Source organism: Leucopleurus acutus, assembly GCF_964270905.1.
Source record: "Leucopleurus acutus genome assembly, chromosome: 7".
Taxonomy (NCBI): Eukaryota; Metazoa; Chordata; class Mammalia; order Artiodactyla; family Delphinidae; genus Leucopleurus; species Leucopleurus acutus.
Window position 1 is genome coordinate 37,073,993 of NC_139150.1, and position 260,674 is coordinate 37,334,666.

General features: G+C 41.1%; 1 protein-coding gene across 5 annotated transcripts; it reads right to left on the reverse strand.

Moving 5' to 3' along the window:
* Positions 1-4,823: 4,823 nt before the first annotated feature.
* Positions 4,824-231,074, reverse strand: UNC13B (unc-13 homolog B; the record flags this gene model as incomplete). 5 transcript variants are annotated; one of them, XM_082842532.1, is made up of 40 exons in its annotated part: positions 4,824-6,371; positions 6,536-6,695; positions 6,876-6,968; positions 7,784-7,840; positions 9,322-9,469; positions 10,390-10,470; positions 10,653-10,709; positions 10,820-10,943; positions 11,069-11,221; positions 11,461-11,549; positions 11,791-11,868; positions 12,339-12,416; positions 12,739-12,882; positions 13,112-13,208; positions 13,342-13,468; positions 17,705-17,790; positions 18,433-18,560; positions 23,989-24,117; positions 24,460-24,549; positions 25,949-26,017; positions 27,453-27,603; positions 30,171-30,334; positions 30,680-30,795; positions 31,248-31,417; positions 33,374-33,515; positions 34,160-34,387; positions 36,834-37,053; positions 37,547-37,621; positions 39,817-39,895; positions 42,589-42,635; positions 96,780-96,870; positions 98,934-99,248; positions 112,336-112,570; positions 153,740-153,797; positions 159,322-159,395; positions 168,576-168,699; positions 169,803-169,920; positions 173,803-173,902; positions 176,675-176,704; positions 230,768-231,074. In XM_082842532.1, the coding sequence occupies 40 exons, from the start codon at positions 230,787-230,789 to the stop codon at positions 6,086-6,088; spliced, it is 4,833 nt and encodes a 1,610-aa protein (XP_082698658.1). In that variant the 3' UTR covers positions 4,824-6,085. The 5 variants fall into 5 exon arrangements, with proteins under 5 accessions (XP_082698658.1, XP_082698660.1, XP_082698657.1 ...); XM_082842534.1 differs by lacking the exon at positions 7,784-7,840 and adding an exon at positions 101,383-109,434; XM_082842531.1 differs by lacking the exon at positions 7,784-7,840 and adding an exon at positions 116,972-117,007.
* Positions 231,075-260,674: the final 29,600 nt, after the last annotated feature.

Consider the following 260,674-nt stretch of genomic DNA (forward strand, 5'->3'; position numbering starts at 1 on the left):
CATTCAGAGATTCTCACTCAAGTCCATAGGCCCCAAGTTGAGAATCCCTACTTGTATGCTAATGTTTCAAAAATATGTATCTTCAGCCTGAATTTTTATTCTGAGCTTCAGTAGTACATATCCAAATATCTACTTAACATCTGTATTTGAATGTCACACAATTGCCTTAAAATCTACATGTATTGAGGAGTGACTGTTTAATAGGGATGGGTTTTCCTTTTGGGGTGATGAAGAAGTTCTGGAACTGGATAGTAATGATGGTTGTGCAACACTGTGAACATACTTAATGTCACTGAATTGTACACTTTCAAATGGTAAATTTTACATAATGTGCATTTTACAATAAAAAATTTACATTTACAAAACTGAAATTATCTCTATTCTCCACCTCCCACACACCCAAAATTTGTGCTTTCTCTTATATTTCCTGTCTTTGAACATGTTACTAGTCTTACCATTTACCTAGTTGCCCAAGACAGAAACCTGAGAGTCATCTCTGAAAATGCTCTCTTTCATTCTCCCACTTACAATTAATCATGAAGTTCTGTACGTTCTTCCTCATTAATAAAAAGTTAACTTGGAATAGTCCTCTACGACTATCCCCAAAGCTTCTACTTAAGTTCAGGGCACCATCATTAGCCTCACAGTCTCCAGTTTCGTACCTTCCCACCCTCCACCTCAACCCCCATTCAACTGGCTATTCTTATCTTGCCAGAGTGTGTTATCTTTTTGCTTAAAAACCTACCATTGCCTTCAGGATAAAGTCTAAATTTCTCTTCATGACCTGGCCTCTGCTTACTTCTCTAGTCTTATCTCTCAACATCCTCCTACACAAAGCCAAATGTCCAGTGACATAAGCTACCTGCAATTCCCAGCTCATCACCAACTTTTTTTTTTTTAAGCCAAGTGCCAAGTGCACATACTACTCCAAATTCCTAGAACTTCATTTCTGTCTGTTTAGACCTGGCTAAGTTCTACAGTTAAGATTCAATTTACATCACCTTGCTCAGGAAGCCTTTCAGATGCCCCAAAGATGATGTCTTTACTATGAGCTCCCTTAATATGAGCTTCTATGTTCACTTGTATCTTAACATTTGTACTTTAAGTTGAAGTCATCTGTCTCCTTTAAAGACCACATTATCCTTGAGGGTAGGGACTATATATCAATGCACCTCCAGTACCTAAAACAGTATCCAGCATGTGGTATGTTCTAAATAAATATTTTTGAATGAAGAAGTGATGCCCTAGTGAATAATAGGAACCCTGATATCAGAAGTCACCCAACTTTCCAGTGACTTCCTACCTTACCAAAGTCATTACCATGGGCTCTGACTTCATCTCCTACTATTCTCCCCTTCATTCACTCAGTTCCAGCCACACTTTGAAACCATGACTGGAAAAATATTTCAGCCAAGGAGCCATTTAAGCATGTACAGGAAGGAAGGAACTGAAATATACTGAGCCTCCAGCATGTATCATGCCCCGTGCCAGGCAATTTCATGTGTCATATCATAGAATCCTCACAATCACTCCGGGAAAAGGCATTGCTCTATGGCCATTTCACAACTAAGGAGACTAAGTCTTACAGTAGATTTCTGAATTTGAACAGAGGGAAAACTTTATTGGAAAGAGTCCATAGTGGTAACTTTTCCTTCCCTAGATACCTTTTATGCTGGTTATTCTGTTTGCTCTGCCTCCTCCCAGCCAACTTCCTCTGCCCTGTTCTGGGAAGCTGACCTCTATGAACTACATTACCCAGACTACCTTGCCCCTGGGCTTCTTGAAGGTAGTAGCTGGAGACCAGAGGGCAAGAGGAGAAAGGTTAGGGCATTTATTTCTCTGCTTCCATGCTGCCTTGTCTAAGTTCTTGCTCTTGTCAGGCAGTCTGTCTTTCAGATTGTAGTTCTAACTGGGCGCTGGTAACAACACTTCCCTTTCTTTCCCTTGAGGCCTAGGAGTGCTACTGACTCACCACTTCCGGGTTTCACCATTTCTTTCTAGTTTCTGTTAACACTGACGATACCTCTGTAAATCATCCTTTGGTTAAACTCTCTTCAATTAAATTCTTTTGAATGCACAAACTTTTTCCGCAAGGACTCTGACTGGTACACTAGGAAAACAATAAATGGCATGTTATTCTTCTCCTTTGGTCTTACATTCATTCCATTTCCAGTATCTACAGTCAAGTCTCCTTCCTCTCCTCTAATCTGAATCTTCCCATACTTCCATGTCTACATGGCCTTCTAAGAAGTCTCTAAATACTCTATTACCTACAGAGCGACGCTGCTGTTACTGTTATTATGCTGAATCTAGTGTGACATTAGCACGCTGTTGTCCTTGTAGTTCTAAGACTGTTTAGCTTTGTTAGTCTGACCTTCCTGGCAGGGCAATAAGCTCATTAGGGGCAGGGAACTTTAGCAATTATAATCTCCAAACAAACATATTTTAGCTTGAAAGAACCTTAGAGTTTACCTTGTCTAACCACCTTATTTTACAGATGGCAAGGTTCAGGCTCACATACGGAAAGACTCTCTCGCAGCTGTACAGTGGCAGACTTAAGTGCATCATCTAGGTTCTCCTTATTACTTCACCATGCTGTGATGCTGTGCTGGGTACTTAGTAGGCACTCAACATGCTGATAACCCACTCTTAAATTCATACAAGGGTTTTTTTTTGTTCAGGGCTAGGCTCCATGCCTAGATGAGTACCTGGCACATATTATGTGTTCAGCAAATATTTATTGATTTTGAACCCAGGACACAGCAAGACAAGTTCCTTGGAAGTTATCAGAGCTCAGAGGATCATTTGTAATAATGACAATAATCCCTTATACATGTACAGTATAATTTTCAAAGTGTTTTCACATTTAAATAAGCCCATTTGACCCCTCTGAAGTAAACATGGCAGGAATTCATAGTCCATTTAACAGATGCAAGCAACAGCCTCTGAAAAGTTAAAAGTCAAGGTCCCCTGAGAAGTATGTAGCAGAGCTGAGACTACTGTTCATGTTTTCTGACTCCCACTTCAATACCATCTTCACTACTCCATGTTGCTTCTTCAGCTTAGCCATTCTGCTTCAAGATATGCAAGGTTCATTCACGGAGCTAGTCCAAATATTCACAATGACTAGGTGAGTTATATATTTATGCTGATAGAAATGATTTTGCTTTTTAAAAAATCCACTATTAAAGGTACTTCTATTCTACTTCTGATTAGATACAGCCTGCAGAATACCCCCAACTCTCGATACTACAAGGCCTGCTATTTCCCACAGAGAGGAGGGTTATGATCTATGCGTTCTGGAGTGAAGGAGACGGCACTTTCGAGACATCACTTCTGGTACAGACCAGAGCCAGGCCCTTTTAAAACCAGCTGCTCAAAGAGAAACAACGCCTTGTTCTTGGCCTGATCCCACCAGAGAGGAGTTGGCACACGATTTCTTCAAGATCAAATGCACCAGGAAGCTAACTGCAGATATTTTGATTGAATTCTTTTATAAAAAACACTTTAATACAGATTTCACCCTGGGTTTTAGCTACTAGTATGATCTCTGATCCTAATCAGGGCATCACAGAAACCAAAGATAACCTAAACATATATAACATATATCCAACCTCTATGGATTTCAGTTTCCATTAAGAGCTCAAAGTATTGGCACAGAAAATTATCAAAAGTCTTATATCAGGGATCTCAAACTCAAGTGTCTACCGCATACCAGGGAAATAATGTAAAGCCCAGAATGACAAAATAAGGAGTAATGGAGTCTATGATGAACTACAGAAAACTAATTTGCTAGTTGCTTCTCAGCTCCAACCACCTGTCACTTTGTGGGAATGTCAGCTAAGAGTTAATAGTTCTTCTGATTATTTCCTCAAAGGCTAGAAATACTCATTTTTAAAACATAAAATCTGGTTTTAAAAAGTTAGCTACTGATTCAAATCTGCAAGCCTTTTGTAAGCTAGTCAGCCAGAGTTTGACTTTTCCTTATGAAGTAGGTTTCTTGCTCCATATGACAGAGGAATGAGAGCAAATGTGCCACTTTCAAGTCAAATATGGTATAGGATTCATGGCTTCCCTCTCAGACAATCTGGATAGTGCTGGAAAAGTGGACAAAAGTCCCTGAGTTAATAGGAATGTACCTTAGCTGGAGGTTTTGGGGGTATCTGCTTTATGAAGTAACCAGATAAATGGATGCCCTCTGGGAGGTATTTGGGGCATAAAGATCCCCTTTGCTAGGTATCTGGGCAGGTAAGTCCTCTCTGGAGCATCTAGGAAACCCGTATACTCGAGTATGGGGATGGGGAGTACTGGGAGAACAGTTTACAAGAAAGTATGAAGACGGACAGCTGTTGGGAAGTACACAGAGTGCTAGGAATGCGAGATAGTATGGGGGTACAGTCTCTCTTCAGTGTTGGGAGGGAAAAGGCGATACCCTCTCCTCGGGCGCCACCTTCGGGCGCCTCTTGCTCACCATCGCTCCGCAGCCACCGACTCCAGCGACCGCCATCTTAACGCACCTTTGCGCACAGGTGCCCCGGAGCCACACGATCCGGGCAGAGTAGAGCCCCGCCTCCGGCCACGCCCCTCCTCCCCAAGCCCGCCTGCAACCACGTCCCCTTTCTCAGCAATCTGCCCCCTCTCCCCCAGCGGTTTGAGGCTCCACCACTTGGGGGTGGGCGGTGGCGGGTGGAGAGCAGGAAGGGACCACTTGTCTAAAACCTATCATTATATAAGGAAGTCATTTCTACAGCTTTCCACACTTTAACAGAATTATCAGACCCCAAAGGCTGCTATAAGATAATTTATTACAGACTAGCCAATAATCTCTTGTAACAATGGCACATACAATAATTTAAAACAGCAAAGATTCCTAGTTTCTTATTTCATGTAATAGCCAATGGACAATGCAGAGTCCTCAGGAAGTCCAAGAGGCTGCTACTGAGGTTATCGAAGGCCCTTCTCTGAGCAAGGGGCCTGGGAAGTCCACATGACCCTCTGGAAAAAGTTTGTCTCTGACCTCCCAGGGAGTGTTGAGGCCCCCCCCTTCATCCAGCTGGTACAGAGGGATCACAGTCCAAGTTCCTTCTGTAGGGTTGAAGGTCTATGAGGGGAACTGCAGCTGACCTAGATGAAGGGGAGTGAGGACAAAGGCTGGATTCTTTCTGCAAGGGGGAGGACCGTCAGAAGGCAGTGGCCATAGGTGAAGAGGACTCTTTCTAGATTGATTTCCACAACTTTTGGCTTTGTTCAGGGCTTTTTCACGAAGAAAATACAGTCCTCTCTCCTGGATCCTTCAACTAGCTCTCAGGTGCATACACTTAAGAAGAGCTCCTCATGTCCTGAAGCATCACTCCTCTTCCTAAAGGAGTGAGGTAGGGGGACTCATGGGCAGGTGGCCCCTGGTGCTTGGGTTCCAAAGAAATTCTGCTCAGGGCTCCGAAGCACCATGGGAACCTGGTTCTACTCATGACAGATAATCTGGGCAAGGGATTAGCAGAGCTCATTTCTGAAAGGTTTCTGGTTCAGTTTCAATGCCTTGTACTCACTTGAGCTACTCTACACCAGTAGATTCTGCTCAAGGGACAGGCTGAATTCTATTCTGTGTGCTCCTGCCCTGGCCATACTCCAATCCAGACCACAGGGCTCAGCAATACCTGTAGACTCAAATGATTACTTACCTAACTAGGCACAAGCTCCAGGCCCTCTAAACTTGTTCTTCTAATGATTGGTATGTACGGATTTAACTGGATAAGGTGTGGTATGGAGAGGGGTAGAGAAGGGTTGTGGGAGTGGAAGAACCTCTGCCAAGAATGGCTGACACTCTCAGAAACGTCTACCCCTCTGTGGAAAATCTCCCTGCCTGGTAACCCCCACAGCCCAGCTCCCAGCATCACAGACCTGCTGGTCAGGGACTCATGACCCTTTCTGTGCAAAGCCATACTCGCATCACCCCAAACTTTTCCTTCAACGTCCTTAACGGAATGAGTCAACCTCTTGACTACGAGGACCCTAAGATACACAGTAACTCCCACTAGCCCTGACTTGTGGAACTGGTGCCATCTGGTTGGCACAGGAGCCTAGGTGCTCAGCTCCCCTCCTCCACGGAACGAGACTCCGATTTGAGCTTCACAAACTCTCGGGCCACTTCGTCATTGCTCCTCTGAGACAGAATCCGGAGAATGGTCATGCCTGTCTCATCCATGTGGATCTTCCGGCCCAAGGGGCACCAACAGGCACAGCTGCCCTTGGCTGCCACGTCCCTCAGAGGCATCACAGCCAGCCCCAGAACACGATCCTCCCGGGCAAAGCAGTAATCCTTCACACATATTTGCAACTCATAGGCTTCTGGCCCCTCTTCATTTCCCAGGAGGCTGTGAGCACAGGGTAGATGGAAGGTGGGAGACCAGAGCTGAGGGCGTCCTCAAATGAATTCACCCCAGCTGCCATCCAGCCCATCCCTTCCCTCCCCTCTCAATTCTTACCCCCCAGATCAACCCCATCCCAGAGTCCTTCAGGCCCCCATCCCATAACTTACAAGTGAAATGTCTCATTGTACTTGGGGGCCCAGTTGTTGCTTTTTGACTTGGTTGTGAACTTCCTCTTCTTATCACTTTGGTGAGGGCCAACCATGGTTACTTCCACAAAGGGCCGGAACATACCGGCTGTCTGCCACTTGAGGTCATTGGCAGCCACCACTGCACAAACATGGGAAACCTGTGAGAGATCCCATCAAGCATTCCCAGTTCTTGAGCCTCGGGTGGCATTCCCCTTGGAGGAGGGCTAAGCTGAAAGGCTGGGATAAGCAGTCCCTGCCTTTGACTGATGAGGCCACTGGGCAAGAAAAGGTCTGGGGTCTGTAAGCCCATGCCACTCACCTTTCACTGTGACCTTGTGCTCCCCAGTTCCAGGATGTGTAAACAAGTCCACCTGAATAGAGACTTCTCCCACAGGATCATCCACACCGGACCCTGAGGGACAGACGGACAGATGATTCCCCCATTGGAGAACTTTAAGACTTTAGGCCTAATTATTCCGGGTAAAACCGTGGAGTTGGGAGGCTACTATCCTACATCCTAAAGCAAGAAGTAATCACCCACAGAAGCTATGGGGAAGTAAGTAATGGGAGAAGGAAAAGAACGGGGATAAAGAATGAGACTATGTATTAAAATACAAATCAGGGTGACAACATCTTAGGTGAAACCTCTTCCAGAACTGCACCTGGAATCTCTCAGATTCCCCAAACCTCTCCCAGCCTGCAGAATTTTTCATTGAAAGTTGCTGGGAAAGGACAGTGCTGCCACCCTGTATTTTTGTCTGAGAATTATGTCCACCCCATGGTGTCTCAGCAGAACAATGCGGGTCCCATCTAGCCAAAAGCAGCACCTTCCCACCTGTGGAGGCCCCTTCTTGGGAGGCTGCCCTGCACAGAATGACTTTTTCCTACTCAAACCTGGACCTCTCTGCAAACAGCTCCCCAGTCCCTCTGGCCAATTTTCAGCCTCCCCTCTGCAGAAGGCTCACTCTATTTTGGGAAAACACCAGTACCCTACACCCCAGATAAAACTTCTTTGTCCTTAGATGGAGGGGTGGGGGAATTCTGAGGACAGCTATTGTTAACCCTGTCTCAGACTCTATGAATACACTGCCCATCTCTGAAACTTGGGATAGAGCCTCTGAACTCTGATACCTGGTTCCCCCAGCCCCAACATAAGCAGCTCATTCTAGTTCACAGGTGACAGTGTTAGCCCATATTAGATTCACATCTGCATGGTATATAACGTACCCTTTTCCGGCTGAATGTCCTCATTAGCAGTAAACCTAATACCTTTCCCATCATGCACTGAGTGAGGACAGGCAAGTCAAGAGGTAGCAGCAGTAGGACAGAGAAAGAAGAATCAGTTAGAGGTCTAAGGAGTTAACAGCCATTCAGAGCAGCTCTGCACATATTCTGAGGGAGCACGGAGATGGGGTAGGGTGGAGAGAGGTCAAAGAACTGGGGTCAATGCTCGAATGCTCCAAATTATACTTAACAGTTTGAAGATCAACCAAATCATGGACAGAAGCAGTAGAACATACAGAGAGAAGGTTTCTGAGACCCACAGGGCACAAAAGAGAAAGTTGTAGGCTCTAATTTCCTAGGCCCTTAAATGATAAAGCAGTGGGTAGAAAACGTACACTCACAGTTGCATCCTCCCTGCAGTCACCACCCCTGCCTGCTGTTACTTCATGTGTGCCCATTCGAGCCTCTCCTCATCTTTATATCTAGCTTAAAGCTCAATGTTTCCAAAAGGCCTTTTGCATTAACTCCTATCCTCCCTGATGTTACAGGCCTTTACATGCACTCAGCTCTGTGAAAGATCCCCGTCTCCTTGAGCAAGGCTCATAACTTCTTTTGCTATGCCTTCTCACTCTGGACTTGAAATAAGAACATAGGTGGAAAACAGAGCAGTACTGCAGGTCCCTTGTATTTTTCACCTTCCATCAACTCTATTCTAACTGCTTAGATCCCTCTTCCCCTCTGCGTCAGCTCTGTGCTCCAGATCCACAGCTCAGTAAGGCCTAAGCCTTCCCACTCCCGCCTCCACCAGGTTCAGTCCTCCAGGTTTCCCTGGAAGGAGCAACAAGAACTGCGCCTTGAAGGTCCTTTCCAGGAGGACCTTCCCAGGGTGAGGGTCAGAATTTCAGTCTGAGCCATGTCTAGGCAGATGTGTTTTGTTATGAATGGGCCTGCCTGGAGGCAAGGAGGGGTTCTGAGAACTGGAAGTCACTGGGAGAAAATCAGCTGCCTGGGTTCCCTGTGCACTAGCATCACCCATGAGGCCAGAGTCTCAGCTCTGCAGAGCCCCATGATCCGAACCCTCCCTTCAACTGCTCCCGTGGTTTGCCTCTCTTAGTCTTCTCCTCACCCACACTGGAGAATCTGGAAAGTCTTTTGCTTTCTCTCCCCTGGACAGCTTCCAACTTAGGCTCCCAAAGCTATGAATCTTCATGAGTGTCTCAACCACTCATTCTCAAGGCTTCCTCACAGATTTTTCCTACCAAACAGGTATACTCCTTGAGCTCAACACACATGCACTGGCCAGATGATGTCTGGGAAAAGAAAGCTCAGGCACATTTCCCAGGTCTCTGTGATTCTCCCATCTGGTTTGAGTGTGGGCTGGGGGTGAGTACTGGGATCCATCAAGAAATCCTGGTGTCTGAGTTTGAAGGGCTTTCTGGAGAAGTACTTGGATCCTCCCTGAGGGCTACAGGATACTGACTCCCTAGGGACAGAGATGTATCAGGGAGGGGAGGTGGGGACCCAAAGCCCTTAGGCCTTACCCTGGGCAATCTGTGAGCGCACAAAGGTCTTGATGAGCGTGTCTGTGGTCTGTGTGTACAGAGACAGGGCATAGCGTAGGGACTGCAGATCTGGGCTCTTCTCCAGGAAGGTTTTCTTCAGCCCATTGCCTCCTGCATGAAAGTATTGCTGAAAGACAAGAATAACTGCTAACTGCTACTGCCTCATCCCCTTACAGAGAGGCAGCTCTCCAACAGTGTTACTCAGAGAAATGACATTTGAGCAGAGGCTCAGCGAAGATGCTGGAAGAGGATGGTGAGCCATTCAATAAACAGCAATATCAGGAATACCACACAGAGCCAGAGCCATAGTCTCTCAGGCGAAGAGTATTATTTGAATATCTGGCAGGAGTGGTAAGGGACGGCCACGTTTCTGGACGTGATTCTTGAAGGATGAATCTATCTGGACAAAGATATGTGACAGAAGCATTTCAGGAAGAGAGTAGTCAGAAGTGTTGCTTTACCCCTGGGAACGCTTAGAGCACTTTATACCTATGGCATACCTCTCCTAAGTGCCCTAAATCACAGCCCACACGTACTTGCCTTATTTATCACTTTACCAGGTTATAAGTATCTTGATGCTAGGAACTATATCTGATTCTCTCTGCATCCTTCATAGTGTATAGTGCCCAGAACACATGTTGCCTGGTGGAATAAATGAATGTGTAATAGGAAAAAAAATCCTTCGAAAACCCAAATGATTTTAAACATAAGTGAAGTGGTCAGCCAGATGTCGGGTATTAGGATCTGGAAGATTAATTCCCAGTGGAAAATATTCATGAATGACAATGAGGTACAAAGTGAACTAAACTGTCCGCAGAACCCAAGAATAATGTTCTAGGTCTGTGGCGATTCACCTGAGACCACACAGGAGGTACCTTTTTGGTTGGTCCCCAGCAGAAATATGGAATAGCAGAGAAAGATATGGACACAAAAATCACTCTCTTCTGGATGTGGGGTGGCAAGAGCCCAAGGGACACCTAATCTGGCAGAATGGAATGCCAGGACCAAGTGGTAGTAAGATTGTCTAGAGGAGGGGGAGGTCTCCACCTTGATGGTGTCCAGGGCGAGGTCAAGGACAGCACACTGCTTTGGAGTGAGACTCCGGGTTTCCTCTCGCGCCATGTGGTCCTAGAACCCCAGAGAAAGCAACAGCATCAGGACAGCTTATGGCTGTCATCAAAGTCTTTCCCCGACCTGTCAGCCACAGCTACATGTTCCTCTCCCTCCCCTCTGCTTCAGTCTTCAAAGCTCAAATTTCCTTCCTTCCAGGCAACCCCCAGCCTCAGAAGGACCCCACACATCCAGAGTACCTTGAGTTTGGAAAGGTGGCTCAGCTCCTTGGCAGCAGTGAAGATCAACTGGGTGCCCTGGGCAGAGAGCGAATCAGTCAAAAGCAGAGAACTCCAAACTCAGTCAGGAAGCATGGAGCAGGTTTAGGGAGACACAGCAGGACGAAGTGGAAGGGAGGTGTCCTTACCGTCTGGTCAGTAAGTGGGGGCAGAACAATCATCCTCTCCATTGTATTCATTACCACCCGCCAGAGTTCCTTCAGTACCCGCTTCAGGACCGTCTTCTCACACACAGTGGCAAAAAGTGTGAGGCTGCAGGACCAGGCAACAGGTAAGGATGGGGTAAGTGCTTGAGAGCTCCCCCTCCCTGAGAGGCTCCTCTGTGACTGCTTCTGCCCTGTTCGTCCCTAAAGGACAGTCCTCAGTGCTGTACTCACTTGCCATCCAGGAAGTCCATGAGGGGCCGGAGCACACTATCTGCATCTTGAGTCACTGAGGCCCGGGCGCTGGGGGATGCATTCCCTGGGCCCCGCACCTGGCCCAGGATGTCGGCCATTTGTTGAACACACTCATCAATCCGCACCTGGAAACTACACATGTGCCCACAGTGCAGCCCTCCCTGCCCCAAAGGCACACTGTCCCTAAAGCAGCACCAGCTATTTGGTCCCACTCCAGCATACTCATGGTGTAGCTCCAACAGGGACAGCCAGCAGGAAGAGGGGGAAGATCCACATATGTGCAGGTGGATGGATGAGTGTGGGGCAGGGGATCTGGGACTGGCCAGGCACCACACCTGGCTCTGAGGGCTGTGTGTTCTGGGGCCACCGACCTGTTTCCAAACACCATGCTGAGCTCATCCAGAACCGTATTCAGTTTCACCTGCAGCTCCTTCAGACTGTCTGCAGCTTCAGGGTCCAACTGTATCCACAGGAGGCAGGCTTCGCTAAGCTGGTTCTCTTATGCTTTCCTCCCTTCCTGTGCCCCCACTCCTCCCTCCTAGGGCCTCTACCCCAATGCCTACTCAAATCTCTCAGCTCAAACCACTCCAGACCCCAAGCTAAACTCCTGGTCTATACCCAGTCAGGAGAGGGTGGAGTTCTGTGGCCAGGGAGCTCAGGAACAAAGGGAAAGTACAGCAACCCCAAACCTTAAGACTTACCTCCTTGCCTCCCATGGCCTCAAACATTTTCTCCAGCTGGACCCTCAGTTGCTGCATGTTGTTCATCAGGATGCAAGGCTTTGGGGACAGAGGGAGGTGTTGAGTTTGGCTCCGTTCAGCACAGAACTCATCAGGCTAGAGTCCCTCCCTCTCTCACATTACTCCAAAAGCCACAGGGAATTTACAACACATATTACATGTGTCTCTCCCTAAGCACTGAGATCTGGAACCAATGCAGACAGCTCTCCTTGAATGAAGACTAGAAGCAAATGTTTCTGCTTTTAAGCTGGGTAGGGGGCCCCAGGTGTTCATGGGATTACCCTTTACAACTCTCTGAATGTATTAAAAAGAAAGAAAGAAAGACTAAGCCAAGGCCTGGCCCAGTAGAGAATAAACTACCAAATGGAGGCACAAAGGAACTCCTCATCAGGTTCTTATTATTTTGTGGCATAATCTCAAGCACAGCCCTGCTGGGAATCACAAGTCAGGAGAATCACCCCACCCTTAGCTCTGAGGAGAGCTTCAAAAGCAAAAAGCCTAACCCTCACCATTTTCTCCTTTGTGCAATAAGCTGGGAAGTTCTTTGATAAGATGTCTGCATATTCCATCAGCACCTTCCCGATGGTCTGAGAAAAGAGGAGAAAAGGAAAGGAGAGGGAACCCTTAGCTCTACCCACAGGGATCTTACCTGAGGTTGTACTTCTCATCCCAGAACAGTAACAACAGGTATGCAAAGGGGAATGTCAAAGTAAGGCACAAATCTCCCTCTCAACCCCAGAACAGCACTGAAACAAACCCACCTGTCTGCCCCGGACTCAAGTAAAGGAGAATGGGGGTAACGCCAGGCTTAACCCAAAGGCCATCACAAAGAGGGGTTGAGCTCAGGCCTGTGGCTAGGCTGTGATGTGATGGAGGTAAGAGGGGAGGGGTAGGGAAGGTCATGGTCACCTTAGCAAATCTCCTCATGTAGTGGGCAAGGATGTTGGGGTCTGGGCATTCCAACTTCCGGATGATCTCAAAGCTCTGATTGAGCTGTGTGAAGACGTCCACCACAGAGCAGGAAAAGAGTGCGTGCTCTGATGTCTGCTGGAACTAAGGAAGGCCACACACAGGGTCATCTTCAGCTGCTACCTTTTCCCAAGTCTGTAAGGTTCTAAAGGGCTCTCTGCCCAGCAGGGGTGGCTCAGCGGCCCTCGACAGCCCTCCTTACGGACTCCACAAGGCAGGGACAGCCATCCTGGTTGAGCCCAGGAACTTCTGCTGATAGCTAATTGCTGGGAGACCTGGCCTGACCCCTGTGAAGCCCAAGCCCCCGACTTACCCCATCCTTCTTATCTCGTTCCAAGGCCCCACGCAGAAATTCCAGGGACACATCCTCATTCTCATCCAGCCACTGTAGGACAAACTGCTCAAACCACCTGCAGCCAGGCAGGAAAATTGGGGGTTGGAGCTAGTGGTTGGCATATACCATGTACCTGACTGTAAGGATACTGGCCTTGTCCAACCCCTAAGCGCCCCTCTTCCCTCTGCAGCCCCCACATGATGACTCACGCTGGGTACTCAGGCACCTGCCCCTGGAGGGCAGGCAGATCCCGCATGTATTCATTGTGGAGCCACTTCACCTTGAAGTGCAGGTTCATGTAGTCAGCACTCTTACACAGCCGGTCTTTCTCATGCTCTAGTGGTGGGGAGGAAGGCTGGGTCAGGTCCTGGCAGTAGAGGCCATGGTTCCTGAGCTTTCCCAAGGTGGCAGATCTAGTCAGGTGGCTCTATCAAATGTCTGAGAACAAGGGTAACTCCCAAGCACCTCCTCACAGCCACCTCCCTCTAACAGTGGGTACTCTGCTAAAAGCCTGGCCCAAATCTTTTTTTAGAGACTAAGTGAGACACCCAGATAAGGTCCACAGTCTTCCTTTGCTGGCTTTGGGAAGTGCAAGTGAGGTACTGGCCTCTGGTGAAGAAGAGGAGAAAAGAATGTAGGTGCTAAGGCTGATTCGTGGGGAAACTGCCCAGGACTGGAGAGACATGACGGTTTTCCAGGGCTTTTCTAATCCTGGTACCTGAGCCATTTCCTCAGATGGATTTAAATGAGATGAGCAGTCGTATATGACATAAATGGGTCACTGACAACCACACAGACACAGGGAAAACCAAAATGGGCCTGAGCTGACAGAACGAGCAGTTGAGCAGCCATGGTGTAACAGAATCTTGAAGTAAACTGAAGGGTCCCAGAGCAGAGCTGGGACACTGTAAAATGAACTCTCAGAGAAGTATGCAAACAAGTCAGTTTGGAAACACAGCCAGATGAAAGGGCCATCCTGCTACAGAAAATGGGATGCTTATGGACTTGAAAGGTTATATAGCTGAATCTGCAGAGCCTTCTGGGAAGTCTAGGATAAAGATCACCCACAGCTTGCCCAGAGAGTCTGGCACTGGCCACATCCACAGGCTTTCTTCATTTACCCCCTTTAGAGATGAAGCATTAGTTTGAACAATAAAAGCCAACTGTGTGCTTACATATAACAATGGTGAAAGCAAGCAAACTGGGGAGAGTACTGAGCAACAGAGAAGGGAAGATCATTGTCCTTGGGAACTCTACTGCTCAACTCAGAGTTGCCATGGGTGACGCTCCTCCATGTCAAGGCAGAAGAGCCAGTCTGGGGCAGCCGGCCCTTGTGAATTAGTACAGCAGACACTCAAGGAGGAAACGGGAGCCCGGGATTCAGCCTCAAAAGGCTCCCTTGTTCCAGGAATTTCATCTCCTGGCATTGTAGGCAGCACCATCTCAACCCAAAGTTGCATTTGCAGTCTCTTCTATGAAGCAGTGAGCAAGAGAAGAGGAAACAGCAGTAAGACTAGAGGTGAAGGGACAACAACCAAAAGTTCTTACCACCCAGAAAGAGGACTTTTCGTATACGAATGACAGTGGATGCTTGTGAGAGAGCAGAGACACCAATGAGCAATAAAGAAAGTGAAAAAATCAGGGACATCAGAGAGACTCTCTCAGGGCTTGCCCCTTCTCTCCCACCCTGCTGTCCTTAAACCAGGCCAAGAACCCAGAAACGTGAAAAGGTACCAGCAGGAGGGCCCTTCCTCCTTCCTGTTCAACAACCCACTAGAAGGGAAGCAATGCTGCCCCATCACTCCAGAGCTCCCTAACTGCTTTCTTCTAGGGACCTTCAAGTTACTGTACTTACAGAGAATTCTCACTTTCTCTGTCAAGCCATCATCTGTACTCTGGTCCAAAACCCCAATTTCTAATTAACTTCTGTGGTACAAAAACACTGGGCACACTTTAAACTGTTCTAACAATAGTAAGACTCCCATGGAGTCATGCTCCAGTAGTCGCTTGAGGTTGCTGACGGTGGGGTGTGGTGATCAGGGCTTGGTTAACCTGTCAAAAGGGGCAGAAGGGTATCTAACCCTTCTCCTGCCCGTGACTGCCACAATCCTCCCTCCATTCATCTTTCATCCTTGGAGAGTTCTTTCAACCTCATGATTTCAACTTTCCAGCTTGCTGATATCTCCCTGGTTCTGGTAATGTCTATACGAGGATTTGATGGAACGTTTCACTTTGCCTGGGTTTAACTCCAGTCACCACCTTTTGCCATTTTAACATCTCCAGCTGAAGCTGGAGTGTACACACTAATCTTACCCTCTTGTTCAATGCTGAGCATCATCCTCCAGTCTTCCTTCTTCCTCTTTATTCACATCCAATTAACTCACTAATCGCTGTTGATTTCATCTCCAAAACTCCTCCGGAATTTACCCATTTCTTTCTAGTTACACTTTTACCTGTCTAGGTCTCATTACCACCTTCGCTAACATGCATTACCACAATAGTCTCCAAACTGGTCTTTCCTCCTCCAACCTATTCTCCATACTGTAGCCAGAGTGAGTGGCCTTTCTATATTAAAAATCTAGTCATGTTAATCCCTTTCTTAACATGGGATTGTTGTTCAATGCCTCTCAACTGCCTCAGGGTAGAGTCCAAAATCCTAAACATGGCTTAAAACCTCCTGTATGATCTAGCTCTGTCCTACTTCTCTATCTTCACCTCTCCTCTCTTCCCCTACATTCTAAAGTGCTAGTCACACTGAACTACTGCTTACAGTTCCCCAAGCATGCCAGCTCTGTCTAGACCCCAGGTCTCTGAACATACTGTATCCTCTGCCTAAAATGCCTGTCTCTCCCTTCCCTGTCACTAATGCTCTCCCTCCCCACCAGCTAAGTTTTATCATCCTTCACGTGTCAGTTTGTACATCACCTCCTCCAGAAAGCCTTCCCAGGTAGTCCTCCCAGGTCCAGGTTACATGGGTCTCCTCTCAGCACCCTATGCTTATTCCTTTAGTAGCACTTAAAAACTTTGAATTTTAACTGCCAGTTTATAGGTCTGTTGTCTTGACTGATCTGGGAGCTTCTCAAGGGCTGGGGCTATGCCTCATTCATCTCAACTAGCACAGTGCGTGGCCCAAAGAAAATACTCAATACGCCTGGTGAATGGGGTGGGGATTTACTGCAAAGGGGCATGAAGAAACTTTCTGTTTATATTTTAATTGGGACAGTAGTTACACAGGTGTACTTATTTGTCAAAACTCATCAAATTGTACTCTTAAAGTGTTTTCATTTTATTGTATGTATATTACACCTCAATAAAGTTGACTTTAAAAATACTGGGTGAATGATAGCATTTTCACAGTTGGAGTCAACACTATCCTTTTATTAAACAGGTCTCCCTTTCTCTTGCCCTCCACCATTCTGACAATCACTAAGCCCTGTTACAACTTCCTTCCAATGTCTATCAAATCGCATTCTTCCTCTAATTCCTCTGCTCTAATCCCAGCCCCATCCGCTCAGCTCTAAATGATTACACTATCTGCACTCTGCTTCCAGTCTCTCCCTGTTCCATCTGCCCCCGTTTTCCATTGAGGTAAAATCTTATAAAAATACTACTTTGTTAACATTGCATCTCTGCTCATCAGCCTTTAATAAATGCCAGGCAGTATGCTAAGTATGGCACATACACCTCAGTTACTTCATTAGCTCAATGAAATAGATGCTATCATCACGCCCATTTTATAGATGAGAAAATGGGAGCTCACAAAAGTTAAGTAGCTCAGTCTAAGAACACACTGTTGAGTAGGTGGTTAAACTGAGATTTGAAACCAGGTCAACATTAGTTCTTTCTCTCGAAGCAGTTCAAACCTTTTGTGTTTGTTTTAAACATATATATGTTTATTTATATACAAACATATACATGTTTTAACATATATAAACAGACAGGAAATGCAGCTAAATAAGTGAGCACAGATGGGTATAAATGGGAAGGTCTGATACAGGTAGGGAGTGATACCTTTGTGGACCAAAGTGGGAAATGAATAAAAGAATAAGCTGAATGAACAAGATGAGTAATAATTGGTCTGTGACCCTGTTCTATAGGTGAAGTGAGGGAAGAAGTATCTTTCTGGCTTTGTCACACCAATCCAGAACAACTTTCAAGGAAAGGCCAGGCAGTCTACAGCATGAGAAAATAATCCTTACCTATCTATGTATTTAAGGTTCTGAGAGTCTGTAAAACTGTAAAGATAAGTTTTGTAAGACCATATGAGCGGGCCACTTGAGAACACCCAGCATGGGAAGGGTTGATCTCTGGGCTGGGAGAGTTTTAAATAGGCACTTGCTCTAAAGCTGGAAGGAGGAACCTACATCCACACAGCAATTTCCATTATTCCTTTGGCTGAAGCTTTGCCTACCCAGCGCCTCCTGAGGCCTATCACCCACCATGCCTAAAATCACTCTAGTTTCTCACTGTATTATTCACCCAGAACTTGTAGTTGTCTGGGAGAAGAAAGGGACAGCAAACAAGGTGCTTGGACTAGGGGTCTGCAGCCCACTGCCTTGGGCACACCCTTACCCTCCAGTGCATATTTCATGTCTTGGGCAAAGAGTTGCCACATCACTTCTGCGCTGACTTTTCCCACATTCAACTCCTGAGGAAACCTGGATGATGGAAGAAGCCACAGTCAGAGAACATGGCAAGAGCCATTTGATTTGATTGCTTCCAAGGCTAACATGCCTAATTCTTGGAGGTCAGATCGAAGAGAGGAGAAGCCTAGGAAACAGGGCTACTAGGCTCAAACTGCAGAAAAGGGACCCAGGGGCCAGGGGTAGGACAAGTGGGCGCAGAGGATCCCCTCAGGCAAGGTGGCCCTAGGGGAGATGATGCCTAGAAGGCAGGGAATTGTGGCCAAGAGGAGAAGTGCTGAGGTTGGAAGACAGGCCCAGGCTAAATAAGCAGGAGGAGAAAGGGCAAGGAGGTGGGTATAAGAAGGCCCACTTTATTCATAGCAGACAGACACATACACACATGCTCTCTGGATCCCCTGGGACTCCTATGGCAGCCATTCCCAGAGGTCTCTCACTCAAGGGAGGCTGGCTCAGTCTGGGCAGGGCCCCCCATTATGTTTCCACACCTGTCTCCAGAAACAGTTACCCAGACAGATACAAGGGACAGAGGGACAGATGGACGAACAGGAGGAAGAGGTGGCACTGCAAACACATAGAGATAGGAAAGAAAGAGGCTGTTAGACAGATGGACAAACAAACCACTAAACAGATAGGGCCAAGTGAGGTGATACTTACTGGTTCAAAACGAGTGTGTAGGAATTCTTATCTTCCTCTATGATAGACACAACAAGCGTGATGAGTTTGGGCCAGAAATCCAGGTTCCTAATGCTGGGCCCTTGTTCCTCTGGAGGTAGCTCCTGATTCTTGTTCCCAAGGAGATGGTGATAGACAGTGAGAGTCAGAGTAGAACATGTAGAGTCTTCCTCTCTCTCTTCCCCACTCCATGCCCCTTCCTTGAGAATCAGGGACCCTTCCTCTCCTACAGCCTGTCTTCCACAAGACCACACCTGTTCTAGCAGAGGGGTGACCACGGGGAGGTCCTTGGACATGAAGAGTCTGTCCTTGAGAACTTCTCTCCCCAGCTCCAGGGCACTGTTCTGACAAGTTCGGTCAGGCATAAAGATGCCTGTACCCCTTCCTCCTTCTCCCAGTACGTATGGATATAGTGACTTCTTGGCTGAAGTACGCAGCCCTTCCAGTCTAAGTAGGTCTAGTTCCATGTGACCCCCACTGGAAGTCCTTCTCTTCTAGTGATGGCCCTCCTCTAATATCACCCCCTGCCCCACCACACACATGTACATCTCAACTCTGAAAAGCTCCTTCAAGTTCTGCAGGAGCTACGTAACAGACCTAGCATGCAGGTTGGCCCAGCCTTCAGTGAAGCAAAACTTCCCTTAACTTCCCTGAATGTTATTAGGGGGAAGAATTGCATCTAGAAAGTTATTTGTTTAGCTGGAAAAGAAAAGACCATGGAGAGCCAAGAATACTCAATGTGGAAAGGATAGTCTCTTCAATAAATGGTAATGGGAAAACTGGATATTCACAGGGAAAAGAATGAAATTGGACCCCTATCTCAAACCACCCACAAAAATTAACTCAAAATGGATTAAGGACTTAAATGTAAGACCTGAAACCATAAAACTCCTAGAAAAAAACATAGGGAAAAAGCTCATTGATATTGGTCTTGGCAATGATTTTTTGGATATGACAACAAAAGCAAAAATCAGTAAGTGGGACTACATCAAACTAAAAGGTTTCTACACAGCAAAAGAAACAATCAACAAAATAAAAAGACTACCTACAGAATGGTGGAAAATATTTGTAAACCATGTATCTGAAAAGGGGTTAATTTCCAAAATATTAATATATAAGGAACTCATACAACTCAATAGCAAAAAAAAAATCTGATTAAAAAATGGGCAGAGGACTTAGACATTTATCCAAAGGAAATATACAAATGCCCAACAAGTATATGGAGAGATGTTTAACATCACCAATCATCAGGGAAATGCAAATCAATACCCCAATGAGATAACATACCTGTTAGAATAGCTATTATCAAAAAGAGAAGAGAGGGACTTCTTTGGTGGCACAGTGGTTAAGAATCCTCCTGCCAATGCAGGGGACATGGATTTGAGCCCTGGTCCAGGAAGATCCCACGTGCCATGAAGCAACTAAGCCCGTGTGACACAACTACTGAGCCTGCACTCTAGAGCTCGTGAGCCACAACTACTGATCCCTCATAACACAACTACTGAAGCCTGCGCGCCTAGAGCCCATGCTCCACAACAAGAGAAGCCACTGCAATGAGAAGCCCACGCACCACAACGAAGAGCAGCCCCCACTTGCTGCAACTAGAGATAGCCCGCGTGCAGCAACGAAGACCCAACGCAGCCAAAGATAAATAAATAAATAAATAAATTTATTTTTTAAAAAAAGAAGAGATAAATGCTGGCGAGGATGTAGAGAAAAGGGATCCCTGGTGCACTGTTGGTGAGAATATAAGTTGGTATAGCTACTACCAAGAACACTATGGAGGTTCCTCAAAAACTTAAAAATATCACTACCATATGATCGAGCAATCCCACGTCTAGGTATATATCCAAAGGAAATGAAACCACTATCCTGAAGAGATGCCTGTACTCCCATGTTCATTGCTGCATTATTCACAATAGCCGAGACATGTAAATGACCTAAGTGTTCGTTGATAGAGGAATGGGTAAAGAAAATGTGGCACACAGATACAGTGAAATATTATTCAGTCATAAAAAAGAAGGAAATCCCGCCATTTGTGACAACACGGATGAACCTGAAGGGCATTATGCTAAGTGAAAAAGGTCAGACAGCAAAAGACATATACTATATGATCTCACTTATATGTGGAATCTGAAAACATCAGACTCATAGAAACAGAGAGGAGAAGGTTGTTGCCAGAGGCTGAGGGGGTGGAGGAAATGGGGAGATGTTGGTCAAAGGGTACAAACTTTCAATTACAAGATGAATTAAGTTCCAGGAATCACAGGTACAGCACGATGACTATAGATAACAATATATACTGTACTGTATACTTGAAAGATGCTATGAGAATAAAGTTTTAATGTTCTTACCATAACAGAAACAAAATGGTATTTATGTGAGTGAAGGATGTGTTAACTAACTTTATTGTGGTAGATGTTTCACAATATACACGTGTATCAAATCAACACATTGTATGCCTTAAACTTACACAATATTATATGACAATTATATCTCAATAAAGCTGGGAAAAAAGAAAGAAAAGGCCTTGGCTGGGAAGAAACAAAGGAATACAATGGTGGATGGCAAATCCCAGATAGGACAAGTAAAGGTCACCAGTGAAAGACTGGAATGGACATTATTTCCCACTGAGATAAGAGCAAAATTGGAATTGCCCAGGAGCACAGGAATAGGGCTTTTATGTAGGATGCCATATATCATCACAAATCTCCACAGTCCTTAATAAACCTGCATTACCAGGAAATTACTAGAAACCAGGACAGAATCCACATTTGGTTGATTCTGCCTCCTTAATATCACTGAAATACATCTTTTCCTTTTACTTGGCTCAGGCTCTTATCATTCAAGGATCTCCTAACTGGTCTTTGATCGTCAATCCAATCCTTCTACCACTCAGTTGTCAGTGATCTTTCTGGAAGGAATCTCATAGTGTTACTTGTCCACCCTTCAAAAAAGGTCCAGCTCCATAGCTTGAAATAAAGGTCCTTCTGAATACAGCCTCTCTCTCAACCTCACACCTAACCACTCCCTTCTGTTGCAGCCATCACCACACCACTACCACCAATTATTTGGTGCTTACTATATGCCAGGGACTCTGCTAAGAACTCTGCATGAATTATCTCATTTAATCCTCATAACAACTCCATTGGGTAGAAATTATTATCACCTTCATTTTACAGATGAGGAGACTGAAGGACAGTGAGGTTCCATGACTTGACCAAGGTCATGTAGCTATAAACAGCAGAACCAAGATTTGACCCCAGACAGCTGAACTCTAAAGCCTGACACTATAACTGGCATAATTAAATTGCTTATACTCCTTCGAATTAATAAACTCATTTACAATTCTGTGTCTCCAAACATTCCGTTTGCTCTATATGGTATCCCCCTCCTCCCCAGCCCCTTTCTTTAGCTAATTCATACTCATTGCTCAAAATTTATGTTGAGCTCTACCTTTTCTGAGAAGTATTCCCTGACACCCCTGGTCTGGTTAGATGCCTCTCTCTGGGCTCCCAGAGCACCCTCTGTGAACCTCTCATATAGATGTAACAAACAACTACAACTACAATAAAATATAGTAAAAATATAACAACAAAAACCAATAAATGTAGTAATTTGCCCCCACCTTCACCAAACAATGAGCTCCCCCAAAGCAGAAATGTGTCTTAATCATCTTTACATCCCTAGTGCTCGAACTGTTAAAAGAATGGATAGATGAATGAGCCAATGACTGAAGGTCAGTAGAGGGAAATAAAAGATACCAAGGGTTTACTTCAGTACAAAAAATGAATAATGAGAAAATGAGAGTGAGAGAAAGTAAAAAACAGTTAGCAAAATACAAAGGCTAAAGAAAGTCCCTGAATGGTTTGTAAGGTCTCTTTCAAAGTCTAGGTTCATCTCATGCTAGGGAATAGAGACCAAATATTCAGACAGACCGCTGCATACTTGAAAGATAAAAGCTGAGAACAGTGTCTTTCCCCTACCAGAGAGAATCCACAGATGGATGACAGAGCCTCAAGTGTGGCAAGCTAAACAAAGACCCCAGGAAAACCTCCCATGGACTTCAGAACCAGTGGGAGGTTTTACAGACCTAAAAAGGAGAAAGTTGTGGGACTTGCCTGGTAACGCAGTGGTTAAGAAGCCGCCTGCCAATGCAGAGGACACAGGTTCGAGCCCTGGTCTGGTAAGATCCCACATGCCACGGAGCAACAAAGCCCGTGTGCCACAACTACTGAGCCTGTGCTCTAGAGCCCGTGAGCCACAACTACTGAGCCTGAGCCACAACTACTGAGCCCGTGAGCCACAACTACTGAAGCCCGCATGCCTAGAGCCCATGCTCCACAACAAGAGAAGCCATCACAATGAGAAGCCCGCACACCACAACGAAGACCCAATGCAGCCAAAAACAAATAAAGGAGGAAGTTGTAAAGACAGTACCTGAACAAAAAGCAAATTTGACAATGCAAAGGGGGAGTATGAACAAGATTTTAGTCTTTACTAAGGTGCTCCTGAGAAGAATTACAAATTGGATGTCTTCACCAAAGGGTAAATGTCCCAGAGATTTAGGTTGTCCTCCCATCATTTGCTATCCAAATCCTACTGCCTTTCAAGGTCTATCTCAAATACCCTTGTTTTATGTAGCTTTTCCCAATATCTCATCAAGAGTGACTTCTTCCTCCTTCAAATTTATCTCTCTTTCAAGTCCCTTCTAACAGACTTCGGTTGGAGTTATACATATGCTTATGTGACTGTGAACTAACTGAAGGAGCACTATGCTTCCTCAGAGCTGGCCTAGAACAAACATTCAACACATATTTGTTGGACTGAAGGGAATCTACTCTACAAATGTGTGCTCAGCAAGACATTCCTAAAATATCAACTGTAACTGAGTAATTAGACCCAGAAGGAAGTCCTGGCTTTGAAATAAGACAAAAAAGGATACCACTGGAAGGATTTAGAAAAACATACAAAGTCACCAGGTACTGAGTTAAGATGCCAGCCTAAACCAGATGAAGTAGCTCAGCCTCCCAGAAGGGCAGGGTTAGCCTTGATAGTCAGCTAATGAGTATGTCTCAGAAGACCATGCAGTGCAGAGAAAAGTGGTCAGAGGGAAAAGTTAAACATCCACAAGCCAGTAGCTTAGATTTCAGGGGAAGGGAGCCTGGAACATAGAGGGGTTCACATGAGTCAGAATAAAATTAACCTTGGGGGAAACCAAAGACTCTGGGAAGGACTAAGAATTCACCTACTCACCCCCTGAACTGTGCTCAAATGTAGGTCACTTTTCTTCAATACCAAAGTAAAACTTATTGTTGCCACTTCTGTTCAACTCAGTTATGTCACATCTTGTCCAGTGATTCCTGTCCATCCACAAATGTCTCACGTGGTCTAGATGGTCCCCACTCCACAATTCACTCACTCTCTAGAATGTCAAGGACTTTATCCTGAGCTCCCTTCCACCATGACCACAGCAAAGGGAAGCTGAGGCTCCAAGAATGACTGACAGTTGGCCCCACCTGATCCCGAACCTCTTACCAGCTGGTACTGGCGGCTGTACAAGTCATGGCAGTTGTTGAAGATATACTCATATGTTGAATTCAAACAGGCTTTCACACAATCCTTTACCACCTGGCTGGCTCTTGGAGGGCTCTGCAGTTCTTGCACCTGCCAATTAATAAAAAACAATATGGGTCCAGGGTCCTGCTCACCTGAGTGGTCTCTCCTCCTAGAACTGCTCCCAAATTATTCCAGATTCCTTCATCCCTCTGTAGGTCCCTGGACCTTGCCCTGGGATGAAATTGTCAGGACAGCTGATGGGGAGAACTGCCTAGCCCAACCTCCTTGACCCATGGTCTTCTTAAAAGTAACTCAGGAACAGATACATGGAAATGTGGGCTTAAAGGTGATAAATCCTATAGCCTTTGACTATGCCCAGTGATTCTTATTCTCCATGTCCCTGTGGCCAGGTCCCCAGCCTAGCACTGCCCAGCCCAGTTCATCTCTTACCTTCATTCTGAAGAAAGTAATGCTGGTCAGCAAATCCACTGTGGACTTTAAGTCCTGAAGTCGCTCAGGGCTCCCAGCAGGGAAATTATTCTATTGCCAATCAAGCAAATGTAAGAAAGGAACAGAAGAATATGAAAGCCTTCCCTGCCAAAAGCAATGAAATCAGAAGCTTCCCTAAGTGCTACCCACTGGGATCTTCCCTAGTTGAGAGGAACAAAAAAGCTGTAAGACCACAGGTCTCCCTCTCTTTTCCACAGACACAGGCCCTTGCCAAAAGCAGGGGTTAATAATCCCCAGCCCAGAAAGCAACACATCCTACCCCCAACCCTACTTCTACTTCCCATGCAATGTGTGAGCATTTGCACAAATGAACATACACTCACACACACACACATTTTTCTTGGGTGAAGATTCTTACACCCAAACAGTGAGTTCTTCAAAAGTTACAATCTAACTGTATATCCTGGAATATAAGTGGAGCCATGCTACAGACCAGACTGGGATCCAAGACATGTACTTTCTGTAGAGTGGATCCCAGTTACTCCACCATTCTGGAGCCGGCAGATGGCAGAGCTCTGAGCAGAACTGCTTTTGGAGTGAGTTCCTTAGGATCTTTCCACCATGGCTCCCTTCATTCTCCTTGGCAGGAGTTTTAGGAGGAAGCTGCCAAAGAAAGCTTAGGGATGATGCTGTGCCACTCTCCATTTTAAGGTTGTTTTCTTAAACCTTCAAATGGCTACTTATATGCCAAATACAAGATATACAGTCAACTCTCCATTATTCGTGCAAATGGAGGGCACTGAAAGTGCAGATAATTAAAATCTCACTTCTTTTTGACTCTGAGATTGTTTTTATACTTACTTTTTAATGTGGATATATTGCCTGTTCTGGAAATTCACAACACTTTAAAGCAAGTAATGAAGTCATTCTAAGAAGGCCTAACTTAGAAAGAATGGAAAAACTGCCCATTTCCCCGTCCTGTCCTAGGCACCCACCCTCCTACTACATCTATTTCCTCCCTTCATTCTAGAAATGGACATGACATCTGCTACAAATTACTTGCCCAAGCCAAGATACTCTCTCTCCCCTTAGCCAGATTCTCACCCTCTCCTGGAAAATGAGGAGAATATAGAAAGATGCAATAAGGAAATATAATTATCTAATTTTTAAAGGGGTCTTTCTGGAAGAGATTATCCTTAGGAAACTCCTTGATGAATATGTCATCAGAGAGTTTGGTAGAGTGACATGAGTGGGGTTAGAAAGCCAACTATCTATAAAAAGCAGCCACACCTGCTACTATTTACACACTGCATGGTCCTTGGAGTTTGAAGAACCATAGGTGTCAGTGACGTTGGCCATATATGTGGATGTGATGACAAAGACCAATTTTCTTTGCCTTCCATCTTTATAGTCATGACTGGTCCACAGTCTCTCTAGACTGATCTTGATACTACCCTTTGTCCCACCCCACAGCCATGTCTTCACTCACCCTGTATGTAGAGAGGTCAATCCTCAGTGAGTTGTGCAGTTGGTCCAGTAGTTTTACAAATCTCTCTTTCTGAGGGTGATAAACAAATAATGAGGAACAGAAATAATCTATTTCCAAGCTCTCTAGAATGTAGCAAAAAGAGAACCATCTCTGGGTGAGAGGGAGACACTGAGCTGGGGACATACCCTGTCCCATATTTGCCCATGAGGAGAACAGCAAACCATGCAAAAGAGAAATGGGATAGGTATTTCCTGTTCCATCTCTTAGCACTTAAACTGGGGAATCTTCTCACACTGGCAAGAGGAAAGCAAGTCTCTGGGAGGGGAAACAGCTTTCTATACAAATCAAGAAGAGATGACCAGTGCATCTCCATCCCTTTGGGACTCTAGCTCATCTTAGTCAGATTAAAGGAAACTCTAAACACATTCTCCAACTTGTTCCTGTGTCTGTGGTGTCCTAACTTATCTTGGAATAGCTCTTAACAGTTAAACAGACACAGCCTAGCAGTGACGACGGGAGAGAGAAATAGTGATGCATCTGGAAGGTGATCAGGGAGACACAAGGGGATTTCTCTTTAAACCACATTCCATATCATTTCCCTTAGTTTATACTTTTGAAATGTTAAAATAAATAACAAATACTATTTAATAGCTTATTTTTATAGAAAAGGTATAATTAAACGTGGAATCATGTTCCTGTAAGCTGTTGGTGCAGCACTCCTAGAACTCACATATTGATAATATTATATATAGCATTAGATATTAGTTAAGTCAATACATAATGTGGAGAGACAGAATGGAACAGATATTTGACTGGCTTAATCAATGATACTAATTCATCTACAGAAAGACTATCAACAACATCAAAAAAGTGGTCAGTACCAAGAAAAAGGGCTCAGAGATCCAGTAGATTTGGGAGTATCAGTAATTTTATCCCTAAAGAGGTAATATTTGTGGTGAATCTGATATATACCATCCAGTTTACACTGAACTTATGTCAGGTGACATTATGAACAATGATTCAACTTCACAAGTACCTTAACAACAGGTAAGGGCATACCCTGGATCAGGAAAACTGTCCAGACACTAGAAAAGGGACAGGCTCAGGTATGCAACTGGTATTCTTGCTTAGACATCAGTCTCATATGAACTTAAGTGGTATGAATCCGTCACAGAGAGACTGAATAATATTAAGAAGGTTGCTTTGTGAACCTGCAGGACTGAGGAACATGGTGATTCAACCAAGCTGTTGGCCCAGAGAGGTTCTCCCTGAGCACAGGTAGTGCCACAGCCCACAAACCACAGTGGTGTTATTTCACCTTTTCTCACTTATCTACATCTGAGGAGAGTCTACTAGTATAGTCTAACTACCCATAAGGAAATAAGTTCATTATCCAGGTGGCAACTATCTGAATTTCAGGCATATCAGCTCTGCAGTACTGACTAAAAAATCAAACTTTGTTAACTGATAACAATCAGGTTACATGTTTTTACGTCACACTCACCCCAAAGTTGGAGGCTGCAAAACGATCAGACGCAGAGACATTGGTGGAGGCGGTTGTGTGGGCATAGTAGGCATTGATGTTGGCCAGTAAGGTGCTCATCACTGCTGGCACGCCAGGACACATGTACTTGGATGACAAACATGCAAAGTGCCTGAAAAACAGCACCTTCAGCCTCAAAGGCTCTTCAGGGTTTGCAGCAAAGGTCAAGTAATCAAAAGATCTCACTCATGTGTATGAAGCTTCCGATCACCTTGGCATACAAGGATTTTCATAATTTACTCACTCAAATATACATCAATGAACGTGTACTATGTGCCAGGCCTGGCACTAAGGGCCAGAATCCAAAGAGGTGACATTCTGGCAGAGAAAGCAGGTGTTAGAAAGTAAGTCAATAACCCAAGGCATGCTATGCAAAAATTCTGTGGACACACACAGGAAGATCATCTAAATTAGAATGGCTGGGGGCTAGAAGGGATTAGAAAAAGGCTTCCCAAAGAAGAGATGGTTGAAACAAGTCTTAAAGGATTAGTAAGAATCAATCAAATGCAGAAGCGTGCAGACAAAGGGAAACTGTATTGCAAAAACAAATATACTTATGGAGAGTCATTCATTTGGGAAACCTCACTCATGGCTACTGTTCAGGTGTTTGATAGAGGAATACTACGAAATGCAAGAGGAGAAGTAGACAGAGAACAGATAATAAAGGAGTTTATCCTAGATGCTATAGTAAGTTTTTAAACAAAGGCATACTGTGATCAGATTAGTCTTTCAGAAAGGTCACTTTGAAGGTAAAAATTAGAAACGAAAACTTGGAGAGAGATAAGACTAAGAGAGAAAGACCAATTGAAGAGTTACTGCAATCACTCAGAAAAGAAGCAATGAAGCACTAAATGGAACAGAGAAATGGTTAAGGGCACAGACTCTAGAGCCAGACTTTGGGTTTGAGTCTCAGCTCTAGCGCTCAGTGACCTTGGATAAATTACTTCAACTTCTTCATGCTTCAGTCTTTTTATCTATAAAATGGGAATGATAATGATATGGGGATTAAATGAGTTAACATTCATAAATTACTTAGACCAGTGCCTGGCACATAAGGAAATGGTACATAGGAGTTGTTGTTTTTGCTGTTATTATTATTATTACTGAGCTATAGCAATACTGATAGATTAAAAACATATTTAGGAGTAGAATCTAGAGGTTTTAGAGACTGATTGAATGGTGGTAGTATGAAAGAAATGTTTAGGCTGACTCCTAAATTTCTGTTTGGATAACTGTGTAATAAATTGTTCCATTTACTAAAATATGGAATATAGGAAGAACAGATTTGGTGGAGATAATGTTGACTTGGATTTTGGTCATGTTGAGTTTGCAGTGCCTATGAGAATAGCCAGAAAGCAAATGAAAATGGATCTGAAACACAGGAAAAGGTCTGGTCTGGAGAAAGAGATCTGGGAGTCCTAAGCTCAGAAGTAGTGACTAGGTCATAGGCTTGAATGAGCTCATCCAGGGAGAGTGAACAGAGTAAGAATGGCAGAGGGCCCATTCTCCAACCTCAATCCTTGACATGTTTCTTCCATCTAAACTAAACTTCTTGTAATTCTTTGAATAGTCTATGCTCTGTTGCATCTTAGCATCCCTGCACATGCCCTACCAGAAATACCCTTCCTCCTTTCCTGTATTTCAAGTGTCAACTCTTCAACAGCTTTCTTCAAAGCCCTCCCCTAAAATTTAGATGCTCTCATAATACATTGTGATTACTTCTACTATAGCACTTATTATATTATATTGTAATTGTTTGTTTACTGGTCTGTCTCTCCTGCTAGACTGAGTTCCCCAAGCACAGAGACCCCATCTTATTCATCTTTGTGTTCTCAGCATGTGGCACAACGTATGACACATAGAAGGAACTAAGTAGAAGTTTGTAGAATAAATGAAGCACAGCCAGGGCACTAGCTACCCTCTGCTTACCTAGTGCTGCTTCCTGTGCAGCTTCCTAGTGCTGCTTCTAATGGCAGCCTTTCCAATACACAGACTATACCTCTTCTCATAGTAGGTGGGAATTTCTTTTATAGGAGTCTTGGTCAACTGCAGGCACAGCTGCTTTCCCTACAGTTCAGTGCTTTTTCTGACTCCCAGGCCAGTTTATGAAAGCTTGTCTGTCACACACATATACCTGAGCACACATACCCTGTCTGCTCAGGCCTGTGATGTTTGGGCAAGTCTGTCCTTATATACCCTCCCATGCCCTTTTCTCTTTCTACCTGTGAACTCCGGGGTAGACAGACTAATACCTTCCCCCTGAGTTACTGACAAACACACTCCTTTTTTTTTTTTTTTTTTTTTTTGCGGTACGTGGGCCTCTCACTGTTGTGGCCTCTCCCGTTGCAGAGCACAGGCTCCGGACGTGCAGGCTCAGCGGCCATGGCTCACGGGCACAGCCGCTCCGCGGCATGTGGGATCTTCCCGGACCGGGGCACGAACCCACGTCCCCTGCATCGGCAGGCAGACTCTCAATCACTGTGCCACCAGGGAAACACAACACACTCCTTTTATACATATACCCTCTTTGCACAGATCCACCCTACCCAGCTCAGAGAGGAAAGCAATGAATCACTGCATACTACCCCACTGAAGACCTATCCACTCTGTCAGTGTACCTCCATTGTTAGCTACTCCAAAGGTTAGCAGCCATTTCCTAGAGCCCCAGGGGAGCCTTACGTCATAGCCTGATATATGGACTCGATGCCATAGCGCATGGCAAATTCATCCACAATTTCTTGGGCAGTCTCATCAAAGTACACCTTCCATGCATCGTCTCCTCGAGCCTCAGGGATGTGGACTCCTCCACTGCCCTGAATGTCTGTGAGGTAATGGAAGAGGTTCTGTAGAAGACAGAGTAAAATATATATTGATATTAAAGAGTTAAATATATGTTGGAGAAAAAAAAAACCTGCTGGTAAAGACCAGGGGAATGTGAATAGGATTCTATAGAAATTCTGTCCTTCAAGTCATTGCTCGTAACTCCTGTGGCCCCAGTAGGCTGTTCTCACATTAGTGAAAGAGAACTGAGGCTGGGACTGTTATATGGGCTGTCCAGGGTAGCACAGTGTGCCAAGAACAAAATAAAAATAGGCTGCAGATCTTCAACCATCTAGCAATCCTACTTATTGTCAAAGGCCCCTCCCAGCACTGCTTTCTGGCATTCCATCTACCAAGAGCTGGCTCACCTCATGGAGACACGTATACTGCACATGATACGGGGCTACCTTCTCCTCCCCCTTGATCTCCACATTGATTTGTAGTCGGATAGCCCCTGAGACGGCTGATTTGTCTGTCCTCTTCTCTAGGAAGGAAAGAAGACTGGAGATTGACACCAATGCAACTGCAGACAGCATAGACAGCCCCCAACCTGGCTTAACCCAAGGAAAAGGAGGCACTGACCCAAGTGTTCACCTAATAGGTGAATTAATTTCAGTGACCATATAGTCCACAAATACCCCAGAACTGGCTGGGTGGGAGAAAAGAAGTGCCCAAGGGACTAAAGGCATTAGCGCTGAGTATGAAGATAAAAAGACCTTCTGAAATCTGGAAACTGTCCAGCCAGAGTGAGTTCCAGACACCCCCACTCCTCTGTCCCCCATCTCTATGCACGGTCGGTTCTCTGCGGAGAAGGCAAGGCTCTGTATAGAGGTGTGCTTTGGGGACTGAGTGGTGGTTTTGGTAGATAGGAGTTTCCCCAGGTTCCCCATTCATGCTCTTCCTTTCCAGAAACTTTCTCTGGTCCTGCTTCCTCACCCAAGTTGTACCAGACGTCCATCTCGCCACTCAGTGTTCGAACCTCAATGATGGTTTGGCCAAGGAAATCATCAGACTCTCGCTTTAGCCGCTGCTTTACTCTTGACTTGATGTCATCATCCTCATCCCACACACGTACCTTAATGCGGTCAGAAGAATTGTGGCACTCACTGTGAAAGAATTAGGAAGGCTCTGTTACGAAGAGACCCAGAAGCCCCTACTCTTATTACTTCCAATTCCCTCCCAAAGCTCTATCAGCTGCACTTGAGGCCCTGCAGAGGAAGAGAAGGAGTCAAAGAACAGTGGTACTCAAGTCCCAAGTGAGTCAGGCTATCCCAGCAAATGGCTCTTCATTCCTTAGCTTGGGTAGCTTTCTACATACCATTATCCAGTCCTTATTGCCCTGGGACAAAAGCGAGGAGGGGAGGAGTAATTAGGGACAATTCTGATTTCCTATCAGCTAGCTGTACCAACAAAACCAACAGAAAACAGCCAGACAGATGCCGCAGAGCCCTAGGAAGCAGCTGCTAGTTGCCTCCCCAGAATCCTATATGAAGTCCATAAAGGTGTTAAATGTTCATGGTAAGTCCATCTGGTCATATATGCTTTAGCTTTCTACCTAACACCCCCATCTATCTAAGAATGTGCTTGGTGAATTTCTATCATTCTTTAATATCCACTTGAATTATCATTTCCTCCATGGTGTTTGCTTTGGAGGAGGTAGTTTGCCCAGGTTCCTCCCTCACTCTCTTCTTCCCCAGCAGTTGCTTTCTGGATCCCTGTTGCCTTATCCAAAAGTTGTACTTGGCAGAATCTGCTGCTCCTTACCCTATGTTCTCATAATAGCTTTGCACATTCCATTAAAATATTATGGTATAGCTACTGGTCTTCTGAAAAATAATAGACAAATCATCAATCAGCCTCTTGAAGCCAGGGATGTCTTATACATTTTTCGATACACAACATCATGTATAGTGTCTTATACAGAATACAAATTGCTTGCTAAATGATAAAAGTGGGCAAAATTGACTATAGAGCCAATTCATTTAGAATTAATCATAGGTAATATTCAAGCAGGAACCATTCAGTTTCTTGAAAAACAAGTGCTCCCCCCAGTAACTATTGTCTCTGGATTAGAGACTGATTTTATAGGCCCCAATCCCCTTCCCCAATCCCCTTCCAAGGAGCCAACGGAAAAAGGTCTCTACATAAGCTGCCTGCTTGGCTGATTCAAATTCCTGGTCCTGGGCTTCCCTGGTGGCGCAGTGGTTGAGAGTCCGCCTGCCGATGCAGGGGACACGGGTTTGTGCCCCGGTCCAGGAAGATCCCACATGCCGCTGAGCGGCTAGGCCAGTGAGCCATGGCCGCTAAGCCTGCGCGTCCGGAGCCTGTGCTCCGCAACGGGAGAGGCCACAACAGTGAGAGGCCCGTGTACCGCAACCCCCCCCCCCTCAAAACCCCACAAAGTCCTGGTCCTAGGCATTAGGGGGTGTGACAAAGCATCTGGATTCACCAGACCTTAGTCCAAGTCCTCGGCTAGAGCTTGCCATTTTTCAACAACCATCCCTCATTGTCATATGAAATAGTCTATAAAAAAGTGAGATAATGAATAAAGTAGTAGGAAGTGGAAGCTGAGGCAGAAAGAAAAGCAGGGCCCTTAAGGAAAATGGAAAATTCTCCAAATCCCAGGTTTCCATCTTCAAGCCAGAATTATCCAGTTGTAGGACAAAGATGTTCCCTTCCCACTTCCTAGAAGAGCCTAACCCTTCCTAGGCAGGATGGCAGGGTTGGAAGATACACAGTTGGGTGGGCAGTCCCTGGTTCTGTCACTCAGCAGTAGTGCAATAAAATCTTTCTAGCACTAGAAAAAGCAGTATGTGATGCCCAAAGCCCCCTTTAATAGCCCTAGTTAAGACAGGGCTTGGGTACAGTAACCCTGATACAATAGTCTATGAGAAGAAACCCAGAGAAAGAATAGCTGCTACCCAATTGAAGCATGTGAGAAATGGGTTTTCTCCACTGCCTCTGACCCATCTCTCTTAGAGCCCAAGCCCAGAACAATGAGATTTAATGCTGCTCCCAAAACATACACAGTCCCAGGTAAGACAAAGCCCACTATGACTTACAAATGGAACTTCTCCTCCCAGACAGGATTCAGGTTCCCAAAAATGGTCTTGGTACGCTTCTTGGTTTTGCCCACTTGCACAGTCACATAAGGGTCACTGGATCCTGTCTTGTCCTTGGCTTGTAGGCCCTGGGCACACACCACTGCAACCCAAATGCACATAGAAGGAGGCTTCAGAGTACACTCCAGAAGTCATAAGCCCTCCAAAGTACGACTCATATTTCCCATCTTAGAGCAGCCTCTATCTGCTCCTTGCACAGGAGCAGATTTTCTCACTCCTCCACATCTATCCTTAGCCCTAAGCCATGAGCCTTTCCCTCAAAGCCTAGCCCAAGAATCCTACCTCCCCACTGGAGCCCTAACTGACCACTTACCCCTACACTTACCCCAACAGGTCCTTATCTGTTCTGATACATGCTTGCTTCAGCCATATCCACCCAGTTAGTAAATCACTGGTTAACTATTCACTAATCTCCTGCCTGTCCCCTTACCCCCACCCTCCCTGCTCTTATAATATCAAACTGTTAACCAAGTCTATAACATCAGACTGTTACCAAATCCTGGTATTATCATTCGTATTGTTTGCAGGTGCCAGTCTTGCCTCTCCCAGCACCCCCTGGCATCAGAGTCTAGGAGAGGAGCAGTGATGAATAATGAGGCCCTCCCTCTTCCTTCATTCTGTGTTCCTTCTCCCCAGCCCCTACTCCCTCACACTCAGGATGCTTCTTCCCCAGGCTCCTCCCCATAGCCAAGGCCCTCCTGTCCTCTCAAACTCTGGCCTGCTCACCAGTTATGGTAATCTTGGCCGACCATTTGGAGGTGCCATCCAGCACACTCTGCTTCACTGTTTTCATCTGTTGCACATGGGCAACTTTGCTCACATTGAAGACATCCCGGATAACTTCAAAGATCTCCGGCTTATTCCGCTCTCGGATCTTCATGCGGTCCTTCATGGCCATGATAATGTTCTGTGTCCTGTCCTCCGCTCCATGTTTAGAGCTCTTTTCTGCAGCCCCTGAAGAATGGCCAGAGACAGAAAGTAGGGTAACCAACAGGCCACCTACCAGACCAAGGATCAGGCTGAAGAATGGGGCCTGGGAGAGGTCACTGAGCCGTGGGAAAAGCTTAGGAAGACACTGGTATGGCTCTGGGAAAAGTTGATCTCTGTGGGGCCTGCTAGAGTTTAATGCCTAGCTAGTGGAGTTTAAAATGCAACTCAAAGAGTAGCAAAAAGTTGATCATCGTTATGGGGGTGTATTATTCTATTCTCTCTATTTAGATATATGTTGAGTTTTTCATCAAAAAAGAAAAACAAAATATGTAGCTCAGTCTGCACTTGGATTTGTCTTTCTTCCATCTGCATGCTTGTTGAGAGATACCCTCCAAGTCTAAGGCCAAAATATCAAAATGGGTATCCCAGTTATCAAGGAGGGGTTGTGGATGGGCACAACAACTCCACCAATCTCATCCGAATGCCAAGGCACGATACAGATCTCAGAATTCGTCACAGCACATAGCTGGGTTCTGCCCCATAGCTCCAGTGTCTTTAATCTCAGAAAATAGTGTGGTATGGTGAGAAAAGTATGGCCTTTGGTATCAGACAGACTTGAGTTCAAATCCTAACTCCACTACTCCCTGCTGGGTAAGTAGGTTTCTTCTAAGAGAAGAAAATGTCACTTATCTCTCAGGATTTGTAATAAGCATTATATTAGATAGCATATATAAAGCATCTAGCCCAGTGCCTGCCATCTAGCACTGGGCTAGATGCTTTATTTATTGAGTAATAAACAGTCCCTATTATTGTTACCATCATTATTATCCTGGCAAGGCCAAGGGTCTTTTTCACCAGCCATGACCCCAGCCAGCTCATCTCAAAGGTCAGTAAGCTTCCTCTGCTGTGCTAAGGATTATGGCAGAACAAAGACTCTTCCAGTGTATTTCACCAACCAGGCTTCTCAGGGCAGAGGACCCATCCTTCCTTTATTGATCCTGTAGACTGGCTCTTAACCTCTCTCCAGTCTCCAAAGTCTTAGGCCTTAACTACAAAACTTGGAGCAAAGGACAAAGGTCAACATCTGCATCCTAACCCTGGGAGAATGGAAAGCAGGTTTTCTGTCCAGTGAAGCCTACAGAAGGGCACTTAATTCCACTCTGTGCTTCACAGAAGCCTTAGTCAGAAGATATTTTCTGATAAATGAAAAATGACCTGGGCTGCATCCTACTCTTGCCATTTAGCATATCCCATGCAATGCTATTTACCTGGACTGGGACCTCTAAAAGGCTCTTAAAGGGAAGATGGACACCCTGGCTACAGAGCACCATTTCAGAGGCTTCCAGCAAGCAGCCTATGCAGCCAGTTGCTAGTTCTTGCAATTAAAGCAGGGGTCTGCTGGCACCTGTGCTTGTCGCCCCTCATGATGGATTTGGGCAAAGTCATCACCAGCACCCACTTGCACAGCCTGCTATGTTCTGCCTGTCTCTTCATGTCTACTATAGCCATGCCACTGGCACCAATCTAGTGTTCTTCAAAGAAAGACATTTTAAGTCAACAATTCCTTGAGGCTTCTTCCTGGGCCCCTTTTATGCCACATATCTTTCCTTGGGACAATGAACTGCTTGTGAGTCTAAAGGCAACCTTCCTGTCTCCTACCACAATCCTTGAAGTTTTCATTGCTATGGCTTGGCTCTGAGTAACACCTGAAGACCTGGAGGGGCAAGAAAATACTTTTCCACATCCCATATCCCCTACCCCTGCTCTTCCTGGGGTCTAGCTATAGCAGTGCAAGCCCAGCAGGAGTGGAGCAAGGAGATAAGAACTTAGAGTGCTACCACCTCCTGTGACAGAGAATTGTTGCTTTTCCTGCTCCTGTTTTCCCCATTCTATGATGGCAGCACAAGTCACATATTTAGCAAGGGCCATGGGAGTCTGGCACATTCTCCATCTGGATCTCTGCCTAATCCATTTGAATCTTCTGTTCTTGGCACTGTTGTCTAAATGCTCCAACTATAATCAAGGAATAAATTTCAGCTTCCCTGAGTCCTAGGGTCTAGACCTCAGGAGGTTCCTCTATGAGGCCTAGAACCTCACAGAACTCTCTCTTCTCATTAGTTTTAAACATGCTCTAGTCATTTGGGCAATACGGCCACCATAGTGTGTACAATACTCAAGCATAGCCTCTGGGATCATCTGAATCCTAGAAGGGATTTTTATCTCCATCAGGGACCACAGAAAGCTCAACGGATTTTTCCTAAAGGTGCTTAAGAGAGTGCTACAAGACCTGTTATTTGGAATGGCAATGTCTCTTGAATTAGGACCCTACTTTCTCTAAAAAGGAAAGAACTTCAGAATCAGGTAGAATAGAGGGATGATGTCCCGGCCACCCTAGCTCTTTGTTGCCAGACTATTTTGGTGAGGCCCTGCTGCCCATGTTTCCCACCCATCACCCCACAGGGAGACTCACGCTGCAGGCAGTCGGCATTGAGCAGGTCCTGGCACTTCTCGTGACACTTGACTCCACACTCGCTGCAGCGCATACCCTGCCGGGCAATGCCCCAGAGCAGGCCTTCACACTCATAGCAGTAGGTTGGGGTAGTGGCCGTCCAGACCTCAAAGTTGTGGGGTGTGGTGCACGAGATGGGATAGATTAAGGCCTGCAGGGTTTTCTTATACACATGGGATTTCTGAAAGACACATATCCCATCACCCACAAGCAACTTCAGTTCTCTGCTGGGAGATACCAGGACTAAGACCCTTGCAGGGCTCTCAAGACCCCGGTTTCTCCTCCTGCAATTGAGGAGATGCTTTAGCTTGGCCCAGCCCACAGCCCAGCCTGGCAGGAAGAAGCCCTCCACATCATGTGCTCCTGGTCGTCCAAGATAGGTCTGACCTGAATGCTGGGCCTGAGCCTTGTCCCAGTATTCAGGCTTTTTTAGAGAAACAAAGGGAACTAGGCTTACCATAAAACCCTGACATTGGTGGTCACATACTCCAACGTGAGATTAAGGTTTACTCCTGGTCTGGACCCTTGCCTCGGGGAGCAGTGTAGAAAACTTGATGCTATCTGTTTCATTAACAGAGTGTGCCCAACACTTCTGAATTCCCGGTAAGTTTGGCTACAGAGATGTTCACTGGACCATAGGCCAGTGGACTCTTGAAAGCCCGTGGGTCACTTACCAGCTCTTCATCCTTGAGAGAGGTGCGTGTAGCCATTGCAGAAGTAATTCCTGCCTTCCGGGACTGGACCAATGACTGTGAGAGAAGACTTGCTGTCAGCCCTGGCTACTACCAAGGGCTAGGCAAAGCCCTGGGGAGGGAGTTTCAGTGACCAAAGCTATTTGATGATAACTCACTATGTTCTCTCTATTTTTACTGTCATTCACAGGGGATTGCCATGGATAATAGGTAATAAGAACCTGAGGTTAATATCCAAATCCAAGGCCCTAAGGGACTGTTCTAACAATGACAGAACAGCACTTCTCTCAGGGTACCTATCATCCAAAGAGTTTTTAGGTATCTGACCCCACAGAAACTCCTTGTTTAAAGGAAGGCAAAGGAAAATGAAAAGATTAGAATTACAGTCCGAAACAGGTCATGAAGAATAGGATAGACACACAACTCTGACAGAGTCACAGTCAAGAACCATCACTAGGAACTATGATTCTATACTATATCCTCTATTCTCTGGTACCACCCGCTGCCCACACAACCCCAGGAAGCTGTGGAGGCCAAAAGCCCAAATGAGCAGGGCACTTGAGAGTGAAAGGGGCAATGTAGCCTCATTGAAATCAAGCAGGGTAGGGGGTTAAATGTGACAGCTATGATGTCCTGCTAGCCAGGCTCTTATACAGAGAGGCCCATGAATCTGCCAAGCCCAAGCTTCAGGGACAGCCCCTGGAGAGGCACATAGTTTCCCTAAAGCAGGGGACACTAGGCAGACAGAAGTCACTGTATCAGCCTAAGCGGGCAGAACAGTTGGGGTGTGCCCAGGTGCTTGGGATATGGACTCTTATAAAGCATGGAAAGGGGCTCTGGAGACACTTACCATAGCCTGTGCAGAGGAGAGCAGAGAAAGGAACAACATGATGTTAAAGCCCCACAAGGGCATGAAAGCTTTCAGAGACAACTGAGAGGTTTCTTCCCTATAGTCCAAAGTAGGAAACATGTCCCAACCCCCTCTGCCTCTATCAACTAAAAACTGTCTTCAACCCAGACAGCTGACCAGGGCCCAAGGCCTAGAAGGCGAGTTATGCCGTAATGCGAAATATGGGCAAGGTTAAAAGACAGAGGAGGGGAAACAAGAAGTGAATGAGATACTGCTATCCAATCAGTTAAACAAAAAACAGCTGGTGAGCAAGGCGGGCGAAGACGAGAAAAAGTAGGAAGAAAAGAAAGGAAGAAGAGAAAAAAGAGGAGATGAAAGACTATGAAAGATGTAATAAAGAAGAGATGACATCCGAATTTATCTTCATCCAACCAGCTTGATGAAGAGTTGGTGGGAAAAAAGGTGCATTAGAAAGGAAGAAAAAGGGAAAGATATACAAATAGCAGGGGGAAGAAGAAGGAAAGAAAGAAATGATGAAGAGAAAATGGCAGAGGATACTTCTACTCAGTCAGTTAAGTAGGGAGAAACTGGTGGAGAAAAAAGAGCACAGTATGGAGGAAAAATCAAAAAAGGAGTGGATAGAAAAACCAAGATAGACTGAATAGGGAGAAAAATAGAAGAAAATAGGAGTAGAAAACGGTAATAAGAGAAAGGGTTCAAGTCTTACTGAACATCTGGCTCTGGGACTCTGAGATGACCTGGGTACCACTCTACCCCCCACCACTCACTAAACTACAGAAAATTCCTTGAGCTGCTTCTGCCCTAGGAGGTATGAGCCCAGATAGGAGCTTCTGGTCATGCTGGAGGTCTGAGATCAGCTTTAACTCCTAAGCCTGTTTCAATTCAATTCCACAAATTGTTATCACTACCTCTGAATGCTAGACACAAGGGTACAGAGATAGTCTAGAAAACCTATGCCTTGGGAGACTTCACTTGACCTCCAAGAAGGAGTCACATTTGTCATGCCCATCACACACGAATCTCAATTATCTAGGTCAGGACCAGAGGAAGTTTCCATTACAGGTCATCAGAGAAGGCTATAGAGATACCTAGAGGAGATGGATAACTAGAAGATGACCCTGGAGCCCAGCTTTGAGGGTCCAAGCTATAAATGTTCTAGTAGGAGCTTCAGCTAATGAAGAACCTGGGGCTCTGACAAGGGAGTGAGGTAATGTAAGGTCCTACTGAAGCCATCACTAGGTCTCAGTAAAGCTTTAAATGATTGATCATCAGACTAATACTTGTCACTAAAGGCCCCACTTCCAGTCCTGAAAGCTGGCCAAGTCCCAGTGGGGGATATCCCAAGGCTACAGCCTAAGCCTTCACAAGAGTCCTTACTCACCAGATCGCTGACAAGTGGCAGTGGCTTCTTTCTGCGTAGATCTGGCATGCTGTCAATGCCATAGAGCCCTCCAGCTGGCCTGAGGAGAGAAGAAAAGATATCAGTACCTTTAGTCTTACCTTGAGTTACTGGCAGGTTCAATGTTCCATCCTCCTTGCTCATCTTCTCCTCAGAGGAAGATGAACTGACCTCCACCGTGTGCCTTTAAGAGGGGTAAGGAGGACAGAAAGTGAGTGAAATAAAGCCATGGGATGACAAACAATGGAACCTGCTCTCAGTGTCTCCTTCTGAGGTTTTAGCCAAGGATTGAGAGCTCTTTTATCCCACTGTGCCAGTCCAAGGCTCCTTTGTTTATGTGAAGGCCCTTGTGCTCCATAAAGCAAGGTGGGAATTGGTGGTTAATATAGCTCCTCCTTACACTCAGGCCAGACTAAAGATAAGTCTTTCCTGATCTGCGCTAGAACAGAGCCCACAGGAATAGCTCTACAGAAGAGCTGCTGCCTAGGTGAGCAAGACTGACAAACAATAACATGTAGAAGGAGACCTTCTCCAACCTGAGTGAAAGAGTCACCAGTTCTGTCTATCCAAGCCTCCTGAAGAAAAAGGGTCTCCACGGAAAGAGGAGCCTGCATGATCAAATGGAGGCAGGGGAAGCGGATGAGAGACTTACAAAAGATCATTTGGGGGAAAAAAGACCATTTAAGAAGGAAACAGCAAAGTGACTCAGAGTCTGGCCTAGCCCTATGGTCACATCAACAGGGACCAGGAAAAAATTACAGCTGGAGAAACCTGAGATTTCTAAAACTTTTATACCTTTTCTATACTTACTAATTTTGTTGTTGTTTGTCTGTTCCTCCATAACAATATGCAATAAAAATACAGAGAATTTCCCCAAAAGAACACCCTTCTCACCTTGAGATAACCTGGATTTCATCCCCAACTCTTCTACTAGTTCACTACATGTCCTCTGCCAAACTTCCTTCCTCTCTTTGGGTCCTGGTGTCACTTCCATAAAATGAGGGGGATGAACTATAAAACCTCTCTGACCTTTTGGAAGCTATTCTGAGCTTCAATTAAAATAACTCATGTACTTGGGGTTTTTTTATTTTTTTATTTTTAAATAAATGTATTTATTTATTTTTGGCTGCGTTGGGTCTTTGTTTCTGTGCGAGGGCTTTCTCCAGTTGTGGCGAGCGGAGGCCACTCTTCATCACGGTGCGCGGGCCTCTCACTGTCACGGCCTCTCCCGTTATGGAGCACAGGCTCCAGACGCGCAGGCTCAGTAGTTGTGGCTCACGGGCTTAGTTGCTCCGCGGCATGTGGGATCTTCCCAGACCAGGGCTCGAACCCGTGTCCCCTGCATTGGCAGGTGGATTCTTAACCACTGCGCCACCAGGGAAGCCCCATGTACTTGGTTTTAATGAAAGCAGCGAGGTGGGGAAAGCAGGGTGGCTGGGTTGCACACCACAGCTGGTCTGAGAAGAGAAATGTCACGGAAGAGTAAGTGTGTACTGCCAGATATATAGGCCAAAAATGGAGCCACAAATTGAGTCAAGGCCAGGAATTGGAACAGGCAACCCGACATGCTGATTTCTAATAATCTAGCTTCCTGAATACAGGCAGTGAACTTTGTTCTCAATGAGACTACCACACCAACGGTAGATCGAAAGTTGTGACAACTTCCAAGGACTAAGCTGAAGGAAGGGAAAGAAGACAACAGGGAGGCGTTTAGAAAATCACTGCATGGCTCCATTTAAAAATAGCCTGGATATGTTCCACTGGCATGTATGGATTTGAAAATCATTTGAAGAAAAAAGCTAAAGCCCTGAAGAAGGGCTGTTGAAGAAGCAACGGGCGCCACAAGTTTTTGGCTAATTCTGAAAACTATAAAATGCACTCCTTAAGCCGAGAAGTTTTTTTTTGCAACACAAGTGAGCTTTTGACAAAAGAAGGGTGGCTCTTTCACATGTTTAGCTCTTGCTATAAAAAAGACAAATCACAAGGAAAAGGAGCATTTAAAAATACAGTAGAGAACTTTATGATCTAATCTTTTCTCTTCCCTGGTGACAAGGAAGAGGAGGCAGCCACTGAGCATTTCTATGTCCGAAGGCCTGTGTGGGACAAGGAGGGAAGGCAGGTTCTCACGCTCCTGAGGAGTGTATGTGGCGGTGTGGGTGGCGCAGGCGCTTGAACGCTCTTCTCTCCCAAGCACAGTCAGTGAGTTACAGGCAGCAGTCGAGCAGTTTGAAACGCCTCTCTGGTGCAATCACATGGGTCTGAAACTCCCAGACAGACAGAACACACAGAGCTCCTACGGGACGCTACTTACATCTTCACTACAGTGGAATGGAATAAGTAGATGACTCACAACAGCTGAAGATAGATGGAGCCCAGGGAGTAATCTAATCAGCAACACTATCAACAGTGGGATAGAAGGAAACTGTCTCTAAACGCAGATGTGTTTCTAGTTTCCTCATTCCCATACATAAAGAGTATATCACCACTATGATGCAATATATCAGAAATTCCAGAGGTAAGGATAGGGGAGCCCCAAAGTTCCCTCCCCTGCAAAGCTCTCTCTTCTGTCTCTGAGGAATCAGTCTGCGGACTTCTGTCTTCTGCCCCAGAGAACCAAGCAATCTCTACAGTGGAATCTCTTCCTTCCCCAGAATCCAGCTGATGAAGCTGTTTCTCCTGCTTCCCAGGGGAAAAACTAGAAGCAGCATAACAGACTGCATAAGATCCACAGAAACCTTGTGGTACAACACTTACCCTTCTGGGAGCCACTGGGGCAAAGAGGTATCACCATCATCTGCAATCTTTGAAGAGAGAGAGAGGAAAAAAAGTTAGATCCTGGGAGAGATGGGAGATTGCCATATTTCTTTGGTCAAGCAGTGAGCAATAAAGTAGGAAGCTCAGAGCAGTGTAGGTCACATACACCACGTGGTGACATAACCAGCCTGATGTGTAAGCCAATTCCATGATCAGCCAGGGCAACAAGCAGGCTGCTGAAATGAGTGGTACTTCACCTCCCTTCTCCCCAGTGAATAGGGAGGATATAAGGCCAAGCTCACAGAGATCCCAGGACTAAGGTCCACTGGGAATGTGAGAGCTGCCAGAACTTTCAGCCCCTCACACAACCCACTGGTATATATAATAGTAAGTCAAAGCCAGGAGAAGGGTCCATGCAGGCTTCCACGCCTCACTAAAGCAAAAGGACAATTTCACATGGAGGCCAGTCTTCTTCCAGCTATATTCCTAAGTTCTGTTGGCTGCCCCAGCGTCAGACCTGGTCTTTCTGGATTCCTATCTCATCTTGTGATTTGACTTGGCCTAGGTTCCTTGAAGCTCTAACTCACTGACACTGAGTACAGTCTACATTTGATAAGCTCTATTTAACAAGAGAACCCAGGACAGATTAGATACTCGGATTATCACTCTGTTGAATTTTATGAGCTCTACAAGAAGTTGAAAATTGAGGCACCAAATAACTCAAGGAAGGAACAGTTAGAAAACACGTTTTAAAGGCTTCTGTAAAGAGACCCAAAGCAAATCCTTCAAGCAGTGTACAGAGAGAGTTCCAAAGTGCCAGGGCTCTCCAGAGAACCAATGGTCCATGCTGTTTAGGCTCAACAGACCTAGAGCTAGCGGGTCTGGGGCTTCCCACCCCTCCTTGTACCCCTCCACTCCCAACAACTTCCCTGCCTCCTGAGACCTGGGTCCAGCTAACTATCCTGAGCAAATGAGCTCCAGAACAAGGGAGGCAGAAGTAAGCTGTTAATCTCTGGACAGGGGCGAAGTTTTGGGAGGGCTAAAGATGGGAGAAGTTACAGACAAAATGAGGCGAGAGTACAAAAAGGAGAGGTAGGAAAGGTTAATGAGTGATGTACAAGTGGGTAAGAATGACGCTGGATCAGCATCAGGCTTCAGATGAACTTCGGATTTAAGACCCTTTTCAGTAAGACCCTTCTCAGGTCGCCTGTACTCTAATCAAGCCTATCTGTTTACTGCCTATAGCCCTTCATGACCACATTTCGCTGCTTCTGCCTGCTGCCCTGGTTCTATGAGTGGGATGATGTGGTAGAGGGAGGGCCAGGCCCAAAAGGCAGCCAGAAGTGGTTGAATCAAGTCTCCTAAGCTTCTTGTGAGGGGTAGCCCATCCCTAAATCCCCAGATCCTACCAACCAGAACTTATCCTCCCTTTGGAAACAGTCACCACACTGAGCAGATCTTTATTTCCTACCTAGAATTAGATGTTTGCCAGAAACCATTGGGCTTAAGGAAACAAAGTCACAAAAAGCCTTTGGCAGCCAGAGTTCACAGGCTCAGATCATACACATTTCCTGTGCTTAGAGGGGACAATGGGTCTGCAGAAGCCTGCAGACACAGCATAGAGCATGCACACGCAGGGCACAGAAGGAGGGCTGGGGGAATGAGAGGAGGTCTAGACAAAGTGCCTATAGGAGGTACATTCATAGACACCACTTGCACCTGAGGAAACATAGGTGAGCACAGATCCTGCACACAGAGCTACAGAACATGTGCACACACCCATCTGGGGGAGGATTCAGTATTCACTAGGGCCCGAATCACTGGCAAAAGAAACCCTTACTGTCTTCAGGAACCAGTGCTTGGAGGCACAGAGCGTTAGTATACCATGCATTCACATGGCATGGGGAAACCACATCACAGGTCTACAGAAGCTTGTGCTCACAGAGAGGCTAGGAAGCCTGCTCAGAAGCACACATTTCGGCCCCAGGCAAGAGGTACAAAAAGCCTACAGAAGCTCCTGCTCTCAAATACAAAATGTGAATGCATGCTGGGCTCAGCAAGGGTTTACAGCGTATGCCAATCTGCAGCAATAAGTAGAAAATGGACACACACTGTGCAAAGTAGGAAAAGAGGAAGGCAATCAGTATCTGGGGGAGTCAAACTGAGCACAAGTATAAGCACACACATGCTACATTGAATGTGCACCATGCCGGCACATACATTCTCACACTGCTCCAGGGATGTCTGCAGGAGCACACACAAGCATGGAGCATGCACACAAACTGCTTTCAGGAAAAACAGACTAGCTGCATGAGCCAAAGCTCACGAGGCACAGATCATAAGCACACATGCGTACACACACACACACACACACACACACACACACACACACTGTGCTCAGGAGAGAGAGGAGAGAATTGACAACAAAAAGGGCCCTCAAGGGCCAGAGCACAACCTGAAGGGCTCCTCGCTTTCCTTCTGCAAGGAGAGAAAGAGCAGAAAAAAAGGGCAGAGAGGTTAGTAGATTCAGTTGTAAGTCAGCTAAACCTCATGGGACATGGAGAAGAGGGAGATGTCCTCTGAACAACTGGGTAGTTCACAGAGTCCAGCTCCCAGAATCCTTACCTCCTGTATTTGCTGACCCCTGCTTTTCAGTTGAGAATCCAGATTTGGCTACAAAAACCAAAGGACAAAGTCTACCTGAGAATTTCAGTCACCCTTTCCCCCCTTTCCAAAGTGGTCTGCGTGCAGGGCCAGGGCCACAAGACCAGCTTTGTTTGTTACCAAGGGTCACTCCAACAGGCTCTCTGAACTGACTGAACACAGAGTGGGTTCCTTCCTCAGAAGCTCCATGAGTTCACTCTGAATCTGGGATAAGTCCGCAAACCCCAAAGGCCTGGTAGCTGAGCTCTTTCCACTTTGTAATACAGTCTTGGCCACGTGTTTGCCCAACAAGCCCTCGCTTTCCCAGAGCCTAAATTAAGTTAGGCCAAGTTAAGGCCTGGAATTAAGGCCAGGACCAGGATGCTCAATGGCCATAGATTTGGAGGCACCAACAGGCCACTGCCCTTTCACAAGTCACCATGATCTGGACAATAAAACCATGACTGCAATCCCAGGCTTGATTATCTACCAAATCCAGAACAATACACCAAAGGAAACTGACACTTCCAGAAGGACCCAAGCAAGCCACAGGAGAGGAAGAATAAAGACCAGAGATTACTCCTTTCCTATTCGTCAGAGACCACACTGCCTTCTAGGCCACACGTGCTTCACGAAGGCTTCCTTCTCTAAGGAAAGTCCACTTACCTGGGCCCATCAGCTCCCCTTTTCTTTTTTCCTCATCCTTTTTAAAGACCCACTGATATTACATAACAAGTAGAAGGGAGAATCATGGAAACTAACTCATAAGCTCCTGATTTTTCAAGCTACTTCTGATGACCTAATGGGTCACCTGACTTGACAGAAGAATGAATTCAGGAACAGGAATCCTCCAAAACAGTGCAGCTTCAGAAAAGTGGGTGAGATAAAAAAGACACTTCCTGGAAAGCGGACATGTCTCTTCTACATCTATTCCCTACTTCCTTAGAGCACTCTATTCCCTTTGAAAAAGAAAACTAGGCAAGGAACACTTTAACTGACCCTGTGATTCAAATTGGAAAGGATTCTCTCTTCCTCCACTATCTTAAATATCAATACATTGTACACATCATGTCAAAGTTACTTCGATTGTGTCCTTCTGTTCTTCCCAGAGTTCCCCATAATGTCTAAAGAAGAAAATTCAATCTATTGACAAGGCCGTCAAGGCTCTCCATGACCTGGCCTCTTGCATCTATTGGGTGAGCTCAGACTGATTCTTAAGACTTAGCTCAAAACAAAATTAATCTGCATATGGGCTCCTCAGTTACTGAGTTATTGTAATCCTGTCTCAGTCCGTGGGTGGGGAAATAGTCTCAAGAGGTGAACTACAGAAACACAAAGGCCTTTTTCTCTTTTCTCTTTTCCCTACAACTTCCTCCTTCATATGGTACATCTTTAACTTGTGCTCATCGTTTTACCCTAAGGACCAAAGCTGAGCTGGCTTGAGAGGAGACTGTGTCTGTGGTTAAGAGACCACAGATTAGTGTAGGGAAGTGCATTCTGTGGTTCATATGGAGTTTTAACTTGGAGGCTAGCTTATTGGGTGTGTGTTGTTTGAGGATTCCTTTCATTTTCAGGCACATAAAATGTCTTGGCACCTCTACCGTGGTGCAGGGTGCCCCTTTTGAGAGTGTTTTCCAAGAAGCTTTAGGTAAGGGTGACCAGGCAGGGCCAAATTGTGTTGACGGGCTCCATGCACAATTAAAAGACAACAAAACAGTTCACGTTGACATCAGATGGAGGACGTTTGGTAATCTTTGATCCCCATTTGAGACTTCTAAGTGTCTTCCTCCCTCTCCAACATGAAAATTCAGTAAACTTGAAAGAAAATCATCTGTGAGTTCCTTCAACTTGTAACTCATAGTCATGATAATCCAGAGGGAATATGCACTGGTGACTTTAAAGGCTACAATCTTTGACAGTCCCAAAGCAGTGCAGCTCTGTAGAAGGTAGTGGAAGGAAGTTTTCTTTCTACTTTGTTGAGGAAATTACTTAGGAATTTAGATGGGTAAAAGGTACCCTTGCCTTATTCCACTTTCTTATTTTCTTAGCCCCCTTTCCTTTTGAAATGTTTAACTGATTTCATGTCATAGTAGGGAATGCATTCTCCATCCCCATCCTTTGCCCTCCCAGGAAGTCAGTGTATTGATCCTCTTTTTGGGTTTCCCCTCCAAAGGACCTTTTTCTGCACTGGAAGCCTCCACACCTAGCTCTTTGTTTTGTTACTGCTGTGTTTAGATTAATTTGGACAGATCTTTGTGCCACACAGGAATTTTTTGTTTTTTTAAGAAAAATCTATAGGTGAAAAATTACTAATTAAACTGTGTGTGCGTCTATGTGCGTGCAACATAAAAGTACATTAGCACCTAAGGAACATGAATCTTGGTTCCTGTAAAACTGCAAATTGATATGGTATTAATAACAAAAAAAGACTTAGCTCAAATATTAATGCCTCTATGAAAATTTATCTGCCTTCCTCTCAAAAACAGAATTAGATGCTTCTCTACTATGTGTACATGGTACCCATGCTTTTGTGCTGCACACTTCTATGATAGTATGTTGTTAGTATGTTTCATTGTTAATTGTCTGTATAAACATCTCCCTTTATACACTGTGAATTTCTTGAGAGCAATAATTACACATACTATATTATCACACCTTTGTAGTCTGAGGGTTTAGCACATCTAGCATTTTTCTGTAGTAAAAGGAACTTGAACTTTCAGGACTTAGAGAACAAGAGACTTTCTAAGAACATGTGTCTTCCCTCCCATCAGGAAACGTGCACAAGCTTTTTAGATAGCCTCATCCACCAGAAGGCAGACAGCAGAAGCAAGAACTACAATCCTTTAGCCTGTGGAACAAAAACCACATTCACAGAAAGATAGACAAGATGAAAAGGCAGAGGGCTATGTACCAGATGAAGGAACAAGATAAAACCCCAGAAAAACAACTAAATGAAGTGGAGAGAGGTACCCTTCCAGAAAAAGAAATCAGAATAATGATAGTAAAGATGATCCAGGACCTTGGAAAAAGAATGGAGGCAAAGATCGAGAAGATGCAAGAAATGTTTAACAAAGACCTAGAAGAATTGAAGAACAAACAAACAGAGATGAACAATAAAATAACTGAAATGAAAAATACACTAGAAGGAATCAATAGCAGAATAACTGAGGCAGAAGAATGGATAAGTGACCTGGAAGACAGAAAGGTGGAATTCACTGCTGCAGAACAGAATAAAGAATGAAAAGAAATGAAGACAGCTTAAGAGACCTCTGGGACAACATTAAACACAACAACATTCGCATTATAGGGGTCCCAGAAGGAGAAGAGAGAGAGAAAGGACCAGAGAAAATATTTGAAAAGATTATAGTCGAAAACATCCCTAACATGGGAAAGGAAATAGCTGCCCAAGTCTAGGAAAAGCAGAGAGTCCCATACAGGATAAATCTAAGGAGAAACACACCAAGACACATAGTAATCAAATTGGCAAAAATTAAAGACAAAGAAAAATTATTGAAAGTGCCAAGGGAAAAACGACAAATAACATACAAGGGAACTCCCATAAGGTTAACAGCTGATTTCTCAGCAGAAACTCTACAAGCCAGAAGGGAGTGGTATGACATATTTAAAGTGATGAAAGGGAAGAACCTATAACCAAGATTACTTGACCCAGCAAGGACCTCATTCTGATTCGATGGAGGAATCCAAAGCTTTACAGACAAGCAAAAGGTAAGAGAATTCAGCACCACCAAACCAGCTCTACAACAAATGCTAAAGGAACTTCTCTAAGTGGGAAACACAAGAGAAAAAAAGGACCTACAAAAACAAACCAAAACAATTACGAAAATGGTCATAGGAACATACATATCGATAATTACCTTAAACGTGAATGGATTAAATGCTCCAACCAAAAGACACAGGCTTGCTGAATGGATACAAAAACAAGACCCATATATGTGCTGTCTACAAGAGACCCACTTCAGACCTAGGGACACATACAGACTGAAAGTGAGGGAATGGAAAAAGATATTCCATGCAAATGGAAATCAAAAGAAAGCTGGAGTAGCAATACTCATATCAGATAAAATAGACTTTAAAGAATGTGACAAGAGACAAGGAAGGACACTACATAATGATCAAGAGATTAATCCAAGAAGAAGATATAACAATTATAAATATATATGCACCCAACATAGGAGCACCTCAATACATAAGGCAACTGCTAACAGCTATAAATGAGGAAATCGACAGTAACACAATAATAGTGGGGGACTTTAACATCTCACTTACACCATTGGACAGATCATACAGACAGAAAATTAATAAGGAAACACAAGCTTTAAATGACACAGTACAACAGATAGATTTAATTGATATTTATAGGACATTTCATCCAAAAACAGCAGACTACACTTTCTTCTTGAGTGTGCACGGAACATTCTCCAGGATAGGTCACATCTTGGGTCACAAAGCAAGCCTCAGTAAATTTAAGAAAACTGAAATCATATCAAGCATCTTTTCTGACCACAGCGTTATGAGATTAGAAATCAGTTACAGGGAAAAAAAACTAAAAAACACAAACACAGGGAGGCTAAACAATACATTACTAAATAACCAAGAGATCACTGAAGAAATCAAAGAGGAAATCAAAAAATACCTAGAGACAAATGACAATGAAAACACGACGATCCAAAACCTATGGGATACAGCAAAAGCAGTTCTAAGAGGGAAGTTTATAGCAATACAAGCCTACCTCAAGAAACAAGAAACATCTCAAATAAAAAATCTAACCCTACATCTAAAGGAACTAGAGAATGCAGAACAAACAAAAACCAGTTAGCAGGAGGAAAGAAATCATAAAGATCAGAGCAGAAATAAATGAAACAGAAACAAAGAAAACAATAGCAAATATTAATAAAACTAAAAGCTGGTTATTTGAGAAGATAAACAAAATTGATAAACCTTTAGACAGACTCATTGAGAAAAAGAGGGAGAGGACTCAAATCAACAAAATTAGAAATGAAAAAGGAGAAGTTACAACAGACACCGCAGAAATATAAAGCATCCTAAGAGACTACTACAAGCAACTCTATGCCAATAAAATGGACAACCGGGAAGAAATGGACAAATTCTTAGAAAGGTATAACCTTCCAAGATTGAAGCAGGAAGAAATAGAAAATATGAACAGACCAATCACCAGTAATGAAATTGAAACTGTGATTAAAAATCTTCCAACAAACAAAAGTCCAGGACTAGATGGCTCCACAGGTGAATTCTATCACACATTTAGAGAAGAGCTAACACCCATCCTTCTCAAAGTCTTCCAAAAAATTGCACAGGAAGGAACACTCCCAAACGCATTCTATGAGGCCACCATCACCCTGATACCAAAACCAGACAAAGACACTACAAAAAAAGAAAATTACAGACCAATATCACTGATGAATATAGATGCAAAAATCCTCAACAAAATACTAGCAAATAGAATCCAACAACCCATTAAAAGGATCATACACCATGATCAAGTGGGATTTATCCCAGGGATGCAAGGATTCTTCAATATACACAAATCAATCAATGTGATACACCATATTAACAAATTGAAAAATAAAAACCATACGATCATCTCAAGAGATGCAGAAAGGGCTTTTGCCAAAATTCAACACCCACTTATGATAAAAACTCTCCAGAAAGTGGGCATAGAGGGAACCCACCTCAACACAATAAAGGCCATATATGACAAACCCACAGCAAACATCATTCTCAATGGTGAAAAACTGAAAGCATTTCCTCTAAGATCAGGAACAAGACAAGGATGTCCACTCCCACCACTATTATTCAACATAGTTTTGGAAGCCCTAGCCACGGCAATCAGAGAAGAAAAAGAAATAAAAGAAAACAAATTGGAAAAGAAGAAGTAAAACTGTCACTGTTTGCAGATGACATGATACTATACATAGAAAATCCTAAAGATGCTACCAGAAAACTACTAGAGCTAATCAGTGAATTTGGTAAAGTTGCAGGATTCAAAATTAATGCACAGAAATCTCTTGCATTCCTATATACTAATGATGGAAAATCTGAAAGAGAAATTAAGGAAACACTCCCATTTACCATTGCAACAAAAGGAATAAAATACCTAGGAATAAACCTACCTAGGGAGACAAAAAACCTGCATGCAGAAAACTATAAGACCCTGATGAAAGAAATTAAAGATGATACCAACAGATGGAGAGATATACCATGTTCTTGGATTGGAAGAATCAACATTGTGAAAATGACTATACTACCCAAAGCAATCTACAGATTCAATGCAATCCCTATCAAATTACCAATGGCATTTTTCACAGAACTAGAACAAAAAAATCTTAAAATTTGTATGAAGACACAAAAGACCCCAAATAGCCAAAGCAGTCTTGAAGGAAAACAATTGAGCTGGAGGAATCAGACTCCCTGACTTCAGACTATAGTACAAAGCTACAGTAATCAAGACAATATGGTACTGGCACAAAAACAGAAATGTAGATCAATGGAACAGGATAGAAAGCTCAGAGATAAACCCACGCACCTATGGTCAACTAATCTATGACAAAGGAGGCAAGGATATACAATGGAGAAAAGACAGCCTCTTCAATAAGTGGTGCTGGGAAAACTGGACAGCTACATGTAAAAGAATGAAATTAGAACACTCTCTAACACCATACACAAAAATAAACTCAAAATGGATTAGAGACCTAAATGTAAGACCAGACACTATAAAACTCTTAGAGGAAAACATAGGGGCTTCCCTGGTGGCGCAGTGGTTGGGAGTCCGCCTGCTGATGCAGGGGACATGGGTTCATGCCCCGGTCTGGGAGGATCCCACATGCCGCGGAGCGGGTGGGCCCGTGAGCCATGGCCGCTAAACCTGTTTGTCCGGAGCCTGTGCTCCGCAACGGGAGAGGCCACAACAGTGAGAGGCCCGCGTACCGCAAAAAAAAAAAACATAGGAAGAACACTCTTTTACATAAATCACAGCAAGATCTTTTTTGATCCACCTCCTAGAGTAATGGAAATAAAAACAAAAATAAACAAATGGGACCTAATGAAACTTAAAAGCTTTTGCCAAGCAAAGGAAACTACACACAGGATGAAAAGACAACCCTCAGAATGGGAGAAAATATTTGCAAATCAATCAACGGACAAAGGATTAATCTCCAAAATATATAAAAAGCTCATGCAGCTCAATATTAAAAAAACAAACAACCCAATCCAAAAATGGGCAGAAGACCTAAATAGACATTTCTCCAGAGAAGACATACAGATGGCCAAGAAGCAGATGAAAAGCTGCTCGACATCACTAATTATTAGAGAAATGCAAATCAAAACTACAATGAGGTATCACCTCACACTGGTTAGAATGGGCATCATCAGAAAATCTACAAACAACAAATGCTGGAGAGGGTGTGGAGAAAAGGGAACCCTCTTGCACTGTTGGTGGGAATGTAAATGTAAATTGATACAGCCACTATGGAGAACAGTATGGAGGTTCCTTGAAAAACTAAAAATAGAATTACCATATGACCCAGCAATCCCACTACTAGTCATATACCCAGAGAAAACCATAATTCAAAAAGACACATGCACCCCAATGTTCATTGCAGCACTATTTACAATAGGCAGCTCATGGAAGCAACCTAAATGCCCATCAACAGACGAATGGATAAAGAAGATGTGGTACATATATACAATGGAATATTACTCAGCCATAAAAAGGAACGAAATTGAGTCATTTGCAGAGATGTGGATGAATCTAGAGACTGTCATACAGAGTGAAGCAACTCAGAAAGAGAAAAACAAATATCGTATATTAACGCATATATGTGGAACCTAGAAAAATGGTACAGATGAACTGTTTTGCAGGGCAGAAATTGAGACACAGATGTGGAGAACAAACATATGGACACCAAGTGGGGAAAGCGTGGGGTGGGGCAGTGGTGGTGGCGATGGTGGGATGAATTGGGAGACTGGGATAGACATATATACACTAATATGTATAAAATGGATAACAAATAAGAACCTGCTTTATACAAAAATAAATAAAATTCAAAAAAAAATTGAAAAAAATAAAATAAAAAAAAGAACATGTGTCTTGCCTAAGAGAAAAGATAGGTCTCTTAGTCAATAGCCTGTACCATTTTCCAGACCCCAAAGAACTGCTGTACTAGTCCCTTCAGTTTGTCCCACCCACTGGACAAACATTTTCTTGTTTAAAAAAACTTTTTCTTGTTAGGAATCAAATTTTTTGTGCTTTGTAACCGCCTAAAATGCCTTAGGATTTTTCCACTGAGATTTAGTTTTCAATTTAAGTGACATATGTCTATATAACACCTTCTTTGCAGGAAAATTCCTGACCCCTAAGAATGATCTCACTGTTCCAGATAGTCTACCTTATAAGGAAGTGACATACTTCCTCATTGTTAAAACAATCTTAACTCCATTACTTGGGAGTCAAAAGACTTGAGGCACTCATCTTATCTGAGCCTGCATTTCCTTATCTATAAAAAGAGGATAAGACCAGCAATCTCCCAGGCTTATTGTGAGGATTCATCTCTTAAATACTTATTGAGAACCTACGGCACATTAGGTACTGTTCTCATGCTGATGCAGCAGTGAACCCTGATCTTGAGAAGCTTCTATTCTAGTAGGAGGAGCAGACAACTGATAATGATGATGAAGATGATGATAGTAGCTCACACCAAGTGAACACATTACACATCCGGCATTTTATTTGAGTAAGCTCATTTATTTCTCACAACAACCCTACTGGGTAAATACTATTATAATCTCCATTTTCTGTTGATTAAAATGAAGATCAGAGATGTTAAGAAACTTGCCTAAAGTCACAGCAAGTGGCAAAGCCAAAATTCAAAACAGGCATTCTTAGTTCCAGGCATCATAGTTCCAGAATCATAGTTCCAGAATCTGGAACTATGTGTACTGTATCATGTATGATGGGGACTCTGCTGAAAAATCCAGGCAAGGGGAAAAGATATTGCCCTCTGTGGTGATGTTACGCTATTAAAATTTTATAAAAGATTGTCAGGGAGTCCTCATTGATAAAGCGACATCTAAGCAGAGACCTGAAGGAAATGAGTAAAGAAGCTATTCAGAGTGGTAAGAGAAAAGTATTCCAGTCAGAACATACAGCAAGTGCAAAGCCTTAGGTGAGAGCATGACGGGTGTGAAGGAACAAATTTGCCACAGAGTACCATTTCAAATAGGGCTTTACAGGCCCTTATAAGCACTTTGGCTTTCATTCTGAGTAAGACAGAAAAATCACTGGGAGGTCCTGAACAGAGAAGTGATATGATCTGACTCACATTTTATGAGGATTACTCTGGCTTGGGAGAACAGACTGTAGAGGGACAAGGGTAGAAGCAGGGAGATCAGTTAGACTACCACAATCATCTAGACAAGAGAAAATGGTGACTTACATAAAGATGTTAGTGGTAAGATTCGGGATATTTTTTAAAGGCAAAGCAGGCAGAATTTACTAACTGATTGGATATGGGTTGTGAAAGAAAAGAAGTCAAGAATGACTCTATGGATTTGGGCCTGAGCAGCTAGCTGCAAGAATAGAGTTGTCATTTACTGTTAAGGAAGACTATAGGAAAAGCAGGTTTGGCAGGGCTTTGGGAGAAGGATCAGGAGTTTGGTTTTGGATTCGTCAAATCTGAGATGCCTATTCACAAGGAAATGTGGATGTTAAGTAGATGTGGAATCTGCTGTTCCTGGACAATATCTGGGCCAGATATAAATCTGGAAATGCTTATGAAAATCATGCGATTGAAACATATTACCTAGGAGGTGAGTATAAATAAAAAGTAGTAGTCGGGATTGAATCCTGGGATACTACAAGGTTGGGAAGATAAGGAGGGACTAGCAAAGATGACTTGAGAAGGAATGGTCAATAATGTTGGAGGAGAACGAAGACAGAGAGGTGTTCTGGAAGCCAGGTGAAGAAAGTATTTCAAAAAGAAGAAATTGGGCTTCCCTGGTGGCGCAGTGGTTGAGAGTCTGCCTGCCGATGCGGGGGACGCGGGTTCGTGCCCCAGTCCAGGAAGATCCCACATGCGGCGAAGCGGCTGGGCCCGTGAGCCATGGCCACTGAGCCTGTGCGTCCGGAGCCTGTGCTCCGTAACGGGAGGGGCCACAACAGTGAGAGGCCCGTGTACCGCAAAAAAAAAAAAAAAAGAAGAAGAAATCAAGGGACTTCCCTGGCAGTCCAGTGGTTAAGATTCCATGCTTCCAACACAGGGGGCACGGGTTTGAACCCTGGTCGGGGAACTAAGATCCCACATGTGGTGTGGCATGGCCAAAAAATTAAAAAAAAAAAAAAAGAAATTGAGGCATATGAATAGACTAAAGATCAATGGAATAGAATCGGGAGTCCAGAAATAAACTCTTACATTTATGGCCAGTTGATTTTTGACCATTCGATGGGTAAAGCATGTTCTTTTCAACAAATGATGCTGAGATAACTAGACACACACATGCTTAAGAAGGAAGTTGGACCCTATCTCACACCATATACAAAAATCAACTCAAAATGAATCATAGACCTAAATGTAATAGCTAAATAAAACCATAAAACATTTAGAAAAACACACAGGAGTTAATCTTTGTGACCTTGGATTAGACAGTGGTTTCTCAGCTATGAAACCAAAAGCAAAATTAACACAAGAATAGATAAATTGAACTTCATCAAAATTTAAAACTTTTGTACTCTACTCCATACCCATATTATGATGGCTATTACAAAACAAACAAACAAAACACCAACCAGGAAGTAACAAGTGTTATTTAGCAAGGATGTGGAGAAATTAGAACCTGTGTGCACTGTTGTTGGGAATGTAAAATGATGCAGCCACTGTGGAAAATAATATGGCAATTCCTCAAAAAAAAAGAGAATTACCATATGATCCATCAATGCCACTTCTGCGTATATATCTAAAAGAAATGAAAGCAAGAACTCCAACAGATATTTGTACACCCATGTTTATAGCAGCATTATTTGCAACAGCCAAAAGGTAGAAGAAACACAAGTGTCCACTGATGGATAAATGGACAAACAAATGTAGTATATATACATACAATGGAATATCATTCAGCCTTAAAAAGGAAGGAAATTCTGACATATGCTACAACATGGATGAACCTTGAAGAAATTATGCCAAGTGAAATAAGCCAGTCACAAAAGGACAGATATTGTGCAAATACACTTATATGACGTACTTAGAGCAGTCAAATTTATAGAGACAGAAAGTACAATGGTGATTGCCAGTGGCTGGGGGGAGGAGAGAATGGGGAGTTAGTTTAATGGGTACAGAGTTTCAGCTGGGAAAGATGAAAAAGATCTGGAGATTGGATGGTGGTGATGGTTGCACAATGTGAATAAACTTAAAATGATTAAAATAATAAATTTTATGTTTTGTATATTTTACCAAAATAAATTTTTTTTTTAAATTATGCTTCAAAGGACACCATCAAGAAAGTGAAAAGACAACCTACAGATTGGGGAAAAAATATATACAAAATATTTGTATAATTTGTATATAAGGGACCTATAGCCAGAACATATAAAGAACACTTACAACTCAACAGAAAAAGACAAAGAACTCAATTTAAAAACGGGTAAAGGATTTAAATAGACATTTCTCCAAAGAAAATATAAAAATGGCCAATAAGCACATGAAAAAATGTTCAACATCATTAGCCACTAGGGAAATGCAAATCAAAACTAGAAGATACCAGTCACACCCACTAGGATGGCTATAATAAAAATAGAATGGCAAGGATGTGGAGAAATTTGAACTCTCATACATTGCTGGTAGAAGTGTAAAATGGTGCAGTCACATTGGAAAACAGTCCAGAAGTTCCTCAAAAATGTTAAACACAGAGTTATCATATAACCCAGCATTCCATTCCTAGGTATATACCCGAGAATTGAAATATATGTCCATGCAAAAACTCGTACATAAATGTTCATAGCAACATTATCCATACTAGCCAAAAAGTGGTAACAAAACAAAAGTCCATCAACTGATGGATGGATGAACAAAATGTGCTATATCCATGTAATGGAATATTATTCATCCACAAAAAGAAATGAAGTACCCATACATGTAACAACATGGGTCAATTTTGAAAACACTGTGCTAAGTTGAAGAAGCCGGTCAGAAAATGTCACATATTATATAAATCCATTTACATGCAATGTCCAGAATCCATAGAAATGGAAAGTAGATTAGTGGTTGCCAGAGGCTGGGGACAAAGGGGATTGGAGAATGACTATTAATAGATAGGGAGTTCTTCTTGGGGGTGATGGAAATGTTCTAGAATTGATCGTTGCATAACTCTGAATATACTAAAACCACTCAGTTGTACATTTTTAAGGGATTTTTTTTTTTTTTTTTTTGCGGTACGCGGGCCTCTCACTGTTGTGGCCTCTCCCATTGCGGAGCACAGGCTCCGGACGCGCAGGCTCAGCGGCCATGGCTCACGGGCCCAGCCGCTCCGCGGCATGTGGGATCTTCCTAGACCGGGGCACGAACCCGTGTCCCCTGCATCGGCAGGCGGACTCTCAACCACTGCGCCACCAGGGAAGCCCTTTTTAAGGGATTTTAAGGATGAATTTTATGGTATATAAATACCTAAAAAGCTGTTATAATAAAAAGAAGTAATCAATTACATCAAGTTGCTGATTGACTAAGAGAACTAAAAATGGACCAGAAGTTTGGCAATATGATGGCCTTGACAAAAGCTATTTTGGTAGTGGCAGGAATGAAAAAATGGAATTTTAATGTAATGCATGTGAGAGTACTTCAAATAGTGCCTCGTACGTACACCGCCCCACCCCCCGAAAAAAGGAAGAAAAAGCATTAAAAAAAAAAAGAACTCAAACTAAAGGTAATATACTACTAATCAGCTTAGGTCCTAAAAGGTCTCAAGCACAGCAGTGAAGAAAGCTTTTTCAAATGTTTTGTTGTGGTAGCAATCACTGTTGTATTGAATCAGTTTACCAGGTTAGGGTGACTGCTCTTGTGGACTCTATAACCCGAGTGTATTGGTGGTGAGAGGCCAGCCTGTGTATTTATGTACCTTCCTCTATTCCTCCTGCTTTATGGCATGGTGCTGGAGTCAGGCTGGACCTAGCACTGAAGAGATGCTGCCACTGCCTGGCAGCCTCTCCACCACCCCTCTGTAGCCCACAGACCAGACTGGATCTTGGTAAGCACCCAGAACTCTGGCTTGATCTCTTACTGGTGTTTCAGAAAATCTCCTTCGTCTCATTATCTCTGCTGCTGTCACAAGTTCCTGCATCGTCCAGCAGGATGTCAGCCCAGAAGGGAAACTCTGCAACTTGAAGAATTGGGCCCCAGAGTTCTGGATGCTCATGCTAACATCAACTCTAGGCAAGGTTTAAAGAGTTAGTAAGGAAGTACTGTTTTGATATTTGTAGTTTCTACTGTTGCTGTAATATAATAATTTCTAAATGCCCAGGGAGAAAGAAAAGGGGCTACAAAGTTAAAAGGAGAGAGAAATCACTTGTAGTTGAGGAATTATAGAAAGCTTCCTGGAGGAGGTGATACTTTGGCTGTATGTTAAAGAATTGAGTAAATTTTGCTAGGTTGATGTGGTAAACACAGTACCTTAGGCTAGAAGGAAGGATGTACATGTCAATATGCCGAAGACAAAGTATAAGGCAAATTTGTGAGACAGCAGTTTCTTTCTAGGTGGAGTACAGTGGGAGAATGGGAGATAAGCCTGGAAATGTAAACTAGAGGCCAACTATAGTGGTCTTGAATGCCAAATGAAGGAATTTAGACTTTTTTTGATAAGCTATAAAGAGTAGCTCTAGGGATATTTGAAAGAAACATAATTTAATCTTTCAATTTAATTTTATGACTTGGTATTATATTCACATGATTCAAATTCTAAAAATTATAAAAGGGTATACAGTAAAAAATCTCCTTCTCATCCCACTAGTTTTTCACCTACTACCTTTCCCCATGGGCAATCCTGTATCAGTTTCCTATGTATCTTTGTGGTTTTTTGTTTGTTTGTTTGTTTGGGGTTTTTTTTTGGCCATGCCATGTGGCTTGCAAGATCTCAGTTCCCTGACCAGGGACTGAACCTAAGCCACAGCGGTGAAAGTCTGGAATCCTAACCACTAGGCCACCAGGGAACTCCCTCTTATGTACCTTTGTGAGATATTCTATACATATACAACAGACATTGTGGGTTTTTGTGTGTATTCTTACCCTCTCCTATTTATACAAATGTCAGCATCTTATACATACTGTTCTGCACCTTGTTTTCTTTAATATGTCAATATATCTTTCCATTTCAGTAAAGAGGTACCTCTTCCTTTTTATAGCTGCATGGTACTGTATTCCATAGTTTGGATGTGCCAATAAGTTATTTAAACAGCCTTTCTTAACGAACATTAGGTTGTTTTCAATCATTGCTATTAAAAACAATACTTCAAAAATAGCCTTGAACATATGTCAAGGTACCTGCAGGGTATATTCCTGGAAGTAGTGTTGGGGCTCAAAGGGTATACATAATTTTGTTAAATTTTACCAATTGCCTTCCATAGAGGTTATACCAATTTCCACTCCCATCCCACTGGCAATGTATGAGTGCCTGTTCTCTCACACCTTTGCCAACACAATATGTTTCATAATTTTATTTTGCCTTAGAAAGATTAATCAGGTTATATGCATAAGAGGACAACCCCATTTACATTTAAAATTAGATGAATAAAGCATATGCTCTTTGGATAAATTTAATTTTGATTGGGAGAAGTAATTTTAAAGCTACATATCATCTCCATGCTGCCTAGAAAAAAAGTTTTCTCATTTCTTGTAGCCAAAAACCATTCCATTCTCTAGTTCTTAGGTAAGCACCCTTCAACTGGAGATGGAAGAAAGGGAATATGACCTGTGGAGAGCACAGTCAGGCTGGACAGCTCCAAGTTAGAAATAAGGTTCTGTATTGTCAACTCCAGTACTAGGAAGAAGACAGGTCGGGATAAGGGAAATTGCCACAGTGGCCTATGAGGTGGAGCTGCTGGAGAAATGGTAATCTTATCTCAGCAAGAAGCGCATGGAGAATAATTCTAAAATGCCACATAGGATTGCATCAGCCCCCCCAGCTCCTGTGAGAAACATGCCTCTTTTCCCCAGTCCTGCCTCCTACCCCACGCCTACTTTACACCAGAATATCCTAAAAGTCCTGCAGCTGTAAACTATTTTTGCCCAGATGCCCCTCCTTCTTTCGAAAAGGTATTTCTAAAGCTCCTGCCAATAAACTGGAAGCTCCCTACGGACAAGAACTCCTTTCCTGTTGCTTTTCAACTCTGTCACTCCAATGCCCACATGATTCGCTTAACATCGATATTCCAGTAACTGAGACTGATTCAAGCTGCGGACCTCCCCCATCACCTTGTGAAACTCACCACCAAGCTGGGTCTCATGCTGGCCTGATGAAGGCCCTACCCAGCCAGGTGTAAACCCATTAAACAGAGACTTGAAATACCTGGGTGCATGTCTTCTACCGAGAGATGGTCTGTCTTCTGTACTAGCTCGTGCAAAAGTTTTTTCTGCCTCAGTCTTTTCTCTCTTAGAACATCTTTTAAATTGTTGATGCATTTGTTGAGGTAGACGGTCTCTACACACATTTGCTCTAGGCTTAGTCTGCCCTGTTTGGGAGATTCAGGCCTGGAACAAGTTTCACTTCCCAGACACGGAGCCAGAGCAAAACCTGGCGATGAATATGCAAGAGGCAAGTTATTGGAAGCCAGAGAGAAGTTGCTGGGATCCTGAGAGGTTTGGTCTCCCTGTGTAGAGATGCCCACTCCACCAGACACCACATTGAGCAAGCTTTCACTGCCCTGACTCCCAGGGCTCTCCACTGAGAAATCCTGGGCACCCCCTGAACTCACTGTCCCAAGAAGTCTATCACTGTTCTCTGACTGGGAACCACTCTCAATGCTTTCCAGGTCCTCAGGAGTGATGGACCCACTGTTCTCCAGCTTCTGAAATACTCCGTGCAAGGCTGAACGAAAGTGGTAAATTGCTCGGCCCAGTTTACTTGTGTAAAACTTGATTTCTACATCTTCATCCTCCTGTGAGCCACCCAGACAAGAGGACTTTTCAAAGACATCTTTAAGGACCTGCGCAGCACGTTCCTCCTCTTTATTCAAGTCAATATGAACCATGTCATTGAAAGTCTCAGGTCCTATGATGATTTCCTCTATCACGTTGTCACAGCTCAGAGTTGCAAACCTTCTGGACTTATCTGTCAAAAGGTCCTCTAGCTGCTTTGAGCTCAAAATATCAAGCCCAGCTTCACAGGCCAGGAGTTTGTCCTCTGTCTTCAGCAACCCAGACAATGATAGGCAGCTGCTGGCCTCGCTTTTATTACTGCAGTTGTTTTCTATTTTTGCTGCTTTATATGCTTCAAGTCCTTGGTTACACTGTTTGAAAACCTGGGGTTTCCCAGAATCCTCCTCCTTTGAGGTTAACTCTAGGGAAGGTTCCTCAAATTGATGAAGGTTGGACAGAGAAGCCTCTCTCCCTGTCAGTTTACCACAGGCGCCACTGATAATTTGGGGTGTTCCTGATGTTCCTTTTACTTCGTCCCTTGGCTTAGACTCATCACTTGGCTTTGCTAAATCGTTCTTGGGTGGGAAGCAAAGGCCTTGCTGTGCGGGAGTCTGGAGTTCTGTATGTTGATTCTGAGCCCTCATTTGATATACTCCTGTTATTGGTCCTCTGTCCCCTGTTTCCACCTGAAAAACTGGTTCATCCAGGTTTAAAGGATTCAAATTACAATCCTGAAGTTGTTGTTCCAAAAATGATAGAGACTCCTTTGGGGGATTCTTACAGCAGCACTGTGGCCGGCTTGGTTCGTCTCTGGTGGCAATCCGGATCCCTAAACTCTGCAAGAGGATGGATTTCTGCAATATAAGGTCTCTGTGCTCTAGATGGGCAAGCTTCACAACAGTAGGCCTGGGGGCTGGCGCTTTGCCTGCTCTGTAAGCCTCTTTAATGTACCTATTGCACTGCAGGCCATTAACACAGAGGTGTTTGGCCAGGAAGCTGTGCACCAGCTCCATGGTATTTTCCCCATCTTGCTCAGGAAGTCCATACAGATACAGAATGGCTTCCTCACTAGGTCGGTCCACATGGGGTTCCTGGGCCTTTCCCCCAACACTCACCTTGACCAGGGAGCTGCTGCCCACCTGCAAGCCTTCTATTTCACTCAGAACTGAGTCTACACAGCTAGAGACTTCTTCCACTGAACCCCGGACTTGGCTCAAGTGCTGCCGCAACTCAGCAATTTCAGTTTGGAGACGGCTGATGCCTTGCAGCTCTCTGATGATATAGTCCACTACATCCCCCAAAGGTTCTTGCTGTTCACGGCTACAGCCTTGGCCAGGGCCTCTGGACAAAAGGGGTTTGGCTTGATCCCTCTCTGACGGCTCTTGACAGCTTGTGGTCATGCTGGCAGATGAGAGGTCCTGAGAGCCAGACCCTGAAACACAGGCAGTGGAGCCCAGAGGAAGCTGGCTGCTGGCCTGCTGCCCAAAGCTGCAATGCTGGGCCAGGCACCCATCTCTATCCCCACCAATGGCTGAGGCTACTGACCCACAGTGAGGGGACATGAAGCTGTCCTCTGGTAAGGATCCAGCAGGGCCTGAGGACTTGCTCTTGAAGCCACACAGAGTCTCCATCTTAGCTTTATCTGGGGAAAGCCTGGAGGAGGATCCCAAGGTGACCATGATTTCTTCCTCTGACTCTTGCAACAATCGCTTCATTTTCTCCCTCAGGGTCTGAGTGGTTCTCAGCTTCTTCCTCTAGTTTCTGGTCAGGATGGTTAACAGAGATTGTGTTAGAAGGCAATACCCTGACCTGTTCTTTTCAGTCTATTTTTAGCAATTATTGCTGGCTGATGCCTTGGGCTTGGCCCACAGTGATGCCTAGAATGGTCCCATGTGTGGTCTCAAACCTGGCACATGTTCCTGGATCCTAGCTTGACTCTAATCCTGCAGCTGGTGAAAAAGGAAAATAGTGCACTTGGATCAGAAGGCAGCAGGATAATATGAATCAAGCTGTCAAGCGGGAATAAGAACACTACTTTCTAATACTGTAGGAGTCAACAGTGACCTGCCTCCCAACGCTAGACTTAAAGGTTATAAGCAATCAGTTCTCTCTCCTTGGCTTCCCATCAGAGTTTTGCTGTAAAATCAGATCAAGTCCTTGTGTTCTGAGCAAGTAGCCAAAGTCAACAGGATCGAAACAAACTCCTGGGAAACAGGTGGGGTGAAGTCAGCGAGTGACTGAACCTTTACAAATTCAACATGAGGCTCAGAAATGAACATATAGATGTTTAACCACCAAAGCTCAAATCACATACACGGTAAAAGACAAGACGTGGAATGTTTCTTTTTTTTTTCCCCTCCGGTTTGTTGCTCTGGTGAAGGCTCAACTACTTAAAGGTTTGCTCCTGCCTGTGCTTATAGCACAAAGTGTTTTCCCTTTGTTTAGTGATAGCAACCCTTCACTTGGAGAAAGGACCATGACAAGAAAGTGATTTCCTAGCACTGTCCACTGCTGGAGTAACAGAGGGTTGCTCTAGCCCCGCTGAATGGCCTGGAGAGAACAATGCACGTGGCAGGCGGGGAGCTGATTACATCAGAGAGAGCTCCAGGGTGCTCTACTGTTCTCCAAAAAGGTGAAAAAAGACCTGCCACCAGTCTTGCCCCTAAACTCTGAGCTACCAGTGACTGTAGCTTAGGCAGAGATGACTGTTACCTTATGTGGGGTGGGCATCCATTCCGTTTTTACTGGGAACATGTAGCCTGTAGGGAAGGAGCACAGTGGAAAGTACAAAGGATGAAGCAGAGAACCCAGGAATGCATGGGACTACCAATACTCTCTGGCTCTGCTGGGTCAGCCCGGGACAGGTAAAATGAGTTGGTGGGAGACATGCTACCCTTCATGTTCTTCAACTGGAGATGATTTCTCTATTTTCTAGATTTGACCTAGATTTCTAAATCTTCTAAAACCCCTGCCTCCTTTTCTTTTCCCAGTACTCAAGTTAACCCTAAAAAGTAAAAATTGTCTGTGAAGAACATAAGCTGACTGCTCCCACAGCAATTCATTTGCAGGAAAGGCCATCAACTATAGTCTTTGGGTCTGAAAATTAAAAGCACTGTGCTTCTTGAGTTACGTCTATTAAAAAAAAAAAAAAAAAAAGCACTGTGCTTCTGCAGACTAAGAAGAACCAGAAGAACAAGTCACAAGACTTGCGATAAAGATGAAGCTGACCCCTTTTACTGGAAATAACCAGGCCAAGAATCAAGAGACAGAAACTAGATTAATTCCCTTTTCATTTCTTCCCTTCTTCTCTCTAGCTCATGTAAAAACTCTATTTCATCTAGGAATTCTTCATCTGAGAACTCTATCCATCCTGTGAGGCATTGGAGAGGCCTAATTATTGCTTTTTAAGCATTATTGCTTTACTCTGATGTTTTAAGGAGCCAGGATCAGCCATTCCCCTAATGTGGTCAACTCAGTCTAGTCTGTGTGTGTGTGTGTGTGTGTGAGAGAGAGAGAGACAGAGACAGAGACAGAGAGAGACAGAGAATGCTCTGTGTGCACAGTCAGAACTACTGGGTCTCGGGCTTAGTGCCCAGCTGCCTAGATAGCAAAGCCCCCAATTCTAGGACTGACTCATCAAATTCTTCCCTCTCTCCTCCCAAAAGTACAAAATCTACATTTCCAAAGCCACCCATTTCTTTTCTCCCCAAGGTGCAAGGTCTGGGTACCCCGATTTGGTCTTGGCACCTGGTATTAGCTTTGAGCAATGTCCCTAGACTGATGGACTAGAGTTGGCAATTAGCCTTTCAAGTTTTTCTCAAAGAGAAAGACTGCTTACTAAACCAAGATGGAAGCTCTGCATATGACCACATGAAGCCATGAGCAAGTGCTATCAGACTGAGAATCCAGAGACATAAGTTTGAGTCTTGCTTTACCAGTGACCTTGGATTAAACACTTCTCTCTGTGCCTTAGTTTCCTCATCTGTAAAGTGGGGGAGATAGTCACAGGAATGTTATAAAGCTAAAATGAGAGACTGGTAATTAGTAAACTGTAAAGCATTGCAGTGTTATTATTACTGACATGGCAAGACCCTGGGACAAAGAAGCAGGAAAACCAATATCTAAGCCAAGTGTGCAATTGCCTAAGTGGTTTGACTTGAGTGAATCATGACTTCTATCCCAGCCCCAGCCCCTTACCTTTCCCAGTCTCTTCTAATGGTCTACAGCAATGCCTAGAACCCTACCATTACAGTGTCACTCTTTGTTAGTCTTTCTTTTTTCTAAAAGTTTTCTTTTTAAGGTAAGAAAAGGGAGGAGCAAAATATTCACTCCCCAACATTTCATTCAGGTGACAGGAGGCTTGCCCTCAGGCAGCCTGAAAGCATGAGGAAGGAGAAAACTGCTACAGGAGGCAAACTTTTCCTTTCTAATGCTAGCGAGGCCCAGAACTCATTGCCAGGTCCTCCAAGGCCAGCCCCACTTTGGTCTAGAGGAGACAGTTTTTCAGGAATGAAAATGAAGCTGACTCTCCTGCTATGGCTTCAGTGCAGGCCAGGTTAACTTTGGGCCTATCTGCTTCTGCCCCTCAGATTAATATTCCAGATAGGGTTGGACAGTCTCGCCAGTGCCTGCAACACTGGCTGGCCAGCCACACAGAGGACAAATGGCTCAGCCACTGTATTCAGAGGATCCTGACGGACTAAAGGCAGAGCTGCCTGGTTTCCTACATTAGTGACAAACAGGAAATTTCCAGCTAGAGCTGCCATAGCAACTCCTCCCAGCCTCAAACAAAGATGCTTGCTTTCATATTAAACAAACAAACAAAACCCTCTAAACCTTCTTCTGAATTGGTAGCTAGAGCCCGCAGATGAACTCTAAACTTAAGAATCACCTCCAAGGGATATGGGTTCCCTAAAGGCACCAAACCCACTCAGTCATCCACATATTTAGGCTTTGAAACAGGGGACAGAGCTCACTGTGATGCCACACAGTGAGAATCAACCAGTCACTTTGCTCAGAACCCAATAGGATACCAGAAGCCAGAATGGGCTGAAAGGGCAACCTGCAGAGCCAGGAGGTCCAATTCAAGGCCACCTCCTTCTTCAGCCTCTCTTCAGCTACTACTGTCCACAAGAATGAAATAACAGGGACCAAAGTGTGAGAAAAACAGTTTGACCTCTAAATCAGTTCAATCGATGTGCCAGGCACTAAGCTATGTGCCAGGGATATAAGGCACAGTTCCTGCTCTCTAATATATTAAAGCTTGGAAACAGAGTTAGGCATATAAACAATCACAAAATAAAGTGATACATGTTATAATAGAACTTGTAATAGAAAGCAAGCATTTAATTCCAGGGGTGGGGAATGGGAAGGTGATGAGAGGTCCAGAAAAACCACAACAGGAAAGGCCACGGAGAAGAAGTAATATTTGAGCTGAGATGGCATAAGGAGGCCTCGGGGCCCAACCAGCTCAAACCTAGCCCTCTAGTTTCCTTCAAGGTACCCAGTGCTGTCACTCTGCTCTATCCTGTTGGCCTATCCACTCAAGTCAACTCTCCATACTTCATATGTACATGCTCTAAAATGACCATACCTTTCTGCAATCTTTTCCTAAGGAATGCCTAAGGCTGGGAAAAATAAGGCAGCCCTTTCAAGGGTTATCTGCTTTTGAAAAGGGAACATAGCAAAACAAAATGAATTAATCAAAAGGAATAAAGCTTCAGTGATGGAAAACTGAGAACTATGTCAGGGAGTAGACCCCTTAAATCACACCGAATCAGCACCAGCCTACCAAAAAAATGTCAAGAGGAAAAAAATCCCTCAGCTTTCTGAAATGGCTGATTCTTTCCTCTCTCTCTGACTTATCAGTTAAATGTTATTAGGAATGTGGGTATTCCTCATAAAATTGCTTCTGACCCAAATCTTGGCTTGGAGGAAACAACTGGGAGACCTCTGGGAATAGGCCAGGGCTCTCTGTACATATATCAAGCAGCCTCTCATTTTGTATGAAGCAAGCCCAGAAGGCAAAAAGCCAAGAGCTCTGAGCCTTCTACCCCACACGTCACCCACAGCGGTCAGATCATTCCTGGGCCATTTACCAATTATGTTGTACGGCTAATATGGTGGGAAACGAATTTCTAGGGCCACAGCAGGTAGGGGTACTCTTCAGATATTAATCTTTGGGAAAGAATCAATGCTTACAGATAATCTTGTCAGAGAAAATGATCAGGGTCACCAGGTATAAAGAGTGAGATTAGCCAAAGGGAATAAAGAGTGCCCAAATTAAATGCATAGCAAAGTCCCTGTCCTGTAGTTCCTAGGACTTGCCATCCCTCCTCATCTGCATTAGGAGGAACCCCACTTATAGGCCAGAAGCTGGACACGGTAAAGGAAAGAAAACTTCATGCATTGTATCCAAGAGGGGAGATAGAACCTCAGGGAATGTACAGTAGCATGAAAGAGGATGCAGCCTTCAGAGGGCTGGTATATCAAGAACTCAGAATGAAAACTGAATGCCAGTCAGCAGAGCTGGGTACTCTGCGCCCTTCCTAGGGCTCCCTTTCAGCAGTACCAGGGTTTATTATACCAAGAGTATAACAAACCATAAAACAAAAACAGATGCACCTAGAATCTGATGCTCACGACAAAGACTCTCTTTGACTAAACTTGAGTCAGTCTCCTCTGAGTCCTCTTTCTGACCAGGCTCCTGTCCTTGGGCTCTGTTTAGTCCAATTTCAGCGAGAATCTTGCTGGGTCAGTTTAGTGAAAATTCCCCACCTTTGGTATCTGACCAAATTCCTTATCCCTCACCCTGGGCTGATTCCAGAAAAAATCCTGTCAAGTCAGTTTAGCCAGATGCCTCCCTTTCCCGGATGTTTCCTCTTAATTTTCCATCCAGTGACCCTCACCCTGTTCCTTGACTATAAATTCCCACTTATGCTTATATTCAGAGTTGGGCTCAGTTTCTCTCCCCTATTATAATACCCCAATATAATAGCCCCCCTGAATAAAGTCTGCCTTACCATTTCTAACAAGTATCAGAACAAATTTTTTCTTAAGCACTCATCATGCTCTTTTTTCCTTACTACCTATGACTCTTGTGAGTCGACCAAAAAAGCCATGTGAGCAGGAATCTAGCCCCTGAACACTCTCCTATCCATCCCCCCAAACCTCCATATTCTTTATCCCCTTACTCTGCTATAGTTTCTTCATAGAACTTACTACCACCTGATAGATCATATATTTGTTAGTTTATTATCTGTCTCTCTCCTCAACCTCTATCCTAGAATGTGAGCAGGGACTCTGTTTTGTTCATTGCTGTATCCCTAGCACCTAGTACAGTGCCTGGCATATACGGTGCTCAAACTAAAACAAAATAAATCTTGCCATTGAATAAAAGGATCCGGGACACAAGATAAGAAAATGCTAGAGTTGGAAGAGTTCTTTAGAAAATAGCAAGGCCTGGAATCTCATACTGCATTGTGATCTAGCCTATGGAGTAGTTTTTTTCGTCTATTATACGTTTTTCTAAATTTTAATTTTGGAAATCTTTAGGCAGGGCAGCTATTCTGGCTTCCCCAAAGCATTATTACCCAAGTTTATAACACCTGACCTAGAATGACACTCTTGTTGTTAATCTGTTTTACTTTGGGGGACACCTAAATGGGAGGTTCTTGCTTAAAGACACACAGTGGGTATGAACTCCATTACATTGAAAACTGTGCCTTATTTTTTAGTTCCCAATGCCTAGCACAGGGCATTACTATGCCAAGCATATGGCCTGGCGCACAGTGAGAACTCAGTGCCATGGAAAGAATAAATGAGTGATGGCAGAGCTGATTTAGAATCCAAGTTTTCTGCTTTCTAGTCCACTTCTGTTCCCATAACAACATACCGCCTTCAAGTTCTAGGTTTTCTTCTAGACTGATGGCTTACAATCCCCTTTCATTGTAAAACTAAGTTGGAAACCTCTCCCCAAATATACTTGCTCACAATTTTAGGGGACTCATTCAGGGTAAATAAACACAGTAGTGGCAGTACCAGCCTCTGCCAGACTGTCAGTTAGCTTGTATCTTTCTAGCATACGAGACTGGTAGAAAGAGACCTTGTGTGGCGCCTGTGATCCCCAGGGTTGCCATCATGGGGCTTCCACTTGCCCTCCAGCTGGAAGAGCTGCCCTGATCCCTGTGCTGATTATGGCTCTAGAACAGCACTGTTCAATAGAAATACAATGCGAGCCACATATGTAATTAAAAATTTCTAGTAGCCACATAAGAAGTAAAAAGAAACAGATGAATTTAATTTTAATACATTTTATTTAACCCATTATCTAAGATATTATTCTTTCAACATGTAATCAATATAAAAATTTTATCAGAGCTTCTCTGGTGGCGCAGTGGTTAAGAATCCGCCTGCCAATGCAGGGGACACGGGTTCGAGCCCTGGTCTGGGAAGACCTCACATGCCACGGAGCAACTAAGCCCGTGGGCCACAACTACTGAGCCTGCGAGCCACAACTACTGAGCTCGTGTGCCACAACTACTGAAGCCCACACACCACAACAAGAGAAGCCACCGCAATGAAAGCCCGCACACTGCAACGGAGACCCAATGCAGCCAAAAAATAAATAAAGTTAAAACAAAAACAAACTTCTAAAAAAATATTTTTTATCATATATTTGCATTCCGTTTTTCATACTGAGTCCTTGAACTCTGGTATGTATCTTACATTTACAGCACATCTCAATTTAGACTAGCCACTCTTAAAGTACTCAACAACCACATGTGGCTGGTGGCTACTATACTGAACATCACAGTTTTTAAAGGTTAGGGCGGGGGACACTCTAGAGAGCCTTCAAAACCTGGCAGCGGATGCAAAGGGCAGACTGTCATCTCAGGGGCAGTAGAATGTTCTATTCTTTCAGTCTTCCTTTAACCTGTTCACGTTGATCCTAGCTCGAAGCATCATATTTCCATTTTGTGGCAGGCTCAATCCTCCTCAAGGCTGCAAAGAACATAGTACTAAGGCACCAATCTGCAGAGGATTAGACCCTATCTCTCTCAGCCTGACCCTTTCTAGATACCCTGTAGCTCTGTGTAGCTTCTGTCCAGTACTCTGAGCAAAACCACAAGATAAACCTAGTTACTTCAACAGAAGCTACACCTTCACAGGGAAGACTTAGAGACCTCTCACAGACAAGAGCATAATCTCAATGCAGCTGGGTCAAAGGTGTGCAATCCCAGACAACTCACACTAGAGGGACACATTACAATAGTAAAATTACATTTGTTTAGAATTTTACAGTTTACAAGGTTTCTATTTTATCATCACAACAATCCTGTGAGGTAGGAGGGAAGGATTACTATTCTGATTTCATAAATGAGAAAAATAAAGCTCCGAGAGGCTAAATGACCTGGCCAAGGTCACTGGGTAGAGCTAGGATTTAAAAGGGGGTCTTCGATCTACAAAGATAGTGCTTTTTTCACCATACATGCAGGACACAAATGGACACATTATCTGTTATCCATGTGTGTGCACATTTAAAACTGAGAAAACTTAAGATGACTTTCCTGTTTATATGGAATATGCACACGAGAAGGATGAATTAATACTCACATTAGACAGAAGGACAATATACATACATAAACACACTCTCACACATTGGAAAAATGGAAAGGTTTCTGAATATACACAGGCCTATACAAGAATAGGAACGTTACCTGGGTACATGCATACGTGTATGAGATAAAGGGACCTATGTATCTATATACATATGCACATGGAAGGAAAGATGGCTTGTGTATATTTATATAAGATGAATGAATGAGTTGTCTATGTATATGTAACACACAGGAGAGGAATGGACAGGTTGTTTATAAACATATGGACATATCAAGAGGGAGAAACAGATTCTTCATATACAGGTATGCACATATCCAAAGGGCTGGATGGGTTATTTATATACATACAGGCGAGTACCAAGGAGGAATGGATGGTCAGATTATCAGCATATAAACACGTGCACGTGAAGATTCTACCCTTAGTGCTGAGTATGCTGTTTTTCACTCATTATAATGACCCCCCACCAGCAAGTTGGCTCAAGCAGTTATGTAATTAATGTAGCTGCTCCATATTCCACCCACAAATGCTTTGCTTCTGTCCCTGCTTCTCATTCAGAGTCAGTCATACACTCAATACCACTTACCTTGCTGCTGCAATCAAAACAAGAGTTAAGGAAATGAAAAGAAAAAAAACACATTAAAACCACATATTCTCAAGTTTTAGAAATGCAAGTGCTGTCTTTAAAAGGAAATCCATTCAGAAGCACTCCTTGGTTTGAGAGAGAAGCCACAGGATGAACTTTCTAAGCCACAGCACAGCTGCTTGCCCAACCAACAAACAGAGCCAAGGAGCTATTATTCTCAGCTGCACCCAGCTGGCTGGCTCCCTGGTGCAAAGTTGATGATAGGAAAAATGCCCGGCAGAGAGATTCCCCCAGGGCTGGGCAGGAGTCTTGTTGGCTGCAAATCTAGGAATCCAATCTGGTCCACACTTCTCTGCTGAGGGGGATTCTGATGACCAGCCTGCTGAAGGTAATAGCAGCCAAACTTCAACTGGACGTGGAATTCTAACTCAATCGATTCCGGGTTTTGAGACTGAGACAAAAAGCAGGGCAGCTACTGCTCCTGCTGCTGCTCCTCCTCCTCTCCAGCTGCTTCCTGCCTGCAACCTCCCATAGGGCATCAGCCCTCCTCACACATTCCTGGCGCACACACCCCCTTCCCAGCACACTCACGCACACAAAAATCTCGCCAGCAAGCTCACTCAAACACCCTTGGTGAGTGTCTCTCCCTCTCCCTAAATATAGATCTTCCTCTTTCCCCTCCCCTATTTCTTCCTCTCATGCTTCTCCCCCCTCCTTTCTTTTCCCCTGCCTATCCATCTCTCTCATGTCTGGGCTGTAGGATATAAAGAGACATAACACAGAGCCCTACACTCTGAGGAGCTCTCGGTCTCAGAGGGAAGACAGAACACAGCAAGAAACAGCCAGAGCATAATACAAAGGGAGGCGTCCCTTCTACTGAGACAAGCTCTAGGTTTTTTGGTTTGGTTGGTTTTTGGGTTTTCGTTTTGTTTTCGTATATATATAATGTACTGTCTGCATTTGGCAAAGCTAGAGAACAGGTAAAGTACCAAGGGCAGGTAACATCAAACAACACCATGTTCTCAAAGTACATACCTAGTCCAATTCTTCCTGAACAGCCACAGCAAGAGAACCAACTGGAAAACGAGAACTCCCTTAGGCCATGCCAAGGCAATGATTAGACAGAAGTAGAGGAAGCTGGGTGGGCTGAGGTAGACCCTCTACTGCAGAAGTCAGGACCACAGAATGTTTTGGAATCCAGAATTAGGAACTAAGTAACCTAAAGTAATATCATATTGAGCTAAAGCGACGTACGGTTCAAGACCCTGGTTTCATAGTCCCAAATTTCCCAGTCCTTTGCCAGTTGCAACCCCACCTCCCTGGAGACTGGTTGGTCAGGTGGTTCTCATGTGGCCCTAATTCCTAATAACTCAACAATTCTAGTTGAATTATCAGGAAATTCTAGTTGAATTTCATCAGGAAATTAAATATCCTTATCTTCAAAGAGCACTCAAGTTGTTCATTGCAACATAATGCCAAACATAAGCCAGGGACCCTTGAAGCCCTGGACCACTGACAAAAACATGAAATATATGATACCTCTTTCTACTCTGCAATCACCGGACAGGAAAAACACTGTTTGAGCCCAGAGAACCTCAGAATTCTTCTCAATATAGGGCTTCAATCAGCCAGCGACAATCCAGTGAAGCCATTCCTATTCTACCTCCTCTGAGCCTGATCTAATAAGATAAGCTCCCCTCCTCTTCCTCAGGCTAACATCAGGTGGGCAAGTTTGATTCACCCATCAGGCCCAAACCAGGCTCTCAAACCTTGCTACTTCTGCTGCCCTGCAACATTCCTCGTGACAATGCACAACAGAACAAGGCCCTGTTAGCCAGGAATCAAGCGGTCTATGAGGGCCACCCTGGAATCTGTCATTACAGTACAGGCAGCCCTATATGGTAGATAAAACAAGTTTTTAAATTAAGAATGCTTTCCTTGGCTTATCCAAGATCCTGAGGAGAAAGCGTTGAATCCAGAGCCAACATTTGCCTCCCTACTGCCTTCTTCCAATAACATTGCTTCCCCCTCAACCAAGGAAAAGAATTTAGATTCCAAGAGACACTACACAACCCATTTCTTAACCATCCACCTCATTACGCAGCCAACACTGACAGCAAAGCAAATACCTCCTAACCCAGTCGAGAGCTGGCTGGATGACAGAAGAGATAAGGGCTGACAGTGCAACCATAACCACATCTAAATACAGAAAGGAAAAAAATAAAACCTGAAAACTGTCAAATTTCAGTGGAAGTCACGGCAAATTTACTGTGAAGCTCCTCATATATTTCAGCCAGGAGAAAGAGGTAAAGGGTTTAAAACAAGAAATATAGGGAAGACTGATTAAATCAGAATTCCCTCCCCCAACTCTGCAGCCACTCATAAAGAGCTCAGAGCAGTGGCTGTCATGACCAGGTTTGGGTCTGAGCTTCCTAGACTCAAGAGAAGATCAAATTCTCAAGACTGGGAAAGATCCTCAGAGGTAGGACATTGCCCAAAGAACCTACTTCTTCCTGCCTCATCCACCAGTGGCTCCAGGACCTGGCTAGGACCTCCAGAGGCTATAACTGAGGCTAATGTGACTGTCTTGTCCATCTGCTTACTCAAACACATTCAGTTCATCTTCTAAGCAGTTTGGGTTTTCCAGGAAAACAAAGGCTCAAACAGAGAAAACGTGTTTAGGACGCGAGGCACAACAAATCAGCTATCTCTAGTTCCAGTCTTCAAACTTCACAAGAGCCCCCATATGGCTCTGACCATAAATTACCTTTGTATCTTTCCACCTTCCCACCTTTCAGCAAAAGAAAGAAGGGGCATAAGTGGGAAAGTGGTAAACAGCAGTCACTGTAAACTCAGTAAAAAAGCTCCTTCTGTCACTGTTCAACCGAGCCCAGAGAGTGCCAGACATCATATGACCAAAGGACAATCAGACCTCCCTAGTGGACTAGTCTTTTGGGATAGACGCAATTTCTGTTTCCTGAGCCATGTGAGCAAACTGCAGCTCCCTTGTCTCAGTGGATCTGTCTCTTGGGAATCCTGGGCAGGCCAAAAGGATGGGGGTGCATTACAGAGGTAAGAATTAGCACAAGCACCCACCTTAGCTGGGAAGCTTCCTCAAAGCAGGGCTGTTCAAGAGCTGGCTGGGCAGAATTAGAAAAACAGATTGGGTTAAGAAGGAAAAGGCATTTATCCAGAAGCTGTGAAATGCTCTGAACAGACATTCTCAAGGTCTGGTTCCCAATTTAAATCTTTGCAGGGATCTTCGCCTAGAGACAGATGAGTCAAGATGGAAATTCAACATGAGACACTGACACTCACGCAGAGTTGTGGGAAGGTTCAGAGCTGCAGGAGCTCTAAAGGGGAACCAAATGGGTGGGTTAGTCAGAAGACCACCTGGTGCACAAAATTCATCTTCAGCTAAAGCATCTGAGTGGTGTCACAAGGATACTGGAGGAAGGGCTCACCAATCACAATTCTCTCCTCTCATACAAACCAATCTAGGTCTTGTTGGGGCCAGATACAACTGGCTCTGAAGCAAAGAATGTGCCTGCTCCACACCTGGCCTGCCTTTCAGGTGTCACTGCCAGAGAGTGGCTGAGTCAGAACCAGCTGGTGCCTACCTTTTCTTCCAGTGTTAACAATCACATATGCAGGGTGCAAAGGATAGGTGGAACCCAAGTCTGACTTACGCAGGAGTAAGCTTGTGATGCTTCCTTCTCTACCACTAAGTAAAGCCAGAAGCACACGAACAGGCCAGTATATGGTCACACAGCTGGGATCTGTTTCATGAGGAAAACAGTTTGTTCTGGTGGCAGAGAAAAGTCTTTTTTTCCCCCTGTAGAATTATGTCCTCTATAAACTACTCAGAAATTACATGCAGCAGAGAATGATGGGCAACGGGAGGTGGTTTTCCTTCTTCCTTCAGGAACATGCCCCCCCGCCAGGGGAGTGAGGAACCTGGCAGAGATGGGCTCACTTTACTGATGTGCTAAGACATAGCTGCTACACAGCCTAAATCAGACTTGACAAGCTGCAAGGCAGGCCTAAGGAGTCACAAACTGCTGACAAACTTCAGTTCTATAATCAGGTCAAGCACCATCTCTGATAGCAAAATCCTGAACCTAAAGAGCTGATAAACTCCTCAGGACTGCCCAGCTAAACAGTTAGGTTTCTAGCCTACACCTCCAAAGCTTGTGGTCCCATTTCCATTCGAGGAGCAAATGATCAAAAAATCATATAAACCAAGCAGCTTACATGTCCACGGCCCTCTTACATAAACCTAGTCAAAGTCATAGCTCCCAGCCTTAGGACTAAGGCTGGTGCTGATCTAGTATCTGCTTCTATATGTCCCAGTGCAATCCACAAAGTGCACTGAGCCTGCCTCGATCTCTACACCACAAGGAAGCCAAGGGACCATAGGCTGAGGATTCTCTAACGGGAACCCAAAATTTGACTTTTCATGGGGAAGTGAACCTCTTGTACTAAAAAGAGACTGTGTTCTAACTGGCTTAATATTGATCAAATATCCCCTTCAGTTCTCTGTGGCTTGTTCTGAGATATACCTTAGAGTGAACCCAATTCTGGAAAATTCTCTTGCTGTAGGCCCCTATTTCTACAAGCTTTTCAGAATATGTCCCTAGTCACTTCCCTGGTAGTCCAGTGATAAAGAATCCGCCTTACAATGCAGGGGACGTGGGCTTGATACCTGGTCAGGGAACTAAGATCCCACATGCCGTGAGGCAACTAAGCCCGCGTGCCACAACTACTGAGCTCACACGCCTCAACTATAGCCCACATGCCACAAACTACAGAGCCCACACACCCTGGAGCCTGCACACCACAACTAGAGAGAAGCCCGCGCACCACAACAAAGAGCATGTGCGCTGTAATGAAAAATCCTGCATGCTGTAGGACATGCAATGAAAGACCCAACGCAGCCAAAAATAAAGTAAATAAATAAATAAAAAATAAATAAATCTTAAAAAAAAAATGTCCCTAGCCAACATACAAATCTCAAGTGTCTTGGGACTCAATGAAAGGACCCCAAAGAGGAGGGTTTTTCCCTGTAGTATTCTCCATATATTCAGAAATATCTGGTATAAGGCACTGAGTTATAGGAAACTAGTTCATGTGCAAAAGGGGAAGAAAAAACTTAAGGGAGACCTAATCTTAGTTGGGGATCTCTGACAGATTAACAGGGAAACATAGGGGAGAAAGGGAAGTACTCAACTGGGCAAGTCAGGAGAGAGAAAGAGCTAGATTCAGCCTGCAAGCAAGGGATGCCAAGGGAAAGCCTGTTGCTGGGGTTGGCATTGGAGTCCTAGGCCGCCAGCTCACCCACGCCAATTGCAAACAGAGATGACCTCTCTGCTCAGACACAAGATCCTTGGAACCCCTATATTCTAATTCTCCATCCAATGACAGAATCCCCTGCAAAACCCTTTGTCCCCCTATCTCATGTCACCAAGACTAATCTATGTTACCTTCCTACCTATAAAATCTGCCCCTTTCTCTACAACCCTTAGTCTATGCTTCATTATTTCTCACTCAAGTGGCTGTAAAATATTCATCCTCGTCTCTATTCCTCCAGAACCACCTCCCTCTCACCCCTCCCTATTCCCAATCCATTCTTGACAATTTGTTCGAGGGATATCTCTAAAATGTAGATAGATTTTTGTCACTCATTTTCTTAAAATCCTTCCGTGACTGCTCTCAGGAAAAAGCCCATGCTCACTCCTTGGCATATTATCAGTTGTTTCTTGACCTGTCCATGTCTAGAGGGATCCAAAGCACCCTGACTCCCTAAGTTTGGTCAAACCAAATTCCTTACACTCACTGAATGTGCCATCCCATTCTTTTTCTTTCCATATGACCCTGTTTAGAGTGATATCAGAGAGTAAAAACCAGTATGGTGAGGATGCTTAAAACCTCATCAAGGGCTTGTCAGAAAGCAAGACTTGGAACCAAAACAGTAAAAACTACTTTGGTGTCTGTTATGGGTTGAACTATGTTTTCCAAAATCCATGTGTTGAAGCTCTAATTCTCAATACATCAGAATGTGACCTTGTTTGGAGGCAGGGTCTTTACAGATGTAATCAAGTTAAAGTGAGGTCATTAAGGTGGGTCCTATCCAATATGACTTGTATCCTTATAAAAAAGGAAATTTGGATATGAAGATAGGCATAGAGGAAAAACAGTATGAAGAGACACAGGAAGAAGAAGACCATTCACAAACCAAGGAGACAGAACTGGAGTAGATTCTTCCCTCACGGTCCTCAGAAGAAACTAACCCTGCTAATACCTTGATTTTGGACTTCTAGCTTCCAGAACTGTGAGACGATAAATTTCTGTTGTGTAAGCCGTCTAGTTTGTGGTACGTTGTTATGGCAGCCCTAGCAAATTAATACAGTATTTTTGAACATTACTGATACAATTCTACCAAAAATTTTTAAAAATAAGTAATAGAATTAATACTTATTAAGTACCTAAGCGTAATACCAGGCAGGATGAAAAGATTTAATCCTTGCGTTAGGGAGTTCATAACCTAATGGAGGAAATGTTATGATATGAAGCGCTGTTATACCCATATTATGAGGAGTGTTAGAGCTTGTGCTTAGGTGACTGATAGTACCATTTACTGATAAAGGACATACATGAAAGGAGATGGAGGAGAAAGAAAAAACAATGAGCACAGTTTGAACATACTGCATCACGTGCCTGTGAAAATTCTGGTGACAATACCCATGGGCACCTTGTCATAAGTCTGGAGCTCAGGAAAGAGGACTGAGGTAGAGAAAGAAATTTGGGACTCAACAGTGTATGGATAAAAACATGGGTGAGATTATCTAGAGAAGAGAATGCGGTTGAAAACAGAACCCTGGGAATCACCAAGTTTTAAGGGGCAAGCAGAGGAAAAGAAATGCTGTAAGGGAAGCAAAGATGGAGCTATCTGAAATAAGAAAAGGACTTGGAGGGAGAGATATTGCAAAAGCCAAAAAGGAAGAGTATTTTGGGTAGAAACCAGTCAACAGCTTTTATCTCACTTGTCATAAGAAATGCTCCAGGATGTTGGTTTTCATCCAGAATGCCCTTCCTAACTTATCATCTTTGCCTTTTTATGTCTGAATGTCCTCAGGTGTGGACCAAATAAACACATTTCCCTAGCATGCTTGAAGATGACAACCAGCGAAGGGAAACAGAAGCCTACAGAAATGGGGAAGATTATTTGTTACAACTTACCTCTTCCTTCTGGCTTCAAGATGTCTTATTTTATACACTGTGACTGTACTTCAGGACGTGCCTGTTTTGGAATGGTGGTAAATCTCTGCTGCATTGTTTATGGAAAGAACACAACTTGCCACTTACAAGGAGTCATGGATCTCCTTAATGACATATGCTTGTAAACACAGGAAGCAAGTTACCCCTTGATTTCCATCTTTCTAAGCTATTACTTTATTTCTTGAACATTTCCTGATATTTAATAACAATTGTTGACTTAGCACCCTCTGGGAATTCCTCTGACAAGACTTCTCTGACTGCCTTAACTCAAAGGGCTTGCTCCTTACTTTAAAGTCTTATGACAACTATTTTGTTATAAGCATTTATCATTCCCTTTGCAACCAATTACTTACAGCCTTGTAATATCACTTCATACTTTTAAGCAATTTCCCCACAAAACTTTGCTTGACTGTCTAAGTATCAGAAGCTATGTTAGGGATTGTAATTAGTTCCTGACCTCAAGTGCAATCTAGGAAAGGAGTTAAAGCCTACATATATGCAAGGAAAATGCAAGTAGAAAGCAGAAGTAACAAGAAAATAAGTGGCCAGGAATAGGATCTCTGAATCCCTGAACTCTTTTTTTACGTAAATGTACCAGGCCCTCAAGGCATATTAAACAGAAGATACTCCAGGTGAATATTCACTCTTAATTCTTTTTTTTGGCGGGGGAGCACAGGCTCCTGACGCACAGGCTCAGCGGCCATGGCTCACGGGACCAGCCGCTCCACCGCATGTGGGATCTTCCCGGCCCGGGGCACAAACCCGCGTCCCCTGCATCGGCAGGTGGACTCTCAACCACTGCGCCACCAGGGAAGCCTCTTAATTCTTAAGGGTTCAGACTCAAACTCCTGCAAGGCCTCCTACCTTGATAAATCAGGCTGGGCCATAAAGACATCTTGAACAGAAGAACAATTCAAAAGACAAGTCAAGCAGTTTGCAACTTGACCCTTTGCTCCTAGGTCCACATCCTTTACTAGACATCTGAATTTCTCCCTGTGCAGGAGGAGGTACTAAAAAGAATATCAAAGGCCCAAATCAGTTTTCTCAACCTGCCTTTTCATGCCCCAGTTTATTCCAACTGCCAGTTTATTCCTCCAGCATTACAACTGGAGTGCCTATTCTTTGGGCCTGGAGTGAGAGGGCAGACTTTGCAACTCCTAAAGGTTAGCATGAGTGACTAATATGTATCATAAGAGACCCAGGCGAAATGTATGAGAATTTGTAAGTGAAAATATTTGCATCGTTCAAGGTGTTGGTTTGGAAGAGAATCAGGGAACGCTCTGTGAAAGAGGTGATAGCTGAGCTTGATCCTGAAGGATGAATAATATTTGGATATGTGGAAATGGAAGAGAAGAAAAGGCAGACGATACAGGATAAGCAAAGATATGAAAAGGAAAAAAAGGAAGGTGTGATGCTGGAAAGGAACGGAAACTAACATATACTGAATGTTAACAACATGCCAGGTCTTGCTCTATATGTGTTATCTTATTTAATCCATATCTATCCACTGAGGCAAATAATATCCAATTCAGAGATGAGAAAACTAAGTTTCTAAGATACTCAGTAACCTGCCTAAACCTAAGGTTACACAGCTAGTAAGTGGTGGAGCCACATTTCAAATTCAGGCTCTTTCTGATTCCAAGGCTCAACTTCTTTCAACTGTATAATGTGGCCTCTGGGTTAACAAAGGTTAGAAAAGTAGTTTAGAAAATCATGATTGGTCATGGATGCCAAGCTAAGAAGTTGAAACTATAATTTAACTACCAGTGTAAAGAAAAATTAATGTTTTTTGAGGGGGGAAAAGCCTTTCATTCATTCATTCAATCATTCACTTATTCACTCACTCACATATCTGTTAAGACTTGCTGGATGCCAGGCATCAGGGATATAAAGTTAAGTAGGCACAGTCCCTATTCTGTATTTCCATGCTCTTTTCATCTAGCTTTTATTTAAGTTATTTATTGAATTATAACATACATACAGAAAAGTACACAAATCAAGAGTACCTTAACGTAAACAGAATTCAGATCAAGGACAGAACATCATCAGAATTCCAGAAGCCCCACTGCACTTATATCTAGTTACTACCGACCCCCTCACCCCAAAATAATCACTATCCTGAAGTCTGACACCACAGATTACTTTTGCCTGTTTCTGAACTTAATATAAAAGGAATCATGTAGTAGATACTCTTTTAAGAAATACAAAATCTTGAGGGCAAATGCTTATACAATTCCAGGACAGTGTGATAAACACTAAAATTGACTGTATATGAAATGCTACAGAAAGATAGAAAAATGAGTATCTAACCCTATCTGGGGACTTTCCGGAAGGCTTCAAAGTATGTGACATCTAAGTTGAACCCTGAGCATAAGCGGTAGCCATGACTAGTGCTCTGTTTTAGGAAGATAAATCTGATAGTGGTATACACAATGGATTCCAAGAAAAATAAACAAAAGCAAGGAAACCATTGGAAGAGTAATACACTATAGTCTAAGCAGTAAAGAAGACCTGAATGCAGAGAGGAACAAAGAGGAGACTGATAAAAGAAATCACAGAGAGAAAAAGAGCAAGATCTGGCAAACGATCTAATGTGGGAGGCAAGAGAGGAGGAAGTGACTGAGTGGGTGACTGGCAGAACGATGGTGACTTTCATACAAACAGAGAACAAAGGAAGAGGAATAGGCCCAGGAAGGAAGTTTCAAACATTGGGAAATTGTGGTGACAATAACTAGTAAATAACTAGATATGAAGGGTAGAACCTAAGGAAAAAAGGGAGGGTCAGAAGTATATATTTGGGGGCTTCCCTGGTGGCGCAGTGGTTGAGAGTCCGCCTGCCGATGCAGGGGACACGGGTTCGTGCCCCGGTCCGGGAAGATCCCACATACCGCGGAGCGGCTGGGCCCGTGAGCCATGGCCTCTGAGCCTGCGCGTCCGGAGCCTGTGCTCCGCAACAGGAGAGGCCACAACAGTGAGAGGCCCGCGTACCGCAAAAAAAAAAAAGAAGTATATATTTGGGAATCATCTGCTTAGAAAGGCTAGTTGGAAGTCTACTGGCTGCCTAGCACAGAGGCCAAGATCAGGCACAGTACCGGCCACACGGTAGTTCAATTAATGTACATCAATTAATGACTCTGGGTTAGAGGCTGAGGAAATGCGGATTTGAGATTAAAAGAGATGCCTTCTGTACAAAGAAGAGACAGAGACAGACAGGAAAGGAGACAGGCAAGGTAAGAGAGGAAGGAAGAACTGGAAGAACCCAAGAAAAATAGGAAGCTACAAGTAGGGAGTTGCAAAAACACTGTGGAATGCTGCAGAGAAAAAATGAGCATAAAGACTGAAGAAAAGTGTCTGATGAAAAAAAGTGTTTAAATATTTAACTGGTAATTACTTCTATCTACTCTCTGGCCTACAAGCTCACAAATGATAAGAAAATGTCTTGCAAATGGCCCAACAGCACCCAGTGGTACCCACTTATTAGCTGGCTTGATTTAAAATGGAATAATTGGGCTTCCCTGGTGGTGCAGTGGTTGAGAATCCGCCTGCCGATGCAGGGGACACAGGTTTGTGCCCCGGTCTGGGAAGATCCCACATGCCGCGGAGCAGCTGGGCCTGCGCGTCCGGAGCCTGTGCTCCACAACGGGAGAGGCCACAACAGTGAGAGGCCCGCATACCGAAAAAAAAAAAAAAAAAAAAGCAGACAGGAGCTCAGTCTGTAAAATCCTCATCTAAGATGGAATAATTATATTAGCTGCTTCCTTTTGGATAACTTTGGCAAAAGAACTTTCTCTTACAGAGCAAGAATTCCTTCACAGCCAGGATCAAATGTTCCCAATCACTGTGTGGTCACATAAGCAGCAAGAGTCAGAGAAAGTAGGAGAAAGCAAGAAGGGCTGCTTTACTTGTTATTTGGAAGCAAGTAATTTTGTACAGAGGTATCAATCAGACTTATTCCATAAAAGTTTACGAAGTACCTCCCTTTACTGACACTATGTCCAGAAAACACCGCCAGCTGGAGCTAAGGCCTGATGCTCGTATCTGACACCCTCCTCGGACTCTAGGTAGGCTAATGATATCACGGCATTTCTCAGAAATGTGCTGATATGCTCCTCAGAAACCAGAGCCAAACTCCAACCTTCAAACAAGCTGCCCCAAATTCCAGTCCCAGATGTGATGTCTTATAATTCACAAAGTTCAGTCACAGCCTAGAGCGAGATCTAAGGTTTATAGAAGACCAATCACTGATAAATACCCAGATCCAGGCCATAAACGTGTTCAGAATATTTCAGAGGGGGTGGGGAACCTGAGAAACGTTAAGCATTTCTCCTGACAAGTACACAAAAGCAGCTCTTGAAAAATGTTCCCATAGTCCCCAGGGTAGCCTTTGGCCTGCTCCCCTAGACTCCTCAGGCAAGGCACTCCACTGACATTTTCCTCGCAGGTCCCAGAGAAGCACCAGTACATAGACAGCCTCATCTGAGTGATCCACATGGCAAGTTTTCCCACGAACCCCCATGCCACCTGGTAGTCTAGATCCCTGTAAAAGCCTGAAATCCTATGGTACTGGCTCCTTGCCACTTTAACCATCAGAAGCAGTTTCACTGGGTTCCCACTCAGCAGCAAAGGCTCCAGCTGTGATCAGAAACACCTTTGGCAGGTCGCTAAGGCCTAGGCTAAGAAGGTCATGAGAAAGCCCTGGAAACCAACACTTCTGTAATAAGAGGCCCACTGGTGACTTAAGCAATGGTTTATAGAGCTTTGCCCTCAAAAATGCATTTTTCTATGATCTCACCAAAACTCTGTGAGAGGAGACAGTCATTATCCCTAATTTATAACTAAGGACACTAAGAAATAGGAAGTGCTTTATTCAAGTTCTCTCAGATTTTGAGACTAAGCTACTGCAAGAACCCAGCTCTTTCTATTTCTAGTTGAGCCCTAAATTTTGTTAGTAATAGAGATAAGAGTAAACAAATACAAAAGACACTGGGCATCATGAATGGGTCTGCATGTACCAGCCTAGAGAACACATTTCCCACCAACTAGACCTCGGGAAATAGAGACTCACACGTGAGAAACACTGAAGCTTCCGTGCCATCTTCTTCCCCCTTCTGCCTTGTAAAGTATTCATTTGCTAGGGCTGCCATAACATAATAGTACAGACTGGTGGTTTAAGGAACAGAAATTTATTCGTACAATTCTGTTGGCTAGAAGTCCAAGACCAAGGTGTTAGCAAGGTTGGTTTCTTCTAAGGCCTCTCTCCTTGGCTTATATAGGTGGCCATCTTCTCTCTGTGTCTTCACATGACCTTTCTTCTGTGTATGTGTGTGTCCTAATCTCTTCTTACAAAGACACCAGTCAGATTTCAGTATGTAGCTTGGATTTTTCATCCAAATTACCTCAATATATCATACCTCTTTAAAGGCCCTATCTCTAAATACAATCACATTCTAAGATACTTGGTGTTACGACTTTTAACATAGGAGGCAGGGAGCGGGGGACAACTCAGCCCATAAAAGGCAAAAAAGGTAAAATCAGGGTTTTGGTGGCATAGGGAATTTAAAAGGCAGGGGAAGAAAGGAGATAATTCAGAACCAGAAGCCAGGCACCCTGATGTTTTCCTTTCCTTTGTAGAGAGCCTTTGGAATAGAGGAGAAGGAACATTCTATCCAGCTGGTGGCTTTAGAGAAAGAGAACTAAGCCAATCTCAGCTTTCATCCCTGCTCTGGCCTGTTGCCTAACAGACATGGAGTTCATGAGCAGAAGGATCATTTGAGTCCTTTCTGGGTATTTCTGCTCTGTTCACTGCCGATGGGGGTAGGAAAGGTAGAAGGTTTTTATTCATGTGTAAAAGAACACTTAAATCTTAATTTCTTAAGGATATCATTATTACTACCGACTCAGCTTCATCTCTGCAACTTCTTTCTGCCTAAGATTTTAGTTTTTACCAAAACAGTTAAGTTCCAAAGACTGAGCTAGATTGGCACATTAGAAGAACAGAAAAGGAGGGGCTGAGACTATCAGGCTATAGCAAGAACTGGCAGCTCAAGAGCATGCTTTTATTACTAACCAACCAGGCAAGCTTCTCCCACACCCTATAAAAACAAACAACTTCTTTTTGCTTCAGAGGCTCAGGTGATATTGTCAATTTCCCCACAGACATTTAAGAAGCAAGCAAAGAGAGAATTCAGAAAAGGGAAATTAAATAGACATCAGAGAAGATGAGCATTGGGGATGGTTTCTTAGATGTTAAAACAAGGAGTGTGCAGGAGTGTCGAATATTGCAGCAAGGTCCAATAAGATAAAGACTTAAAAACCACAGGATTAGGTAGCGATGAGCTCACTGACTGACCTTCACAAACATAGTTTTAATGAATTGACAATGAAATAATCTGAGACAGACTTTCCTAAAGCACATTCCTTGGAAAATGATTCCTACAGGATGCTTTTCCAAAACAGAGTTTCATAGTCAAAAAAGTTTAATGCTGTGCATTTTTTATTCCCCTCTTGAAGAAACAAAAGAAGCCTAAAAATTTTAAGTTTCTGAGAAGTCCTTTGATAAAGCAATCTATCGGTGTTGCACTCTACTGGAACTCAATGTTTTCCAAATTTCTTTCACCATGAAACTCTTTATCACATGATAAAGAATCTATTAACATTTCTAGAAACTGGAGTCCTGAGAAACACACTTTGAAAAACAGGGTTCTAAGATTATGGTGGTAGATAGTGTCAAGAACCTAGGCTCTGCAGTTAAATAGGTCTAGATTTGAATCTGGTTCTAACTCTTGCCAGCTAGGTGACCCTGGACAAGTTTCTATCTTTCTAAACCTCAGTTTCTTAATCTATAAAATGGGCCTAATAACATAAGCCTAATTCATAGAATTACTGTAGGAATTCAGTTGGGTAATACATGTAAAGCACTGACAATAATAGTATTCAATAATGTGATTACTGGGCTTCCCTGGTGGCGCAGTGGTTAAGAATCTGCCTGCCAATGCAGGGGACACTTGTTCAAGCCCTGGCCCAGAAAGATCTCACATGTCATGAAGCAACTAAGCCCGTGCGCCACAACTACTGAGCCTGCTCTCTAGGGCCCGTGAGCCACAACTACTGAGCCCCCGTGCCACAACTACTGAATCCCGCATGCCTAGAGCCTGTGCTCCACAACAGGAGAAGCCACTGCAATGAGAAGCCCGCGCACCACAGGAAGAGTAGCCCCCGCTCGCCGCAACTAGAGAAAGCCCGCACGCAGCAATGAAGACCCAACGCAGCCAAAAATAAAATAAATAAATAATAATTTAAAAAATAATGTGATTACTGTGATGATGATGATGATGAACACAAGGACTATGGAAAGTAATTGAGATTAGAAGGAAAACTGTGATGTACATACTAAAGTTTTCGACGAGTGAACAGGGAGTTATGCAAAAGTTGGGATCTAATTTCAACAAGGAAGGTGGGTGTGAGAACGGCTTATGCAAGGATCTAGTAATGGCCTCAAAGTGGCAGAGAGAGCCAGAGAAAACCAAGCCTCACTCCTGACCCAGAAATACATGGGGCATTAAAAAAAGGCACAGTCTTCATACAAAAGGGTTTTAGCGAACTGCCATGTTTCAGCCAGTAGAAAATGTATCTGTTCTGGTCTCAGATATCAGGTAAGGACTCCAAGGTTTGCCAAAGGACAGAAGGGGCCCAGAGGTCTCTTGTCCAAGAGAGGTCTGTCTGGTTTGTGAAACAGTAGTAGGGCCTTTTCTTAGGTAGGGCTTACCATAAAGTTTGAAGTGGGATGCTAAAAACTGTGGTTAAGAGAGGTCTGAAAGTATTGGGGCTTACTACAGGATTTGTATTGCGACACTGTCGTAGTAGCAAAATATTAGAAACAACTTAAAGATCCATCAACAGAGAACAGTGTGTACAAATTATAATACATCTACAGAAGGAAGTACCATGCAGCTATTAAAAGACTGCAGTAGCTCTATTTGTAATAAGGAAGAATCTCCAAGATGTAGCAGTAAATGAATAAAAGGTGAAGGACAATGTGTATAATATACACACGCACACATGTGCACACACACATGCTTATAAATGCACAGTTTACCTCTGGACTGATACATAAGACACAGGTAACAATGAGATGGAGGAGGTGGGGACTAGAGGCCTGGAGTCTGAAGTAGGAGGGAAACTTTGCATTATACATATCTTTTTAATATAATTTTATATTTTTACATTTCTTACTTATTCGAATCATTCTTTAGTGTTTTTTGTTTTTAAAATGTTACAGTAGCAATGGTTAGGGAGAAGGCTAAGAGACTGTAAGAAAAAGGAGGAATAACTGTGGTCTCCACAAGGGCAATGAGCTGAGGTAGTAGAAGTTAAGACAGGCAGCCATGATCAGAGCAAAATCCTGGAGTTTAAAATTATACAAAGAGGGCTTCCCTGGTGGCGCAGTGGTTGAGAGTCCGCCTGCCGATGCAGGGGATGCAGGTTCGTGCCCCGGTCCGGGAAGATCCCACATGCCGCGGAGCGGCTGGGCCCGCAAGCCATGGCCGCTGAGCCTGCGCGTCCGGAGCCTGTGCTCCGCAATGGGAGAGGCCACAACAGTGAGAGGTGCGCGTACCGCAAAAAAAGATTTTTAAAAATTATATAGAAAGAGTGCTTTCCTTGTGCAACTAAGCCTAAGACATGGGGTCCTCAAGGGCCCTCCCTTATTTTCCCAAGGGGAATCCATTTTTTAGGGCTTCAATAGTAGCACAAGATGGACATCTCTTTGCCTGGGAGAGAGTCACAAGTCAGAACAGAACTTGGACGAGACAGCTGATTTGTTCTATCTTAATGATCTTTCTTGAGAAAATGCTGATCCATCTCAAGGTGACTGGCTGCAATCTTGGCTCTCCTGGGACGGCTCCATTTAAACACGTACTTTTTTTCTTTTTTAAGATCTTTATTGGAGTATAATTGCTTTACAATGGTGTGTTAGTTTCTGCTGTATAACAAAGTGAATCAGCTATACATATACATACATCCCCATATCCCCTCCCTCTTGCGTCTCCCTCCCACCCTCCCTATCACCCCTCTAGGTGGTCACAAAGAACTGAGCTGATCTGTGTGCTATGCGGCTGCTTCCCACTAGCTATCTATTTTACATTTGGTAGTAAACATGTACTTCTAATCTATTTGCTCAGTTCCATCTCTTCTTACTGACTCTCCTCCGTCAGCTTTCTTTAGCAACCTAAGAGCTTCTGCCAAGGCTTCTTCATGGCCTACCTCCATGCCTTCTCCTTCACTGTCCCTTCCACCTGGAACACCCACCCACCTGCTGCCACTGCAGTCTCCGTTTCTAGAGCTAAAAAGTCTCACCTCCTCCCCCAGATTTTTCTGCAGCTAAGCCAAATAAGGTACAGAATCACATCCATTCCACCCACACTACCAACATTACTACCTCAACAGCATTAGCAATGTCAGACACTCATTAAGGACATATGGCCAGGTACTCAGCCAGTCCGTATACAGAGATGACCTATATGACCTCTTCCCTTAAGTTGCTGACAATCTTACAGGAATGGCATAAGGGTAGCTAGCTTTGTACGGCACTTACTCAAAGTCTGTTGAATGCACTATCAGCTAAAGAAGTATAAATGACCTATAAACTTATGGGAAATATTCAAATCACAAATAATCAAAGAAATGCAAATTAAAACAATGGGATACCATCCTTCTGCCAAATTGGCAAAAAATTTCTAAAATGATAATACTCAGTGTTGGTGCAAGACATCTAAATATTGAAAGTATAAATTGGAAAAACCTTTCTGAAGACACATGTAGAAGTTTATCACAAGGCTTTAAAAGGTATATACGTTTTTTTTTTTAACATCTTTATTGGAGTATAATTGCTTTACAATGGTGTGTTAGTTTCTGCTGTATAACAAAGTGAATCAGCTAAACATATATCCCCATATCTCCTTCCTCTTGCGTCTCCCTCCCACCCTCCCTATCCCACCCCTCTAGGTGGTCACAGAGCACCGAGCTGATCTCCCTGTGCTATGTGGCTGCTTCCCACTAGCTATCTATTTTACATTTGGTAGTATATATATGTCCATGCCACTCTCTCACTCCGTCCCAGCTTACCCTTCCCCCACCCTGTGTCAAGTCCATTCTCTACGTCTGCGCCTTTATTCCTGTCCCTAGGTTCTTCACAACCTTCTTCTTTTTTTTTAGATTCCATATATATGTGTTAGCATATGGTATTTGTTTTTCTCTTTCTGACTTACTTCACTCTGTATGACAGACTCTAGGTCCATCCATAAAAGGTATATACTTTTTTTTTTTTTTTTTTCGGTACGCGGGCCTCTCACTGCTGTGGCCTCTCCCATTGCGGAGCACAGGCTCCGGACGCGCAGGCTCAGCGGCCATGGCCCACGGGCCCAGCCACTCCGCGGCACGGGGGATCCTCCCGGACCGGGGCACAAACCCGCGTCCCCTGCAGCGGCAGGCGGACTCTCAACCACTGCGCCACCAGGGAAGTCCCATAAAAGGTATATACTTTTAAACTCAGCAACTTATTTGAATATACTTTGAGAAATCTAAGTTAAAGAAATAATCAGAAATGAAAAGAAACTTATGCATAATGATACTCATCATAATATTATTTACAACAGTAAAGAAATAAGAGGAATTGTTAACGAACATCTATCAATACATGATGGAATATTGTAATCTATTAATAATCATTAAATCATGCTTTCAAAATATATTTAATAGCCCAGAATAAAGCTCACAAAACAATGCCTAAGTGAGAAAAATTCTAAGTCCACACACAGTATTGTCCAAACTCAGTAACTTTATATTAATGTATATATAAATTATACAACATAGCTAATGTTAATAGTTAATATTTTGTTGTTATTGGCTTTAGGTGCTAGGCCTTGGGAAACTTTTTTTAAAGAAATAATTAAGAGAAGATAAAGAAGTACATGGAGACTTCTGTGGAAATGCTAATGGGCTTTTCTGACGTCTTAAGCATCCATAAAAGATTGGCTAAACACTCTGCCAGGTTCTATATTGGGCTCTAGAACACCAGCAATAAAAACCATAGCCCTGGCATTCAAGGATCTTACAAGTACACGGGAAAGATGTAACAGTAAACAAGTAACTCCATTAAATGCCAATTTAGCAAAAGTACAGTGTCTCCCCTTATCCTGGGACTGTGTTCCAAGACCCCCAGTGGATTCCTGTATATATATATATATACATATAAAGTTTATGTATAAAGTTTAGCTTATAAATTATGCAGAGTTAGAGATTAACAACAATAATTAATAAGATAGAACAATTGTAACACTAGAGTTGTCCCTCAGTATTCACAGAGGATTGGTTCTAGGACCCACCACGAATACCAAAATCCAGGGATGCTCAGGTCCCATAGTTGGCCTTCAGTATTCAAGGTTCTGCATCTGCAGATTCAACCAACCAGAGATTGCATAGGACTGTAGTGTTTATTTTTAAAAACCCACATATAAGTGGACCCGTGAAGTTCAAACCCATTTTCTTCAAGGGTCAATTGTATACTGTAATAAAAGCTATGTGAATGTGGTCTCTCTCTCTCACACAAAATACCTTATTGTAAAAACTTAACGCTTTTTCCATTTTAACTAAGCACTTATCACACACTGTGGCCATAACTCTTTCAGTTTGAGGTATGACAGCAAAATTAGCATGAATTTCTTTTTCCTTTTTTGCAATTTCATGGATAGAAGATTCATCCTTACTATAGATCTTAGCAACTTCAGCATGTGATTTTTTTCTTTCCTTATTAAATCAATAACTTTCACCATTTCACTTAAAGGAAGCACTTTACAGCTTTTCTTTCGTATATATGAATTGCCAGACATATACACACTACTATACATAAAAGATAACTAGTAAGAACCTACTGTATAGCACAGGGAACTCTATTCGGTGCTCTGTAATGACCTATATGGGAATGGAGTCTAGAGGAGAGTGCATATGTGTGTATGTATGGCTGATTCACTTTGCTGTACAGCAGAAACTAACACAACATTGTAAGTCAACTATACTCCAGGGGAAAAATTAAAAAAAAAAAAAAAAGGAAAGGTAAAAAAACCAAAATGAATTGCCAGCATCATCACTCTTGCACTTTGGGGCCATTATTAAGTAAAATAAGGGTTACTTGATCATAAGCACTGCCATCTTGTGACAGTCGATCTGAGAACTGAGATGGCTAATAAGTGTTTAATGGGCTAGACAAAGGGATGATTCACATCCAGGGTGACATGGAGTAGGACAGCACAAGATTTTATCACACTACTCAGAGCTGCATTCAACTTAAAACTTAAGAACTGTTTATTTCTGGGGACTTCCCTGGTGGTCCAGTGGGGTAAGACTCCATGCTCCCAATGCAGGAGGCCCAGGTTCAATCCCTGATTGGGGAACTGGATCCCGCATGCTGCAACTAAGAAGTCCGAATGCTGCAACTAAGATCCCATGTGCCACAACTAAGACCCAGTGCAGCCTAAATAAATAAATATTTTTTTAAAAAAAGAATTGTTTATTTCTGGAACTTTCCATTTAATATTTTTGGAGGGGGGTTGACCACAGGTAACCGAAACTGCACGAAGCGAAACCATGGATACAGCGAGGGACTACTGTATGCACAGAGTCTGGAAGCTTTACCCAAAATACTGACACCTGACTGGATTTAAAACATGTGAATGAAAAGTTAGCCATGTGGAGAAGGAAAAAGAGTATATTCTATGCATGGAAACAGCGAGTGCTTTGAACAAAAAATTTTACATGTTGGAATTGTTGACTAAACAGAGTAGCAGAAAGAAGTAAAACTGGAAAGGCATATAGGGTCTGTATCAGTGCCTTTCAAATTCTTTTTGCGAAGGATCTGGTTTCTTATTACTAATATGTCATGGACTGATATTTTTGGTCTATACCCCATTCAATGAGACAAGGCCAGTGATCATGTGCTTGATGTCATGGCAATCCAAATTGCCTCTAAATGCTCCCTTTCAACTTCAGCACTTATTTCATCAAAGATTGGAACCAAACAGTTCCTGGACTGGGCTTGTCCATGGACAACAATGTGAATCACACTGAGCTAGATCAAAAGATTTTATTATATCATGAAGACACTGTGCAGTAATTGAAGTATATATATATATTTTACTTTCCTCTTTTTAAATCACAGTTCTACTAGATAATTTACAATCCTAAGAGAAAGGTACTGTTTTCTCCCCATTTTCTGGACTAGGAAAATCTGGCTTATTAAGGTCAAAAAACTTTATTATAATGGTACACTGAGAAAAAAATATTAGCAACTCACACCACAGGCAAGAATTTCCCTAAAACAGTAAAAAGCTCCTAGGAATCAAAAGCTCAATAGAAAAATGGGCAAAGAATATAAATAGACTGTTCACAGAAAAGTAATAGTCTTTACTTATATGAAACATGCTTAACTTTACCAATAATAAGATATGCAAATTTAAACTCTACTGAGAAACCATTGCCTAGAAGACTAGCAAAAATCCAAAAGCTTAACAAGTCACTCTATTGGTGCGTCTGGGAAGAAAAAAGTACCCTCATGACATTACTAGTAAGAGTATACGTTGGTGATGGTACTGGCACAAAAACAGAAATATAGATCAATGGAACAGGATAGAAAGCCCAGAGATAAACCCACACACATATGGCCACCTTATCTTTGATAAAGGAGGCAAGAGTATACAATGGAGAAAAGACAGCCTCTTCAAAAAGTGGTGCTCGGAAAACTGGACAGCTACATGTAAAAGAATGAAATTAGAACAGTTCCTAACACCATACACAAAAATAAACTCAAAATGGATTAAAGACCTAAATGTAAGGCCAGACACTATAAAACTCTTAGAGGAAAACAAAGGCAGAACACTCTATGACATAAATCACAGCAAGATCCTTTTTGACCCACCTCCTAGAGAAATGGAAATAAAAACAAAAATAAACAAATGGGACCTAATGAAACTTAAAAGCTTTTGCACAGCAAAGGAAACCATAAACAAGACAAAAAGACAACCCTCAGAATGGGAGAAAATATTTGCAAATGAAGCAACTGACAAAGGATTAATCTCCAAAATATACAAGCAGCTCATGCAGCTCAATATCAAAAAAACAAACAACCCGATCCAAAAATGAGCAGAAGACCTAAATAGATATTTCTTCAAAGAAGATACACAGGTTGCCAACAAACACATGAAAGGATTCTCAACATCACTAATCATTAGAGAAATGCAAATCTAAACTACAATGAGGTATCACCTCACACCAGTCAGAATGGCCATCATCAAAAAATCTACAAACAATAAATGCTGGAGAGGGTGTGGAGAAAAGGGAACCCTCTTGCACTGTTGGTGGGAATGTAAATTGATACAGCCACTATGGAGAATAGTATACGGAGGTTCCTTAAATAACTAAAAATAGAACTACCATATGACCCAGCAATCCCACTACTGGGCATATACCCTGAGAAAACCATGTTCAAAAGAGTCATGCATTCCAATGTTCATTGCAGCTCTATTTACAACAGCCAGGACATGGAAGCAACCTAAGTGTCCGTCAACAATGAATGGATAAAGAAGATGTGGCACATATATATAATGGAATATTACTCAGCCATAAAAAGAAATGAAATTGAGTTATTTGTAGTGAGCTGGATGGATCTAGAGTCTGTCATAGAGAGTGAAGTAAGTCAGAAAGAGAAAAACAAATACTGAAGGCTAACATATTCACTTTGAATGCTAACTGATTCACCTTGTTATACAGCAGAAACTAACACAACATTGTAAAGCAATTATACTCCAATAAAGATGTTTAAAAAAAAAAAGAGTATATGTTGGTGGAAGGCAGATACCCTTTAGAATAATCATTAACGCTTTTCACAAATATCCTTCCCTATCTATTTCAAGGTATACTGTACCATTTGCTTGAAGTTAGACATGGTTATGTAATTTGCTTTAGCCAGGGAAATGTGAGCAAAAGTGACATACTGTGTCTTGGGGCAGAAGTTTTAAGAGCGAGAATGCAATCTCCTATGTTCTCTCTCATTTGTTATTTTTTCTTTCCCTCTACCACCAACATCGGCAATGTTCTAGAATCTGGCTGATCCCTTAGCCTGGGTTGCAGAGAAGATAACTTGAAGCAGAACTCTTCAACATACAGGATGATAAGCAGCATGAGCAAAATAAACCTTTGTTGTTTTAAGCCACTGATAAATGGTGAGCAGTATTTACTAAAATTACAAATGCATATCCCCTCAGATATACTTGCACACAGCAAAATGACATACATAAAAGGTAATCATTTGCAACATGGTTTATTACAGCAAATGACCAGAAACAACCAAATGAACATCAACAGAAGACTAGTTAAATACTTGCAGTACATTCATACAGTGAAATATTATGCACCTGTTTAAAAAGAAAAACATTCTCTTAGAGCTAATATGGAAGAATCCCCAAGTGAAAAAGCAAGATGTTCCCAGTGTGTATAGTATGCCATCTTTTTGTTTCTAAAAAAAGGGGGGGATTAGAAAATACATTCATATTTACGTACACCTATAAGGAAATTCTATAATAATAAGAAACTAACAAAAATTATCTTAGGGCAGATAGGTGGAACTTCCAATTACTCAGAAAAAAGAAAATTCTTGGTGCCACACTTAACTTCTTACGGTCTCGCAACCTCAATCAATCTGTCAGCAAATCTCATCTTAAGTATAAATGGTATGCTTCTGCCTCTATCTTAAAGTGCTATCAGATCCGTCTTTAAACTGGCTTATCTTCCTCCTCTTGGGCACATCTAATCAACTTCCAGTTACATGACCTGTGTTAAGAATATATTTGCTGTTGTTCTGGTATTCAATTAAGTTGCAATGGTTTTTGGTTACTCTTAAATAAACCATGCTTTTCTCTAAATGATCCCAAGCTTTGGCAACGGTTTTCAGCTATTCTTTTTGAGAGACTCTGAGCTGCCTCTTAAAAAGTCATAACAAACTGCTCCAATATATTCTTGTTTTTCTCACTCAGAACTTTTCTTCTACATGGAAGTTATTTTACTTTCATTTATTATAAGAATTATAAGACCCTTACGCTGAAAAATTAGAAATAAAAAATTGATGGGAAATCTCTTCCTTATAGTAGTATGCCAACTAATGAATGTAGAAAGGATCATGGAAATAGAAAGATACAATTTGGCAACCACTGTTATTGGTGGTAGATTCAGACAGGAGTCATACATGGATACTTAGCCTGTACATGGAGGTTTGATGAGGAACAAGATACTGGCATGGTCTCAGAGTATTGTACCACAGAACACTTACCAATTACAAAAGGAAAAATGGTGTCGCAACAGTAGAGAAACCTGGCTGATACAAACATAACTAGGTGATTTTTTTTTTGGCTATGCCATGTGGCATGCGGGATCTTAGTTCCCCGACCAGGGATCAAATCAGTGCCCCCTGCATTGGGAGCACAAAGTCTTAACCACTGGACTGCCAGGGAAGTTCCTTAACTAGGTGATTAAAGTTAACATTACAGGGGGTAGGACAGGTTGACAACATGTACTTTCTGATGCAGTTCACTAAAATGAGTTCAACATCATTTTTGTGTAATCCCTGCCAAGAAAGTATGGCCTGAGTCTGGACATGAGGAAACACTGGATGGACCCAAAATGAAGAATATGTTACCAAATGAAAGGCCTGTACTATCTACTGAAGATGCGAAAGACTGAGGAACTGTTCTAGATTAAGGGAGATTAAGAGACATGACTGCTAAATGCAACATGTCAGCCTGGATTGTATCCTGGACCAGAAAAGAGACATTGTTGAGACAGTTGGCAAAATTTGCATGGGGACTTGATGAAAGTATTGTCATTGTTGATTTCTTGATTTGGATAGTTATATTGTGGTTATACTGGAGAGTAGCCTTGTTCTTGGAAAATACAAACAGGAGAACATCATGCCTCCAACCTCCTCTCAAATGGTTCAGAAAAAAGATTAATCATAACGGATGGAGGGCAATGAAGCAAAAATGTTGTAAAATGTCAACAACGGAGGCATCTTGGTGAGGAGGATATGGGAGTTCTTTACTATTTTGGCAACTTTTTTCTAAGTTTGAAATTATTTCAAAATAAATTACTTTTTAAGTGTGTTTACACATGTGAACATGCTTGCATTTTTAGTATCTGCCAGGTATTATACTATGGACAGCCACCTGTCATCATTTAAAAATCTCCTTTCACTAACACAACATTGTAAAACAATTATCCTCCAATAAAGATGTTAAAATAAATAAATAAATAAAATAGAAACCTCCTTTCTGCCTGAAAAGTGACTACTGACACACAGATAAGGACACTTCAAACTTGCAATGCTGCAAATGAAAAATATTTCTATTTTTACTTTTTTACACTGTTTTAGATATTAATGTGTCGATGTTTGGGGCCTTAAATTAGGGGAGCCCGTAAAAACTTCTGAACACTAAATTTCTGGCCCTGTAAAGGTCAGCCAGTGGTACTTGAACTGGCTCGCCAAGGGAAACAACAACTAATCCTAAGAGGCCCTGAAATAGTCTTCTATCCCAAACTCAAAATAAAATGGCCTCACAGGTGATAATGGTACTGAAAATAGCATTTAATTTTACTTTCAGGCTCTTAACCCACTAGGTCTACTTGATTTCCATTAATCAGCATAGAGGGAAGCCAATGGCTACCTGCCCATCTCTTAAGGCTCTAGCTTACTTGTCATGCATTCCCAGAAGCACACTGTAAGATGACTAATCATTGACTGCTTCTTCAGCACCATATGTCTCCCAATTTCAAAGGAAAAACTGTCCCAACTAGAACCAGAACAACAGATTTCCTACCTCCTGCAGCTGGAGTCGAACCTTGGTAACTGCTCGGATCCAGTGCGCTCTGGCTTGGGTAAATGGCGAAGATGCACTCTCCTCGGGAACACTTGTAACAGAGAAAAGAATGTTCCTTAAAAATCAGCCCAGGCCACAAGATGACAGTGCTCAAGGCAAAACTGCCAAATACCTAAAATTAAAAGGTTTGTTGTATTCATGCCTATACTTATCTAGTGATTCAAGCCACTAAAACAGCATAGTCCTGAATATCCAATGTGAAAAAAATTCCTAAAATGACAAGTCCTTTTAGCTTTTCATCTGTTCCCTCTCTTCCTTCCCACTTTTCCACTCACCTGATGAGGCAGCTCATTGGGACAGTCAGGGATCAGGATACCAGAAGCATTGGCAAGGGCCCTAAGTCAATGACTAACATAGAAACCATACAGAGAGGTGTAGAGTAACTCTCTCCCCCTACCTCTCAAGACCACCAGTCTCCTTTGAGAGTTCTACATAGCATCCTTAGGGCAGAATTTTGTTCCTGCAAAGCATTCCTGCTCCACTAAGCATTTTGGAAGGCTTTCCAATTCCTAGACTACATCAAAGTGCTAAGTAAAAAGGCAGAGCCCTTGTCCTGCTGTGATCTTGTTCCTTGAGCTGCCTCAGGACCCCCCTCAGCAAAAGGAACAATAAATATAACAAAGTAGCTTTGAGACAGAAACAATACCCTGTATTTGAACAAATCATCATCATCTTAACTGTGGAATAGTGGTTAATTCTTGGTGATGATGCTTCTCCTCTCTCTCACTGGGGTCTACTGACAAGGCAGTAAACAAGGACCCACCATCTAGACACATAAAATATATGCTAGGCTCTGATGCCACCTAACTGGTTCAATTGTTTTAAAACACTTGTGGGCACTTCTGAAACGGGCCTGGACGTCACTTGCACAGCTAGGATCTGGGAGGACAGAGCCATTAGAGAAGGCCAGGCACCTTCTGCTGCTCGACCAAAAACTCTACCCAGACAACAGTATCTTTAAAGTCCAAGGTCGACAAAGAGCTATCTTTCAGTGGGTCGTCAATCCAGTAAAAAAGCTGGTCCAGAACTCAGTCTCCCTGATGTCTTGTCTACTAGATGAGCCACCAGAAATGATTAAAAATCAGGAAAACAAACAGAAAATAAGTTTCTACCTTCAAGTGGTGGAGTAGAGGCATCAACCATTCTCTAACTTTTACCGCATAATCAGCATTCACTGCTCTGATCTTCCCGTGACCTTGAAATTTGAGAATTTAAGTCACACCTAGCCCTTATCACTCTACCCCAGTGGTTTTCAACTAGGGACAGTTTTGCCCCTCAGGAGAAATCTGACAATATCTGGAGACATTTTTGGTTGTCACACTGAGAGTTGCTCCAGGCATCTGGTGTGCAGAGGCTAAGGATGCTACTAAAATCCTACAATGCATACAACAGCTCCCCGTAACAAAGCATTATCTTGCTAAAAATGTCAACAGTGCTAAGAATGAGAAACCCTGCTCTGCCCCAACCTATCAGCAGCTCACTGACCAATTTAGCTCAATAAGAACAATACTCAAACTCTGTACTAAGCCTCATTATGTGACTGTTAAAAGGACAAGTTTAAAATTTTTCTCCTTATGGGTACCAACTGCCAGACATACTGCTAGGCCCCAGGGAGACAGAAGGGTGGGTTAGATCTGGCTTCTAGACCAATTCTTTAACTCTTTCCCAGTTTTGTCAGCCAGGGAAAAAACAAAACAAAAGAAAAAAATAATGTTCACAGAAGAAATTTAAACATTAATCGGGTGGGAAGCCTATTTCATTCAAAGCAGCTCCTCTGAATGAAATGACCTGCAAGGCTCAGGTCAGTTCCAGACTCAAAGGCTGTCATATGTGGGGTCAACTAGTGAGCCAAGAACTGCAGACTCTAGAAGGCCTGGTACACTGCAGTTAAAATGTTCTTCAGAGATCCTCAAAATACATTGGAAATTACACCAAAAAGCAAAGGAAGCAGTGCAGAGCTAAGCCTCAGTATCCTGATCACAACCACACCCAGCTGCAGGGAAACAAACAAAAAGCAACGGCATTCTGTTCAACAATACCATAGGGCAGGTACTGAGGAAACCATGTGAGCTCCTCAAGGTAGCCATCACCTACCTCTCCTGGGGGCCTAGGATGTGGTCTCTGTGTAGCACCAGATCTGGGGGTGGAGGGGTTGTAGCATCTTCTTTCGTCTCCTTGGGTTCACATGCTCCTCCCTTCTCCTCTTCACGTGCCACCTCCAAGGCTTTCTCTTGTTCTCCAAAACCTACTTGGCTGTCTCTGGAGAAGCTGCCAGAGCTGTGGCAGGAATGAATCAAGTCCCTCTCCCGGCGGTCATCATCTTGTTCGTGACACTGGTCTAGTTCACTCAGCGGAGAGCTTCCTTGACTCACGTTACAGGAGGAGCCATACCTACTACTGCTGGTGGGGCTGTGAGAATGAGAGGAAGACACATCAGTAAATACATACAAACTAAGGATCAGAACAAAGTAATGGATAAATCCAGGAAATAATGATTCTATCAGTGGCAAGGATCACAAACAGGAGGTTCCTGGGAAGAGAGGACCAAAGTTCACAATCTAGAAGAACTAGTCTCTGTTCAGCAAAATCACAACAGGAAAAATAACACAACATGCTGGGTTCTCCAATAGCACTTAACCTCAACCCTGCAGTTGACTTTGAAGAATTCTTTATCTTAACATGCTATTCTGTAAGTAGGATTAAGAATTATTAAAATAGTCTGTTTATGCCTAAAATTCTCTACTCGGACTTCTTAAAAAACTTGTCCAGTGCCTGTGATTAAAGTTTTCTAATTTCCACAGAATAAAATGGATGGATGAACTCTACTCCCTTTTTCTACTACCTATTAAATTGAGATCCCCTTTTCTTCCTCTCCAATTGTAAATGTAAATGTGTGTTCCTCAGAATGAGCAAAGGAGAGTGAACATGTTCCTTCAATTATCTCTCAGCCATCTGTATGAGGTAATGGAAGCCGCTGGGAAATGGAGGCTAGGACCAAGAAATTCCTCAGGGGAATGGTCTCATCAACATGGATGTTACAGTGGTAACCCTGGCAGCACAGCGAGTGTCCCAAAGATGAACCTGCCCACCTATAACTGAGTTGCTCTCAGGACATGGCTCAGTTTTGGGCAAAGTGGACACAGTCCAACTCCAAGATCTGAGTCAGGGCCATATTAATGCATTTCTGTACCTGAAGAGAGGCCAGCCTAACCCTCTCTCAACCACCTGAATTCCCATACCCGGAAAGGAAATTTGTTCCCCTGGTATAAGAGGCAGCAGCTATAGCAAATGTGGCAGTGAATCGTGACCAGAAAGAATACTATTCAAAGTTACTCCCTTAAGCCGTATACTGAATTTGGGGGATTCAGTCCTATTCAAAATGGAGGGACTTGGGGATGATCTATCAATATAAGATCTACCCTAGCCCATTTGGATAGTTCCATCCCAAGTCAGAGGCCCTTTGTTTTACTTCTGGTATTCTGCTGGAAAGCCTCCGTGCAAAAGGACAAGGAATTTCCTTGCCAAAGAGTCAAGCTTTAACTAAAGGGCTTATGTTTACTCTTGGCCAAATGAAGATAAATCATTATTGTTTTCCAGTGATATTTTCCCTATGATTCCTCCCAATTATCTGGTATTTCCAGGCTGATTTCTGATTCTTCATCCCATGCAGGATAGGTACCAAGCCACTGTTCTGAGTAGTTCCCAGCACACATATACACATGAACATGTGTGCGCACATACTCACATAACCTCCAAAGTACTTGACCAGCCTCTTTGGACTGGTTTGGGCCAGCGTTCAAGGCAGCATTCTTAAAATGCCCTGTATGGTGCTTCTTCTTAGGGGAAATAATAGTATCCTTTGCAGGTGGACCCTGCACAATGATCCAGACTGAATAACTACAGCAAACGATAGCCCTGAGCTCCTGTGAGACTGTACTGAAAGCACTTATCAGACACCAGTCTCATGGGTAGTAAAATGCAGAGACTGGAAGAAGCTGTGCAAATCCATACGGAATATATATAGTATAGATTATTCCAAGCCATCCTTTGCATTTTGTATTTTACTTAATACCCTCATTGCCACTGGAGAAAGCATCTTAGAAGACTTGGAAAAGCAAAGCAAAGTAGGTCTCTCCTAGCTATTACAGATATAAGTGCCAAAGGCCCAAGGAAGCATTCTAGCCTATCATGTGCTTGTAATTAATATATGCCACTCAGTGACTTGCTGCCTCTTCTTGCCCTCCCTTCTCCATTCTGCATTATTCAAGGCAGAGCAAACCAGAGTGAGTAAATCTCATGACCTAGTCTTCCCTTTAAGCAGGAAGCTCCTTGTTCCAATAAATGAATTACATTTGGCAGAGAGAAGATGACAATATCCACCTATTATTTCTTCTTACTTAACCCCTAATTAACATGAAGCTCAGGCGCTGGGAAAGACACAGGAAGGATAAAAAGCAGGCTATGATTAAGCTACCACTAAGTCACTGCATCATAAATGGTCAATTCTTTAAAATCATTTATGATGCTTTAGTTGAGAACAGGCCTTTTGCTGGTCTTTGGTTCCTTGATGTCATGTAGAGCAACTGGCTGCTGTACATTTGAATCAGAGTCAATGCTAGCAGGCGCTGTCTCCTCTTCATGTGTTTCTGGCTGGTGAAGTAGCTCAGAGACAGTGCAGTGTTCTTCCTCATGACTCTCTGAAGGACAGGTGGGGTCAGAGAGGTTATCTTTGGTACCCCCGTGTTCTCCAGATGCTGGGATTTCCTGATGGTTTTCCACTTCTCCAGGCCCTGAAAGCTCACGAGCACATATACTTGGCCTGGTCTCCAGCTGCCCAGAGGTCCCAGAGGGCTGAGTCAAAACCTTAGCTGGCTCAGCACTGGCCCCAGGCACTTGAGAAGACTCCAAAGTTTTGTCAGCCTCACTGAATTTAAGGTCCTGATCACTGCTGATAACCAAAACTGGAGAGGAGGATTCTGCAGGCATTTGTTCAGGGTCCCATTTGTTCTGTTTCGGCCACGGGAATGAAAGATCCAGCTTCTTTCCAAACCTTAGTTTTGAATCACTTGCCACTGCACTACTCCCTTTCCCCTCATTACCTCCCTCAAATAGAGTTGACAACTTCTTAAAACTGGACATGAAACCAGTCTCTGCTGCCCTATTGCCAGAGGAGGAAGGCGAGGAAAAGAAAGAGCTCAGTGGTTTCCGATAGTCAGTAGCAGAGGATGGGAAATGGAGTTTTGGCCAATTGATCATGTTTGGGATTTCAAAATGAGGACTTGGCTGCTCCGTTTCCTTGGGGACTGCGGGTGGACCTTTCTGGGCATCAAGTATCCCATAGTTTTCTTTGGCACAAAGCACAGGTTCCTCCAACGGACAGTGAGAAAGGTACCCTTGGGTTTCCAGTGTGGCACTCTGGCCAACACTTGCCTCACTGAACACTGTAGTATTGGTTTCTAGTGAATTGGTTGCCTGTAGCTCTAAGAAGTCTTGGTTTGTGGAGGCAGATTGCATATCTGGCTCTGGCTCAAGAGGAAGAGGTAGGTGAATTGGAGGAGGAAGCTCTTTGGCAATCCAGGTAGGTTCTGGATGCAACTGTGCTGGCAATGAGATATGCTCTGCTTCCAATGATGCCTCTGTGTCTGTACCCTGCAACATCCCCATGTCTCCTTCATCACTCAGAGACAATACTCCTTGCCCAGTATCGTCCCCTGAGACAGAAGATGCAGCCTCAATTGTTTCAGAACGTTGGGGTTCTGGAATATTGTCAGGAATATTATTGTTTTCCATTTCAGTTGTTAGGTTAGGATCATCCGTCAAGGTCTCCGAGTCTGACTTTGCACTAACCACAGTCATTCTACAGTCACTGACTATAGCTTCTGAATTGAGTGCTCCAAAGGTAGCTTCTTTCCACAAATTTTCGGGAGGTACTGATTCTCCAGTATGTCTGGAACCACCATTTTGAAGCAACGTAGTAGCTGGAATAGATGATTCTTGTTTGTATGTCTCTGGTTTGGGACTTTTAAAAAGTCCAAATAACTCACCTTTGAGAGGCTGAGATGATGCACCAGAAGAAAAAGAGAAAAAGGAGTTTTTCTTTGGAGGTTTAGGAGAAGAGAAAAGCCCAGAGAAAGTTTTAGGAGGTTCAATTAAGGACCCAGAGAAGGATTTCACTTTGGTCACAAACCCTGAAAGCATTTCTACTGAAGAGTCCAACATTGATTTGTCTTCCACTTTATCTGCATCTTGACTCTGGAGGTGCCCTGTACATCCTGGCTCCACAGAGGAAGAAACTGGCTCCAGGATCTGTGTTAAGACCTCATCAGGGGCCTTTTCTAAGGGCAAGTTCAGTGGGTCACTGGTAAATCTTTCACTTTGGTGGTATGTAGTACATGTGTCAAAATGGTTGAGCTTTTCAACCAAATGGCTATCATGTGAAAAAGAGCTGGCTGGTGAGTCACTCAGAAAGGCTTCCTGTATGAAAGCCTCTTCTTCATGGGGAGATACCTCAAGGGTCTCTGGACCAATGAGCAGTGTTTCAGACTGTGCCTGAAATTGCGGTGAATGAGCAACAATGTCTTTTCGTGACTGACTTACCTGGAAATCTTTTAAAGATGCCCCTGGTCCATTACTGGAACCTAGTTTTCCTGGATAGTCGTTTTCTACATTGAGCTCATCTGCAAGGGAGGTAACCTTAGTGGTGTTGCTAATGGAAACACAAGGAGCCATTTGCTGTTCATGAACTACCTCCGGGACTATGCTACCTCTAATGTCATTAGAATCTTCTCTAGTCATTGTATTACTCATGTCTACAAAAACACTTGGCTTCTTACAGGGCTGGGAAGTCACTGGAGCAACAGCTGAAAGGCTGTGTTTTTCCCCAGGAGTCTGCTGCTTTTCATCCAAAAAGGACAAGTTGAAGAAACTGAAAGAGCTATTAAGAGAGGTATTCTTCTTGCTGCCTGAGTTAGCAGTGGAAAAAAAGGAAGGAAGTGTGAATAGCCCTCCTCCTTGAGATGTGGTTCTTGGTAGAGTAGTAAAGGCTCTGTTCTCAGATTTTTCGGATCCAGTCAGGAAAGAAAATATACTCTTTCTGGTTGGTAATTCTGGTTGGGATGGAGATGTTGTGGCAGTTGAAAAACTCTGGTCTTTGTCAGAAAAATGATCTTGTTCATTTGAATTTCTTCTGCTCAGAATGTCTAATGATATTTTATCACTTCTTGGAACTTCTGTCACTGTAGACACACCACTAGTCTCTACTGAAGAATCTCTGGAGGATTCTTTGAGACAACCTGTTGAGAAAGATGAATTTGGTGACTGGTAGAGTTGGTGGTCTCTGGAGGGTGCCTCTTCGTCAGTCAAATGATCACCCTGGATCTCCCTAATTGATGGTTCCTTTAGCTCACTGTCATCAATAGTAGTCTGCTTGTTCAGATTTCTAACTCGAACCTTCCCTTTAGAGGAAACTGGTGCAGCAGGAAAGTTCCCAACATCCTGTTTAGTTAGATGTGCAGGATTAGGACTTGACTTGACCTCATCTTTATTAGTCATTGAAGAAACAGACATATTTTCAGTTGTCTGTTTAGGAGATACATTGGTTTTAAAGAAATCCCCAAGGGAACCAAAAACACTTGAAACACCAGGAGATTCATTCTTTTCCTGAGATGATATCTTTCTATTTTTATCACCATTCTTTCCTAAATTTGGTGATCCTTCTTTAATCACCTGGGTTTTAAAGAAGTTCAAAAATCGAGATTCCTGTTTCTCGTTTGCTACTGCACTTACTGAAGAGTCTTCTCCCCGACCAAAGAGTTTCAGTGCACTTTTAAATAATGTTCTCTCAGACTCTTTGGAAGACTGGTCCTGAGGAGGCTCACAATTCTTGCATTCATCCCTACTAAACTGTGATACAAGAGGAACTGAAACAGAATCAGCTGTAATCATCTTGTCTTCTATATCTGATTGAGCCTGAGAAGTTGTTTGGTTTACCTGGAAAACAGATTTTAACAAATTTTGTTTTTTCATATGAACGCTTTTATTTAAAGGGAATTCTTTCTTCATATTTTTAGTAAATTCTGGTCGCTGAACATTGGATACCATTTGTCTCTCTGAATCCTTCTTGAGAAGACTTTCTTCCTCATTTTGGGAGTTACTCTCTAGTTGCTTACTCAAGATTAATGACTGAAGACCATCATTTGTGATCTCTGCTAAGTTTGACTGCTGATCTATTTTCTGCATGGCTGAAGATTCTAAGGATTCATTCTTATCAAAATTCAAAGTACTTCCAGTTGAAGCACCCAAAGCAGAAAATGACGAAGTCACTTTGTTCAATGATGACATCTCTTCTGTTTGCTGTGGGATGTTAGTCTTATTTTCAGGATGAACCAAAGAGGCAGCTTCTTCAGAAGAAGACTGGATCCACTGGAAACTGGAAAGGTTAACTGATGAATCCTTCGCTAGAGTCTGATTCTTATCTCCCTTTATAATTTGATTTTTATTTAAGACATGATTACCAATCGTTCGGGGCTGATTTCTGAGATCCAATGTACACTCAGAGTCTTCAGAACCACCCAGCCTTTCTTTAAAAGATGCAAAATCTCCCTTTGACTTTTGAGGAGTATAGCCTGAAAAATCTAATGGTTGATCCCTTTGGCCATAACTTGACTTTTCAAGTACTTGTGAAAACATTCCTAAATTTAGATACATTGGTCCCTCACTTCTTGGCAAAACTACAGATAAATCAAGAGGGTCATCAATTGGTTCCTCTTCAACATACCACAGTAATTCATCTTCCCTGTCAAGTACTTTAAAACTGTAAGCAGGAATAGTGCTATCATCTAATGTAATACTTGATAGATCATTTGTCTGTAAGTCACAATTCAAATACTCTTCATAAGAACAATCAGGTATAAATAAATATACATACTGCCCAGTAGAATCAGTAAGGAAAGAATAGATATACTGACCATCGTGGAACATAAAATATCCATAATCTCCATCCTCCGATGGCCACCACACTCCATTTTCAAGACATGACAACCATTCCTGGTATTCATAACAAACACTTGAATAAACAAAGTTTTCATCCATTCTTAATGAGTCTAGATCAACTACGGGGCATGTACTCTTCTCATAACCTGAAGAACAACTTAAGTCAATGGGCAATTCTTCTAGTGCCTTCTTAGTCTCATTAATTGGAAGATAACCAGAATTTCCATATAATGAGTTAGCTGCCCACATATCACCTCTCAATAAGTAATCTTCATTAAATGCTAACTGGTTGAATGATTCATGTGGTAAGTCACACCAAACGACACTGTTTAGATTTGTTCTCCACTCCAAGATATTTGCATTTTGATCTTTTTGGCAAAAATTTATTGCTGGATTTTCTGAGTCAGGCCACAAGAAAACATCGGTTGATGGAAATGTATTTTGATTCAACATATAATAAACTGGCTGAAGTTTTCTGGAATTTTTAGAGAAATCTTTTATATCAGAATCCCATTCATAAGAGAAAGGATTGTTCATCTCTTCAAAAGCCTGATAGTGGTTTGATTGACTAAGAATGTTAGTATTTAGCACAGGTGAATTTAACTTGTTAGAATTTTCATGTAGTTTTGCCTCAAGAGCATGGTGTGGTGTTTGCCTCTTAGCCAAAGATTTCTCTAATAGGTCCTGCTGAGCAGTTGGAGTGCAGTGAAGTACACTGTTCTCAGAAGAGGGGAAATTCTTTTCACTTCGTTGGTTTTTCCATGTAGGAGGGCAATAATGGCTATCAACCCAAGCATCAGATAATGGTATGTTTTCTTTAGGTAAAGATAAGCAGCTTTTTATGAAGCCAGAAGTTTCCTGTTTTTCATGGTTCCTCTGGTTCTCAAAAGTCACACATGAAGTAACAGGGATCTCATCCAAGGATAAATGTTTTTTTCCACTCAAACCCTTTAGGTCACCTAAAGACATGGACTTTGTTTCATCCGGCTTACAATCAGTCATACTGCTATTTGATTTCAAGTTAAATATTCCAGAGAATAAGCTCAGTGTATTATTCCTGTGAGGAGAGTCATCTTTCTTCAAATTTAATTCTTGTTGATTAGACAAGTTTTCAAGAGAAGAAAACCTGTTAAACAGTCCAGAAAGGAGGCCTCCTTGGGTTCTTTTCTTGGAAGCTTTATCTACAAGTTTGTCATCACTCATTTCATCAACCAAGGTGGGTTTCGAAATGGTAGAAGTAAACGCTAATGAAGAGTCTGGTACTGTTGAGGATGTCACTTGTGTAAAATTCTTACTTTCTCCTAAAGAATCTGAAGGTATATGCTCTTTGGACACAACTCCAGGAATGTTTAAGGTATCTCTTTCACAGTTCTCTATTGCTGTGTGGTCACTTGAGTGTAATTCCTCTATACTCCCAAATTTCCCAAGATCATTAATAATATTTGGAGCCGAATAAGACTTTATTTTATTAAGTGTGACATCTTCAGGAGTATTTATTTGGTCACTCTTATTAGACGTCTTTATATCACCAAATTTCCCTAGATTACTATGAATATTTGGAACTGAACTAGATTTTATTGAACTAAGTTTGGCATTTGCATGGCAATTTCTTTGGATCTCTTCATCAGTGGTTACTGCTGAGCCATGAAAACTCTGGTCATTGACAGTTTTATGGCTGTCAGTGAAAGAAAATTTAAACAAAGGGAGCATGCTTCCTTTCTCTCTTACATCCTGCTGCTTTTCAGAATGACTAAGAACTTTGAAAATTGGAATATCTAATTTTCCACTAAAGGAAAAGGAATGCCCACCTTTCTTAGGGCCCCTTTCCCATCCATCTTCCTCCAACTGGTGAATTTTCATAGAGTCTGACAAAGTTTCCTTTGAATAGGTCTCAGGGGAAGTGAGCAAAAACTGGCTAAAGGATTTTCTGAGTGGCTCAAGGAAATCATCATCACCAGTAATTTTGTCCCCCTCTAATGGCTTTGAAGATGGCTCTTTATTTGCAGTTCTGCTGTCAGCTTCACAATGATGTCCTAAAGTATCTTTGGCACATATTTTTCGTTGATCTGGTAACAGAGACAGATCTGTACAGGGTTCTCTTTCCAACGGACTCGCAACATCATCTTTCTCATTTGCAGAATGAGCTAAGTTAGAATGTTCAATAGCTGCTTGGGAAGACAACAAATCCTCACTTAGGGGCATTTGGTAGTGAGGAGTTTCTCTATCACTCCTATCCAAAGTGACAATGTTACTGTCATTGCCAAGGGTATCTTCCCTTTGATTTGACTCCGAACCACACGCAACAAAGTTTTCCTTTCTCGTTGGCTTGCTCCGGTCATCATCTTTTTTGGTTTCATCCTTTTCCAAAAAGATTTTTAATGGATTTAGCATGTTGCAAACAGACTTTATAACTGAACTCTGACTCTGTGAAGCAGAGTCCCTTCCAATAGTTTCTGTTGGATCCTGAAAGTTTAAACTTCCAGTTTTACTGTCCATGTGCTCATTTTCAGAGGTTTTGTCATGTTTGCCAACGTCCTTATTGTCAACTGTTTGAGAAGATAATGGAGATGGAGATTGTATGGAAAGACCCTTCTCTGATACTGACTTGGCTCTGGGTCTAGATGGCGAATTAATCGCTTCTGTCTGATTAAGAGTTTCTGTTTTCTCTGGAACTAAATAAACCAGCTTTTCCACAGAGGTTGTTAGATGCTTTGTGCCTAAACCCACCTTTTCTGTGAGTGAACTGAATAAAGAACCAACAGCACATTTTACTCCATTCAGCTCAGGGAAAGAGATGGCTTTGTCCTTGTCATTCTTGGCAATGTTTAAGGATGGTATTTGATCCCCTGGCATTTTCTGTTCTGCATTATTAACAGTACTATTGTGTTTAAGTGTTTCTTTAGTTTTTGAAAGGGAACCAAATCTATTAATCTCCTCTTCCTTCTCTGCTAAATATTCTGACACTGTTTCTACCAAACACTGAAGCTCATCCATTGTATCAATATAGTCCTCCTTGGGTTCCTCAATAGAGGAAGGGGTCATCTCTTCCATGGGGCACCCAGACAGATTTCCAAGTGTGTCTGTAGCACAATTCATCCTTTGTGATGCGAATGCAGGATTTGCTCTATAATATTCTTCTGGAAAACCTCCAATATGATGGACATTGGATGGATGACATGTTGGTGACAGTAAATCTTCCTGCTTATCAGAAACGGGGGAACCCAGAAGTTCATCAGAAGTACTGCTGGCAGAATCTTCAAGAATATCTAATGGAGTGAAATTAGTGACATGCTGGTTTAAGCCAGATGCCTTTTCACAGTCCTTAGAACAACCAGGAAGATCATAATCATGACTTTCCAAGTTAGTGGTCCACATGCCACTCTTAACCACAAATCCATTTTTGTAGGGACGCAAAACTGGGTAATTTTGTTCCTTCTTCTCAACGTGGCAAAGGTTACAATTTTCAGTGTTAGGATATGTACTTTTCAAGTTAGTCTTAGTTCCTGATTTATCATCATATTGGCTTTTTTCACTGTCTTCAAAATGACTATATAAGGGTGTCTTTTTCCTTCTCCTATCTATTGTATCATATTTCTGAGGATATCTAGAGAAAGTAGATGTTTCAAACTTAAGGTCATAATTAAAGGCAGTAGAGAATTCTGTCTCTTGGCTTTGAGATGGTATCTTTTTCCAATTCTTATACTTTGGTTGTATTTGTTGGCTGTAATATTTATCAGTTTTTGAAAGAGTTCTCACTTCTTTTACCCCTTCGTCCTTTAAGTTTATGTTACTGTTTTCTAGAGCTTCTTGTGACATCTTCCCCTCTATCTCCTCATATATACCTTCTTGCTCTTCACAGTCAACATCAGAGAAATATGAAATAATCCTAATTTTGTCATTTTGAACCTGTAAGCCTTGTCTGATGTAAAGAGATAAAAATGGAAGAATAGTAAGGCAAGAAAAAAAGGAAAAACAGGGAAAAGGAAGAAAAATTATAAGATTTAGTACATATTCAATGAGAAAACTAAAATTAATAAAATTATCAATTTGATAAAACCATTCAGACTGAAAAGACAAGATAAGGAAATCCACATGTTCTTAAATCAGTATTATAGCAATGTAGTCAAAAAGTTTTTCCACATTAGAAAAAGAATACCTATAACAACTTTAAAATACTTCACTTGCTACCATTAACTATTTAGGATCCTTTTGTTTTCTAAGAAAGAAAGAAACAAACAAAATGAACATATTCCATCAATATTTAGAATATATTTACAATGCCAAAGTTTAGAACTGTTAAATAATCCATAAAAATATATCAAGGGATTTCAAGAAATCTAAATTTGTTGATGAATTTGGATCTGAAAAGCCGCCAAGCTGTTAACTTGCTGAAGGTTGTATTTTAGGCAGTACAGCCAAGAATATAGTCAAACATACTACTTTTAAAACTATATATATGTATAAAAGATAATAAAAATAATCTTTGACTACCATAAGTCAAACCCTGTTATAGTACCACAAAGAGAAAATTATTTAAAGCATCATAATTTGTCATTTGTGAAATCTAAAGGCTATATGTATTGAGGATCACAGTGAAATGAAAACCTTTCCCTATACTGATTACAGAATCAGAAGCTACACGCTCAACTTAAGTCAGTGAATACAGAAGACAGCCAACCTTACTTTCACTGAAGTTAGAGACTGCCTATTTCCTGGGTACAGAGGTGGGGTTGGAGAGAAGGCCTGCAGACTCGGAGCTTGTCAGCTCAATGTGTTCTTTTATAGATCTAACAGCCATTAGCATTTATTTAGGAAACAGAAACAACATCAAAGTGGTCACTTAGTCACTAAAAATCGTCAAGAGTGAGAAACAGAATACTAACACAATCTCAGGTATCATCCCAGAGACCCTTAATTACAAAAAGAAAGGTAACTTTACATTGGAGAAATCTAGTATGTATACCAGATTAACCAAGAGATCAAACTAAACGTCAACAATAATGAGACAAGGTAAAATGTGACTGCTGAGGCATTGTGAAGGAAACATCTATGCAGTGTTTTTTGCCAAAAATGTTTAACCTGATTCTAAACATGAAAAAACAATCAGATCAAACCAAATTAAGAGGCATTCTCAAAACTGGTTGGGACTCTTCAAAAAATGTTAGTGCCTCAAAAGACAAAAAGAAAAAAAAAAAAAGTATGGGAATTTTGTTAGGTTATAGGAGACTACAGAAACAGGGAAATTACATGTAATGTACCATAATCCTTAATTGGATCCTGCATCAAAAAGGAAAAAATATATATTTTATATATATATATATATATATATGTCCCAATATATTATTGGGACAACTGGAAAATTTTAAATATGGTCTATATGTTAAATAATATCATTGTATTGTCAAATTTCTTGAGTGTGATCATAATATTAAGGTTATGTAAGAGAAAGTCCTCTTTCTTAGGAGTTACATGCTGAAGTACCTCCTGGTAAAGTAACATGGTATCTGCAACTTACTTTCAAATGGTTCAGGAAAAAAAAATGTATGTGTGGGACTTCCCTGGAGGTCCAGTGGTTAGGACTCTGTGCTTTCACTGCTGAGGGCCCAGGTTCAAGCCCTGGTTGGGGAACTAAGATCCCACAAGCTATGTGATGCAGCCAAAAAAAGAAAATGTGTGTGTATATAAACATATATTAGAGAGAATGAGATAAAGTAAATGTAACAGAATGTTAATACAACTGGCAAATCTAGGCAACATGAATATGTGTGTTCATTGTACTGTTTCTCTAAATTTTAAGTCTGATTTTTTTTAAAGTTGGGTGAAGAGTAGGGAGCATATATGTATGTATTTGCTTGTATACTCATAAATATATGATGATGGTCTACGGAAGGGTAATAAGAAACAAGGGTGGTAAGAGAACTAGGAGACAGGAAGGTGATGCAGTAGAGGAGGACAACAGGTGTGGGTGGAAAATTCTTTGCTGTATAGTATGTAGCACACCTTAATATATTTTTACATGTAAATGTTTTATGTATTTAAGAAATTAATAAAAAGGTTTTCTTTTTTTAAGTCCAGCAAAAGTACTGAATCTGCTATAGTGAGATCATATTGGTTTTCTTCTGAAGTTCCCAGGGAAATATTTAGGTAGGAAGAATTATCCAAGCATGTAACATCTGTGATTTCCTTTTTTTAATCTTGGTGAAAGGTGTATCAAAATCACTGGCTGGGCAGAGAGATGAGCAGGCTTTTTTCAGCCATCCACCCCAAGTGGGCCTGCCCTCACCTGATGATTATAAAGAAAGTTCTTACTGATGGATATGCATAAATGTGAACATATGGAAGAGGAAAAACAAAGACAGAATCTACATAAAATGGCTGCAGGTTGATCCACCATACTGCTATATTTCCTCTGTCACCTCAGGTTAAGGTACCCAAATCCTTGATGTCAGTTGCATCCTGGGACCTGCATACTAGGAAGAGAAAGTGCTTTGTTCCCAATACCCACCTGAGGGCCCGCCGCTCTGGATAATCGAGGTCATAACTTTGCACAGAGTCATTGCAAGAGTCCCGGGAACTGCCCTGAAGCAGCAGCTGCTGTGGCAATCGCGCAGGCACAGGGAATTGGTGCACAGAAGCATTGGGCTGGGAAGTCGTATGGTAAAGAGGTGGGATGCTATTGCTGGCCTCACTGCGATAGTCACTATCTCGGTCATCAACGGCACTATCAGGATCTTCAAAAGCTGTGGAATAAGCACAGTCAGTCAAAGCACCCCAGCTTTACTTAGTTCTTCAGAATTTTTTTCTGCTTCTAACTGTTGTAGCCACAAGCCTGGACCTTGAGAACAAGAGCAAGCTGAGCTGCACATGAGCCCAGTGACCTCAAGTCATGCAAAAAACTGTCTCAATATCCACAAGTCTCTCTCCTTATCGAATGAGATAAGACATTTGGTTTAATTTTAGTGCTGATTCTTAGAGGAGTTCCAAGTTGCATTTTCCCAATGCAGAATTCTCTGGAATTCTGCTTCTCTAAGCTATCATAACCCTAGTAAAAATCTGCTTTTAAATGTCTTAAATAGATTCTGCCCCTGTACTATTACCAAAATGGGGCAAAAGGGGGAGAAACAGTTTTTCCATCTCTTAGAAAAGAGAAATTTTTGTTTAAAGTTAGCATGGTATTTTCAGACTCTAAAAACACACGGTTGAATCAAATAAGCAGGTCCACCATCGGAAGCTGGTCCAAGAAATCAGGAAGGTCAAAGCCAAGACTTAGAAGTCAAGTTAAAAGTTCTAGATGCAGCTGAGAACAGCAGCAGTCTTACTGTCTTGCTGCAACATTGGGTTTTTCTAATAATTTCTGTCGAGCACCCACACCCTGGGCTCAGAATTCCCATCCCAAGCCTGGGCTGAAGAAGAGGAAAACATGTGCACTGTCAATGGGGTCTTACTGACAATGCAGCCTAGTTTATCTAACAGCAGTGACTACAATTTCATAGAATTATTTCTGCTTTTCAGGCCAGCACCTGACTAGCTACAGTTTTTTCTTGATGTTAGCTAAAATGACCACAGTTACAAATCCTGCTCCAAGCAAAAGTAAAAATATGCAATACTGTGCTTGGAAAAGGAGTTCAACCTAATAGTGTGTTGTAGTTTATTTTATATAGAAGCCATTTCTGATACCATATCCATATGTGTATAATTAATAAGGTCCCATATGTTCTTTCTTGCCAAGTTTCTATTAGGCTCACAATAAGGAAAAGGAACATTCACCATCCAAAATGGAGATACTTTTAGCAGATGATGGACTCCTCATATTAGGAATTTTAAAAAAATCTTGGTAGCAATGTGGACAGTGGAAGCCTCCTAATGACCATAAATTAGGCTTTTACAAGTAGGAGATAAGAACATATATTGACACAGTGGAAACAGAAAAGAGTTAATGAACTAGAGAAAAAAAATCCAGACAGAAATAATACAACCTGGGGACAAACGGAAGGTAATAGGGAAATGACCCCTTGGCTTCTACATCAGACAACTTGGTAGATAAGCCCACTAAAAGAGACAGGGAACACACAACATGTGGGGTCCAGGCAACACTTGGGGTTACAGCTGGGAGTAGGGGTAAGAAGATCTTACAAGCTTTTCCCACTTGAGTTTAAGGCAACATGTGAACATGAGAAAAGAAGAGAATGATCAGAACTCCAGGGGAAAAAGTCAGTATGAGAAAGAGGCTAAGCTTCAAATGGTCAGGAACAATACCAATCAAACATAGGGGATGCAAAGCATTCTAATTACAAAGCACTCTGATCACACATTAGGAAAGAGAGACTTTGGAGGTACTGATTTTAGACCTTGATGCATTTGCTGTTCTGAAGACTAGAAAGGATCAAGGGACAAAAACCAGTATGCCATTCAGACTTAATTCTTTCTGAACTCATAGAAGGAGTAAGTGTGAAGAAGTCAGCGCTGGATTATTCATGCATACAGATGAGGGGGCAGAGGCAACAAAAGAGACAAAGCCAAAAGTCTATTTAAACTCTGGTAGGAGAATATGCTATTAGTTTATAATCTAGAGAACCAAGATTTAGTCTCCAAAGAAGCAGCAGTGATAGAAAATCCTATTGCTTATGAGTCCAGAAGAGGGTAGCTCAGCCAGAGGTAGGAGTCCAGGATCCAGAACCAGAAACTACCTGGATAGACCCTCAGTTTCTCACTGCATCTGACCTACTACTCCTTAATAATGCTCTGCTTTATTCTGTTAAGCTAAGGGGAGGAATATTCCAAAAATTCCTAAAGGCTGACACATTTCCACACTGAAGGAATAAAGGGCAAATACTAAGAAATAAAGTGTCAGGACTTCCCTGGTGGTGCAGTGATTGAGAATACGCCTGCTAATGCAGCGGACATGGGTTTGAGCTCTGGTCCAGGAAGATCCCACATGCCTCAGAGCAACTAAGCCCGTGCACCACAACTACTGAGCCTGCGGTCTAGAGCCTGTGAGCCACAACTACTGAGCCTGTGTGCCACAACTGCTGAAGCCTGCACACCTAGAGCCCGTGCTCCACAACAAGAGAAGCCACCGCAATGAGGGGCCTGCGCACTGCAGCGAAGAAGCCCCCGCTTGCCGCAACTAGAGAAAGCCCACGTGCAGCAACGAAGACCCAACGCAGCCAAAAATAAATAAATAAAAATAAAATTTATTTTAAAAAAAAGAAACAAAGTGCCTGTGGAAAGAAGAGGCCAGCAGTAGAAGAAAAGAGAGTATGAAAAGTAGGAGGGGACAGGAAAAAGGAAATACGAGGAAGTGAGGTGAGACAAAGGACAGGAGCAGAAAAAGGGTAGGTCAAGGGCAACAGCCAGCTTTTCTCCCCCTATGCCATCCCTAGTTTCCTCATAAAGTAAATCTCCTAGCACCACCAAAGCTGATTAGAAACTAAAGAGGCAAATTAAGGAAAAGCCTTGAATGAAAGAATTGTACTTTCAGTGTAGCAGCGAGAGTCTGTTACTGGCTCTACACTCTACCCCACAGTAGTATTTCACCTAGAACAGAAAACTTCTGGCTTCACTGAGAAAGAGAGACTGAGTACAGGTTTGGTTACTCAGCTTAAGGTGGACTTGTGAGCTAGTTTGAGGGCAAAATTTGAAAAGTCCCTTGAAATTAAAAGGCTGGGAAAATTTACTCATTCAAATATTTATTGAGTACCTACCAGTGAAGGCTAAACAACACAGAAGACTCAGCGTATAGAGTCAGTCTAATAGCAGAGAGAAAATATGGATACAAATACAAGGATGTATCTATCATGAGAATAGTACTAACCAAATGCTGTATGAGTTGACGGTCAGGTCATTTCCTGTTAGGGTGAACAGGGAAATCATTATGGAAGATATGACTCTGAAAGACTGGAGGGTTTTCAATAGGTGAAGATGGGGGGCGGGGGAATACCTTCTGGAATCTGGACAAAAGCAATGGCATGAGTAAAGGCCTGATGGTGGAAAGGCTATATATATTTTGGCAAAACATTTTGTAGCTCATTTAGCAGGTACATGAAAGGACATGGAAGGGAATGAGAGAAAATAAACCTGGAAGAGTAGGATGGGGAAAGTAATTTAATCTGGGGCAAACATGGGCCCCAGGCAGAAAGCAGGCACTCAAACAAAACAGAATGAAATCCTGAACAACAAGGCTCTCTAGTATGTGGTGCTCCTGGATTAAGTCCCCATCTTTAAATCCAGAATACAGGGAGAATTTTCAGAGAAGGAAACAGAATTCAAACCTTTTTTTTCTTTTTTCATGGCTTACTTTTTTCTATTTGAAAACCTTAAGTTATCTGAGCTCTCTTAGGCTGCCTTTGAGTAGTTTCCTGGTGCAAATACCCAGGATTCAGATGACAGAAAGTACATGCCCCATGAGAAATTCTAGTGACAGGACAAAATTTGGCCTCTCTTAGTATCTATTGGATATCTAATCATTGGGACTCAATCAACCCACCCACCTCCCCTGTCAGATAGGTAACACAGACAGTAATGTCAGCCTAGGGCTGTGAATCTTGTTGGAAAGAACTAGATGCCCACTCTCTAAGCTCAAAGTTGAACAAAGTTGGGCTTCAGTCTAGCTGGACTGCTCCAAGGAAAGTCAAACCACGTCCTCAGCCTCTTGTTCATGTCACAAAACCAATGACCCCTCCTAGGATGAACCTTCTCCTAGTCACTGCACTCCTTAGCTAAGAGACCAAAGGAGACAGTTTCCTCCAAAAGGTAGCTGATGGTACTACTTGGCTCTGGGGAAGAAAAATCAGGAGACCCTGTCAGGATTATAACTGAAACTTTGGTTTGAAAAGAAATTTCTCTCTCTCTCTCTCTCTCTCTCTCTCTCTCACACACACACACACACACACACACACAACACACACACACACACACACACACACACACACACACACACACACACACAGAGTCTTCAGGAAACCAGCCTGAAAGGATATAACTTCCCACTGCAGGTAACTGTCTCCTGAGATTCAAGTAGGGGAAGAGGAGGGAATGGAATTATATATGCTTATATGCATGAATATCCAGCTTCATAGTCAGAGGGAGTATGTTAAAGGGTATGATCAAGAAAATTATAAGGTATTCAAATTCTTACGTACTCTGTTGGTTTCCCCAGCCCAAATAGGTCCAGTGACCTAAGAAAACCACAAGTGGTAGCAAAGAAGAAGAGTGATAGAGACAATTTTAGGACAAATTCAAAGAACATTTTCCATCCCACCAATTATTATATACCTTACCTTACTTGAGCCTACCCTACTTGTATTCCATTTATTTTTCATAACATGTAGAGGGCATATGCCTTCTACCAAGCAAAGTACTCTTGCTCTCTGCAATTCACTATATAGAGAATAACAAAAAACTACTGCTTCCGGGGACTTCCCTGGCAGTCCAGTGGTTAAGACTCTGCACTTCCAATGCACGGGGCACGGGTTCGATCCCTGGTTTGGGGAACTAAGATCCCACATGGCACATAGTGCAGCCAAAAAATTAAAAAATAAATTATAAAAATAAAAACTACTGGGCTTCCCTGGTGGCGCAGTGGTTGGGAGTCCACCTGCCGATGCAGGGGATGCGGGTTCGTGCCCCGGTCCGGGAGGATCCCGCGTGTCGCGGAGCAGCTGGGCCCGTGAGCCGTGGCCGCTGGGCCTGCGCGTCCGGAGCCTGTGCTTCGCAGCGGGAGAGGCCACAGCGGTGAGAGGCCCGCGTACCGCAAAAGAAAAAAAAAAAGCCAAAGAATGGTATTAATCTCTAGTCTTCCAATATGTAATAAAACACTGTAGCGGGGACTTCCCTGGTGGCGCAGTGGTTAAGAATCCGCCTGCCAATGCAGCGGATACGGGTTCGAGCCCTGGTCCGGGAAGATCCCACATGTCGTGGAGCAACTAAGCCCGTGCGCCACAACTACTGAGCTTGTGCTCTAGAGCCCGCAAGCCACAACTACTGAAGCTTGTGCACCTAGAGCCTGTGCTCTGCAACAAGAGAAGCCACCGCAATGAGAAGCCAGCACACCATAACAAAGAATAGCCCCTGCTCAATGCAACTAGAGAAAGCCCACATGCAGCAAAGAAGACACAATGCAGCCAAAAAAACAAACAAACAAAAAAACCACTGTAGCCTATTGGGCGCGCAGAGATAGCCACTTTTTTCTGAATTGCCTATAAGTTTTTAAATAAAATCCATTAAAACACAGAGGCTTTGACAGAAGAATACTGAAAACAATTCCTACTCATTTTTCAAGATTAAAAAATTCAATATTAATTAAATTTAAATCCTATCCCACAGCTGAACTGAATTTGAGGCAACTAATGTGACAAGGAAATCACTAAAAATGGGCCTTTATCCCAAGAAACAAGGAATACTGTGGCTTCATAGTTAAGAATATGGATACAGAAATCAAAGCTAAGTTCTTCTGGCTCTGCCATGTACTAGCTATAAGATCTTGAAAAGGTTATTATAGATGTTTCCTCATCTGTAATTTGAGAATGATAATAATATGAGTCTCATTGGTTTCTGTAAGGATTACAAGAGAAAATCCATGTAGAGTACTTAGCACAGGTCCCCAGAAAATAGTAAGTAATTTGCATTTCTTGTTGTTTTGTCATGTTGCCAGATTTTTGCTTGCCTTATAGGTTCCTAACAAATAGGTAGCAGGAAGATCAGCACACTCCAACAGTTGTAATGCCAGCTGAAGGATCAACAACGTCTGGGTTAAAAAGTCCTCAGAGTTCTGAGGGTGCAGCTACCTTAATTAAATGTTTGCCCTAAGACGCAAAATTCTGGAAGCACTGAATGATTCCAACACAGGCTGGTTTCACTACCTGAGTTAACTCCCAATCCTGGGGAAATGGGATTACAAATCAGTCACAGGCTGTGTAATTACACAGGGAGAGTTTTCTTCCTATGTACTCACCTTTTTCCTACCACCTATATCTCTTTCTTCTCATGTTAGTTTAGTGTGCAATTTTTAAATTTTTAATAATTTATTTAACTTTCTAACCATGGAGTGGAGGATAAAAATTCTCCTAGGCTATAGTGCAGTTGCCATAGCAATCATTAGAGGGTAATTACCTTGTTTCTTTTTAAAAGAAAACTGAAAAATAATCACATAGAACTTCAAAATACACCTATCAAGCTAGATGGCTTCAGGCAAGTGACAATGCTGCGTCTCACTGAAACTCTGGGCCCAAAGAGTGCTCTCTTTGCATTACACAGCCTCATTCTTGAACGCCCAACAGCACTGCATAGCAGTTTCTTGTACATAGTAGGTGTTCAATAAATATCTCTTGTATGAATAAATCAAACGAATAATCTGATCCCATCTACTGGGTCCATCCCTAAACCATGAAAATAACAACAGTTATGCTCTCTGACTAACTAGTTCCCTATTCTCACTTCAGCCTGGTACCATTGTAAGAGAAATAACACCAGTTTAATTAGGCCAAGTTTCCTTCCTCACCCCAAAAAAGCACTAAAACATATCAGTAGTCAGTAGAACAATTACTGTGGATAGTTACGTTTTGCTAGGCATAAGAACCAAGAAAAGGAGGGCAGAAATGTTCCAGGAAAAGAAATTATACATTCAAAGGCCCATTCAGTGAACTGAAAATAGTTCCAGCGTTACCTGAATGAGAAGCTGAAGGGTTATGGAAGAACCTGATCAAAGTGAGTCTTAAGTACATGTATGTTTAGAAATTTAGTAATGTTAGGAGTTTGTAATTATCTGGAGGATAATACAGAGCTATCACAGCTTTTAAGCAGGGGAGAGACAGGATCAGATTTGTCATTTTAGAAAGAGAATGGTGGTACAGTGTGGCCACTGGTTGGTACAGTAGGTAGACTGAAGACGTGTCAGGGAGGCTAGTAAGAGGCTATTGCACTGACCTAATGATGGCTTGAACTAAGGAAGTAGCAGAGGGAGCAGAGAAAAGTAGACACATTCAAAAGATACGTCGGAGGTAAAGTCAATACGGTTTGATAAGTAACTGAATGTGGAAAGTGAGGAAAATAAAGCCTAGATAATATTGCCCAGGTTTTTAGCTTGAGCTACTGGGTGGATATGACATCATTCATTAAAAGAAATACAAAAGAGGGGAAGGTTCAAAGCGGTGATGATGAATTTAATGTTAGATGTATTTATCGGCTTTGTGGTAACTATGAGACATCTCAAATGACTATGTCTGGTAGACAGCTGGATATATGAGAAAAGAGATGTGGAGCAGAAGACTTGGATGTTTTCAGAACACAAGCTCCCATGAGGACAGGAATTTTTCTTCTTTGTTCCTTGCTATATCCTTAGTGCCTAAACAGTGCCTGGTACAAAGCAGAATCTCAACAAATATTTGTAACTGAATAGATAAAAATTAAATGAAAACAATGAGGTAGAGAGTATAGGATAAGAAAAAGACTGTATATAGGAGAAGGGGGGAAGCTATAGAACAGCCACATTTAAAAAGCAGACAGACAAAAAAAAAAAAAGAACTGACAATATAGTGTTGGAGAGGCTATGGAGCATCTAGAACTCTCATACGTGGCTGGCAAGAATGCAAAGTGGTAGGCCTCTTTGGAAAATAATCTGGGCATTTCTTATGAAGTTATACACACACCATACAATCCAGCAATCCCCTTCCTATATATTTACCCAAGAGAAATAAAAACATGTTCATACAAAATCCTATATACAAATGTTTACAGCTGCTTAATTCATATTCACTAAAAATTGGAAACAGAAGTATCCTTCAGCTGATGAATAGGTAAACAAACCATGGTACATCCATACAGTAGAGTACTACTCAGGAATAAAAAGGAATAAACTAGTGACACATGTAGATGAGTCCCAAATGCATTATGATAAGGGAAACAAGCCAGGCTCAAAGCTACATATTATATAATTCCACTTATATGACTTTCTGGAAAAGGCAAAACTTAGGGACAGAAAACAGATTAGTGGTTGTCACAGGCCAAGAATGGGAGAAGTTGACTACAAAGGGTTTAAGGGAATTTTTAGGGTTGATGGAGCTGCTCTATATCTTGAGTGTGGTTACGGTTACATGACTGTAGGTGTTTGACAAAATTCATAGGACTGTACACTAAAAGGGAGAATTTTACTATATGTAAATTATACATTAATAAATCTGACTTTTAAAAAAGGAAGAGTCCACAAAGGAGTCTGCAAAGAAGCTGGAGAGGAAGAAAACCATGGCATTGTGGTCCCTGGAGTCAGGAAACAAGGTTTCAAGGAAGGAGTGAGTGGTTAACAAGTAGCAGTGCTACAGAGCAGTCAAAATAAAACTGAGAAAGTCCTACTGAATTTAGAAACAAAAAAGTTACGCATCATTTTTATGACAAATTTTAATGAATGAAAGCTAGAGCACAGTCTGTTCAGAAGCAAATGGAAGCACACGCAGTGGAAAATGGAGACATCAAGACATTCTACAATTCATGCAGTAGAACGTTCAACGTAAGAAAGGTGGAGGGTATTACTTATCACAGGACATCAAAAAGGTAGTAAGCAGAGAAAAGATACTGGCCAAACGAGCTGCAGAAAAACCTCCAAGTACATTAAGAGCGTATTAGAAAACCAGTAACATTCTCAAACTGGGCATTCACACATATCAAATGAGTGTCAAACTGGAAATTTAATGAACAGGCTAATGTTTCCTACGTCCCTGGAGCTTCAAACCTCTTCAAGCTCACATACTTAACAAATGAATAACCAATTACCCTCTAGCTCAGTGTCACCTTATGCTAAGAGAAAGGCTATCTAGAAAACTAGAGCCTCTACTGGCAATGACATTTTATTTACAATGTTATGAGCTCTCTTCAGATATATTAGCATACCAAGTATACGACAAGTCCAAAACCAAGGAACTCTGGATACTTCAAAACTATTCCTAAAATTCCTCTCTACTTTATCTCCCGTGTCCAATCTGTCAACAAGCTTAGTAATTAAGTCTATTTAAGTCTCCTTCCTACTGTCCCTTCCTCATAGGTTTTACTCTCCTTATCAAAGAACTTATTACCTCATGCCTGAATTATTACAGATTTTTGATTGGACTTAAGACCTTCTAATCTCTGTCCCATTCAATCTACTTAGCAGACTGCAACAAGAAGAATTTTCCTAAATCCAGCTTCTAATCACATTATTACCCTTTTAACAACTTACAACTCTTTATAAAGGAGTATATTTATCTCCCTGGCTTTCAAACCCCTCTATAATCTGATATCAAATAAATATCAAAGCTCACTGTTAACCAGTCCCGCAAAACAAAGTTTTTGTTATGACAAACAGATTGTCATAGTTCCTATGCTTGCCATACTCAGGAGATGGAGAGATGAATAAGCCCAATTTCTCCTATCTGTCCCCCAACTTCTGAAGCTGGAATATCCTTCACTTCTATTCCTTCTTGGTGTAATGGAAATGGTTTGAGCTTTGGAACCAAATAAACCTAAATTCAAAGCCATCTCTTACTAGCTGTGTAACCTTAGGCTGGTTAACTTCTCTACACTTCTCTTCGTCATCTATAAAGAGTGAAGAGTAATACCACTTACCTCTCAGATTTGCATAAGCATTGAAAAATCACAGCATTTAATTACCATGTTCTAGACAAATGGTAATTACTCAATAAATATTCCCTATCCTCCCTTATATAATTGGAATTCATTCGTAAGTTCCACTTAAACAACTCTCCTTAAACAATGAGCAACGACTCTAGTACAGTGTCTCTATTAACAATCAAAATAAGAACCATCCGTCTCTTTCTTAAAAGCTAAACATACACCAACCCATATGATCCAGCCGTTCCACTCCTAGGTATTTAACCAAGAGAAGTGAAAACACATGATCATGTGAACGTTCATATTAATTATAATAACCGGAAAAAACCCAAATGCCTATCAACAAGTGAATGGATAAACAAAACGTGGTATACCCATATAATAGAACACTACTCAATAAAAAGAAACAAATTACTGATACACTCAACAAAATGGAAGAATCTCAAATCCTTCTGCTGAGTGAAGGAAGCTAGACACAAAGGACTGCATGGTGTATGTTTCTATTTTATATAAAACTCTAGGAAACCAAATTTAATCTATAGTGATAGAAAGCCTATCAGTGGTTGCCTGAAGCCAGGGGTTGGGAGAAGGATGAATGCAAAGAGCATAAGGAAATGTTTAGAGGTAATGGAAATGTTCTGTATTTTGATCATGGTGGTAGTTTCACTGGTATATACATCTATCAAAACCAATCAAAATGTACACTTCAAATGGGTGAATCTTTTGCATGTATATTATATCTCAACAAAGTTGATTTTTTAAAAACACCTGCCTTAGAATTTGATTCATTTTATTGCTTGTCTTAGTCCTATGCATCCCATCCCTAGCCTAGGTTGCAAGTTCCCTGAGTGGAAGATCCAATCTTATACTCCCTTTATGGTCCTTCCAATGCTCGGCACAGAAATCCTATACTTGAAGAAGTTAACAACTGAATAAAAACAGGTTCTTCTTAATCTTAGAAAGCAGTGTCTTTAAATTTTAAGAAGAATTACTTGAGCCTCTTGTTTAAAATGTAGATTCCTAGACCATACTCCCATAGATTCTAATTCAAAATGCCTGGAGTGGCTTGGGCATCTACATTTGTTGTTGTTGTATCTGCCTTTTCAATAAGCAACTAATGCCAAATGATTCTTGAATTACATTTTGAAAAACACAGCTACAGGATTTGCTATATGAAAAAAGCCAGTCTCTCAAACAGAAGCACAGTGCTCCTGCGCTGATGGAAGGAGACAGCCAGATGAGCTATCCTACTGAGCTTGGAGACCAGCTCACTGCGATCATACAGGGAAATGAAACAATTCTAGCAGGTCCAGGATCCAATTAAAAATGAATCCTCTTTCCAGTAAGGCAAAGGTTCTGCACTTATCCCTGTTGACTAGGCTACAGCAACACAGGCTTCTGCCTATTTCATCCTGTTTCTAGTGGAAAACGTAAGAAATCAGAAATAGTCACATTAAAAAAATAAGGTCCATAAGTATCAAACAAAACACCCCCAAACAACTATTACATCACCAATTAATAGTCCAGTGATGGTCAATTTTTCTATGACAATGAAATGACAGGAGATTTGAGCCCTAGACTTGAAGTGAACAGCCATCTGTCTAGAATAGCAGAGACAGGACTCACCTATCAATTACTAAATTGTAGTAATTACCAGGTAGCTCACAAAGGACAATAAAGTCAAAAATTAGAAATTATTCCCTTCCTTTTTTGAGACAGTAGATTTCTCTCCATGGAAAACAGTAAAGAACCTATAATTAAGAAAAGTACTTCAAACCTGACATAGGGGAATAACAAAAAGAAACTATTGACCAAACTTCCTTGTGAATATAGATACAAAAATCCAAAATAAAATAGAAGCAAATCAAACATAGCATTACATCAAAAGAATGCTTTAAAAAATACTTTTACCATAATCAAGTAAATTAAAGGAAGGCAAAATGATTTATTAATAGAAATTGATTAATGCATTCATCACTGTTTGTAAGTCAAAGGAAAATACCCATGAATAACTAGGTAAGTACTATTAAGGCATTTTGAAATGTTCAACATCCATTCATTTTTAATATGAAAGCTCTACTGAGGTATAAAATGCAGAAAAGTACACAAATGATAAGCGTACTGCTCAATGAATATGTGAACACACTCAAGTAACCAGCACGCAGATCAAGAAACAGTATTACAGCACCCCCAGCAGACCTCTTGCTACCCTTTTTCAGCCAACTTGTTATTTCCCTCACTTCCTCCAAGTCTTTACTCAAAAGTCATCTCACTGTAGCTTGTATACTAACCACCTTATTTAAAATTATAATTCAATTTCAGTTCTAGCATTCCCAATTGCTTTTCACCATCTACTCTTTTATTGGTCCACTCTCTAACATCCTGTATAATTATTATGTTTATTGTCTACCTCCTGCCACCCAGGATCTTTGTCTTCTTGCTTCCTGATATATCCTAAGCACCTAAAACAAAAGCTGGAATGTGCCCAAAATTCTCTGTAGAAGAAAAGGACTCAGCGATACAGGGACATGGGGAGGGGAGGGTGAAAGGGCAGTATGGCTGGATGTGAGAAAAGGAGTATCAACACCAGGAATATAAACAGGTACAATCTTTCTAGTGTATAATTGGGCAATATCTAACAAAATTTTAAATGTGCATATTCCTTAACTCAGTAATTCCACTTAACAGAAATGCATTAATTCAACTAATTTTACTGAGCAAAGTTACTGGGGATACACAGATAAGCATTTTCCCTACTCATGAAATTTATGGTCTAGAGAAGAAAATAAATATTAATCAAATAATCATACATACCGAGTAAGTGATGTAGGAAAGGTAAATACATAGAGGTACTAAAAGAATATATAATATGGGAGGGGGGATACATTTGCACATTTACAAAATCGAGGAAGTTATTATCATAAAGTCGGAATAGTAGTTATTTTTACAGAGGAGGAGACTGTGATTGGGAAAAGGCATGTGGAGGGCTTTCTGGGGTGCCTGGCAAAGGTCTATTTTTTGCCTTATATTAACTCATTAAAATAAACATTTGTTTTATAAGGTTTATATATTTATATATATATATATTCATTCTACAGTTAGATTTTTTTAATGCATCAAGCAAACTGCTCACATCACTACAACCACCACCATCTGGTTGCTTCATTCTCCTGCATAAAGCCTTCAAAGGTTCCCCATTGTCTTCAAGATAAAATACAAACAGCTTGCTATGGCACTCAAACCCTTCCTGACATGAGCACTCTGTGCCTCTCTAGCCTCATCTCTAACCCCTTCCCCACTCTTATCTCCTGCCTTCAAGCCATCCAGAATTTAACATACTTAAGTTATGCTTTTTCATCTTAGTGTCCTAGTACCATGAACTCTTCTCTCCTTTCCTTGACTGACTCCGACTCATCTTTTAAAGCTCAGTTTATTTTGGAGTTTTGCAGGGAGGGGAGAATGGATAGGTAGAGCACAGGAGAATTCTAGGTTAATGAAACTATTCTATATGATACTATTGGGGTGGATATGTGTCATTATGTATTCATCAAAATCCATACAATATGTAGGGATGTAATGCACAACATGATAAATATAATTAACACCACTGTATGTTATATATGAAAGCTGTTAAGAGTAAATCCTAAGTTCTCGTCACAAAAATTTTTTTCTTTTATTTTGTATTTATACAAAATGATGGACATTCACGAAACTTATTGTGATAATCATTTCAGGATGTATGTAAGTCAAATCATTACACTGTACACCTTAAACTTATACAGTGCTGTATGTCAATTATATCTTAATAAAACTGGAAGAAAAAAAGAGAAAAACCCCATAGAATGTATAACACAAAGAGTGAACCATAATGAAACATACGGACTTTGATTTTAAACTTTTTTTTTCAATTTAGATATCATTTTCTCTAGGAAGCTATTCCTAACCATCCCAAATTTGGATTAAGTTTTCTTCCTCTATAATCCTCTACCATTTACTTATCACATGGTACCAGCTACATGTTTCTTCCTCTCTGGACTTGAGCTCCTTAAGATCAAGGACTTTTAATCTCTATACCCCCAGTGCCTAGCATGATTCTTGGCATGAGGAAGAGGTGTCCAATAACTGTTTGTGTAATGAACAAGTCTATCAATTGTTCATGTCTATCATAATTCTGTCAATCATATTTTATCAATCAAATTCATTTCTTACCACTTTGTACCAATAAAATCTATAATAAGAAGCCATAAGATGACCATGCTTTTATGGGAATAACAGTCACTCATATATCTATCTAACTATCTATATATATACACACAACACACACTATGCCCAGATTAGGTACTTAAATGTTGTAATCAAATAAAACTTTGACACATTAACCTGACATTTTTAACATGCATAATTGTGTAACATAGTAATTGAACAGAAATGATAATGAGTTGATGTAATGACTGCAATTAGCCACATCAAATTCTTTCTGGAAGATGGCAGGATAGAAGTATATAAATAAGTGAGTCAGAAGACTACAATTAACATTATTTTTAACAGCCAAACCATATTGTTATAGTCTCTCTTTTCTTTGTTAGTTTGCCAGCACCTATAATTAGCATCAGTATCAACTGCTCCCACCAATACCACATGTACAATGTATAACTCATCACCCACTCTTACTGACAGAAGTCCTAGACCCACTGCACTGCCCTACTACTAAAATAAGACTCCCTACACTCTAAGGAGGCTGTAACTAGTATATTTTCCTGTCTGAGAGTCCGAATCCTGGACGAAACATACCAGAAGATATGGATTACTACTTTACTCCCACTACCCAGGAAAGAGTAGTTCCAGCCAGGAAGAGGCTCCTTGGCCAGGAGTGAGAGAGTGGAGTGGATTACCTTTTGAATTCTGCTTTCATACTTTTCATTTATCCTACTATGAATATCTTTCTTTTCAACCGGTACATTCTGATTAGCTTCTTCAAAAGTCATTTCTAAACTCATCTCTCTGGAAAGCCTTCCTGAACAAACTACATGCCATTCTTAACCATTTGCTTCTTTGCCTCCTTAACACTTCCCTCTCTATTTCCAAGGTATTACTACTGAAAACAAACTGAAAGGAATTGTCCAAAATTTTAAAATATAGGCAGAAACACAAGTTTATAAACCAGAGAAGGAAATTTGAACAGGACACCAAACAAAGAGGAGGGCCCAGTTATCAAGAGACAAAATAGGAAGTCAGGAAATAAAAGGCCCAAGACGGTAGAGGAAGAAAAGACAGGCTAAGCAGGCAAGCAGGAAGAAGATTCTGAGTGAATCGCGGCACAGGAACAGTTGCTTGTGGCTCTCTGCAACAAGGTTATTAGGAAGGCTGGTTATAACTAAAGGCCAGGGAGGAGTAAGCACTCTCATACTTTGCTAGTGGGGGTGAAAATAGTACAGCTTCTAGAGAGGACAATTTTGTAGTATCTTCCAAAATGTTAAATGCATTGTTAAATGTAAAATGCTTTGACCCAGTAATCTCACTACTAGCTATTCATCCAATATGTATACATGTATGAAATCATATATGTGAAATGAGATCAACTGCAAGCACTGTACCAGCATATATTGGAAGCAACTTAAATGTCTGTTAATAGCAATTCCAATCCTAAGTATATACCCAATAGAATTGAAAACAGGCATTCAAACAAATACTTGCACATAATTATTCACAGCAGCACTATTCACAATATCCAAAAGTTGGGATAAAAAACAAATGTCTATCCACTATGAATGGAAAAACAAAAGGTGGTATATCCATACAATGGAATATTCAGTCACTAAAGGAATAAAGAACTGATATGTGTTACAATCTGGAAGAATCTTAAAAACATGCTAACTGAAGAAGCCAGTCACAAAAGGTCACGTACTTATGATTCCATTTACATAAAATATCCAGAATAGGTAAATCCATAAAGACAGAAAGTAGATTAGTGATTGCCCAGGACATGGCATTAAGCAGGAACAAGGAGTGACTGCTTAAAGCCCACAGGGCTCCTTTAGGGGTGATGAAAACGTTTTGGATTCACATAGAGGTGAGAGCCCCACAGCGTTGAGAATGTACTAAATGTCACTGAATTATACACTTTAAAATGGTTAATATTATGTGAATGAATTTCATCTTGATTTCTAAAATGTCCATGTTAATAGGGACTGGATCCCTACACGTAGTATATATCATACATTGTTAAGTGAAAAAAAGCAAGGCATGTAACACGGTGCAAAGCATACTACCATTTGTGAGGGTGGTAAGTATATGTATATACTTACGTATATATACAGTAAATGGCAATAGTGGTTGCTTCCGGCCAGAAACTGAATGGCTAAAGGATAGGGCAGTGAAAAAAAACTGTGCCTCATAGCATGCACTGTATCTTTTGATAGAAAAATGAACCTTATGCATGTGGTTCTTTGGAAAAAAAAATAATAAAGTGGGACAGGAGGAATTAGCCCTAGGTTTGAGGTAATCAAGAATCAGTTCTCTAGGGAACACCAGAATGATTAGGATGCTTTAACAAGAGCCAGAATAGGAGACTCAGATAAAAGTGGTAAATAGTGGAAGAAAAATGGCGAAGAATGAATATGCGTTAGACCTCTGTCTTCTGGGATCTGAGAAATGAGAAGGGGTAAAGAGGAAAGTGATGAGGTGGGAGAATCTGCAGGATAGAGGCCAGCTGGCCATGCAATCCTACTTTCCTTCAGGGCATGCAGTCCTTGATAAATAAGTGAAAGTAATCAGTGACATAAGGCTTGCTCTTCTGCTTCCACTGTTCACAGAAATAGGTCTTTAGTCATAGCCACAAAAAGTTTAAGTGGCACAAAACTTTCAATCCTACAGCAGATTTAAAAGGAGAGAGGACGCTATGTGACAAGGACACTAGGTATCTGAAATAAAAGAAAAGGCTCCCAAAAGAGTGAATCTGCCAAACTGGGCCAGCTGTGAATATCTTCACTCTTTGAAGAAAACTGTGTACAGCAGAGGGGCTCAGTTCCTTCTGCAGATTAGCAAGTACAACTTTGACATCACTCTACTCCCTCCAAGCCAATATGCTCAGCATATAATTTGGCATTTTTAAAATCCTTTCCCCATACTTTTCATTTATCCTACTACGAACAAGCTTTCCTTTCAATCAGTACATCTCAATTAGCTCCTTAAAAGTCATCTCTAAACTCATCTCCTTGGAAAGCCTTTTTGAACACACTTATGCCATTCTTTACTATTTGCTTATTCCGTGCCACCTCAGCACTATACTCTCTCTTTCCAGGTTATTACTATGCACCCGCTGAAGGTCATTAGTTAAATAACACTCAAGGTGCTACATTTGTGTATTTGTCCTCTTCTCACCTGTGTCTATTTTATGAACCAGGTCTCCCGATTTTTCCCCCCTCCCATTAATTCTTCCTTGGACCCCACAAATATACTCTCTGGTCTATGTATCTACTCAGTAAGAACAAGAATACTCCAAGAAAATAGAGAAACCTTTAGGAAGGAAGAAACAAAAAGATGTGATGGATAAACTTGTACTTAGGAGCTTTGGACTTGTTTTCTGTAAAGCTTGTCTGGAGTCTCAAAGCTTTACAAGAGAAATTAAGGAAAATATGACAATTCTTTTTCTGTCTGGCATCTGCTAAAAAGTCTTCATTTCTACTAAGGATAAACATGAGCACCCTCATGCTTATAAATTACCTTACAATATAGCTGACAAAGCTTTAGCTATTGTCGACCTCACATCTCAGTTACCAGAATATGAGTGTAGCAGCCTTAAATACAGAAGGATCCTAGGAATCTACAAGCTCTGGAGAAAATAAATTTCCAACCCTCCAAAAAAGAATGCTATCATCCAGCAAATACTACAAATTACACTCTTTTTCAATAATGACTGTTTTCCTTTTTTTTCCCCCAGAAAGGCCAAATTGTTTTTCCCTAAAATCCAGGTAGGATGAAGTCTCTTAGACACAAACAACCAGGCTTCATTCCCTGGTATCTAACACATCAGAGAGTGAGACTAATAGCTGTGCAGATTCCAAAAGAAACAGAAGACCATGTCCCTACCTCCTGCAATTCACCAGGCTTGTGGAGAAAAAAAAATCCTGTCACTCGGGGAGCAATGGAAAGTCTAAGAAAGTTTAGAGTACATTACTAAACTCTATTAGAAAATAATGGGTGATGGGCTCATGGGTAGTAGTTCCATTATTATGCTCCAAAACTTATATATATTACATGTATTCTTTCACATATTCAAATAATGCATAATTAAAATTTTAATTTAAAAAAAATTAAAATGTTGGAAGAGTACACACTAAACTGTGAAAAGTAGTTATCTCATAGTAGATTGGACAGGGGGTATTACAGAGAATTTTTTCATTTTCTCTATTATACATTTATGAATCATTTTAAGATTTTTGTAGTGAAAATGTGTTTCTCTTTTTTTAAGTTTAAAATAAAAGGCACTGATTTAGTATGCTGGAAAAAAATTCTTCACAACACCATGCAAAGTGACTACCAAGAATTCAAACTCAGCGAGGAAACTAACACATTCTGTGAAAATAAACTGCAGGAAGTTCTTAACCCAGTAACAAATGTGTGAAAGTCATTCTAGGAGGGTGAATGAGGACAGAGGAAATATTCCTATTGTATTCAAGGCCAGGATTTCAGGGAAACAGACTTTTGCCCTGGAAAGCAACCCAGAAGGTAAGCCATCTACTTCCCTATGGTTTCAATAAATTCTTAAAACATAGTAAGAATCCAAAAGGGTCACTGATCAAGAAGTATTCAAATCTCAAATATAGTCAGCTATGAAAATTTTATTGTAGTAAATGGTACGCAAGACCAATTCAAAGGATGGAAAGAATAATCAAAAGATATCTCTCATGTATATATGTATGTTTAGACAAGTGTAAAACCTCTCAAATGACTCATAAGGAACTGCTAATGACGACTGTGAGGAGAGGGTCCAAACGGCTGGGTACGAGAATGGGAGGGACACCTTTTTCTGTATTCCTTTTAACATTAAAATTTTTGGTACCAGTATACATATTATCTATTCAATGAATGAACTAACTTTAAAATAAAAAGGCAGGGACTTCCCTGGTGGCGCAGTGGTTAAGAATCCGCTTGACAATGCAGGAGACAGGGTTTGATCCCTGGTCCAGGAAGATCCCACATGCCACGGAGCAACTAAGCCCATGTGCCACAACTACTGAGCCTGCACTCTAGAGACCGCAAGCCACAGCTGCTGAAGCCCGCGCACCTAGAGCCCGCACTCTGCAACAAGAGAAGCCACCGTGGCATGTACATATATACACTACCAAATGTAAAACCGACAGCTAGTGGGAAGCAGCTGCATAGCACAGGGAGATCAGCTCGGTGCTTTGTGACCACCTAGAGGGGTGGGATAGGGAAGGTGGGAGGGAGGGAGACGCAAGAGAGAAGGGATATGGGGATATATGTATATGTATAGCTGATTCACTTTGTTATAAAGCAGAAACTAACACACCATTGTGAAGCAATTATACTCCAATAAAGATGTTTAAAATAATTTTAAAAATTAAAAAAAAAAAGAGAAGCCACCGCAATGAGAAGCCTGCGTGCCTCAAGGAAAAGTAGTCCCTGCATGCCACAACTAGAGAAAGCCCACGCAGAGCACCAAAGACCCAACACGGACAAAAAATAAATTTTAATTAATTAATTAAAAAATAAAAAGGCAGTAGCCAATGTGTTTCTGAACAGCAAAATATTGGGTTGGCCAAAAACTCCTTTGGTTTATAAGTAAAAATAAAAGATAAAGTTTTCATTTTCACAAAGAACTTTATTGAACAACATATTCACCCTTTTATTCCACTACCTTCTGCCATTTTTCAGGCAACCTTATAATTCCATCTTCCCAAAACTTTTTATCTTTTTGAGCAAAGAGCTGTTCTAGGTGCCTTTTACAATCTTCCAGGGAATTGAAATTTTTTCCATTAAGAGAATTTTGTAAAGACTGAAGTAAATGGAAATCCAAAGGTGCAATGTCTGGTGAATATGGTGGATGAATCAGAAATTCCCAGCCAAGCTGTAACAGTTTTTGCCTGATCATCAAAGACCCATGTGGTCTTGCGTCGTCCTGATGGAAGATGATGTGTTTTCTGTTGACTAGTTCTGGACACTTTTTGTCAAGTGCTGCTTTCAGTTGGTCTAATTGGGAGCAGTACCTGCTGGAATTAATTGTTTGGTTTTCTGGAAGGAGCTCATAATAGAAGACTCCCTTCCAGTCCCACCATATATACAACATCACCTTCTTTGGATGAAGACCAGCCTTTGGTGTGGTTGGTGGTGGTTCATTTCTCTTGCCCCACAATCTCTTCTGTTCCATATTATTGTACAGTATCCACTTTTCATCAACCATCACAATTTGTTTTAAAAACGGAACGTTTTCATTACATTTAAGTAGAGATTTGCATGCGGAAATATGGTCAGGAAGGTTTTTTTCGCTTAACTTACGTAGACCCCAAATATCCAAGCGATTAACATAATCAAGCCAGTGCAAATGATTTTCAACGCTTGATTTGGATATTTTGAGTGTGACCACTACCACCCACGTGGCATAACACTGATTGTTGTCAATTAATGTCTCGATTTGATCGCTATCAACTTCAACTGGTCTACCTGACTATGGAGCATTGTCCAGAGAGAAATCTCAAGCATGAAGCTTTGCAAACCACTTTTGGCAGGTTTGATCAGTCACAGCACCTTCTCCATACACTGCACAAATCTTTTTTTTTTTTGCATTTCAGTTGTGTTTTTACCTTTCTTGAAATAATAAAGCATAACATGCTGACAATGTTTTCTTCCATCTTCAATATTAAAATGGCTACACAAAAATTCACCAATTTTGATGTTTTTTTAAAAATGCACGCTGATATGACAGCTGTCACAATACGATCTAACAAAATTGTTTTGAAAGAAGTTAAAGACAGCTAAGCACTACTAGAGCCATCTTACGGAAAAACACCAAATGAACTTTTTGGCTAACCCAATAGGTCCCATGAGATTTTTGCCATCAAGGGGTTGTACAGTGGCAAGAACATGGACCTTAGAGTCAAACGGAAGTTTTAACCCCAGTTCACCCACTTCCTAGAAATAAGTGATGCAGAAAAAGATAACTGGTTGGGAGATCCGAAAAAAATCTCTCCGTGCTGCTCTTCCCAATACCATGTAAAGTGGCTACCAAGAATTCATAACTAACAAGGAAACCAATATATTCTGCAACTTTTAATCACAGCTGACTTGAGAAAGCAGAATTTTAACCTAGAGGGCAATAAACAGAACCCTCAAAATCCATGATATATATTGAAATTCACATTATGACAAAAACGACTGTGAAAGTTATAGAGTTAAAACATTTCTTTTATGAGGTAACACTGCAATGGATAGAGCTAAAGGTCAGCTGGTGTAGGGACTAAACAGCCCACTTATAAAGCCTTGAACTTATGAATAGCATAAGTATTATATTATGGTTTTGAGGAGTGGATAAATTTGTATTTAAATGCAGGGTGGCAGTGTCCCAGAGGAGACTGAGGTACAGGATTAGTTTAATAATTTCTCCGGTCTCCCAGGACTATCTTGGGCACCTATACCCCAATTTCAGTGCAGGGCATTGTTTAGAAAGTTAATAGAAATCCTAACAACTCGATATCAGAAAAACAAACAACTTGACTTAAAAATGGGCAGACAGTTTTCCAGAGAAGACATACAGATGGCCAACAGGCACAGGAAAAGATGCTCAACATCACTAATCATCAGGAAAATGCAAATCAAAACCACAGTGAGATACCATCGTCATAATGGCTACTATCAAAAAGATAAGAAACAAGTGTTGGTGAGAATGTGGAGAAAAGAGAACCGTCGTGCACTGTTGGTGGGAATGTAAATTGGTGCAGTCACCATGGAAAACAGTTCCCAAAAAAATCTAAAAAGAGAACTACAAATGTTCCCCAAAAATCTAAAAATAGAACTACCAAATATCTAACAACTCCACTTCTGGGTATTTATCCAAAGAAAACAAAAACACTAATTCACCATGTTTAGGGCAGCATTATTTACAATTGCCAAAATATGGAAGCAACCTAAGTGTCCATTGACAAATGGTGAAAGAAGATGTGGGGGGTATGTGTGTGTATACACATATATATGGTGTGTATATATTTACACACATACATGCACACAATGGAACATTACTCAGCCATTAAAAAGAATGAAATCTAGCCATTTGCAGAAATGCAGGTGGACCTGGAGGGCATGATGCTAAGTGAAGTAAGTCAGAAAAAGAAAAACAAATACCATATGATTTCACTTATATGTGGAATCTAAAAAACAAAAAAAATGAACAAGCAAAACAAAAACAGACTCATAGATACAGACAACAATCTGGTTGTTGCCAGACGGGAAGAGGGTAGGGAGATAGATGAAATAGGTGAAGGGGATTAAGAGGTACAAAATTCCAGCTATAAGATAAGTAAGTCACAGGGATGTAACACACAGCATAGGGAATATAGTCAATAATATTATAACAACTTTGTATGGTGACAGATGGTAACTAGATTTATTGTGGTCATCATTTCATAATGTATAAAAATACTGAATCGGGCTTCCCTGGTGGCACAGTGGTTGAGAGTCCGCCTGCCGATGCAGGGGACACGGGTTCGTGACCCGGTCTGGGAAGATCCCACATGCCGTGGAGCGGCTGGGCCCATGAGCCATGGCCGCTGAGCCTGCGCGTCCGGAGCCTGTGCTCCACAACGGGAGAGGCCACAACAGTGAGAGGCCCACGTACTGCAAAAAAAAAAAATAAAACCAACCAAACAAACAAAAAATACCGAATCACTATGTTATACACCTGAAACTAATATAATATTGTACGTTAATTATAGTTCAATAAATAAAATAAAAATTTTAATAATTAAAAAAAGAAGTTCTAGCAGACCATGCTAATGTCTTTTTTTAAATTTATTTTTATTGGAGTATAGTTGCTTTATAATGTTTTAGTTTCTATTGTACAGCAAAGTGATCAGCTATAGGTATACATATATCCCCCCTCTTTTTTGGGTTTCCTTCCCATTTAGGTCATCACAGAGCATTGAGTAGAGTTCCCTGAGCTATAGGTAGGTTCTCATTAGTTATTTATTTTATACATAGTATCAGTAGTGTATATATGTCGATCCCAATATGTCGATCCCAATCTCCCAATTCATGCTACCCACCCCCCTTGGTATCCATACATTTGTTTATCCATACGTTTGTTCTCTCTGTGCCTCTATTTCTGCTTTGCAAATAAGATCATCTATACCAGTGGTCCCCAACCTTTTTGGCACCAGGGACCAGTTTCGTGGAAGACAATTTTTCCACAGACCGGTGGGGGGATGATGGTTTTGGGATGATTCAAGCACATTACATTTATTGTGCACTTTATTTCTGTTATTATTACATTGTAATATATAATGAAGTAATTATACAACTCACCATAATGCAGAATCAGTGAGAGTCCTGAGCTTGTTTTCACTTGCCACTCACTGATAGGGTTTTGATATGAGTCTGCAAGCAACTGATTTATTATGGTCTCTGTGCAGTCAAACCTCTCTGCTAATGATAATCTGTATTTGCAGCCGCTCCCCAGTGCTAGCTAGCATCACTGCCTCAGCTCCACCTCAGATCATCAGACATTAGATTCTCATAAGGAGCGGGCAACCTAGATCCCTCACATGTGCAGTTCACAGCAGGGTTTGAGCTCCTATGAGACTCTAATGCTGCCACTGATCTGACAGGAGGCGGAGCTCAGGCAGTAATGTGAGCGATGGGGAGCGGCTGTAAATACAGGTGAAGCTTCGCTTGCTCGCCTGCTGCTCACCTCCTGCTGTGCAGCCCAGTTCCTAACTGGTCCGTGGCCCAGGGGTTGGGGACCCCTGATCTATACCATTTGTGCTAATGTCTTGAAGGGGCCTGCCATGGAACAGCAACATGACACTGCAAAAGGATATAGAGGATAGGCTGGGTTCTGTCCCTTCAAAAGTTATGGTAAGGGATTCTTTATTCCTTTAAGAAAGATTTACCTACTACATGCTCTTGAAAGCTAATACTAGTTGTGACTGTGAGGTCACTAAGTTCTCTAACAGATGGATCTCTTGATAGGCAGGGGCTATCAGCATGGTGGCTACTGTCATCTGGAAAATAAGTAATACAGAAAACAAATTGCTAAAGAACAGACCACAGGATCTGGTACCAGCCAAGCTTCCTTTTTATCTGGAGCTGTGCAAGATAGTTAGGTCTGATGGTCAGAAGTGTCAAGTCCTCTCAAGCTGGTAAAGTTGGTAAAGTTGGTAAAGTGCTAGAGTGACAGATAGTCACATAGTTTGCTGTACATGATCATGCCTTGACACAGTGAGTATTCGTCAATTAGGTCCACTCCTTGTGGCATGGACCCACCAGAAAGAGGTGGACAAAATTTCATGTTCTGGGCTTCCCTGGTGGCGCAGTGGTTAAGAATCCGCCTGCCAATGCAGGGGACACGGGTTCGAGCCCTGGTCTGGGAAGATCCCACATGCTGTGGAGCAACTAGGCCCATGCACCACAACTACTGAGCCTGTACTCTAGAGCCCGTGCTCTGCAACAAGAGAAACCAAGATAATGAGAAGCCTGCACATCACAACGAAGAGTAGCCTCTGCTTGCCTCAACTAGATAAAGCTCATGCGCAGCAACGAAGACCCAACACAGCCAAAAATAAAAAACAAATAAATTAATTTAAAAAAATTTTAATGTTCTGCTAGAGTTCACCATCACCTGACTAGGAAAACAAGTCCTGTTCCTCATCGAGCGGCAACTAGAATACCCCACAAGCGTAAATCTAGTCTCGTTTGAGGTAGGTAGAGAAATGGAACTAATAGCAGCATTGGCTGTACCTGCCCAGAGTTTTGTATTTGGTTGATTCTAGCAGGGGAATTACACCATCATCTGTAGAGCCGGCAGTAATCTAATCCTTCAGGTGAGGAATATCTGGTATACATATAGAATGGCCTATTTCTCTGCCTCCCCAAACAGGTAGAATATTAAAAATAAGACAAGTCATAGCATGGCAGTGGACAGTTTTAGATGGAGACCAAGAATAATATGACATAAGAGGAATATTTGAGTGTAGTGCAGACTAGGGATACAGCATGTCAGGTCTGATGGATTAAGAGTAGTGGGAAGCACTAACACCTCATGCTTCCTAAGGATCAGTAATATCAGCACGATGGATCACCAGGAAATATAACACTAAGAGTTGAAAAGGGAAAAAGGGCAAGACATTTTACATAAGCATGTCTCTTCTGGGCATGTTTGTGAAAGAAATCCTTTTGAAGTTAGTGGTGGTCAAATAAGATATCATGACAAGGTAGGCAAACTGTATTACTGACAATGCTTCTGAATGTTTGGTCACTGTTATTCATGCATGTGACTAACATCCAACTGTTCTGAACTGATGCATTCTTTAAGAAAAATTTTAAACAGTATGTTGAGTTATGCCCTATTTTACTAATTTAAAAGACTGATTCATACTCAGGAAATTTTGGTTTATGATCTGACACGGCACTATTAATAGGCAACATTGTAACAAAAGCAGTGAAGCAAACCTTTCATAGACAATCGGAGAAATCTCTTTGAAACATCAATGATGGGCTGTATCTCAATCAAAATTTCAAGCTTGCTTAAAGGTCATATTACAAATGAAAAAACAGGCCCCAAAACTTATTTCAACCACAGTAATTTATTAGGAGAGACCTTAGGGATATTACTAACAGAAGAGACACAACTTTAAGAGCTACTTAGAACTCTCAATGAAGGAATCACTAGTACTGTTGAACTAAAAACTGTGTCAAACTCAACAACCAACCATCATTCAATTAAATCTCAAATCCAAACTAAAAAAGTAAATCTACAATGACCTGCCAATATAGATATTGTCAGGCCTGGGATCATTTTTTAAAATAAATATTTATTAGTTTTTAAATTATCATAAAATAAATGCATTTGGAGAAAATTTAGAAAGTACAAAAAAGTATAAAGAAAAAACAAAATTTACCCACAATCCTACCACCGAGACCCACTATTAAAAATATTTCCGGGGGCTTCCCTGGTGGCGCAGTGGTTGAGAGTCTGCCTGCCGATGCAGGGGACATGGGTTCATGCCCTGGTCCGGAAAGATCCCACATATCGCGGAGCGGCTAGGCCTGTGAGCCATGGCCGCTGAGCCTGCGTGTCCGGAGCCTGTGCTCCGCAACGGGAGAGGCCACAACAGTGAGAGGCCCGCGTACCGCAAAAAAAAAAAAAAATTTCCTAGGTTTTGTTCCTATGCTTATGAGTATATAATTTATTTTTTAGATAATTGGGATCCTACTACTTAATCAGTTTAGGTTACTCATTTTTAAAAACTTATTCACATAATTGTTTTCTGTATCTTAAAAAATTACTTTAAAACATATTATTCCATTATATGGAAATGCCACAATTACCCATTCCTCCATTAATTTTGCAATTTTTCTCCATTATAATTAAAACCTATACATAAATGTCCCTTTGCATCTCAAGTTATTTTCCCTGAATAGTTCCTAGAAGTGAAATTACTGAGTTAGAAAAGTTGTACTAATTTACACACCCTGGCAGAATATGTGAGTACTCAACTCATCAAGTCCTTGCCAGATGCTGATTCACTTTTTTTTGTTGTTTTAGCCATACGCGGGCCTCTCCCTGTTGTGGCCTCTCCCGCGGTATGCGGGGCTTCTCCCTGTGTGGCCTCTCCCGTTGCGGAGCACAGGCTCCGGACGCGCAGGCTCAGTGGCCATGGCTCACGGGCCTAGCCGCTCCACGGCATGTGGGATCTTCCCGGACCGGGGCACGAACCCGTCCCCCCACCGGCAGGCGGACTCTCAACCACTGAGCCACCAGGGAAGCCCCTGATTCACTTTTGATTCATTTCTCAATTGCAGCCAGTGATACTGTCACTGATAATACAGTGGGTGGGCAAAGCAGACATGTATAAAAATTGAATATAGCAGAAAGTTGTAGAACTTAGTAGTCATAAGACTATTTGGTGTGGCAACACAGTGTGCTGCTGCATTCCTTGACAAGACATAGGTATACATATCCTTACTGAAGATTGAAGTTTGAATACCTTGATTTCTAAATACTGTCCCCCACTAAAAGGAGCCAGGGTTCATTGGAGAAATGCCTTATTCTAGAACTGAGGCAGAGAAAGGACAAGATGAGCCTGGAACATCTTATACCAGGAAAGGAAGAAAATAGTCAAAAAAATGACGGGGTCACATCAAAGAACACAGGATCTGATTTTAAAGGGACTCGCATAGGCCAAATTTGGGACAATTTGAGCATCAAAGAGAATGACAGAACTGGATTATAAAACATCGAGTTAAAAAAAGAATTCATAAGTCCATAGTGATAGTCATAAAAAAGGAGGAGAGGGGCTTCCCTGGTGGTGCGGTGGTTGAGAGTCCGCCTGCCGATGCAGGGGACACGGGTTCGTGCCCCGGTCCGGGAAGATCCCACATGCCGCAGAGCGGCTGGGCCCATGAGCCATGGCCGCTGAGTCTGTGCGTCCGGAGCCTGTGCTCTGCGATGGGAGAGGCCACAGCAGTGAGAGGCCCGCCTACCGCAAAAAAAAAAAAAAGGAGGAGAGGAGAGGAGGGAAAGCTCTTTACAGAAGATTGACAGCTGTAAAGCAACTATACTCCAATAAAAATTAATAAAAAAATGGTTGAGGATTTTGAACCCAGAAACAAAAAAAAAAGACTGACCGCTACTCGATGTAAAGGCATGATAGAAAACCATCATTTTGTGACCAGGAATGTATTGAATAATAATAAATTTAGGCCATAATCATAATAGATTCTAAAATTAATGGATGAAAGGCTATGAGAAAGAAAATAGGTTATACACACAGTCTCAAAGTATTACCCACCTAACCCCAACAGTTTATTTATTAATTACAAAGGGGAAAAAATACCTTAATACTGGAGAGATCTGGATAACATCATCTGAACTAATAATTAACATAAGCATCACAAATAAAGGGACAAACTGATATCAGCTCTGCAGTAACCAGAACTAATTATGAAGAAACAATCAGACAAATCCAAATTTTAGGAAATTTTGAAAGGCAATTTAACTGGATCCTTGTCAGCTGTCCAGCAGAATGTTTATGTTGATGTGGGAATAAACAACCTTTTGGGAGAGCAGTTGTTGGTGAAGAGAGGTTACACAGTCCCTTCTCCTATTTCTCCTCTCTGATTCCAAGTGAGGAGAAGTTCCAAGACTCACAAAGACTGGGGCTGCTTGCAAGAATGGGAGCCAGACAGGTTGGAGGTCTACTTGGGTGGAAGAATTGCTGATCTGAACCCTGTACCTACCTAAGTAGACAAAAAGAGGACTGGATTGACGAAGCAGAGCTGGGATATAGAGAATAGAATGAAATTGCCTTTGTTTCTCAGAGCAAGAATAAGTGAGCTCCTCAGGAGTCAAATAAATTTTGTGGAATGTGGTTGGGCCTAAGCTGTCTTGATATTCCCCCCATTCAAAAAGCCTCTATGGGCTTTCCTGGTGGTGCAGTGGTTAAGAATCCACCTGCCAATGCAGGGGACACGAGTTCAAGCCCTGGTCCGGGAAGATCCCACGTGCCGCAGAGCAACTAAGCCCATGCGCCACAATTACTGAGGCTGTGCTCTAGAGCCCACGAGCCACAACTACTGAGTCAGCATGCTGCAACTACTGAAGCCCGCGTGCCTAGAGCCTGTCCTCTGAAAAAACAAACAAAAAAAAGCCTCTATGTGATAGGATACCAGCAGCAGCAAAACTAAGTACATCTATTGGTGGAAGAAGTCGATAGTGGATGAAAGAGGCTGAACCAGAGCAATCTCTCACATCCAGGAACTGGACCCTGAAAAGTACTCTGAGGTAACTTCTGGAGAGTCATAAATGTACCTCAATGAGAGAACAAGCATTCACCTACCCAAGAGAGGACAGGAAGAATCAAGCAGTATCAACCAGACAGGCAGCAACAACCAAAAAGAGAGGCTCAAGACCTCTCCTAGGAGGACTGATGTTACTGTTCTTAGAAAACAGAAACATTTTCAGAATCTCAATGTATGTCTTACCTATCCATGAAGACTGCTCCAAATACTGACTTGGTGTGAGAATAAGACATTGCAGTGAAGTGACTGCTCATGGCATAGGTATGTCTTTGTGTAATATCATTCACTGAAATATCCCAGATGGCCTCTAGTCCTTGGTCTTTAGTACACAGAAAACACCTGAGACCTCTCTTAATCCTGCCCAAGTGGCTTCATTAGAACCAGAGTCTCACTTGCTACTTCTAGAGAGTCCAGGACTCATTCTGCAGCATGTGCGACTTGTTAGAGCATGGGAATCTCAATAGGGACCCATTGGCCTAGAGATAGCATCCAGCCATTCCCTCTTTGGAGTCCTACTGTTCACTAGTACTGCCCAGAAAGTAGACACAAGGTCCCAATGTGTCTACTCTGGTCAACCTTCTCTCCTCTCACTCAAGTCAAGGAAGGCTTCTCTTACTCAGGAATAGGGAGATTATGGTGAATCTCTGCTTCCTCCCATAATAGTTATTCAAAACATTTTGAACATTCCCCTCAAGTCCTAGGCTTTCAGTTACTAAAGCCCCAAAGACCATTTCTTCAGCTCTTGCCTTCCATATCTTTCCCTGAAGTAATGGGAACAAGAACTAGCAATAACACAGGGGATAAAAAAAAACATGTGGACATAATGTAATATCACCCTATGACATATCTACATATATTACAGTTACCAAAGGAGACTAAAATATCCTAAGATAAAAGTGAATGCGAAGTGTTCTTACTGAATGTTAAATTCACCATCAGAAAGGTTTGGCCCCAAAGAAAACATTGGGAAGAAGCATATAGTTCACCCCAATACTTTTAAAGAATCTCATCATTTTTAAGATGTAATTGGGGCCAAAGAAACTTTCATATCAAAGATAAGAGTAAGAGTTTCTTTAGAGCAGTAGCCCAGTGATTTCTGAAAATATTTTGAAGACATGTCACGAGTGAATGCAAAGAACTGACCCTAGCGGAGAAGATAGTGGAGGGACCACCCACATGAAGAAATCTCAGGACTAGGAAGTTATAGGGTCCCATGATATTACAGCTAAAAGAGTCCTAGAGATCATTTAGACCAACTCTCCCATTTTACACATCAGGAAATTGAAATAGACAATGGAAAGACTTCCAAAGTCTCTCAGAGAGACATCAGCAAACCCACATCTAGAACAAGGATTCAACTATTCCATTACTCTCGTTAATAACCTTTAACTATTAAAAGTAGTACGTTGTTAAATATTTAGAAAATATAAGAAATGCAAAAAAGGGGTTTAAAAAGTCATAATCCCACATATCAGAGACAAATTTGGTTAGTATTTTAGTGCTTCTCTTTCTAGGTATTCTCCTAGATTGTGTAGATAATTTACAATAAGTATATTAGTCTGCTCGGACTGCCATAACAAAATACCATAGACTAGGTGGCTTAAACAACAGAAATTAATGTTCTCAGTCTCTGGAGGCCAAAAAGCCAAAGATCAAGGTTCTAGCAGAGTTCAGTGAGAACTCTCTTCCTAGCTTGCAAATGGCTACCTTCTCGCTGTATCCTCACATGGCACAGAGAGCATTGTTGTCTCTTCCTCTTTTTAAGAGAGCACCAGCCTTATCAGATTAGGGCTCAACCCTTATGACTTCATTTAACCTACAACTCCTCTTCACAGGCTCTATCTCCAAATACAATCACACTGTGAGTTAGGGTTTCAACATATGAATTTTAGGGGGACACAATTCAGCCCTAGCATTCTGCCTCTGGCCCCCCAAAATTCATATCCTTATAACATGCAAAATACATTCATTCTATTCCATCAGCCCCAGAAGTCTTAACTCATTTGGACATCAACTCTAAAGTCCAAAAACTCATTTAGATATCAACTAAATTATATATGAGTAAGAATCCAGTTATGACTCATCCTGAGGCAAAATTCCTCTCCAGCTGTGAACCTGTGAAACCAAATGTGTGCTTCCAAAATACAATGGTGGGACAGAAAGATAATCCTACTCTACAAGGGAGAAATAGGAAAGAAGAAGTGACAGGTCCCAAGCAAGTCCAAAACCTAGCAAGGCAAATTCCATTAGATCTTAAGGCTAGAGAATAATTCTCTTCTGTTCAATGACACACCTTCCACTGGGGTGGCACTGTCACTCACTCAGCTCTTCAGAGTGGCCCTGGCCCCACAGCTCTCTGTGGTGGCCACTCTCTGAAACAAAAGGAAACATCTCTCTCCCTTGGGCCTGTGCTAAGACTGGCAGCCCTGATATTCTCCAAATCACCTTCCGGGTCACTCTCGCCTTTCCTCAAGAATAGCACACGTGGGCTTCCCTGGTGGCGCAGTGGTTAAGAATCCACCTGCCAATGCAGGCGACAGGGGTTTGAGCCCTGGTCCGGGAAGATCCCACGTGCCGTGGAGCAACTAAGCCCGTGCGCCACAACTACTGAGCCTGCGCTCTAGAGCCCATGGGTCACAACTACTGAGCCCGTGTGCCACAACTACTGAGGCTGCGTGCCTAGAGCCCGTGCTCTGCAACAAGAGAAGCCACCGCCATGAGAAGCCCACGCACCGCAACAAAGAGTAGCCCCCGCTCCCTGCAACTAGAGAAAGCCCACGCTCAGCAATGAAGACCCAACGCAGCCAAAAATAAAATAAAACAAAAAATAAATAAATTAAACAAAAAAACAGCAAACCATTTAAAAAAAAAAAGAATAGCACACGTTTACAATCAAATAACTCTATGATCTAGTCTTGTAGAATCCAAGACATCCAACAGCCTTCCTTCATTCCATTCTTCTTTCTCTGTCCCCTTTAGTTGAAACTGGCAATGTCTCTGCTGGTATAATTCCATCTCTATTCCTGGCTTCTGCTGATGGCTGGTTTAGTCCATGAGTCACACCCATGATCTCTTTAGTGTTTTCTTCAGAACAAGATTTCTCATTTTTCACAATATATAGGCTAAGGATAGGCTAAGAATTTCCAAATCTCCAAGTTCTGGTTCCTTTTTACTTAACAATTCCTTCTTCAATTCAACCCTCTACTCTTGCATTTTATTACAAGCAGTAAGGAAGACCCAAGCCACACCTTCATTGCTTAGCTTAGAAATCTCCTCTGCTAAACACCCAATTTAATCACTTATAAACTCTACCTTTCACAAAACACTCGAACAATTCAGCCAAGTTCATTGCCACTTTACAACAAGGATCACCTTTCCTCCAGCTTCCAATAAACCGTTTCTCATTTCCATCTGACATTTCTCCAGAACAGCCTTTAATATCCATATTTCTGCCAAGAGTCCCTTCATAGCAACCTTGGCTCTTTCTAGCATGCACCTCAGAATCCTTCCAGCCTTTTTGCCCATTACCCAAACTTCCAAAGCCACTGTCACATTTCTAGGTATTTGTAACAGCAGCACCCCACCTCTCAGCACCAAAATCTGTACTAGTCTGCTCAGCTGCCATAACAAAATACCACAGACTAGGTGGTTTAAACAACAGAAATTTGTATACCACAAGTTTAAAGGCTAGGAAGTCCAAGATCACGGTGCCGGCTGATTTGCTTCCTGATGAAAGTTCTCTTTCTGGCTTGCAGATGGCCACCTTCTTGCTATGTCCTCACACGGAAAGCTCTGTGTCTCTTCCTTTTCTTAAAAGGCTATCAGTCCTATCAGATTACAGCCTCATTCTTATGATCTCATTTAATCTTTATCATCTCCTCACAGGCCCTATCTCCAAATACTGGGGGCTAGAGCTTCAACATATGAATTTTAGGGGTATGCAAAAACTCTTAAGTTACATATGTACATACGTATATCCATATACACATACACATATACAGAGGGTAAGAGTTTTGTATACTTTCTAACTTAGTTTCATGAAAATTTCCCCAATACATTATTCAAAGCATATTCAAATCTTATGACTATTATCATTTACTGTTGTTTAACTATTAAGTCATTTTCAAATTTTGCTATTTAAATAATTTTGCAGTGAACATCTTTCTATACAAATACTTGTCTGTTTCCTGATTATTTAGGACAAATTTCCAGAAATTCAACTGTTGAATCAAAGGTCATGAATTTTTAAAGGCTCTTGGTATGTATTGCCAAATGGCTTCCCAGAAACCTGTACTAGTGTACACTGCCATCTGCAGTAGACATTATAATTAGAATAAAATATTTTTCTGATTGAATAAAAAACCAGTGTCATAAATGACTAAAAAGGCAAGTTTTTTTTTAATTAAAGGAGTTAAAGATTCAGGACAACAAAATAAAAATGTGTGATTCTTGATTAGATCATACGCTGGTGGGGAAGGATGGCTATAAAAATACTTGGGGGACAATTGTGGAATTCTGAATATGAACTGTATATTAGATATTATTGTAGCAATGTTAAATTTCCTGATTCTGATAATGGTATTTTAGTTATATAGACTGTTCTATCTCTTAGGAGACACATGCTGACATGTCATAAAGTCTGAAGCTTATATTCAAATGATTCAGAAAATACTCATTTGTATTTTTACATATGTATATAGGGGGACAGAAATGGGAAAGAGTGGTAGCGAGGAAGAGAAGCAAATGTGGCAAGATGTTAATTACTGAATCTAGTAAAGGGTAAATGCCACTTCCATTTTTAAACTTACAGTTTAAAATTTTTCAAAAAAAAATATATTAGAGAGCATCTCCCCACAACTATGGTGCCTGCTGGCAGCTAGTGGGGGACTCTGACCCCCAAGGAGACGGGAGGAACCCCAGAGTGAGCCGGTAGGATGTAGGGGGACCAAGGGGAGAGGAGAAGTGGAGGCTAGACAAGATCAGTGCCCCTGAGGCCAGGGAGATCAGGAGAGGCAGGTGGGAGGGAGTCTGGCCCACTCAGGCCACGGAGACTGCTGAGCTCCCAAGCTGCTTCCCCACAAGCCCCGTCCAGGCCACGTGGGTTCTGGAGGCACAGGAAGGAGGCCGAGGGGAGAATAGGAGAGGTAGGCAGGAGGGGCCATCCCGGAGGAGCGAAAGAGGAGAGGAGGGCGACTGCCCCGCCCAATCGGGCCCAGGGAGCCTACTGAGCTCCCAGGGTATCCCCTGCCCTCCAAGCCCCCTCCAGGCTGTGTGGGTCTTTCTGGGCATAGGAGGGAGGCTGGGAAGATCAGGAGAGGCAGGCAGGAGGGGCCCTCCCAGACCCCAGACTGGAATGGCGAGAGAGGAGGGCGTTTGCCCCACCCACTCGAGCCCAGGAAGCCTGCTGGGCTCCCAGGTGAGGCCCCCTGCCCTCTGAGAGCTAGGGTGGGGGGCACACCTGGGCCCCTACTGTTCCTTGAGCCTAAACCCCACCCCACACAGCCCCCAGGGCCTTTTCCAACCCTGTGAGTCCTGAGCATTGGCCCCACCCCCCACCCAAACCGCACCCTTGCTTAGGCCCTGCCCTCCACAGCCAAGGCCTTCCCCCACAACCCTTTTTTTTTTTTTCTTTTCCCTCCTCCTCTTTTTTACTATTGTGGTACTGATGTACCTTCCGGTTATTGATTCATCTATATTTTTATTTTTACATTCTTTCTAACATATCTGTTAGTTTCCTAGTCTAATTTTATTTTTTAGTTTGTTATTGTTCTCTTTTTTTTCTTTTGCCAGCTCAGGGTCAGGCAGAAGTTCCTGCGGTGGGAGCTCCAAGTCCGAACCACTGAACTAACAGAGAACCTCAGACCCCAGGGAATATTCATTGGAGTGAGGTCTCACAGAGTTCCTCATCTCAGCACCAAGACCCAGCTCTACCCAACAGCCTACAAACTCCAGTGTTGGAAGCCTCAGGCCAAAAAACCAGTAAAACAGGAACACAATCCAGCTCATTAAAAAAAAAATTTTTTTAATTAAAAAAAAAATGAGACAGCAAAAAAATGTCACAGATGAAGGAGCAAGGTAAAAACCTACAAGACCAAATAAATGAAGAGGAAATAGGCAATCTACCTGAAAAAGAATTCAGAGTAATGATAGTAAAGATGATCCAGAATCTTGGAAAAAGAATGGAAGCACAGACTGAGAAAATACAAGAAATGTTTAACAAAGATCTAGAAGAACTAAAGAACAAACAAACAGAGATGAACAACACAATAGCTGAAATGAAAAATACCCTTGAAGGAATCAATAACAGAATAATGGAGGCAGAAGAACAAATAAGTGAGCTGGAAGACAAAATGGTGGAAATAACTGCCAAGGAGCAGAATAAAGAAAAAAGAATGAAAAGAACTGAAGACAATCTCAGAGACCTCTGGGACAACACTAAACGCACCAACAGTCGAATTATAGGGGTCCCAGAAGAAGAAGAGAAAAAGAAAGGGTCTGAGAAAATATTTGAAGAGATTATAGTGGAAAACTTCCCTAACATGGGAAAGGAAATAGTCACCCAAGTCCAGGAAGCACAGAGAGTCCCATATAGGATAAACCCTAGGAAAAACACACCAAGACACATATTAATCAAACAAACAAAAATTAAATTCAAAGAAAAAGTAATAAAAGCAGCAAGGGAAAAACAAAAAATACCATATAAAGGAATCACCATAAGGTTATCAGCTGATTTTTCAGTGGAAACTCTGCAGGCCAGAAGGGAGTGGCAGGATATATTTAAAGTGATGAAAGGGAAAAACCTATAACCAAGATTACTCTACCCAGCAAGGATCTCATTCAGATTCGATGGAGAAGTCAAAAGCTTTTCACACAAGCAAAAGCTAAGAGAATTCAGCACCACCAAACCAGCTTTACAACAAATGCTAAAGAAACTTCTCTAAGCAGGAAACACAAGAGAAGAAAAAGACCTACAAAAACAAACCCAAAACAATTAAGAAAATGGTAATAGGAACATACATATCAATAATAACCTTGAATGTAAATGGATTAAATGCCCCAACCAAAAGACACAGACTGGCTGAATGGATACAAAAACAAGACCCATATATATGCTGTCTACAAGAGACCCACTTCAGATCTAGGGAAACATACAGACTGAAAGTGACGGGATGGAAAAAGACACTCCATGCAAATGGAAATCAAAAAATGCTGGAGTAGCAATTCTCATATCAGATAAAATAGACTTTAAAATAAAGACTTACAAGAGATAAGGAGGGACACTACATAATGATTAAAGGATCAATCCAAGAAGAAGATACAACAATTATAAATGTTTATGCACCCAACATAGGAGCACATCAATACATAAGGCAAATGCTAACAACCATGAAAGGAGAAATCGACAGTAACACAATAACAGTAGGGGACTTTGACACCCCACTTACACTAATGGACAGATCATCCTAACAGAAAATAAATAAGGAAAAACAGGCTTTAAATGACACAGTAGACCAGACAGATCTAATTGATATTTATAGAACATTCCACCCAAAAGTGTCAGAATACACTTTCTTCTCAAATGCATATGGAACATTCTCCAGGATAGATCACATCTTGGGTCACAAATCAAGCCTTGGAAAATCTGAGAAAATTGAAATTGTATCAAGCATCTGACCACAACACTATGAGACTGGAAATCAATTACAGGAAAAAAAACTGCAAAAAACACACATACATGGAGGCTAAACAGTGCACTACTAAATAACCAAGAGATCACTGAAGAAATCAAAGAAGAAATTAAAAAATACATAGAAACAAATGACAACGAAAACACAATGACTCAAAACCTATGAGACCAAGCAAAAGCAGTTCTAAGAGGGAAGTTTATAGCAATTCAATCTCACCTCAAGAAACAAAAAAATCTCAAATAAACAATCTAAACCTGCACTTAAAACAACTAGAGAGGGCTTCTCTGGTGGCACAGTGGTTGAGAGTCCGCCTGCCGATGCAGGGGACACGGGTTTGTGTCCCAGTCCGGGAAGATCCCACATGCCACGGAGCGGCTGGGCGCATGAGCCATGGCCACTGAGCCTGCGCGTCCAGAGCCTGTGCTCTGCAACGGGAGAGGCCACAGCAGTGAGAGGCCCGTGTACCAAAAAAAAAAAAAAAAAAAAAACTAGAGAAAGAAGAACAAAGAAAACCCAAAGTCAGTAGAAGGAAAGAAATCATCAAGATCAGAGCAGAAATAAATGAAATAGAAACGAAGAAAACAATAGCAAAGATCAATAAAACTAAAAGCTGGTTCTTTGAGAAGATAAACAAAATTGATAAACACTGAGCCAGACTCACCAAGAAAAAAAAGGAGAGGATGCAAATCAATAAGATTAGAAATGAAAGAGGAGAAATCACAACTGACACTGTAGAAATACAACGGATTGTAAAAGACTACTACAAACAACTGTATGCCAATAAAATGGACAACCATGAAGAAATGGACAAATTCTTGGAAAGGCACAATTTTACAAGACTGAACCAGGAAGAATTAGAAAATATAAACAGACCTATCACAAGTAATGAAATTGAAACTGTAATTAAAACTCTTCCAACAAACAAAAGTCCAGGACCAGATGGCTTCACAGGTGAATTCTATCAAACATTTAGAGAAGAGCTAACATCAATACTTCTCAAACTCTTCCAAAAAATTGCAGAGGGAGAAACACTCCCAAATTCATTCTACAAAGCCACAATCATCCTGATACCAAAACCAGAAAAAAAGGTATTACAAAAAAAGAAAATTATAGACCAATATCACTGATGAACATAGATGCAAAAATCCTGAACAAAATACTGGCAAACAGAATCCAAAAGCACATTAAAAGGATCATACACCATGATCAAGTGGGATTTAACCCAGGGATGCAAGGATTCTTCAATATACGCAAACCAATCAATGTGCTACACCACATTAACAAATTAAGGAATAAAAACCATATGATCATCTCAATAGATGCAGAAAAATCTTTTGAAAAAATTCAATACCTATTTATGATAAAAACTCTCCAGAAAATGGGTATAGAGGGAACCTACCTCAACATAATAAAGGCCAAATATGACAAACCCACAGCAAGCATCATATTCAATGGTGAAAAGCTGAAAGCATTTCCACTAGGATCAGGAACAAGACAAGGATTTCCACTCTCACCACTCTTATTCAACATAGTTTTGGAAGTCCTAGCCACAGCAATCAGAGAAGAAAAGGAAATAAAAGGAATACAAATTGGAAAAGAAGAAGTAAAACTGTCACTATTTGTCGATGACATGATATTATACATAGAAAATCCTAAAGATGCCACCAGAAAACTACTAGAACTAATCAGTGGATTTGGTAAGGTTGCAGGATACAAAATTAATGCACAGAAATCTCTGGCATTCCTATACACCAACAACGAAAAATCAGAAAGAGAAATTAAGGAAACACTCCCATTTACCACTGCAACAAAAAGAATAAAATACCTAGGAATAAACCTGCCTAAGGAGGCAAAAGACTTGTACTCAGAAAACTATAAAACACTGATAAAAGAGGTCAATGATGACATAAACAGATGGAGAAATATACCATGTCTTTGATTGGAAGAATCAATATTGTGAAAATGACTATACTACCCAAAGCAATCTACAGATTCAATGCAATCCTTATCAAACTACCAACAGCCAGAATTAGAACAAAAAATCTTACAGTTCGTATGGAAACATAAAAGACCCCAAACAGCCAAAGCAATCTTGAGAAAGAAAAACGGAGTTGGAGGAATCAGGCTCCCTGACTTCAAACTATACCACAAAGCTACAGTAATCAAGACAGTATGGTACTGGCACAGAAACAGAAATACAGATCAATGGAACAGGATAGAAAGCCCAGAGATAAACCCACACACATAATGGGCACCTAATTTACAACAAAGGAGGCAAGAACATACAATGGAGGAAAGACAGCCTCTTCAATAACTGGTGCTGGGAAAACTGGACAGCTACATGTAAAAGAATGAAATTAGAACACTCCCTAACACCATACACAAAAATAAACTCCAAATGGATTGAAGACTTAAATGTAAGACCAGACAGTATAAAACTTTTAGAGGAAAACATAGGAAAAACACTCTTTGACATAAACCACAGCAAGATTTTTTTTGAAAAATGGTTCTGATGAACCTAGGGGCAGGACAGGAATAAAGACACAGCCGTAGAGAACGGACTTGAGGACACGGTGTGGAAGGAGAAGCTGGGACGAAGTGAGAGAGTAGCATTGACATATATACACTACCAAACGTAAAACAGATAACTAGTGGGAAGCAGCTGCATTGCACAGGGAGATCAGCTCAGTGCTTTGTGACCACCTAGAGGGGTGGGATAGGGAGGGTGACAGGGAGCCTCAAGAGGGAGGGTATATGGGGACATGTGTATGCATATGGCTGATTCACTTTGTTGTGCAACAGAAGCTAACACGGTATTGTGAAGCAATTGTAGTCCAATAAAGATCTATTTTAAAAATAGTTTAAAAAAATACATATATATATATTAGAGAGTAGTCAAAAGACAGGAATAGTCTATGCACATAAAAACAAATTAGCTGGTAAACATATAAAAAATGTAAGAGAATTAATAAACGTGCTGATTATTATAGTCTCTTATTTCCTCCTGCCCTCTAGGCATTTGCTCTTTAATCACTTGAACTGCATTTCATCAAATGGACCCAGGAAGGAATGGCAAGAGAAATATCAATCGTTCTATTTCACTTCTCATTAGCAGTCCTGGAAAAAGATTTAAAAGATTAAAAACTCAAAATTAGCTCATTACAATGAGTTTTGGAAATGACGTATAGACTTTAATTCACAACTTGGTCTTCAATTCAGATTCTTGTGGTCTCCCATGACCCTAAATATTTGATAAATCCTAGTTCCTAAATGACAAAAACAAAAGTAATAAGTCATATGAAAAATAGGTTTTCCTTAAATAAAGAAAAAGTGTTGACCTCTGCCAGTGGTCTTACTTTTATCAGGAAAGTAAGTAGCCAATAGAATGGAAGGCAACCAATGGATTTATAAACCATGAATGGAGGTTTTCCTTTTCAGAAACAATATGAAGGAAGTAGTATAACATAGTGGTTCAATGCATAGGCTATAGAGTCAGATTGTCTATATCTGAATATTTACTTCACCACTTACTACCTATGTGATCTGTGGCAAATAACTCCATCTCAGTTTCCTCATCTTAAAAATGAGGAAAACAGTAAAATCTATGTCTTAGGGTTGTTGTGAAGATTAAATAAGTTAGTATATTTTAGCTCTTACAGCAGCATCTGGCATACCATAAAACCTCAAAATACGTTAGCTGCTGTGGTTCTTATTATTACTAGTATTACTACAATAACTACTACCACTATCACCACCACTATCAACCTGCAGTTGCTAAAAGTTTGGCATTGATTCAGAAACACTATAGCAAAACAAAAGAAACACAACATATGCACACCCACCCCCACAGGTTGAAAAAGTGAAAAAGAACTGATTTCAAGTCAGTCCTTCAGTATCTCTTCAGTTCTGAGAGAAGCTGAGAAGATACCAATATACCAACAATGCACGGCTCATTTCAAGAAGTAAAATGTGTGGTCTGGATAAGTTAATCTCAGAAGAAATGACAAGTTCTCTCACTCAGTTAATCGTTTATCAAACTTTACTGAGGCTTACTATACTATGTATCAGGTATTGAGCCAGATACTAGGAATACAAATGGAAGATTCTATATCTTTAAAAATTTTGCTTTCTTGTCAAAGAAATATACATAGATTATAACATATGATAGGTTATACGATGGATGTATGTACAGGGTACTATGGAAGCAGAGAAAGATCTAAGCTAGACTGTGGAGAAGGAGGAAACAGCATGAAGATTTCCCAGAGGGGGTAACATTTAAACTGAGCCTTAAAGGATAATAACAGATAAATGGGGACAGAATGGGAGAAAACATTCCTCCAGGGGTAAAAGCAGGCAAATGGAGAAAAAAGAATACCATTGCCCTACCTATAGCCACACAAAACCAAAAGATCTCTTCTTAAAGCTAAAGGACAGATAGCCATTGGCAGTATGGGCCTGAATAAGGTATATTTCTGGAATATCTCCTGTTTATACATACCACATCTCCAACCTCCCCAACTCAAAATAAGCCACATTTGGAGAACTGACAGAAAGTTGTGATTAAGAAGATTCAAAGACAAGTTTCTCACTTACAACACTGGGCGGCAGCAGTAGGCAATGGTTTCCTCTGGCTTTCTTCTTGACTAGAATACTAGAGGCAGAAAGGATAAACAAAAAAAAAAAAAAAAAAAAAAAACATAGTAAGAGGCCCAAGTAAAGAAGGAGAAAAACAAAACAACAACAAAAAACTATAGCTACCTATAAAAAGGTTTAGCATTTGACTAGAGTCAAATTTCTTATCAAACAGAAACCAGTCATCCTGCTGCTGATTTCCCTGTGTGATCCTGACATACAGGCCAGACTAACAGATATGGCATTGGCCCAATGCAACAGGCTAAAGCAGGATAGCAGGAAGGCTGTTCTGACCAAGGGCACCTGGGCACCATTCCAGCTCTACCAGGCAGCTGTAGAAGGCTTAGCCTTAGAAGTTCAGAGGACTTTGAAAACTCAAATAATATATAGATTTCCCCATTTGGGTGGTAGAACTGAAAATCTCTCTGAGACTTGAGTTTTCTCCATCTTTAAAAAGATGAGGCTTCTTCCCTCACAAGGTCACGTGGGAAGTGAAATTACTTACATAAGCATCTGGTATTTACTAGTGTCCCCTTCCCAGTTATACTCTAACCTCCCCAACACAACCCACCACTATCACCACCTAAAAACAGAGTACTGAAGCCATAGAAAGAAAGTTCTATAAAAGGGAGCCACATTAAGTTCAAGTCTTGAAGATGGACAAGATTTGGAAAGGCAAAACAAAAAGAAAAAGGTATAAACAAATTAACACAGGTACACAGAGTCTGGAAGAAAAAATGGCTTGGTTCAGAGCCCATTGGAGGATTGGGAAAACATAACTTGGTCTAGCAACTTGCAAATATAAGTTGCAAATATGAGTTTTCATCCTGACTCTGCCATTTATTAATAAATTGTAAGATTCTGGGCAAGACAGAGCTTCTCTAACACTGAAGGAGTCATTCATTCAACAGATATTTCTTGAGTGCCTATTATGTGCAAGGCCTTGTTCCAGGCACTGGGGGAATAGAGTTTGTAATCATGGTAAAGAGTTTAGTTTTTACTCTAGTCTATTGAGAAGGTATGTAAAGTTTTAAACACTAGAGGGATATGACTTCATTATACTTTAAAAATCACTCTGGCTGCTGTGTGAGAAGAACTATAGGCAACCAGAGGGGAAATAAGACTAATTATTGCAATTATCCAGATGAAAATTGATGGTGGTTTACACATGAGTGTTAGTGGTGAAGGGCATTTCAAGTGGTTGGATACAAAATACAAAACACTTTTTGTAAATAAATATACTTTTATATATAAAGTACTTTACAAGAAACAAACTACAATACAAATATCAGAGGTAGACAGTGCTATTACCACTTCGGGGAAGGATGAGAAGTCAAGCACAGTTTAAACAATATAATAGTATTAGTAAAACTATCAATCATAAAAAAGTTCAAAACTTCTTAAAGGCTAAACAACCCACTCCAAAGTAACAAAGGGACTTGGTTATAATAACTATTATAAATAATGGTGATTTTTATAGGCAGTACACAGGCACAAGAGAGACAAAATCATAAAACTTTAAGCATTAAACTAGAAGAATTCAGACTTAATAGATGAGAGTAGATATTTCCAGCAGACGTATTTAATGAATCTCTTTCAGGTCCAAAGCAGAATGCTGAAGACCAGCTAGAGCCTAATTAATAATATTAAGAGAGCTAAGGAAAAAAATCCATAATACCTATGTACAAGAAAATAAAAGTAGTAAAAGTAAGGAAAATTATAGGCCAATCTCATTTATGAATACAGATGCAAAAATCCTAGATTACCAAACCAAATCATATGACATTTATTTATCATAAATAAGTCTTTATATTTCTGTGTGAATATGTACGTATATGTATGAATGCTGGCATATAAATTTTCATGTATCATGACCAGAAGGACTTTAAATGAAAGGACAGTTCAATATCTGAAAATCTATTCATGCAATTCACCACACAAACAGACTAAAGGAGAAAAACTATGTGATCAAACAATGCAGAAAAGATCTTGATAAAATCCCTTACTTTTTCATGACAAAATATCTTAGAAAATCAGAAAGAAAATAGAATTTCCTTAATCTGATAAAGGGTACCTATCAAAATCTACAGCAAATATCATACTTCAAGATTTATGAAGCATTCCCCTTATAGTCAGGAAAAAGACAAGGCTTCCCCACTCTCACCATTAAAAATTACACAGGATGTTTTACACAATGAATTTTTAAAAATAAGCGGTCACCAAAAACAAGGAAAGTCTGAGAAAATATTACAGCCAAGAGAAGCCGAAGGAGATATTACAACTAAATGTAACCCAGTGTCCATTATGGGGTAATGGAACTGAAAAAAACGCATGAAATAAAAACTAAGGAAATTTGAAAAAAACTAAGGATTTTTATTTAATAAAACAAAAATAAATAGAAATATAAAATATTAACTTTTAGTTAATAATAATATATCAATATTGGCTCATTAATTGTAATAAATGTACCATATTAATGTAAAATGCTAATAATAAGGAAAACTAGAGGGAGGGGGCGGGTAAGATGTGATATGGAAGCCCTCTCTACAAACTGCTTAATATTTAAGTCTGTTAATAAAAACATATGTAAAAATTTCACTTAAAAAATAAGACATAAGGATTGAAAAGAGATAAAAACTTATTATTCAAAGATGCAAAAACTAAAAAACCCAAAGGAATCTCTAAACTAGTAGAATTAATAAGAGTTGGTGAATAAGATCAATACTAAAAAAAAAAAAATCGAGCAGCATTGCCTTATATAGATAGCAATGACCTATTAGAAAGTGTAATTTTTAAATATACCATTCACAATGATTAGGAATAAACCTAACAAAAGAAGTGTAAAAAGTGCATGGAGAGAATAGGTTTTCCTCCTAGAAGACTTCTCATTTTTTGATGCTTAACTATATTTATTAGGTTCCTGCTTATTGTCTGTCTCCTCCTATTTGATCCAAGAGGACATTGGTCTTTGTTTTAACTTCTGATGTATACCAAGCACCTACGACAGGGCCTGGTACACAGTGTTCAATAAGTTATCTGGTGAATAAATGACTAAATGAATGTCACCAATAAATGGACAAATGCAAATTTAAATGATAAAGCTCTAAACTCATTAGATTAGCACAAATTTTAAATCTGGCAATAACAAGTATCAGTAAGGATACAGAGCAGCAGAAAAAGTGGAATATAAATTGGTATAATTATTTTAGAGAACAACTTAGCAACATCCAGTAACGTTACACAGAGCACATTCCACAACAAAGCAATTCTATTTCCAGGTATATAGCCAGAGAATCTCCCATACATAAGCAGAGAGAAACAGGGTCAGAGATGTTCACTGAAGCATGCATTTATAATAGTGAAAACCTAATTTTCCATGAGTAGGAAAAGTAATAAATAGTGATACATTTCCACTCTGTCAAGTGGTAGATCCCTAGGCCAGTCTTGACCCAAGAGGCTGCTGTGGATGGGAACTGTTGCACACAATAAGAAAAAAAAAGATAAGATTCTACATTGTGTTTTTAAAATGGTTTTGCAGCAAGTATGACCAAATTTTGATAATCATTGAATCTTGGAGATAAGTGTACAGGTTTCATTTTACTAGTCCTTCAACTTTTATATTTGTTTAAAATTTTTTCATGATAAAAATAGAAAAAAGAAAGGAAGACGCTCCCACTAACCAAAGATGAAACGAGTTTAGTATCAAAAAGAATAAAGATTGCAATGGATTGAAACACAAATATATCAAAATCCATAAATTGATAATAATATCCCACTAAAAAAAAGAAAACAACTCACTGGTCACCTTGAGAAGCTGCTTATGCAACACTCATTATTTTGAAAATTGCTAAAGAGAATGTTTTTCTTGCACGGACTTTATTTCAAGTGAACCAAACAGCTGATGAGGCAGACAAATCATAGATAATAAATGCTGAAGAGATGATATAATTAGAAAATCATCATTGTGCAACCCTAATAAAATAATGATTATTATTTGCTGCTAAAACCATTAGGTAAAAGGCTTGTGGGATCACTTTAAAATGGATGAAATAGGCTGACACCAAGTTGAATCCACTGTGTAATTTTAACATCACTAAAAGAGAGGCAAGATATAATCTGCCTACAAAAAAACAAAAAAAGATAATGTTGTGAAATCCTAATCCCCAGTACCTATGAATGTGACCTTATCTGGAAATAGAGTCTCTGCAGATGTAATCAAGTTAATCCAATGACTGGTGCCCCCACAAAAATCAATGGAAATTTGAACACAGACACAAAAAGAGATAACAACGTCCTGTGAGGACAGGCAGACACAACCCAGGAAGGCATGTGATAGTGGAGACAGAGACTGAAATAATGTGTCTATAAGCCAAGGAACAGCAAAGACTGCTAGGAAGCACCAGAAAGTAGAAGAAAGGCATGGGACAGCTTCTTCCTCAAAACCTCCAGAAGGAACTGATCCCACCAACACCTGATGTCAGAATTTTAGCCACCAGAACTGTGAGAGAATAAATTTCTGTTGCTGTAAGCCAACAGTATGTGGTACTTTGTTTTGGCAGCCCTGGGAAACTAACACACACATCAAATCACTGCATTTTGGCTTCCTGTACTAACCTATGGATATTGACCATTAATTGACAAATCCAATGGCTCCACTTCATTACTCATCTTCTTTGCTCTCGGTAATATTTCACACTGTCAAGAATTTCTGCCTCAAAACTTTTTTTTTCCTTTGTTCCATAAACCTTTTTCTGGTTCGCCTACTCTCTCTTTCAGGCAGCTCTTTCTCAGTCTCTTTTGTTTCTCAGGATTCTACCTTTGATGTTTCCCAAGGTTTTGTCCCTGTTCTTCAATACTCTTTCTACATACTTTACCTGAGTGAGCTCTTCTATTCCTATGACTCCAATTGCTACAAATATCTTGATAAATCCAAACTCTATACCCGACCTCATCATACCCTGAGCTTCAGATTCTCACATGAGGTTGCTTACCAGACGTTTCCTAACAGGTTGCTTACCAGACAAATTTTCTAATAGCCCAACATGCCCTAAAGTAAAAAAACTTATCTTTTCCCTCCACCACCACCAACAAAAACACTCCCCATTCTTGCTGGCCCAGGTTGAGCTGATTGTGTTCTATTCTGTGCACAAAACTCATCTCTGGAAATAAGTTAGGACAGCAGGACTAAGCAATGCAATAGTCTAAACATTCCTAAAAAGAGCACACAATAAGGATACATATCCAAAAATCTGGGAACAAGGAGGAAAAAAGGCTTCTGCTCATCTGTGTAACAAGAGGACAGATTCCCTAGTATAAGCTTGCTCCCCAACAGTCTAGAGCCAGACTAGGGCCAATTCAGCCACTTCTGGGGGACAATGGGAAGAAAAGAAAAAGCAGACAGATCTTTCTAATAATAGGCAATCTTCTAGCTACCTTTTTTCGCTAATGCAGTTTAAATTCTTTCATTCTTCAACATGTTCCTGAGTCACTCCCTTAAAGCGTCCTATAAAGACACTCTTTACATTGTAAAAAACAGTTCCTACCTCATTGTCAGTTCCCAAGGCATTGATTTGCTCCAATTTGTAGGTCCAATATCTGGCTTCCTCCTCTGGGATATCTATCACAAAAAAGAAGAAACCACATTACCAGGCTAATAATTTAATCATAGGTTGATAATACTTTATTCAATCATACAATCTAAGTTAGAAGGGTGGTGGTGATGGACTAATTTTACTGATGGCTTGGTTCTTGCCATGAACATTATCTTCTATCTTCACAAAAACCAAAATAATATATTATTATTCCCAATGAATGAGAAGACAATATTGTTAAGATGTCAATACCTCCTAAAATGATTGAAAGATTCAACACAGTCGCTATTAAAATCCCAATATTTTTTTTACAGAAATATAAAACCCCATCCATATGGAATCTCAACAGACCCCAAATACCCAAAATATTCTTGAAAAGGAAGAACAAAGCTAGAGGACTCATACTTCCTTATTTCAAAACCTATTAAAAAGCTATAGTAGGACTTCCCTGGTGGCACAGTGGTTAAGAATCTGCCTGCCAATGCAGGGGACACGGGTTCGAGCCCTGGCCCAGGAAGATCCCACATGCCACAGAGCAACTAAGCCCATGCGCCACTACTACTGAGCCTGAGCTCTAGAGCCCGCAAGCCACAACTACTGAGCCCATGTGTCACAACTACTGAAGCCCACGTGCCTAGAGCCCGTGCTCCGCAACAATAGAGGCCACAGAAATGAGAAGCCCGCACACTGCACCGAAGAAAAGCCACTGCTTGCCACAACTAGAGAAAGCCATGCACAGCAATGAAGAACCAAAGCAGCCAAAAATAAATAAATAAATTTTTTTAAAAAGCTATAGTAAATCAAAACGGTATGCTACTGACATAAAGACAGACATATAGACCAATAAAAGAGAATAAAGAGCCCAGAAATAAGCCCTTACATATATGATCAAATGATTTTTTTCAAGGGTACCAAGAACATTCAATGGGGAAAAGCATCCTTTCAAGAAATGGTGCTGGGACTTCCCTGGTGACGCAGTGGTTAAGAATCTGCCTGCCAATGCAGGCGACACTGGTTCAAGCCCTGGTCCGGGAAGATCCCACATGCCGCGGAGCAACTAAGCCCGTTGCCACAACTACTGAGCCTGCACTCTACAGCCTGTGAGCCACAACTACTGAGCCCATGTGCCACAACTACTGAAGCCCATGCGCCTAGAGCCCGTGCTCTGCAACAAGAAAAGCCACCGCAACAAGAAGCCCGTGCACCACAACAAGGAGTAGCCCCCACTCGCCACAACTAGAGAACCGTGCACAGCAACGAAGACCCAATGCAGCCAAAAATAAATAAATAAATAAATAAATTTACTTTAAAAAAAAAGAGAAATGGTGCTGGCACTACTAAATATAAAATGGACAGAAAACGGGGACCTGCTGTACAGCACAGGGAACTATATATTTTGTGGTAACCTATGAGGGAAAAGAATCTGAAAAAAAACAGATGTCTATGTATTTTAACTGGATCACTTTGCTATACACCTGAAACTGACACAACATAGTGGATCAACTATACCTCAATTAAAAATTCAAAAATAAATAAAATCTTATTTAAAAAAAATAAATTTTTTTAAAAAAAGAAAGAAAACATAGGCAGAACACTCTGACGTAAATCACAGCAAGATCTTTTTTGATCCACCTCCTAGAATAATGAAAATAAAAACAAAAATAAACAAAAGGGAACTAATGAAACTTAAAAGCTCTCACAGCAAAGGAAACCATAAACAAAATGAAAAGACAACCCATAGAATGGGAGAAAATATTTGCAAACAAAGTGAACAAAAAGGGATCAATCTCCAAAATACACCAACAGCTCATGCAGCTCAATATCAAAAAACAAACAACCCAATCAAAAAATAGGCAGAAGATCTAAACAGACATTTCTCCAAAGAAGACATACAGATGGCCAAGAGGCACATGAAAAGATGCTCAACATCGCTAATTATTACAGAAATGCAAATCAAAACCACAGTGAGGTATCACTTCACACCAGTCAGAATGGCCATCATTAAGAAATCTACAAAAAATAAATGCTGGAGAGGGTGTGGAGAAAAGGGAACCCTCCTATACTGTTGGTGGGAAAGTAACTTGGTACAGCCACTATGGTGAACACTATAGAGGTTTCTTAAAAAACTAAAAATAGAGCTACCATATGATCCAGCAATCCCACACCTGGACATATACCTGGAGAAAACCATAATTCAAAAAGATATATGCACCCCAATGTTCATTGCAGCACTATTTACAATAGCCAGGACATGGAAGCAACCTAAATGTCCATCGACAGATGAATGGATAAAGAAGATGTGGTACATATATACAATGGAATATTACTCAGCCATAAAAAAGAATGAAATAATGCCATTTGCAGCAAAATGGATGGACCTAGAGATTGTCATACTGAGTGAAGTAAGTCAGACAGAGAAAGACAAATATATGATATCACTTATATGTGGAATCTAAAAAACAAATGGTACAAATGAACCTATTTACAAAACAGAAATAGGGTCACAGATGTAGAAAACAAACTTATGGTTACTAATGGGGCGGGGAAGGATAAATTGCGACCTTGGGATTGACATATATATAAAATAGATAACTAATAAGGACCTACTATATAGCACAGGGAACGCTACTCAATAATCTGTAATGACCTATATGGGAAAAATCTAAAAAAGAGTCAATATATGTATATGTATAACTGATTCACTTTGCTGTACAGCAGAAACTAACCAAACATTGTAAATCAACTATACTCCAATAAAAATTAATTTAAGAAAAAGAAAGAAATGGTGCTAGGATAACTGAGTATCTACAATGCACAAAATGAAGGTGGACCCTTATTTAACATCATGTAGAAAAATTAACTGAAAATGGATCAAAACCTAAATGCAAGACCCAAAACTGGAAAACTCTTAGAAAAAAACATAGGGCCAAAACTGCACAACCCTGGATTTAGCAGTGATTTCTTGGATAGGACACCAAAGGCACAGGCAACAACAACAAAAAATAGACAAATTAGACTTCATTAAAATTAAAAACTTTTCTGCATCAAAAGACAGTATCAACAGAATGAAAAAGTAACCCACAGAATAGGAGAAAATATTTGCAAATCATATATCTGATAAGGGATTAATCCCCAGAATATATAAAGAACTCCTAAAACTCAACAATAACAAAAACCCAATTCAAAAATGGGCAAAGGACTGCTGGTGGGAATGTGAATTGGTTCAGCCACTATGGAGAACAGTATGGAGGTTCCTTAAAAAACTACAAATAGAACTACCATATGACCCAGCAATCCCACTACTGGGCATATACCCTGAGAAAACCAAAATTCAAAAGGAGTCATGTACCAAAATGTTCATTGCAGCTCTATTTACAATAGCCCAGAGATGGAAACAACCTAAGTGCCCATCATCGGATGAATGGATAAAGAAGATGTGGCACATATATACAATGGAATATTACTCAGCCATAAAAAGAAACGAAATTGAGCTATTTGTAGTGAGGTGGATAGACCTAGAGTCTGTCATACAGAGTGAAGTAAGTCAGAAAGAAAAAGACAAATACCGTATGCTAACACATATATATGGAATTTAAGAAAAAAAAATGTCATGAAGAACCTAGGGGTAAGGCAGGAATAAAGGCGCAGACCTCCTAGAGAACGGACTTGAGGTTATGGGGAGGGGGAAGGGTGAGCTGTGACAGGGCGAGAGAGAGTCATGGACATATACACACTAACAAACGTAGTAAGGTAGATAGCTAGTGGGAAGCAGCCGCATGGCACAGGGATATTGGCTCGGTGCTTTGTGACAGCCTGGAGGGATGGGATAGGGAGGGTGGGAGGGAGGGAGACGCAAGAGGGAAGACATATGGGAACATATGTTTATGTATGACTGATTCACTTTGTTATAAAGCAGAAACTAACACACCATTGTAAAGCAATTATACCCCAATAAAGATGTTAAAAAAAAAATATGGGCAAAGGACTTGATAGATGTTTCTCCAAAGAAGATATAAAAATAGCCGAAAAGCACATAAAAAGATGCTCTATCATTAGGGAAACACAAGTCAAAACTACAATGAGATACCACTTCACACCCATTGGGATGGCTACTATCAAAAAAACAGGGGAAAAAACCCCCAAAAAACAAAATAACAAGTGTTGGCGAGGATGTGGAGAAATTGGAACCCTCGTACACTGTTGGTGGGAATGTAAAATGGTACAGCTACTATGGGTAACAGTATGATGATTCTTCAAAAAATTAAAAATAGAATTACCATATGATCCAGAAATTCCACTTCTGGGTATGTACCCAAAAGAACTGAAAGCAGAATCTCAAAGAGATATTTGCATACCCATGTTCACAGCATTATTCATAATAGCTAAAATGTGGAAGCAACCTAAGTGCCCATCAATGAATGAACAGATAAGCAAAATGTGATATACACATACTAGGGAATATCATTCAGTCTTAAAAAGGGAGCAAATTTTGACATACGCTACAGCATAGATGAACCTTGAGGATATTATGCTAAGTGAAATAAGCCAGTCACAAAAAAACAAATACTGTATGATTCCAATTGTATGAGGTACTTAGAGTAGTCAAAATTGGAGATAGAAAGTAGAATGGTGGTTGCCAGGGGCTGGGGGCAGAGGGGAATGGGGAGTTACTGTTTAATGGGTATAGAGTTTCAGTTTTGCAAGATGAAAAGAACTATGGATATGAATAGTGGTGATGGTTCCACAGCGTTATGAATGTATTCATACCACTGAATTGTATCTTTTAAATGGTTGAGATAGTTAATTTTATGTTACATGTATTTTACCACAATAAAAAAAGAGTAAAGAAAAATGGTACACATACCCTCATTGTATATATTTAAGATGGACTATAACAACTTCCAAAAAAAATGCAACATCTTTTAAAAACATCAAATGTGGGCATCCCTGGTGGCACAGTGGTTAAGAATCCACCTGCCAGTGCAGGGGACACGGGTTCGAGCCCTGGTCCGGGAAGATCCCACATGCTGCGGAACAACTAAGCCTGTGCGCCACAACTACTGAGCCTGCACTCTAGAGCCCGTGGGCCACAACTACTGAAGCCCGTACGCCTAGAGCCTGTGCTTCACAACAAGCAAAGCCACCGCAATGAGAAACCCACACACCGCAAGGAAGAGTAGCTCCCGCTCGTTGCAAGTAGAGAAAGCCCGCGTGCAGCAATGAAGACCCAACGCAGCCAAAAAGAAAGAAATAAAATAAAAATTTAAAAATCATAGTTGATTTGGCTCCAGAGCCTGGGCTTTTAATTTAAACTGTAATATATTTAACCACTCCTCTTGTTGGGTACTTAGATTGTTCAAAGTTTGTACTATTATAAATAGTACTGCAATAAACATCCTTGTAGCTCTGTATTTTTCTCCTTAAAACTATTTTGAGGGGTGAGGTAGTAATACATGCACAATGGTTTAAAAAGTTACTCAGGGAAAATTAGGTCTCCCTCACAAATCAGTTATCTTTCTTTCTTATAGGCTACCACAATTAATACTTTCTTGTATATCGTTCCAGGGGCAGTCTTTGAATCTATAAGCATATATGTAGACCCCCAACCCCTATTAAAAACACAAATAGTAGCATATTCTAACACATTCACTGTCCCTTGTTGTTTTCTACTTAACAATGTATCTTGGTGAATTTGTTCTACATCAGAACTTATAGACTGCAGCAGAGCAGCTCTTCCTCCTCTCTCACTTATTTTCAACAAGTGCAAAGTAAACCATTTTATGGCTGAGGAGTGCTGTACAAATTAGGTAGTAAATTACTTGAAGGTTTTATTATAAGACTTTGAAATATTGCCACCAATTGCTGAAGAGCGGTTTGAGGGGAAGGAGGTGAAATTTTGGATAGGAGGGACAAAGGAGAAAGAACTGTATTTGATTCCTTCATGTGGATTACTAAAAAGTGTACCTGTTTAAATGTCACCAGAGTTGACCTGATCCATATTTTGTCTCAGTGTTTCTCTTTCGTGCTGAATATATGGGTACGTTTGATTTTCTTTTTTAATTTTTTTTTTATTATTTTTTTTGCCAAATCAGAAAAAAAAAACCATTTAAAGTCTCTAGAAATGGTCCTAAGAGCACACAGCAAATGAAGAAATATATATTCAAGAAAATCTACTACAACTTTAAGAATAGCCAATTTCTGCTGTATTTGAACCAAGACCCATCCCCATCCACCCCCCTCCCAATTCAACAAGACAGAAACTCCATTCCAGACTAGTATAGCTGAGAACACAGCATTAAGAATACAAGCAACTAAGCCACAAGCAAGAACTCCAATTGCTTTTCTCTTCACCTGCAACTTGGCCTACAGACACACAAGAAAGTCTTCTTTTCTATTTTTCTGAAGTAATAGTTGCTCTGAGTTTAGTTATTTCTGAGCTTACTGGAAAATCATGCCATTTTTGCTCAAATCACCATAAGGTACAAGATATAAATAGACTGAAATCATAAGACAGCAGCAACAACAATAGTATACATGAATATCAGTAAACAGTCAAAATTAAAACTGAATAAAGTTAAATTAAACAAGATACCAACATTTAAAAATTGGGAAATTACAGGGGCTTCCCTGGTGGCACAGTGGTTGAGAGTCCACCTGCCGATGCAGGGGACACGGGTTCGTGCCCTGATCCGGGAGGATCCTACATGCCGCGGAGCGGCTGGGCCCGTAAGCCATGGCCGCTGAGCCTGCGCGTCCGGAGCCTGTCCTCCACAACGGGAGAAGCCACAACAGTGAGAGGCACGCACACCGCAAAAAAAAAAAAAAAAAATTGGGAAATTACAAAATGTTGGCAAAGATATGAAGAAAAGAGACACCTGAGACATAGTTGGCAGAAATATAAACTGGTACAATCTTTTTTTTTTTTAACACAAGCAACTTGGCAGTACTAGGAAGAGTAACAATACACATACCTTGTGATCAATTCTTTATTTAATTAATTTTTATTGGAGTATAGTTGGTTTACAATGTTGTGTTAGTTTCTACTGTACAGCAAAATGAATCAGCTATACATATACATATATCCCCTCTTTATTGGATTTCCTTCCTTTTAGGTCCCCAGAGTAGACTTGCCTGTGCTTTACGCAGTATGTTCTCATTAGTTATCTCTTATACATAGTATCAGTAGTGTATATATGTCAATCCCAATCTCCCAATTCCTTCCACCTGCCCTGCTTTCCGCCTTGGTATCCATACTGTTTGTTCTCTACGTCTGTGTCTCTATTTCTGCTTTGCAAATAAGATCATCTATACCGTTTTTCTAGATTACACATATATGCATTAATATACGATATTTGTTTTTCTCTTTCTTTCTGACTTACTTCACTCCATATGACACTCTCTAGGTCCATCCACATCTCTACAAATGACCCAATTTCATTCCTTTTTATGGCTGAGTAATATTCCATTGTATACATGTACTACATCTTCTTTATCCATTCCTCTATTGATGGACATTTAGGTTGCTTCCATGTCCTGGCTATTGTAAGTAGTGCTGCAATGAACATTGGGGTGCATGTGTTGTTTTGAATTATGGTTTTCTCTGGGTATATGACCAGTAGTGGGATTGGTGGGTCATAGAGTAGTTCTATTGTTAGTTTTTTAAGGAACCTCCATACTGTTCTCCATAGTGGCTGTACCAATCTTCTTTCCCATCAACAGTGTAGGAAGGTTCCCTTTTCTCCACACCCTTTCCATTATTTCTTGTTTGTACATTTGACCTATTCCTTAAATTCTACTTTAAGGAATTTATCCTAGATTCATAAATGGGCATAGATAAAGCTGTTCATTACAGTGGTATATCAAAAAAAAACTGGAAACAACCTAAATGTCAATCAATAAAGGATTGCAAAAAAAAAAGGATTGGTTAGATAACTTATGATATAAAGCAGCTGTTGAGATCAGCAAGATAGATCTTAAAGTATAACATGAAATGATGTCCAAGATAATATGCTTTAGTTTATACAATACTATCACCATATATAGTACATAGAGTATGACCCAAATTTTGTCAAAATAAATTTCTAGAGAAGAAATTTCTTGTGCCTAAACCAAGACACAAGAAAGTTAACAGTGGTTTATTTCTGGGGAATGCAAAGGAGGTCAAAAGAAGGAGGAAAAGAAACTTAACTTTTTATCCATGTACATTTCCATGCTATTTGAATTTTTATAAGGAACATGTATTTTTGTGTGATTTTTTCTTTTTTCTTTTTTTGGCTATGTTGGGTCTTCATTGCTGCGTCGGCTTTCTCTAGTTGTGCTGAGCCGGGGCTACTCTTCGTTGTGGTGCATGGGCTACTCATTGCAGTGGCTTCTCTTGTTGCGGAGTACAGGCTCCAGGCGCAGGCTCAGTAGTTGTGGCTGGCAGGCTCTAGAGCACAGGCTCAGTAGTTGCAGCGCACGGGCTTAGTTGCTCCACAGCACGTGGGATCTTCCCGGACCAGGGCTAGAACCCTGTCCCCTGCGTTGGCAAGTGGATTCTTAACCACTGAGCCACCAGGGAAGCCCTTTTTGTGTGATTTTTAAAATTACTTTGTAAATTACTATTCTATTTATTAGTGCTACTTCAATGCTTAAATTAACAAATCACAAGGTATATATTCACTTCAAGGCAATAAATGTTAAAATATTATCAAAAGAATAAATCATTGATATTCTCTGACAAGCAGGTATTTTATTATAATAAATAGTTATAAGAAACTAAATGACTTGAAAAGAATGCTTTCAGTGTGGATTCTTTTTTTTTTTTTTTTTTTTGCGGTACACAGGCCTCTCACTGTTGTGGCCTCTCCCGTTGAGGAGCACAGGCTCCAGACACACAGGCTCAGCGGCCATGGCTCACGGGCCCAGCCGCTCCGCGGCACGCGGGATCCTCCCGGACCGGGGCACGAACCCGCGTCCCCTGCATCGGCAGGCGGACCCCCAACCACTGCGCCACCAGGGAAGCCCAGTGTGGATTCTTTAATGAGCACCATTCTAGAGTCTACTTTGCACATTCCTGAGCTAGGTGTTACAGGGAATGGAGTGGAAGACAGAATGCCCTGAAAGGATATGGCTGACAAAAGACACAGTAAGACAACAACTAACAAACAATTTCAAACAATGTGGTAAAAAGTATTAAATGTTTTTTAAAATCTAATCAGACTCACCAAAAGGCAACTCAAATCTTGTATCCAGCAAAATTTTATGGGGAGTTGGGTTTTTAGTTCCACAGATCTCATCATCTTTCATTAATGTCTCTGCCTCCAACGTGGACCATTCCCCAGGCCCTTCCTAGAAAAGAGATCTAAGATTAAACTTCACTCTTTCATGACTCCCCTCTTGGTTAAAGGGCCAGGTCTTTTTCTCTCATTTTCCTTGTCAGAGGGCTTCTGAGGGCCATTCACATATCCTAATGAGGCAAACACATCAGAGTCACCACCTGCCTCTGCTGTATGTGGCTTCTGTTCTCCCTCTTCGGTGGGAGAGCAGCTTTCACTGTGCTCAGCTTTCTGCCAGCCCACCGAGGATAGAATTTCCAGAGCGCTAAACTCAAAAACAAAGCATCTCCATGGATCAATATTTAATCTGTACAATACTTAATGACTATGTCACTTAATGTGTCACTAGTTCTAATCACTAAAGAGCTAGTAACATGGCTAGTTAAGTTGACCTGAACTGGGACCACAGTGAAAATATTCAAAGTGAGTGTCATAGGGAAATTATGCTGAGTTATGTTCTAATCTGGTAAAGTAGAGTGGAAATTCAGTCTTGAAAATAGTGTATTAAGACAAGTGTGATTACCAATTGCCAAGCCTGTAGTTCCTTAAACTCTGTTAGGATTATATGTGGAAGAAGGAAGACTGAAATCAGGTCCCTGGGATAGGTGACTCAAAGAGCTGGCTGAGGAAGTTTAATGGGACTCCTCTCAGAACAGTGTCTTAGAGGGAATGCAGAAGCTACAGGTATCCTAGATCTCTCTCTCTCTCTCTCTCTCTCTCTCACACACACACACACACACACTCACTCTCTCTCTCTCTCTCCCTCTCCCCCCACCCCTCTCTCCCCCTCCCTCGCACTCCCCTCCTTCACCCTGCTGATCCCACGCACCCCACCACCACCACACACACACAGAGTACTCAGAAGGGGCTATCTACCTGATAAGGCTAAATAGGTACTCTGGCACCTCTGAGTTCAGTCACAGGACAGAGGGAAGGCCTTAGATAAAATCCCCTGAACCTCTCGGTGACATTAGGAGTAAGCTGGTTTTATGTCCTCTAATTAGGAAGGGGGCAGAGAAATCTGAGATATATGGATGAACATTAGCTGAATGGAGCTAGGACTCAGAGAAGCAAGGGCTAGAACCCTACCTCCAAATGGGCAATGCACTGACTGACCTCATCTGACTGACGAATTGTCTTCAGTGCAATCCACACAGTCCCCACCATGGTGTCCCAGATCAGTCCTTTGTTCCATACTTCCACACTTAGACCCAGGTCCAGACGACTAATCTCACTGAAGGAAAGAAGAAAGCCCTTTTTTAGAAAACCAGGTAGTATGAAAGAAACATCTACATCTCCTGTTTTGCTAAACCTTGAGTATGTCCTGATCAAGATCCTGTCATCAGGGAAAAATCAAAATGTCCCTAATCCTGCAACCACTCTTTAGGTTCCCAGAAACCTATGTAGGGTATGCACAGAAAAATGCCTCTGTCAGTCTGTCCCCTCTCCTTTGGAGCTACAATCATTGTTAGACTAATACAGTTTCACAAGAACAATGAAGCCAAGCAATGAGGGCATTACTGCCAGGAATGTCTGTCTACAATCTCCAAACTTAAGCAACAGTTTTATATGTTTTATTGTAATACTAGCACTGCCTGCAACTTATACCTCTGGATACAGGGAACTATGAGGAAAAAGCAAGGCTTCTTTATGACAAATATGAAAGGGAATCCAAGCAAAAGTAAAAGGGCCCATGAGAAGATCTAAGTTTGATGGGAACATGTGCTCAGAGGCAGGTGAGGGACACTGGAGTGTGCTAGTTCATTATCAGTTAAAGCAGGTACTGTCACTGATAAACAAAATGATCACAGGATAATGATAAACACAATGATTTTCCTGTAATAATAACTAGGAAAAATTATTTAAAAAGAAATGATTCCAGGGAGCCAGGTGACCACTAAGCAAAAGCAGTGTCATACATGGAAGAATATCAGCTTGGAAGGGCTAACTCAAAAATAATTATGGACTTAAGGTGAAACAAGCAAACGCTTATGTGAATGCTAAAAACATTCTCCAGAAAGCTCTTATGGAAACACAAGGTTATTTGAGGGGAAATGCAAGAAAGATGAGAAAAGGCCAATTCCAGCAGGAAAAGCAGAAAGGTATCCTCAGGAAAACAATAGCTATTCATCACATGTAGAAGTTTCAAGTTTGTGCTTTAGAGATAGCTTGGCTTCCCTGTTGTACTATTAAGATACATGTTCTCAGATTCACTAGTTTGGGATGTGGCCTTATAGCCATAAAATTCATATCAAGTGTGCTGAAAACAAGTGAAGCAAAGCAAATTTGCCCCTTTTACATAAATACAGCAGAACAAAAGTACTGAGTTCATTTTTTTCATTTATGTTCACTGACACGTACAATTCATATGGCTTGGTACATTGGGGAAGACACACAATATAGGACCTAGCTCCCATCTCTAAAAACTTCCAAGCTATCTGGAGAGCTGTTCAAAACCAAAAAGTAGGTGACCAAACCCAGCCACTATGTTAGGGCATTCACAGTGGGGAAACTGAGCTTTTGGCACACAGTTTCATTCAGCCTAATTAACTGATTAGCCTTGGGAAAATATATGTAACAACCCCAAATCTTTTGAATCTGGAAAAGAAAAATTGCTTGGGGATACATACACAATATTCCCAAAGCAAGTCCTAAATAGCGTCTCAAGCCAATAGCTAAAAGAAACAGCCAGAGGTCTTTCTTTACAGCTTGACTTGGACAGATAAAGAAGAAAATCTGTTCTTCAGGGAACTCTGGGGAATAAAGCCCAAACAATGAGGATATTTTCTGTGAGAAATCTCTTATCTACATCTGCTCAAATGGCCCAACTAAGAGAAGTCTGAGAGCTCTGTTTATGCCTCATCCCCAGAGCTCTGGGGAAGTTCCTGTTCTGTTAACTCAATCAACAGTATATGTGCACACATGTATACAAGATTCTGAGCGAGGCAAATTCACAGTAAGTGAAGATGCCCTCCTTGCCCCTAAGAAATGAACAATCTAGTCCTGGAAATAGGACAAAGAAATACTAAAGATAAATGAGAAGTACCAAAATGAATATTAGATACTACCACATAATACAATAGGGAGAAAAAAAAAGGAGAAAGGGGAACAAGTGACCAGCAATGGAGTTACCAGTGACAGAAGAGCAGGATAGGAGGAATAAGGAATAGGAGCAGTAAGGTGGATAATGTAGCTAATAAAACCTGTGTGCAGAAGGAGAGAGGACAAAATTCACACAGCATCTCAAGGTGGGAGACAGAAGAAAAGTCACACATATCACAGTAGGGTTGAAAGAGTAAGTGCTATGGGAAACTGGAAAATAAACAAGTAAGAATAAAGCTACTGTGCTGATGAGAGACTGCAGAAGATTGATATGTTTCACATGCTGGGAACAGTTATAACAGCGAGTGATTATTACAGCCAACTGGAAATCAAAAGAAAGCAGGATTGCTAAGTTTATATACCACAGCCAGAACTGTGCTGTGGCTAACAGGGAAGAGGCTTGAAAAAACTGTTCATAGCTGACTTTACACTAGTGAAGAAAAAACAAACGGTCTCACTCTGATGTCAGTATAACAGATAGGAATAAATGAGGTTCATAATCTTGAGAGAGGGGCCACCAGTGAGAAATCTGACACCACTAGCCTCTTCTTGAAGCCCCAGTTCTTCAGCTTCCAGGACACTACTATCTCGTTTCTCCTTCTTGCTCTCTGTTCACTCCTTCCTAGTCCTCTTTGTCCCCTCTTTAAATGCTGGTGCTCTCCAGGCTCTACCCCAGGCCCTTTTCTCACCCAACACACTCTCCCTAAGCTTTCTCATCTATGCCTATGGCTTCAACTGACCAAAATATTTCTCCAACCCCGGCTTCCATGAGTACCAGGTTCAAGTTTCTAACTTATCTTCTGTAACTTTCTTCTTACCTGTCCTATAAGAACTTCAAATATAAGCTTGTTCATAACTGATATATTATTATCTCCTATCCTAATGAGTAGCTCACCACTCACCCAATCATCCAAGACAAGTCTTGGTTCTACCTCCTTAACATCTTCTATCCATCCTTTTCTATCTCTCCTTCTGTTACTGTCTTAGCCCAAACCCTCATAAACTTAACCTTTAACTATTATAATAAAGTTTCCTAAATGGTACTATAAAAAGCAATATATTAAAAGCCCAGAGGATTGGAACGTTTCCCCATAAAAAGAATCATCCTATGTCTGAGATGGACTATAAAACTCGCAAAGCAATTTCACTTCAATCACAAATTTCACTGCAATTTTAATACATTTTCTTGGTTGACCCCCTTGTGCCCACCTTCCCAAAAAATAAGCATAACCTTGTAAGCAAGAGTAGACCTTTACAGATAAGGAAACTGACACTCAGAGAAGCTAAGTGATTTGGTCAGCCCTTCAAAATGATATTGTACATTTTTGTTCCCTTTCCTAGAGCAGAAAAAAAAATTGCTGAAATTTAAGAGGAAAAAAGGAAATAGCAAGTTTTTAAAGCCAGAGCTTAGAATCATAATATACTAAATTTTGTGTCATATGCAAGCAATTCTACTAATATTTACTCATTTTTATTAATTAGATGAAGGTAGAACATTTTACTCCGTAAAGCAAAAGGATTATAAGCACAGACATCCTCATCTTCGAAAGCAGGTGACTTGGAAACACAAACACAGTCCTCACATGCATAACCACATTCCTTCAAGAAGCCTTCTGAGAATCAAAGAAAGATTAAGTTAGGTTTAATATCATGCTCAGTATGTTATACTATACCTAATTCTGACCACCAGGAAAATCTGACTAGGTAGTGTTTTCACCCATGTAAACTGAGCGTTTACTCGAATTCATAATTCGCCTCTGAAAATAGATTACGAATCGGGAGACAACAAAACTGCAGATGTACTTTACCTACTACACACCTCATTTGTTCCTTTCTCTAGTTTTCAAAAAGAATATTTAACATGCTATTAAAATGTGTTTTTAAATATTTAACGTATTTTATAAGTCTTAGATATACACAAAATCTTCAGCCTCTACTTGTTTAATCCAATGTGATTACCTTGGAAATATTGTCAAATGTTGTAGGCATGCTGCTGCTGCTGCAAAGTACTTACAACATAAAATCTTGTTCCCAGGAAGGTTGATCGCCACGGACTGCTACAGTTGTGCTCTTCACATTTTGCACTTTCAGGGTCACATATGTGTTAAATTTGTCTTTGAAAAAATGCAAACCAAAGATATAATACTTAGTGCTCAGATGGTTATCCAGTCTCACAAAGCCCTTGGAATTAAGTAATGTCCATATTACAGTATATATAAGAAAAAATGGAATTATATATTGTACAATATAGCATCATTCTAAGCAGAGAGGTACAGAAAAATTAGAAAACACACACTATTCTCAAAAGCATAATCTACAATAGTGTTTTTCAAATTTAAGGACTATATTTTATATTTGACCAGTAGATATACATATATATATACATATAAACAAAAACAAAAGCTTTATGAAATACAAGATGTGATACATTGATATTTTTATTCTAATTTTTAAAATATTAATCATAATTAACTAAATTGACTTTATAGCCCACCTGCAGTTTGAAAAAATAATAATCTAATTGATCTTACAGGAAAGATAAGATATGCAAATTAATAAAATGTATAAAGAAATAAGTACCACAGAGAAAGCGAAAAGGTGCTAAAGGAAGGAAGAAGAGGAAAGAGTTACCTCTATTTGTTTACAGGGACAAGAATTGAGGAAAACTCCTCATAAAGGAAATGGATTTCAAGCTTTATCTATTCACCCTGGCCTAAAGCACAACTTACATTAAAAATATATATATTATCACAGAGTCAGAAAAAGGAAATTCTCTAACCTGAGAGTATAAATTGAGTACCAAACAAAGGTAGGTGGCCTGGATCTCAAAACTCAGAAATCTGACCTAAGACTTAACACAGCACATTTTGTTACTTCCTTTGTATCAGCCATGATGAGGGACACTGAATTGAGAGTTCACTTCTCTATGTAAGAAGTTAATCATAATTTTATAAAATGAAAAAAAAAGACTATAATTTTTGACTTATCAAATTGCCAAAGATTGCTTAAAACAATTACCTATGTTAGAGGTGTGAGAAGATGGGCACTGTCATGCACTTGTAGCAGAAGGTAAATCTTTCTCTTAAGTATCATAAAAAACTATGTAGTCTTATACCTACAATTATTCTACAATTATACCAAAGATATATGAGGATACAAGCCCACCCACATGAGGGAATTCCCATCCATATTTGGTAGTGGCAATGCAGTATACCCCTAAGCTGTTTTCTATCATAGGATTTTGTACTCCATTCCCCATGTCCAACCATAGCTGACCAGACCAAAAGGAGATGCCACCCAAAAGCAGCCAGCCAATTCATAAGCTGACCAAAAGCTGAGACCAATATGATTCCCTCTCAAAAGATTTTCAGTAGGGAAAACAAAGAAATAGTAACAATTGATTGGTGCTGAAGCTTGAAGGAGAGGCATATAAATTCTATTGGAGCAGCCACTATGGGGTGTGTGCAAGACAGGTAAGCATAAAAAGCCTGCTGGATGAGAAAGGAGAGCAGAAAAGCTTTTCAGAAAGAAGAGAAGCCCTAACCCAGAGCCACTGGAGAGAGCAGTAGGCCCAGAAACTGCTTTAGTTCCTGTTGCACTCAGATTTGGTTTTTCAGATTTTCTTGGGTTCCCAATCGTGTTTTTTTCCCCATAATCCACAGTACCCTCCTTTTGCCCCCAGAAGGAACTAGAGTAAGTCTTTATAACTAACTTGACATTCAGTTAAGAAAATGTGTATTAAAGTAAGGAGATACCATTTTCACCTTCAGATGAGCAAAGATTAAAAAGTTTCATATTATCTAACGTTGATAAGGATTTGGGAAAACAGACACCCATATGCTTTTGGTCTGAGTATAAGCAAAATTTTTCAGAAATGCCATTTGGCAGCAGCTACCAAATTTGTTTAAAATACGTACCTTTGGCCCAACAATTCTCTACTTCTAGACTCTAGCATACAGATACATTTTCAAAAGCAGGCAATGTTAAATGCACAAGAACATTTATTGCTTATAATAGCAAAAAAATTGAAATGACCTGAATATTCAATAAGGGACCTAGGGTACAACAAAATTCTGGACACTTTTTTTTTTACAGTAGGTTCTTGTTGGTTATCTGTTTTAAATATAGTAGTGTGTGTACAACTCTTTGAAAGAAAGAACCAGATATATGTATACACACATATACACAAGAAAAGACTTTCATGGTATGTTGTTGGAAAAAAAGCAGGTTGCACAAAGACATGTGTAGCTGATCCATTAGTGTATACATGCACATACACAGTAAAACTCTGAAAAGGTATATAAAAGCCTCAAAATAGTTACTTTTGAGAAGCAGAATTGAGTTGGCCAAGAGGTAAGGAGACTAACTTTTCACCAGATTGATATAGATTTCTTTAAAGTTTTACGACAGCACTGTTTTTTTTCAACTTTTTGAAGTGTAACTGGCAATTAAAAATTGTATACATTTAAGGTGTACAACTTGATTTTATATATGTATACAATGTGAAATAATCACCACAATCAAGCTAATTCACATTCCTCACCACCTCATAATTAGCATTTTCTCTGTGTGTGTATGTGTGCGCGCATGTGTGTGTGTTGAGAACGCTTAAGACCTACCCTCTTAGCAAATTTCAAGTATACAATACTTGTTAACCATAGACACATTGCTGTACATTAGCTCTCCAGAAATAATTCATTTTGCATAACTTAAACTTTGTACCCCCTTGACCAATCTCTTCCCATATTGATTTTTAATTTAATGAACTTAGTGAATTTAACTAATTTAATCAATGAATCAAATGAAATTAATGATTTTTTCAAAGAATGTTTTTAAATCACAGCAAGTATGGGGAGAAGAACATAATAATTAAAGGCTGGCCTTACCTGGTGAACCCTGGAACTTGGCTCTTTTAACTGCAAGAGAGAAAAAAAGGACACCATGAAGAATTCTTGCAAGTTAATTTATTTAACCAGCATTTATTGAGTAACTACTATGTGCCACTAGAGTTAGGACTAGATTTTTAAGTCTAACTCATTAGAGAAAAGAAGCTGGGACTTCTGATCAAAGCTTGAATGCAGAGAGTTAGAAGGGCCCTTAAAAGTCATCCAATCTAATCTCATACTCTATGCAGAAATCTCTTACAGCTTCCTGACAAAGAGGTAGAGGGAACTAAATTACTCCTACGGCACCCAATTTCATGCCAGGTAACTTTCTAAGGTTTAAATTATTTATGTTCCTTATTTAAAACCCATCATAGGAACTTCCTCATTCCACTCATGCCAAAAGAAGAAGACCTTAACAGGACAGATCTGGACAACAGTTTTATTTTGTTTTTGTTTTTGTTTTTTTGCGGTGCGCGGGCCTCTCACCGCCGCGGCCCCTCCCGTTGCGGAGCACAGGCTCCGGACTCGCAGGTCCAGCGGCCATGGCCCATGGGCCCAGCCGCTCCGAGGTATGTGGGATCCTCCCGGACCGGCGCACGAACCCGTGTCCCCTGCATTGGCAGGCAGACTCTCAACCACTGCGCCACCAGGGAAGCCCAGGACAACAGGTTTTAAACAAGAGTGAGAAGTAACTTCTTTCTGGGAATAAGCAGATATCAAGAAGAGTTCCTGTCCAAATTAAAGGTATCCAAACTGGAAGAGAAGAGGTAAAATTGTCATTATATGCAGATGACATGATACTAAATATATACTGAAAACCCTAAAGACTCCACGCAAAAACTATTAGAACTGATAAATGAATTCAGCAGGGTAGCAGGATACAAGATTAACATACAGAAATTGGTTGCATTTCTTTACACTAACAATGAAATATCAGAAAGGGAAAGTAAAAAAACAATCCCTTTTAAAATCACATCAAAAAATACTTAAGAATAAACCTCACCAAGGAGGTGAAAGACATATACACCAAGAACTATAAAACATTGATAAAGGAAATTGAAGAAGATTTAAAGAAATGGAAAGATATCCCATGCTTTTGGATTGGAAGAATTAATATTGTTAAAATGGCCATACTACACAAAACAATCTACAGATTTAATGCAATCCCTATTAAACTAAATTACATTTAGTTTAATAGAACTAAATGTAAGAGCTAAAACTATAAAACATCTAGAAGAAAACATAGGAGAAAATCTTACTGGCCTTGGGCGATTAGGCAAAGAGTTCTTAAACTGGATACAAAAAGCATGAAGTTTAAAAGAAAAAAATTGATAAACTAGACTTCTCCAGAAGTTAAAACATGTATTCCTCAAAAGACTCTGTTAAAAAGTTATAGACCAAGAGGAAATATTTGCAAAATGTATCTGATAAGACTGATAAAGGACTATAAAAAAAATCTCAAAACTCAATATTAAGAAAGCAAAGAACCCATATTTTTAAAATTGGACAGAAGATTTGAACAGACACTTCACCAAAAAAAGATACACAGGTGGCAAATAAGCACATGAAAAGAAGCTCAATATCATTAATCATCAAGGAAATGTTAATTAAAAACATAATGAGATAGCACTATATACCCACTAGATGATCTAAAATTTACAAATCTGACAGAACCAAGCATTAATGAGGATGTGGACCAACTAGAACTCTCATATATTGCTGATGAGAACACAAAATGAAACAATCATTTTGAGAAACAGCTTAGAAGTTTCTTGCAAAGTTAAACATATTTATCATATATTCCAGCAATTAGGCTTCTAAGTATTTACCCCAGAGGAATGAAAATTTATGTCCACACAAATACTTGTACATGAATGTTCATAAGAACATTATTGATAATAGCCAAAAACCTAGAAAGAACCCAAATGTCCTGATAAACAAATTGTGGCATATCTATACAATAGTATACTACTCAGCAATACAAATGAAAGAGTTACTGATACACACAACAAAAAAATGAATCTGAGAAGCAAATTTTGCTAAGTGAAAAAGCTAGACACAAGACTACATGCTGTATGACTCCATTTACATAACATGCTAGAAAAAGCAAAACCATAATAGAAAGTACAGCAGTACAAAGAAACTCAAGGAAACATTTTGGGGTGATGGAACTGTCTGTATCCCAACTATGGTCGTGTTTACATGACTATATTTGTTGGTCAAAGATCAAAACTCCTAGCAGCAATCCCACACTTAGGAATTTACTCTATAGATAGATTCCACAGGTACAGAAAGAAGTTTATACCAGTTAATAAGTTGAAGCAATGTTTATAATAGCAAAAGATTAGGGGATTGATTAAATGTTAAATTATCTAAATGTGACAAGCAAAGCTTTAGAATTTTCCGAAGAAAATATAAGGGAATGAATATCTCTGTATGATGGGTGAATGGATGGATGGATAGATATACAAGTTTTAGAATAAAAATCATGAAAGGAAAAACTGCATACCAACTTTGAGAGTGATTATATCTTGGGAGAGAAGGGATTGAGACTGTAAAGGATGCTTCAACTTTATCCATAATATACTATTTTTTTAACCTTAACTAATATGAAAAACATTAACATGTTAAATCTAGGTGGTGAGTACATGATTATGTAATATATTATTCTCTATACTTTTTTCTTTAAAAAAATTTTTATTCTTGCATATGACATGGTCCTCTATGTTGAGTAGATGATATGATCATTTATGTAGAAAATCTAAGAGAATCAACCAAAAAGCTTCTGGAACTAAATAAGCAATCATGGCACGGTTGCAAAATACAAGGTTACTGTACAAAAGTCAATCACTTTCCTATATATAAACAATGAACAAGTGAAATTTGAAGTTAAAAACACATTACCATTTATATAAATCTAACAAATAGGTATAAATCTAACAAAATATGTATAAGATCTCTATGAAGAAAACTACAAAACTGATGAAAGCTATCAAAGAATGAAATAGATATTCCATGTTCATGGATAGGAAGACTCAGTATTGTCAAGATGTCAGTTCTTCTCAACTTGATCTTTAAGTTCAATGCAATCCTAATCAACATCCTAGCAAGTTACTTTGTGGATACAGACAAACTGATTCTAAAGTGTATATGGAGAGGATAAAGACCCAGAACAGCCAACTCAATACTGAAGTAAAAGAACAAAGTTGGAGGACTGACACTAACCAACTTTAAGACTTACTGTAAAGTTAATAGTAATCAAGACAGTATAGTATTAGGAAAAGAACAGACAAACAGATCAATGGAACAGAATAGAGAGCTAGAAATAGATCCATGTAAATGTAGTCAACTGATCTTTGACAAAGAAGCAAAGGCAATACAATGGTAGTAGCAATGATAGTCTTTTCAATAAATGGGGCTAGGAGAAATGGACATTTACATGTAAAAAAAATGAATCTAGACAAAGACTTCACAAAAATTAACTCCAAATGGATCATAGACCTAAATGTAAAACATAAAACTATAAAACTCCTAGAAAATAACATAGGAGAAAACAGATGACCTAGGGCATGTGATGGTCTTTTAGATACAAGAGGAATAATTCATGAAAGAAATAACTGATAAGCTGGACTTCATTAAAATTGAAAACTTCTGCTCTGTGAAAGACAATGTCAAGAGAATGAGGAAACAAGCCACATACTAGAAGAAATATTTGCAAAAGACACATCTGATAAAGGACTGCTATCCAAAATATACACAGAACCCTTAAAACTCAACAGTAAGACAACACACAGCCTGATTTTAAAATGGGCAAAAGACTTTAACAGACACCTTACCAAAGAAGATACAATGATGGCAAGTAACCATATGAAAAGATGTTCAACATCATGTCATTAGGGAATTATAGATTAAAACAACTATGTATAAAATGGTGTTAAACAAGAAGGAAAAACTGCATTAAATGGATGAGGTGGCTACTTGCCCTTTGGGCTCCCTAGTACCAAAATACTCTTCCTCTTCTGAAGAAATCCTGAGAGACGGGAAGCAGAACCCTACGACTCACTGCAAAAGCCAAAGGCAAAAGACCTAGGTGTAGCAATCACATGCTCCCAACTTGAATCTTGAGGGACTGAAACGAAGTTGCAGAGCTGGTTAGAGAAAGTTGCAGAGAAGTTGGGATTCCAGTAGAAGAGCATGAATGTCTAAGGCAGTGGAGTTCTAAAGGACAACAGTTTACATCCAGTAATGTGAGAACACCAAAATGGACCATTCCTATTCTTGGATATTGGGGTTTTATGTCAATTTTCCTTTTTATCTCCATTTTACAGGTAAGAAGAAACGAGCTCAGAGAGGTTCTGTGGCTGGGTCACATTAAGAATCAACTGGGAACATCACATGGATTAAATAATGGCACTAGATAAAGGATTCAGGTCATCTGACTCTAAGTCTAGTTCTTTCCATTCCACCAGAATGCCACCATGGAGGCAGCTGGAGGAGGAGAAGAAAAAGAAAAAAACATAGTCACTACCCTAAGGAAGGTGAGAGAGACAGCAAAAACAATGCAAGCACATGGAGGAAAAGAGCTAATCATATAATTCACTGTCAACTTAGAAACCAAAATGTAATGTTAAGATAAAATATGCCAAAGAGAAAGGACAGATGAGTAAGGTTGGGATTAATAACCAAAGCTGTTATCAAATAGATAGAAGTAGAACTGGGATTAAGGAAATGGATAAGACATAGATAGGCAAAAAGAAGAAGGAACAACATGAGAAAAAGGTACAGAGCAGTATTTCAGTCCAATGAGAGGCAAAACCCATTAGCCCCACAAAATCTCTAAGAGTTTGAGTGCCAGGTCCTGGGGGCTAGTCAGGCAAAAGGCTAAAACAAGGGTATTGTGGTATCCTAAATCCAGAACTTTTCCTATTTAATTTCTTCAAGAATAAATCTTTCTAAATCTCCTGCTTTGGAAAGACAGCATAAGGGAGGACAGAGGATACCAGGAGAGTCCAGAAATGAAGTAGATACATTTTGTTCCTCTTCAGTTTTTCCCAGGCATAGCCCATCTTTTTTGCCATCACCTACTCCTCAACGAAACTACACCAATATGCCTTCCCTCCCATCACTGTGTTACAATAAAGTCTTAACCTTTAAAATTACAGACTCCTTTGATAATTTAACAAAAGCTACACACCTGCTCTCCAGAAAAATGCAGGTACATCCACAAAACACTGTGCATATCAAGGGGAAATCCATGCAGGTTAAGATCATCTCCTAATAAAAATGCTTTTATTACCAATGTTGTTCTCATTAAATTTGTTTTATTAGTTATTTTCCTATTTTATATCTACAAAAGTCTGCTTTTACTAATTTGTCTTAGGTTTATTTGCTCTATTTAAATGGACTAATTACATGGTGTTTGCTCTATAAGTATCTCTTTGGAATTGGATGGAACCATTGCTAATTCAGGGTCTTCTCTAGCCCTTGAATAATAAACACAGGCCCTTGAGAGAAATCATAGAGGAAAATGTTTTTCTAAGTATTTGTCATTATGAAGGTATACCATCTAAAAACTGAGTGTATTCCAATATTTCAATGATAACTTTTAAAAAGCTACATTAAGCCCATGGGAGTAGAGCAAAAGCTGCAGCTGCTAATGCCTAGGAACAAGGAGGTCTTGATTGTAGACTTGGTTCTGACACTTCATTACATGGGCCCTTAGACAAAAAGCATAACTATCTTAGGCCTCAAGGTTTTCAGATAGAAATGAAAATTCTGTCTGTTCTGGAAAATGAAGATTTTTGTCAATCCAGTTTCTGTAAAATGAGGGGAAGAGGAGGTAAAAGAAATGATGTGAAAGGACACTGAAACATAAAATCTTCCAGTTACCATTTTTAAATTAACTATTTTCATAAATTACAATGTTTTGATGATCATATTACATGCACCAGATTTCAGTAAAATTCCGGCACAATTCACTTTTAAAGAAACATCAAATTGTGTTTGGTGTTACTTGCAAAATAAAATCCTCAGAATCCTGGTAGCCTAGTTTTACTAATTTATTCTAAATTTGTATATTAATACCTAGAGAGTAACAAAGACTGCTTCAGCTGTCACTACTTTAACCTTAGAATACTGTACTAAATTTGACATCCATTTTATTTTTCTTTACTGGTCATAATGTGTGCACATTTAAATATCAAATACTCTATAACTATAATGTTATTTTTAAAATCTTGATACCCGGTAAGGCAAGAGACGCCTGCCTAGTTCATCAGTGCCTTGACTACTCTTTTCTGCATCAGTTGAAATAACAAGGTTTTTTTCTCTTTGATTTTTTAATGTGGCTATTATATACATGGGTTTTCAGATGATAACCAAATCTTTTTAAGTTTTAGAATCAGATTGGCAAGTTCCCAAAAATTAATGTTGCGACTCTGATCAGAACTACATTTAAATCTACAAATGAAGAGACTGTATGTTTTTAAAATATTTAGGTTTCCTATACTTGAAAATAGCATGTCTCCCCATTTATTTACTCCTTTAATATCTTGTTTTATAATTTTCCACAAAATGGTCCCATATATCTTTTGTTACATTTCTCTATGGCACTCTTTTTTGCTATTATAAATGGTATTTTTATTGCATAGAAATGCAGCTGACTTTTGAAAATTGATCTTGTATCTAATAATTCTGCTAAACTCAATTCTATTATTTATGCCTTGATTCTCCAGTTCTCTATGTAGAAAATCATATTATCTAAAATTACATTTTTTTCTCTCTTTTTAAACCTAAAATATTTTGTTTGTCTGATATTATTGCATGGGCTAGGCCTACCAATAAACTTTTGAATGTAAATAATGATAGCTGGCATCCTTGATTTTTTTCTGATTTTAAAGGGAATATTTTTAAGGTTTCAGTATTGAACATGATATTTGCTATAGGTTTTTCAACTTTTTATTTTGAAATAATTATAGATTTGCAACAGACAGTTGCAAAAATAATACAGAGAGGTCCCATGTAACCTTCACCCAGTTCCCCCTAGTAGTTAAATCTTACATAACAAAACAAGGAAAGTGACATTGGTACAATGTGTATGGTTCTATGCCATTTATCACACGTGTAGATCCATGTAAGAACCAGTGCAATCAAGATATAGAACTACTCCATCACCACAAAGATCTTTAGAGTTATACCTACCGCCTCCCCTCAATATCCCTAATCCCCGGTAACCACTAATTTGTTCTTCATCTCAATAATTTTGTCATTTTGAGAATGTTATATAAACAGATTCATACAAAATGTGATCTCTTGAGATTGTTTTTTTCCCACTCAGCATAAGGCCCTTGAGGTGTATCCAAGTTGCATGTATCAATCATATAATTGGGTTATGCTTTTATATCTGCTCTACCAAACTCTGTCTTTTAATTGGTATGTAGACTATTTATATTGTATGTAATTTTTTAAATGTTAGGGCTTAAGTCTGCTATTTTGTGGGGGGTTTTGTTCTCAGTGGGTTTTTTTTTTCTGTTTTCTTTTTCCTGCCTTCCTGTAGGTTACTTGAACATTTTTCAAGAACTGTATTTTGCTAATCATCAGGGAAACGCAAATCAAAACCACGATGAGATATCACCTCACACCTGTTAGAATGGCTATTGGCAAAACGACAAGAAACCACAAGTGTGGGTGAGGATGTGGAGAAAAGGGAACACTCGTGCACTACTGATGGGAATGTAAATTGGTGCAGCCACTGTGGAAAACAGTATGGAGGCTCCTCAAAAACTTAAAAATAGAATTACCATATGATCCTGCAATTCCACTTCTGTGTATTTATCCAAGGAAAATGAAAACACTAATTTGACAAATATATGCACCACTATATTTATCGCAGCACTATTTACAATAGCAAACATATGGAAACAACCTAAGTGTCTATCGATGGATGAATAAAGAAGATGTGGTGTGTGTATACACACACACACACAATGGAATACTACTCAGTCATAAGAATAATAAAATCTTGCTATTTGCGACATGGATGGACCTTGAAGATGTTATGCTAAGTGAAATAAGTCAGAGAAAGACAAATACATATGATTTCACTTATATGTGGAACATAAAAAGCAAAAGAAATGAACAGGCAAAACAAAACCACAGACAGACAACAGAATGGCGGTTGGGGAGGCATAAAATGTATGAAGGGGGTCAAGAGGTACAAACTTCCCATCATAAAATAAATAAGTCATAAGATGTGATGAACAGCATGATTACTATAGTCAATAACATTGTAGTATATATTTGAAAGTTGCCAAAAGAGTAAATCTTAAAAGGTCTCATCACAAGAAAAAAATATTTTTTACAACTTTGGATGGTGATGGATGGTAACTACACTTACTGTGGTGATCGTATTGCAGTGTATACAAATATGTTGTACACCTGAAACTAATGTTATATATTAATTATACCTCAATTTTTTAAAAAAGAACTGCAAATTGATTTATCTACAGTATTTTTAGTGTATCACTTTGTATAGCTTTTAATGGTTACTCTAGGTATTACACTTTACATATATAACATCACGGTCTATAGAGGTCAGCATTTTACCAGTTCAAGGAAGTACAGAAGCCATCTCTCTTTAAGTCCCTTTTACTCTTACTCCATTTATAATATAACCAACTTAAGTAATTCCTCTACAAAGATGAGAGCCACTAGGACAGTACTTCAATTGTCAAACATAATTTAGAAGCTCAAGGAAAGGAAAGTCTACTGTATTTACCCATATTTTTTCTCTTTCCATTATTCTTTCTGATGTTCCACGATTTCTTCTTCTATCACTTCCTTTCTGTTCCAAGAACTTCCTTAAGTCCTTCTTTTTTAAAATTTTGTTACGTTTATTTTACATAAATAAATAGATAAATAAAAGACTTAAGTAGCAAGTATTTATTGAGCAGTCATCTCTGACAGGCCTGAGCCTCGGGGTCAGCGATATCACTGCCCTCTGCAGGTTGTCCTGAGATTAAAGGAGATGATACCTGGGAAGCCCTCCCTACAGCCTGGCATATTCACCAGGCTCAGCAAGAAAATGTGAGCACGTCCACAGTGGCTGTCACCATCAACTTTGAAGTCAGCCTTTTTGATGGCTGAGTGATGTTCATTACCTGATCTATTAGTAACAGGTGTCCCTGTTTCCCTCCCAATCTAGTCTCTACAGGGGCCTGAATGACCCTATTAAAAACTATCCAAAACACATCATTCCTCTGCTCAAAACCTTGCAAAGGTTCCTGTTTCACTCAGAGTAAAGCCAAAGTCTTTACAGCCGTGTAAGGCCCAACCTGATCTGTACCACTACTTCCTTCCGCCACTCTGACCTCATGTCCTACCAGTCTCCCCTGACCAGTCTCTTCCACCACACAGGCCTCCTAGCTCTTTCCCTCCTGGCTCTGGGCCTCCCTCCTAGCTTTTTCACATGCTGGAAATACTCTTCCTCCAGATAGCCACATGGCTCACTCCCTTGCCTCCTTCATGGCTTTGCCCCATTTCACTCCTCAATTTGTTCCAGTGGCATTTCTATCTAATGTCATCCCCCATTCCCCTGCTCTACTTTTTCCTCATAGCATTCACCACTCTCTAACATAACTATTAAATTCATTTATTCTTCATCTGTACTTCCGTCTCACGCCCTACTAGAATGTACATTCCAAAAGAAACAGGGATCTTCCTGTCTTGTTCTCTGTTGTGTCCCAAGAACCTAAAATAGTGCATCGCATTACAGTAAGCATTCAATATATGATTTGGGGACGAAAATCAATGATTTTTTTTCATGTAAAAAAAAAAGGTTCAATTCCCTACTGTTAAGTCGTTATCAGCTTTTTTCGACTAATATCCGCCATTGATTCAGCGCCCACCTGGGGCCAGGCGCATGCGCTCTGCACACGCTCTGAAGTCCCCCTCAGTCCTCTCAGCCGCCCTCTGTGACAGAGATCTCTTTGTAGAAAGGTTCGGGGAGGCTCAGGGACCTGCCTCATCTTCGGCCTGTAGCGTCTGCGGCCCAAGCAGTAGGTACCCTTAAGCCATTAGGGTAGTCTATTATTTTTCCTTCATCTAAGAAATACTGATTTCTCCTTTATTCCTGAAAGATATTTTCACTGGGAAAAGAATTTTGAGCTGACTGTCCTTTTCTTTCAGCCTTTGAAAGATGTTGTGTCACTTCCTTCTGTTCTCCATGGTTTCTGATGAGCTATCCATGGTCATTCAAATTGTTTTTCTCCTATATCGGTAAGGTCTAATTTCTCTCTTGTTGCTTTCAATATTTTTCCTTGTCTTTAGTGTATAGAAGTTTGATTATGATGTGTCTTGGTGTGGATTACTTTGGGTTTACCTGTTTGGAGTCTGCTCAGCTTCTTACATCTGTAGATTTATACCTCTTGCCAAATTTGAGAAACTTTCAGTCATTATTTCTCTGGATACTTTTTTATCTCCATTCTCTTTTTCCTCTCCTGGAATTCTTATGACATGAATGTCAGATCTTTTATTATAATTCCACAGGTCTCTGAGGTTGTCTTCATCTAATTTCTCTCCCCAATCTATTTTCTCTCTTGTTCAAACTGGGTAATTTCTATTGTCCCATCTTTGTGTTCACTGAATCTTTGTCCTCTCCATTCTGCTATTAAGCTCATCCATTGGGTTTTTAAATTTTGGTTACTGTATTTTTTTAGTTCTAAAATTAACAATTGGTTCTTCTTTATATCCTTTATTTCTTTGCCAAGAGTTTCCAGCTTTTCATTTATTTAGTTCAGTTACAAATGTGTTCATAATTATTCACTGAAGCATCTTTATGATGGCTGTTTTTAAATCCTTGTTATATAATTCCAACCCTTGTGTCATCTCAGTGTTGGCACCTGTTTTTATTTTTTAATTGGTTTGAGTTTACTTAAAATTGCTGGTATATTTTGGAGAAAAGAATTGGTCAGAACAGCTTAAGAAGCCTGGTAAGCAGAGAACTCATCTTGTTTTATTTAGATTGTTTGCTCCTAACCCTCTCTAGCTGGCAGTGAAGTCAACTCTTACCCCAGATGCTCTTTTTCTTTTTTTTTAATTGAAGTATAGTTGATTTACAATATTGTGTTAGTTTCTGGTGCACAGCAAAGTGTTCAGTTAAATATATATATTCTTTTTCATTGTAGGTTATTACAAGATATTGAATATAGTTCCCTGTGCTATACAAGAGGACCTTGTTGCTTATCAGTTTTATATATAGTAGTTTGTATCTGCTAATCCCAAACTCCTAATTTATCCCTCCCTCCCTTTCCCGTTTGGTAACCATAAATTTGTTTTCTATGTCTGTGAGTCTGTTCCTATTTTGTAAATAAATTCATTTGTATCATATTTCAGATTCCACATATAAGTGATATCACATGGTATTTGTCTTTCTCTGATTTACTTCACTTACTATGATAATCTCTAGGTCCATCCATGTTGCTGCAAATGGCATTATTTCATTCTTTTTTTTTTTTTTTTTGGTGGTACACGGGCCTCTCACTGTTGTGGCCTCTCCCATTGCGGAGCACAGGCTCCAGATGCGCAGGCTCAGCGGCCATGGCTCACGGGCCCAGCCGCTCCGCAGCATGTGGGATCTTCCCAGACCGGGGCACGAACCCGTGTCCCCTGCATCGGCAGGCAGACTCTCAACCACTGCACCACCAGGGAAGCCCTATTTCATTCTTTTTTATGGCTGAGTAATATTGCATTGTGTATATGTACCACACCTTCTTTATCCATTCATCTGTTGATGGACATTTAGGTTGTTTCCATGTCTTGGCTATTGTAAATAGTGCTGCTAGGAACATACGGATGCATGTATCTTTTTTTTTAATAATTTTTATTCGAGTATGGTTGCTTTACAATGTTGTGTTAGTTTCTGCTGTACAGCAAAGTGAATCAGCTATTGCATGTATCTTTTTGAATTATAGTTTTCTCCAGATATATGCCCAGGAGTGGGATTGCAGGATCATATGGCAACTCTATTTTTTTAATTAATTTATTTATTTGGCTGTGCTGGGTCTTAGTTGCCGCGTGTGGGATCTTCACTGTGGCGTGCAGGATCTTTAGTTGCGGCATGTGGGATACTAGGGTCCCCTGCATTGGGAGCGCAGAGTCTTAACCGCTGGACCACCAGGGAAGTCCCCTGGCAACTCTGTTTTTAGATTTTTAAGGAACCTCCATACTGTTTTCCATAGTGACTGCACCAATTTACATTCCCACCAGGTTCCCTTTTCTCCACACCCTCTCCAGCATTTGTTATTTGTAGACTGTTTAATGATGGCCATTCTGACCAGTGTGACGTGATACCTCACTGTAGTTTTGATTTGCATTTCTCTAATAACTAGCAATGTTAAGCATCTTTTCATGTGGTTATTGGCCATCTGTAGGTCTTCTTTGGAGAAATGTCTCTTTAGGCCTTCTGGCCACTTTTCGATTGTGTTTTTTTTTTAATTTTATTTATTTATTTTGGTTGCACCAGGTCTTAGTTGCAGCAGATGGGCTCCTTAGTTGTGGCTCATGGGCTCCTCAGTTGCGGCTCAGCAGCTCCTTTTTATTTAGTTGCAGCACGTGTGCTTCTTAGTTGCAGCTGGTGGGCTCCTTAGTTGTGGCATGCATGTGGGATCTAGTTCCCTGACCAGGGATCAAACCCATGTCCCCTGCATTGGAAGGCAGATTCTTAACCACCGCGCCACCAGGGAAGTCCCGTGTTTTTTTTTGTTGTCAAGTTGTATGAGCTGTTTGTATATTTTGGAAATTAAGCCCTTGTCAGTTGCATCATTTGCAAATATTTTCTCCCATTCTGTAGGTTATCTTTTCATTTTGTTTATGGTTTCCTTTGCTGTGTAAAAGCTTGTAAATTTGATTACATCCCACTTGTTTATTTTTGCTTTTATCTCTATGGCCTTGGGAGACTGACCTAAGAAACCATTGCTATGATTTATGTCAGAGAATGTTTTGCCTGTGTTCTCTTCTCGTTTTATGGTGTCATGTCTTATTCTTAAGTCTTTAAGCCATCTTGAGTTTAGTTTTGTGTAGGATGTGAGGGAGTGTTCTAACTTCATTGATATACATGCGGCTGTCTAACTTTCCCAACTCCAGTTGCCAAAGAGGCTGTCTTTCCTCCATTGTATATTCTTGCCTCCTTTGTCAAAGATTAATTGACCGTAAGTGTGTGGGTTTATTTCTGGGCTCTCTGTTCTGTTCCATTGACCCACATGTCTGTTTTTGTGCCAATACCATGCCGTTTTGATTACTGTAGCTTTGTAATATTGTCTGAAGTCTGGGAGGGTTATGCCTCCTGGTTTGTTCTTTTTCCTCAGGATTACTTTGGCAATTCTGGGTCTTTTATGGTTCCACATGAATTTTAGGATTATTTGTTCTAGTTCTGTGAAAAAGGTCATGGGTCATTTGATAGGGATAGCATTAAATCTGCAGATTGCTTTGGGTAGTATGGCCACCCCTTTAACAATATTAATTCTTCCAATCCAAGAGCATGGGATATATTTCCACTTCTTTCAATCATCTTCAGTTTCCTTTGTCAATGTTTTATAGTTCTCAGCATATAAGTCTTTCACCTCCTTGGTGAAGTTTATTCCTAAGTAGTTTATCTGGCAGGTTGCATTTTTATTTATTTATTTTTAAATATTTATTTTATTTATTATTTTTTTGGCTGTGTCGGGTCTTAGTTGCAGCATGCAGGATCTTCGTTGAGGCACATGGTCTCTTTGTTGCAGCACATGGGCTTCTCTCTAGTTGTGGCATGCAGGTTTTTGCTTCTCTAGTTGTGGCGCACAGGCTCCAGGCATGTGGCCTCTGTAGTTGTGGCTCACAGGTTCCAGAGTGCATGGGCTCTGCAGTTTGCGGCACGCAGGCTCTCTAGTTGAGGCACACAAGCTCAGTAGTTGTGGCATGTGGGCTTAGCTGCCCTGAAGCATGTGGGAACCTAGTTCCCGGACCAGGGATCGAACCTGTGTCCCCTGCATTGGAACGCAGATTCTCTACTGCTGGACCACCAGGGAAGTCCTGGCAGGTTGCAATTTTAAAAGTTACTGTTTTTTTACATTCCCTTTCTGATATTTCACTGTTGGTGTAAAGGAATGGAACCAATTTCTGAATGTTAATCTTGTATCCTGCTACCTTGCTGAATTCATCTATCAGTTCTAGTAGTTTTTGTGAGGAGTCTTTAGGGTTTTTGATATATAATATCATGTCATCTCATATAAGGACAATTTTACCTCTTGCCTTCCAATCTGGATAACTTTCATTTCTTTTTCTTGTCTGATTGCTGTGTCTAGGCACCTGCTAATTGTCTAACACAAATCGACAAAAATATTACCTTGAAACAATAGTTTCATAATAGTCTAAAGAGTATGAATAGTTAATATGAAAGGGTAGATCTGTTTTAGATTATGCCTCCCTAACAACATTTAACTATATGAATGCCAACGCATCACTGAATGTTCCAGGCAGGGTATTAGTTGATCTCAAAGTGGATGGATGCCTTATTAAAATGGAAAGCAAACTACAGCCTGAAAGTAATTGGTCTAGAGTTTTACTATGAATAGAATCTGAAGAAATAAAGCAACAGGCAGGGGTGACTGCAGGTAGACTCATAGGAAGTACTGCCCCAGAAGGAAAGTGTACAGATTGGAAAAGTAAAACCTTTCTTCTAACCACAGACTTTTAAAAGTATAATACATAGCTACCTACTGACTGGAAGAGATAACCAGGATGTATTGTCAAGTAAAAATATGATACACTTTGTATAAATATAATTTTACTTTGTGAAAGCAAACCAAAAACCCCATACCATATACAAAAATTAACACAAAAGAGATCAAAGACCTAACTGTAAAAGCTAAAACTGTAAAAACTCTTAGAAAACAACATAGGTGTAGGGGACTTCCCTGGCAGTCCAGTGGTTAAGACTCCATGCTTCCAATGCAGGGGGCACAGGTTCGATCCCTGGTTGAGGAACTAAGATCGACATGCTGTGCGGCACAGTCAAAAAGTTTTTTAAAAAGAAAAAAGAAAACAATATAGGTGTAAATCTTTGTGACCTTAGATTAGGCAGTGGTTTCTTATTTATAACACCTAAAGTACAAGCAACAACAAGAAAATAGATAAATTGGACTTCAAACTTAAAATTTTTCATGTCAAAGGACACTTTTAAGAAGGTGAAAAAACATAGAATGACAAAATATTTGCAAATCATATACAGGCATACCTCAGCACTGTGCAGATTTTGTGTTTTTTAAAATTGAAGGTTTGTGGTAACTTGCATCGAGCAAGTCTATCGGAGCCATTTTTCCAACAGCATTTGTTCACTTTGTGTCTCTGTGTCACATTTTGGTAATTCTCAAAATATTTCAAACCCTCCACCAGCAAAAAGATTACAACTTGCTGAAGGCTCAGATGATGGTTAGCATTTTTTAGCAATAAAATCTTTTTAAATTAAGGTATGTACATAACATTTTAGACATAACGCTACTGCACACTTAACAGACTACAGTATAGTGTAAACATAACTTTTATATGCACTAGGAAACAAAAAATTCATGTGACTCACTTTACTGTGATATTCACTTTATTGCGGTGGTCTGGAACCAAACCCACAGTATCTCTACAGGGTATTGGTGATACACCAGTATATACATGAGGTATGCCTGTAACTGATAAGCGTTTTATATCTAGAATATATAAAAATTCTTACCATTTAATAAAAAGACAACCCAATTTTTTAATGAACAAAGGAACTGAATAGGTATTTCTCCAAAGAAGACATATAAATAGGCAATAAACACATGGAAAAGATGTATAACATCATTAGTCATTACAGAAATGTATATAAAAACAAAGCTGTAAATCAAAATTGGTATTCGCAAATGAGATACCATTTCACACCCACTAGGATGGCTAAAAGCAAAAAAACAGAATAACAACAACTGTTGGCTTGGATGTGGACAAACTGGAATCCACATAACACTGCTGGTGGAAATGAACAATGGTACACTTTGAAAATCAGTTCACAGTTCCTCAAAACATTAAACACAGAGTTACCATCTGGCTTGTAGGAGCAGTTATATATCTGAGGGAAATGAAAACATATGCACTCACAGAAACATGCACACAAATGTTTATAGCAGCATTATTCACAATATCCAAAAGGTGGAAACAACCCAAATGTCCATGAACTGATGAATGTATAAACAAATGGTGGTATAGCCATACAGTGGAATATTATTCAGCCACAAAGAAGAATGAAGTGCTGATATATGCTACATGGCTGAAGCTTGAAAACATGCTAAGTGAAAGAAGCCAGTCGCAATGGACAACAGTCTGTGATTCCTTTTATATGAGATAACCAGAATTGGAAAATCCACAGAGCCAGAAAGCAGATTAGTGGTTACCAGGGGATGGAGGGAGAGGGAGTGATTACTTAGTAAGTATGGTATGTTTTTCTCTAGTTTGAAAGAGAAAGGTGGTAATTGCACGACATTGTAATATGCTAAATGCCACTGAACTGTTAAAATGGCTAATTGTATGTAATGTGAATTTTACCTCAATTTTTTTAAAAGTCTACACCAAATACTGTATACAGATATTCACAGCAGCATTATTCATAATAACCTAAAAGTGGAAACAACCCAAATGTCCATTAACAGATGAATGAATAAACAAAATGTGATACATCCAAACAATGGAATAGTATTCAGCCATAAAAAGGGACAGAATATGATAAAACCTACAACTTGAATAAACCTCAGAAACATTACACTAAGTGAAAGAAGCCAGCCGCAAAAGACAAATATATCGTATAATTCCATTCATATGAAAAATCCAGAATAAGTAATTCTGTAAAGAAAGAAAGTCGATTAGTGGTTGTCTATACCTGGAGAGGTTGGGAGAAAATGGAAAGAAGTGATAGCTAATGGGTAAGGAGTTTCTTTTGAGGGTGATAATAATGTTCTAAAATTGACTGTACTGATGGCTACACAACTCTGTGAATCCAGTAAGAACCATTGGATTGTATTTTAAATGGATGAACTATATGGTATATGAATTATATCTCAAGCTGTTAGAAAAAAAAGTAAACCAAAAAACCCTAATAGAAGGGCTTCCCCAGTGGCAGAGTGGTTAGGAATCCGCCTGCCAATGCAGGGGACATGGGCTCGAGCCCTGGTCCAGGAAGATCCCACATGCTGCAGAGCAACTAAGCCCATGCGCCACAACTACTGAGCCTGCGCTCTAGAACCCGTGAGCCACAACTACTGAGCCCGCGTGTCACAACTACTGAAGCCCACACACCTAGAGCCTGTGCTCCACAAGGGAAGCCACTGCAATGAGAAGCCCGTGCACTGCAACAAAGACCCAATGCAGCCAAAAATAAATAAATTTTTAAATAAATAAATAAAATTTATTAAAAAAAACAAAAACAATAAAACACCCTAATAGACATGTAAATATGCTTGTATAGTTGTTGTGAATAGGAAGAAAGGTATGGAAAGATACATACCAAGTGGGCTGTTAACATTAGTTACCTCAGGAAATGAGATGGGGACAGATGTGAGGTTATCAGGTTTTCACAAGTTTTTAAATCTTTATTCACCATTATATTGTTCACTTATTAAAACTTTAACTTTAAAGTTTGAAGAATTTTGAGTTTGAAAAACATTAAGTATATATTTAAAATAAGAAAACACTGTAAGGCTCTACACTATAAACTATTCCCACAAACTGTTAAAACATAACAGATTGGGGCTTCCCTGGTGGCGCAGTGGTTGAGAGTCTGCCTGCCGATGCAGGGGACACGGGTTCGTGCCCCGGTCCCGGAAGATCCCACATGCCGCGGAGCTGCTAGGCCCGGGAGTCATGGCCGCTGAGCCTGCGCGTCCGGAGCCTGTGCTCCGCAACGGGAGAGGCTACAACAGTGAGAGGCCCGTGTACCGCAAAAAAAAAAAAAAAACAGATTGATCAACAAACTTGTTATCCGTCTAAATATGAAGCTAATTTCAAAGTAGTATTTTCATAGTCAAAGCTGAGAGGAGCTACAGCTACAGCACACAATTCCTCATCATCTAATTCCATGCTACTAACAGGTGTGAAAAGCAAGGAGAAAAGTAAAAGGTGCAAAAAAGGAGATAATCATGACTGAACACAAGCTCTTTAAGACTCCACCAAGCCGCGGAGCAACTAAGCCTGTGCGCCACAACTACCAAGCCTGTGCTCTAGAGCCCATGAGTCACAACTACTGAGCCCACGCACTACAACTACTGAAGCCAACGTGCTCTAGAGCCCGTACTCCACAACAAGAGGAGGCACTGCAATGAGAATCCCACACACTACAACAAAGAGTAGCCCCGCTCACCACAACTAGAGAAAGCCTGCGCATAGCAACGAAGACCCAACGCAGCCAAAATGTAAATAAATTAATTTTTTAAAAAAATTTAAAAAGACTCCGCCAATATGAAAACCCGAGAAGTCAGGGCTAAAGAGAAAATGGACAGGCAGAGCATTTGGCTCCAGACTGCTTACAATTAAAAGCAAAAATAAGAGAAGATTATTTCTTTTTTATTTACGCTATGCCTAATCCTCAAAAACGCTATAACTTCAGTTCCTGAGTTTCCTTGACCTTGCTGAAGAATCAGATCTACAACTGGCACCCTTGAGATTACAGGAAATAATCCTATTCACACTGACTCTGCATCCAGTGACCTGGTTCCTCAGGCACTGGGAACGGCTAACCTGCCTTGTTCTAGCCTGTCCTTCTTATGAAATAATTTCCAAAGACTTGCGGCACTAGTTCCCCGGTTTGTAACCTCCTGTTTTAGAATCTAGCATTAAAGAAGTGTCACCTGTCAAAATCGATAACCACCATTTCCTTCTTATTTAGAAGTTAACATTTTAGGGCTTCCCTGGTGGCGCAGTGCTTGAGAGTCCGCCTGCTGATGCCAGGGACACAGGTTCGTGCCCCGGTCCGGGAAGATCCCACATGCCGCAGAACGGCTGGGCCTGTGAGCCATGGCTGCTGGGCCTGCACGTCCACAGCCTGTGCTCCGCAACAGGAGAGGCCACAACAGCGAGAGGCCCGCGTACCGCAAAAAAAAAAAAAAAAAAAGTTAACATTTTAAAAGATAGGAATCATATATAATCCTATTGCCCTGTTTTCAATCTGCTATAGTGTATATATATATATTTTTTAATATAGTTGCAATTATTAATTTGCATATTTTGTTGTATTATACTTTTACATTTGTCAAATATTTGGACATAAAGATGCACTAACTGTGACATCTGTCAAACAACTGAACACAGGAGTTGACTCAGGTGTTCTTACCGGCTAGCAAGATGTCCTTTTCCTTCCCTCTCCTTTATGATAAACTGTCAAGTGGCAGACCATTTTCTAGTGCAGCAAAGGTAGCTACACCAAGCAGATCCATTCTCTAGGAGAAAGTGGGACTATTCTGGTACAAAGCAGCGGGGCAGCCATACCAGATCTGAACCTGACATAGCAACTTTGCCAAATACAAATAAAATTCTACACAAAGAGAAGTTTCCGCTAATAAGATGATTTGCAGCCAGGGCTCCCTCTTCACTTCCTGAGGTTGCTGGATCACTTAACTGGCAATCAGGGCCTTATGTTAAAATCTAAGTGGAGGCTTCTAACAGGAAATGGAGAGTGAGACCATCTAAGAAATACCCTGTTTCTAGAGGGGAAAAAAGCCACATATGAATGAATATCTCATTATTCTTGGGTGGAAAAAAATTTTTTAATTGTTTTTTAAGAAGACCATGAAATGATTCTAAAACAATGTAATAAGAAAATAGCACTCAAAAGTAAACACTTTTAAAATTATGCATTGCAAAAAACAAAATTTAGGCAGTATTTCACAGCTTCTAAATATTTAAAAAATGGAGTCACAGAAGCAAAATGAAAGACTAAAATAATAAGGAAGCCTGCTGAGAGGCAGATAAAGAAAGGAAGCTCAGTGAGATAAGAATATTAAGGTAAACATAAGAAAAATTATAGGGAGTTCCCTGGTGGCCTAGTGGTTAGGATTCTGGGCTTTTACTTTCGTGGACTGTTTTGATTCCTGTTTGGGGAACTGAGATCCTACAAGCCACTGCACAGCCAAAAAAAAAAAAAGGAATAAAATAATGATAAAAATTTTTTTAAAGGAAAATTATAAAAATTCATTATAAGTACTGAGAGAAGAGTCAACTTTGAAGAAACCGAAGTGATGATTTAAAGAAGAAATTTAAGAAAATCTCCAAGAATGAAAAAGGAAAAAAAATGAAAAGATTAATATAATTTTAAGGGGTGAGGGGACGGGTGCGAGAGTAGCAGAGCTCTAACACATTGATAATTGGAGTTCCTGAAGATGATACAAGAACAAATGGAACAGAAGTAATATTCAAATACAAAAGAAAGTTTTCTTCAGATGAAGAAAGAGCTCAAGCGTATCAGATAAGATTAATAAAAAAAACAAGAAGGGATCAGTACCTAAAAATATTTTAGTGAAAAGCACCATCTATAGACATTCTTCTAATGACAAAATGACAAAAAATGGCAATCCAGGAACTCTACACCTAGCCACTTGGCATTCACCTATGAAAAGGAGTCCATTATGCTCTTGGTGCCTTGCTAAAATAAACACTGTATCATTGACCCTGAGCTAAGGAAAGCAACCCAGTGCAATTCTTCATGTATTTAAGTACCTATATCTACAACATGACCCCACCATCCTGTCCCTCTTTGTTTAAATCAAGGGTGATCATCAGCCCCAAGGGTAGTCAATCAGTAGACTACATAGCATCTCAACAGATGTTTTGAAAGAAAAACTATGCTAGAAATAAGCATTTATAAGGGATAGTGACTGACCAAATCAATCAGCACCTCATTTAGGGAAGAAAAATGTGAATCACACAGACAAGTCTGAGAAAAAGTGAGGACAAAAGTAGGGGGGAAAAAATCAAGGAGGAAAAACCAAACACTTATTATGTCTCCACTCCACACTGACAAATTCCTGAGGTTCAAGTGGTAACAAGATAGCATGTTTATTACAATTGCATTCATACTGAACAACCTTTTAATTCCCCAAGTAAGCTCTATTCTCTTGAGGGTCTGATTCCTGTTCTTCCTAGGAAACCTAGAGGTGTGGCTTTGCTGGTTTTCACAAGGGTAGGCTTACACTTGACAATTATCTTCATATCTTTACTCCTTATGTATCCAGAAGTGAGAAGGAAAACTGCATTTGAGGGATCTCTAGTAGTTCGATTATGGTTGGAACTTAAAGAGTGGGGACAGAAAATGGCAAGAATGAAGGTGAAAGCCACGGATGACCATCAAGTGCCTTGGAAACCAGTCCAAGGAATTTGGAGATCGACTTTATCCTAAGGGATTTTAAGCAGAGTAGTACCCTGATCAGATTTATATTTTAGAAAAGTAATTCTGGCTGCAGTATGTAGAATAAACTGGAGAGAAGCAAAAACCAATAAAAAGGCTATTGCAGAAATCCAGGTGAGAGAGAGAGAATGGTAGCCTGTACCTAGGTAGGAGGAACTAGAAGGGAGATGAAGCTAAGAAGAAAAAGGGATGACATTTTTGACATGAAACCCAAAGACTGAGAAAGCAGGAGCAACCACTACAACTCATGGCTATAATCTTGTAGAACCGGAGATGCACTGAATGCTGGCCACCCTATACCCACAGATAAGATACAGCATAAAGAAAGCAAGGAGGAAAGAGATGAAGAGGAGAGAGTAACGAATAAATAGCTTCTACTTTAACACCTTGCTTGCCCTTGCAAGTACTAAACAAGTTCACCTTGGGAATTCCCTGGCGGTCCAGTGGTTAGGACTCGGCACTTTCATTCCCATGGCCAGGGTTCAATCCCTGGTTGGGGAATTAAGATCCCACAAACCGCATGGCATAGTCAAAAAAAATTTTTTTAAAGTTCCCCTTAAAGAAACTTCCAATGTGAAGGAGGGGAGACTGCTGTTTGTGGTAACAAAATGTATAGTACCTACTGATTGACCCTCTAAACTATACACACATATAATTTTGATAAAAATTTCTTTTTAAAAAAAGCAATGTCTGGCAGGAAAGAACAAAGCAGAAAAAAAGTTAAAATACAGATAATAGATATATGAGGATTAAGTTAATAAAGGTAAAGCACTTAGGTTCTGGCACATAGTAGGCCGTCAATAAATGTTAGCTATGATGATAACTGTTAATGTTGTTACCAAAAATAGCAGAAAGCAATTATGCAAAAAAGAAAATCCATTAATAAACATAGGCTCCTGTCCTTAATAAGGACATTCACAATACACTTCATTTCCACATGTTCAAAATATTCATTCTTCAACACCAAACATTAATATTATCTCTCTTACCAAATTTCCCAATTTTTTTCCAACATACTATCAGTCAAAGATAGTCTCCTTGCTCCAAATTCCCACAGCAGTTTATATGCATCTCTTACTTTCTACCTCCCCCTGGCAATTATTTATATCAAAATCTTAACTCCTATAATGGGCAAAAACTCTTTAAGGCCAGAATTATTTTTTTACTCATCAGATTACTTCTGTAAAATTCCTTGAATGTAATCTTGGTAAGGGGTCCCTGAGACAATTCCTTTTTTGGAACCCATAACACTCCCCCAAACAAATACCATAAATACTTCTTTGCAACAAGACTTTCCTTGGTAACCAATTTGGTAACTACAAATTCCCTCACATAATTAGAAAATATGGGCGTTACATATAAAATTGATTGATGCAATGTAATTATAATAAGGCAGTTGTGAGTTTAGATGCCAATGCTACACCTAAAATATAAACATGGAATTGGTTTTTACTTATATATTTTTAGGAATAATGGATTATCCGTGCCCCATCCTTGAATGCATAGACATATTAAAGAGTAAAGGCCACATCTATTTGGCCCCATAAAACATAAGGACCAATGGCCATTTCTCTGGGATAGTTAGAGACAATAGAACTAGTAGTTGAAGGACTGAGGTTCTTTGGGGACCCAAAGGCTGTCAGAAGAACTCTACCCATCATTCTTTGATGTTGATATACAACGAAACAAACCAAAAGAACCCCTCAATTTTCATATTTGGCAAAGGAATCCTCCCTTTCTTCCCCACTAGACCTTGGGAGACAACATTAAAGCTTGCTTATGCTTTATCCAGATTTTGTAAGTCTGTATTCTCTGTACAAGGGGCCACTAATTTAGAGGCGTTAAACATTAGTTTTTATTCAGATTATCTCAAATGTACATTGTGTGTCAAGTATACTAGGCACTAGTGGAATACAAATTTAAAAATGGGTGTCTTAAAGTCTGTGGGAAAATAGATGTAGAAATAGAAAGTTACAACACAAATGCTACAATGGAGATAAATACAAGACACTGGAATGGAATAGGATTATAGTGATGGTAGTAAAACTGCGAAAACAACAACTACAACTAACAGTTTTGAAAACACAGTGCCACTTAATCCCTTAAATGCTGATTTAATCCCCACAGTAATTTTATGAGATAAGCAGTGGTATTATTTCCATGTTACACATAAGGAAACTGGGTTTGGGAGAGGTTTATACAATTTGCTCAAGGTTACATAGCCAGTAAGTAACAGAGCTGGGGCTCAAACTCAGGCAGTTTGACTTCAAGACCTATCTACATTCTTAATCACTATGGTAAGTTGCCATTCTCCTGGTCTGGAGAGTATAGATATCTTTCCAGTAGGTATCCTTGTTAGCTTCCTCCATTTTGATTAGAAGAAGCTTAAAGAATTTAGTAATCTTTTCATTTCTTTCCTCAGACCTAGAGAAGGGCTCAATAAGTGACACCATTATATGAAATGCATGTACACTAGAGGGTTTTCCTGAGGAATTAGATGAGAGGGTTGCAAAGGTATATTGACCTTTACATGGATATTTTAATTGGATCTGGGTTTGTTTTTTTTTAAAGGGAACCTTTATATATATTTATTTATTTATTTTTGGCTGCATTGGGTCTTTGTTGCTGTGCGCGGGCTTTCTCTAGTTGCGGCAAGCGGGGGTTACTCTTCATTGCGGTGCACGGGCTTCTCATTGCAGCGGCTTCTCTTGTGGCAGAGCACGGGCTCTAGGCACACGGACTTCAGTAGTTGTGGCACGTGGGCTCAGTAGTTGTGGCTTGCGAGCTCTAGAGCTCAGGCTCAGTAGTTGCCGCGCACGGGCTTAGTTGCTCAGCGGCATGTGGGATCTTCCCGGACCTGGGCTCAAACCCATGTCCCCTGCATTGGCAGGCGGATTCTTAACCACTGCACCACCAGGGAGGCCCTGGGTTTTTAAAATGTATTTGTCCCTCTCTTTTGAAGCTTTTCTGCCTGCTGCTAATGATGTTTTCTCTCTGTGTGTGTGTGTGTTTGGCAGGGGGGAGTAGAAATACTGTATAAAAGAATTTCTCGTTACCAGAATGTCAGCTCTCCTAACTCAGGAATGTAATAGATTTAAAAAGTGAGAGATATATACTGGGAAGCCATTAGAAGGTCCGGGTAGACAGGTAACATGATCTGATTTACATTTTTAGAAGACAGCTCTGATTACTCTTTGGAGAATGTACCTCAGGGGAGCACAAATGGAAGAAAGAAAATATATATATTGGATAGCTATTGCAGTGGTCCAGATGAGAGATGATGGTGGCTTGCACTAATGTAGTAGAGGTAGAGATGGTGAAAAAGATCTGAGAAAATAAAGTATGTGAAGGATTAAGAATTAGTTTCTGGAGCCAAGGCAGAGCAGATGAGCATTAGCAGTCTCTGGTACGCAGATGTTTTTACATTTTAGGTTCATTACTTCAATATTTACTGAGGGCCTACTGTCAGGCACTGTGCCAAGTAACACAGAGATAAAGATACCCTCTCTGCCCTCAAGGGTCTCAATCTCAAAGTAGTATAGGAATGGCAGCACTAGACAATGTGCTGTTGATGCCTCAGATTCTGTTTGACTCCAATCAAAGCTGAATTACATTCTCCAATTTCAAGATCAAATCAACAATTTGATTTGCATCCAGGACCTTGAAGGGTTACAGTACTCAACATCCAAAAAAATCAAAACCAGCAAAAGACCTGATATTCTCAACTCAGTCCCCAATTGCTTGCCTAGACCCATCTTAAACTCAATTTCCCAAACTGTAACTGAGCTCCTTGGTCTTCATTTCTTATTTTCATGGATCTAACTCATCCCTGCAATTTGATGATTGGTGCTGTTTCTCTAAATCTAAGTAGGCAGACTGAAGGAATTACAAAATTATGAGGCTGGCAAATAGTAATTCTCTCTTTTCTGTACTCTTTCAACAGAGCACTGACAATGCCTTCTCCTTAGAAAGTCCCTGTGGCCCTAGGGATATAAGCAGTGCTAAGGCCAGAAGAAAGGAATCGAGGTAGTTTCTTAGGCCTGGATCTGCTCTAGGATTTAAAAGTGCAAGATAAAAGCTGGGTGCTGAGATTTCCTCAGTTCCCTACTTTGCTCACTGGAGAAGGAAAGCAGAAAGCAGATATAGGATCAGGAATCAGGACAAAAGCCCTGGCTAAGAATAGAGAGTGTATATTAACCTGAATAATCTGCTGGATGTGTCTCTCTTAAGACCCCTAAATACAGTGAAAGGTATATAAAGGGAAAGCACAGAAATGTTCAAGGCAAAGGAACACTGAAAGGAAAAGAGTAAAGTGGGAAGAACTTAGGAAAATATACTCACAATGGAGAAATAACTAGCATAAGCTCAAGACTTAAAAACCAGCTTAGAGAAACTAGTGATTGTGAAAAGGGAATAACTGTGTTGATAAAGATGCCCACTAAGTGTTTTCATGGAAGATATACAAGAAAAAAAATTGGACAAAATTCTTAGAAAGGTAGAGAACATTTATAGGTATGAATGAATATAAAACACCTTCAGTTCTTACCTTTTCAGGCTTCAGAAATGATGGCTAAGAAGCAGCTTTATACAAATGTAGAATAACGTAGAATAAACTTAACATATCAAGTATATACTTTTTAAAAAAAACATGAAACCATTTCATGACAGGAGAAAAAAAGCATGCTCCAAAAAAAAAAAAAATCTACAGGACATAAAAAAATTTTCTTAATAACAACCAAAAAAATACACTAAGAGGCCCTGAAGAATTAAAAGCAGAAATTTTTATGATAAATAGATTTGAAAGAGATTAATACTATAAAGTAAAATGGATAGTATGTTGTGCAAACTACAAGGTGTTTTATTCATTCAACATTTTATCGAGGGCCAATTGTGTATAAGAGACTTAAGGGAGGTCAGAAAAGTGACTATGACATCACCACTGCCCTTAAAGAACTGAGTCTAGCAGGGAAGCAGCCATATTATCCAAACAGGGAACAAGAACTATAAGAGAATTGTTGACACATATTTGTCTCTACTTCCCCACCTCCCAGTGATTCTTAACCATTCTAGTCTGGCTTCCACTCCCACTACTCCACTGAAACTGCTCTCGACAAGGCCAGTCAACTCCATGCCACCAAATCCAACGGACACTTTTCAATTCTCATCTGACTCTATTGTAAATTGACAACTCAGTCTTTGAAATAGACTCATCTTGACTTTCATGACATCTATTGATTTGTGTGCTGCATATGAGTTTGCTCTTTACAGTCTCCTTTGCCATCACCTCCTCCTCATCTACCAACCCCTCAGATTGCTGGAGTTCCCTTGAGCTTGGTCTCATACCCTCTTCTCCCCTTCTATTTATTCTCTAAATGATATCATCTACTTCCACGGTTTAAAATACAATCTCTATGGTTACAATTTCCAAATGCCCATCTGCAGACCAGTCTTCCAGGTTTCTCAAACTTAATATTTCTGTAAGTGAACTCTTGATTGATCCTCCCACCAAGTCTATTCTTTCACCCAATCTTTGGTACCTCAGTAAACAGCACTGCCATCCAGCTGCTCAAGCCAGAAACCTGTGAATCAGCTCTCAAGGACCCCTTCTCTGTCACCCTCCATTTCCAATCAATCAAGTCCTGTCAATCCACCTACTTAATAGTGCTCAAATCAATCGACTATTCTGTATCTCCACTTCCATTAACCTAATAGTTTAAGCCATCCTCATATATCACCTGGTCTACTGCAGTAGACTACTAATTAGCCTCCAATTTTCAATCCTGCCCTCTCCAATGTATTCTACACCCATTCTACCCCATGAGTTTTTTTGTTTTTGTTTTTTGGGTTTTTTTGGGCATACCACATGACTTGCGGGATCTCAGTTACCTGACCAGGGATTGAACCCAGGCCATAGCAGTGAAAGCCTGGAATCCCAACCACTAGACCACCAGGGTACTCCCTATCCCATGATTTTTTTAAATGTAAATTAGGTCCTTCAATGGCTGCCCATTAGAAATCGAAACTCTTTACCACAGCCTAAAATTCTGCCTGATCTGGCCCTGCTTACTTTTCAACTTCTCTGGCTTTACTCTCTTCCCTCTATTCTAGCCTATCATTGGGCCTTCTTTCAGTTCCTAGAATACTATAATCCCTTTTCACCCACAGGATCTTCCAATGGAACCATTTCCTCGATCTGGAAGGCTCTTCCTCCACCCCATCCCCAATAGTCTACTGATTAGCTCCTTCTCACCTTTCAGGTTTTAGTTTAAATGTCCACATTTCAGAGAGGCCTTCTTTAACCATTCATTGCAAATATAAAACCCTCTTATTTATTCCCAGTTCTTTTTCTTTAAAATATTTATGACGATTTATATTTACATATTTATTTTTGATCACCTATTATCTTCTCACCCACTAGTCTATGACTTCCATGAGAGCAGGAACCATGTTCTGTTATCTACTACTCAGTCAACCTGGCACCCTGTCAAGTGTCTACAACATAAAAGGCATTAACAAATACCTGCTAAATGAATGATAAATGGATGTACGAAAAGATGCTAAAAGGGACCTAAAGAAAAAAAGATTCTGATTTTCAATTGGGATTTTCTTGGATTTAGTTTGGTTTGGGTTGTGGAGAGGGAGGTAGATATAAGCAGGATCACAAACAGGTAGTCATTCTTCAGCTGGAAAACGAGAATACAAGTAAGAGCATATGCAAAGGCATAGCACTATGGAAATGCATGCCTTCTAGAATTAAAACAGTATTTCACACACCTCCTTGGGGCAGAGTCCCAAGCGAGTTTTCTATAAAGTCCTGGAACTCATGGTGCTTTTTACAAAACACTAAGAACACTTTTTTTTTTTTTTTGCGGTCCGCGGGTTTACCGGGTGGGTGCGGCCCCTCCCACCACGGAGCACAGGCTCCCGAGGCGCAGGCCCAGCGGCCACAGTTCACGGGCCCAGCCGCCCCGCGGCACGCAGGATCCTCCCGGACCAGGGCACAAACCCGCGTCCCCCGCATCGGCAGGCGGACTCTCAACCACTGCGCCACCAGGGAAGCCCTAAGAACACTTTTAAGAATTTACTGAAATTACTGTAAGGAGGAATTCTAACCACAAGGATATTAATCACAGTTACATTTGTATTATCAAGAAAATGAAAATATCCTAAATTATACCCATTCATAAGGAAATATTTTAGTAAATCATGGTACATACAATGGAATATTATGTAAACATTTAAAACAATGATATAGACCTATCTTTATTGACATAAAAAGATATCCAGGGCTTCCCTGGTGGTGCAGTGGTTGAGAGTCCGCCTGCTGATGCAGGGGACACGGGTTCGTGCCCCGGTCCGGGAAGATCCCACATGCCTCGGAGTGGCTAGGCCCGTGAGCCATGGCCGCTGAGCCTGCTTATCCGGAGCCTGTGCTCCACAACAGTGAGAGGCCCGCGTACCTCAAAAAAAAAAAAAAAAAAAAAAGATATCCAAAGTTACGTTAAGCAAAAAATCAATAAAAGCACATGTAATATCCCACTCATGTTACATTTATAAACATATAAATAGAGTACACATACATATACATTTGTTTATATTCATAGAAGCTGTCATATAAAACAGCTAAACTTTCCTACAGGAAAAATAATAAATACTTACTGATTGCTACTATTGGCAAGATACCATTCTAAGTGTTTTCAATGTATATTGCCATTTATTCCCTACAATAGCCTTATTAGGTATATACTAATATTACCTCCGTTTTATAGATGGGAAAACATGATGGACAGATTAAATAACTTTCTCAAGATCACACATCTAAGTTACTATGTCAATAAAACAGCTTCTAAATCACTGAGACACAGTAATACCAAAAGTCATAAAGTGATTTTTTTAAAAATTAGACTCTAACAACTGCTATCTCTAAGAGACCTGCTTTAAATCAACATAGTGAGACCAAAAATAAAAGACTGTAAGGTTAGATACATCTGAGAAATAAGAAAATTAAGAGCCCATATCAAGGCATTAGACAAAGTTTTTTTAACCAAAACAAGAGATAAACAAGGTCACAAATATTACAGGAAGAAATGCCTACTACATTTTTTTAATGTTTAAATTCTTTGCTTTTGACCTGGCAATTCCACTCCTAGAAAGGTATTATGGGTTTTTTTCTATTACAAAACTAGTATATATTCATTGTAGAAAACATTAAAAAAGATAAACCTTTTTCCAAAATTCTACCATGTTACCTAAAGTAATTATTTTAACATTATTTTATATATATATATATATATCTTCAGTTTTTTTCAATTAATATACAGTATTTCTACTTTACTGACCTAGTTTGGAACTTACTTTACTTAGTTGTTTTGTAATCTGTTTTCCCCATTAAAAATATTTTATAAATGTTTTTCCATGTTATTAAGTATTCATTTATAACATGGTTTTTATTAGTTGTTATTATAAACTGAATGTTTGTGATCCCTCAAAATTCTTATATTGGAGTACTAACCCTCAGTGTGATAGTATTTGGAGGTGGGGCCTTTCAGGGTAAGTAGGTTTGGATGAGGTCATGAGGGTGGGGTCCTCATGATGGGATTAGTGTCCTTATAAGAAGAAAACAGAGGGCTTCCCTGGTGGTGCAGTGGTTGAGAGTCCGCCTGCCGATGCAGGGGACATGGGTTCGTGCCCCAGTCTGAGAAGATCCCACATGCCGCGGAGCAGCTGGGCCTGTAAGCCATGGCCACTGAGCCTGCGCATCTGGAGCCTGTGCTCCGCAACGGGAGAGGCCACAACAGTGAGAGGCCCACGTACCGCAAAAAAAAAAAAAAAAAAAAAAGGAAGATATGCTGTGACAAGCCAAGGAATGCCACAGATTGCCAACAAGCCAGCAGAAGTTAGGGGAGACTCATGTAACAGGTTCTCAAAAGGAACCAACCCTGCAGACACCTTGATCTTGAACTTCAAGCCTCCAAAACTGTGAGACAGTAAACTTCAGTTGTTTAAGCCACCTTGTTTGTAGTACTTTGTTACAGCAGCCCTAGCAAACTAATACAATTGTAAATAATCTTTGATGACTATCCTTACAGATAATCAGGAATGTGTAAAAACTGTATTTTTCTAGGATCAAGTCCTAGAAGTGAAACTGCAATTAAATAAGCAGCACAGTTTTATGGCTCTTATTATAGCTAATCCTTGAACAACACCAGAGTTAGTGGCCCTGACCCTCTGCACAGTTGAGGTCACTCCCTGTGTGCAGTCGTTCCGTCTGCGAGGTCTCTCCAGGCGGTTTGGTACCATGTATTCAAACTGTGGGGACTTCCCTGGTGGTCCAGTGGTTAAGACTCTGCGCTTCCACTGCAGGGGGCATGGGTTCAATCCCTGGTAGGGGAACTAAGATCCTGCATGCTGCACAGCTTAGCCAAAGAAATTAAAATCTGTGAATCATGTAGTACTATAGTATTTAGTACTACTGAAAAAAACCCCACGTATAATGAATCCCAGCAGTTCAAACCCGTGTTGTTCAAGGGTCAACTGTACATAACATCCCATGTGACTAGTCTTTTCTCAACAGGCTCTCATATATCCTTTAACTTCTCTCTAGGATCCCCAGAGGTGGTTAGGACAAGAATTACTAGTCCCCTTTTATATATAGGAGAACAGGCTCAGAAAATTCAGTGCTAGTAATCAAACCTAGCCTTCTTTTCAAAAGACTAGAGTGGCACTGTCCAGTATGATAGCCTGCAGCCACATGTGACTATTTAAATTTAAATTAATCAAAATTAAGTAAAATTAAAGATTCAGTCCTAGGTTGTACCAGCCATGTTCAAAAGCTCAATAGCTACATGTGACTAGTGGCTGCCAATGCCAAAGAGCACCGATGTGGAACATTTTCATCATCACAGCAAGTTCTATCAAATAGCACTAGATTAGAGCATACTGAGAATCTAGAATGCAGGCTTACAATGCTTAGCACAACAGATCTTTGAATAAGTACTAAAACTGGTTAACCAGGATCTTCAAGAAATTGCTCATGATGATTCAGCAGAGGACATCTCTAACACAATAAGGGCAGGAGCCAAGCTAAGACACATTGAAGCACAACTATAACAAAGTCCATCTGAGAAACCACAGGAGCCTCTCAAGGGTAATCACAAATGCTGTGACTCATCCTAGAAGAGCAGTGGGCAAATAACATGCATAGTAAGGTGGTAGATTCACACGTACAAAGAAAAATGTCTAGGTCGAAGCTCTGGTTCCATATTATAAAAACCGACGCTCAATAATTCTACTTTCTGGTTTTTTAACCTATGTCTACACTGAACTGAATTTTCATCTTACTGGAAATCCTGGAAGATCACCTAAGTAGGTTAAGCCCTAGTTCTCAGAAAGTTCATTGTTCTCTAGACCTCAAAACAATGTGCTACTTTTAATAGATACCATTGAGTATTTAATCTGTGCCATGAATTGTACACTAAACTTTGTAAAGAAATGTGTGTTATTATTTAAATATTTTAAACATACAGAAAAAAATTATGACCACCCCTGTACCTAACAGCTAGACTGACCAGATCTCAACATTTTGCTATATTTGTTTCAGATCTTTTTTTCCCCCAAGATTTAATAATACATTACAGATACAATTAAAATACCTACTTAATCCCATTCCTTCCCTCCCTCCCTCTCTTGAAGTATCCATTATCCCAACAGTGCTATGTGTCATTCCAGGCCAAAATTTTTTTACTACATATATTTGTGTCCATAAACAATATATAGTACTGTTTGGATGTTTCTAAATGTTAAATATATGGCATCAAACTGTATCTGTCTGCAACTTGCTTTTCTACCCTTTTTGGTTTGAGATTTATCATTATTGATAAATGAAGCTTAGTTTATTCATTTAACTTAGTTCAGTTTAGCATTCTATTTGATGAACATACCACAATTTATTTATCCAAACATCTACCGCGGGACTTTTAGGTTCTTTCCAAATTCTTGCCATTCAGATAATGCTCCAATGAACATCCTCCTGCATGTCTCCTTTGACATAAGCACATGGATTGGAACTCATTAGGATGTAAAGTATACGTATCTCAACTTTACTAGGTATTGCCAAATTGCGCTCCAAGTGGTCATATAATCATTCACTTCCACCTACTGTGTATAAAAATTCCCCAAACAATACTTTCCCAAAAAACCTTTATGTGTTAAATAATTTTCTAAATAAGAAATAATTTTCCATGTGCAATAACATTTTGAAGTAACAAACCAGCTTTCAGTTTTATAGCTCTTGGAATAAAGACCAAATCTGTATAAATACAACAAAATCCAACAAGGCCAAAATATCCCTTATGACTTCTCCAAGGCTGTCTTTCTTTCAATGCCTATCTATGAAACAGGAGCTGTGGTAGGCACTTAATCCTAACAACATTATAGAAAAATGTTTTTCAAACTTTTTTTAACCCAGCCTATAGTAAGAAACATATCTTACATTGCAACAAAGTTCCCATCTGTTTACATCCATGAGTATTAATATATATGTATACTATGAAACAAAAGTCTCACAGAATAATACTTTCCCTTATAGCTGCAACTCTATTCTCTATCTTTTTCCCCTGATGCTGGTCACTCACTAGCTGATTTCAAGACTAATGAATTGTACCTACAGTTTGGAAAAAACACTGCAGTACAGTGTACAACTTCCACTTTACATATTAACTAAAACAGAGGTTAAATAACTTACCCAAGGTCTCGGACTTAAATAAACAGTGAAATCTGGAATTCAAACCCAGTTTCAAAAGCCACACTTCTTGCAGTCCACAGCATTCTCCCTGCAATACACTATTAGTACTAAATCCACACCAACTGAAGGAGCTAATGCTTCAATTTATGCTCACATGAACCAAAGCAAAGAAAAATAAATTCTGTAAAAATATGGTGATATGATTAAACAAAAGTTGCAAACCAGTAATATACATATGATTTCATTCATGCATTATATTCCTGAAAGAGTCAAATATCAGTCCTAATCTTCCACGTTACTATGCTATTTATCATAACTTAAGTATAGGTGAAGTATAGATATGCTACCCTGTCCTTGGAAAAAAAAACTTAATTTCTCAAAGAATCAAAAATTTACTGCCTGTGAGCTCCTTCTCAAACCAAAAGACAAACAACTTACATACGTCAAACTTTAACTAACAAAGCCAATGACTAATTCTAAAGTAAATACAGTCCAGGTTATAACTGAGCATGTGCAAGTGTGCAAATGTATCTTTTTCAATGTTTTCTAAATAAATAAACCTCAGTTGGAATTGAGTTTACATCAATACACAACCAAATTTCTATGGTTACTATTTATTAGAAATAATTCCAGCTTAGTTATACATGGATAGCACAAGGTCAGTCTAGCCATCTATCCACCTAATTCCTCCATTAGGCAGCTCATTCAGGCTACAGTAGAATGTAAAGAAAAATTCGAACATTATTTGATTCATTTGGCTTAATGTTTTAACTTCAATACCTAAAATTATTATAGTAAAATCTCTTATTTTGCACATATATCATAACCACTTCTTGGTCTTTATTAAAATCCATTAAATATCCCACAAGGGAGCCCACAGGTTATTAATTGCTCATAAATAGCTGATACATACACACACTAAATCAAATCAAATGTTTATTGAGCATTACTTATTATGTGAAAGATTCTGTGGCCCTGTTTAAAATATCTCAAACTAGCTACAAGCTAGAATTACTCATTAATATGTGTGTGGGCGCACATCCACACGTGCTTGTGGTATAGTTTTTAACAACTCCCTTCTCCAGTTGCAACAAAAAGTATAGACCTAGATCTCAAGAAAGGTAGAGAACAAGTTTTCTGGATGTTATGGAAATAGCATTTACAGATCATAGCAAGAAACACCAGTTAACACCCTGACAGGAGAACAGAGGTTGTAAGTGACTTTAGACTGGAGTTCTGCTAGAAATGTCTGGATCATTCCAACCAAAGCAACCGCTACTGACACCACAAAGACATGTTTTGCAACTAATCCTCAAATATCAAATACTGGTATCATTTCATTTCAATGAGTTATTATGATTCCATTACAGTGATCTCTTTTGGTTTTCTTTAATAAATTTATTTATTTATTTATTTTTTTAATAAATTTATTTTTTTAATTTATTTTATTTTTGGCTGCATTGGGTCTTCGTTGCGGTGCGCGGGCTTCTCACTGTGGTGGCTTCTCTTGCTGCAGAGCATGGGCTCTAGGCACGTGGGCTTCAGTAGTTGTGGCACGTGGGCTCTAGAGCGCAGGCTCAGTAGTTGTGGTGCACGGGCCTAGTTGCTCCATGGCATGTGGGATCTTCCTGGACCAGGGCTCGAACCCGTGTCCCCTGCATTGGCAGGCGGATTCCTTTTTTTTTTTTTTCTTTTGTGGTACGTGGGCCTCTCACTGTTGTGACCTCTCCCGTTGCGGAGCACAGGCTCCGGACGCGCAGGCTCAGCGGCCATGGCTCACGGGCCTAGCCGCTCCGCGGCATGTGGGATCTTCCCGGACCGGGGCACAAACCCGTGTCCCCTGCATCGGCAGGCAAACTCTCAACCACTGCGCCACAAGGGAAGCCCTAATTACAGTGATCTCTTAACTGTAAGCAGATCGGCATTATTGATGCAGCAATTAATGCATTCCCTTCCTTGTCTATTTTGTTTTTTTCAGAAACATTTTCGAATAGCTTATAAACTGCTATCACAACTTCAAATGAATCATTACGTTGGCACCTCTTCTCTTACTAGAGGTTTAGCTTACTAGACATTCTACAAGATCCTTTCCAGTTTCCAAAAATTAAAGATATAAACCCAGAGAGGCCTTGTCAAGCTCTACTCTATATGGTAATATTCCACTAGGAAAAAAAAAAAATGTCAGGATAAATTGCATATAAAGTATGATGCAATTTTATGTAAAAGAAAAAGTTTATATATATATATATATATATATAAACACATACTACAGAAAAGAACGGTAGAATTATAATTTTAATTTTTCTCTTGATGTATTTTCCAAAATTTTTAAAGTGATCATATATTGCTCTTGTAATGAGGAAAAATAATTGTCACCAAAGCGTTCCCTACCATCCCCCAGATGAAATCTGTTCCATTTTAGTTTTCCTCTATAATGTCACTTATCATATTCTGTTCTATATCACAGTTACATTCTCTTATATCTGTCTTCCCTGTTAGAATGCAAACTAGTTGAAGAATGGACCGCATCTGTTTACCTTTGTAAGCAACATAATATAGTGTATACAATAACGCCTTATATGTGTTCTTTAAGGCTGTATTGTGCTTCAGCTGAAAACAGTAAGGCATATTAAGCTAACTTCATAGAGAGAACAGGACAAACTGTGAACTTTAGTCTTCTTGAAAAAACTCCCGGGGCTTCCCCGGTGGCGCAGTGGTTGGGAGTCTGCCTGCCGATGCAGGGTACGCGGGTTCGTGCCCCGGTCTGGGAGCATCGCACATGCAGCGGAGCAGCTGGTCCCATGAACCATGGCCACTGAGCCTGCACGTCCGGAGCCTGTGCTCCGCAACGGGAGAGGCCACAACAGTGAGAGGCCCGTGTACCGCAAAAAAAAAAAAAAAAAAAAAAACTCCCACTGAATCCACAACAAAAACTAATACAAGCATGTACCAACATGAGTTCTCTTAATCAGATATATTCAAGGCTAGTAGATGTTAAAATTTTCAAGCATCAACTGCCTAAGAACAGCAGACCAGCACTTTGCCAGACTTAGCTAAGAAAGAAAGTCTACAATTTTATTTCTTAAGGTGACTTACTATATAATATCCCAAGACAATGATTACCTTTCTCATTTTACATGACAGGTGGCTGTATTTCAGGTATGTTTTATATCTTAGGTCAGGCTTTATGAATAGCTTCCAACTCCTAAATTTTTCAAAACAATTATATCTACCATTCTGCACTGTCCATTTTGTTTTATTTTTTAACTGCAGAGTACTTTTATATTTACTGTCAATTTGACCCTCACTCCAACTGAGACTGGCACAAGTATTATCTTTACCATTTGACAAATGATTGAGTGGAGAGACCTCTAGATAAAATTTTAGTCATTATCTAGTGAGACTCAAAACGGTTCTCCAAAATCCAAAGTCCTGGATTTTCCATTATTCCATATTTCCTCCCAAGGGGGAAAAAAGGAATTTAAGTTGTGAACACTATTAAACTAGAACCATAATGAACTCCCCAGTCTATAAAACACCTGCTATAATGTTGCCCCTGAATACATCTTAAGCAACAGAAACCACTGCTATAGTGAGACTCATTCACAGCCAATAGTGCACAAAGCCATCTTCCCCTAAACATTACTTATAAAATAAGACTCTTTTCTTGCTCCAAAGCAGTATCCTATATATCAATTTTGTATTTTATCGTTTATAGTTAGGCAGAAAAATCTAAATTCAGCTCTACAGTACATAAAAGTACTAATTTCTGTGGACCCAGTGCCCTCATCTATAAAATGAGAATAATAAACTAAAAAGGTTATCGTGAGAATTAAATTATTAATCTTATCTGCTTATTAGCAGACAGCTTGGCAAAGAGTAAGGGCTCATTAAATGTTAGCTTCAGTATTTCACTGATCTAAGATGGTGGGACATTTTCTCATATTTTAACAACTCTGAAATTAAAATGTGTCTTACAATCAATGATGTGTCATAGCTCAATCAATAGTATTTTTTCTTAATGGTACACAAAATTATGCTTCTTACAATCTCTGGCACCTTATATTTGATGAAATATATTAATATTATATTATATGAAATATATTATAATGATGCTGCTGAGTAAATGTTTACCCTGCCACCATTCCTCTACCCAAAAGATCTACAAAAAATGGACCAAATCTACATCTCTAACCCTGATCTTCCAAGTCATGTTTCCATCTGTGACACGTGGACAGATTGGCAGCACCTCAAATTTAACAGGTTGAAAACCAGTCATCAACTCCCCAGAAGCTGTTATTCTTTGTTTCCTATCCCAATTAATGACACCTTAAAGAAAAACCTGTACCTGAAACATTGTAAATCATCTATACTTCAATAAATAAATAAAATATCCTATAGATATTGTTACATACCTACAAGTTCAAATATTAAAAATGTTTCTGCAGCTTAAAAAAAAAAAGAAAAGAAAAATCTGACTCTACCTTTACCTCCTCCCTCTTCCTCTCCCATCTGAGGCCTTTCCTGTCTCTCAGTTGGAATCAAAGACTCCATCTCTGCACCCGTTTTATTTTGTACCTCTATTTCAGAAATTACCAAACTGTATCTTGCAACACATTTAGTTGTACATATGGATGTTTCCCCATCTCGGCTCTCAGTTTCTTGAGGGCAAGGTCCATTTCTTACTCATTTTTATATACTCAGGGGAAATAGTTCAATGCCTCACCCGTAGCTAAGTACTCAATAAATGTTTATGGAAGTGATCACATCCTCTTTGTTTATAAGTTTGTTATAAGTTTCAATTATATGTAATTTAAGCCTCTATAAAGAGAGAAAAAGGGACTATCCAAGAGTAAAAGTTCCTTTAGCTTACAAAGGAATTTCACACACATGATCTCATTTAGGGTTTAATTCTCAACTCCTAGGTACACTGAACAGATGGTAACACTTCATTTTTAAATTGTGGCTTAATAGTCAAGACGCTTGCCAAAAGTTTTCTGTGGTAGAAAAAAGAATTCAAACTCAAATCCAATTACAAACCCCATGCTTTCAGTTTATAAACTTTTATCCTTCTGCCCCTCCCCCTCAGTGTCATTCCCACTAACCTTCCACCCCAACGTGGTCTACCAGGCCCTATAGTTGGGCCCTACCTATCTCCCTTGTCCTGACCCATTTTTTCTCTTCCTCTGAGCATAGTAGCTGTATTTGCCTTCTTTCAGCTCCTCCTTCTCACCACAAGGCCTTTGCACATACTATTTCTTCTGCCTAGAATATTCTTCTTCTTCCCTTGTCTCACTAACTCCTCCTCTTCTTCTAGATCTCAGTTCCATCTTCACTTCATTAGGTAATCCATCTCTGACCTAAGTAGGTAACTTTCCCTATCACATGATCTCATAACAACACACACTCTCCTTTATAGCACAAATCATGGCTGTATTTTTTTCCTAATTGTAATTTTACATTAATTTGTATTATTCCTATTTGCTTAATGTCTAGCTCCCTCACTAGTCTATATAACTTCCAAGAAGGCAAGAAATTTTTTAAAACCACAATTCTGCCCCAAGTACCGGGCACAATAGCTGTTGAAAGAATATCCCCAAGCTTGCTAAATCATCCAAACCCCCCTCACGTTCAGCTAATTCTTGCATTCTACTTTACAGAGAAATCAGTTATTTTCTCTCCCTACCCCCAACTCATCTTTTTTTTTAATTACTATTATTTTTTATACAGCAGGTACTTATTTGTCGTCAATTTTATCCACGTCAGTGTATACATGTCAATCCCAATCGTCCAATTCAGTACACCACCATCCCCACCCCACCCCCAGGGTTTTCCCCCCTTGGTGTGTATATGTTTGTTCTCTACATCTGTGTCTCAACTTCTGCCCTGCAAACCGGTTCATCTGTACCATTTTTCTAGGTTCCACATACATGCGTTAATATACGATATTTGTTTTTCTCTTTCTGACTTACGTCACTCTGTATGACGATCTCTAGATCCATCCACGTCTCAACAAATGACTCAATTTCGTTCCTTTTTATGGCTGAGTAATATTCCATGGTATGTCCTGCAATCACTTCCCACTAGGCTTCAAAGTCTGATTCTCTAGCAATTCCTCCTCCCGTTGCCGGATCCCCAGGTTGGGATGCCTCACGTGGGGCTCAGAACCTTCACTCCAGTGGGTGGACTTCTGTGGTATAAGTGTTCTCCAGTCTGTGAGTCACCCACCCAGCAGTTAAGTGATTTGATTTTCAGTGATTGCACCCCTCTACTGTCTCATTGTGGCTTCTCCTTTGTCTTTGGATGTGGGGTATCTTTTTTGGTGAGTTCCAGTGTCTTCCTGTCGATGATTGTCCAGCAGCTAGTTGTGATTCTGGTGTTCTCGCAAGAGGTTGGAGAGTACATTCTTCTACTCCGCCATCTTGGCTCCTCTCCTCCCCCCCAACTCATCTTAAGTTTCTCCTTCTTATAGATCCCTTCCCATTGGGCTACAAACATTCAAATTTCCTTTTTCTTAAGACCACTCTCACCCTTTTTTTTTTTTTTTTTTTTTTTGCCACACGCCTTTTTTTTTTTTTTTTTTTGGCATGTGGGATCTTAGCTCCGCAACCAGGGAAAAAACCTGCACCCCTGCAGTGGAAGCACTGGAAGCATGGATTTTTTTTTTTTAAGATTTACTTGTTATTTATTTATTTAATTTATTTTTGGCTGCATCTGGTTTTAGTTGCGGCACACGGGCTTCTCTCTAGTTGTGGTGTGCAGGCTCCAGGGTGCATGGGCTCTGTAGTTGTGGCATGCGGGTTCCAGAGCCCGTGGGCTCTATAGTTTGTGGCACACAGGCTCTCTAATTGAGGCGCAGGCTCAGTAGTTGTGGTGCGTGGGCTTAGTTGCCCCGCAGCATGTGGGATCTTAGTTCCCTGACCAGGGATCAAACCCGTATCCCCCACATTGTAAGGCAGATTCTTAACCACTGGACCACCAGGGAAGTCCCTCAACATTTCTCTTGATTGCAAAACTTCTGAATGAGTAGCCTACACTTGCTGATTCCACTTCTTCACTTCCCAAACACTCCTTTTTTTTTTTTTCGGTATGCGGGCCTCTCACCGTTGTGGCCTCTCCTGTTGCGAAGCACAGGCTCCAGACGCACAGTGGCCATGGCTCACGGGCCCAGACGCTCCACGGCATGTGGGATCTTCCCGGACCAGGGCACGAACCCGCGTCCCCTGCATTGGCAGGCAGATTCTTAACCACTGCGCAACCAGGGAAGCCCCCCCAAAGATTCTTAAACCGCTTTAATATGATGCCTACTCTCACACTACTCTAATGAAACTTGCTCTAGTTTTCAAATCCAATGAAATCGTTTTTCTTTATTCTCAACCAGTATCATTCATCTCTATCATTTGATCGTTCCTTCTTGAAACTCCCTTTAGTCTAGGCTTCAGACACTGACACAGCACCTCCATTTTCCTACAGTTCTGATCACACCTATCAATTCTTCTGCCCATTCCCATAGGTACAGCATTAGCTCATTTTTCTCCTCTATTATCTTCTATGTACAATTTTATTCACGCTAATGGCTTTATTACCAAATAACTACAACTCCCAAAATTTATCTCTAATGCAGGCTTCTCTACTAAGCTACAGATCTATATTTTCAGGTACCATTTTCAAGGGTGATCTGCAACAAGACAAATACTTCCCAACTCAACACATTTTTTAAGTAACTTATCTTACAGACACCATGAACTCAGCTGAACCTAACAATTTTCCTTCCTCTCTATATATTTTCTTCCTCAATTGAGAAGTCTAGGATGACTTTCTGACTTAGATAAATAGATGTCACAGAGCAGGATGAAGATCATTAACACTATTTTCATATTAAAATAAGTGCTCACTCAATGCCTGGGATAGTGCTAATCATCTTCCCAATTATCTCAGCAATACTTTGCTATAGCTATTTTCACCATCTCTAGTACTACCACCTTAGTACAAGCCTTTATCGATCTCTCACCTGAACACTCCAAGTGGACCCCCTGCTTCCACTGTTGCTAGCCATGGCTTCCCACTCCAGTCCACTCACCACAAACTGGACACTTGCAAAATATAAATCAAAGCATCTTTGATTTATAGTCTCTGCCTACCACTCTTCCAATAACCCCTTCCTTTTCTCCTTCCCCTCAAGATATTTGCTTCCAATTCACTTTGCATGAAAAACTTACCTCAGGTCTCTGATGGATGGTTCCTTCTCATCAATCAGGTCTCAGCTCAAATGTTACCTCCTCAATGAGGCCTTCCTTGAAAATCCTCCTTCAAATAGCTCTCCCACTCAGATCACTCTCAATCCCTTTATCCTACTTTCTTACCTTCACTGTACTTATCATTGCCTGAAATCATATTATTTTTTATTTGTGTATCTCCTTTTAATAGGAGCTTCATAAATACTTTGAATAGATGTATAAATTTTAAAGATGTAGAAATTAAGGTTCAATGACGTTAAGTAACATATGTAAGTTGTGGAGCTGATATATTCACCAACTGAGGTCTGCCTAAAACCAAAACTTTTAACATCTACCCTATATCACACTAGTAAAGCATAGTAAGAGTAAATTCTAGAAAGACAGACTGGAGAATATAATCAGATAGTCAGATAATGAAGTTTGAAATTATAAAAGCAGAGCACCATTCCAAGGAGTGACATGCTCTATGATGTGATCATGGGTTTAGATGGCTGAAATGAGGTGGACAGAGGTTTATATCTGTATCATTCACCGCCCTCTCCTTGGCAACCAGACTTCTTGTATCCATTTGCAGATGAAGGCTCTACAAATCTGGCTCATAACTAATAACAGTAGACAGAAACACAAGTGAGCTAGCCCTTTGAATCATCTTTATCCCACTTTGAATCACATGTAAAAGCAATTACCTTCCCACTGCCCAGCCCCTCCTTAGTTGCTAGGCAGATCTTCCTCATTCATGGCCCTCTGGCCTCTTCTCAATATCACTCATAGTAAAACACTATGGAAATTAATAAAGCAAACAGTTGTAAGAGAAAATTAATAGCCTAACACAATCCACAGGCCTATTTGTTCTCCAGTCTCAAATAAGTACTAAGAACTAAATGGACAGAAATAGAAGAAGTAATAGAATTTTTAAAAAGATTTTTCTTTTTGGAAAGCTGTACTTCCTAGTGATTAAGAATTGATTTTTCCCTATTTTATATATTTAGCAGAATACAGTTTGTATACATACACTGTAACACAAACTTTCTCCTGTCATATTTTTACCACATATTTTATCACTGTGGGGTTCACTAGCACAAAAAAAAAGAAGTTCTGATAACTCATTTTCCTTTGATGTCATGGGCTGCTCTCAAATGTTCAGTGGATAGTTGCTTTTGGAGATTACACCTGAGAATTACCAGTTCATTTTTACTGAAGAGACAAATAGAAGAATGAAACAATTTCCTTTATGAAGCTGAACACAAAATTCTACCACATGCCTACATTTTTATTTCATTTCTCAGTAATCACAGAAAGGATCACAACAAAGCATGCAATGCAAAGCTGGTTATCTAAGCTTCCTCATCAGAAGCAGCTACACCTAAGTATTCTAAACAGAAGGAAATAAGTTATTTTTCAATAGCCCTAGGAAAATAGAGCTCACTGCTCTTCTGTGACAGTTCAAATCTCATCAAAAAACTTGGTCCTTTAGTATCCTCCAATAGTTACCTATTAGTTGCTGTTGTTTTCAGTATTATGAAGTCATGGATTTAAGCATAGTTGATATGCTTCAATTCTTGTGGTTGTTATCCTTATTGATATTGCAACTTGCCCATCTTTGGCCATTAGGAGCCTCTCACTGATAATATCTTGATATGTATCTTTTCAGCCTTTTCCCCCATTACATACAATTTGACCATTCTCCTCACCCCTTTTTTCTTTTTTCATTGAGCTCCATTTTCACATGCATTTTCTCATGTCAGTAATTTTTTTAAATTTTTTATCTTGCAATTTCAGACTTACAGAAAAGTTGCAAAAATAAAAATATGTTAACTGATCTCTTTAGAAAATATTCTTTTTTAAAAGTATGTAATGCCACTAAGTTCAGGGGCTATGCTGTTATCTTGTTCAGCATCATAAACATGAACTCAACATTTCTTTCAAAAAATGAGGGCCGGGCTTCCCTGGTGGCGCAGTGGTTGAGAGTCCGCCTGCCAATTCAGGGGACACAGGTTCGTGCCCCGGTCCAGGAAGATCCCACATGCTACGGAGCGGCTGGGCCCGTGAGCTATGGCCGCTGAGCCTTTGCATCCGGAGCCTGTGCTCCGCAATGGGAGAGGCCACAACAGTGAGAGGCCCGCGTACAAAAAAAAAAAAAAATGAGGGTCACAAATGATGTGAGGCATCATTTTGAGCATAATGGATCTCATCAGGTCATTAAAAAAAAAAAAAAAAAGACATTACCAAGCCTACAGGATTAACATGTAAAAAGTATGTATTAATGCCTGTGAAGTAGTTTGAGAACCTGGCCAAATTCCCTTTTTTTAAAAAGTGAATATTAGGAATATAGTTACTAGGAGGTAGGTTTTGGAAAACTGTTTTATATTATCAGCTACAGTTGAACATAACCAATGACCGAGAAATTTTAATCCCAGATATATATATATCAGATAGACACAAAAAGGTAGGACTAAAAGATACAAAGTACATTTGGAGTGGTATTATAAAATCATAGTCCAAGATGGAAAACAAAAATGTCCATCAAAGGTAAATAAACTGTGGCATATTCATACAATGAGATACTACACAGTAATAAAAATAAACTACTGCTAAATGCATCAAGAGGAAGCATCTGACAAGCATAATGTTAAGCAGAAGCAGCCCAAAAGAAATATCTTATAATTCCATTTATGAAAAGTTCAATATGTCAATAATACCTCAATTATAAAAAGCTCAAAAACAGGCAAAATATACTCTATCTTGCTATGAACCTAAAACTGCTCTTAAAAAATAAAGTTAATTAATTTTTTAAAAACAGCTAAACTACAGTGTTAGAGTAGGATAATGTTACCTTTGGGAAGATGGAAGGGAGTAATGACTGAGAGGAAGGGTACGGTGGGCTTCTGGGGTGTTAGTAGTATTCTATTTCTTGACCTAGGTGGTGGTCACATGAGTGCGTTCACTTTGTGATAATCCAGTGAGCCATACAAGTTAAGATTTGTGTATTTTCTTTTTTTTTTTTTTTTTTTTTTTTTTTGCGGCACACGGGCCTCTCACTGCTGTGGCGTCTCCCGTTGCAGAGCACAGGCTCCGGACGCGCAGGCTCAACGGCCACGGCTCACGGGCCCAGCCGCTCCGCGGCACGTGGGATCCTCCCAGACCGGGGGACGAACCCGTGTCCCCTGCATCGGCAGGCGGACTCAACCACTGCGCCACCAGGGAAGCCCGAGAGATTTGTGTATTTTCAAATATAAACTCAAAATGGATTAAAGACCTAAATGTAAGGTCAGACACCATAAAACTCTTAGAGGAAAACATAGGCAGAACACTCTATGACATAAATCACAGCAAGATCCTTTTTGACCCACCTCCTAGAGAAATGGAAATAAAAACAAAAATAAACAAATGGGACCTAATGAAACTTAAAAGCTTTGGCACAGCAAATGAAACCATAAACAAGACGAAAAGGCAACCCTCAGAATGGGAGAAAATATTTGCAAATGAAGCAACTGACAGGGGATTAATCTCCAAAATTTATAAGCAGCTCATGCAGCTCAATATCAAAAATACAAACAACCCAATCCAAAAATGGGCAGAAGACCTAAATAGACATTTCTCCAAAGAAGATATACAGATTGCCAACAACCACATGACAGGATGCTCAACATCACTAATCATTAGAGAAATGCAAATCAAAACTACAATGAGGTATCATCTCACACCAGTCAGAATAGCCATCATCAAAAAATCTACAAACAATAAATGCTGGAGAGGCTATGGAGAAAAGGGAACCCTCTTGCACTGTTGGTGGGAATGTAAATTGATACAGCCACTATGGAGAACAGTATGGAGGTTCCTTAAAAAACTAAAAATAGAACTACCATACTATCCAGCAATCCTACTACTGGGCATATATCCTGAGAAAACCATAATTCAAAAAGAGTCATGTACCACAATGTTCATTGCAGCTCTATATACAATAGCCAGGACATGGAAGCAACCTAAATTGTCCATCGACAGATGAATGGATAAAGAAGATGTGGTACATATATACAATGGAATATTACTCAGCCATAGAAAGAAACAAAATTGAGTTCTCTGTGGTGAGGTGGATGGACCTAGAGTCTGTCACACAGAGTGAAGTAAGTCAGAAAGAGAAAAACAAATACCGTATGCTAACACATATAAATGGAATCTAAAAAAAAAAAAAAATGTTCTGAAGAACCTAGGTGCAGGACAGGAATGCAGACGTAGAGAATGGACTTGAGGACACTGGGAGGGGGAAGGGTAAGCTGGGACAAAGTGAGAGAGTGGCATGGACACATATACACTATCAAATGTAAAATAGATAGCTAGTGGGAAGCAGTCATGTAGCACAGGAAAATCAGCTCGGTGCTTCGTGACCACCTAGAGGGGTGGGACTGGGAGGGTGGGATGGAGACCAAGAGGGAGGAGATATGGGGATATATGTATATGTATAGCTGATTCACTTTGTTATAAAGCAGAAACTAACATGCCATTGTAAAGCAATTATAGTCCAATAAAGATATTAAAAATATAATAAAATAATTAAAAAATTAAAATGAATGACTAATCAAAAAAAGATTCGTGTATTTTAATATACATGTTATAAGTCAATAAAAAAATTTTAATATACAACTATCAAATCTTCTCTGAACTTTATTAAAGACAGTCCACTATAAGGTATGTATAAAACACCTCCCAAACTTAAAGAATCTTGCTTTAAAAGTTAGAAAAAATAGTGCGGTATTTCCCTGCTCTAGCAGGAACTTAACTTACTCTGCTTATCCCAAATCAGACCTAATAATCCTAATGGATTCTGAGTTTATCTAAGAAAGGAGATATTTTAAGACCTATGTAGATTGCTTGGGCTCTTACCTACTACATAACAAGCACAGAGAAGGTACTCAACAAATATTTACTAATGATACACAGCCCAAACTTTAAACAAACTCACATAGCAAAATCTGAAATACCTAGCACTGGTAAAATAGGATAAACACTCAGTCTGTTGGCCTAGAGTGCAACTTCCAGAAACCCCACCTCTAGAAACTAAAAAAATTACAGAATGTACCGCTTATAAGGAAGAACACAATTTATGACACTATCTTTGGCAAAGGAAATTGGTCCTCTCCCCCTTCTGCCTAGCTCAGACAAGGCACAATCAACTTCCTGATGCCATAGCTAAGCAAAAGACACCCAGAAGCAACTCTGCCTGTAAGGGCAGGGACTACTTCAACCATGATGTGATGAAAACATAGCAGCAAGGATTTAGCTGAGGCAGATGACAATGTTGGAGAAATAAGATGAGAAGAAAGCACTTGAGCAACTTGTTCTTATACCTAAAAACTCTAAAATCATTACTATTCCTACTTTCCAGAGTGGCAGTAAATCAAAATATATCTTTGGAGTCTCCCCAGGCTAGAATTAACCCACAATCAATAGGTGTCCTGAGTGTCCATCAGAGTTCACCTCATAAGAGTTTCCCAGTAGTACCTGTTCAGTTAGTTAGATGGCTGATATGTAATGATAAATTATGATAAGCTTTTCTAAGGGCAAGTCACAACATACATTGACTTGGTATAGTTCTCATCACTAGTGACATTGTTTTGTTCTGTTTTAAAAACACAAGTAATAAATGTTCAATATAGAAAAAATAATTTTTAAATAATACAAAGAAGATAAACAAGAAAAGTACATGAAAATCACAGGTCAAACTTAAAAGAGCTGAGGTCTTTGGTATTTCTGGTAAGCATAAAATATTACCTACTGGTGAAGGACCTGCTTCTAATAGAAGATTACTGATATGAGAGATGTTGAGGCACCTGGTTTGCTAATGGGTCCAGGTGAGTGTAATTATTATGCCAAGAAAACAGCAATGAGCAAATCACACAGAAAGACCAGGTGGAAAGCTGATTGGCGATCTCCAAACATAACAAAACCATCTACAGGGATGTTCATTGTAGCATTGTTTATAGTAGCAAAATTATAAATTATATTGTTTATAAAGGCAAAATTTATAATAGCAAAAAAAATTCTGATCATCAATATGAAACTGGTTAAATTATATATGCTCATATAAGGGAATAGTAATCCATAGCCATTAAAATGAACGACTTAAACTCACATAAGCTGATAGGAGGGACCCCCCTCGTGGTCCAGGGGTAAAGAATCCGCTTTACAGTGCAAGGGACACGGGTTCCATCCCTGGTCGGGGAACTGAGATCCCACATGCCACGGGACAACTAAGCCCTCGCTCCACAACTACTGAGCTCACGTGCCTCAACTGGAGAGCCTGAGTGCTGCAAACTACAGAGCCCACGGGCCCTGGAGCCTGCACGCCACAACTAGAGAGAAGCCCACGCGCCCCAAGGAAGAGCCCGTGCGCTGCAACTAAGACCCAATGCAGCCAAAAATAAATTAAATAAATAAATAATAAATCTTTTTTTAAAAAGCTTATAGGAAAATATATCATTAAGCTTTTTAAAAAGTTGAATAATATTGTATTCAATATAGAATCTATATACTCATACCTAATGAATCTATATACTCATACCTAATGAAAATTTCTATGATGGCCAAGAAAGAGTAAACAGTAGTTACCTCTGGGGAGTAAGAATAGGGAATGGAGACAGGAGAACTTTTTCCTTTCACTTCACATCCTAAATTGTTTGAATTTCTTATCATGCATATACATTATCTCTATAATAAAAACAAAACAATGAAAGCAATGAACAAAAAACTTAACAATGGTGTTGAGTGGGTGGTAGGACCATGATGATTTTTATTCTCCTTTTTACACTTTTCTGCATTTTCTCAATTTTCTGTGATTAACAATATATTAGCATATATTGCTTTTTATACCTCCAAGACTATTTTTTTGTTTTTGATTTTTTAACAAGTCAAGTGTAGTCACTTCTGGTTCAAATTAGGGAGAGAAATCCAGCGCTCAGTTATAAACACTGTGGCAGTTACAAAGAAATACGGAAAGACTCAATTCTCAAAATGCTTATTTGTTTGGAGAAAACAGTCATGAACACCAAGACAACAAAAGTTAAAGAAAATCATTGATTTAATTTACTGGAGTTGCTTATGTGGTACTGGCTCCTATGGAAGCAAAAAGATATCAGTATTGTGAAGAAAGCTCTGCCGAATGTTTGAAGAAAGACTAAGTGAATTCTATAAAAGGGTGTTTTTTAAAATTCAAGTCTAACGTCCCACTCAACGTCAAAATTCCTTTTACCACTTATTCAGTCTCTGCTTAAAGTATCCTGTGTCAAAAAATCCTCAAAAGTAGTCCATGCCATTAGTTAAGAACAACTCTGTTAAAGTTCTTCCTTATGTTAAGCTAAAATCTAATTTCCTATCATTTTCAATCACTGGTCAACTTGTCCTAGTTCTGTCCCCTGGAGCGATAGTTTAGACAATTTTCATTTACTACTATGATCCTCCCCCCTCTTAAATCTTCTCAAGAACTAAACCTCTCAATTCCTCAAATGGTTTCTACACCATTATTCTAATTATTCTTCTCTGAAGAAATTCCAGTTTCTCAGTGTGCCTCTTAGAATCAAATACCCTGACTGAACACAAAATTCCAGAACTGATCTGACTAGTGCTTTTATCTCCTTTGTTTGGGTCACCATGAGCACAGCACAAGACTAGTTGCTAGGTGGTATACAATTCATTGTCAATTTAGTGGCACTGTTCAGACAATAAGTAATTTATGTTTTAATGCATTTAAGAGTTTAAAGAGTGTAAAGAAGAAAGATCACTGTGGACTGAGGAACTGAGGACATTTTCAACAACAAAAGTTGAGACTGTAAGCTGGGAAATGAAGAATACATTTTTGATAAGCGGAAAACACAAAAAGACTATTTCAGAGAGTATAAATGTGGAACACTGCCAAGGCAGGAATGAACAAAGTTAGTGCTAATAAGGATAGGCAAGAACATAGGACCAAAAGGAGGGCTGGAGTCAGACTATTGAGAGCCCTTAACCTGCAGGGAATAGGCATGATTAAAGAGTTAGACCAAGAAATTGACTTCTTGATTGAGATATTTGGAGATGATTAAATCAATACCAGTTTGCCAAATTCTACATCAGGTTAAATACTGTTTGAAATTTTTTTCTAAATTGAGGTATAATTTACAATGTTGTGTTAGTTACAAGTGTACAGCAAAGTGATTCAGTTATAATATATATGTATTCTTTTTCAGATCTCTTTTCCATTATAGGTTATTATGAGATATTGAGTATACTTTCCCATGCTATACAATAGGTCCTTGTTGTTTATTTATTTTATATATAGTAATGTGTATATGTTAATCCCAAACTCCTAATTTATCTCTCCCCCAATCCCCTTTGGTAACCACAAATTGTTTTCTATGTCTGTGAGTCTATCTGTTTTGTAAGTTCATTTGTACCATTTTTTTAGATTCCACAAATAAGTGATATCATATAGTATTTGTCTTTCTCTGTCTGATTTACTTCACTTAATATGATAATCTCTAGGTCCATCTATGCTGCAAATGACATTATTTCATTCTTTTTTATGGCTGAGTAATATTCCATACTCTGTGTGTGTGTGTGTGTGTGTGTGTGTGTGTGTGTGTGTGTGTGTGTGTGTGTGTATCTCACATCTTCTTTATCCATTCATCTGTCGATGGACATTTAGGTTGTTTCCATGTCTTGATGATTGTAAATAGTGCTGCTATAAACACTGGGGTGCATGTATCTTTTTGAATTAGAGTTTCCTCCAGACATACACCCAGGAGTGGGATTGCAGGATCATATGGTAACTCTATATTTAGTTTTTTAAGGAACCTCCATACTGTTTTCCACAGTGGCTGCACCAATTTACATTTCCACCAACAACGTAGGAGAGTTTCCTTTTCTCCACACCTTTTCCAGCATTTATTGTTTGTGGACCTTTTAATGATGGCCATTCTGACTAGTGGGAGGTGATACATCACTGCAGGTTTTTTGTGGGTTTTTTTGATTGAGTGATTTCTATTTTTGGCTGTGTTGGGTCTTTGTTGCTGCATGTGGGCTTCTCTCTAGTTGTGGCGAGCGGGAGTTACTCTTCATTGTGGTGTGCGGGCTTCTCCTTGAGGTGGCTCCTCTTGTTGCAGAGCACGGGCTCTAGGCATGCGGGCCTCAGTAGTTGTGCCTCAATGGCTCTAGGCATGCGGGCCTCAGTAGTTGTGCCTTGTAGCTCACGGGCTTAGTTGCTCCACGGCATGTGGGATCTTCCCGGACCAGGGCTCGAACCCGTGTCCCCTGCATTGGCAGGTGGATTCTCAACCACTGCGCCACCAGGGAAGCCCTATCACTGCAGTTTTGATTTGCATTTCTCTGATAATTAGCAATGTTAAACATCTTTTCATGTGCCTATTGTCCACCTGTATGGCTTCTTTGGAGAAATATCTGTTTAGGTCTTCTGCCCATTTTTGATTGGGTTGTTTATTTTTTGTTATTGAGTTGTATGAGCTGTTTGTATATTTTGGAAATTAAGGTATTGTCAGTCACATCGTTTGCAAATATTTTCTCCCATTCTGTGGGTTTTCTTTTCATTTTGTTTATGGTTTCCTTTGCTGTGCAAAAGCTTTTAAGTTTCATTAGGTCCCATTTGTTTATTTTTATTTCCACTACTCTAGATAAAAATATTGCTGCAATTTATGTCAAAGAGTCTTCTGCCTATGTTTTCCTCTAAGAGTTTTATAGTATCCGGTCTTATATTTAGGCCTTTAATCCATTTTGAGTTTATTTTTCTATACGGGTTAGAGAATGTTCGAATTTCATTCTTTTACATGTAGCTGTCCAATTTTCCCAGCACCACTTATTGAAGAGACGGTCTTTTCTCCATTGTATAGTTTTGCCTCCTTTGTTGTAGATTAATTGACCATAGGTGTGTGAGCTTATTTCTGGGCTTTCTATCCTGTTCCATTGATCTATATGTCTGTTTTTGTGCCTGTACCATACTGCTTTGTTTACTGTAGCTTTGTAGTACAGTCTGAAGTCAGGGAGCGTGATTCCTCCAGCTCTGTTCTTCTTTCTCAAAATTGTTTTGGATATTTGGGCTCTTTTCTGTCTCCATACAAATTTTAAGGTTTTTTTGTTCTAGTTCTGTGACAACTGCCATTGGTAATTTGATAGGGATTGCACTGAACCTGTAGATTGCCTTGGGTAGTATGGTCAATTTAAGAATATTGATTCTTCCAATCCAAGAACACAGTATGTCTTTGACTACATGGAAAAAGTTTCTAATTCAATTCTACTCCAAGATGAACTGAAATTGAGTTGTTATATAATATCATTACACAGGTTTCTTTCTGAATATGAACAACATTCCTAACTGCCAAAATATAATACAAGGAATGTCACTTTAAAAAGATTTATTTTTCAGGGCTTCCCTGGTGGCGCAGTGGTTGAGAATCTGCCTGCCAATGCAGGGGACACGGGTTCGAGCCTTGGTCTGGGAAGATCCCACATGCTGTGGGGCAACTAGGCCTGTGAGCCACAACTACTGAGCCTGCGCGTCTGGAACCTGTGCTCCGCAACAAGAGAGGCCGCGATAGTGAGAGGCCCGCGCACCGCGATGAAGAGTGGCCCCCGCTTGCCACAACTAGAGAAAGCCCTCGCACAGAAACGAAGACCCAACACAGCCAAAAATAAATTAAATAAATAAATAAATATTTTTTTTAAAAAAGATTTATTTTTTAGCTCGGTGCTTTGTGATGACCTAGACGGGTAGGATAGGGAGGAAGGGAGGGAGGCTCTAGAGGGAGGGGATATGGGGACATATGTATGCATATGGATGATTCACTTTCTTGTACAACAGAAACTAACACAGTACTGTGAAGCAATTATACTCCAATAAAGATCTATTAAAAATAATAATAATAAATAACAAAAATATTTTAAAAATAAAAAGATTTATTTTGATCCATTTCTGTAAGTTTCTCCAGCAAGAATACCTTGCCATTTAATATGACTACTTCTGTACAAGGTAGCCACTTGTTTCCATAATTAATAATCTTCAGGATCTACATTCAAAAGACAATGACCTGCTGGTCTCCAATCCTCCAGGTTCAAAAGGAGAAATATGACTAATGTAACATTAAAGAGAAAGAGTTTAGTTAGCTAACAGAATTTCTAGAAAATGAAAGCTTCCTGATATGAGAACAAATGAAAACAGCAGCAGCTCCTTCTCTAAAGTTTAAATTCAATTAAATAGGAATTTCTGGTTCAATAATGCTCCTGCCTGAAGAATCTTTCATAAGGGCTAGTTCTGTAATACAGTGTGGCAGCAGAGATTTAAACTGTCCAATAGACATTGCAAAACCCAACCTCTCCCAAATCCTGCTACTCAACAGCAGGGATCTAAAGGAAAAAATAGATTCCCAGCTGCTGAGAGAAAATGTCTTACTAAAATCAAAGCAAAATTCTCATTAATGAAAAATCAACCATGAAAGAAGAAAATTTCTGTGTGTCTCATAATCCCTGGAAAGAGCCAAATCCATTCTGGGTTAAAGCAGATTTAACAACGGTGGAAGAGAAGAGAGGAAATCAGTTCCATTTGCCAGAAGCTGGGGGAAACGCTTAACAGAGATCACAAACAACAATGCTTCTAATCCATAGAGCCAAAAGAAACATGAACTCTATCCAGTAAAAGGTGCCAGGAGAAGGTTCTTGTGGATAAATTCTCTCACTCACAACGAAGCCACCCTATTCCACCTAGCTCAACACAGATGTGATAGGCTGTAACTTGAATTTCCCAAGATCAAATTCAATGGGTAATCCAAACCCTGCTTTTTCTGATCAGATAATCTCTAAAATCACAGTCCCTGCATTCATTCAAAACCAGCATTGAGCTTCTACTACGTCAGGCACCCGGGATACAAAAACCATTAAGAAACAGTCTCTACCCTCATGGAGCTTAGTCCATGCACCTTGCCTCATCTTAAATCCCAAAGCTCTTGCCTTAAAATATTTTCTTAGGTGGGTCAGTGGAAAGGCAATAAAGGACTTCACCTTTAGTTACTGTGATAGAAGTAAATAGATCATACTTCTTATGCTCTGCTCCAAAAGGAGAGAAGCCGACACACCTTTCCAAGTCGAATATGAGCACATTCTTAGCCTAGAACCCACAGAAGGAGCAGGGGACAAAGACAGCAATAAAGGGGTGCAAGCCAAGAAATACGCTGGAAGAAGGGATGTGACAGCTGTACCACTACACGTTCAAAGCGTGATTAAAAAGAACCTGCTACTAAGCCGACTGAGGTTTTACCGTGCAGGGAGAAGGAAGAAAAGAATAGGGGGCTGCCCGCTATGAACAGACACCAACTATCCGCGGTCCCTAGCTCGTTCACTCTCGCTAGAGGAGAGCGCCAGACACTGTTTAATAGCATCTGGGCCTGCCAGCCAACAACACTGTCACATGGCCACCGGAACGGAGAGCTAACAGTCCCTCATAGGAGCACAAGGAAAAACAAGAGAGAATGGAAAGAACTCTTTAAATGTTCAAAAATGAGTTAACATAATGGTTCCCCGAGGCACGGATGGGACGTAAAGTTTGGAAAAGGTGGTAACCCGACGCCCACTGGAAGCCCGTGGAGACCCGAGGGAGACGTCCGCCCTTGCGCCCCAGTCCGCGCACTCACCGCGCACACAGAGCAGCGACATGGCCGAGGCGCCGGCGAGCCTCCGCCGCGTCCCAGCCCCGCAGCTGCGCCGGGCCGCTCCCTTTTTCCTCTCAGCAGGTGCAGCAGCTGTTCCCGCTATCGACCCCACGGGTCTCGCCGCTCCTCATGGTCCCCTTCGCAGGCAGCCTCCCGCCGCTCCCTCGGACCCGCTCCAATTTTCACCGTCTGAGCGGGCTCCCGATAGTGGTGAGTACCGGCCGGCAGGCGGGAGACTGGGCGCGGCACCGCGGCGCCATCGCTGAGAGGCAAGAGCGACTGGGACACCCTCCCCTCACTCCAGCCGGGATCCGGGAGAGCGCCGGGACAGAGCCAACCCGTTGCGCCCCGCCTCCCAGCCAATCAACTCACGCCCAGTCCGCCGACCCCGCCCCCTCACGGGCACGTAGGAGGTGGGGTCCCCTTCCGCTTTTCTTAGTGAAAGAATGAAGGCGGCTCCGCACACTTACTAGGCTTGCTGCAGAGAGGGGCGGGCTTCCCCCTCACCTGTGTGGGGCGGGAATTGAAGCCTTCTGCCCCTCTCACGTGGGCGGGGCTTCCACCCAAGAACAGATTCTTTTCATTGAGAATTTCTATCGGACTTCCTTCTGAGTCTATCCCTTGCAGCTTACTGTAACAATTTAAAAAGATCGTACCACACTTTGCTGTACACCTGAAACTAACATAATATTGTAAATCAACTATACTTCAATTTTAAAAAATGGACTTTAACAAGAAAAAAAAGCTTTTGTAACTTTGTATGGTGATGGATGGTAACTACACTTACTGTGGTGATCAGTTTGCAGTGTATACCAATATCAAATCATTATGTTGTACACCTGAAACTAATATAATGTTATATGTCAACTATACCTCAATAAAGAAGGGGCTACTGTGCTTCCCTAGTGGCGCAGTGGTTAAGGATCCGCCTGCTAATGCAGGGGACACGGGTTCAAGCCCTGATCCGGGAAGATCACACATGCCACGGAGCAACTAAGCCCGTGCACCGCAACTACTGAGCCTGCACTCTAGAGACCCGGAGCCACAACTACGGAGCCCACGTGCCACAGCTACTGAAGCCTGCACACCTAGAGCCCACGCACCACAAGGAAGAGTAGCCCCAGCTAGCTGAAGCTAGAGAAAGCCCGCGTGCAGCAACGAAGACCCAAAGCAGCCAAAAATAATAATAATAAATAAATAAAAATTTTTAAAAGAGTGGGCTATAGTTAATTTTTAAATAATAATAATAAACTTTAAACAAATGTCTCACCCTCCTTAAAAAAAAAAAAAAGAAGACAGCCTAAAGGAAGATGTCTGGAGACCTCAGTTCTCATCTAGACCTGTTTTCATGGTCTCCATTGTATTTCCAATGTCTGTATATAGTGCCTAGTGTATAGTAATCAGTCCGTAAATGTTTTATTTTGTTTGTTTGTTTGTTTTTGCGGTACGCAGGTCTCTCACTGCTGTGGCCTCTCCCATTACGGAGCACAGGCTCCGGATGCACAGGCTCAGCGGCCAGGGCTCATGGGCCCAGCCACTCTGCGGCATGTGGGATCCTCCCAGACCAGGGCACGAACCCGTGTCCCCTGCATCGGCAGGCGGACTCTCAACCGCTGCACCACCAGGGAAGCCCCGTAAATGTTTATTGAATGAAGGATGGAGAGAAGATAGTCATTTTAAACTGAGGACTTCTGGCAGGATGATGTACATACATGCGAGGAAGTGAAAAAGACCAGAGCAGAAAACAGGAATGCACATAATATCATGTACAGATCCAACACCTCATCCACCCCAAATTTTGGATTTAATTGGTTTGTGGTAGAGCTCAGGCATCCTACCTTTTAAAAGCTCCCCAGATTATTCTGTGATGCCAGGGTTGAGCACCATTAGACTAGGTACTTTCTAAGTCCACATTAGATCAGCTCAAGTTTCCGTGTTTGTAAGCCCTTGGCCCAGTTGGATTCTGCCTGTCAGACCCAGGGAGGGTCTATATTAACGTAACACCGTCTTTGCCCTCCAAAAACAAGCCTAGTTAGCATATGACTCCTCTCACTGGAATATAGCATTTGGAGAGAGTGACACTCCAAATGATATAAGTAGGAACCTGGAGAAGGAAAGAAGACTTGGCCTATGCAGTGTTTGTCCAAATTTGGAGAAATACCCTGAGAAAGATTTTGAGCAGGGCAGCTGAGCCAGGCTAGTTAACAAAGATGCCTGACCCTAAAAATATTGGGCATTCTCTGGGCTGCTGGAGGTTGAAATATCTAGCTATTTAGCCCAGCTGTCCTAACCTCAAGAGCAAGGGACTAAAAAGGTGTTAAACTTCTGCATTCTGGAACTAAGAATGGAGACAACAAAAAACAAACCTCTTATGGAACCAGGGATTCTCCTAGGGGATGCAGAGGCCATCCAAGAAAGGATGGAAAGTCAACCTCACTTGGAAACAGTATAGAGTAGTAGGAAACAACCTAATAAAATTGTGAAGAGCGTGAACTTTGAAACCAATCAGATTCACCTGGTATATTACCTATTGTCATGTAACAAATTACCCAAAACTTTAGTGTTTTAAAACAACATTTATTATCTCACAGTTTCTGAACAACAAGGTCCAACTGTATAGCACAGAGAACTATATTCAATAACCTATGATAAACCCTAATGGAAAAGAATATTTTAAAAAAGAATGTATATGTATGTATAACTGAATCACTTTGCTGTACAACAGTCATTAACACAACACTGTAAATCAATTATAGTTCAATAAAAAAATTTAATTAAAAACAATTTTAGTACTCTTTTTTTTTTTTTTTTTTTAGTATTCTTGATATATATACCATGTTGACTTCAAAAAGTCTGTACAAGCATGTTTCCCATCAGCAACCTGGGAGTGATATACTGATATGTACTGTGTAACACTGAACAGTAACATTTAAAAAATCTTTGTCAATTAAAGATATTATTTCAATATTATCTCAGTTTCTATGGGTCAGAAATCTGGGTATGGCTTAATCAAATCTCTGGTTCAAGGTTTCTTACAGACTGCAAGCAAAGTTTCAGCTTGACTGCAAAAGGATCCACTCCAATCTCACTCCTATGATTGTTGGCAGGTCTCAACTTCTCCTGGGCTCTTGAACTGAGAGCCTCAGTTCCTTCTTGGCTATTGGCTGCTCTAAGTTCCTTGTCATGTGGACCTCTCCAACATGGCAGCTTGCTTCCTCAAATCATGCAAGGTGAGAAGGCAATAAAGTCTACTAGCAAGAGGGAAGTCACAATCTTTTTAACCTAATAACAGAAGTGCCATCTCCTCGTTTTTGCTGTATTCTATTCATCAGAAGCAAGTCACACTCAAGAAAAGGGAATTCCACAGGACATGAATACTACCAGGAGGCAGGATCATTGGGGGGCCATCTTAGAAATCTGCCTATCACACCTGGGCTTGAGTCCTAGCTCTGGTACTTGTGACCTTGGGCAAGCTACGGGACCTCTATTTCCCAGGAAATAATAACAGTATCTACTTCATAAGAGGGTTTTGAGGTTTAAATGAGGAAATGCATTTAAATTACCTGGTACAGGGGCTTCCCTGGTGGCGCAGTGGTTGGGAGTCCGCCTGCCAATGCAGGGGACACGGGTCCGTGCCCCGGTCTGAGAAGATCCCACGTGCCCCGGAGCAGCTGGGCCCATGAGCCATGGCCGCTGAGCCTGCGCGTCTGGAGCCTGGGCTCCGCAAGAGGAAAGGACACAACAGTGAGAGGCCCACGTACTGCAAAAAAAAAAAAATTACCTGGTACATACTAAATGCCCAATACATGTTCATTACTACTTAGGTTGTGGACCTGAGGGGGGATTGCACCTGGGAGGTGAAAAGACATAAGCAGAGCAAGAGTCAGTGTCTGAAGGTTGTGATGTAGGCTCTGAGGCACCCCAGTTTCCCAGTTAAAAGTTCAGAGAAAGAAGGCACTAAGGTCCTCTGCTCTCTAGGCACTTGACCAGGACCAGTTATAATCATCAGCAAGGTAAGGATATCTTCAGAAGCAACTCAGAGATAAAAAGCCAGAGCCTTCTTGTCCCACTGTCTTCATTAGTTTTTCCAGTACACTACTTGAACGTTCTTCAGCATTTGAGCGGAATTCACACTTAGACTTAGCTGGCAGGTAGCTGACAGCTAAGACTCTTTGAGATCCAGGAAATGAGGAGGAAGGAGAGAGAGATCAAAGAAAGTAAGTAATAAAGGAAACTCAAAAATCTCAAGACAATAAAGCCAAAATACCCAGGGCTGGCATTGCTGCTGTCTTTTTGGAAACTCTCAGGCAGAAGGAGCAGAGTAAGAACCCTGTTGCAGGGGAACCCTCTACTGACTTTTATGACCACCTTTAAGTCATGCTCCAAGACTATTAAAAGTTTGCCCTTCTTGCAAGTTCCATATCTTTGGGAAATGTTTCCCAATGTCTTCACAGAGAAATTTAATATAAATAACTCAATTCAGGACTTCCCTGGTAGTCCAGTGGTTAAGACTCTGCACTCCCACTGCAGGGGGCATGGGGTTTGATCCCTGGTTGGGAAACTAAGATCCCACATGCCACACAGTGCAGCCAAAAATAAATAAATAAGAAATAAATAAATAACTCATTTCAACAAATATTTATTAAATACCTTTTAAGTCAGGCAGAGAGGATACAAAAGTAACAAATCATAGTTCCTATCCTTGAATAGTTTATAAGGTGATACGAAAGATCTGTGAGAGATAATAAGAAGGAACTAAACTAGGGCAGTAAATATGGAACTGAGGGGGAAGGAAAGGGACAATCCGTCTAACACTTCCCTCGTGTTAAGAAGCCAAAAGTGATATAACTTGGCACACAGTGACTATGAATATAGTAGAGAATATCCTTTCTTTTGTAGCCAACAACTGGGTGAGAAGGCAAAGGAGAGAGTTTTTGTTTTTTGTTTTTTGCGGTACGCGGGCCTACAGGGCACGAACCCGTGTCCCCTGCATCAGCAGGCGGACTCCCAACCACTGCGCCACCAGGAAAGCGCAAAGGAGAGAGTTTTAAAGTCAGATTGGGGAATTCCTTGGCGGTCCAGTACTTAGGATTCTGTACTTTCACTGCCTTGGGCCCGGTTCAATCCCTGGTCGGGGAACTAAGATCCCACAAGCCGCAGGGTGCAACCAAAACATAAATAAATTAATTAATTAAAATAAAGTCAGATTGGCTAGGAAGATGACGATGCTACAGTTAATGTAGTTTTGGAAAGAAAGATGTGTTTCCTTTGGACACGTATATTAAGTTTGAGATTGCCTAGGATAACCTTCAGATATACCCATTAGACAGTGATGCATAACTGACCCTAAGAGAGCAGTCCAGGCTAGAGATAGAGATTTCAATCAATAAAGGTATAACTATTTTAATCCCTATTTTGTTGATAAAGAAAATGAGGCAAAGCCAGAATGCAAACCCAGCTGTATCTCTCACCAGAGCTCAAGAAGTTAGCCATAATGCTATATCATCTTTCAAGTACCAGAGGAATTGAGCAGAAGCTATGGAAGGAATCAAGATAGGCTTCACAAGGGAAGTAGCATATGGAGGAGATGGATCTCAAAATATAAATAGCACTGGACATGAAATGATGGAAGAAAGGGCGTTCTATACACAGAGAATAAGTGGCACAAACAAATCAGGAAATGAAAACATTCAACCTGTACAGGTATTTAAGAAGAAGCTGCAAAGAGCTTGAGAGTTGGCACTATAAGGTTGCCAGGAGACTACAGAATGAGAAGGGAACAAAGGTCGGCTTGCAGAGGACACCTACCAAGAGTAGGGAGACAGGAACGGAATGGTCAGAGAGGGAAAACAGGAAAATAAGTAAACCAATTGTATATACTTCCATTATAAATCTTATCGTATGGAAGAGTAATTGCACATCTGTCTTTTCTTTAGACTCAGCACGCCTCAACAGCAAAGGATGTTTTCTCTATCTTTCTGTAACACATAGCACAACATTTGGCAAAGGTGCCCCCAAAAGATTTGTTGACTAGAATAAATGAATGAATGAATGAGTGAGTGAGAATGTTTTAAGGATTAATTATTGTCAAAGATAAAGCTGAGGGGGCTTCCCTGGTGGCACAGTGATTGAGAGTCCGCCTACCGATGCAGGGGACACTGGTTCGTGCCCTGGTCTGGGAAGATCCCACATGCTGCGGAGCAACTAAGTCCGTGTGCCACAACTACTGAGACTGAGCGCTAGAGCCCACAAGCCACAACTACTGAGCCTGTGTGCTGCAACTACTGAAGCCCGTGAGCCTAGAACCCATGCTCCGCAACAGGAGAAGCCACTGCAGTGAGAAGCCCACGCACCGCAATGAAGAGTAGCCCCTGCTCGCCGCAACTAGAGAAAGCCCAAGCACAGCAATGAAGACCCAATGCAGCTAAAATTAAAATAAATAAATAAATAAATTTATTTTAAAAAAGATAAAGCTGGATACCAGTCAAAGTGGTAAGGACAGATTTCAATCAGTACTATACTTTTGCAATAGGGAAAATAGTCTAGAGTGAACTGAACTCAACTTCAGTTTGTACAGAGATGACTGGGAGAATGATGGAACAGGGAGGAAGTTGGCGGGTTGGGCTCAGCAGAGTCAGAGAAGTGAAAAATTACAAGACCTAGGAAGGAAGGGGATTGGTCCATGCAAAACCCAGCTGGGTTTGCTAACTGGTGCTTATTGAAGTCAGGCTCCTACCCTCCCACAGAGACTGGGAGACAGGGGCCCTATCTTTAGGTGTTGGCTGGAACAAACAGTAAATTTTTTTGGCAGCCTTGAGTTTTCTCAGGCAGGTGCTTTAAGAGTCATCCTTAGGGATGCAACCTTGAGCTATTAGAAACTATGTTAGTGTTTTTTCAGCGTTTGTAGGCTGAGGTTGAGGACAAGCCAAGAAGAGGGCTCAGAGGAGCCCAGCTAGAGTTTGGTTAACAAGAGAATCTTTGTCATTACTAAATATTGTTGAATGCTGCAGAGATTTCTTTTCAAAGGTTCTATTGAGATATAATTTACATATCATAAAATCCACCTGTTTTAAGTGTACAATCCAATGATTTTAGTAAATTTTCAGAGTTGCACAACCATTACCACAATCCAATTTTGGAATATTTCCGTTGCCCCCCGCAAAGGTCCCTTGTACCCATTTGCAGCCATTCTGTGTTCCCATCCACAACCCCAGGCAATCACTAGTCTACTCTATGTCTCTATAGAGTGGTAAACAGTTTTTGGCAGGAAAGAGCTCTCTGCAGGAGGCCCTTTGTCTTGCCACTAACCTTAAACCAGGCACCCCCATGCTCTACTCAACTTCGGCCCTAGCACAGCTTTCAAATATTTTGATCACAGAATACATTGCCTAACCTATTGGTGCTTTTCATAGATCAAAGAAATAGAAATGAAAAATAAGTAATTAACAGATGACCAGATCTCTTCCCTAGCTTCCCCTTCAGTGATCGCACCAACAAACTATATGAACAAACTGTGTGACAAGATAGCATCTACAAGCCTGTGAGACAAGCCTGCACACGGTGGGGGACAGCAACGACTCTGACCCCCTATCTCAATGATTAACTGAGATTACTTCCCTTTTACCCTTTAAACATTTTCATCACTGAGCAGAATCTTCAGAGGTGGTTTTTGGGAGACACTGAATCCACCGTCTCCCCAGATTGCTGGCATTCTGATTAAAAGCAACTTTCCTTCCTACCAACATTTGCCTCTCTTGAGTATTGATTTTTTTAAAAAAATATTTATTTATTTATTTGGTTGTACCAGGTCTTAGTTGCAGCAGGCGGGCTACTTAGCTGCAGCTTGTGGGCTCCTTAGTTGTGGCACACGGGCTCATTAGTTGCAGCATGCACGTGGGATCTAGTTCCCCGAGCAAGGGTCAAACCCAGGCCCCCTGCATTGGGAGCACAGAGTCTTATCCACTGCACCACCAGGGAAGTCCCTGAGTATTGATTTTTGAGCGGCAAGCAGCCGGACCTGATTTGGTCACAATTTGCTTTTCTGTACCTTTCATATAAATGGAGCTATACAATGACACAAAGACCTATGTCTTTTGTGTCTGGCTTCATTCACTTAACATAATGTTTTTGATATTTATCCATGTTGCAACATTTATCAATACTTCATCCTTTTTACTGATGAATAGCCTTCCATTGCATGGGTAGAATTTTGTTTATCTATTCATCATTTGATGGACATTTGAGTTTTTCTAGCTTGGGGTTATTAAGAATAATGTTACCATGAATAATCACATATAGGTCTCTGTGTGGACATAAGAAACTGTCAAACTTTTTCAAAGTAGTTACACCATATTTCATTCCCACCAGCAATGTATAAGGATTCCAATTTCTCCATATCCATACCAACACTTGGTATTACCTGTGTTTTTTATTGTAGCCATTTTAGATATGTATGTATGTAATAGGATCTCATGATTTTAATTTGCATTTCCCTAAAGGCAAATAATGATGGGCACCTTTTCGTATGCTTCTTAAACATTCATGTATCTTCTTTGCTGAAATGCCTCCTATTCAAGTATTCTGCCCATTTTTAACTAGGCTATTTGTCTTCTTGTTATGCTGCAGAGATTTTGAGGACTTGGGCAAAGGCCTTTGAATTTGGCAATTTGAGGTCATTGCTATGGTAGACAACTGTCATTTGGGGAGTTTCACAATATCTCTAAACACATGCTTGACACTTTTCTAGGAGCTAGAAATTCATTTTCCCAGTTTCCCACTGGTTTCCTTCCCCCACCTCAGGCTTCAAAACAGAAGAAGCCAGCATGAGGAGGTAGGTGCCCTATGGGATACATTTTCTGGAGAAGGCAGTGTTTGGGCCTCCAACTTTCAGAGTCAGTAGCGATAGATGGTCTGGTCTAAGTAATTGATCTCTGTGACATTTGTTGCGCAGTGGGGTCTTTGCTGGTGCAGTTCTGTGGTATAATTTGAGTACTTCTTGTTCTTGACTGCTTAGCCTCTAAGCCTCCCAGAGATTAAATAAACTTTCCAATAACCCCAATTTTTTTCTTCTTAAACTAGCTAGAGTGCAACTAAGAATCATGACTAATATAACAGGTGACCTTTGAAAGGTTTCAAAGGCAGAGACACCCGTTTAAAATGTCTAACATTTAGGAGAAGATTCATTAACCTATAACAAATTCAAAAGAAATTGCAAATTAAAACAGCCAACCAATGACTTTCAACCTATAAAATTAGCAAAATTAGAGAAAAGTTATAAATCCCAAAGCAGCAAAACTAGAGTAGAGGGACTTCCCTGGTGGTCCAGTGGTTAAGAATCCGCCTTCCAAAGCAGGGGACGCGGGTTAGATCCCTGGTTGGGGAACTGTGATCCCACATACTGCAGGGCAACTAAGCCTGCACACCGCAACTACTGAGCCCGTGCACCACAACTAGAGAGAAGCCCATGTGCTGCAACTAGACAGAAGCCCATGCAACTAGAGAGAAGCCCACGTGCCGCAACAAAGACACAACATGGCCAAATAAATAAATTAAATTAAATTAAAGGAAAACAGCTTGAAATAATTTGCTTTGTTTTTAGTTTTTTAAAATTTTTAAATAAATTTATTTATTTATTTATTTTTGGCTGTGTTGGGTCTTCACTGCTGCATACAGGCTTTCTCTAGTTGCAGGGTGAGTAGAGGCTACTCTTCGCTGCAGTGTGAGGGCTTCTCATTGCGGTGGCTTCTCTTGTTGCAGAGCAGGGCTCCAAGCGTGTGGGCTTCAGTAGTTGCGGCACACGGGCTCAGCAGTTGTGGCTCGCGGGCTCTAGAGTGCAGGCTCAGTAGGTGCAGTGCACGGGCCCAGCCACTCTGCGGCATGTGGGATCCTCTCGGACCAGGGCTCGAACCTACGTCCCCCGCACCAGCAGGCAGACTCTTAACCCCTGCACCACCAGGGAAGTCCCTGCTTTGTTTTTAAATTGGCTACTGTGTTGCTCTTACTGGGGAAATAAAACAATCCTGCTAGCAAAAAGACCGATTCCTGCCAATATAGAAAAAGAACATACTTTATTATTTAGTAAGCACTAACAGATTACATGCATGTAAGTGACCCAGGAGGGAAGGGGGCAGGGCACAACCATTAAAAGAATGACACAGCCATTGAGGATACAAAAAAAATTAGTTAGAACCAACTAGGCCCAAGATGGTGGAAGATTTGTCTTCCAGTAGATCTTGAGCCTCATTATACACTCATTCTAATATACTAGCATGCTAAATGACACACCCACCCGTGCCATGACAGTTCTTTTTTTAAATAAATTTATTTATTTATTTGTTTGTTTGTTTGTTTTTGGCTGTGTTGGGTCTTCGTTGCTGTGTGCGGGCTTTCTCTAGTTGCAGCAAGTGGGGGCTACTCTTCGTTGCGGTGTGTAGGCTTCTCGTTGTGGTGGCTTCTCTTTGTTGCGGTGCACGGTCTTCAGTAGTTATGGCAGGTGGGCTCAGTAGTTGTGTCTCACTGGCTCTAGAGCGCAGGCTCAGTAGTTGTGGCGCACATGGCTTAGTTGCTCCGTGGCATGTGGGATCTTCCCGGACCAGGGCTCGAACCCGTGTCCCCTGCATTGGCAGGCAGATTCTTAACCACAGCCCACCAGGGAAGTCCCTTTTTTTTTTTTTTTATAGGTATGACAGTTCTGAGGCTGACCATAAAAGGCCATAAAGTAGGCAGTGGCCCAATTCCTGGAAATCCCCACCTCTTTCCCCAAATAATTGGAATAATCCTCCCGCTCATTAGCTTATGAAATTACCCAGCCCATAAAAACTAACCACTCCCACAACCCTGGGCCTCCCTCACCTTCTGAGAGGGACCACATTCTGCCTATGGAACGTGTATCTCCAAATAAACCCACTTTCACTTTACTATGGCTCACTCTTTTTTTTTTTGATTGCTCCAAGTGCGGCACGTGGGATCTTAGTTCCCTGACCAGGGATCGAACCCGTGCCCCTTGCATTGGAAGTGTGGAGTCCTAACCACTGGACCACGAAGGAATTCCCATGGCTCACTTTTTTTTTTTAACATCTTTATTAGAGTATAATTGCTTTACAATGCTGTGTCAGTTTCTGCTTTATAACAAAGTGAATCAGTTATACATATACATATGTCCCCATATTTCTTCCCTCTTGCATCTCCCTCCCTCCCACCCTCCCTATCCCACCCCTCTAGGTGGTCACAAAGCACCGAGCTGATCTCCCTCTGCTATGCGGGTGCTTCCCACTAGCTATCTATTTTACATTTGGTAGTGTATATATGTCCATGCCACTCTCTCGCTTTGTCCCAGCTTACCCTTCCCCCTCCCCGTATCCTCAAGGCCATTCTATAGTAGGTCTGCATCTTTATTCCCGTCTTGCCCCTAGGTTCTTCTGACGATTTTTTTCTTTTTTCTTTTAGATTCCATGTATATGTGTTAGCATACGGTATTTGTTTTTCTCTTTATGACTTACTTCACTCTGTATGACAGTCTCTAGGTCCATCCACCTCACTACAAATAACGCAGTTTCGTGCCTTTTTATGGCTGAGTAATATTCCATTGTATATATGTGCCACACCTTCTTTATCCATTCATCTGTTGATGGACACGTAGGTTGCTTCCATGTCCTGGCTATTGTAAATAGAGCTGCAATGAACATTTTGGTACATGACTCTTTTTGAATTATGGTTTTCTCAGGGTATATGCCCAGTAGTGGGATTGCTGGGTCGTATGGTAGTTCTATTTTTAGTTTTATAAGGAACCTCCATACTGTTCTCCATAGCAGCTGTATCAATTTACATTCCCACCAACAGTGCAAGAGGGTTCCCTTTTCTCCACACTCTCTCCAGCATTTATTGTTTGTAGATCTTTTGATGATGGCCATTCTGACCGGTGTGAGATGATACCATGGCTCACTCTTGAATTCTTTCCTGAGCAAAGCCAAGGACCCTCACTTGGTGGCCCATCCCAGGAACTCACCTGAGACCTGGGACATGACCATTCTCTTGTTCTCCATTTTTCTGCAACATAAGGCAGCCTGAAAAATTAGAATAAAATCTCACATAATTTATACAGCAAAGCAGTAGAAAGAACAATATCTCCTCAAGCGACAAAAGGCTGCACCTCTTAATAATCTCCTATACATCTCCAAAGAGACCCTTGTTTAAATATCTAGAGATCATAGGTCCACAACCTAGGAGATATCTCTATATTGTAAAAACTGGAGACCAGACTTAATCCCTAGAGAGATTTATCTTTATTCTCAAGGTTAGAGTAAGGACTCAGATTTACCATGTCTGCAAGAAAACAATCTGAGAAAGAGGAAGAGGGTAAATCGTCCCTTTGCCTTTTATAAATGGAGAAAATAATTTTTGTTTATCCTTAAGCTTCCAATGTCCTCAACTCTCCAAGCAAATGTTCTCACCAAAAGGTGAAGAGATAAAATTTTATTATCTTTGGACATATTTCTTCAGCTACTACAATCAAACATTTCTTTGCAGTGGGAGTACCAGGGAACACTAAAGGAATCTTTAATTGTCCAAACCATTTTGGATCCTAAACTGATGTTTCCTGCAGTTTGAAGGCAAACTCCAAAAGAGTATGCTTGCAGCCTGGGCCCTGCAGACTAGTGGCCTCTACTACCAAATCAGGGGAAAGGGGCAGCAGGGCAGATGTCAGCTGTTCTCAGATCTTTTACAATCTCTCCTGAGGCAAAACTGGGGTCTCCTTAGAGACACACATTTACAGTTCTCCTAATTCACTTGAGAAACAATTCTTTAACAGAAAGATAAAAAGCAAATCAGCATTATCTCAAAACAGAGGTCTTTCAACAATTTGTAAGTATTAAATTTTCTTTTTTTTGTTATTACAATATATGGCCTATCTTCTGGGAAAAGAGGCACACAGATCTTAAAGTAACTTGTTTTAATACAGTGAATAATGCTCCACAGAGCTACTAATTTATGTTCCTTACCAAAAAAGAACATATCTCTTCAGGATTAGGGTCAGAGAGACTAAGGTTTTCTTTAAGGGTTTTGTCTTCTATAACAATGAGCCTTTTGATATGCAAATATAAACTCCCCGAAGAGATGGGTATGGAAAATTTGTTTGGCTTAATAAAGCATTGTGAATAGAGAGATGTGGGTGGGAATATGAGAGAGGGTCAAAAAAATATCCTGAGATGGATGAAGGACTTTTAAGAATATTTAAGGAAATGGGATGTTCAAATATTCAATTTTAATTGTTTGGGTAGATATCTTTCTACCCCTTACATCACCCCCCAAAGCTTCAGTCAAGCCTGCCATTCACAAATGCCTCCCATGAGAGGTTTTGGGGGAAAAAAGAATTCCATATCTAGGTTAGAAAAAACAAAAGAAAGATCAGCTGTGGGAGGTGAAACACCAGTGAACTACAGATTCAGCAAGGGCCAGGGACTCTAGGCCAAGAATGGTGATGAGAAATCAAGGTCCTCCCCAGTCCTGGAGTTCACAGAAGGCTCCAGGATGGCACTGACTTCCCACTCAATATGGGGTAAAGGGCTACATGCAATTTTATTTAATCTCAAAGGAAACAGTGACCCCCAACTACCATCTCAGTTTCACCTAAAATAGGGAAAGTTTGTTTAATCACCAAGATTATATCTATAAAAGCAGGAAGGCTATTTGAGTAGGCCCTGTGCATAGACAACATTTACACAATCCCTCCTTCTCTAAAGGAACAAGCTGCAAATGGACTATACAAAACACGTCTTTTTTTTTTTTTTTTTTTTAGTTTTTTTGCTGCATGCGCAGCTTGTGAGATCTTAGTTCCCCGACCGGGGATCGAATCCAGGCCCCCTGCAGAGGAAGCACAGAGTCCTAACCACTGGACCGCCAGGGAATTCCCTAAAACATCTGTCTTTTGCGCCAAAGGCTCCCAGGAATTTGATAAAACTAGGGCCTAGAAATGTGGACAAAAGGAGAGGGAATGACTGTCAGGGGCTGAGGGCTAATCCACAGCGCAGAATGCTTCCAAGGACAGAGGGTATGGTAGGAGAAATCCTAAAAGAAAGTCCAAATTCAATTCCCGTCTTTATGAACCTAGACAGATGGGCAAACTCAGGTGTCTGGGGACAGTCATCCCCAGCTGGCAAAAAGAGAACAGGTACCAATTCTGAGAGCCAAAACACACAAAGATTTAGTAATGGTGGGGAGGGGGGGGGTAAGTGGCAGGGGGTAGGTTGGGAGGGGTAGGTGGTAGGGAAAAGGAACTCAGGACTGACAAAGCCCTGCCCAGTGGTCAAGGCACCATGAGGAGCTCTCTGGCACAAACCAAGACCCGCTCCCACCCTAACACACATATTCGCAAGATCTAGGGCCCCCTTCCTCCTTAATCTGTTGCTCAGGCTCGTTTTATTGCTCAGACTATACAATATAGATGTGAAGTAGAGCCCCAAGTCTCTATGTACAGCCTTTGTTTTTCTTCTTCCACAAACTCTATACCTTGTCCACATATATCTGCTATCTATGTATGTCAATAGGTTCCAAATCTGTATCTTTAGTTCTGACTGCTCTCCTCAGCTTCAGACCTAAATGTCTAATAACCTGCTAGATTTCTCTACCTGAATATCACTCTGGTACCTCAAACTCAGCATGTGAAAATTTAAAACCATTGGGATGTCTTAAAATATATATATTCTACTTCTTGACCCAGAAACTCTACTTGGCAAAATAAAATCTCCTTGAATGTTTTGTTTTAAAAGATCAGTGTGCTTAGAGTCACCAAATTATTATTTTTCCTTTGGGCCTAAAGTGAAAAGATTCTTATAAAGTTCTACAACTCTTTTACTAAGTAAGGGAATGTTAACATTATTTGGAACAGCAAAGAACCTAACTGTTTTGTCTGTAGATTTAATGCAAGCCTAATGAAAATCCTAGAAGATAGGGGTGTGTGTGTGTGTGTGTGTGTGTGTGTGTGTATGAAAACTGGCCAGCTGATACTAAAATTTATATGGAAATGGAATGGGCCAAGAATAGTCAATATAATCTTACAATCTTAAAGCTGGAGGGTATGCACCACCAGATACCAAGACAGTAATTAAGACAGTGAGATAATGGTGCAAGGATGGACAAATAAACCCACAGAACAGAGGGTCCAGAAATAGACTACATATTATGAACACTTGTTCTATGAAAAACAGACACTGCAGAGGAAAGGGGGAAAGGATTGTTTTGTTAATAAAAATCATCCAAAACTTGGAAATGCTGCAAAGAAAAGATAGCAAGGGCAGCCAAAGATTAATTAATCCAGGCAACAAACTTTTGCTTTACTCATTAACTATTATTGGTTAAAGGCTAACCCTGTGAAGTCATATGTTAACCTATAGATTTTTGTCTGGTAATGAAGCAAAGGATTTCTGATTAGTAGAAAAGGTTATGGTGCTATTGTACTATAGACATTAACTACTTTTATATCTAACCTAAAATCTTATTCTAGCATTCCTTTTTCAAATGCCTATAAATACCCATTATGGTTAATTTTATGTGTCAACTTAACTGGGCCACAGGGTACCCAAATATTTGGTCAAACATTATTCTGGATGTATCCGTAAGGATGTTTCTGGATGAAATTAACATTTGAATATGTAGACTGAGTAAAGCAGATTGCTCTTCTTAATGTGGGTAGTCCTCATCCAATCAGTTGAAGACCTCAATAAACAAAAGGACTTGGGGCTTCCCTGGTGGCGCAGTGGTTGAGAGTCCGCCTGCCGATGCAGGGGACACGGGTTCGTGCCCCGGTCTGGGAGGATCCCGCGTGCCGCGGAGCGGCTGGGCCCGTGAGCCGTGGCCGCTGAGCCTGCGCGTCTGGAGCCTGTGCTCCGCAACGGGAGAGGCCACGACAGTGAGAGGCCTGCGTACCGCAAAAAAAAAAGATCAGTCTGATATTAGACTGGCAGAAAAATCAGGAAACATTTAAAAAAAAAAAAAGAAAAGAAACAAGAAACATCTCAAATAAACAATGTAACCTTACACCTAAAGGAACTAGAGAAAGAAGAATAAACAAAACCCAAAGTTAGTAGAAGGAAAGAAATCATAAATATCAGAGCAGAAATAAATGAAATAGAAACAAAGAAAACAATAGCAAAGATCAATAAAACTAAAAGCTGGTTCTTTGAGAAGATAAACAAAATTGATGAACCTTTAGCCAGACTCATCAGGAAAAAGAGGGAGAGGATTCAAATCAATAAAACTAGAGTATGGAGGTTCCTTAAAAAGCTACAAATAGAACTACCATATGACCCAGCAATCCCACTACTGGGCATATACCCTGAGAAAACCATAATTCAAAAAGAGTCATGTACCAAAATGTTCATTGCAGCTCTATTTACAATAGCCAGGACATGGAAACAACCTAAGTGTCCATCATCGGATGAATGGATAAAGAAGATGTGGCACATATATACAATGGAATATTACTCAGCCATAAAAAGAGATGAAATTGAGCTATTTGTAATGAGGTGGATAGACCTAGAGTCTGTCATACAGAGTGAAGTAAGTCAGAAAGAGAGAGACAAATACCATATGCTAACACATATATATGGAATTTAAGAAAAAAAAAATGTCATGAAAAACCTAAGGGTGAAACAGGAATAAAGACACAGACTTACTAGAGAATGGACTTGAGGCTATGGGGAGGGGGAAGGGTAAACGGTGACAAAACGATAAAGAGGCATGGACATATATACACTACCAAACGTAAGGTAGATAACTAGTGGGAAGCAGCCGCATAGCACAGGGAGATCAGCTCGGTGCTTTGTGACCGCCTGGAGGGGTGGGATAGGGAGGGTGGGAGAGAGGGAGATGCAAGCGGGAAGAGATATGGGAATATATGTATATATATAACTGATTCATTTTGTTGTGAAGCTGAAACTAACATACCATTGTAAAGCAATTATACTCCAATAAAGATGTTAAAAAAATGCACATAAAAAAATAAAACTAGAAATGAAGAAGGAGAAGTTACAACAGACACCACACAAATACAAAGCATCCTAAGAGACTACTACAAGCAACTGTATGGCAATAAAATGGAAAACCTGGAAGAAATGGACAAATTCTTCGAAAGGTATAACCTTCCAAGATTGAACCAGGAAGAAATAGAAAATATGAACAGACAAATCACAATTAATGAAATTGAAACTGTGATTAAAAATCTTCCAACAAACAAAAGCCCAGGACCAGATGGCTTCACAGGTGAATTCTATCAAACATTTAGAGAAGAGCTAACACCCATACTTCTCAAACTCTTCCAAAAAATTGCAGAGGAAGGAACATTCCCAAACTCATTCTATGAGGCCATCATCACCCTGATAGCAAAAGCAGACAAAGATACTACAAAAAAAGAAAATTACAGACCAATATCACTGATGAATATAGATGCAAAAATCCTCAACAAAATACTAGCAAACAGAATCCAACAGCACATTAAAAGGATCATACACCATGATCAAGTGGGATTTATCCAAGGGATGCAAGGATTCTTCAATATACGCAAATCAATCAATGTGATACACCATATTAACAAACTGAAGAATAAAAACCGTATGATCATCTCAATAGATGCAGAAAAAGCTTTGACAAAATTCAACACCCGTTTATGATAAAAACTCTCCAGAAAGTGGGCATAGAGGGAACCTACCTCAACATAATAAAGGACATATATGACAAACCCACAGCAAACATCATTCTCAATGGTGAAAAACTGAAAGCATTTCCTCTAAGATCAGGAAAAAGACAAGGATGTCCACTCTCGCCACTATTATTCAACATCGTTTTGGAAGTCCTAGCCACAGCAATCAGAGAAGAAAAAGAAATAAAAGGAATACAAATTGGAAAAGAACAAGTAAAACTGTCACTGTTTGCAGATGACATGATACTATACATAGAGAATCCTAAAGATGCCACCAGAAAACTACTGGAGCTAATCAATGAATTTCGTAAAGTTGCAGGATACAAAATTAGTAAACAGAAATCTCTCGCATTCCTATACATTAATGATGAAAAATCTGAAAGAGAAATTAAGGAAACACTCCCATTTGCCATTGCAACAAAAACAATAAAATACCTAGGAATAAACCTACCTAGGGAGACAAAAGACCTGTATGCAGAAAACTATAAGACACTGATGAAAGAAATTAAAGATGATACCAACAGATGGAGAGATATACCATGTTCCTGGATTGGAAGAATCAATATTGTGAAAATGACTATACTACCCAAAGCAATCTACAGATTCAATGCAATCCCTATCAAATTACCAATGGCATTTTTCACAGAACTAGAACAAAAAATCTTCAAATTTGTATGGAGACACAAAAGACCCAGAATAGAAAAAGCAGTCTTGAGGGAAAAAAATGGAGCTGGAGGAATCAGACTCCTTGACTTCAGACTATACTACAAAGCTACAATAATCAAGACAATATGGTACTGGCACAAAAACAGAAATATAGATCAATGGAACAGGATAGAAAGCCCAGAGATAAAACCACACATCTATGGTCAACTAATCTATGACAAAAGAGGCAAGGATATACAATGGAGAAAAGACAGTCTCTTCAATAAGTGGTGCTGGGAAAACTGGATAGCTACATGTAAAAGAATGAAATTAGAACACTCTCTAACACCATACACAAAAATAAACTCAAAATGGATTAGAGACCTAAATGTAAGACTGGATCCTATAAAACTCTTAGAGGAAAACATAGGAAGATCACTCTTTGACATAAATCACAGCAAGATCTTTTTTGATCCACCTCCTAGGGTAATGGAAATAAAAACAAAAATAAGCAAATGGGAACTAATGAAACTTAAGAGCTTTTGCCAAGCAAAGGAAACTACAAGCAAGACAAAAAGACAACCCTCAGAGTGGAAGAAAATATTTGCAAATGAATCAACAGGCAAAAGATTAACCTTCAACATATATAAACAGCTCATGCACCTCAATATTAAAAAAACAAACAACCCAATCCAAAAATGGGCAAAAGACCTAAATTGACATTTCTCGAAAGAAGACATACAGATGGCCAAGAAGCACATGAAAAGCTGCTCAACATCACTAATTTTTACAGAAATGCAAATCAAAATGACAATGATATATCACCTCACACCAGTTAGAATGGGCATCATCAGAAAATCTACAAACAACAAATGCTGGAGAGGGTGTGGAGAAAAGGGAACCCTCTTGCCCTGTTGGTGGGAATGTAAATTGATACAGCCACTATGGAGAACAGTATGGAGGTTCCTTAAAAAACTAAAAACAGAACTACCATATGACCCAGCAATCCCACTACTGGTCATATACCCAGAGAAAACCATAATTCAAAAAGACACATGCATCCCAATGTTCATTGCAGCACTATTTACAATAGCCAGGTCATGGAAGCAACCTAAATGCCCATCAAGAGACGAATGGCTAAAGAAGATGTGGTACATATATACAATGGAATATTACTCTTCCATAAAAAGGAACAAAATTGGGTCATTTGTAGAGACGTGGACGGATGTAGAGACTGTCATACAGAGTGAAGTAAGTCAGAAAGAGAAAAACAAATATCGTATATTAACGCATATATGTGGAACCTAGAAAAATGGTACAGATGAACCGGTTTGCAGGGCAGAAATAGAGACACAGATGTAGAGAACAAACGTATGGACATCAGGGGGAAAAGTGGCTGGGTGGGGATGTGTGATGAGTTGGGAGTTTGGGATTGACATATATACACTAATATGTATAAAATGGATAAATAATAGGAACCTGCTGTATAAAAAATAAATAAAATAAAATTTTTTAAAAAATTGACAACCTCAAGAGTTGGCAAGGATGTAGAGAAACTAGACCTTGTTGTGGGAATGTGAACTGTTAGAATCTCTTTGGAAAAAAATGTTGGTGATGCCTACTAAAGCTGAACATAAACATGTCCTATGACTGAGCAGTTCTACTCCGAGGTATATACCCAATAGAAATTCATGTACATCAGTCAATAAATTTATTCTTAAAATTGCAGAGGAAAAATAAACACCAATTCAAGATACTGGTTACTTCTGGGAAGAGAAGATGAAGAACAAGGGAGAAACAGGAATGAGATTAGGAAGAAGTATATATAAGCTCAACTTTATCTGAAATATTAATTTCCTTAAAAGAGAATTTGAAGCAAATGTGGTGGTAAAATACTAAGATCTGATAAAGCTGTGTGAAAAGAATGTGGGTTTGTTACAGTATTCTTTACAACTTTCTGAATGCCTAAAATATTTCATAAAGAAATTTTTAAAATCTTGTAGAAGAATAAAGATTCAGAGAATGTTTAGGAGCCACTAGTTTAAAAAAAAAAAAGACTGTAATAGGAAAATACAGTATAAGGCCAATGTTGTATATGTAAACATACCATAGATACATATTCACATACAGATACTAAGTGATGAAACTGACACTTTATCTCTGGGATCTTCCTCCCAGAAACCCATAACCCCAGTCTAATCATGAGAAAATCATCAGACAAATTCCAACTGAAAGACATTCTACAAAACACCTGATCAGTACTCTATAAAACTGTCAAGGTCGGGCTTCCCTGGTGGCGCAGTGGTTGAGAGTCCGCCTGCCGATGCAGGGGACACGGGTTCGTGCCCCGGTCCGAGAAGATCCCACATGCCACGGAGCTGCTAGGCCCGTGAGCCATGGCCGCTGAGCCTGCGCGTCCGGAGCCTGTACTCCGCAACGGGAGAGGCCACAACAGTGAGAGGCCCGCGTACCGCAAACAAACAAACAAACAAACAAAAAACAAACTGTCAAGGTCATCAAAAACAAGGAAGTCTGAGAAACTGTCACAGTCAAGAGGAGTTTAAGGAGACATGACAACTAAATGTAATGTGCTATCCTGGATGGGATCCTGGAATAGAAAAAGGACTTGAGGTAAAAACTAAGGAAATCTGAATAAAGTATGGACTTTAGTTAATAATAATGTATCAATATTATTGATTAATTGTAGCACACAAACCATACTAATGTAAGATGTTAATAAGAGGGCAAATTGGGTGTGGGGTATATGGAAACTTTCTGTACTATCTTCACAAATTTTTTGTACATCTAAAATTAAAAGTTTATTTTTAAAAAGTCAGGTAATTTACCCAAATTCACACAGCTAGTAAATACTCCTTACCCAAAGTTCAGAGACCAAACCAAATGACTTCAAACTTTGAGCTTTTTCCACTACACAAAACCCTTCCAACTTTACTCTCTTGGATTATAGAGGTATTTGTATGACAATCGGAACAAGTTCCATAAGGGAAGAAAAATTTTTTTTTCTTTTTCTCTTTTTTCATTTTGCCTAGCACACCACTGGTGTTCAGTAAAGCCGCTTAAGTTAACTACTCACAGAAAGAAAGTCACAGAGATCTAAAGAATCTGAGACTTTGAGAGAACTTTAACATGTCCAGTCCATCACACAGCCATCAATACCGCTGGCTCCAGAGAGAAGCCCGCCAGGCCCCGGGCTCAGAGCCACTGAGTTCTGCAAGGGTCCTGTGCTGCCATCTACCGGTAGCTCGTAAAGCGTCGACTTCCCCTGCTGTATCTCGGGAACCCGTGGGGCTGGGGGTAGTTGGAGAGAAGATTCAAGCGCTAATTAAAATACAGAATATATGTAACTGTCACATAGTTCAATCGACACTTGTACAAAGCAAAGGCTCTTCTTTTCTCCGGCGATTGCAGGCTCCCATAACTCCGTATTAATACTTAGGCTCATAAATTCACAGACTTCTTGCTGACCTACCTCCACAGGTACAGATCTGACTCGTACTGCCAGTCTCTCAAAATTCAGAATCTCCCGCAAAGCGTAGGCTGCGGAAACTGCTCATCCTCACAGTCTTGAGACCCCGCCAATCAGATTCCCGCATTTTCACAGAATCCTGAGACTCATGGCACTACTTTGCAAACCCCACAGACCTCCCCCATTAGGGCAAATAAGCGCGCTAACGCAGACGGCTTCACTAAGAGGTTCAAGTTTCGCAGGCAGCTCACACCAGCTCGAAAGCCTAGGAGGGCCCCACTCAGGCTTGGCGCCCGCAGGCTGACGCTTTGGCGCTGGTTCTGGCTCCCCACCTCTGGCCGGATCCGGTCAGCCTAGGCCGCCGACTGCGGGCCGAGGTCCCGCCCCTCTAGACCTGTCATCACAGCAGCCGCACGTGGCCGGGGTGGGACCTCAGGCGACCTGCAACCATCACTTTGTCTCCTCCGCCATCCATTGGGGCCGCCGCAGCCAATCAGAGCCAGCGGTTCCGGGCTGGAGAGCCAGCTTCAGCGTGAGGCAAGCGGGAGAAGGGGAGAGGGGGAGGAGAGGCTCCGAGATGGGAGGGGGCTAGCAGGGGAAGGGAGCCTGGCACGGGTTCTGCCAGCTTGGAATCCGAGGGGGCGGGTCCTAGTGAAAGGCGGAGAGACCAAAAGGGGGCGGGGATCAGGGGTGGGACGAGGGACAAGCAGAAATTCAATGGGAAGACGCCGAGAGGAGAAGGGGCGGAGCCAGGGAGGGGCGGGACCTGGATTACAGGGGAGGAGCCCCAGGATTAAAGAAACTGGGAGAGGGGAGGAGCCAGGGGAAGGTGGGAGGTGGGACAAGGGAGAGGGTGGGTCCCGTCGTTGCGGGGGCGGGGCTCGGACCAAAGGGGTGAGGTTTGCAGGCCGAGGCTGCAGCTAGGGCTGCTGTGTAACTGCCCCAATCCATTACCTCCCCAGGTGCAACGGGACTCGCGGAACTACAGGTGTGTGGCGGGGTGCATGTGGAAGAAGGGACAAGGACGGGGGTGCGCTTGGGCAGACAAGAGGAGGTGGGGATCACGTTAGGGAAGGAGAGGATCTAGAGAAATGCTGGGTGGGGGTGGAGTGAAACAGTTGGGGGAGGAGTTGGGGGCTCAGTGTAGGGGCTAGGAGGTGCATTCTCCAGTAGCCCTTGCGGGGGCGGGGCGGGAGTGCTTTGTGAGGTGGGAAGTACAATGTGAGGGGGTCAGGTCGCTATCAGAAGTGGAGGGTTCAGACGACACTTGAGGGGGAGGGGATCTGAAGCGCTTTAAGGGAAAGGGGGGGTGTCGTGTGATGGAGACGGGCTGGTGGTCCGGAGTGTGGGAGGGGCTGTGTGGAGGAAGAAGGGATGGGGCTGTGGGCACTGTGTGAGGGGAAGGGGTTGCAGGTCCCATCTGGGGAGGGAGGAACCCCTAGTGCTTTGAGAAAGTCTGGGGGCATTGTAGAGACTCCGGGAAGATGTTTGTGTACTGTGTTTCAGGAATGAGGGTGTTGGAATTAGGGGGGTCAAGAAGCCAGTCTGTGGTGTTCCCGGCTCGTCAGCTCCTAACTCCACCTTCAGGCCTGAGCACTCTCAGAGAGGATCCAGGCCCTACTTGCCACTAGGGCTTGTGTGACTCTCTCAGTCGGCTTTGGATCTGTCTGACTGAGACAGGTTTTTTCCCCTTAGCTGGTGTCCCTGGGGACCCTTCCCCTGCTTCGGTTCCTGTTATCCCCCCACTCTAGTTCCTGTTCCTCCTAGAAGCTTGCCTTGGTCCCTGTCTTCCCCCTCCTCCCCCACTTTGCCCTGCCCTTATGCTCTGGGTGTGCTCATTTCCCACTTCCTTCCTCACCCTGGGGCCTGGCCTGGCCCTTGCCTGTCTAGGAGCTGTGCCCTGCCCCAGACTTCGTACTCCGTGGCCAGAGACCTAAGTAACCAGCAGCAAGGCCCAGACCTCGCCCTCACTACTGCAGAGGTCTCTCCCAACAGCCCCCCAAGTGAATGGTAGACACCTTTTTACCACTTGCCACAAACTGATTTCCCCACACTCTTCCTTCTCCTGGGTAGGGAACCCTAGGCCCCTCGAAAATTCTGGGCTTCTGTGGGAAGGGTAAATGGTGAGAAGTGCTGAAGTTCTATGAGGCATGTTTTGAGAGGTGGGCCACTATTGTCGGCTGAACTTGGGAAGGGAGGTGAGGTTCCAGTCTCTGCTGGGGGAGGGAGAGGGAATGGCTCCCCACCCTCCTGGCTTGGAAGCTATCAGAACTGAGACTAGGGCCTAGTCCTTGTGGCGGCTCCTCTGGTTCCCTGAGGGGACTTGATGTAGTGCCAGAGCTCTTTTTGCCCCTGGGCAGGCTGGGAGAGGGTGAGAAAGCCCTGTTTTCCACACAGTGGCTGAATGAGTGTGACAGTGTTGCTGAAAGGGGCCCCAAGCCAGTCTCCTCTGGCTGAGAGACGGGCTGGGGAGGGAGGGGGTGCTGAAGCCAGACAAAGCCGTGGGGTAGGGTGGGGTAAAGGAGGGCAGGCTGAAACCTTTGAGGAGGAGCTGATTGCTATGGCAACACAGCTTCCCAGACTGTCTCTCTGAGAGGCGGGCTTAGGGCGGACTCACTCCAGCTTCCTCAAGACTGAGGCATTTGTGTGAGTGGGTGGAGCGTGAAGAGAAAGGGCATCAGTTTGCTGTGCAGAGGCTGGAGTATATAGACTTTCTCCTTCGGTACAGGCAGCAGTGCATTCAGATGCTTGGATCCATCCTCTGAAAATGGATATGAGTGAACAGCAGCCATTAGAATTATAGCAGTATAAGGTCCGGATTGTAGAGGCCCTCAATGTCTATACAAACGCTCATTTTTACAGATTTGGAAATTAACAAAGAGACTGAGATTTTCTCCAGATCTCACAGTGAAAGAGCAGGTGTTAGGATCCAGATCTCCTGATTGCTCTTTACTCAGCCCAGGGCTCATTGTTTCTTTCAGCCAGTGTTTATTGAGCACCTATTATGTGCCAGGCACTGATGCTGATTCTGGGAATACCAACATGAACAAAATGGACAAAGTTGCTGTTCTCATGGAGCTTCCATTCTAATAGGGGGAGAAATAAATGTGTGTGTGGCTGGGAAGGGAGAGAAAGGGGGGAGAGGGAGGGGGAAGGGGAAAGAGGGAGAAGTGTCAGCTGGTGATAACTGTTATGAAAAAAATAAAGCAGGGTAAGAATTTAAGGCAGCTAGGTAAAGCCTCTTGATTGTACCATGCTGCTTGCTTTCCCACTACACACTGAGGCCTAGAACATCTTTGATCCTTCCCCCTGAACTTCTGCCCCCTGACTTTTGCAAATAACTAAGGCCTGGGCCTATGGTAGTGGCAGTTAGATAGAACAAGGTGGGGTCACCAAGGAATTACTCCTTTCCTACAGTGTTCTTTGTCTACCTGTCTTCCCAGTAAGCTTTTACTAAGGCAAGTGGGCTTTTACACTGGTACTCTGCGATTTTGTTCAGGGTGTTGAAAATTTCCTAAATCCCGTTCCTTAGCATTAGGGAACCAGCAAGGAAGTCAGTCCACGACAACTGGGTTCTTTTTCAGCGTTTTTCCCCTGGTCTGAGGTAAGGAGAAAGGAGGCTAGAGGAACTGTTACTTGGTTGTCCTTCCTAAGTCTAGGGCACAGGGAGGAAGTAGGGGAGGAGAGCCTCATTTTACTGTCCAGTGACAACCTCAGGGCCCTTAGGGCCCACCACTACAAGCAAGGTAGAAACAAGGACCTTGGGGCTTCTGTGGCTTCTGAACTATAGAAGAATGCACTCCCGCTCTTCTGGAGGCACAGCCAGGGAGCCTGCCCTGGCTGATGCTAATTCTCTAGGGTCTCAGTTTGAGTCTTTCCTCTTTTGGCTCTGGTGTTTGCCTCTTGTTTTGTGGAAGACCTGAGTCTTAGAAACCTCTTAAGCTCCAAACTGTCTGAGGGAAAGGTAGGCAGGACTGTTTGTTTTCTTAGCTTGCCCGTAGATCAGCCCCTCTAAAAAGTGTCTTTTAATGTCTAATCCTTGCAAAGGTTTCCATCCTGGTCATTTAAAGGATAAGAGAATAAGAATTAGGAATGCTGGTTCTGCTGCCACTTAATTTGGTTGGGTCTGGGCTGGGCTTGGGGCCCAGTGACTCAGGGGGAGGGTGGGGAGTTTCGAGGGAGCTGTGAGTCATGGGGGTGAGCTCTGTCAGAAGAGTTGGGCATATTTCCCCCTACTCTGGGCAGGAGCCTTCCTATCCCACTTCTTCCCCTGGGTGCTCTGCCTCCTTGAGCAGGGGCTGATGAATAGAAAGAGTGCAGAAGGGCTGAAGCAGCCTGATCTCAGAATGGAAGTTTAGAGGCACAAAGGATGATGTTTAGTTCCTGAATTAAAAGGTATCCCTATCTCGGGAGCCCTTGGGGCCCCTCTAATGAAGGCAAAAGAACATCAATATAGAGTAAGAGAGGAACAATACTATTTCTCAGTGGAAAGAGATGAGATCCCACTTCAAGACCTTTTCATCTACCCTGGCACGAAGGAAGCTTCCTGGGATTCAACAGCCCTCTGGTCTCTGGACCTCTGGTTTGCAAGGCACGGAGAGATGAACGGGAGTGGGTATATTTGGGATCTGGTGTTGAAAGAGCAAGCTGACTTTGGGGATTGTCGAACTTTGTGAACGCCCTAGGTCGTCCTGCTGACCCGCCTCTGAAGAGGAAGGGAGGGGTGAAAAATGGGAGGCCTACGTCTTTCAAAGTGTTAAAAGGCAAGGCTGAGAGCTGCTTTGGACTCCTGCAGCTGAGGGGTTAAGGAGATGGGCGGGGCGACCCTATGTAGGCCGGCCCCCCCTTGTGGACCAATGGGCTCGCGTCTCTTGGAGGGGGCGTGCCTCACGCTTGAGGTCGTGTGGAGGCTGGCCTCCTTTAGGCCAATTAGCATGGTCGCTGCCCATGGGGGGCGGAGTTTGAGGGGGGCGTGGCGGCCGCGGCTGCAGCGGTGGGGGAGTGGGGGCGCTGGGCGGGGCGGGCTGCCCCATCAGCTGGTAGGAAATGGCCTGTGAGTCAGAGGGGCAGCGGAGTCGGCAGTGCGGAGCCCGGGCGCCCGCGGGGAGGGGCGAGGCAGCGGCTTGGGGGCTGCGGGCGCCAGGGCCCGCTAGTGTTGCACACGAAGCTGAACAGAGAAGATCCTAGCAGAGCAGGGCTCAGGCTGAGCCACCCTTTGTCTGGGTTGGGGGCCCGTGGTGGGGAGGATCGGGCATTCGAGGGGAGGGACCGGGACGAGACGGAAGGGCCTGGAGCAGCGGCGCCGCGGCGGAGCCAGTCTGGGAACGGGGTGAGTTTGTGCTAGGGGGAAATAGCAAATCTCCGCAGCTCCAGTAGGGAATGGGGCCTGTCCCAGGCTGTGAGGAGGAGGAGGGAGAGAAAGGACCTGGGAGGCTAAGCAGGGGGTGGGGGGGATCGGTCAGAACAAGGAGTCCTGGAGCCGGGGTGCTGGGGTGAGTCTACTGGGCTCATTTTGGAGGAGGTGCTAAGATTTGCTTCCTCTCCACGTAGGGTGGAGGGCTCTAGGCCAGAGCGAGGCAAGGGGTTGGTGAGAGGGCAGAGGTTAACCTTTCTACCCACAGTAGTGGTCCATGGGAACAGCCCCCGTAGCTAGTGTAGACGTGTGCAGGTACAAAATGTAGAGCAGCTGGCAGCAGTTCCTTCTGAACGGCGTGAAGGTGAAAAGCACATGGAGAGGAATTCTCCTTCCGGCCACCTTCCTTGATCAGGATAGAAATGGATATCTTTAATACTGAAGGGGAGAGTGAGCCTGGCAGCTCAACATCCACCTACTCCACCTCCCAGGCCTAGCAGGTGTCTGAGGGTACAGACCCCGTGGTATTCTGGGACTTGTTGTTTTTGCTGGCCTTGCTCCCTTGGTATGTTGGGAGCTGTAGTCCTTGCCAGCCACAGCCTGGCACAGCTGTTTGACGCCAGCTGCTGCCCACCCCCTGCACAGAGTGAGATTTGGCCTACCCTGCCCCTCCCCTGCCAAGTCCTGCCCCATGAGTCAGCTTGAAGCCATGGTCTAGAGCCAGACTGGCTGGGTGGCAGGAAAGTGAGTCTTAGAGATTTTCATTGACAGGGCAGGAACTGAGAGGGCTCTGGGGTAATGAGCAGGTGCCAGCCATGCTGGGATCAAGTAGGGCATCATGTCATCACCTGGCTTCCCCAGGGCAAGGGCTCAAGAGGTCAACTGGGATGATAGGATGACTTAGGGGTGGGAGTGCTAAGGAAAAGGCCCTTCCTGAATCTGTATAGCATGGGTAGAGGAAAGGAGGGAAGAGATTAGTACAGGTCGTACCCTCTGACAACGCTGCCATTGGCGTTCTGCCCTTTCCAGACACCCCACCCACCACAGGGAACCAGAATTTTCTTAGGGCTTCCAGTTCTAATGAGAACTTGGTGAAATAGGATAGTGTAGGCTAGTGCAGTGATGGGAACTTGGTGTAGGAGAGTTTTCCAGTCCCTGGATGCAAAGCTCCCCTTTCTCCCTGCGTCCCACCCCCATCTTTAATTTATTTTATTTATTTATTTTTGGCGGCACTGGGTCTTCATTGCTGCACGTGGGCTTTCTCTAGTTGCGTCGAGCGGAGGCTCGGGCTTCTCATTGCAGTGGCTTCTCGTTGCGGAGCACAGGCTCTAGGCACGTGGGCTTTGGTAGTTGTGGCACACGGGCTCAGTAGTTGTGGCTCGCGGGCTCTAGAGCGCAGGCTCAGTAGTTGTGGCGCACGGGCTTAGTTGCTCCGCGGCATGTGGGATCTTCCCGGACCAGGGCATGAACCTGTGTCCCTCGCATTGGTGGGCAGATTCTTAACCACTGTGCCACCGGGGAAGCCCCCCACCCCCATCTTTGTTGTTGCTGATTTTCCCGATACAGTTAATCTCCCTGCTTCTCTCATATTCTGGGAGTTTTTCTCTGCACTGTCAGGACTGCTGCCCAGATCTCTGGGACTTGCATTTTACTTTTTTTTTTACTTTTTTTACTTTTTTTTTTTGAGCCCTGCTATGTACTTACCCCTGTGCTTGGAGTTGGGCAGAGGAGTGAAGTACAAACCTATCCTCAAGAACCCTATGGTCAGTCTACGAGATGTCTTACCCACAGGAGCAAACAAAGCTGTCACTGGGCTACAGGAGATAGTGGTACTGCTATAGGTGAGGTCTCAGAAGAGACAGACATTTATGGTCCAGGGTGGCCGTAGTAGGCTTTATGGAGAGGATGGCATTTGGCCTAGCCAAGGAAGGTTAAGACTCCAGTAGGCATAAGGGGACATTCCTTGAATGAGAAAGGGTTTTGTGGATAGCAGGCAGCACAGGCTACTGAGCAAAGGATAAGCTTGATCCTGGGGGCAATGTTTTCTCCCATGAAGGAAGATGGCCTTCAACTGGACATCCCCTCACCCAATATGGACTCCTGAGGGTGGACTAGTCAGTGAAGACCATCTTGTACCCTGACAGAAAAGCAGTGGTTTTGGTTTTGGGGTGTTGGATGTGTTGGGGAGGAGTGGCGAGGTACTCCTGCTCTCTGACTGTCACTGTCTTATCACTAGTTTGCAGGGCCTAGGTAGGGGGAGGGGGAGGCCCTGGAAAGTGCCTTCTAGCAGTGCTTCCTCCCCCACCCCGCCCCCTCTAGACTTGTTTTTGGTTAGATTTGTTGCTTCCTGTTAAAGGGACAGACTGCTGGGGCCAATTGGGAGTTTAATGCTGAAGGGCCCACTTTGAGCTGACCTGAAGTTTGTACTTCTAAGGAGCGCTGTTGGGGATGTAAGTTTCTGAAAGGCTTCTGCCCTTAGGGTTATGGGATGGCACTTGTCCCTTTAGAGATAGGTATGTGGGAAGGAGTTGTGCAACTCAGTGGCCTTGACTAGGAGAGTTGAATTCTTGCTTTGGCCACCTCTCAGTTGGCATGGTCTCTTGGATCTTGGGGTATCTCACCCCCCCTCTCATTCAGGGCAGGAGTCCCCTAGCTGGTGGCCCTGATAAGTAGTTATCCTGCCTCAACTTACTTGTCACATCCTTATTACAA